The sequence below is a fragment of the Neovison vison genome, chromosome 6 (genome assembly GCF_020171115.1).
Source record: "Neovison vison isolate M4711 chromosome 6, ASM_NN_V1, whole genome shotgun sequence".
In the NCBI taxonomy this organism is placed as follows: Eukaryota; Metazoa; Chordata; class Mammalia; order Carnivora; family Mustelidae; genus Neogale; species Neogale vison.
Window position 1 is genome coordinate 208505123 of NC_058096.1, and position 229513 is coordinate 208734635.

At 49.9% G+C, this 229513-nt stretch overlaps 4 protein-coding genes and 1 non-coding gene across 8 annotated transcripts; 3 read left to right on the plus strand and 2 right to left on the minus strand.

The window, feature by feature from the left end:
- The first annotated feature begins 6928 nt into the window (after positions 1-6928).
- On the plus strand, positions 6929-20645 carry LZTFL1 (leucine zipper transcription factor like 1). Its single transcript, XM_044253734.1, is given in 10 exon segments — positions 6929-7077; positions 9357-9481; positions 11963-12157; positions 12523-12583; positions 13697-13768; positions 15377-15442; positions 15529-15606; positions 18062-18238; positions 18980-19083; positions 20185-20645. Coding segments are annotated over 10 exon segments (900 nt in total). The 5' UTR covers positions 6929-7074; the 3' UTR covers positions 20204-20645.
- A 21642-nt stretch (positions 20646-42287) lies between these two features.
- Positions 42288-72954, plus strand: SLC6A20 (solute carrier family 6 member 20). Of its 3 annotated transcripts, none has more exons than XM_044253736.1 (11): positions 42288-42481; positions 55850-55990; positions 57720-57811; positions 59154-59381; positions 61981-62091; positions 62841-63082; positions 63965-64127; positions 67012-67216; positions 68875-69034; positions 70599-70764; positions 72425-72954. In XM_044253736.1, exons 1-11 carry the CDS (start codon positions 42361-42363, stop codon positions 72572-72574), a joined length of 1779 nt encoding a protein of 592 aa, XP_044109671.1. In that variant the 5' UTR covers positions 42288-42360; the 3' UTR covers positions 72575-72954. The 3 variants fall into 3 exon arrangements, with proteins under 3 accessions (XP_044109671.1, XP_044109670.1, XP_044109672.1); XM_044253735.1 differs by lacking the exon at positions 42288-42481 and adding an exon at positions 47035-47397; XM_044253737.1 differs by lacking the exon at positions 42288-42481 and adding an exon at positions 51303-51542.
- Positions 72955-78874: 5920 nt separating this feature from the next.
- On the minus strand, positions 78875-139848 carry SACM1L (SAC1 like phosphatidylinositide phosphatase). Of its 2 annotated transcripts, XM_044253738.1 has the most exons (20): positions 139732-139848; positions 121219-121316; positions 117954-118028; positions 116575-116702; positions 114147-114296; positions 111679-111738; positions 110772-110805; positions 106145-106246; positions 103494-103579; positions 102599-102685; positions 102035-102103; positions 95262-95341; positions 91455-91553; positions 88926-89064; positions 86886-86955; positions 86692-86764; positions 85885-85978; positions 85679-85771; positions 84484-84541; positions 78875-80731 (listed from the first exon to the last, which is right to left on the minus strand). In XM_044253738.1, exons 1-20 carry the CDS (start codon positions 139761-139763, stop codon positions 80595-80597), a joined length of 1764 nt encoding a protein of 587 aa, XP_044109673.1. In that variant the 5' UTR covers positions 139764-139848; the 3' UTR covers positions 78875-80594. The 2 variants fall into 2 exon arrangements, with proteins under 2 accessions (XP_044109673.1, XP_044109675.1); XM_044253740.1 differs by lacking the exons at positions 116575-116702; positions 139732-139848 and having other exon boundaries at positions 121219-121293.
- Positions 139849-140173: 325 nt separating this feature from the next.
- Positions 140174-140246, plus strand: TRNAR-ACG. The gene has a single exon. It is a non-coding gene; the product is annotated as a tRNA-Arg (tRNA).
- A 6470-nt stretch (positions 140247-146716) lies between these two features.
- Positions 146717-211663, minus strand: LIMD1 (LIM domain containing 1). Its single transcript, XM_044253741.1, has 8 exons — positions 209643-211663; positions 182910-183011; positions 158913-158980; positions 157756-157818; positions 153129-153259; positions 152313-152364; positions 151699-151767; positions 146717-150224 (listed from the first exon to the last, which is right to left on the minus strand). Exons 1-8 carry the CDS (start codon positions 211033-211035, stop codon positions 150087-150089), a joined length of 2016 nt encoding a protein of 671 aa, XP_044109676.1. The 5' UTR covers positions 211036-211663; the 3' UTR covers positions 146717-150086.
- Positions 211664-229513: the final 17850 nt, after the last annotated feature.

Sequence of the window (229513 nt, forward strand, 5' to 3'; positions counted from 1 at the left end):
AGCGGGGGAGCGGGGGTGGGGTAAGGGGACAAGAGTTGATTAGGATAGCCAATGAGCACTTTAGGGACCCCGAAATGATTGAATGGGGATCAAGGGGTTTAGGAATCGGGGCATCAGAATTTAGATGGAAGGAAGGGACAGTCCACCCAGAGCTTCCAAGTGCAGGTGTCCTGGTTGCTCGCTCTGGCCCTGTTGCCCGGATGTGTGAAGTGAGACAGTTGAAACCGTCCATTCTGGAGGAGGGCTGGGGGCCCCTGCTCCTGGCCACACATTCATTCATCCATGTCCCAGCTCCTCCACCAACCAGCCCCACAACCTTGCAGAAGTTACCTACACTGCCTAAGCCTCTCTTTTGTCCCTTCAGGAATGAGAGTAATCATAGTATTTAACTCATGAGTCAATGAAATATTGCATTTTTTAAAAGATTTTATTTATTAATTTGACAGAGAGGTAGAAAGGCAGGCGGGGGTTCAGGGGAGGGAGAAGCAGGCTCCCTGCTGAGCAGAGAGCTCAATGCGGGGCTCGATCCCAGGACCCTGAGATCATGACCTGAGCCGAAGGCAGAGGCTTAACCCACTGAGCCACCCAGGCGCCCCCAAAATATTGCATTTTAAACAGGAAGCGTTTGTTACTGGCCCACAGCAAGTACGCAACAAATGACAGCTAAAATGACTCACAGTGTGGATGGCTTAAATGTATAGATCCATTTTAGAGAAGCAAATCATCACAATACTGTAAATGCTAAGTCTTTACAAAGCACATCGAGCATCTGGACAATCTCTCAATACAGAGACAGAACTTTCTTATGTGGATACAAGCAGAGATCCTAGTTTAAAAAAAAAAAAAAACCCTCCATGATTTTCATGGTTTCTCTCACGCAGAATCAAATACAGAAATCCATACTTTGAATTTCTTCAAATGCAAACTTGTTTCTGTCCTATACAGGGAGATACTGAAGTTGTTGTCGTGGTCGGGTTTAGGCTCACATCTCACTTTTTTTAAAAACAAGACCAGATTTTGTCAGATAAGAACAGTTGGGGACCTTTTATCTCCAATCTAATCATAAAGGTATCAAGCCTATGTGAGTCAGATGTTCAAAGTTACCCCTCACAGATTGGTTTGTGGATGATTTTATGAAGCTTCCCCTATGCCATATTTCTTCCCCACCTGTACTTGAAAAGGACAAATCCCATCTGGCTCACCATTCTCTTCCCCACACTGTGTTCCCCAGGTTTCCAGGGGAAATCGCCGGAGATGAGGCCTGAGCCCGTAGATCTAACACACACAGCTATGTTCGTGTAAGGGTGTGAAATGAGGATTCGGGCCACATCCTCATATTTACATACTTTTCATACTTCACAAGAAGGCATTGCCCGCCATCGGTTCCTAACGCTTTTAGACTTCCCTTTTTGATGGGTCAGGCGTTTTATTTCCTTTGGGGTGTTTGAATACATGGACATAATCACTGAAACAGATCTATCATTTGGGCTAAGAAGTTGCTGTCATCTACATAAGCTTAAAGGGAGTTGTAGTATTTTATGGTGAACCACCTCCTTGCCTGACCTCTTTCAATGCATATGATAGTGATTTCTCTGAGCGAATTCATCAGCACCCGCCAATACCCCGCCGGTCACTGGAGCATTCTGCAACCAAGCCACTGAGGCAGTAAATAACAGAAGAACCGGAAGTAATCTCTTGCCCACCAGAGACCCACTGAGCTGCCATAATTTATAGCTCCTATAAAGACCCTTCCAATCCTGGCTTCTTCCTTTCTTTAAAGTCTTGGCTACTTTCTCAGTTGTAACCGGGTAGGGCTGGGGAAATCAGAGGACTCTTGGGGTGTTACATGCCAGAGCCATACTCCAAAGACTCCAGAGAACCCCCCACAATGATTTTCCCCAAACCATTCCCTCACTGGCTCAGGGTTTCTCCAACATTCCCCTTCCCTACCATGCCTTCAAGATTTTTGCCTTTTCTTGGGGCACCTGGGTGGCTCGGTGGGTTAAAGCCTCTGCCTTCGGCTCAGGTCATGATCCCAGGGTCCTGGGATTGACCCCAGGGTCCTGGGATCAAGCCCCGTATCGGGCTCTCTACTCAGCGGGGAGCCTGCTTCCTCCTCTCTCTCTCTGCCTGCCTCTCTGCCTACTTGTGATCTCTGTCTGTCCAATAAATAAATAAAATCTTTAAAAAAAAAAACAAAAGATTTTTGCCTTTTCTATATACCACCTGTACCATGTTTTACCAAACCCTTCCTCCGTTATTTGGCAACAACCCCCACCCCATCCTGACCTTAACCAAAGCTCTGTAGCTCTGAATCCCCCGTATCTCTTGTCAGATTCTATCACAGCCACAAAAACTAGCGCACATGGCAGGGGTGGGGGTGGGCTCTGTAAATAGTGGCGGGCCAGCTAAATCTGTCAGCACTGCTAAAAGGGCACAATGACCTTCCCTTTCCTCCTTTTGCCCAGTGTGGATTGCAAAAGCCCTGGAGTTGGTGGTGCCCATGTTAGGACTAATAACCTATGAACCCACGAGTGTCTCCCTTCCTAAACATCTGAAGAGACAGAGTTGGTCTTTGATTTATTTATCTTCAGCTAGGCTAAAAAGTATATAATGGCCTCCTTTTCACGCCTCCTACCTACTCCTTCCAGATTTACACACACACACACACACACATACACACACACAGAATTTTTAAATGGTCACAGCAATTTTTTTTTAAGTGTGAGACTACGAAGCTTGCTATTAAGGTAGGGCAGAGATGTTCTCCCCTGCAGCTCGTACTGTTTGCCTTGCTAATCAAGCCAAGTTAGGAAATAGCTCAAAGCACAAGTTCAGCCTCTTCATGAGCCAAATTCATCAGCTGAAGGCCAAAAATCCGTGTTCATATTTGCTGACACTATTTAGACAGCTTATGTAACAACAATCAACCCAGCTGGGTAGATGGGCTTATCGTGATTATTATAACCCCCTTGGTTCAGAAAACTTTAGATTAAAAAGGAATTTTTAATTAAAACAACTACCCGATGCAGGTTTGCAGAGCAACTCGAAAAATCCCCAAGCCCCAAACATACCGATGAATGACATATTTGCATGATCTACCCACTCTTTTCGTCTCCCGGCATTAATAACACTTAGTAAGCACAGACAGGAGTTTGCCCGTGGGAAAATACACTTAAGTTTCCTTCGATACGCAAACTGATAACTTCACCTAAATGTCATAAGAGTGGTTATGAAACTTGTTCTTTATCTTGCATCCACCGTAGCCAGTAAAGTGACCTTCCCTCTTTGTGAACTCATGAATGTCCACTGTAGTAAGAAAGAGCCAGAGATTGTGAAGCTGAACTATTGCCCTGGGGTCTGGCTAGCCCATCATGGGCACTAAGCAATGGCGACCATTATCAAATTCAAAAAACACAACAGAAATGTGAGAGATGGTGTGATAAAGCAGACATTTAACTGAGTTTGGAGTGGGTCATGTTGCAGGTGGTAGGTATTGAGACCTTGATGTATGGACCTTGTAGGGAGACAAGAGCACTGCCAGGATGCCCCTGGGAGACAATGGTGAAGTGGGGTGGCCAACCCAATAACTCCAGAACATCCTTCCATGCCTGAGGGTGCCCCACGTTACACGCAGGGACACCGTGCCCTCTGTTCTTCTTGTCCCTCAGGCTCAAATTCCTTCCATGGGTAACTGCATGGATAGCAACCCTTAATCATTTAAGTGAAGGATTCCTGACTGTGCCCCAAGACTTTGCCAAGCCTCATGAAAATGGGAAATCTACACCTTTGTCCCCTGCTTTTCAACAGCCACGGGACACCCATAAGTTCCCTCAAACAGAAGTTAAGGTGCCCCACGTTCACAGGAGTGGAGCTAAAACTGAAAGAGAAAGCCAGGGCACCTATATTTGGGTAGGATTAAATGGTTGAGAAACTCTCACCAGTGATCATGAGATTTGGATTCTAGAACTGACTCCACTCTCACTCCTACTGGGCAAGACCCTTTACTTTTCTGAGCTGTCTTTCTGCGTCGGAAAATACTATTTCCTCCTAGCTCTTAGTTTGTCTGAGTTGAAACTTACCCATTTTGATTATTTCCATTGTACCATATTGGCCATTTAATTCAATAAACCTTGTTCATTGTCGCACCTCTTTTTCTAAAGATGTCATCCCTTCATACATTCCATAGGATATATCTGCTCCCACTTTGTTCTAGCAATGGAAGTTTCAAGTTTATTTTTTAAAGCACCGAACTTGCGTCTTGGGACAACTCCTAAGCCTGGTGCGTAAAGGAAGGTGGCAAGAAACGAAAAGAAAAATGAAATTCTCGAAACCAGAATATGATTTAATGTCCCCCATACCAGAAGACTTCACACCTACTTTCTGGTTTTTCTCCTGAAAACTTGGTTTCATCACACACTCCGACTTCAGATGCCTCTGCCTAGCCTCCAAGGACCTGGACACGTGGCCGTGGCTCTCAATCTCCCCATCCATTAATGAATCGGGCAGAACGGGGACTGTGACGTCCTTTCTAGACTTTTAGATCCCAGTTGTGACCCTCTTTAAGTAGCACTGTGTAGTGGCCAAAATCAACACAAAGCCAAAAGCATGATCTAAGTTGGCTTATCTATCCTTGAGTCGGGACTAACTCATGCCAGATAGCTTCTCCTGAGTTTTAAGTTTCCCAGATTCTCAGGAACTTCCCCACTCTGTGCTCCTTCCTATTTACTTCCCATTTATTTCCTATTTGCTCCTTTCTTTATTATTTCCTGTCATGCCAAGCTCACTTTTTAGCTTATTCATTCCCTCCTCAGTGTGTCTGGCTCATGCTTCTGAGTCTGCTGAAACACCCCCTCAGTGGCTTTCACCCACCCAGCCCCGAGCTCCTGGCACTTGCAATAATCTGTTTCACCCTGCACATTTGCCTCTTCTAGGACAATCTCCTTCCTTCCTCCCTCCCTTCTCTCCTGCTTTTCTTTTTATATAAAATTGACAAAGAAAATTCTAAGAAATACATTGTAAAAGGATTCCCCTCTTTGAGTTCATTAAGTTGGCCATTTCCTCATCACCTCACATATTTACTTTTTTTAAATTTATGAGAACAGTGCTCGCTTCGGCAGCACATATACTAAATTTATGAGAACACTTAAACTCTACTCCCAATGAATTTTAACTATCCAACACAGTGTTATCATCAACAATCACATTATGCATGAGATCCTCAGAACTTACTCATTTTATAAATGAAAGATTGTACCTTTTTGCCAGCATCTTATTTCCCCCACTCCAAGCCCCTGGCAATCGCCTTTCTATTCTGTTTCTATGAGTTAGAAATTTTTTTCCCTCTAATTCCACATATGAGTAATAACATGCAATATTTGTCTTTCTTTTGTGGCTTATTTCACTCAGCATACATAATACCCTCCAAGTCTATCCATGTTGTCCCAAGTAGCAAAATCTTATCATTTTTATGGATGCATAATATTCCACATTGTGTGTGTGTGTATACACATATTCTTTTTTTTTTTAAAGATTTTATTTGTTTATTTGACAGAGAGAAATCACAAGTAGGCACAGAGGCAGGCAGAGAGAGAGAGGAGGAGGAATCAGGCTCCCTGCCAATCAGAAAGCCCGATGCAGGGCTCGATCCCAGGACCCTGGGATCATGATCTGAGCCAAAGGCAGAAGCTTTAACCCACTGAGCCACCCAGGCACCCAGTACACATCTTCTTTATCCATTCATCTTTGGTGGACACTTGGGTTGCTTCTATATCTTGACTGTCGTACAATGCTACAATAAACATAGGAGTGCATGTGTCTTTCTCAGTGCTTTCGTTTTCTTTGGGTAAATACCCAGTAGTAGAATTACTGGCTCATATAGTTCTGTTTTCAACTTTTGAGTAACTTCCATACTGTTTCTTCCTGTGACTGTACAAATTTATGTTCTCACCCCGAGTGCACGAGGGTTCTCTTTCTTCACATCTTCCCCAACACTTACTTCTGAGTCTAGCCATTCTGACAGGTGTTAAGGTGTTATCTCATTGTGGTTCGATTTGCATTTCCCTGATGACTTAGGACAGTGTTTCTTAAAGAGTGCTCCCTATCCCTCCTGGTGTGTGATAAAAACTGCAGATTCCAAACACCCAAGCTAGACTTCCTGATTCAGAATTTCTGGAGGGGTGAGGCCCAGGAAGCATTTGTTCATCAAGCTTCCCTGATGATTCTGGGTATAATAATTTGACTGCTCTTTCACGAACTCACATTTTGTTTTTAATATTTATTTACCTATTTATTCGACAGACAGAGACACAGCGAGAGAGGGAACACAAGCAGGGGTAGTGGGACAGGGAGAAGCAGGCTTCCCGCTGAGCAGGGAGCCCGATTTGGGGCTGAGTCCTGGGATCATGACCTGAGCCAAAGGCAGATGCTTAATAACTGAGCCATCCAGGAACCCGTGGCGTTTAATTTTTAAGGATAAAGCAAGACTGTAAGGGGGCGGGGAGAGCGGGGCGGGCAGACAGCCATTCAAAAGTCTATCGTGGCACCAGGCAGAGCAGGAGCTGCCGGCCTTGGAGAGGAACCAGTCCGGCCACCCACGCCCAGGCCCCCTGAGACCACTAAGAAGTCGGCGAGTCAGCCCTTCAAGCCCCAACCGGCGTCGTCACCAAGCCCGGGAAGGGAGGGACAGCCCTTCCGGACAACCCAAACTCCGACGCGCCAGAGCGCCCCTGAACGTGAGGGTCCAGGCCGCCTCTCCTCTCCGGTTACCATCGGCTACGGGGCCGCGTCCCAAAGTCGGCGTGGCGCAGATAGGAGGGACTTCCTGCTCTGGAAACCAGTGCGCATGCGGCGGTGGGCCGGTTACACTGTACTTCCTGTCGCGTGATCGTGAGGGCCAATAAAAGTGCAGCACTGAGGGTCACGTGCCTCCGTTCCCATTAGCAACCGGAGGCTTCTAAACAAGTTGCCCTCCCTCCGCATCTTCTGCGGCCCAACCACCGGCGGCGACCCGGGGCTTGGCGGGGCTCCGCCTGGCCTCTCGGGCTCCTCTGGTCTGTGACTCTTGCCGCCGCCATGGTGAGTAGCCGGCCGGGAGCCACAGCGCGCGGAAGAGATGCGGAGCGGGGCCGAGGGAGGGCGTGGCTGCTTGAGCCCGCTCACGGGCCTCCCGGCTGGTCCCCAGAGTTCAGTTAACCTCGGCCGCAGCCCCTCCTGCAGACGAGCAGCCTCTCTCCGTCGCGTGGCGCCGCGTCCTTCCTCGCTCCCGCCTGGGACCAGTGGCCCAGGTCACACCTCGAGGGAGCTGGAGGGAAAGGTCTCCTGCAGATTCCAACACCCAAGAAGGCGCAGGGCAGGCTTCTCTGTTCCTAAAACTCCCCAAGTTTTTAAAGACACACGCAGGCACACCATTTGGCGGCATGAACAGTCATGTATGATAACGAGTTGAGGAGGGAGAACGTGGTGGAATCTGGCTTTCCGGTGTGAGAGCGTCATTAGAGAGTCCACACCGTCCACTTGACAGCCCAGTACACTTGAATGATTCTTCTTTTGTTTTGACCTGTTCAGAAGAGGCTAGTTGTTCCGTGTGCTAAAATATATACATTCATCCTTCCAGCGGTTATAGGATGTCAGCTTAAATAGCTGCCCTACTTAGAGCAGTGCCCAGTGTTCAGAAAAAGGGCTGAAACCAGAGTTGGGGCACCATTGAAATGGGTCACTGAAATACATCAGCAATGAAATGAATTTAACATTGTGGGTCAGCTGTACTCAAGTTAAAAAAATAAGTAAAAGCTCCCAGGTGCTCATAAAAATAAAACAAGTTGCTAGTGAGCTTTACAAAAGCAATTTGAGCAGCATATGGGTTTAAGGACTAGGGGATAGCATGGGGATAGCAACAGTAGAAAGGGTATGGAGAAATGCAAGGGTAGCTATAGGGATTCTCAGGTTTTAGGTTTTGAGGTTTTTTTTTAAGCATGAATAAAGTTTGTATATATAGTCTTCCCCATAGTCTGAAGGAAAAAGAAACCTGTAGAATGTTGAGAGGGGGGAAATAGTTGGTTAATCAAGTCCTCCAGGAGTCTGAAAGAGAACCAACTAAGGCCTGATGAAGAAGTGACCTTCAAAAGGAAGAACGCTTTTAAGTTCATCTGTTGGCACATATCTATTGCTTGGAGGCACTGTGCTTAGTACTGGGGACGGGGTTACCTCGGGGAACAGGGTGGGCAGGGTCCTGGCCTTTAGAGACATATGTCCTAAGGAAATCGAGTCTGCAGAGAGGAGGTGTGTGGCTGCAGAAGGGCCACCGTGAGCGACTTGGGAGTTGAAGGAGATCATGCCTGATTGTTAGCCTTGGTGTTGGAGGCATCCCTTCCCTGTGTGTCCACAGTGACAAGCCTGAAAAAGGCTTGGAAGTTAGATCTTAGTCTCCCGTAGGAAGGCTATGATAAATGATAGATCATTATTCCTAAAATAAAGATCATTGCTGACTCATTTAGTCCCTGCATTATATGTTCAATGGCATGATGTCCTTTTCAGCATAGCTATAAAATGAAAACTACATTGATCTCTAGCTCATAGTTGTCAGACTCTCTCTTGGTTTAAAATAAAGACCCAATTACTGTCTGTTTCGAAACCAAATACATTTTTTAAAGCTCTATTAGCTAGGGTAAGGTTAAGTTGGTGTAGTAAATATTTAAAAAAAAAACCACCAAAAACAAAAACAGTGGCTTAAAGAATGCAGAAGTGTATTCTGCTCACTTAACAGCCATCTCACTAGTTATCTGAGGTCTGTAGGTCAGTGCTCCTCCACAAAATCAGGAATGCCGGTCTCTTTCATCCTGCTATTTGCCTGACCCCTCCAGAGAAATATGTATGACAAAGACATGCCCACATCATAAGGCTCAGGCTTTGAAGATGGCCCATGTCTCTTCTGCTCACATCGGTTACTGAGCAGTAGTCACGTGGCCAGACCTGGCTGCGGGAAGAGCCGGGAAGCATCACCTAGTTGGGCGGCCATTTACCCAGGAAGAAGCAAAGAACAAAATTTGGTGGGAACCTGGGTGGCTCAGTGGGTTAAGCCGCTGCCTTCGGCTCAGGTCATGATCTCAGGGTCCTGGGATCAAGTCCCGCATCGGGCTCTCTGCTCAGCAGGGAGCCTGCTTCCCTCTCTCTCTATCTCTGCCTGCCTCTCCATCTACTTGTGATCTCTGTCTGTCAAATAAACAAATAAAATCTTTAAAAAGAAAAAAATTTGGTGGACATCTAGCAATCGCTACACCTGGATATCTTGTATATATGTTCATTGTTGGCTCCTTCGACACATCTTCAAGACTAACAATTACTTCTCTCTCTTTTAGGCAGAGTTGGGCCTAAACGAGCACCATCAAAATGAAGTTATCAATTACATGCGTTTTGCTCGTTCAAAAAGAGGCCTGAGACTCAAAACTGTAGATTCCTGCTTCCAAGACCTCAAGGAGAGCAGGTATCAGAGGACTTGAAGGAAACCCAGAGGGAAACAGGACCCTTTCTGGGTGCCGTAGTGGGGATGCTGTAGCAGAGACCATACAGACCGTGGCTGGGATGACTGTGATCAGTTACTCACTGAGAGTAGCTACACCACGCCTTGTGGATAAGTGAAATTCAAGAAAGCGGGTCGTGGTGGGAGGAATCTATTACTAGATATACACCCGTTATAATTACGAGATTGCAAAGTTTCAGAAGAGCCCTCAGGAAGTAGTGAAATGCATGTAGGTTAGTGATCGCCTTGCTGTATTAAAGATCCCAGAACTTGAATTACCGGAGTTATTAATGAAAGGATTAGAGTCGTAAGCCATGACAGTTAGCAAGAAAACCCCTACATAGTTCATACTGAAGAATTAGAAGGGGATAAAATAGCAGAAGACCCTGAAAAACCATTAACTAACAGAAATTATTAGTAGATGATAACTAGTTGGGTTGAACCCATCATGGAATATAATGAAGTCCGTAGAAAATGCATGTTTGATCTAGAGAAAAACAGGGGAATCAACGAAAGAAAAGGACTAAGTAATAAAGAGACATACGACTACTTGGGGGTCAGACTTTGGCACAGTTAAATGACTGATGAGGTGGAAATGCACAAGGCCTCCATGTGAGGCCTTCTCTGTTCCTAAAACTCCCCAAGTGTGAGTGCTGAGTGTCACAAAGCCGTGCTCCGCACTCCGTAATAGACAGTGTCAGCTCTAGGCCGTTACCGAATATAATATGGTCGGCTGGTTTCCTAACCCCCAGCTGATGAAAGCAGCAGGTTCACTGGCCCAGCTATGAGCCAGAAGAAGTACTTCAGTACTCACTTTATACATCGAGTACCTTAATTGTTCAAAGTCATGAACTTGGGTTGCAAAAAAAAGTTGAAGCAGATTTGGTATGTTCCATTAAAGAATATAGGAAGATCGTTAATATATTGAATAAAGACTTTCATCAAAAATAGTTAAAGTTTTGGGTTTTTTTAGACTGGTTAAAATCAGGCTAAATGAAACGCTCAAGAATGGTAAATCGAATACTGTTCACTTGGGTATAGTCTAACTCTGGTAAGACGTTGTGGCCCCTGTCTTCATTATGTCCTTCTGGAAGTGAGGAAGAAAAACTGGGGCTGGGGGCCTTGCTTCTTATTTCCTGAGCAGCTAGAAGTGGGTCAGAACTGGGGGCAGGGCAGGGTGGGGTGAGACTTGGTGGAGGTAGGCGGGGAGGGGAGAGGCCTTTTACTGCTGAACTTCCCTTGGAAGTAGGAGCCACGTGCAGTTGCTTTCTCAGGATTCAGCTGTCAGGCATGTTAACTGAGATTGCTGGAAATGATTGTGGGGCTGAGTCACCCCACTCCCCGCAGGACCAGCAGCATACCACCCCCGAGCCTGCGCTCCCGTCTGTAAAGTGAGGGGATTGAAGAACATGGCTCTGAACTTCCCTCCCAGGTTCCATAGTGTAATGGTTAGCACTCTGGACTCTGAACTTCCCTCCAAACCCAAACACTCTCTGTGCAAGAGTAGGTTTAATGCTACTGGTGATGTGATGGGTGGTCAGTGCTCAGAGGAGTTTGTTTGTTTTTTTTTAATTCAATTAATTAACATGTTGTACTATTAGTTCCAGAGGTAGAGGTCAGTGATTCATCAGTTGCACATAACCCCCAGTGGTCATTACATCATGAGCCCGCCTTAATCCCCATCACCCAACTACCCCCTCCCTCACCCCTCACCCCTCCAGCTACCTTCAGTTTGTTTCCTGTGATTAAGAGTCCATTATGGTTTGTCTCCCTCTTTGCCTCTCTGATTCCATCTTGTTTTATTTTTTCCTCTCTTCCACTGCGATCCTCTGTTTTGTTTCTTAAACTCCCCGTATGAGTGAAATCACATAGTAATTATCATTCTCAGAGGAGCTTTAACTAAGAGAAGTCGGTTTCTTTTTCATTGGGGCCTAGATGCTAAGAGAAGCAACATGTAATTGACCACTGATTTTCTTACACTCGTTTACTCTCATGTGGGTAGTTCATACAATTATTGAAATGCTAAACAAATAATAGAAAGAAAAGAGAAACAACATCTTCCAGATGACTTTTGAAACCACTAAATGGGCTAAGACTAATTTTAGCAGAGATTAAAGTAGAAAAAATTTTAAACTGAAAAACTAAAGAAAAACGTGAACGTTTGGGGGACTGTTTGCGACTATGGACCTCGTATTAGAGGATGTGCTCGTCCACTGCATGATCATTAAAGTAGACCTCAAAGATTACCCGAGCTTAGAAGAAAACTAACTGAGCTTGAATTATTTTTAGTGTGTCTTATTAAGAAAGAAGATCGTTCCCAGAGAGATTTCCACTATAACCCTTGAACCCTTCCGATGACGTGAATGTGGGTTTCTTAATTTTGTTGTATTTGGTAAACAGTCTGGGTTGTTTCTCCTGAAGCCTGGGACTGTGGCTGTTTTTCAGGCTGGTGGAGGAGACCTTCACCATAGACGAAGTCTCCGAGGTCCTGAGCGGGCTGCAGGCTGTGGTCTACAGCGAGGTGGAGTCTGAGCTCATCAACACAGCCCACACCAACGTCCTGCTCCTGCGGCAGCTCTTCTCTCAGGCTGAGAAGTGATACCTCAAGCTACAGACCGATATCTCTGAACTTGAAAACAGGTACCCACATCTGTACCTGCAGTTAGGGTAGGAGGGGCCCAGGCAGGATCTCAAAAGTTAGCGAACGCCTTTGCCGCTTCTTAAGACTGGCGTGTGAGAAAGTCTGCGGGGAGCAGCAGCGAAGCATCTGGTCACCGAGTGGTCTCTTAGGTGCAGCATGCTGGAATATTCCAGTTTGGTCCATGTGGTTTGGATTCCTGGCCATTAGTAACTGTTTTGGATATGGTAAAGTTTCCTTCATGGTGCTCTGTCCTTCTGCCCTGTTGTAGTAGATCGGGACCAGTGATTTTATTTTTCTGGGTGTGTGGTCCAGATCTAGTCTAAATGAACTTTTTTTTTTTTTCATATTTGTTTTTACCTTCAAGAGAATTATTGGAACAAGTTGCAGAATTTGAAAAAGCAGAATTTACATCTTCCAATAAAAAGGTAATTTTTGGTCATTCTGAGTTCATTTCTGAACAGCCGGTATTTCAAATCCTGAAGTTGCACAGAGCAGTCAGGGGTGAAAGTGAAAACCATCAAGGAAGAGCCTTCAGTTCCAAGAGCAAACCTCACAGGTTGCCTTGTATTTTCAGGCAAAAAAAAAAGGAACACTTTGGAAGGAACTCTGGAAACCTGCTTCAGTCTCCTCTTGCTCACTTGTGTGTGCTCTCTCTGTCACACACACACACACACACACACACACACAGAATCCCTACAGTCCATCTTACTCCCCGCCCTATAACCTCTTCACTGGGTTGACGCTCAGCACAGGCGTTGGTCCTGGCCCTGTCTCTCCCCCCAGGTGACCTTGAACAGGTTGCCTCCGTCACTGAGCCCTGTTTTCCCCATCTGTTAAGTGGACACAATCCTCGCCGTGACTCTTGACCTGCTTCTCTTTTTAAACATTGTCATTGTTTGCAGTGACCACCTCACACGGCGTCGGGCGGGCGCCCCGCAAACGCTCCCTGGTGTCCGAGTGAGGGAAACGGTACTGACATGAGCCCATGAACAGACACGTAAAACACAATTTTCCAGTGATTCACTTGGAACATAATTCTGGCTAAGAAATGTCTGGGGCGGAGGGTGTGGATTCACCTGTTTTTAATGCGTATCGTTGAACGGCCACAGTATTTGCGGCAAGTTACTCCTCACCCGTGGCGTAGCCACACGTGACCGTTTTCCCCGACGCGGGTTCAGGCAGAAGTCTCTTTCAAGCCCCACATGTTAAAACTCCTGTCCTTAGAGGCTGGCGTCTGTATCTGCTCTGGTTTCCAGCACCTTCCATCCTGCCTTTCTTCCCTCCTTTCCCTTCCATCTGAATTTATTTAAAAGGATTTGGGGAGGACAGGTTCCCTCACATCCCTAATCTGTTTGGGGCACTGCAGGGCAGGCACTGTCCTTGTCACTGGGGTGTAGCAGAGAACCAGACCTACAAAAACCCCTGCCCTGTGGAGTTGGCACCCCCATGGATATGTTTTTACAGTGTTTTTTGCTTAGAATGTGCAAGTGTTGAGTGATTACATGTGATTTTGGTTTGATTTCTGTATTTTGTGTCAGCGCATCGTAGAGACCATGAAGCCCAAACTCGCTCCACTTAATGAGGGCGGAAGCACGGAACTCCTGAACAAGGTAATGTCCTCGTGGCAAGAAAGCCAGACCCTCTCCCTCGGCCCTCTCACGGCCTGCACCTGGAGGGAGGAGGTGGCGGATTCGGGCCGCGGTCCACTGAGGGTCATCAGTCCACTGTAGTCGTTCTGCTTCGTGGTGCCATGGGCCAGAAGAGGGCACTCACATTCCAGAAAGTCTGAAGCAGCTCTTAATTTCATCATTTTGTGTGACACGAAGGGCATGGCATTTGGACAGCGTTTTATTAATGGACATTTGAAGTTTATGATCTACAATAGCAGGGATGGGGTTTTGAATTAGGAGGGTTATAAAAGTTAACTACCAGTGTACAAGTATTTGTCATGGCTCCTGTATTCTCAACATTGTGCCAGATGTTATTAGATAAAAAGCAGTATAATACGGAGTCTTTTGTCCTCAAAAACCTTATCGTTTCATTGAGCAGGGAGAATTAATTTCTGGAAGCGAGATTGCTACCCATGTGCCCAGGGTGGCTGAGAAGACACAGTTCACGTGGATGTGAGCAGCAGAGGACAGACTTCGGGGGGAGGTGGTCCCTGAGCTGGGCTGAAGGCTGAAGACGGATGAAATTGTCAGAGGGAAGAACGGGGGCATGGCAGGCAGGGCGGTGGCGTGGGCAGCTGGGAGAGGCAGAAAGAAGAGTGCTGTGACTTGGCACAGAGTCCGCGCTCTCTGACAGGGCCGAGGTGTGTGTTGGAGCTCAGGGAGGCAGGGGACTGGGCTCACAGCGGACTCTCGTGGTGGAGCTGCTTGAAGCAAAGGCCTGAGGCCTCAGGTCAGGCAGAGGCATCTAGGGTCTTGGGCAGAGCGTGGCACTGATAGAGACTGTGTTTTAGGATAAGTACCTGTGGCGGGCTGTGTCAGCTGGGAAAAGACGCAAGAGTGGCAGGATCAGCTGGTGAGAGGTGGGACGAGAGGGCTGAGGACAGAGGCCTGAAGGGAGCCTGAGAGACCGGGGAAGAGGCTTAGAGCCGCAGGTGACGCCCCGGTGGGGAGACCAGTGGGCTGGGTGGGACGAGAATCACGCCAGTGACCAGAACACGCAGGTGTTCGAGCTCTTCTAGAATTTCAACTTAATTTTGGGGGCTCCTGGGTGGCTCAGTCGGTTAAGTGGCCGCCTTCGGCTCAGGTCATGATCCCAGGGTCCTGGGATCGAGCCCCACATTGGGCTCTCTGCTCAATGGGGAGCCTGCTTCCCCCTCTGCCTCTGCCTCTGCCTGCCTCTCTGCTTACTTGTGATCTTTCTCTCTCTCTATCTGCCAAGCAAATAAATAAACAAACAAACTTAAAGTTTGCAATTCAATTTTGAGGTGAAACACTTTCAAGTATTAAAAATACCACAGTCAAAATAATAAACCTGAATTGGGGCTCCTGGGTGGCTCAGTGGGTTGAGCCTCTGCCTTCGGCTCAGGTCATGATCCCAGGGTCCTGGGGTCAAGCCCCGCATCAGGCTCTCTGCTCAGCAGGGAGCCTGCTTCCTCCTCTCTCTCTGTCTGCCTCTCTGCCTACTTGTGATCTCTGTCTGTCAAATAAATAAATAAAATCTTTTTTAAAAAATAAAAAATAATAATAAACCTGAATTTACCCACAAAGGAAATTTCCAGACTTCAAGAAGAGAACGAGAAATTGAAGTCAAGGCTGAAGACCATTGAAATGCAGGTAACTGAGAAGTACTTTGACAAAAATATTGGAAGCATTGCCTACAGGCTGAATATTGAATGTGTGTTGTTTAAATCTGATTATAGGCAACACATGCATTAGATGAGAAGTCAAGGCTAGAAAGAGCACTGCAGGATTTACAGCTCGATCAGGGAAATCAAAAGGTGAGAGAAGTTTTAAAGGTAGGCAGTAATACTGTAATAACTTTGTGACAGTGGATCACTGCACTGATCATGGGGGTCCCTGTGTTGGTCACCTGAAAATGATAGGGCATTGCGTATCAATTATACTTTAATTTTTTTAAAAAGGTGTAATAACTTTTAGCTTTCTTTTTCACATTTTTCAAGTAGAATAAAGTTACGAACTTAATATGAAGTGTTGAGGGGCGCCTGGGTGGCTCAGTTGGGCGTCCGACTCTTGATCTCGCTCAGGTCTTGATCTCAGGGTCATGAGTTCAAGCCTTGCCTTGGGCTGCACAGTGGGCTCCACAAGGGCATGGAGCTACTTAAAAAGAAGAAGTCTTAGTTACTGTTTGTTATGGCCCTTCCCTTCCACTCTCTGAGAAGGGTGCCACTGTTGTCCTGCCTCGGGACACCCCCGTCCAGGAAAGGCTGGGGTGAGGGGTGTCGCCAGGGCAGGGACACAGCTCACATGTTCCCCATGTCCCCAGAGCCCCCTAGCACACAGATATGCTGAAGTTGTTTTAAGTTCCTCCCCCTTTTACCTTGACATTGCACTTACAATGGGGGAAAAGGAGGGGAAGAAAGAAAGACTTTTTAGTTCATTGGATGTGTATTTGGTTTTGTTATACAGAACTCATTAGTAGTGAAGTCGGCCTTGGGTGAGTATGACAAAAGAGAATGAATTTACGGGGTCTGCATCTTCACATCCCCCATGTCTGGCGGGGCTCGTGTGATGCGCTGAAACACAGGGCTGGGTCTCCAGGCCTGTCTCGGGTGGGTCAGTGAGGCTCGCTCCCGCTGTGGGAAGTTCGCACAGACAAAGTTCTGTCTCCCATGGCCTTCCCATCGGCACCAGATGCTGGAACAGACTTCCTGTCCCCAGGCCATGTAAGTGGCTTTGCAGGGTGGCTCTGGCTTTTCCCGTGGTTGTACTATCCTTGCCAGTGTCTGCTAAACACTCCCCAGACTGACTTTGCTAGACTTCTATTGTTAACAGGTTTTTTTTTAATTTTTAAGATTTTATTTATTTGTCAGAGAGCCAGTGAGCTCAAATTGGGGGAGGAGCAGCAGGAGAGGGAGAAGCAGACTCCTCACTGAGCTGGGAGCCTGAGTGGGGCTTGATCCCAGGACCCTGAGATCATGACCTGAGCCGAAGGCAGACGCTTAACTGACGGAGCCAGCCAGGCATCCCTCTTGTTACACTTTTTTATGGAAAAATTCAAACATACAGAACAGTAGGGGGACCAGGACAAGACACGCCCTGTACTTGTCACTCGGCTTTACTGATCACCAGGGCTTGGCCAGTCTGGTTCCCCATTTACCTTCTCCCCTCCCACCATGTTTTTTTGAAGCAGATCTCAGACATGACATCATTTCGTCTGTAGAGATTTTAAAATAGGAATACTAAAAAAAATTAATAAAATAGGAAGATAATTCTTAGATGACTAAAAAAAAGGAAAATAAATATGGTTTTCAATGCTATTTAAAGGACCATAGATTTATAAAACACAGAGCTACATACTTCAGAATGGCTTTCTAATTTCTCAAAAGTAAAACTGTTACAAACATTTTTAGATAATGAATTTGTTTTTAAAGCCATTTTGGACTTTGTTCCAATTTTACTTTTCAGACTTTAGCAAAAGCAAAATGTGTACATGCTTTCACTAGCTGTGATGAAGTAAAATCTTTTTAAAAGACCAGATTTCAAAAATGAGTGAGGAATTTTGTTGGTAATACTGCTTCTCCTTCACGTTTAGCAATTAGAGACCATTTTCCTGTTTAGTAATGCAGCTTTTTTCTGTTACAAATTTATCTAGTCAAAGACAAGATCCAGCTGACAGAGTGTACAAACATGCCTGTCACATTAATACAAAAAAAAAAAAAAACCTTAAGATCTTATAAATTTAGCAAGTCATATAATCAGTAAGCATTGATTAGGCTCTCATATTTTAATGTAAATAGTGACTAAGACATAGATTAAATTTTTGATATAAACTCTGTAAGTTTATTATTTTTCCATCTGTATCATTCAAAATTCTTCACCAGGATTTTTTTTTTTAACCTGACTTTTCAAAAATGAAACGTGTTTGCCTTCCCTATCCGGGGACACACAACTTGTTAGACTTAGGATCGCACCTCTCTCCTGTTCCTCTTTGGAATTCCAGCCATTTGTAAATGATATTTTACATGTCTGGAGTTGAGTGACCACTGAGTGTCCGCCAGGTTCACGGGGGCCGAGGGTGAGCTGGGCCCACCGGCGACCCTCTAGGAGCAGGAGCTTACCCAGGCTGGTGGGGGGCCGGGGAATCTGGGGGCCAACACACACACACACACACACACACACAACATTCCTATCACAACACCAAATCACTGTTGTACAACAGTCACCAACTGAGATGTCAACATGAAATTATGTCAGTGTGTATATCTTTCATAGGATTTTATAAAAGCCCAAGACCTGAATGACTTGGAGAACACAGTAGCTGCTTTGAAGAGTGAGTTTCAGAAGACACTTAACGACAAGACAGAAAACCAGAAGTCCCTGGAGGAGAATCTGGCGACCGCCAAGCACGACCTACTCAGGGTTCAGGAGCAGCTGAGCATGGCTGAAAAGGTCAGGTTTGTCTGCGTGCGTCTACCTTGCTGAGGAACAGGGGTGTCACCGAGGGACCCACACTGGAGGCCAGCCATAGATTTTCCTTACCTTTTCTCAGGGTATTGGCCAATACATGTTCGAAAATGATCATTTCCGGGCATTGAGATCCTTCTGTGTTTGGCACTAAGATATCTATGATAATAGAAAATTGCCACTCCTTCCTTTGGAATGGTCAGAGACTCAGCCACGGATAGCTTATGTGAGCAGCGCGGCACCTCCGTGTTGCCCGGCCCCCTGCAGCCCAGCACAGAGATGGCTGACTTCTCTTGAAAGGATTCTACCCCTTGTTTTTAATTTCTATGAAATATGTAGAGAACCGTGTTCTTCAGTTTAGGGATGAGACTCTTAAGCATATGGGAGCTAAAATGTAACTGAACGAAAAATCCTCCTCCTAGAATACTGATACCATGTTGGGATTCTGGGGAAAGAGCATGCGTATTTCACCTGAGAATTAGTTTACCGTTTCAAACAGATTTCTCATTGTCCTTAGTTCCATGCTAACAATGTTGCGGTTTTCTTGGGAGGAATGTATTTTTAAAATTTGCAGCCTTAATTTTACGTAAGTATATTCTAAAAAGAAATTCGAAAATAATATAAAAGTATTGGTAGAATTAGAGCTAAAGCATACATGTTTATGAGATGTGTTATTTCTCTCCATCTCCGCTTCGTAGTAACAGACCGATGCTTTTCACTGTGCAGGAATTAGAGAAGAAATTCCAACAAACAGCAGCTTACCGAAACATGAAAGAGATGCTCACCAAGAAGAATGACCAAATCAAAGACCTGAGGCGAAGACTGGCCAAGTAAGCCTTGCAGATCCCGTGCGCCTCTTGGTTTTGTCTCACCGCCGGATCGCTGTGTGTTTGTCACTAAGTCTCAGTTTGTGTCCAGAGAGGCCAGGCCGGGGGTGCCTGGTGTCCCCTAGTCTAGAAGCCTGTATTTGAGGAACGCAGAGGAGGTCTGGCCAGGCCGTCCACACTGTCCTTGAGGGCTTCGGTGGAGGTTCTGAGGGACTTTAGACTCACATGCACATGCACACACATGGCTACACCGGGCTACCCTTGGCAATGCATTCCTTTAAGCAGGACAGCAGAAAGGAAACCCAGCAAGCTTCCAGGGTATCCTTGGGCATTTCTCCTCGGGAATGTCCTCAGGAGCCTAAGGCCTGGTCGTCCTGTGCCCGCCCTCAGCAACAGTTCAGGTGCTTGAGAATGCAGTCCCTGCAAGTGGGTGCCCTTGCCAGCCTGGCTTAGAGCCCCACGCGCCACGGAGCACCGGGTCCCTAACCATGCGCTGCCCTGGGACGGGGAGGGACGTGTGCCGTTACTGGAGCTCAGCTCCCAGAGCGGGGACCCTGCGGCCGCGCCCCCGCCACACAGTCACAGCTCAACCCCAGCCCTTTCGGCCCACGTGTGCTCCGCTCCTGGGGCTCGTGTCTGTCCTCTGCGGTTTGCTCCGGAAACTCCGCGGCCCTCTTACCTTAATCAGGGCTCCGGGGGGAACAGAGCGAGGAAGTAAATCGCAGATCCACTTCGTCTGTAGAGGAGGGGGGTCTGTTAACCTCGCCCTCGCGTCGCCCCATCAGCACTTTGTGACCGTCCGACGACTCAGATCATTACGGAGTCTCTGCTGTCCTCAGCTGTCCTGGGTCTAAATGCCAGCTCCAGAGACTCGGAGTCCGAAGGTGGCCTTGCACTTCTCTGGTCCTTCGTCCCCACTGGGGTGCCCCGCATGGTGCCGTGGCGGTCTCTGACTTCCCCCTGTAGTGATTCTAAGTGAAAAATGCACTGTGACTGGGGTGGTCGCTGGAGAGCTGGCGGGTCAACTCACGGGGGAGCAATGACAGCCACAAAGAGTATCATGTTATTATTTATGGTCTTAACGGAATTTTCATCTCTTTGCAGGTACGAACCTGAAGATTAAACCCCAAAGAAGATTTCTCCTGGAAGCCACCAGCACGTGGAAGCCCAAGCCAGTTCACCCCTCAGTCATGTATTTTGAAGCAGTTTGTTATATTCCCTCTCTTTATTTTTCTAATATATAGACTTGGCTTCTGATATTTAGAACGAGACTTCCTGTTCCAGTTCCCTAATTAGAAGAGGGGAACCTACTGACCGACTCTGGCCGGTCCTCCCAGAGCCCTCTGAGCGCTCCTGAGTCTTCGTTCCGATGCAGTGAGAATTCTTTATTAGTCAAGAAGAGATGGTTAGGGTAGGAAGAAGAGTCTTAGCTGTTTGCATTAGTATGAAAAGCACCCGTTTCAATAAATGTTAGAGCAGCGTTGTCTATTCTTGTACGTTCCCCAGAGCAAAAATACAGTTATTAAAGAGAGTAACTACAAATAAACCTGATTTTTCAAAATCAAGTTCATTTTCTCTATTTCATTTTAAAATATGAATGCACTGAAAATGTGTCTACTAACTTTTATAGGCAGCATTTTTATCAATTATAAGGAAAATTAATAGCAAACAGGATCTGATTAACTTCAGTCTAAATGCTGTAATTATCAGAGGACGTGCAGACATTTTTTTTTTAAGATTTTATTTATTTGACAGAGATCACAAGCAGGCGGAGAGGCAGGCAAAGAGAGAGGGGGAAGCAGGCTCTCTGTGCGGGGCTTGATCTCAGGACCCTGGGATCATGACCTGAGCTGAAGGCAGAGGCTTTCACTCACTGGGCCACCCAGGCGTCGCCCCACCCCCATGCAGACATTTTTTTCAACCCCACCTAGTCACGAATCTGGATCGCTGAAGTCAGGTGCATCCATACTTCTACAGTTGAGAAAGTCTCTAGACTTAGAATAAATATAATCTTTATACCTCAGTTGTCCAGAATATTCTCTTAAATTATGACTTACGTTCCAGTTAGCAGACCTAAGATTCAACTTCTGATTGTTGTTCGTTTATTTGTATGCATCTAGAGTAACTGCATTTTCAAGGGGTTCTGATTCTGTTTCCATTGGTTCTGCTTTTATTCTGGAGTGATTTGGGATAAATCATTAAAATCATTAAATCATTAAAAATGAGGCCTCAATCTCCGCAGCGATTTGCCATAAAGGTAAATAAAATAAGGTACACAAAGCAGTAATGCATCAGAAGGAAAGGACTGACTTCTGTCACGTTTAGAAAGTAACTGTTCGCATTTCCAGAAGCAGAGCGTCAGGCCTGGAGGGAGTGCTATCTGCTGAGAGGTCATCCCACTTGCACAAAGGAAGATTTTATTCACCAAGAAGGGTTCACCGATCAGACGATAAGGCTCATTATTTTTATTCAAGCTTGTAATACTAGCCTTGAATTTGCTGTTTTTCTTAGAGGCTTTGTGTTAAAACACCGAAGGAACAAATGATAAAGGGTAAGACCAACGACCTCCCCTGAAAAGGACACAGAAGGCAGTCTTAAAAAGATGAATGAATCAGAGAAGGGAGGGAAAAATCCAACAGGCCGGCATCTAGTGCATAATCACTCCCCACCTGCCTCTCACCGTTCAGGTCACTTGTGAATCTCTCTTCCTTCTAGAGCTTTTACCCGCCTACTTCTTTAGCCCCAAGTTGATACTCTCTCTGAAGATCTATCCCATTCCTTAAGGACCAGGATATTCTATATAATTCAGAAACAGAACATGCTAGAAGAGCCATCAGAGACCATTTGATCATTCCCTCCCTGCATCTTCTCAATGTGATGCCCACGGGGCCGGAAACCTATATTGCTAAGAAGAATTTTTGTTTTTTTGGTAGCAACTTTGAAATATTCTGTATGGTATGTTCCTGTTCAATCATAAATTCAAAAGTAATTCTGAAACCTTAAAACCTAACTGTGCCCCACAGGAAGCTATATAGGACATTCTTTAATATAAATCAACACGATGATTCTGTTGCATCTAAATACCTTGTGCTCAGCTTTTGCCCAGCATCGGGCTGGGTATTCTTTTGGAATGAAAAAATAAGTCTTTGTTTGCACAAAACGAAGTTTTAAATATTTATTTTTTGCACACTTACCTAGTTTTAAGATTTATCGCACTTGACTAAGCAAGCAAGCCTCTCCAGTCTATGTATTTTGGGCTTCTAAGAGCATTGGCTGAAGGAGTGATTAACCCTCCGGGGTGCTAAGCCGTCTAGACGGTACATTCCTGGTTGTCGTGATGCAACTTTGGTCGAACTTAAAAATTCAAGGCTCCTGCTATGCTCTGACTCAGACCTTTAGTCGACAAAAATAAGTATAAAGGGTTTTTGTTACTAATATTTTCTGTTCAACATCTAAGCATTCATTTTTTTCCCCGTTATGTGTTTCGTTCTGAGTCTCTGTTAACTGTCTCGTGATCACCCACTTGCGTCTTATAACACTGTTGGGGAAATATTGCTCTATATTGAATGGAATGTAATTTTGTTTCATAAAACATTTGCTCAGAACTTCCGTTCTGATGAATGGGACAGTCCGTGGAGATGAGTACACTTTGACATGCCAGGTGCTCTTGGATAGAGTGGATTGCACACATTGGGCGTGAACGATTTCCATGGCTTATGTGTAAATGCTTATTATATACTGAAGCTTTGCCATCAGAAGTTCAAGACCTGATTCCTCTCATGTAAGCAAGTCTTTTAAAAATAAAGACAGAAGGGGCACATGGGTGGCTCAGTGGGTTAAGCCTTTGCCTTTAGCTCAGGTCATGATCTCAGAGTCCTGGGATGAAGCCCCGCATCGGGCTCTCTGCTCAGCAGGGAGCCTGCTTTCCCCTCTCTCTCTGCCTGTCTCTCTGACTACTTGTGATCTCTGTCTGTCAAATAAATAAATAAAATCTTTTTAAAAAATAAATAAAGACAGAATAGTAGTATTTAGGCAATACTGTTTTTTAAAAGATTTTATTTATTTATTTGGGAGAAAGTGAGAGAGCACGAGTGGAGGGGGGAGGGTCAGAGGGCAAGGAAGAAGCAGACTCCCCGCTGAGCCAAGAGCCCCATGCAGGACTCGACCCTAGGACCACGAGATCATGACCTGAGCCAAAGGCAGCCACTTAACGGACTGAGCCACCCAGGTGCCCCTTGATAATACTATTTAAACAACAATTTTTAATACCACACAGAAAAAAAGTTGGAGTATTTTACAGATTTTTAAAAATGACACTGATATTAAATAAAGCAAAATTAGAATTTGAAAATGCCTCATAATATTTTCCAAATACCAAGAGGACGTGAGGTGGGTACGGTGTACCAACAACGAGGTGGCAGTCCCCTCACTGCCTTGCAGAGAACTGAGGAGGGCCACGTGCTGCCCACAGACTCTTGTTCTGGAATCCTGGCCGTCGGGAGAATCCGAAGTCCCAGGGAGCTCGGCGGCGGTGTAGCAGCACCCCTACTGTGTGCGGTGGCCCACAGAGGACAGCCCCCAGCAGCTCCCAGAGGGCTGCTCATTAGCAGTAGTGTGGCCTCCCTCCTTGATTCAGGGAGGGGACAGCTGGCTGCCGGTGGGCTGGCTCTCCTGCGGGGCACCCACCCCCAGGCCCTCCCTCCGAGCCTTCTAGCCCGGTCCTCGGTATGCCCTGGTCTCCAACCTCCTGGGAGGGGCATCGCAGCAGTGTGTTAGGACTGGCCTTGCGTGTCCTTGCCAAGGTGCCAAATCCCGGGTCACAGAGGAGAACCCACATATCCATAAACTGTCCTTAGCCGGCTTCTGTTCTGCCGCCCACGGGGCCAGCATCCTCCAGACCCCCTGCACCCACGCACACTCTTCCAGCTCCTGCCAGCCCATGTGAGCCCGGCTCTTCAGCCCTTTCCTTCTTGGAAAGGAAGCACATAATTCGCCTCCTTTCCAAGCAGGACAGTGTTTCTTCTTACACAGGCCATGCTGGTCCTCATCCCCGTTGTCCGATGTAGGAGGAAGGAGCACAAGTGGGGGCAGGTCTTGGGGAGGACAGAGGCACTCCCGCTAGTCTTCTCTGCCAAGAGAGACTAAATGTGATTTCCAGGCAGTGGGGGGGCGAGGGCGGAGCTGCTCTCTAGCACGGGCATGAGCCACCTGCTAGACCCAAGCATTCACGGGGGGGGGGCTGGGGTATGGAGGCCCTTGAGGGCATGTGCCCAGATGAGTCCCGCCCTTCCTAACCAGAGCCTGGCTTGAGCCACCGGCACTTGACAGGCCTGTGAACTTGGTCCACTTTGGGATCAGACCACTCGTGACCCCATCTTGGATTCTCCTCATAGAGGAGATGTATGTCTCTTCAGCGTGCCCTAGGGCATTCTGATTGTCGCAGCCTCTCCTGTGGCGACAGCTGGTTGACCAGAGCCTGCTGCTCTCTCCGTCACCGCAGTCATTCCCAGGCTGGAGTTCGGTCGCTGGCCCCAGCAGCCACCGGCGTCCGTCACCTCCGCACTCAGCGCCAGGAAGGGGATCCTCTTGTCCTCTGGTGGGCGTCCAAGTCCAGGCTCCCCTAAAAGCAGGCCCTGAGACAAGGGTTTTGGTTGATTAGTTTGCTTGGGAGGGGACCCCAGGAAGCACGGTGAGGGCAGGGGGGCAGAAGGCAGAAAAGGGAGGAAGCCAAGAAAGGGCGTGTTCACGTGCAGGCGACCGCTGTGGGCCACCAAGCTCCATCCCACTCAGGAGCGAAGAGGCCTGGGCACCCTCCACCAGCTCCTTTATCAGGTTGAGCGTTGCTCGCGGGGATGTGAACTCCCAGCCCTTCTCATGCCTGGGTCAAGCAAGCTCCAATGTTTGAGCAGAGACATGGAACCTTCCGCGGGTCACCTCCTGGCAAGGACAAGCAGGATGTGTGGGGCACTGCCAGCACTGGGTCCCACCATGAACTGGGAAGACAGGGGCTGCGCGTGGTGGACGGTCGTACATGCTGTCAGTCCTTCCCAAAGGCTGAACTCAGACGAGGGAATCACAACCCTGCTCAGCCTTTCAAGCCCAGCGTGTGCTCGCGTGGCCAGACCACAGCCCTCTCCCCATGGCCAGGGCTCTGAGGAAAAGCGTATCCCTGGACCCAGCGAGCCCTCAGCCCACAGCGCCCCTCGGTGACTCAAGTGTGAGGGCCCGTGACAGAAGCTCCGCGCCAGTGTCTGTGAAACCGTACCCCTGCGTCCTGCACAAGCGCTGCTTAAGCCATGAAAACCTTGGGTAGATTGTTCAAAATTAGATATTACCTCTAAATTAGTTTTCTGATAACGAAAATTTCCCCGTACTGATGACCAAAATTGTTTGAAAACCTGGACACTAGAAAAACTTTTCATACACAACATAATTCCCGTCTTTTTAAGTGGTGAGTCACAAATATAATTTTATCTTTTCCTGACAACCAGAAGTCAATGTCACAAGTGTCAATGACTGTCTAGCGACCGCGGGCTGCTGAGACATGGAGTGCTGTTTGCCCCAGTAGTAAGTGGTTTGCAAGCACTGTAGTTTGTTTGTTTTTTTTTTTAAATATTAGAGAGAGAGAAAGATAGTGTGCGAGCAGGGAGAGAGACAGAGGGAGAGAAATTTGAAGCTGACTCCCTGGCGAATGTGGAGCCCCATGCAGGGCTTGATCCCATGACATACAAGCTCACGACCTGAGCCAAAACAGAAAGCGGAACACTCCAGAAACTGAGCCACCCAGGGGGCCCAAGCACCATGTTTTTTGAACGACTGCATCTATTCTTAGGGTTCCCCACGTCCACGGGTGTCCTTTCATCAGGCTGGTAGCTCACACTGTGATTGTGACCCGTGCCTAGTCTCTGCTTCTAAGTGGTACAGGCTTGGAAAAGCTTACTAGAATTATTTCTATCCCCAGAGTGAGGGCTTAAGGGACTCCTCTTCTATGGGTGATGTGCATAGACTTGGCATCTTGGCAGCTCCAAGACCTTTTCAGGTGCTTTATAAGACCATGTTCACCGGCCAGGTTATCTGCGTTGTTACATAGTTGCAGTTTGCAGGTAAATAATTCTGGGTAAGTGGGATACTGTATCGTTTCTTTATTTCTCTTGCCTTATTGCACTGGCCAGGACCTCTAGTACAGTTTTAAATGGAAGGTGATAGAGGACAGCTTTGCCTCATTCCCAGTCTCTAGGGGAACCCTTTAAATACTTTACAAATAAGAATAATGTTTGCAAGGGGCACCTGATGGCTCAGTCAGTTACATGTCCACCTCTTGATTTCGGCTCAGGTCATGCTCTCAGTGTTGGGAGATTGAGCCCCACATCAGGCTCCGTGCTGGGCGTGGAGCCTGCCTAAGATTCTCTCCCTCTCCCTCTGCTCCTCTCCAACCAAAAAAAAAAAAAAAAAAGAAAGAAAGAAAGAATAATGTTTACAATATTCTGTATTAGATTAAGGATGTTTTTGTCTATTCCCAGTTAGCTGAGAGCATTTATAAAGGTTATAAATGGGTATTGAATTTTGCCAGATGTTGAGATGATACTCTTTTTCTCATCTTTTTCTGTTAGGGTTGCAAAGTGCAACACTTAATTTTCTGATATTCAACTATTCTCAGTCAGATGCCTATCCTTTGCTGACTGCCCAGCTAAAGAGAACCGCCTTGGCCAAGTTTACCTGCCCCTCCAGGTGACAGCCTCTGACAAGGGTCAATATAGAGGTATAAAGGTCAGGCCCTCTTGCCCCCTTCACAATGCCCCACAGGGTTCAGAGCCTTTCCATGGGGCCTGCCCAGCCCTGCTTTTCCCCTTCCCATGGACTCCCCCCAACCCCACCCATCTGGGGTCCTGCACACCAATCTCTATGTCATCTGCTTCCCAAGGGACCCACCTGCAGCAGTCATGATGCACTATCCTTTTATACCTTGCTGGTTCCTATTAGTTGACATACTCCTTGGGGGTCTTGCATCAATATTCACATCAGACTTTGCTCTGGAATTTCCTTTCCTTATAAAACAGCTGTTATTTGAAAGCCACCAACAGTACCTCTGAAATTGATCACTGGTTCACACTGAACTAGACCTTTGAATCCTTGAACCAGTGCCCGTCCCGCTTGGTAACTAACATCCATGATCTGTTGTCAGAGTCAAGCCCGCCTGAAAAAGATAGATAAGATAAGATAAATAGATAAGGAGAAGCCTGAGGGAGCCAGGTGGGGGTAACAGGCAACCCCCGGTGTCCCCCAGGACAGCTGCCCGATTAACGCAGTCAAGGCCTGGTGGAGGCTGCTGGTGCGTTCCAGAGGCGTGAGCGGCAGGTGTGAAGCTGGAGCATTGGGGTCGGAGACGGGGACTCTGCCGGCAGCGCCGTCTCTCAGGTGCGCGCCCTCTGTCAGGCTCCCGACAGTCAGCACTGTCTGTTCTCTGTCCCTTTGGTTTTACATTTTCTGCTTCCTTCTACATTCTTGCCACATAGAGTCTTGGACTCTAAAATCACATCTTCACACCTGCTTCAGGGTCCACAGTGGGGATTTGCTCTAGATAATTACGCCATTATTCTAGACAAACCACCTGATGATACCACCTTTTTTGAGATATAATTTACATACAGTTACCTGCACCCACATCAGGGGTCCGGTTTGATGAGTTGGGACAGACGCAATGCTTGAGTGTTCACTAAGAAATTGGGGCATTTTCACCACCCCCCCAAAAAAATAGCTCGTGTTCAGTGACCCTCCCGTGCCCTGGGCTCAGAGCCATGTTCATCTGCTTTCTCTTGGGAACGCTTAGTTCGTTTCACACAGCACGCTTTCTTTTTTTGTCTGGCTCCTTCCGCTCAGCAAAATGTACTTGACATTCATCCACATTGCCATGGGCAGCGTCCATTCCTGTTGGCCCCTCCAGGGCGCCACGTGTCAACCATTTGTTTAATCGGCTGAGTCTTAGAATACTTCAGTAGGGACTTAGCACACTAAAATCAATAAATCAGTTCCTTTTCAGGCTTGAGTGCATACTAGGTGCCCAGCCGTGGTGGTGGAAACACATCACGCACAAAATAGTCATTTGTGCCCTCAGGGAGCCAAGAGTGAGAGAACACAGAAAATAATAATAATAAATCCATGATATGGCATATACATGATTTTCCTAGAGTTGCTGGAGAAAATGACCTCAGCCTCGGTGGCTTAGAACAACAGAGATGAATTCTTGCCCACATCTGGAGGTCAGGCATCCAAACTGAAGGCATTGGTAGCCCTGGTTCCTTCTGGAAGCCCGGAGAGAAAATCCACTCCCTGTAGCTTCCGTTGCTTCCAATGGCAGCCAGCAGTCCTTGTTGGCAGATTCATCACCCCCCATCTGCATCCCCATCTTTGCAACCCCTGGGCCTCTGGGTGTCTTCTCCCCTTCTCTTCTCTTCTGTGGACACTTGCCATTGGAGTTTGTGCCCTCCCTAACCAGGATGCTCTCATCTCCAGACCTTTCATTATACCTGCAAAGTCCCTTTTCCAAATGAGGTCACACCCATAGGTTCTGGGCAGACATTTCTGGGGTCTACCCTTCAAACCACGCAGAGTTTTTTGGAGGAAGAAGTTGCTGGAGTAAAGTCACGAGAGTCGTATAGAATGAGGAGGAACAGGATGCCGGGGGTGCTGAGTGCAAGGTCAGTTGGCAGGTCAGAACAGTCCTCCTTGTTCCCAGGCTGAGGGAACAGCAGGCAAAGGCCTCTGCCGAGAGTGGCCAGGCATGTGGGAGGGCAGCAAGGAGCCCTTGCCGGCCATGAGGCTGACTGGGAAGAATGTAGATTCTACTGAGAAGGAGCCGTTGCAGAGGTGAGCCTCAGAGTGATAAAACCCAGCCACTTTCTGGCTGTGTTGAGCTCAGACCTCCTTGGACAACACTGGGAGCAGGGGCAGCTCAGGAGTCACCCAGTTGAGTCCCGGGCTTGGATCCAGGGAGGAGCCGTGCAGGTAGAGTCTGGGTGTTTTGAATCGAGGGAAAACTTAGCAGCAAAGCGCACAGATCCTAGGTGTACACGCACAGCACTCCCACACGGCAAGCACTCTGTGTAGCCCCCCGATGAAGACTCGCCCGCCCGCGATCTGCCCCTGGAGGCCTTCAGTGCTGCTCGGCGGCAGCCCCACCTCTGCCCAGGGGCAATCACTCCTCCGCCTTCCAGCCCCTGAGGCTCCTCGTGGCTGCTCTTGAACTTGACACGCATGGACTCACACCGCGTAGCCTGTGTGCGGCTTCCTTCCACACCGTGCATGCGATTCACGTCCAGCCGTAGTCTGTCCTCCTCGTCCTGCCTCCCATCGGCTCACCTGCGTCCTCCACGGTTTCCTGACGGTCTCACCGCTGCCGGACAGTCGCGGTTGTTCCGGGGCTGGGTTCCAACACGCTGCTGGGGGACTTCCGGTGGGAGACCGGTGCACGCGGGAGGGCCACTGCCAGATGGTGCCACGCACCAGTGTTTGGCGTGAGACGTTTCCACGTTGCTGGCTGCCACGCCTGCCTGACACTAGGAGAGTCTGACCCCGGATCTGTGTTGAGGATGAAACCAACAGGACATCGGGCGGACTGGAAGTAGGGCCCGAGAGATGGGAGTCCAGAATGACTCTAGAGGGTCAGCCTGAGCAACTAACTGCTCAGTGACACTTGGGTGAGCAGAGATGAGGAGCAGGTCGGGAAGTCTGTCTGTGCCTCGCAGACATCCCAGGGAGGACGCTCGAGAGACGGTAGACACCCCAGTCTAGACGTCTGGGCTGAAGAGATAGCAGTGTAGATGAGACGGCTGTAAACCATGAGAGAGGAAATCACACCAAAGAGGTGAGGATGGGTGGGAAGCAGGGGTGCTGTAATGTATAGTGAGAGCAGGGAGAAGAGGAAGACTCAGCAGAGGAGACAGGGAGGGGGCTGCAGAGAGCCAGAGCCCAGGCCAGAGGAAGAAGCAAACAGCAGAGGGGTGTGGAGGGGGGGTAGGTGAGGAAGGGACACTGAGGACTGACCTTCAAACTAAGCCATGTGGGGTCACTGGTGACCTTGACCAGACGGTTTCCTTAGACTGGGGGCTGAGTGCTAGGTCTAGTGCAGGTGACTGTAAGTAACAGGAGGAGAGACTTGGCGTATAGACGCCTCTTGATGAGTCTTGCTAGAAAAGAGCAAATACAAAACCAAAACCAAAAAGCAACAGGGCAGAAGCCTGAGTGGAAAGGGATATCAAGCGAAGGTCCGTTTCCCTTCAGGTAGGAGAAGCCCAGCACGTTCTGTCTTCCTCCCCACTAGAACATGCACAAGCCCGAGATGGTTTTATGGACTCCGAAGGCATTTTCGTGAAAGTAGGAAAGGCAGGAGAGAGAGTAGGCAGAAGTGGGCTGTTCCCCAGGAGCCCCGGGAAGGGCGGGAAAGGGAAGATGTGTGTTCAAGCCACACGGAGGGTCCTGCTGTTGCAGCCAGGTCTACGAACCCCGAACCCCGTGTGCCCTGCAGGCGTGAACAGGCCTACAAGCCCCGCAGGTGGGGCCGGATACAGCACGGGACTTGACTTGAGGAGGCCTGGGGAGGAGCACGCAGGAGTCTGCATTTCTCCCGGGCTCCCCGGCAGTGCCCACGCTCGGCCCCAGACCCCATTTCCAGGATCGACAGGGGAGAAAAAAATCCCAAACAATGTGACCTGGGGAGCTCTTGCAGAATGAAGCACGTGTGTTTCCTGGCAGAGCGAGGCTCACAGGGCTTCTCCCATTAGGCTGTGCGAGCACAAGCCCAGAACAGCGCCGCGGGGCACAGCGGGAGTCCTCAGGGGGTCCCCGATGGGGACAGCAAGGGCCCCATGGACACTCTGACCCTTGAAAATATTTTCACAGAGCCCCATCTGTTCTCCCTCAGTGGATCAGGCCTCCTGGCTGGTCCTGATTGTTTGTTCCCTGCACAAGTATGTGGGGCGCAGAAGCATACCGGGCCAACACCAACAGAAAGGACGGAGGGGTTCTCTGCGGCCCGCTGGGCCCGGTGTTTGCAGAGCACGCAGCTGCGGGTCCTCAAGGGGGATCAGCTGAGTGGCCCCGGGGGGCGGCCGCACTGTTTTCCCAATAAACCCATTGCTGCCATGTCTTTTCACTGGGGCCTGTGAAACGAAATGCCTGTTTGTTCCCCTCAGGCCTTTCTGAAGGATGCCCCCTCGGCAGTGGCCATGCCCACGAACCCAGCAGCATATGCGGCAACTTGCAGAAAATCATTTCAGGTGACTCGGCTGAAGGAGGTCGTCCTTGGGAAGGGGTCACGTGGACAGGAGGACCCCAACCCCCGATGTTGCCTTTGTGGTTTCCTCTTTTTTTTTTTTTTTTAGATTTTATTTATTCACTTGACAGAGAAAGAGAGAGACTATAAGAAGTAGGCAGAGAGGCAGGCAGAGAGAGAGGGGGAAGCAGGCTCCCCGCAGAGCAGGGAGCCCAATGTGGGGGGGACTCCATCCCAAGACCCTGAGATCATGACCTGAGCCGAAGGCAGAGGCCCAGCCCACTGAGCCATCCAGGCGCCCCTTTTGGAGGCCCCAGAGTTCGCGCCAGGACAGACTCTGTAATAGAGTCTACAAATTCAAACATTCGCTCTAGCGTTTCCCGGCGTCGTTTTCCACTTAGGCCTCCTGTGCGGGCAAGCCTTAGACTTCATTTTCTTTTCTCCTGTGTCCGTGACTTTGTCACGTCCCTCAGCGGCGGGAGCACCAGAAACAGTCGCAGCCTGCAGGCACCCGCTCCCCACCCTGCCTCGACCCGGCCCGCTCTGTGTGGCCGCCCCGCCCTGGGTCCCGGCTGGCCACTCTCCACCATCCCGGGGCTCGCCGCCGCCGCGCTGGGGTGGGCCGCATAGTCCGAAGGGCTCTGCAGGGTTCGGGGAGGAAGGCCAGCAGTCTCTCCCACACTGCAAACGTCAGATGCCGACTCAGAAAGCTTATATGCTCACTCTTCACCCCCAAAGCCCATCCATCAGGATATAGTCTAGTGTCTAAAGTGCATGTGCAGCGCTAATTGTCACAGGTGCCGTGGGAAGACCAAACTGACACATTTTCTGCAAGTTATGAAAAAAAAAAAAAAACAGTGTTCAATAAGCCCCGGTGAAACCATCTGACAAATCCGGAATGTAGGCCATTCTACAATGGCCTGCAATTCGCCCGGTCTCCCCAGAAAGTTCATGCCACAAAAATAAAAAGGTGGGAAAACCATCCGAAAAGCAGCTCTGGGGACACCTGCGTGGCTCAGTTGGTTAAGCATCTGCCTTTGGCTCACGTCATGATCTCAGGGTCCTGGGATCGAGTCCCACATCAGGCTCTCTGCTCAGCAGGGAGCCTGCTTCCCCCTCTGCTCCCCCTGCTTGTGCTCTCTCTCTCTCTCTTTGTCTAACAAACATATAAATAAAATCTTTAAAAATAAAAAAAATTAGTTAAAAAATAAAAACAGCTCCATTTGCAACAGCCAAATGCAAGGTACAAGTCCTGATTCGCTCCTGGATAGCCATAAAGGGCCCTGGGGACAACCCCCTGAAATGTTCACTTTGCATATTTTGATGAAACGGAGAAAGTTACGTCCTTAGAACATTTTAACTCCTATCAGGCTTCCAAGTTACATGCCTTATTTAAGTTCTACCTTTTAATTTTTTCAAAATTCCACGAAGTAAATGCTCCTCGGTGGTGAGATCTTGGTCACACATTATGGGTTCACCGTGACATTCTGGCACATCCTCTAATGTATCCTGATATCTGTTCTTTTTTTTTAAAGATTTTATTTATTTATTTGTCAGAGAGAGAGGGAGTGCGAGCGTGAGCACAAGCAGACAGAGAGGCAGGCAGAGTCAGAGGGAGAAGCAGGCTCCCTGCAGAGCAAGGAGTCGGATGTGGGACTCGATCCCAGGACGCCGGGATCATGACCTGAGCCGAAGGCAGCTGCTTAACCAATTGAGCCACCCAGGCGTCCCCTGATATCTGTTCTTTTTAAAAAAATCCTACCTGGGAGTCACTGGGCTGTGGGAACCTGTAGTGGGAAATGCTGAGCTCTTAGCACTTTATTGCTGTCTCCATTTTCCCCTCTTCTCCTTCTAGAATTCTAAAGAAACATAGGCCACTTTACTGCTCTACGTACCTTAATCTTTGTCTCTCTGTGCAGTGTTCCAGAAAATTCCTTCTGACAGATCCTTGAGTTCGATGACTTGTCTAATCCACTTTTTTTAAAGATTTTATTTATTTATTGGACAGACAGAGATCACAAGTAGGCAGATAGGCAGGCAGAGAGAGGCGAAAGCAGGATCCCTGCTGAGCAGAGAGCCGGACGCGGGACTCGATCCCAGAACCCTGGGATCATGACCTGAGCCAAAGGCAGAGGCTTCAACCCACTGAGCCACCACTTTTAAACCCATCCATTGAGTTTCTGATTTCCATTACTGCGTTTTTTCATTTCTAGAAATTCCACTCGGTTCTTATTATAATGTATCACTTATACATACACATACATATACATATAAAATGTATCATTTTCCAGTCTCGGCTCTTTGTGTTTCCTGCTCTGCCAGCCACAGACAGACAGGCACGTGGAAGTCTCTCTCGTGATGGCAGCCAGCTCTGGCTCTCCTAGCAGTCTTATCAATTTTTGCTTCCAGTTTCTTAAAGCTGTTTTATTCATTGTGTTCCACTTTGAAAACGTCCCATCTTTCTGGTGACAGACGTCCATTCTGTCACTAATAACACTTTTTGGGTTTCAAGTCTGTTCGTCTGAAGTAATACACCTCTCCGTGGCTTTCTTGGGGATACTATTTTCCTGGCGTTTCCTTTTCATCAATTCACCCTAAGTTTTTCTGTGAGCTTACATTTAGTATGTTTCTTCTAAATGAAATTTTTATCCCAGTCTTTGTCCTAGTCCATTTAAGTCATGTATATTTACCATAACTCCTGCCACACTGGGATGCATTTCCCATCTTACTTTTTGCTTCCTCTTTGTTCTGAATTCTTACTCATGCTTCCCCCTCCTTTGTTTGCTTTCATCAGACCGTGCAAGAATTTAAAGCCACTAGAACTGCAGGCTGGTGTAGAGTAGTGACACAATGACCCGGATACAACCACGGTTAGGGATCGTCTGCCAAAGCTGAAAATACGCACACAGGCATCCGCTTCAGCATACACGCCCATAGAAACGCGTGCGCACATGCGCCCGGACACACGCACCCGAAGGCCTGGCAGCTTTCTTCACGGCAGCCAAGCCCAAAGATGATCCAAATGTCCCCCGAGAGTAAAGTGGGTAACCGATCCGTGGTTAAAATCATAGAGAAAATACAACAGAGCATCAAAAAAAAAAAAAAAAAATCAACTACAGCTACACATACCAACTTGGAGGAAACTTAAAAAGCAATAATCAGGTGATATAAAAGAAACCAAACCCCGAAGGATAGTTGCTGTATTTTCCATACTATAGAGTTCAAACACAGATAAGATGAAAATGTAGTGATCAGGGATTCACGCCTTAGGAAGGAGGGGAGTAAAATCATCGGGAAAAGCAAGAAAGGCGCGGTCAGCAGAGGGTTCCCTCTGCACGGAGCGTGGGGGCTCTGACGCACAGGATGGCGGAAGGGGCCCCTCGGGGCTGGCAATCCCGTTCTGGATCTGGGCAAGATGATCATTTGTGGGCCGTAGATCTGATGTGCGTTTGTCTGCCTGGCTGTTCTATTTCACCATGAACAGGGAAAACAGGAATAGGGTCCGTAAGTATCTCTTTTTCTACTCATTACCATCTTTTGCCAAACTCTCACACTCCCTGACAAGGTCGATGTCTTTCCACCGAGATGTCTTGTCTTCGACGTCGCTATACACTCGGTGTCGGCCTGGGGATTCGAGGTCCTGGAATAAGGTCCAGCCTTATTCTACTTAGGTCACTCCCTGATCAGAGGTAAAGGAGGATGAGGGACAGAGAATGTGGGACACACACACACACACACAGACACACAGAGAGAAAAGCTATTTGCCATGTCAGGGAGAGGAGCAGAGCAGCCAGTGGGACAGACACCAGGAGGCAGTGGGAGCCCACGCTCAGGGAGGCAGGCCAGGAGGGAGAGGGGCAGGAAGGGTCCCGCGCTGGAGGGAGAGCCATCAGCCGGCCAAGGGCTGCTCAGGACCTGGGTTAAGTCATCAGTGGGTCGAGGGGGATGGAAAGAGAGGCTTGATAGGTGCCCAGAGAAGATCCAGGACCCCTGCCCAGGGCCATGAGACAGGACAGAGATCCTGGAGCAACAGCAGCATCAAGGCCCTGCTGCGGATTCACGGCCCGTGGCTGCTGCAGACCCAATCACAGCTCTGTGAGATGTTTCCAGAAGCCCTCACCAGCAGTCTGGTGAACCCCGAGAGGCTCGCGTCTGGGTGGCTCAAGGCTGAGAGACAGTAAAAGGACTGGGAGTTAGCAGGGCGATACGTGGAATTGGGTGCCCGTAAAGTCCAGGCCAGAGACCGTGGTCCCTGGAAACAGAAAGGCAGTGGGAAGGGTGGAGGTTGGGGTTTCCACTCTTGCAGATGGCGTGGCTTCAGGAGACAGAGCCACCGAGGGCACACCCAGCCTCCCAACAGGAAGATGAGGGGTCACATTCAGCAAAAGAAAGTCCCATCTTTTCTGGAGACAGGACAGCGTTCAGACATGGCTGCGTCCCACTTCCTTGCTCACACTCCGGGCCCGGCAGGCGGGAAGCTCTCTGTGGCAGCAATTAGCACAGAAACCCCCCTTCAGTCCCCCAGGTCCCCGTCAGGAGTGTCCAGCGGGGCTTCCTGCAGTGATGGGGACACTCCTTGTCCGGCTGCCCAGCACAGCAGCCCCCAGCCACACGCACTACCCGACTCTCGGATCATGCCTAGTATTTATTTCCCGTTAGCTCATTTAACGTTAAGTAGGGGACACCAGAGTGGCTCAGTCAGTTCAGCATCTGCCTTCCAGCTCAGGTCATGACCTGAGGGTCCTGGGATCGAGTCCTGCATCAGGCTCCTTGCTCGGCAGGGAGCCTGCTTCTCCCTCCCCCTGCCAGTGCGTTCTCCCTCTCTCTCTCTGACAAATAAATAAGATCTTTAAAAAATAAAATAATGGCAATGTGGCCAGTGGCTGCTCCATTGGACAGTCCAGCCTCCGCTCCCCTCCCTGAAAACAGAGGCCTGGGCTTGGCCGTGCGGCCCCAGTACATTTGGGGACCTTAATGCTTTTGTCCCAAGTTCTCCACGGAAACCCTGTATCTAGAAACGTGCTGGTGGGGCTGCTCCACTCAGGTCCACTACTCGGGCTCCCACTACTGCCTACCAAGCGCCAGGCACGCCGTGGAATTCTGGGGCTCCGTGGGCGCCGCCTGTGGGCAAGGGATGGGGTGACCTCACTGCACACGCAGCACCGGAGAGGATACAAGGTGGCTCACCGTGGACAGACATTCTGGAATCTTTACCAGCTTATCTTAAAAGGCATTAGACAAACAGTATCTATGCCAATATGGTAATGATCAGAAGCTTCCTTTGAAAATGCATTTACGGGGGTGCCTGGGTGGCTCAGTGAGTTAAAGCGTCTGCCTTCAGCTCAGGTCATGATCCCAGGGTCCTGGGATCGAGCCCTGCATTCCTCCCCTCTCTCTCTCTGCTTGCCTGTCTGCCTACTTGTGATTTCTCTCTCTCTGTGAAATAAATAAAATCTTAAAAAAAGAAAGAAAGAAAGAAAATGCATTTATGTGAAACTGAATTTCTTTTTTATTTTTTTTAATTGTTCTTTATCTATTTGACAGGCAGAGATCACAAGTAGGCGGAAAGGCAGGCAGAGAGAGAGAGGGAGGAGGAAGCAGGCTCCCTGCTGAGCAGAGAGCCCGACGCAGGGCTCGATCCCAGAACCCCGGGACCATGACCCGAGCCGAAGGCAGAGGCTTTAACCCACTGAGCCACCCAGGAAAACGATCCATAGAGAACAGTCTCCGTGGTTCACAAATGGGGCATAATATGGGCTCAAAACCCTGGCAGATGTGGCCACAGCGTGGGGAGCACTGAAGGGTCTGATCTGGAAGTCCGGGCATTTGGACCAGGGCCGGCGGCGTGCCCTGGCAGCTTGTCAGAAAAGCACCCTAGGAGGCCCCAACCATCCTGGACCTCCCGAAGCCGGATCTGCCTTTGAATGAGCCCCCAGGGCATCTGTGGGCCCAAGGATGCTTGAGGGCCATGCTCGAAGGGGCCGGTGACACTGAGAGTTGGGGGACGGGGGTGTGGGGGGCCGCCCAGGAGCTCCACTTGCAGCCAGAAGAGGCTCAGGTCTCCTGGGAGCTCCTGCCTGCTCAGCACACCACACACACACACACACACACACATGCACACTCATCCCTGATGTCGGGGCCCCCAGCCTGGCTCTCGGGAGGACCCTCCCCTTCATCCCCTGACAGCACCCCCCCCTTGCCCGCCGCCTGCCACCACCGCAGCAGCTCCTTGGGGCTTCTGCTCTCCCATCTGCCCTCCCGCAGAGAGAGCAAGCAGGTCCCTCGGGCAGCAGGGTCGGGGCGCTGTTCTGGGCCCCGGGGTGTGCCTCCAGTCCCCCAGCCAGGCAGCCTGCCGGCACGTGGTGGATAAGCCACAAAAACTCGAATGTCTGAAGAAAACGTCTGAAATGTGGACACCTCGGTTATCGATGCTAGAGAGCAATAATGATGAAATGGCCCCGAAGGGCTCATTTATCCTCCGGACTTTACGGACACTCAATGTCAGGAATAGGACTAGGGAGTAAACGATGAATTAAGACATGACACCGGGGCGCCTGGGTGGCTCCGTTGGTTGGTTAAGCGTCTGCCTTCAGCTCAGGTCATGATCCTGGGGTCCTGGGGTCGCGAATCCCCATTGGGCTCCTTGCTCAGCAGGGAGTCTGCTTCTCCCTCTCCCAGGGCCGCTCCCCCTGCTTATGTTCTCTCCTGCTTGTACTCTCTGTGAAATAAATAAATCTTTTTTAAAAAGACGTGACACTAGCCATGGAGCAGAGGGGACACATCTCCTGCTCTCTTCGTGACAAGACTGCACTGCCAGTGGATAGGACAGCGTCAGAAACCAGATCTGCAGCCCCAGGCTTGGGGCGGGGGGGGGGGGGCGGGGGGGGCGGGGGGGACGGGGGGGGCGGGGGGGGCAGGGGGGTGGGCAGGGAAGAGGGAACAATGCAGCCTGGCCAGAAGCAGGCGTGGTGCTGGGCTTCCAACAAAGGATAGTGTTTCATCTGGGTCCAGAAGAATGGAGAGGACTGACTCTCTCCCAGGTCAAGAAGGCAGAAGGTGTTCCTGGCTGAGGAACAGCCCCAGGAGTATAAAAATGCACAGCATTGTCGGGAAGGTGAAAAGTCTAGGTGAGCAAGGGTCAAATTCCTCCTGGCCCAATTAAAAAATAAATTCCTCCGGGCTGTCGGGACCAGGCTCCGGAGTTTGGACTTTATCTCATGGGGAGCTAGGGATTGATGCGGTGGGCGGGGGTGGGGGAGTGGGGGGTGGTGGAAGGGGGGGTGTTAAGTAACAGCATTATCGAGCAGGCGAGCCCATTAATTATTGACAGCTGCGTGGCTGGAGTTGGTGGGAAAGACCTGGAACCCCCGCACAGGGCCATGGCCACACCCATGCAGTTGAATCAGGACCGTCCCTCCTTCCCCAAATCAGATAACTGGGGCCGGCTGACCCTCTGACCTGATTGACAGGGGGCCTGATAAGACCAGAGAGGTGAGTGCGAGGGGAATGTTCTGTCCTGGCAGTGGGAGGCCCCAGGGAGCACTCAGGGTGAGGCCTCCCTTGGGCATCTGCCCTGCTGAGACCCGGCCCTGCTCCCCTGGCCCCCACCACACAGAAGTTGCTCCCCCAGCCCCGGGGCCCTGCGGAGTGCTGGCGCCTGCTCCCACAGGTTCGGGAGGGCCGCCTCTTCCAGAATCTTGCGAGCTGATTGTTAAAGGCAGCCACAAAGGGGCGCCTGGGTGGCTCAGTGAGTTAAAGCCTCTGCCTTCGGCTCAGGTCATGATCTCAGGGTCCTGGGATCCAGTCCCGCATAGGGCTCTCTGCTCAGCAGGGAGCCTGCTTCCCTCTCTCTCTCTGCCTGCCGCTCTATTTGTGATCCCTGTCTGTCAAATAAACAAATAAAACCTTAAAAAAAAAAAAGCAGCCACGATTAAAACTTCAGTTACATAAACTAACAGGGAAACGACATAAAACAGAGGTGACAAATGCCTTCAAACCCCACCACTTCCTAATGATTCACTAATTCGCTATTGATTCACTGCACCTCGGTCCTGCTCTCCAGGCTGTGTCTACTGCGTGTGTCTCATGGAGATCCAGACAGCGGTGGGCTCCTGCGCGTCTCTGCCCAACTCCACGTTTAGCGGCAACGTCTTGGAAACTTGGACTTGGCCACAGGGGGAGTATTTACACCAGTGAAATCGGCGAGTGCTACAACCCTGAGTTCTGTAGAGAGAGAGCTGGTCCCTTTAGCATTTGCCACTGCTCACCTCCACCCCATGCTTTGCTGGTTCCCCAGAGAAGCACAGCTGCCCCTCCCAGGCCTGTTCGCCCAGCTGCACTTCTGGTCTGGTCAGATGAGAGGGAGCTGTCGGTGGACATCAGAAGACACCCTCACCAGGAACCCTAAGCCAGCTGCCCCTGAGGATTTACTTCGTCCTACTATGGGGAGTCTCTGTGCGCTCCGCCCGGAACCCCCTCCCACCCTGATCAGGCTCCTGCGGGGTCTGGCAGTGTGACCCTTGGGACCCACAGGCCTGACCCCTGGAGCTGGGGAATGGAAGGAGGGGCCTTGCCTTTGTCACACCAACCCCCTGCGATCAGGTGGCCAGCAACCGTGCAGGACATCTGTCCAGAGTGCCCAGCTCCTGAATGCCACCGTGGGGCCGGCCGTCCTCTAGGGAAAACTCACCCTCGAGAGCTGTTTGTTAAGAGTTTGTTAAAATCAAGAACATCCGTTCATCCGAAGACACCACTGAGAGAATAAAAAGACAACTCACAGACAGAGGGAAGGCGTTTGTCCTACCTAAAACTGACACAGGGCTCAGATCCAGAAGGAGTAAGGAACGATCTAGGTCAGGAGGAAAAGACAAGTCAATTACGAGCTGGCAAAAGAACACACACTTCATGGCAGAGGATATCCAGACGACCCAGTTCACCTAGGGAAAGGTATGCGGCCTCCCTCGTGTGCGGGGAAATTGGAAATTTAAATAAGTCACAGCGAACCATCGCGACACACCCACCAAACCAGAAAGCGCTTTTAAAACAGAATGACAGATATTGCTGAGGATACAGAACAACCGAAACTCTAGTGGGAGTGCAAACTGGTCCTACCTCTCCGGGCAACAGTTTGGCAATATTTGCTCACGCTAAACCTCCAGTTACCGTCCAGCCCAGGAGTTCCCAGCAATGAGCGGACTCGTCTCCCAGTGGCACTAGGATGCCCATCACCGCCTTATTCACGATAGCCCCAAACTGGAGATGGTTCGTGGCGAACTACGCAGCAGGGAGAACAGCCTAGACAGGTGCTCCCTGAGCAGAACGACTTGTGCAAGGAAGCCGGGCATGAAAGCGCACATGCTGCCCAAGTTCATGTGCCTAGAGGTCCAAGCCGCGGATACTAACACATAGCCATAAACCCAGAATGGTCAGTCCCTCTGGGGAGAGAGCAAGTCATAGGAAGGATACTCACTAGAATCCCAACATTTAAAAAGCAGCAAGGGTCTTCCTTGCTGCATTGTAGACCTCCGCTGCTTTGGCTGTTGGAGGTCGAAAGTTCAAGGACAGGCTGCCCATCAGAGGAGCCTCCACCTTCCTTGGGAGCCACCGGCTGGCCAGGCAGGGACTCAGGGGGAAACCAGAGTAGTGATCTCATTTTGGCTTCAAGGAAGATTTCCACTAGCAATTCCACTTCTCATCTCTTTATATGTAGGTATCAAGCCTTTTCTTACCTGATACCCTACCAGGCACTGTTCAAAGTCTATCATTCTTATTAACTAATTTAGCATGCTACCTTTTCCATTTATCCAAACCTCTGGGGACGTCTACCAGTGCCCCATTTATCAAGCACTTACTATGTGGCAGATAGGAAGCTATCACTTAATTCTCACATGAGCCCTTGGGAGGTGGATATGTTGTTTCCATTACAGATTAGGCAACAGAGGCTCAGAGAGGTTCAGTGACTTGTCCAAGGTCACACAGCTCAGTGGTAGAGCTGAGCTCTCAAGCCAGCTCGAGCACTTCTCCAAGCACCAGGCTGAGACAGGTGTAGCGACCACTTTGAACCAAACAACCTTTCCAGACAGGTTTTTTAGGCTTCAACTCCGGCATAATGAATCAGAATCTGTAGCCCTTAGACCCACCTGAGCAGTGGAGTATCCCACAGAGGTTGTTCAAAACGAATCCTAACCCCCATCTGGCACTACAGAGCCAGACTCCATGCTCTGCACACAGTAGGCAGTAGGGCCCACCTGTAGATGGAAGGAAACCTGCCTGCCTGGCTTCCTCTTCCTCCAAGAAGTGTGTGTCTGCGCAGGAGTGGAGGCGCTACCGAGTCCCTCCCTTCCTTCCAGTCTCTGGACGAACAGCAGGTTTCCTCCTCTGGGAAGCCCTGGGGACCACCCCAGCCTACCCCCGCGGTACTGCTCACCCTTCTGCTTTGCCTTATTTGCCTTCCTCGTCTCTCAGTCTTTTATATGGACCAAAATCAACCATATGAAATTGTCTTCTCTGTAGGTCAACAGTAGTTGAAAATGGGACCTTTTATCCCGGCCAATTTAAGCATTTCCCTCCCCGGATGTCAATTCCCACAAGGGTTGGGATGTCTGCGTGTGGCTCACAGCCCGTCCCCAGATGAAGCCCCGCACCTAGGAGGCACCCAGGAAACGATGGGTAGATGTTTGGGAAAACCTGACGGCTCCGAACAGCCGCGCAGCAACACGCGGGCCCCGAGGTGGAGCCGGAGGGCCCCGGACACCACCCCTTGCCCCGCCGTCCCAGGCGCAATCCCGGGCGCCTTCCCGGCGGCGGCGGCGGCCCGGCGGGGCGGGGTGGGGCTCGCCGTCATCCATTTACCAGCCTCGCCCCTCCAGCGGGCGCACGTTAATGAGATTAGCAATTAAAAAGCGAGTGAGCTGCCGCGGCTGAGGCGCGCGGGGCCACCCCCAGGCCGAGCGGGCGGGTCGTCCGGGCTGCGGCGCTCCGAAGCAGCCCCGCGCGGCGCCCAGTTCGCGGCCATGGAGAAGTCGCGTCCGCTGTGGGCCAACCCGCTGCAGTTCGTCTTCGCCTGCATCTCGTACGCCGTGGGCCTGGGCAACGTGTGGCGCTTCCCCTACCTGTGCCAGATGTACGGCGGAGGTGAGTGCGGTCCGTGCGGGAGCCCCGACTCCAGGCCGGTAAACTGAGGCTCGCCGCGAGCGAGGGGCACAGGGGTGCAGAGCCGACCGTCCCGGACCCAGCACATCCCTATCCGCCGCCGAGCTGTTACCCAAAACCGCCCTCCCGCGGCCTCTGCAAGGCCCCAGCCCCAGCCCCAACCCAGCGGCCGCCGAGCCTCCTCCGCACCCGGGCTCAGTGGGCCTCAGGAGGCTCCGGACTGTTTTCTCCCCCGGGGCAAGAGGCTGACTTCTAGGGAGTAAAGCTGACATTTAAGTGTAAAAAGTGAGCAGGGAATTGTCTTCTTCAACAGAAACTCCTGCTACAGTTTTCAGATGCGAAACATATTCCCAGCAGTTTGGTTTGAAACCGGTTAAAAGGGTCTTGAGCAATTCTTTAAAATTTTTTTTTTTTATTATTATTAAAACACTGGTTTGGGTTTGGAGCCACAGATGGCAGGAAAGGCAAATCATTCTGTTTCTAATTTTTTCTTGTTTTGTTTTTTGGTTTTGTTTTCTTTTTTGTTATTGTTTTTGGTTTTTTGGTTTGGTTTTACAAATGTTTCCTCTTTTCCTCTGAAGCATCAGGGCACATTTACTAGATAGACCCACCCATGCCCATCATAGTCCCTTGACATTGTGGGGAGCTTGGGAATACCTTAGCGACAGGCTAGGGAGCCTCTCTGCAGGCCAGCCTATCGTTTTGTAAGGCAGTGTGGCAAGAGGACTTGGAAGTCTCAGCATTAAACAAGAGTTTTCTTCCTTGGTTCCATTTCTAGAATTCTACCGAAGAAATTATCAGAGGTCTGACCAAGGGTGGCGATGGAAGGACAGTCTCAGTCTTTTAATAAGAGTAAAATGTTAGAAACTTCCCAGCCCTCAAGGAAAGGGATTTAGTCCCATAAGTTATGGAACGTCAGTGTGCAGCTGCTGGGATGGAGTTTTCAGAAACTTTCATAGGCGTTTTCTCCTACCGTCTATTCAGTGGAGGGAGGGGAAGTTAGATTCAAAACTATACAGAAGGGGTGGTCTTAGCTATGTTTAGAATTAGGTCAGGAAAAGAGAATAAGAACAAAAAATACACCAAAATGTTAACAGTAGTTAGCTCAGGGTGGTTTTTCTTTGCCTTGGACTATGTGTGTGTGTGTGTGTGTATGTGTGTGCGTGATGATTTCTATAATCAGGAATGTGTTTTCACCATTAAGGACAATAAAAGATGTTAGACCAAAGTATTAACAAGATTTAACCCATTGAAGAAGGACCAAGACCTAAAGTACTGCTCCCCTTAGCCTCCCCTCACCTGTTCAAAAAAAAAGAAAAACTGGCAAAAGGTTAACTCTCTTGATTCCTTTTTTTATTCGAAGGACATAAACACATCATAATTATGGGAAGGGTATGCTTTGCTATGTGGTATAGTGGCTTCATAGCTGACTTTTCAAAGAATTGCTTGTTAGGATGAGATTTCTGGATCCTCCTGTGCTCGGCACACCTACTGCCCACGATACCTTTGTCCTGGCTGTGTGGTTTCCACCCCTCGGGCCAGGTGAGCCCCACTGTCATGTGACTGTTAATTCCTTGTTTCTAACACCACCCCCTGAATAGCCCGCAGGTGACGTGGGTTGGGTGGAGTAATTCTGAAATTGTATATATGTAGGGAGTTGCTAGGGGAACCACAGGACCTTCAGGACCCGGAAGAGAGAAGAAAAAATCCTGTATCTGGTATAGGGTATACTCGGGCTGGCTGGGCTGGGTGGGTGGAGAGAGATGAAGGATGGCCAATGGATGGGTAGACACCAAGGAGAGAGGCAGGATTGGTGGCTCGCTGGGTCCGGGATGGGCAGAAATAGGCTGGGCAGGTGGCACGTTCTCAAGGTGTAAGTATCTACCGAGTAAAGACCCAACGTCTTATCCCGGCCCAGTCAGGGCTTCATCACCTGACACCTGCTCCTCTTTCCACCCCATTTCTGCCTGCTCATCTGCCAGCCCCACCGAATGTTCTAGACTATTCTGGACAGTTCTATGTCAGCGAATGCCTACTCTCTGCCTGCACACTTGGCACGAACTGTTTCCTCTACCTGGGAAGCTTCTATAGCCTGGAGGCCTCCTTTCTCTGCCTCCCACCAACCCCCGTGGTGGGGTCAGAGGCGGCACCAAAAAGTATTGCTTGGACTGCGGAGCGGGATCTGTTAGAAACGCGTGGGGTACATGAGGTGGGGGTGCGGGTGGTTTTCCCTGAGCCTTTCCCTGTCCAGGGGTGTTGCCTATTAATAAGTGATTTATGTGGCCCAAAAGCCGGGCTGTTTGCAGACCCATTCTTCACCTAAAGCTAAAGGGTAAACCAACCACATCATGAAAGTCTCCGGAGGAGGGTTTTTCTCAACAGCACCATGACCCTCTGCCTACAGCCAACAAAGGGCTTATTTATAAACTACAGGGCCAAGTTGTGCCAAAATACTTCCCAGAATAAAGAGAATTAGGGATCCGTGCTCCTTTCCACGGGGCTGGCTCTGCGCGGAAAGTGGGGTGGGGTAGGGGCTGTGTCCCTCCTGCTGTCACAGGAATGTTAATTCCGAAGATTACGTTTCGGGTACCAGCCGCCTCTGTGCAGCATGCCGGCGCTAGAAGAAAAATAGCCCAGAACCTCTTCTGGAACGAGTCAGCAGCCCTCGGTGACCGTGTCAGCGTCCAAGGAGGCACTGTTGTTCTGGAAGAAATCTGGGATGCGAATGCATGGGTTCGCCCATGTAGAAAAGAAATGCACCAGCAACTGCTTTTTACACAAATGTGCTAGCGTCGTGGAAGAGATGCCGACGGATGGGGAACAGTTGTGTGGCCAGTGGCCACGTGGATGATTTTTCTCCTAAGTTTTCTCTCTGTTCTATGGGATCTGGGAAGAGGAGGAAGTCGGAGGACTCCTGCCTGCATGGGTTCGATGCCTCTCTGACTCTCAGACGGGCTGTCCCACTTCCCACTCAAAGCCCCCTTTGCTCCTCTCTGGTGCTTAGAGCATAGCCTTCCCATGATCCTGATAAATGACAGGTCTCTGGCCACTGCCCTCAGAGATTCTGACTCAGGCACCTGCCGTGAGGCGGGGGTGGGGGGGGCAGGATCTGCCCTTCTAGCAAGGTCCTAAGTGGTGCTGATGCTGCTGGTCCTTGGAGCACACCTTAGGGGTCAGGGGTGTTCTCATGCTGCCCCCAGGCCAGCAGCTGCTGGGAGAGAGGTAGCAGGGTGCTGGGAAAATGCGGAGCAGCCGGCTTTTGATGGGAGAAGTAAGACCTAACTTGGAGCATCTGATGATTACTACTGTGTAAATATTCCCACCATGGCTGACTTCACACACTCATGTCCTGGGACACGTCCCACCATGAGGTCCCGGGATGCAGGGCTGGCCGCAGTGTGCGCAGCAGCCGGCTCCCGTGAGCTGGTCTTAGCTGGCCCTGCATGCCCCTGCAGCCACAGCCCTCCCGGCCAGCGCCTGCCCTCCGGGCAGAGCCACAGCAGCTCAGCACGCAGATGGACAGGCGCACGGCACCTGCTGCGGCTCGCCATTCAGCGTGTGCGCGTGCGCATGCGATCGATGAACGCTCGTTCATGTTTCTGCAGTTCTCACTGGGATGGAAACCTGAGGTTCAGGGGTTGTAGTGCATCGAGCCCATAAAATTTCAAAGTCCACTCCAGATAGTAGGTGGGAGCATGTGTTTGTGCGTCCCTCGAGAAGCCCTGACTGCTGCTGCTGCTGCTGCTGCTACTGGGGCTTCTAGACAAGGTGCTGGGAACCGGCTGGTCTGGGATCTTGGCCGCAGGCCCTCAACGTCCTCCTCCCAGCACCCGTGCAGTCGCTCCTGTCTGCCCCACTCAGAGATGGGAGACAAGTCCAGGGAAGAAAAGGGGGCTTCTAGAGGTGGAGCTGGGGCTTAGGCCATTTCCCTCAGGAAACTGAACCCTCCCCAGACCCCCTGGGGTTGGGGTTTCCTGTTCTGATAAAGGCAAGACCGGAAGTGACTCCTGCAGAGGCCTGGGCCTCCCCCACCCCCACCCCATCTCCTGCCCCTCCCCAGGACAGGACTAACCCTGCCTGGCTCAGGGCCCTTCCCCACATGGCCTGTGACATTCAACCACAGCTTCCCCTGCACACCAGAGGGGGGCTGGCCAAGCACCTGCTGTCTGCTGTGTCCACCCAAGAAAAGCCCTTGACACTTGCAGGCCAGCCCTCTCTCTCCACTCCTGCCCTTCCCCCAAATGTCAGTGCCTCCCCCCTTCCCAGAGGGGATAGCCCCACTCCTCGCCTTTTCCAGGACACCCCCTACTCCTTAATTTAAAAGGGTCTGTAAAGCCGTGTCTTAGAATGCAGGGCACCGTGGACTCGGACATGGCTCACCCCGGTCCCCGCCCCACCCCAGTGGGGAAGAAAGGCCCCCAACCAGATCAGAGCATCCACCTGCCAGTGGGGAAGCCTCTAGCAGCCCCCCAAGAGCTGAACCACATGCTGATGTCTGGGTCCCACCCCCAAATCCTGAGTTGGTCTCACTCCTGTCCTTACCAGGAGGCATATTAAAGCTCCACAGGGGGTCCTGCTGTGCCATAGGGATGAGAACCACCATCTGAGATCCTTCCCCAAACAGACACGATCCTAGAACATTTAACAGTCAACAAGGCAAACCTCCTAGGAGTTTAATTTCAGTTCTTCAACAAGCATGGATTGAGAATCTACTGCTGCCGGGGACAAAGATGGTCATCACCCTGGAGGACACGACAGCATGGGAAGGTCTCTTCCACAGGGAGGGGCGTCCAGAGGGCTCTTCAGGAGACTTGACCAAGTGCCTCAGCAGGAAGGACTAACCGCCCAGGAGAAGCCAGGAGGACTTCCGGCTGGACAGATGAGTCTGAGCTCATCAGGTAGATTTAGGGACAGGATCATTCCGGGCAGAAGAAACCATGTGTGAAAATGACACAGAAGGGTGTACATCGGAGGGGAACGGCTGGAAACTCCAGGTGGCCGGGATGTCTGGGGTGGGGGATGGGCAGGTTGGCAAGATGGAACCCGCATAGCAAAGCCAGGGTTCCAGGCGGGGAAGGGGCACCTTCAGACCTTACAGAGCCTACGGACGAACGGACTGATGGATGCCAGGACCGCGTTCACCAGGGAGGCCGGTGCAGGGATACTGCTGGCGGAGGGGCTGGGCAGGGGGTCAGACGGGCAACCGCAAGTTCTAGAGCAAGGTGGGAGGCAGGGTAAGTGGGACTTCTGTTTTTCTTACTTGTGTTTCTGTTCTGTGTTCCCAAAAGTTGATTGGAGTCAACTCTACGTAGACTCTTCTGGGAAAGCCGAGATGGGAGGGGGTGACTGAGGAGGAGGCAGGCCATGCATGGGGTTGGGTGTGCAGAGAACAGGACCGCGCTCCTCAGAGGGTGGTCCCTGGACAGCAGCTTCTGCATCACCTAGGAAATGGGTTTCTGTACTCCTTAAACACATACGGGCACGTGCACACACACACACGCACCCCCAAAAGAAAAAGATCAGGGTAAAAAGTCCCTGTGTGGTTTTGGAGAAACAAAGGCATGGAAGTGGAAAGATGGCATGAGTTTGAAACCCTGAGCGAACTTTCCCCTGAAAGTGGCTGCCTCTGGCTGTTGGCGTCTTTGTGGGTCTCAAAGGACAGAGCCGAGATTTGTGGAGATAAATGTCATACAGAGAGGAGTTTCTCGGGTGTAGCAAACAGATACGGTACTGGCTGTGATCATTAGAAAAATAAGTAGCGGGGTACCTGGGTGCCTCTGCCTTCAGCTCAGGTCATGATCTCAGGGTCCTGGGATTGAGCCCCGCATCGCCCCCCCACCGTCTGCCTCTCTGCCTACTCGTGATCTCTATCAAATAAATAAATAAAACCTTAAAAAAAGAAAAAGAAAAAGAAGTAGCAACATGTTCTAGAAGACGTATTCGTGTGTGTGTGTGTGTGCGCACACACATTGGGTCATAAATGTAAGAATACATGTCCATGGTAGAAAATTTGGAAAATAGAGAAATATATAAAGAAATGAAATACAAAATCACCCCAATTCCAGTAGCCAAAAAGTCATGACTGTTCGATTTGGAGGCATATGTTATATGTAATTCCATGTCTTAATGATTTTACTTTCCCTGCGACAATCAGTGATTGTTTCCAAAATCATTTAATATTCATTGAAAAAAAATATTCATTGAAGCTGTGAACTTACACGGCCCTTTACAGACGTAGCACTAACTAATTTGCTCATTCTCCAGGGTGGTATGGGACTTGATCTCACAAACCTTGCAGACTAGATGTCTGGGTAGTAAGTATATTCTCAAGAGTTTTGCCTCAGATTAGTAGGGCTCCCGGCATGGAGGGTGGAGACCCAGCCCCGCGTCCCCCGCTGATGACTAATGTCTCCGGCCAGCTGTTGACCCTCCGGAGGGGGCACCCAGAGCTCCTTCTGGGAAGTCAGTCCTTTTTGCATACATGAGCCCACTTACCCTTGTGAATGGGCTGCTGGGGCTGCCTGATGGGCTGGCTGAGAAGGTGAAACCCTTGGGGGTGGGCTTCCCGGGTGAGAGGGTCCCGGCTTTCCCCTGCTGTCAAAGGCTGCTGTGTCCCTGGGTCCTCTCCTCCCCGCCTTTCTCATGAGCTGGCAGTCAGTCAGGTCCGGGCTGGTCACCTGCAGACGGGGCTGAACGACCCGAGTGTTCTGCGGGGCGAATCCTGCAGGCGGGGGCACTCTGAGCTGCACGGTTCCCAGGAGCCCAGCACTGAGGCTCTCTGCTCCGTGGGACCTGGTAACTCACAAAACTTTTTCTTTGCTTACAAAAGTTTTTTTTTAATGTTTACTGGGAACTAGGGAGCCCTTTTTGTGACACAGCTAGGGAAACATCTGGTGGAATTTGTTGTTGCAGCTGCTCTGTCCACAGCCTTCTCTCCTGCTTGGTTCTTTCTAGAGACCCAGGAGATGCGCTTGCCGTCCCTGCCTTACCCTCTGTCGTTTCCGCTGTATCCTCTTCCCCGGGCTATGGGGTCATTTTTCACTTATTACTTACAACCTGCATTGGCTTTAAATTCATTTGCCCTATTTGTTTCCATCTTCATAAAATCTTTTTTTCTCCTTAAATTGTCCTTTCTTGTCGTGGCCTGACGCTCTTCCTTAAGTGCTGTCTTCTTTTGGCTCTTAGAGACTGGCTTCTAGAAGCTGGCTACAGATTTCTTCTGTGCGTCCTGGCAAATCGCTTTCGGAGGAAAGCATTTATTTGCTTGAGAAACCTTGAAAGGAGCCCTTGTGTCCTGATCGGTGGTGTATTATCCGGGGGTCAACCGCTGCCTTGGAACGCTCACCCTTCCTGAGGGAGGGGAAGGCCAGTGTAGACTTGCCCCAGGTCCAGATGCCCTAATTGCAGCCACAAAATAAAGCTGGAGTTCAAAGGAACCTTCTGTGAAATTTTACGGTTTTAACAACGTGATGGTTTTAGCAACCATGACGAACTTTCCCAGACCTCTCCTGTCGTCTCTCTCTGCTAAGAGCTTCACAAATGGCTCACCCACGTTGAACCACCCACGAAACCACTTACCATCCAGCGGCCGTTCCGCAAACGCTCACTGAACGTGCATTTACTCTATATCGGGCCCCATGGTGGGAACTGGAGGTTCCACGGTGGGCCAGGCAGACCCCGTCTCCGCACTTGAGAGCTGTTTTGGGAACTGGGGGTGAGTAGAGCAGTCACTGTGAGCGGGGGCACCCCCACTTAGCTTTGGGTGATGTGGAGAGGCTCCTGGAGGAAGCTATGTGCGTAGAAGGTCCAGAGCGAGCCGGAGGGACTCTGTCCTGCATCCACCAGATACCCACTGTGCGGGGCTCTCTGCTCTGTTCCGAGCAGACCGGCGAGCGAGGGCATCCCTGCTGTGGGGAGCTAGGTAGCAGGCAGACGCTGGAATTACAGCATCATGTCACAGGAGTTACTGCTCAGAAGGTCCAGCGGGGTGAGAAGTTGGAGGGTCTGTCTGGTGCGGGGGCCATGGTCACTCAGGCAGACTGGGAAGGCCTCTCTGAGTGGGGGCAGGTTGGGCAGAGAAATGAGAGAAGGGAGAAGAAAGCATTCCAGGCAGAGGGAACAGCGAGGGCAATTGTGTAGAGGCTGGACCAGTGGGAAGGGCCACGGGGCTGCGGGGGCACGAGGGAGGCCTCCAGCCTGGAGAGGAGAGCGGAGCCCTGGGTCTCCGAGCCTCAGAGGCCGTGGGAAGGAGTGTGGGTGTTATTCTAGGTGTGAGGAGAAGCCAAGCAGGCTTTGACCAGGTATGTGTGGGAAGGGCAGAGAGGGGACGATTGACAGTTGGACGATCAGCTGTCAGGAGGGAACTGTGGAGTGGACGGACACCAGGAAGACCAGCCCCGGGACACAAGGATGCTCGCTGGGGAGGTGGCCGTAAGAGCTCGCCAGGCTCGGAGCTGTCTTTAGATCTCAGGGTAGCATCGTCCTCTGTGACGAACCATTCCCCACGCCCAGGGTCGTGCAGACGCACCCAGGCCCGTGCCACCTGACCTATCTCGGCACCCCAGAGCCCTCTGAAGCTTAAGGACGTAGAAGGAATGATGGAATTCGAGGGTCGCCCGTCGGCAGCCGGCACGACGATGGTGTCTCCCGCAAGAATCCTTAGGGGCTGCTCAGTCTGGCGGGCAGGGGTCTGATGGGAAGCAGGAGGGCGACCTCAGCTCAAAATACTTCCCAGCAAATTCACATCATCATTTCCAAGGGGGCAAACCTGTCACTTTCCGCAGAGAAACCTGGCAGAGCCTACCTTGACCAAGTGAGCCAAGTGAACCCACTCGAGAGAGGGGCAAGGCGGCGTCATGTGCCCCTGGACAAAGACCCAGGTGGCTTCGGTGTTCCTGCCAAAACCCAAAGCAAGGGACATTCCACAGAAGAACTGGTTAGGATTCTCTGGCAGGTCAAGGTCGTGAAAAACCAGGAGAGTTCCAGAGGCTGTCCCAGTGTGAAGCTGAGTGAGGGGATCCAGCCCGAGACACCACGCGTGATGGTGAGACCGGGGGAAGGACGGGGGTGGGGGAGTTGGTCAAATCGCAGGAAGGTCTGCGGGTTAATATTTTGTTTGTTTGTTTGTTTGATACAGAGAGATCACAAGCAGGCAGAGAGGCAGGCAGAAAGAGGGGGGGAAGCAGGCTCCCCACCAAGCAGAGAGTCCGATGCGGGGCTCGATCCCAGGACCCCGAGACCATAACCCGAGCCATGAAGGCAGAGGCTCAACCCACTGAACCACCCAGGTGACCCAGGTCTGTGGGTTAAATCCTTATGCTGCTGCCGTGTCACTCTCTGGTTCTCCTTGCCCTGCGATTATGCAAGAGAATGTCCTCCCTTTTAGGAGCTGTGTGATGAAGTAGTGAGAGATAAAAGGGGGGGCGGGAACAAAAAACGAAGTAGGACGTAGAGCAGTGAACTCTTTTCCCGCAGCTCTGTGGGTACCTGGGGATTTCTCCAGGCTGCATCGGGCCTGGCTGTTGTGGGGCTGTCCGCCTGCAAGTCCTCCCACGTGGGCACTCAGCATGGAGTTCCATGGGTCATCGGTTCTTCTCCTGTGGCTTCTCTTCCTGGGGTCGTGGGAGCAAAGGATTTTCATCCGGCTCTCCCTGACGATGGGGTCTGCTCATACTAAGGCAGGATCAGAGGACAGAAGTCCGTGGAAGAGGGTTGGTCAATGGACTCATTTTCAAACTGATCACAAAACTAATTTTTCTTTTCTTGAGATAGCAGGAAAGTACACTTTTTTTTTTTTTTTTGGTGTCTGTTCTCAGAATTTTGATAAACATTTGGTTGCATTACCACCCCCGCGGTAATGCCCCTTAGAGTCAGCCCTTCCCTTCCTGACCCCCAGCAACCACAGATCTGTTTTCTGTCCCTATGGGGTTGCTGTTTTCCAGAATGTCCTATAAGGAGAATCATACAGTGCGGAGCCTTGCAATCTGGCATCTTTTAACTTAGCATAACACTTCTGAGAGTCTGTGGTGCTCTAGCGTGGATTAGTAGTTTGTTCCTTTTTGCTGGCTGAGTAGTAGTTCATCGTATGGATGTACCACAACTTACTTGTCCACTCACCCAGTGGAGAACCACTAAGTTGTTTCTAGTTTCTGAGGACTCTGAACGGAGCTGCTATAAACATTCATGCAGAGGTTTTGATGCGAATGTTGTCGCTTCTCTAGAGGAAACACATAGGGGTATGATGGCTGGGGCACACAGGAAGAATGTGCTTAACTTTATGAGAAACTGGCAAACCCCTTTCCAGAGGGGCTGCACCACCTTCCAGGCCAGCAGCAGTGCCCGGGAGTGCCCCCAGGTCCTCGCCAGCACTCAATACTGTCAGCCTGGTTTATTTGAGCCATCCTGATCGGGGTACTGTGGCATCTCACCGTGATCCGTATGCTTATTTTCACAACGAACACCGACATGGAGCATCTTTTCATGAGCTCATTTGCCATTCGTATATTTTCTTTGCTGAAACGTCTGTTCAGATCTTTCGTACTTTTTTGGAATGGGTACTTCGTTTGCTCATTGTTCGGTTGGGAGAGTCCTTTAAAATTCTAGATGCTGTCTTTGTCAGGTTTGTGTTTTGCACCTGTTTCTCCCAGTCTTTAGCTTGCCTTTTTCATTTTCCTACCTGTGTTTGTCACAGCACAATTTGAAAATGAAATCTGACTTATCATTGCCGTCCTTCATAGATAGTGCTCTTGATGCGGTAGGTGAGAAATCTTTGCCTAGCCTGCAGTCAGAAAGTTTTTCTCCTGGGCTATCTTCTAGAAGTTTTATAGTTTTGAGTTGTGCATACGGGTCTGTGATCCATTTTGAGGTATTGGGGGGGTGGTTCTAAAATGTGAGATACGGGTTGAGATTTCATCTTTTTCTCCACCGGTGTTCAGTTCTAACACCGCTTTTTTTAAAGATTTTATTTATTTATTTGATGGGGGTGGGCACAACCTGGGGGGTGGCGGCAGATGGGGAGAGGAAGACCTGGACTCCCTGCCAAGCAGGGAGCCCAATGCGGGTCTCGATCCCAGCACCCTGGGATCATGACCTGAGCTGAAGGCAGAGGCTTTAACCCACTGAGCCACCCAGGCATCCCTCTAAAAACCATTTGTTGAGAAAATGGTTGCAGAGTGAACCATCACGGGGATCATGTGTTTGGATAGTTGGAGGATAGGAGGAGAGATAGAAATGTCTGATGGGCAGACCCCGAGTGCCCCCTGTGACCCCACCTGGGCACCAGGTCTTGGATTTCCAGCCTCCCCGTGGGCCGTGGGCCATCAGGCAGGCCCTGTCGAAGAGAAAATCTGCCATGGACCTTGCCAAGCCTCGTGTGGTTACTGTTTAACACCTTGGGTGCAAATGAGCTTTTCTTATGACAACGGAGGGTTTGAATGCTGTTCCAAGCAGGTGATGTCCATGCAACCTTTGTTGTTAGGTTTGTGGTGGGTGGAGGACCCCCCCCCCAACAACCTCCGCCTCTTGAACTCCCTGCTCCAAGAAGAACCTGGGGAGATGCCAAAACATGTTGCTACAGGGCAGGATGGGAGCAGGGCCTGGCAGAGTCGTCAGCGCAGAGTCCAGAAGTGAGAGGGGAGCACGTGTCGTGGGCCCCGATGTAAGTGGGGAGGACGGAGCTGGGAAGGCGAGGCTGGTGGTGGGGGCATAGTCGGTGCCTTTCTCTCTGTGGTGGGAGATGGCCCTGCTGGCTCTCTGCTTGGTCTTGGTGCCAGCGATCCTCTTTCTGGGATTTCTGCCCCAAGGAAGGAACCGAACACGTGGGTCAAGCTTTGTCCCACTGCTCTGTTTAGGATGACAGAGGATGAAATGAGTCTGGGCCACATTTTCCTAGTGGAACGTCAGGCAGCTACCAGGGGGGTGATGCACATGGACATGTTGCGGTCAGGAGAGGGATCGTGAGATCCCGCCGGGGGAGAAGAGGGAGCTAGGGGGCTCTGTACATACAGTGAAGGCATTGTGGCAAACATGAGATGTTCCTGTAAGCATCTATATTTCATTCTTTGACCTGAACACTTCTGCAGCTGGTTCCTTCTGTAAGCAGCCCTTAATCCCCACAGCTGTAGTGTCAGGGTTTTATTTTAATCAGGAGTCCTGCCCTCTTCTCCTCCTGGACCTTTTGTCAGGTCCACTGCCAAGGAGCTGGGTGCCCAGGGGGAAGAGATGAGCAGGGCTTCAGAGAAGGAGGGAAGGAGGGGTAGGGCTCCCGGGAGAAGCAGCAGGGCAGGGCCCTGCACACAGGGGTGGAGGGAGCCCCCAGCAGGTGTCAGCAGTGGGCAGGGCTTCCAGAGCTCCGGCCACACCCCTGGCTCCCCGCTGTCATCACAGGCGCTGACGGCTGCTCAGGGGGCCGTGGGTTTTAAATTTGTGTTGGTGATAGTACTCTTCATTAAAATAAAATTTTAGACCGAGGGCCCCCGCATAAAACAGATACACATACAATAGAGGTACTCTGTCAAAGAAGATGGTGGCCTAGGCTCGCTCTGTTGGGGACCCCTTGTCTCCCCACACATACACACCAGGGCCCCTGCCTACGTCCTTGGTTGGTACAGCAGAAGATGGACTAGGGTTTCTGGCAGAGGAGCTGGGGCAACTGAGGCATTGAGAAAGGCACTCCAGGGGCTTGGGACAGGGGCAGTGTTACTACCTGGGATGGAAGTATTTCGGCGTTTTAACTAACAAGTCCGCATGTCATCCATGGACACAGGGTTGGAACAGATGGCTGGATAAGTAGAAAGATGGAAAGTGGGAAGGATGGATGGACGGATGGATGATGGATGGTTGGATGGGTGAAGTGGACGGTGTGAGTGGTTGTTGAGTGGTTGGATGGGTGGGTGGATTGATGGATGAATGGAAGAGAATGACAGATGGGGGCGAGGAATGAAAGAACAGCGTGTTGGGGCGCCTGGGTGGCTCAGTGGGTTAAAGCCTCTGCCTTCAGCTCAGGTCATGATCTCAGGGTCCTGGGATCGAGCCCCGCATCGGGCTCTCTGCTCAGCGGGGAGCCTGGTTCCCTCTCTCTCTCTCTGCCTGCCTATCTGCCTACTTGGGATCTCTGCCAAGTAAATAAATTTTTAAAATCTTAAAAAAAGGGGGGGGGTTGTGGAACAAGGTGGAAGAGAGGGAAGGCAGAGAGTTGGAGGATGGATGGAAAGGAGGAAGGATGAATGCATATGTGGAAAGACCGAAGGAAGGAAGGGAGGGCGGCTGGAGGGACATGGGAATGGAGGCCCTGTGGGCTCCAGAGTGAAACCCGTCAGTGATGGCCTGGTCTTGGCCCCTGGACGCCCGCAGGCAGCTTCCTGGTGCCCTACCTCGTCATGCTCATTGTGGAGGGCATGCCTCTGCTGTACCTGGAACTGGCCGTGGGGCAGCGCATGCGACAGGGAAGCATCGGCGCCTGGAAGACCATCAGCCCCTACCTTGGTGGTGTCGGTAAGTGGGTCCTCTCCCATCTGGGGCCCCCTGGAGACCCCCTGCTGTATCCCGGACACCGGGGGGTGGGGGTGGGAGCCCACGGGCAGAGCAGCTGGAGCAAGGAGCCCGCACAGGTTCTAAGAGCAAGCCCTTGAGCATGGACACACAGCCCGGGTTGGGGGGCTGTAGAATGCCAGTAGAGAGGGCAGGATTTCTTACTCGTGTGCCACTGAGAAAGGAGGGGATGCATACCCACTGGGGGGCGGATGCCACATTGCTTCTCTTCTGCGGGCCTCCGTTTGCTCTCCTGGAAAAGGAAGCTAGCTGCCCCATCAAGGAGCTGTAACACAGGGTCCAGCCAGCTCCCATTCTAGGAACTCACCTAGGTACCTGGGCCTGCACATACCTGGCACAGAACAATGTCTCCCACTCCGTGAGCACTGGCTCCATACCGGGTACCTTCCGGTACCATAGATGCTCACGGGCCCACATGCTCTGGGTCACAGCACTGAGAGCCTCCGGGATGCGTTGGTCCCTCCATGCACGGAGGCAGAGCCTGCATGCCCACCTCCCCTGAGCGACTGCCAGCGGGCGTCCGGGAACCTGCCCTGTGCAAACCCTCACGTTTCAGGGATGCCTGGGCGCCGCGGGAGGGACTTTGGCCCACATGGGCCATGGGTGTCTTGGGCTCCACCCTCCCGCCCCCAGGCAGGAAGGCAGGCAGGGGCACAGGGTGGTGTTTTGGGAGCAACAGGGACATACATGGGCCTGGGATGTAGCCTTTGTGCAACAGTGATGCGCCCGTGCCCTCCCAGACCATCTCCAAACCCCAGCAGCCGCCTCATCCTGAAGAGCTGTTAATTTTTAACAAGGAGGTGTGTGGTTTTACAATCGGCCCCTGTCATCAATTGCAGAGGGCTCTCCAAGGTGGCATGTGCTGCCTCAGAGGAAAGCTACCAGATGCTTGTGCCAAGCCCAGGTGCCGGTGAATGTTTAACCACTGGCCCTCGAGGAGAGGCGGGGGTAGGGAAGATCTGGCTGTAGCGTTCGCCAGTACCCCTGGTGTAAATATTTGCACTGGTGGGGCAGGGGGCGGCAGACCTTTCACGCAGTGTTCCACAGGGCAGGGGTGCCTCTCGGGGGCTGGTGTGGGTGGGTGTCGTGCACCCCTGCCCCGGGCCCTACAGGCTGTCCAGCTCAGTGTCCATCTGTCCCCTCCCCTCCTCACACCCTGTCCCACACACCTCCTCCCTGCTGCCATGAAGCCGGGCTGGGCACAAGGGACCCCACTTAAGGGGAGCCCCAGGGGACATCTGTGCTCCAGCATCGAGGTGGCACTGGGCAGGGTGAGCAGTCCACGCACACTCCGTGCTGAGCCCACGCCTACCACATCACAGCTGAGCGCTCTTGGGCCATCTCCCTGCCTCATTTTCTCCTCTGGGAAGTGTGGGTAATAATGCCCGCCCCCCCCAACATTGTTGCCAAGACCTAAAGCCCAGCAGGTGCTTGACGTCGCACCTGGCACTGAAGTGTGGCAGACGGGCATTGGACTCAACGTCCTCAAGGCAAGGGGAATGAGGTGGTGGGGACGGACTGGCTCTTAGAGAGGGGCCCGTGGGCACCCAGCCACAGCTGGCCCTCCTGCAAAGCGGCCGGAGGAGGCTTTGCTGTCCTGGTGCAGTCACTGGGACGCGTCCCGGGTTGGCGGACACGGGCCAGGCCTCAGCACCCCTCTGCCTCCTCCCAGGCCTGGCCAGCGTGGTGGTGTCCTTCTTCCTGTCCATGTACTACAACATCATCAACGCCTGGGCCTTTTGGTACCTCTTCCACTCCTTCCAGGTGAGTCAACCCAGGTGGGAGCAGGAGCCACCCCCAGGGGGCAGCCTCCGGGGCTGGGGTCGGGGGCAGGCCGAGCACCCCATGCCAAGCGGCGGGCTCCTGCCGTGGTGTGCACGGGCGCGTGTGTGGCTCCACGTTCCCTCTGAAAGATAGGACCCCTCCACCCTCCACAAAATACTGAGCAGCGCCCCTGGAAATCTATGGAGAGAGCCCCTGGGGAGGGATTCGGCCAACCCAGCAAGACAGGAGGGGAGCCCTTCCTCGGCCTCCAGCTCATCACCCACCCCCCCTGCTCCGGTCACTCATCCTTCCAGCTTTCCGACTCCAGACCGAGCCCCCACTTTTCCCTGCAGACCCGAGTTCTTGTAGAAGGACCATTGGCCCCCCGGTAACACAGTAGGGACTGCTCCCAAAGATAAACATTTTAAACCCATACTTCTGAAGATAGCCGCAGTGGGCGCTCATGGTAGTGAGTGGGAGGGGGCTGAAAATCACAGAGAAGAGAGAACCCCGATTCCTCGCGAGGTGCTCCTTGTGTCCAAGCCAAGAGGGGTCTTTGCTTCTGCTGTCTGTGCTCCGTGCCTTTCGTCAGTGCCTGCCCGTCACTCTTGGGGAACCCCCCTACCAGCCTCTGTCCCCTCTTGCCCTCCAGCAGCCACCTTCGGTCTCTGACAGAAGGTCACTGGGCAGATGCCACACCCTTTGCCCCTGACCCAGGCCTGCATAGGACAGACACTGTCCCCAAGTTTCAAAAGCAAGGCAGGGCTGGCCATGCACTGTGGACTAACCCCAGCTTGTGGGGCCGCTCTCTGGAGCACAGGGGCACAGCCTTGAATCTTCGGAACCCCCAGTAATGCTTGGGTGAATGACCTCAATGAGCAGGACTTGGCATCTACACTCAGAAGATAGTACGTCCACACCCCACTCTGGCCTTCCTGGTCACCCTGCTGGAAAATTCCCTGTGTACATCCTTGACACGAAGGACTCCCTGCTCTGAGCTTAGTTAATAGCCACTCATCTCCCTGACTCCACAGCCCTGCCTGTCCTCCACCTTCTGGGTAGAAACAGCAGCTCCTTGTACTCTCCCCACGGGTGACAGTTCTGCTCCTCTGTGCAGACCTGTCATGTGTAGTTGAGCAGGTTGCGCACTGAACAAGAGCCCTCCAGCTAGAGTTGCTGTATACATTGTTGGTGTTGCAGATCTGTATTGAGCTTGCGATGCCTGTCTGTGCCCCTGACCGGCCTTCCCATTCCCTGCCCAGAATGGCTGCCACCAGGGCCATTCCCATCCTTCCCACTCAGCCCTCACCTGTATGTATAAATGCTTCTTTTGATCCCAAAGGATCCCCTGCCGTGGTCTGTGTGCCCGCTGAACGACAACCACACGGGCTACGACGAGGAGTGCGAGAAGGCGTCCTCCACGCAGTACTTCTGGTACAGGAAAACTCTCAACATCTCCCCGTCCATCCAGGACAGCGGGCGCGTACAGTGGGAGCCGGCGCTCTGCCTCGTCCTGGCCTGGCTGGTGGTGTACCTGTGCGTCCTGAGGGGCACCCAGTCCACTGGCAAGGTGGGGACGGCAGAGCCCCTGCCTGGGGCTGGGCACTGCCAACGGCTGCCTTCCGCCCTCCGGGGGTGGGGGGGTGGGGGTGCGGGGGACACTGGGGTGGGGGGACACTGGGCCAGCGGGGAGGGCACGGACACAAATCTCCTACCAGACCACCAGGCACATGGCCAGTGATGCTCTGAGTTGCCATCTCGAAAGGAGGACTTTTCCACTGCCTAAAAAGATGAGCGTTCTATGCCAGCCAGCCCCACGTCCCTACCACCCAAAGGGCGCCAAGGTTCGTGTCACCCGGAGCCCTTGTAGAGCTCTGATGTCCCACTCCTCCCTGCGCCCCCCACCCGGAAGTCCTGGAGTCATCTGTGTGGAGAGGAACCTGAGCATGGGTTGATGAAAGCTCCCCCAGGTGATTCTGATGTGCAGCTGAGTCTCAGAACCTTTGCTCTAAGCTGCTGTCAGTGACCTTGCAGAGCTGTCCCGCCGGATGGATGAACGTTCCCCTCGTTGGTGCCTCCCCAGGTTTATTCTCCTGCACGGGCTCGGATGCTCTTTGATCTGCCTCATGGAGAAAGTGTTCCTACAGTCTCTCCAGCACCTGGCATCTTTCTGGAGCTGCAGCAGATACCCTACCCTCCCCCTCCTGGGGCGTGCCCCGTCCTCATACTCGGGCACTCGTCCTACCTGATCCCTTGTGGGTTGGACCTTGTCTCCATCTTGGGGAGCCCTTCATAGTAGGGTTCATCATCCCACTCACGTGAGGTATTGAGGGGCAGAGGGACCTGCCCAAGGGCACCAACCGGTAAGGGCGGAGCCTGGGCGGAGCCTGGGCAGACCCAGCTTTGCCCCTGAAACTCTCCAACCTCTTGGTTTGGTGAACTACCTTCTGTTTGTTCTTCCTGGCCTTTCATGACATAATTCACCCCAGTTTTCCCTTCAGAAGGTCCTAAGAGGCCACCAGTCCTCATCCTCTTGACCACCTGGGTCGCCTCCTAAAGCCCCCACCATGGTTCTCTCGAGGGCCGCAAGACCAGAAATACTCGTGATACTTTAGGTCCCTGTGATGACCCCAGGGTCATGCCCATCCCACGGCCAGTCTGAGGGACTAATGAGTCCTCTCTGGAAGAATTTGGAGCCTGCAGCTACTCATGTACTCAAGCTGTCCCATCTTGAAGCTTGGCTTATAGTTGATGCTCATAAAAAAAATGTTCTTTGCAATTTGTCTTTGCCAGATCATCATGCACGTGACAAAGATCTGAGGGCAGCATCTGTAAACTTGGGAGATTTAATGAGGCCATCTCTTCTCGAGATCATTTATAAATGTGTGAAATGAGGTCATGTCCTGCCATGAACTTCTACTATTTCCTCTGCTCAAGCCACGCCCCCTCTCGGCGCAAAAGTACCCCCGCGGCTTTATTTATGGGGGAGTAATACGGTTAAAAACTCTGTACTATTTCCTGGCCTCTTCTCTTGGAATCTCCTCCCCCCCACAAACCCCCAACTTCAAGAGTTGTCGTGGATGGGTCAGAAATGGTCTCTTCCCATGGTGGAGGCTGGGTCACCTGTCCAGCTTCCCTGATAGGGGAGAAGTGAGCCCAGAGTGCTTCTGGGAAACTTACTGACCTGAGGGGAAAGGGGGAAGTTCCAAGGGCCTGCCCTCAGTATCCAGTAAGTGTCCACCAGTTACGGACATTGGTTACCCCTCTCCAGTTGTCCTCAGTGGTCTTCAGCTCACTGGCCCCCTGTCCTTGACCACATCTGTCTCCATCTTGCTCCTGGATTATTTTCCTATCAAGTCAGTTGGCTTGATGGCTCTTCCAAATTACAACGGCCTCCGAGAGGAAGGGGGGGTGGGGAGCGGGTGCGAAACGCTCTTCTGGTGGCCTCAGAAGATTCTGGGCAAGATGGTGCCACACCTCAGCAGGAAATGGGGGCTGAGGGCGAGCCCATTTGGACATGGGCCTCCAACCAGATGAATCCAACCTTCAAGCAAACTGCTTTTGCCGAAAGAATTTTGCAAAACACCTTTGTGCTTTCCTAAAGAGACTATGGTGCCTGTATGGGTTGATTCAGAGAAAAAGTGCCGGGTCTGGATGGACAGGCGTGCACCTGCAGGTCCTGTTTTGAAGGTCAGCAGGCTGGGGGTATGACACTGCTGCCGGAACCACCATGGAAACCAAGAATAAAATATCACTGAGCTCGCGATGCCTCTCAGCAGGGAAGGATTTAGTTGAAGAAAAATGCCACTCACGTGCAGAGACAAAGTCAGATGATTGAATTTCTGTCATCTTTCTGATAGGGACCCTAACCCCAACATCATCACGTTTCCACGAGCCCTCATGGCCAAGTTTTTCTTGGGTCTCAGTTCTGCAGAGAGATGCCATGGCTGCAAGCCCCTGAGGGTTTTGTTGTTTTGTTGTTTTTCCCCAGCCCAAACTCAGAACCATTCCAGTTGTCCATAGCCTGAACGCCCGAGACAGAGTGGCATGCTCTATGGGGACCACGCAGGGGTCTGTCCCAGGGACAAAGGGGCCTGGTGATGGGTGATCAGTGATGGCTGGTCCCAGGGAGACTGACACTGCCCTCTGCCGCCCTCTGGTGCCCGCAGGTGGTATACTTCACCGCGTTGCTGCCTTACTGCGTGCTCATCATCTACCTGGTTCGGGGCCTCACGCTCCACGGAGCCACTAACGGCCTAGCCTACATGTTCACGCCCAAGGTATGGGCTGGAGGGAGGGGTACCCCTGGTAACCCCCCGTTCTGCAGGGTGGGTGGAAAGGGGGGGGGAGACCCAGGGAGGTGGGAGCAGTGTGGGTTACCTATGAGCGCTGGGTCCCCTTCTCAGCCAGGCGGGGGGCCTGTTCATGCTGGGGGCACTGAGTCCACCCATCCCCCTCATCCCCCCTGCACCCCAACCGACTACGGCCCTGGCCTTATGTCTGGCCTCGTACCCGTCCTCTTGGCAGCCTATGGACCGTATAATGTGTCGTCCAACGGTCTCTCTGCCGCACCCCTTTCCCTGGGTGAATCCACTGCAGGGTATTCTGTGATCCCTCCCCAGCCCACCCGCTCCCCTGCGCCCCGCAGCCAACCCTCCTCTGAGGCAGGGTGTGGGGAGATGGGGGGTCCTGTTTCCTTTGGGACAAAACAAGTTTTTCATTTAGCAAACCTGGCCCCTGGAAACAAAAGGATTGGCAGCGCCCCCACCCCAAAATGCCCCCCCATTCCAGTTGGCTCCCAATGTCTTAAGTTAACCTCACGCTGGACTTTTCAATTGCGCACGTCCACTGGGAAGGGCGCCCCGGGGGACTGGACGGGAGCGATATGTGCGTGTCAGCCGCTGGAGTGTTGATGGGCTCCGGCCCGGGGGGCACAGGTGCAGTGGGTCCCCTGCTGCCGGGCCCTCCGGCCCCTACCGGCAGGTCAACAGGAGTGGTTCAGTGGCCCCCTCCCCTGCCGGCTTTGCAGCTGGAGCAGCTGGCCAACCCCAAGGCCTGGATCAATGCGGCCACCCAGATCTTCTTCTCCCTGGGCCTGGGCTTCGGCAGCCTGATCGCCTTCGCCAGCTACAACGAGCCGTCCAACAACTGCCAGAAGCACGCCATCATCGTGTCCCTCATCAACAGCTCCACTTCCATCTTTGCCAGCATCGTGACCTTCTCCATCTACGGCTTCAAGGCCACCTTCAACTACGAGAGCTGCTTGAACAAGTAAGCCCACCCCGGGCCGCGTCGGGGGGCGGGGGGCGCGTTCCCCCAAGCTCCCAGCGCCGCTGGGAGGACGTGGGTGCCAGGAAGGCAAGGGGTGAGGGGCAGAGGGCACCGGCTTTGCAGCCCTCCCTCCAGGCCCCAGCCCGGGCACCCCTGCCTGAGGGGCTGAGGGCAATTCAACAGAGAAGCCTGCTTTTCTTCTCCCTCATCTCCCCGCCCTTGGAAAGTAGTCTCTTTGGGTGAGCCCTGAAGAGGACAGAGTCTGCTCTCTGTCGCCCCCTACCCAAAACACGACCACCCTCATCCAGATCCCATGGGGGAGTCACCGGCCACAGCTGGCTACTTAGAGATTTAAATGGGGATGGAGTTATATAATTAACTCAATTTTTAATTAAATTAATTCGTTGATTAAATGTTAATTAATCAAAGCAGTTGTGATTTTAAGTTCCATTGTCAGTTAAAATTCTGTTTAAATTGATTTCCACTTACATGTAAATGAATTCAGGTCCGTTTCTCTGTTACACTCGCCACATCCAAGGGCTCAGCTGCCACCGCCCCCACCCCCACCCCGTGGTTAGTGGGGGCCCCAGAATATTCCCGTCATTCCAAACATTCTGGAGGACCATGCTGGCCCAGAGGTGAAGGTGGCTTAGCTGGGCCATCTCTGGTCCTACTTGAGGCTCCTTCAAAGCCATTCAAAATCACACACCCTGCTCCTCCACCCCTGCTAAACTTTAAAAAGCCACAGATCTACAGATTCCCTTTGTTGGAGAGACCCTGCCCCATCAGAGGGGAAGGACCCCCAGCAGCCCAGCTTCAAGAGGGTTCCGTGACCATGGCCTTTCTAATCAGCCAAGGTCCGTGTGGTCCTCTGCTCTGCAGGGTGATTCTACTGCTGACCAATTCCTTTGACCTGGAGGACGGCTTTCTGACCGCTAGCAACCTGGAGCAGGTGAAGGGCTACCTGGCGTCCACCTTCCCTGGCAAATACAGCGAGGTGCTCCCGCAGATGAGAAACTGCAGCCTGCAGGCAGAGCTGGCCACGGTAAGGCGCGGGCAAGGTCTTGGCCAACTTCTCTCCCCCAAGAGCTGCCCGCAGGGACAAGTGCGAGCTGGGGGCTGGGGGGAGAGAGGGTTCTGTAGTCAGCCACAGGGTTGGGCCTGTGCATCATTTGCCAGATGGAGTGACCCCCTCTTTGCAAATGCCTATGAGTTGGGGGGGGACCTGCCAGTTCATACCCAGCAGGAGGCATTTGACATTAACTTTAGTTCTCCTGAATCTCTCCCACGGATGCTGCACTGGAGGAGCCTGGGGCCTGGAGCTGTTTCCGTCACCATCATGCTGGGATCACGGGCCTTCTGGTCTAAGCCGTGGTTAGAGATGTCTGGCTTCTTGGCCAGCCATAGCTAAACAGCTTAAGGCACCTGGGGTATTACCCACCCGCCCCTGCCAGACCCATTCTCCTGTGGCTCAGGAGCTGGCTCACCACCAGGTGGGCTCACCACCCCCTGGAGTCTGGCACCCTGTCAACGTGGGCCACCTTCCCGGGGAATGTGGCTCTGGCTCGGGCAGTCGGCTGGCATCGCTGTTATTGATCGGCTCATTTCACGCACGAGGCAACACTGTCCTTCCTGGCTCTCTGCTCACCCCGGCCTGTGGCCTGACACCCCCTTCCCGGCCCCCACCCCCCCAGCCTTTGAGGCCTTGATCCGTTCCCTTTTGGCCTCAGCTCCTGTTCCATGTTCTCACTTCAAAGTTCCTTTTTGTTTGGGGGCCCCTGGCAGCTTTCCTCCCTGACTTCTGGGCTTGGCTCAGTGTCCCAAGAATGAGGGGGTGACAGATGGATTCAGACTGTCTTTTCCTATTGCGTTCGTTGCTGGGTTTTCCCTCCCCCGCGCTGCCTTATTCTCTGCTGTTTGGAACTGATGTAGCAATTTCTCCTCTCGAATTTGTCCTCTGCCTTTTTAACTCAACCAGGTCTGAAATTCAACAGGGTCTTGACTTCCCGACCACCCAGAACAGGGACTGTAGTTTTAAATACCTCCTGTGTCTGCCTCTGTTCTTCCTCAGCCCCTGTGTTGGAGGCTGTGTGCTGTTTTACACGACAGTGTGTGTCTCTCCTCACCTTTGTGCCTGTTCACCGTTTCCTCTGGCACCCCAGACATCTTCCGGGATCATTTTGTCCCTTAAAACGCATTCCTTTAGAGCAGCTTGCTTTTTTTCCCTCTTTAGTTTTAATTCCTGAATCATTCCCGAGCTGAAATTCATTTCCGGTGTATAGCACCTGCTTCTTGGTAAATTTCCTCGGATGTCGTCTGTATGCTAATGCTGATATTCAGTCCCCTCTTTTTAAGGACTGTCTCCCCTGTGTAGAAGGTCCCAGGTTTATAGTTATTTTCTCTGGACACTTTGGAGCGGTTTGCCATGTGATTTCGGTTGCCTTGAAATTTCCTGCTCTCCTTCGAAGCTCTCAGCTGCCCCATGCGTTCGCTCTGATTTCTCTGGTCCATCCCTTGGACTCTGGCCTCGGTAACCGAAGCATGGATGTATTTTTTATTCATCTGACGTGGGTTGGATGAACACACCAGGATGCCCCCAGCCCCAGGATGGGTTGGGTGAGGTTGGGGCTTCCTGGATCCACAGATCCACATGTCTTTACCAGTTCTGGAGAATTCACACCCCTTACCTCTTCATCATTGTCTGTACTTTTCTCTTTCTGCTTTGGAATTCCTTCCGGACCTCCACATCACACCACTGCATGTCCACTTGCTTCTCTTTTATGTTTTCCCAGCTTCTTATCTTTTTTTTTTTTTTTTTTTTTTTGTGGATCCATTCCTGGAGTATGCCTCCCTGTTCCCTAATTTTCTCTTCAGCTACAAGTGGTTTTAGCTGTTGATAGAGCTTGTCAGTTCAGTGATTTGTTAAACATGATTTTTTTTTTTTCTCAAATTTGCTCCCCACGCTGAGTTTCCTGTGATACGCTTATTTTTGGCAGTTCTATCTTCTGCTTCTTTGAAAAGGTCCTACATAGCTGTTCCAGGGGCGGCCTTGGGCAGGAGAGTGAGGGCAGTCGGTTTCCGGACTGACACCATGGAGAATTTGTTGACTCGTGATAATGATAAAAAGCAAGCCAACTTTAGCAGGTTTTGTTACCGTTTGTAAATTCTCTACAAGGGACCACCCCCTGTTGTCTGCATGCAGAACTGGTGAATCCCACTATACTTATTGGTATGCCAAGAGTCTGCCAAGCCAACCAGTGTCGACCATTCTGGGGGAATTATTCCTAACTCTTTCCTCCATGGCTTGTCGTATTTGGGTTTAATACGTCTGTTTGCAAGCTCGCTGCTTGATCCTCTCTGGTGGTCCTGCAGGTCTAGATTGCAGGAGCTTTCCCCCAGAATGGGTCTGCTTCTGCTGCTGGTACCCAGGGGGCACCCTCCCCCACACCCCCAACCCCAAGACCTCTTCCAGACCTCTTGGAGGGCTCATCTATAAGCGGGAGCTCCAGGCTCTGGTTCCACAGGTCACCATCCCTGCAGGGCTCCGGCTACAGAGCAACCCTGCCCTCCCAGGCCCCGTGGCTTCACCCGCCCACCTTGCCTCCCAGCCACTGGGGCCTCAGAACGCCTCAGTGGCCATCCTGTTGGAAGCACAAATTATCCGAACCTTGTCTGATTGTATTTCCTCCCAAATGGACGTGAGTTGGGGTGGGAGATGGGAGCTCAGTGTTCCGAAGTGACGAAAGGGGCTCCTGATGGCTCACGTGTCTACCCAGCCCCGCTCAGCCCGAGGGGCCAGTGTGCACCTGGCAGACCCCAGCTTGGCCCGTGGCTTCTCCTGGCCACCTGGGAGGTTGCTTCACGTCGGGTGCGCTTAAGGAGTCCCAAGCCCCTTGGGTGGGTAACTGCTGCCTTCTTGCCATGGGCAGGCGGTCCAGGGCACCGGCTTGTCTTTCATCGTCTACACCGAGGCCATTAAGAACATGGAGGTGTCCCAGCTGTGGTCAGTGCTCTATTTCTTCATGCTGCTGATGCTGGGCATTGGGAGCATGCTGGGGAACACGGCGGCCATCCTCACGCCTCTGACCGACAGCAAGGTCGTCTCCAGCCACCTGCCCAAGGAGGCCATCTCCGGTGAGCGGGCCCGTCCGTGGGGGATGTGGGGCTCAGGGAGGGCCAGGCGGGGGGCACAAGCAGATGGACGAGCCTTGTGGTCTCTCGTCCTCGGGGCCGTGTGGGATTCGGAGTGCGTGACTCGCCTGTGCCTCTGGTTCTCCATCACGGGGAAGGGCGGTGGCCGGGAAGGCCAGACTTAACCAGTGTCGTGCTCCAAACTCTTCAGGCCAGGAGACAATCTGCTCTGGTCTTTGTTTCAATCGAAGCATAACGCTAAGAGCATGTACATTTCCTAAACACAATCTCAGTGATTTTTACATGTAACCACCACCTGAGTCAAGATACAGAGTGTTTCCAGCACCCCCGAGAGCCCCTCCTCACCCCTTCCCAGTCCGTACGCTCCCAGCCCCAGAAGCCACCTCTTTGTGACTGCTACCGCTTCGGGACCGTTTTTCCCGCTCTTGAACTTCATATACGTGGAATCACGCAGTCTGTGCTGTATGTCTCTTGTCTTCACCAAGCTCGGTGCGGTTCTCCCCCTTGTTGCAAAGGACCATTCTTGGTAAATTTCTGTCCCTTTCCTGCCTGCGTGATGATCGCCTAGACTCCCATCACCCATCTGCTCCACCATCATACCTGGTGATGTCTGGGGAACCCAGTGGCCCCCACTCCTGCCCACGAGGACACCATCCCACCACATCTAGGACGTCCCTTCTCCCAGCCTCATCGCACCGAGCTCACATGACATCCCCTTAAAGTCCAGGCCAGCCAGATGCAGAACCTTGTCAGAACCTTCTAGCACTGAGCATCACTCTTCCCACGTGGTCTCTGTGGCCGCATGCTATGTGCCGTTAGCTCCCGGCCAGCACATAGCTCCTTCCTCGAGGTGTGTCCCCTCAAGATGGCATGGGGGCTAGGTGACGGGTGGGACATGGTGTGGCAGTGAGAAGGGCAGGTGGGAGCTTGAGGGTCAAATACTTCATGGGGTCCCTGGGGGAGTCCGCCCGTGGAGGCTGGTTCAAGAACCTGGGTTCTGGAAGCAGAAGGGCCTCTGTCTGAATCCTGACTTCCCCTCTTAGATGCTATGGGATGTTGGGAAAGTACTCCTTATCTTTGAGCCTTGGTTTCCCCAGCTGTGAAAGGGAGCTCCCCAGGATATTGGATCCAGTGCACGAGACGTGCCAGGGGCACGCATAGTGGGAGCTGGGGAGACATTCCTGTCGTCTTCTCCCTTCCCTCCTCCCTCTACTGGCCAGACATGAATCCTCTCTAGGAGGTTCTGAGAGGGGTGCCCTGATTGACATCCGTGACCTCAGAAGCTGAGTTGTAGGGGTAAATGGCATCACCAGACCCACAGACTGGGTGGGACCCACCCCCACCCCCACCCCCACCCCCACCGCATGGGGAGACAGCAGCGCCCACAACTTTCTCTTTTCCCTTTTCCGCTGAGCTTGATGCCCCCTGCAGGACAGCTGCCTGAATTAACATTAGTGACTTGTGCAGACACACACTCCTTGGGACACCTTTGTTGTCCCCTGAACACACACATCTGTGGCATACAGAGGTGGAGAGGCCAGTCCATGGCTAAGTCCCCCTGGGGTCCATGGCTCCACACAGGAAACTGGATGAATGTGTAGGCATCTCAGGCAAGTGAGCGTGTGGTCTTGTGGCCCCAGGTCTGGTGTGCCTCGTCAACTGCGTCATCGGCCTGGTGTTCACCATGGAGTCTGGCAACTACTGGTTCGACATATTCAATGACTACGCGGCCACGCTGTCCTTGCTGCTCATCGTGCTGGTGGAGACCATTGCTGTGTGTTACGTGTATGGGCTGAGGAGGTAAGGAGGCCCCACCCCTGATACCTGCTGGGGGAAGGGCCCATGAAGGCCACGCCCCCACGAAGGCCTTGCCCCACAAGGAAAGCAAGCCCCTTTTCCACAGTAAGTCCCTTACTTTTCTCCTGCAACTTGGCACTGTTTTTCCCTTGGCCCAGCTAATTCTCTGCCTCACTCCCACCTTCAACCAGTATCTCGTCTTTCTGCTTTCTGTATTGCAATGGGAGAAGGGAGGACCAGCCATGACCCTAGAAACCAGACCCGTTGAGCCATGTTTCCCTCTGTGTCCCTGGAAGCTCTGGGGTCCCCTGTCAACACCAAGGGACTTACATGATCAAGTAATTTCGGGACGTCACAAACAAGAGAGAGTCAACATTTCTTTCTTACAGGACTACTTGGAGCCTCAGAGACCAGTGTGAGTCTCAAAGTGGGTATAATGTGTAGCATGTCCAAAACGTTTTTGGTCAAGAAAGACTGTTGAGGACATTCGGGTTAGAGTGACTCACTCTCCTTGTTTTCCCAGGACCAAGGGGTTTCCTGGGACATTCAGTGTGAACACTGGGGACATCCTGGGTCAAGTGGAACAAGTGGGTCGCCTAGATGTAGTAGTCTAGAGGGAGAAACAGATTGGTCCCCTGAGAGGGTAGGTGTTTCCCAGGAAGAGAGAAGGTTGCGGAAAGAGGACCAAAAGGCAGGGCCCAGGGGAGATGCTTGAGAAGGGACACAAGTCCATGCAAAGGGGTGGTACTGAGTGGTCAGGGTCGGAGGGAGGGAGAAACCAAAGGTGCCCCGCAGAGCAGAGTTTGTAAGCAGCAGGTCCCAGGAATGGCCGGGAGACGGGAGTCCCTCTGTTCGCCCAGGGGACAGCGCCATCTAGCGACCACTGAGCCACAGTGCCCCGTCACCCTTAGCTCTACAGCCAGCTAGCTCTTCCCACATCTCTCTATCCATAGGCAAGTTGGGGGTGGGGGGGGGCGATGAGCAGGGGATGTGAAGGGACAAAAGAGCGTGTCATCTTGAAAAATCTCAGGCATTCACGTTCACATTCACACGAAGCACAGGAGCCTTTGTGGCCTGAAAGCCAGGGTCCAGCCAGGTCAGCAGCAGCATGGGAACAGGTGGCTGTCTGCAGGCTTCTGTGGGAACTCAGCACAAGCCACAGGCCCAAGCATGGCAGGTGGCTGTGGCTACCGCCGGTGACAGTCCAGCCTCACCCCACCCCACCCCACCCCCGGCCCTCTCCATGCCTGCTTCTCCCGCCATGGGGAGTAGCAGCCCTTAGGGTCTACACCAGCAGCCTTCATCCAAAGGTGGCACCAGGAAGGTATCTTCTGATGTCCCCATAACCATGAGGCGGTTGCTTTGTTGCCCTGCTCTGTGGCGGCCTCAGCCCTTCTCCCCTCCCCACCCCGCACACCCTCTCCCCAGGTGTCAGAGAGGGACCCCAAAGAGGTCATCATCGGTGGTGCTCAGAACGGAATCTTTCTAAGCAAACGAATATGAAAGCTGGAGCCCTCTTGCCCCTACAGCACGGATAATCCTGACTTTCTCCGCATTTTCCAAACAGATTTGAAAGTGACCTTGAGGCCATGACTGGTCGTGGCCTGAACTGGTACTGGAAGGCCATGTGGGCCGGCGTGAGCCCCCTGCTCATCGTCAGCCTCTTTGTCTTCTACCTGAGTGACTACATCCTCACGGGGACCCTGCAGTACCAAGCATGGGACGCCTTCCAGGTACCCTCCGGCTCCGGCCCCCTGGGCTCCCTCCCTAGCACCGGCTTATGTTCGCTGAAACCGACCCATTTCCCTGGGCTGGGCAGGTCAGTTGCAATGACACAGAAACACCACCCAGGTAATGAAAAACAGCTCAGGACAGCAGAAGTGGGCTTTGCTTTTTCGCTGTGTACTCCAGTAAAGAGAGTAGGATTCCCTCCCAGGACTTCCCAGGGGGGCCTCTGGAGGCCGGTAGAAGGTCTGCCAGGTGCTGGTTCCCACCCCTGACCTTTGTCCACTGAGGTCTCCTCGGGGAAGGCAGAGCGAGCAAGCCTGGAGGGCCCGGCCCCGACCCCTGGAAAGCATGGCCCCTAGAAGGGACATTGCAGGAGCCCGAGGGGACCTGATGGATCCTGGCAGGGTCTGGGTCTGGGTGGGGCTGGGACAGACAGGACAGGCTTGCTTGGGGCTCCACGCAGCTGCTGTGCCCCAACCAGAAGGACAGCGTGTCAGCATCTGAACAGCCAGGGGCTGTATGGGGAGCCTCGGCCTCGAGGCCAGGCCGGCTGTCCCGATACAGATGCGCTTTCATAGAGAACGTGACCGATGGTGGCCAAAGGCGCCCCCAGCCCTGGTTCCACGGCTGCGCTTCTCCAGCCGTGGCTGGGGTATGGGGGTATGTCTTCCCCAATCCACAGCAGCCTGATACGTCTGTAAAATGCAAGGACAGTGAAGCACTTGAAAAGTGACATGAGGAGAATATCTGTAGAGTACAAGCTCCCATCACTTCTGATACCCAACGGACAGAAGATGAAGCGGTCCCATTGCTACACCAGTTTCTCAATGTCCCCCCCACCCCCGCCCCGCCCCAGTTTCTGCATGGGTCAGGATGGAACAAAAAAAGGGAATAGACAAGCAACAGAAAGTTCGCGGGCTGGTTTCCCACACCACACCCTAAGCAGCATTTGGGGTCACAAACCACGCTTGGGCGACAGCAAACACCTGCTTTCCCTGGTCATAGCTGTTTCGTGGCTCCCGCGTGGAAAGGCAGCCTTTACAGGCTTTTTGGCCTCATTTCTCATCAGCTTTAATTCATGTGCATTCAGGGAAGCGTCCAGCAACTGAATCCAGAGGTCCCTCAAGGTTTCTCCTGACCAAGGCTGTGCCATTCAAGGTGGCAACCAATAGCCACATGGGGCTATGCCCATCTGAGTTCACCGCAGCTGCATACAATTTAAAAATTCAGTTCTTCACTCTGACCGGCCACATTTCCAGGGCTCAGTAGCCCCTTGTGTCTGGTGGCTGCCATGTTGCACAACCCTGATAAGGAAGACGTGTGTCATCACAGAAGGTTCCGTTGGGCAGCACCGGGCTCAGGTTAGCCCCCTGCACGTAGGTGCCCCTGTCGGTGCCCCGAAGGGAAGGTCCTTAATTATTCCTATCAGTGATCCTTCAGAGGCAGGGCCAGAATAGTGGCTTTATGCACACTAGCTGAAGTTCACGGAAGAGAGAGAAGGCAAGGGGGACGGCAAGGGGGGTAGGTCTATCCAGCATACTTGCTGGTGAGCTGCAGAGCCAAGTGGCCCGGGACACACCGCCCCCCCAACCAGCACACGGCCTCTCGCCAGGCCAACCTCTGCCTGCAGTGGTTTCCTCCTGCTGACCCTGTTTCCCCTTGCAGGGTCAGCTCGTGACCAAGGACTACCCCCCATACGCCTTGGCCGTCATCGGGCTGCTGGTGGCCTCTTCCATCATGTGCATCCCCCTGGTGGCCCTGGGGACTTTCATCACACGCTGTCTCAAGAGGGGAGACACGCCCCCCGCGGCCTGAGGACTGGGCTTCCCAGAGACCATGCTCAGCTGCCCTGTCCGGCAGCTACAACTTATAGACGGAATCTCCTTGGCTGCTGGGACAATATTTGCTCCAGAAACACTCAGCCTGTCGTCTTCCTGAGTTCGTCAAGAAGGACCGTGGAGGAAGAAGGTTCCCTTGGGAGGACCCACACCCCACCAGCAGAGCAGCCCCTGCTCCTCTCTGCGCCCCAACTTGTGACCAGAGACGCAGGCTTTTCAAGGCCAGTCTGCAAGACAACTGTTTTCTTGACTCTAGGCAAGCCTAGAATTAGGCCACACTGTGAGCTGAAATTTGACTCTAATTTTCATGGAATAAAATTTAAGCGACTTTTTATTTCTTCTGAAGAAATCCAAAAATGGGAGAGCGCAGTTGTTTTTTAGATCAGCTGGAAGAGAGGTTTTCTCCAAGTGCCTGAGATGACAGCCGAATGTCACTGGTACAAAACCAGGTCTCTCTTTTTGAGTCCCCGTGAATATGTAACTGCTGGGTCCTTCACTAACATGACTGACTGGCCAGGTGGAAGAAGGCTTTTGCTGGGGTCCAAAAGGGGCTCACTTCTGTGCAGATCTGAGGTCTCTCATGGTGGGTCCAGGCCTGGTCCTCCCAATTACAGTGCATAACCCCAAACCACCCGAGAGGTCCATGCGGGTGGCCCCTACCACTGGGTGTTGGAAAAGGTGCCAGAACCACTTGTGGGTGAGGGTACAGCCAACTTGGTGTTCTATTTGGACATGGCGGCCAACTCATTAGAGCAAAGACCATGAACATCGCTTATAGTCCATCTTAAATTATTTGTGCATAGGTTTTCTAGAGTGTATAAAACAGAGCCTCTTGGAACTGAAGACACCATATTTATGATACAGCATCAGTCCACAGTGCCAATGTCCCCTGTCTTTGGCCGCAGTAAGTAGGTCAAGGTTATCCCTAAGCGGAGAGGGCCACTTCCTGCCCTAACAGTCTGTGCTTCCCCAACATACAAGATTCAGGGAAGTTTCTTTGGGTAGATTTGTACAAACATCTTCGCGGACACTTAATTGGGGCATTAGTTGGAGGGTTTTTGTTGGTGGATTTTTGTTTTGTTTTTTAACTTCATTTTCATGGCTCTAAGTGTCCTATATAACAAAAATAGGCATTAGGAAGGTCTTTTGCCTTCTTTTATAGCCATCCTATCAATATTTCACAACTTCTTCTCATTATTAAAAAAAAAAGTCACTTGCCTCTAGAATGCACCAGCATTTCCTAACCACAAATACTCAGTCCTCTGATTTTTTTCATCAGAGGGTTTAGGGCCAACAAACCTTACCTACTAGGTAGGGCTTGAAGAGTGGGTACGCTCCATGTCAAATACACAGCACAGTCTGTTCTGAATCCCTACAGAGAGGAACCCCCCCGCCCAAGCTCACAGGCACAGTCATGGTCTTGGAACATGGGCCACCCAGGCATCAGTGGGGTGTGTCAGCCCTAAATGCCAAGTAGCCTCAGGACCATGGGGGACGCCGTCCTCATCACCGTATTGAGTTACTAGTATGTCCCTGCTGCCACCCATCCCAACCACCTGGGAGCGAGGCTTGCTGTCTCCCCATGCGTACCCAAGCCCCGCCCAGAGCCAGCCCAGCCCAAGGACCAGGGCCCCACAATGGGTCGTGCATTTAGGAATACTTACATCAAAAAGAACCTTCAGACATTTAAAAGCATTTTTGAGTCCTTTGATTGTCATGGAAAAGCCACTTCTTCAGAATAATTTTTGCACCCCAAGCTGGACAGATGAAATTCTGCTGTTCTAGAATAATGTGCTCGAGCTAAAGGCCTCAGGTTTTGGTTCAGTTTTATTCTGGTTCCTGTAAACTTCATGAAGGATTGAACAGTTCTCAAGCATCCTCTTGAAGTCGTAGTTAAGTCCTGTCTCGAAAAAATCCTTGGTTGACCATTTTCAGGGTATTGCATGGAAGTGGTCATCTGGCGTTCATCCACCTGCCTCCCAGAGAGCTAGAGGGGAAAAGCGATGTTCCGTCCCTATCCACATGATCGTCACCTAGATGCCATGGCCAGATCGCGGGCTCCAGGGAGCTTTCTATTAATGCTAGAGACATAATGGCCCTTGGCTTAGCTCTAAGAAATCAGGGACGGAACTATCTGGTTTTTTTTTTTTTTTAAAGATTTTATTTATTTGACAGACAGAGATTACAGGTAGGCAGAGAGGCAGGCAGAGAGAGGAGAAAGCCGGCTCGCTGCTGAGCAGAGAGCCCGATGTGGGGCTCGATCCCAGGACCCTGGGATCATGACCTGAGCCGAAGACAGAGGCTTTAATCCACTGAGCCACCCAGGCGCCCCGGAACTATCTGGTTTTTAGCCATTGTCCCCATAAATAAAACCCTAGACAAGTGTATCTGTAAGGTTTTGGTTATGTACTGGCTGCAGTTTTAAGAGCTCTCCACACAAGATTTTCGGGCATTATGTAAAGAGACAAGTTGATTTGGGAAACATGACAAATAAAGGAGAATCCAGCCAGCGTCTTGTTTCTGTCACCTTCTCCGTGTTTCCTCCACATGGCCAGGGAAGCCATACTGCTGCGGTGTACAAAGACCCTAATGGGGCGTCAGATTCCCTAAGAAAAGCCAGAAAAATGTCTAATTTGCTCATGTAAAACAGGTGTGACCTCAGAATCTTTTCAACCCTTCTGACGGGCATCCTGGGCAGCCTGTGTGTCTCAGGGTCTGGCTGAGACCATAAGAAACCACGGTAGGCATGAGTGTGCCCTTAACAACTGTGCTGGGGGTGCGTATGCAAACTGCTGTGTTCGACTTTTGTCTGCGTTACATAAAAGATTAATCTGTGGCTGTTCCACTTGATTGACAGAAAAGCTGGGACAGAGAATTAACTCCCTGATCAGTTTTTACTTGACATTAGTCTGGGGAAGAAAAATAAGTTAACAGATTCAAACATCCCCTTGTAAGGCTAAAACATCATTGACAAACAGGAAATTCTCAGCCTGAATGCCTTGACCAGTCCCTGACATGGGAACCACTTCTCTTCCTGACTGTGGCTCACCTGCACAGGATCCCTGTTTTATAAAGAGCACCAACTGGTAGGTCACACACCAGTCCCGGGCGTAGGTGCTGGGGACGGTGCTGAACACAACAGACATCGTCCCTGGCCTTCTTGGCACTTATGTTCTGGGAGGGAACAGAGACAGTCATGGGCAACAAATGAGTACAGACTGTGATCGTTTCCAAGAAGGCAAGATAGGGGTCAAGTGATGGTATGAGAGGGAAAGTACTTCAATCAGGTGGTTGAGGAAGAGCTTTTGAGGATGGAATGTCTGTCTAGACAGAGTCAACGGCATGTGCAAAGGCCCGGAGGTGAGAAAGAGCAGAAAGGAGGCCAATGGTTGGAATCGGGAGAGTGCTCGGAGGTGGGCTTGGAGGAGTAGGCAGGGTCGAGTCAGTCAGGCCTTGTGGGCCAGGCATGGGGCTTAAGATTTTTCTTCAAAGAGCAACAGAACCCCACTGAGGATTTAACGTGGGCACCTTGCCCTGTGTGATCTGTGGGAGAAGATTTATATGGCACCAACAAACAACTCTAGAATATAAAGAAGTTCACAACAAATCAAGAAGGACAATCTAACAGAAACTGGCAAAAGACGTCAACAAGGCACAAAACAGGAACACCAATGACCAAAGAATGACGAAAAGATGCTCAGTCATCAGTGATTGGAGAAGTGCCAGCATGAGATCGGTATCTCATCTGTACCTGCTAGATGAAAAAAAATCAGGACGTCTGGCATACAGAGCACTGATAAGTCACATGGAACCACGCGGCACAGAAATGGCACAAGCCCATTTAGAAAATGGTTTCTTGTTATTCTTGTGTTTCTGGCTCCTCGTTCTCCTACTGGGGAGACAGCAGGGAGAGACACACTCCCACGGGAGCCAGGAGGCGTGGAGAAGGTGCACAGCCGGACTGAGTGCAAGAGTTACCAACCAGAAACCACCAAAATGTCCATCAGCATCAGACCGGACCGGATAAAAAGGAACATGGGATCTATTAAATCCAAATGGACACAGAGACTGTCATAAATTCATTCACTATAAACAAGCTGGCAGGAGGGGACGACAGCTGGGACCACCGAGCGGAGGCGTCCTAGAAACATCACGCTGAGTGCGCACACAATGATAGTAAGGACATAAAGATGGACTCGACTAGTAAAGCGAGGAAATGCAGCAAGAGCGAGCAAGGCCAGTGGAAAGCTCTCTGGGAGGACACCGGGGTGGCCCTAGGAAGGACATAGGCCTCCCCAGGTCAAGGGGACCCTGCCCCCATTCTGTTACGGGCCCCAACAGCACAGGAGGGAAGACGTGAAACTTTAGACTGAACGGAGGTACTGGACTTGTCCAGCGAGACGCCTTCTTCCCCAGCGCTCCTCCCACAAAGGGAAGGGAGCCCAGAGCTATAGGTAGCGCTGGGGAGGTCCTTGCACACCGCAGTGTCTGTCTCCTCTTGCTCCTCCCTCCCCTTCTCTCCCCTTCTCTCCTGCCCCCGGCCCCCTCCCAGGTGAACGCAAGCTGCTGGTGACGGAGGGCCCCAGGCTCGGAGCCACACAGCCCATGCCCAGTGCAGCAGAGACGAGCGATGCCTGCCAGGCCCAGCCCAGACTGCAGGGTTTGGGGAGCAAAACAAATGGTATCGCTGTTCTGTTCCGCTCTGGGGGCTAATGTGCCACGCAGCGTCTGGTTACCAGAACTCGTCAGTCCTGGTCTAAGCTGCACCACCTGACGGGAGGCCACCGAACTCTCTGGGGCACCAGCCCAGCGCCTCGCTCCTCCCTGGCGGCAGGGGCAGGCCTCCGAACACGGCCCCAGGGACGCCCACCTCGTAGCACTGGTGCCCCAACCCTCCAGGGACTGGTTTCGAACCCACGGAGAACAGCAGACGTGACGGGACGACATTTCTGAGATTCGGTCACGAGAAAGACTGGCACTTAGGTCTTGCTGGCTTCTATAAGCCAAGCGGCTGTGCTGGGGAGCCCAAGGGCAATGGACAGGGCATTCCAAAAGCTTATCGTAACACGTCCCTATTGGGCTACTTTCTTCTGACATCGGGACTCTTGGACGATAAAACCCCAAGACCTTGGTTTAAGCTGCTTCCCCCCATGCCACCCCCCCGCGCACCTCCAATTCCAGTCGAACTGACCCCACAAGTACAGCCCAGACCGTTAAAACCAAGGAATCTGGGTCCTCGTCCCAGAATCCTCAACAGGACAAAACTAGTCCTTCTGGAGCGGCGAGTAAGAACGCAGGCACCGCGGGTCGCACACGGCCTCACGTCTCCCTTGTACTGGATGTAACCAGGCGATGAGAGCATCGCTGACCTTTCTCTTCGCCCCAGGAAGCAAGGAGCTAGAGATGAGCCGGCACAGACACCAATCAGTGTACCGGAGGAAGGACAGACGGTCACAGGGGTGGGTGCGTGGGAGAGAATTCCCGAAAAACCCTCCGCAGGAAGCCGCTGGGGCGGTTCACCTTCAGCAGCCTGGGCAGGAGAGGCAGCCGACGCCGGGGACGGGCACGATACAGCCATAGGTGGCTCGCCTGGGCTCACGGCGGGGACGGAGGACCCCACAGCCCATCTCCAAGGCTTTTCGTCTCACTCCCCACGTGGGCAGGGGGCCTCCAAGGTGCATTCCCACCTGTCGCGGACACATTCCCGTCGCCTGAGAGATCAGTTTCTAATAGGCAAGACTGTCGCTCTGCACTGGTGAGATCTGTTATCATTTTGAGAAACAAATTAACTTGGTTGGGGGGGAGGTTCAGGGGATATCTTTTTATGGAAAAATACTTTACTAAATAATTTGCTGGTTTTATCTTTAACTAAAAATTAATTATACACACAGACATGACTTCTCAAGTGATAATTGGAAAGCAGGTTTGAGAAGGTATGAATTTTCTTGCTTCCTTACACTGTCTACTTTTCTAAAAAGCCCCTGCATGCACCGCTTTCTGTGAGTTCTAAAATTCTAAAATACAGGGGCACCTGGGCGGTTCAGTCTGTTAAGCATCTGCCTTGGGTTCAGGTCATGATCTCAGGGTCCTGGGATCGAGCCCCGCATCAGGCTCCCTGCTCAGCGGGGAGCCTGCTTCTCCCTCTCCCTCTGCTGCTGCCCCTGCATGTGTTCTCGCTCTCTCTTCTCTCTCAAATAAAATCTTTTTTAAAAAGTTGTAAAATAAAAAAAAAGAACCTCCCTTTTAAGACAAAGTATAGGAGTGATACCAACAGTGGTTAGAAAAGAGTATGACATTTATTTTCACTTAAGGATGTACAGTACATGAATTGAGAAATAAAATCACAGCAGGGCTCTGGATACGGACACTTTTAGGCGCTGACACACCGGTCTGGTCCCCCTGCTGCGGGGCAGCCACACGAGCCACACGAGCAGGGCGGCTCTCAGTGGGTCTTTGCTGTGGTTGTGGAAGTCAGTTCTTCATGGGAGATGCCCAGGGGCCCCTGACTTACTATATTACAGGAGACATGAACCGAGTTTCAAACATTTCATCTTTGGAACAAATTATGCTTATTTACATGTTAAGAATAGGTAGCTCTGATCACTTACCCTCCTGGGAGTCTTCATGAATGATTTTAAGCTACAGAGGGCTTCCAGCTATTACCTCCTTTAGAGTTTCTAGAAGCAACGACTCTTATTAATGTGTATAAAAGATAATGTTGGGAAATAAAAAGTCATGTTGGAATAAAGGCGCTTTGAGAGATACTGAAGGACCACAGAAGGTCTTACTTACTATTGAAAAAAAAATGCACATATTTTCAAGCACAACACAAATATCGTAGCAGGATTTAATCGAACGATTTTAAAACAGTGGCAAGAATACTACCCTACACACTTTTCTAATATTTAAACCTCATAATTACAGTTTGAATATACAGTCCAACTTATAATCAGAACTACGCGCAGCTTCTAAAGCGTATTTTTCAGGCTTGTTTTGCACATAAATTAACATTGAAGTTGGTCCTTGATTCGGAGAACGCCAACTATGTGGAAGCACGAAATTTCAGACACACTTATTGACACCAACCTTTCCAGAGTGAGAAGGGCTGATGGTGCCAAGCGTGGAAAGCGGCTGCTGCCTCCAAGTGCAACGCCACGTCCCGCCAAGAGTCTCCCCAAGGCTCACCCGGCTTGATGAACGGGCCCGAGGGGAGCAACACAGCCGGGAAGGAGGAGCTGGCCCGCCCAGGGGCTTCTCCACATTGGGGTAAATCCTTAAAACAGAGGTGGCTTTGGACCTTTAGCATAAGACACAGACTTTACATTCTTTGATTTCATTTACACCTTTTAAAAAAGATAAAGTCTATCGGAACTTCCTCTTCTTTACACTCAAGTTCAAGCTGGACTCAGAGCGGCCCAACCGAAACTCCACTGGAACGCCAGGCCCGGCTCCCCTCCGCCCGACTGGGAGGTCACGGGCTTCCCTGGCTAACTACCTGACGTCTGCAAGAGACTCATGCTGTGTGAACAGAGGTGCGTTAGCTCATTATTCACCTTTTAAGTTCAAAGATGTGTGGGGAAGTCTGCTTGCGATCAGGAACTGCCTTTACAGTGACAATAAGGAAACTGAGCTAGAAAAATAATTTTACCATTTTAAATACGGAAAGAAGCTAGATCTCTTAAATGTATTACTTATTCTGCAAGAGTTGATTAAATCGACAAGGAACAGATTCCTTCCGCTCCAGGAGCTGGGTTCAGGTTACCCTTTTAATTACAGAAGAGCTTCCAATTATAACTAGAGCCGTCCCAGTAGTGAAGAGATGGTCAAGGCAGGAACTTTGGGCCGATTGTAGGTCCTCCCTTCAAACGGAGCACAGGCCAGGCTTCTGGAGAAAAGCTTTCGAAAGACCTTGGGCCCATGTGGAAAGCGGGTCAGTAAAGACTCCAGTTCTGCATAATGGAATCTTCCAAGCCAAGCCGCTTTCCACAGACACAAATTCAGTCCATCTTTTCTTTCTGGACCAATTTGGGAGCATCGACAAAATCCTTGCCGTTATAAAGAATAATGAAAAATGTTCCAATGCTTGCAACTCCCCAGAAGAGCACATAGGCCAGTGTTTCTGTCCAAGTGTCACCTGTTGATATAAAAAAACAAAGAAATGGGGCACCTGGGTGACTCAGTCAGTTGAGTGTCTGCCTTTAGCTTAGGCCATGATCCCAGGGTCCTGGGATCGAGGCCCCCTTTAGGCTCCCTGCTCGGTGGGGAGCCTGATTGTCCCTCTCCTACTCCCCCGGCCTGTGTATTCTCTAACACTCCCTCTCTCTCAAATAAATAAATAATCTTTTAAAATAAAAAATAGGAAAAAAATTGTTAAAAAACAAAGAGTTGGTAAATAAAAAATCATTTTATTGAGGGGCATCCAGGTGGCTCAAATGGCCGAGCATCTGCCTTTGGCTGAGGTCGTGATCTCGGGCTCCCCGTTCAGCGGGGAGTCTGCTTCTCCCTCTCCCTCTGCCCCTCCCCCGATTCGAGTGTGCCGGCATGCACGCGCTTTCTCTGTCTCTAACGAATAAATGGGATCCCAGATCCAGCTTTCAGCTGCTTAGCAACATTAAAGTCTAGTGTTTAATTATTACAATTTAAAGTGTAATCTTGACAACATCAAAGTTGATCAGCACATCTACAGGAAAAATACAACCACCTCTCAATTAAGGTTTGAACAACTGGATCTTGAACTCTGGCCGGCATCAGAATCCTTTCCAGAGCTCGGTAAGACATCAGCTGCTGGGCAAGCCCAGAGATTCTGACTTGGCAGGCTGGGGACCGGGGGGCCCAAGAATCTGAATTTCTAATAAGTTCTCAGATCATGTCAAGGCCATGGCCCAGACACCACAGCATGAGAGCCACCTGACTAAACTGTGTGGTATCACACAAAAGATCGTTTACTTTAAGATCATAAGAAGCCATCAGTAATACATTCACCACAATCAAAATGCCTACACAAAAACTAACTTCACAAAACACACGCTTCAGAAAAACTCTGTATGAAAGCGTATAAAATAAAATTCAGTAACAGATTTTAATGACCTATTGCACACAACACTCCTGATAGGCATTTTTGCAACATCTAGAGTTCAGGAAGGTCAGCAGCCGCGGGAAAAGATCTACTTTGCCCTACTCCTTGCCGAGTCGAACCGAGTGCTGCTTTTCTCCTGCAACAGGATCAGCTGGGGCCACAGCTGGGGAGCCCCACGGAGCAGGAGATGGTAGGGGTGCGAGCCAGGGAAGAACAGGCTCCAGGCTCCTTCCTCATCAGCTGTCAGAGTTCACGCTACCCTCATCCCCCACTTTCTAAAAAGCCGAAGTACAGACTACTCAGACACTATCCTATCTGAACATCACAGGGCTCATCATTTCATGGCAATGAACTGACACAAGATGTTGCATCAATCTCTTTGTACTTAAAAACACATACGGGGCGCCTGGGTGGCTCAGTTGGTTGAGTGACTGACTTCAGCTCAGGTCATGATCCCGGAGTCCCAGGATCGAGTCCCTCATCGGGCTCCCTGCTTAGTGGGGAGTCTGCTTCTCCCTCTGACCCTCTCCCTCCTCAAGCTCACTCTCACTCTCTCTCTCCTCAAATAAATAAATAAAATCTTTAAAAAAAAATACAAATTTATGTGAGCACTAATGTTCACACCATTGAGTTTTAAAATTCTTCTCGGACAAAAAAGAAAGGCAGTTCCTCACAAGCCCAACCGGGGACCATCCCCGCAGAAACTATCCCCCTCTGTTCAGGCTGAGCTCTCTGTCTTTTGACTTGCCTGCCTCTCCAGACGCTCCAAAGGGAAGTCAAGAAAATACAGAACAGATCGAAGTAACGAAACGAATTCAACAGGACACAGGCTCTCAGAACACGGCATCCGCTAGGCAGTGTTTTAAAGAAGTCAGGGAGCCGAGGGAGCGATGAGCGTGGGCGTCAGCGGAATCGTGGCGGCAGGTGCTGGCTGGCCCTGTCCTCTTCCTTCCCGCCCCGGAACTGGACGCAGGACCCGAGTTAGGCCACGCAGCACGCAGCTCTGCCTGTGCTCTAGGACCCCTCAGTCCATTTTGTTCTCAGAGCTAAGAATAGTTTTTACATTTTTAAAGAGTTGTAAAAACAAACAATGGCAACAGAGATGAAACGCAGTTTGGGAAATCTAGACTAGTTACAATTATCTCGCCCTTTACAGAAAACGTTTGCCAGCTGCTGCCCTAGAGTAACAACAGGATGGCTCCCTCCCCATGCGGTGACCTTCTACACTGCTGAATTCCCCAGGAAGCCGCTGAGCCTCCCCTCCAGAATGCACATGGGGGGGTAGGGTTAAGGGTCCCTAGCTCAGCAAACTTGTGCCGAGGGCTTACTATATCCTGGACACTGGAGATAAAATAATGAGAAAGACACGGTGTCTGCCCTCAAAGAGTTGCTCATCCAGTGGGAAAGACGAACGAGTATGCAAATCATGACACACCAGGAGAAGTACACACGGAGGGTGCTAGGGACACCGGAGAGGGACACCACCTCCGAAGAAGAGATCCCAGGTGCTTATGCGGTCAGAGGACAAAGTGCTGTAAGAAAGGGACTCGATGCTATGGAGATGAAAAGGGGGTAAGGTCCATGTGGGAGAAAAAAGGGCCATGGTGAGAGGGGCGCATGGGAATGGGGCCCTGCCAATGAGTGGGGCTCAGACAAGACAGCCCCTAGTGCACAATACAGCCAGCTCAGACTCCTAGCCCACAGCACTGGGAAGTACTTAACGCAGACACATTTATCCTAAATGCTTATTAGCTTAGTAACAAAGGAAAATCCTGAGAGAAAAACAGAGAAACAGTGAAGACCTTGTTAACACAAGTTCTTATCAATCTACTAAAAAAAAAAAAAAACAATTTTTTTTTTTTTTTTTTGAGATGGGGAGAGACAGAATCTTAACCAGGTTCTGTGCTCAGCATGGAGCCAGGTGTGGGGCTCGATCTCAAGACCCTGAGATCATGAGCTGAGCTGAAATCAAGAGTCAGACGCTTAACTGACTGTACCACCCAGGTGCCCCTCAACCTACTAAAATTTGATGGTAAGTAGTGTGTTCCTCTACTAACAGCATTTATTTGTCCAATAACAGGTGGCTGGTTAAATAAACTATATATCCATAAATGGATTTTAATGCAGCCATTACAAGTAAAGAACATGGGGAAATGCTTTTATTGCTCAGTGAAAACATTACAAAAAATGTGTATCTCACTTGTGAAAAAAAAATCACACACACTTACAAAGATTAAAACGTCAAAATGTTAAGAGCAGTTAGCTTATCTCTAGAAGTCAGGATAATGAATAATATTTTCTTCTGTCTTGCCTAGCTGTATTTTCTATAATTCTTACGTATCACTTGAGAGGTAAGAAATGAAAAGTTTAAATGTTAGGTATAAAAACAAAAAACAACTGAGGGTTGCCAGGGAGAGGGAGGGAGGGAGAGGGCGGCAGGGTTATGGACACTGGGGAAAGTATGTGCTCTAGTGAGTGCTGTGAAGTGTGTAAACCTGGCGATTCACAGACCTGTACCCCTGGGGCTAATAATATATTGTATGTTTATAAAAAAATTTAAAAATTATTTTTAAGAAAGAGTATTAAAAAAACAAACAAAAACAAGAAACAAAACAACGATTATCAGTATTTGTGAGCCTATATTCTTCTTCCTGTCACATCTAAGGACTAATCACATCTGCTCGCTTTGCTCACGAAATTTAACAGAGAACCAGCAAGTGCCAAGTGAACTCGGCATCTCAAGACACCATACAAGGAAGTGCCACATTCTCCAAACTCAGCGTGAGGCTGTGAAGGAAGAGCAGACTTACCGGCCATCAGCAAACAGATAATGCACATGGAGAAGGCAACAACCATGATAATAGGCAACTGAAAAGAAAAGTGAAGAGACACGCCGTCACTTAAGAACGCTGCTCGAAGGCTGTGAAGTCAGCTGCGCTTGAGAGAGAATAAAACCCTTCTGCAACCCGATACACACAATATCTTTTCCCAACAAATCATCGTTATTTGGGGGGGTTCAATCACAGCTGCCTGAGTCTTCAGACTGATTAGGACACATCTGAAGAAGCCTGGCTCTGGTCCAAACCCGGGAGGGCTATGTGAGCGGGGCTGCCCACATGAGAGGCTGGGACACCAGCCAGCTCCATTCGGGGACACTCTGTCCGCTGGATGGGACCTCGGAGGGGCTCCTGCAAAGTCTGGTGAGCAGAGGAGTCAAAAAGGAGAGAAGTGTCAAAAACACACTCTTGCCTTCCGTGTTACTGGGCCCCAGCAACCCCTGATTGTGACGGGGAGTGGGGTCTTCTGGAAACGAGAAACCTTCCATGCTCCCCAGGCTCCCTTTTGCTCACGTGCTCTCGCATAGCAAGACAATGAAGTGTAGCGGAAAACAAACGTCCCACAGTTGCTTCACTCTTTTCCCTCATCTTCTCCTCAGGGAAATGAAGTTTTTACAGTCCATTTAGAACAATTATAAAAAGTTTTTCAATCAAGGGGAGTCGGCACCATCTACACCTTCAGACATAATGCCTTTAAAAACTTGAAAAATGGGGCACCTGGGTGGCTCAGTGGGTTGGGCCACTGCCTTCGGATCAGGTCATGATCTCAGGGTCCTGGGATCGAGTCCCGCATCAGGCTCTCTGCTCAGCGGGGAGCCTGATTCCTCCTCTCTCTCTCTCTGCCTGCCTCTGTGCCTACTTGTAATCTCTCTCTGTCAAATAAATAAATAAAATCTTAAAAAAAAAAAAACAAAAAAACTTGAAAAACGGTGGCATCTACTTGGCGCAGTCGGTTAAGCATCTGACTCTTGATTTCAGCTCAGGTCATTTTCTCAGGTCGTGGGATCGAGCCCCGAGTCAGGCTCCATGATCAGCGGGGGGTCTGTTTGAGATTCTCTCTCGCTCTCCCTCTGCCCCTCCCCACAGCTGCTTGCACACACTCTCTCTCAAATCAATCAATCAATCTTAAAAACAACAAAAACAAAAAAACTTGAAAAAGGTTTCTTACAGCCAGGAATTTCAAATCCCGTGGAACACTTAAAGGACTATGAGATTCTAATTCATCCACTGAGTAGTTCCCAAGAAATAAGTCTATGGAATCCTAGAACAGAGGAAGAAAATCAGTAACTTCCAGTGTGATGTAATTCCATTAGTCAAGAAAAATACAAAGATAGGACCACTCGAGGCACAAACATGAGCACTAAACACACCCACCTGCCTAAAGCCATCCGAGAAGTTGTTCTTGTAATACCGTATCAGGGAGTTCCAGCCGTCCATCAGAAGTCCCAGCTGCGTTCTCTTCCCAGTTCTGGTTAAAAGACGTGAATTCTGAGTTACAGATCTATAGATTAAATTCTCCCACGGTTTTGTGGCCAGTAAGTATGGGGTATGGAGATCAGTGAGTTACAAAGATTTTAAAAATCAGCTCTGAAAGTATAAAGGAGACACCTCACAAAGGAAACCTCTAGCGGGTCCAAGAAATACACATTCTTCTTCTAAAATGCACAATGAGAGAAACACTCGGGGGCCAGCCAGAAAGGTAAGAAATGTGAAGAGAAACACCCAGCCCAGGTTAGGTGGTCAGAACACAGCAGAGACTAGGAATCCTAGTTTGCTCCCAGGGAATCCCTATGGCAAAGACCCACACCTGTAACAAATCCCCAGTGCCTTGCCCTCTCTCTGACCAGTCCAGTCCTGGGAAGCCGCAGGCGCATCACCTAGCTGCTTCGCCGAGGTTCTGAGCCTCAGGCCCACCCAGCCCGTGGGTGCCCACAGTGACCGGGTGCACCGCGAGCTCTGGGAAGAGTTGCGGGGCCTTGGGTGCCTCCCACATGGCATAACCACCCACGGAGGCTTAGAACCCTCCAGCACCTGGGCCTCCCCTCCCAGCAAGCCTGACTTGACCGCTGTGACCCACGGCCCCAGGGACTGGGGCTCTGCGGCAGTCCAAAGGCTGCCGGGGTGTCCTGATGGGACTCGAGGCCTGTGGACCTGCAGCGCTACTAGAAAAGCACGGCTTGCCTGGTGAAGTCCGTCTTCAAGGCACCGGTGCCCGCGTACTGCTTGGCACAAGCATTTGCGTTGTCAGCCCAGGCTGTGAAAACACAGAAAAGTCAACGGGCAGTGATTTACGTGACAACCGGTGTTCCTAAATCCAAACTATTAATTTAATTCACCATTTGAGCAACTTTGCCTCTATCAAGGAAATTACCTACCATTTTTGTAAATCTTCTCAAATTCATTTTGTTCCTCAAGCTTCTGTCCCACATGCAGAACTCCTAGTCTCTGGAATAAGAAGCACACCATACGCAAGTGTGACCGATTGCAGCACACGTGATTCAGGACCGGAGCAGACAGTCCCACACGGTACCACATGGTACCACATGGTCCCTGGCTGCAGGCGGGAGACGCAGTCCTTGCCTATGACGCAGTGGGGGGCTGGGGGAGCAGCAGCTCACCACGGCCTCCCCTCTGAGGACTCCTCCCCCTGCGCCCCCCTTGTGCCCCAGCCCCGCAGGAACAGAGGGGCCAAAGGGAGAGCGGCAATAGGACCCCAGCTGTCACCTCCTCCTTCCCGGCCGCCCCCTAACCTCTCACTGCCTGCACCTTCTAGCGTCCCTACCACTCCTGGCCCCAGGCTTCCCTCAGCCCCAGCCCCACTCCTCCTGGGGCCTCATGTCACATGCCCACACCCATCTCCCCACAAACTGCACATACACAGCACCCCTTGCACATGACCTCAGAGGACCCCTGACATGCTGAATCCCCCTGCGGATTCCCCGAAGGGCACAGATTAGGAGCCCCAGGCTGGGTCCTCGTCTCAGATCTCAACCACCTCAGAGTCCCCATCGTCCCTCTGAACCTCAGCTGACAGCTCACTATCTCTACCTCAGAGCCGCGCTCCCACCCCAGACAGCGCAGGAACCCCCATGGTGACTCTCAGCTGGCAGGGGGAGGGCATGGCTGGAGGCCCCCACCAGCTGGCACCTCGCCCCAAGACTCTCAGAAGGTTGCTCAGGTTTTACAGCACCACATTCAGCCCGTGGAAGAGTTAAGGTATAGATTACAGAACCTGGTTCAACAGGTTTTTGTTTATTGGGCTTGGAAACCGTTCTGGGTGTTTTTGCTACTATCATTTCTATTAAAAAATATACGCTGAGGTCAGTCCCACAGCACGAGGAGGACGGGTACGACACGAACCAGAGCGTGCTCAAGCAGGGAAGCGCACGTTTGGCCCGCGTTGCTTAGGATTCAAGGGCACTTCATTTTAAAGGAGGTGTTCTACCTCCATAATGCCTTCCCGGTGTCACAAAATTATCCTAAACAAAGTTGAACTGTCATAAACAAAGGTTACCGTTCAGGCAAGAAACCACCTGGCGTGCATTTTGTGTGCCCCTCGTAAGAAAGGCCAATGTGACCTGGAAATCCGGGCTTTATGTTTTTCATTCCAAGGATAAACACAAGAAAATATTTATAGCTCCTCTTCTCAACAGCCCAGTCTTCGTGGTAAAGCAAAATTGTGCTGGAAACTTCTTACCTGAAGGTCAGTACTGCTAGCCAGTGATAAAACAGATGCACACGAAAACCACCCTGAGGAGCTACTCTGTGCTAACAGGAAAGAAAGTTTTAAATAAAAACAGCTCAGAGGGCCCGAGTTCAATGAAACAGACTCACTTATCGTGCTCGCTGGTGTCAGGGGAACGGCTACGACCCTCTTGGAAAGCGTATTCTCTTTAACGCAGTAAATTCCACTTCTAGCCATTAACCCAAAGGGAAGAATTCACATTAATACTAACATGTGCAGATTTGGTCTCTACAGTACAATTTACAAGCCAAAAACGTAGCAACTTAGTAAGTGCAACTCTTAAAACAACTATGGCTCCTCAAAATCCTGCAGGAAAAGGCAGAATTAACAACTCTGGAAATGGGCGTCTGGCTAACTCGGTCGGTGGAGCATGCAGCTCTTGATCTCAGGGTCGTGAGTTCAAGCCCCTTGGCGGGTGGAGAGATTACTTAAACATAAAATCTTGGGGGGGGGGAAGCCCCCCAACTGCGTACACATACGCTGACCACAGGTATGGAGATGTGCACACCTACGGACGGGAAGACAAAAACACAAAAGCTGGGTCAGCGCGGGCAGCACTGTGAATGTTTTTTGTCCTTTGCTTCGGTAATGGTTCTTGTTAAGGTTGTTAAGGACGCAGCTTCTTCCATCTGGGGCTCTGCTACGGACTGAGAAGAGACAGCGCGCGCACCTGGAGCTGGGCGTGCAGCGAGCGGCGCGCCAGAAGGCTCTGGATCACATTGGTTCTGTCCAGACAGTCCATGCAGTTGCTGCGGAACACGCCCTCCTGGCTCGTCACCACCATGCCGGCCGCGTCCACTAGAAAATAACTACAACATATTTGTATAAACACCCTCATACCACAGTCAGTCTGACACACTGACGACCACCTCTCGCGTCACGGCTCCCGTCGGAACAGCAGGGAAACCGGCGCATTCAAGGGTTGGACGGGAAGCGCGTGGCCCAGGGGTGAGGGATGACAGGAGAGCCAAAAAGAAGCTGGAAGAGCTGAGGCCAGAAGCAAGACCCCCTCTGCCACAGCTGTTCATCACGGCCTTGTATATCAAGATTTCTCGAAACATGACCCTACCCAGTCCGTATCAGAATTCCCTGACCTGTTTGCCAGAAATAAACACACTTGGCCTTGAGATAAATTCAAGTCAGAGTCTCCAAAGCAAGGAAGGGCTGGAAACTGTCATTAAGAACACTTTTAAAATCTTTCTAAAAATGGGTAATATATGCAAATTCTACGAAATTGAAAAGATTCAACGGGGTATTTGAAAAATCAGGTTTCCTTTCTCCCCCCTTCACCACCCAGGTGTCCGCACTGGAGCCAACCATGGTCACCGATTCCTGTGTTTTGTTAATTTTTAACTTTTCCCCAGATAATTCTATGAACTAAAAAACTGGACAAAGCGCCCTCTGGCGGGGAAGAGCCGAGCCCCCGAGCCTTAGCTCCTCAGGCAACTTAGCAGCTGGGTAACTTCAAATCATCACCCTCATCTCTCCGAACGGAAACCCGAGGCGGCGCTGCCCCAAAGTCGGAATAAGGTCACGCACCGTGCGCAAGTGCTCAGCAGAGTGCACGGGACAGAGCACGCCATGAACACCAGGTAACAGTAGTTTTACTGCAATTACCCCCCAAAATCAGAATGGGCAGGGAAACACAAGAGATTTACCAGGGGCCAAATAAAAATCATAAATCATAAAAATCATAAAAATCCAAAGTAAGGGCCCCCAAGAAAATGCCAAGGCTAAAAATCTAGATGAGGGTCACGCAGAGTTGGTGAGGTTTGTCTGGAGCTGGTGTGTGTAGTACGTTTGTGGCCATGAGTGCAGGGGGGCGCCGGCACGCCATGAGGACCTCAAAAATACATACTACGTATTTTACAAATATTACTTCTTCAACTGTACAGTGAGCCTATAAGGTAGTAATATTATCTCCACTTTACAAATGGAGAAACCAAGGTTTGAAGGTAACTAACTCGCCCCTGGGTCACACAGCTAATAAGAAGCACATAGATTTTGCGGGTTCATGGGTGGCTCAGTCAGTTAAACATCTGACCGTTGATCTGGGCTCAGGTTGTGATCTCAGGGTCATGAGACAGAGCCCCAAGTCAGACTCCATGCTCAGGGGGAGTCTGCTTGTCCCTCTCCCTCTGTTCCCGCTCACGTGTGCTAATACATATAAATCTTTTTTTTTTTTAAAGCAGCAAATTTCAAAATGAGATGTGTAAAACCCCGAAGCCCAGATTCTTTCCACTTCCCCAAAAACCCCTGGGAAAAATGTCCAGAGAGGTCATGTGCAGGTCATTGGTAAAGCTCCACTGTCCCCACGGAACACAGTGGTTGGGGAGGGAGAGAGATCCTGGGGTCAATCCTCCTTCTCACACTCTTGCACGGCAGCAATTAAGGAGCAAACCAAAGGAGCCCCCTCCTCTGACAGTGTCCCAAGTCCAGCTGGTGTCACTCTAGCCCAGTAACAAAGTATGTCAGTCCCCCTTCACTAGCTGCTCCGGATAAAACCTCGTAGGAAAAGAGAGCAGATTTAACTAACTGCAGTCTACTACTTAATATATACAAAATATTATTTCTAAAAACAGAAATGCCGAGGGAAAAAGCTCTACCATGTCACTGTGCAACTAACATGAACAAGTGCCCGTGGGTTGCCAGGGATAGAACTATACACAGGCAGAACAACATGATTTTTTCTGGCTTTAGAGTAAGTGAAGACATGTGCTGAGGCGACCACAAACCCGGGAGCCAATGTGGTAAATAACACGGTAAACATGCATGGAAAGGACCATTAAGTTATTCAGACCCTTTGAACCATTAATCCTACTCTCAAGAATCTATTTTAGGAAATAATTTTCACAGAAGAATATGTATGCCCAGAGTGATTTACTGCGGCTCAATCTTTTGTGGTAGGAAGAGGAAAGAAAACAAGCCAGATGCTTAGTATGAAAAAGAACACTTAACTGAACCTGTATTATGAAACAGAAAAGCCATTAAACACCATCCTTAAAGAGACAAAATCAGAGATCTGCGACAGAGTGCTCAGTGAAAACAGCTGAATATAAAAATACTAGTACATGAACTTCAATTATGTAAAGCTTTGTAAGTAGGTGGCAGCTGATTCGAAAAACGTGAAAATACCTGGCTTTGGGTTGCTTTTAAGAATTAAAAAAAAAATCCTCCACGGAGGAATGATATAGCTTACCTTAGTTCATCTTGAATTTCTGCTACCTGATCCACGAGAATACTTAGTCGATCCCATCTCATATTTTTACATTCTTTATGGAAGTCAAAGGCAACATATCTACCAAAAGAAAAATATGCAGAAACTGACCAAAGATTAGTCACTTTCCTTCTACTATTACGTTCATAAGCTGATTTGCCTCCGTTTGAGCATACTGATTTTCTTCTTCACTGTGTGTGGGGTTTACACACACACACACACACACACACACACACACACACTCTCTTCTATCTTCACGTGTTCTTCTACATGCCCTGGGACAGGAGTAGAGAAGCAGCCCAGCACAAAGCAAAGTGAACTCCGGTACAGCAATCGGGTATATAATATAAAGGAGCTGTAGCCAAATGAATAACCAGGGTATATTCCCTACCCTCAGGGACCCCAAGGTCCCTTTTTATTATTTTTCAAATCCGTTAAAATGTTCAAAAGGGTCAAACTCCAATCAGTGCGAGGAGGACTCGACAAGTGTCGGATCTGTACTGGGGTTTGTCGGAAGCGCCAAGGAAGCACGGCCCCCACTCTGGTCACCTACTGTCCATCACCTTCTTTAACAAATCAAAACATCCGCCGTCTTTAGCACTATGTGTACATCTCACATAGATGCGGCAGAGGGACTCTTCCTGCCCATCGGCAATGGGTTAGCTAATTGCTTTTAGTTATCTGGTATTTAACACGCCCAATTCTGAAGGTCAGAACACATCTGACAGTGAAGGTGTCCTACTGTGAGCTGGAAAATGTTGCTAACTGAGAGCGAGGGGAAAAGAAAATCATGAACCCATTCCTGAAAGTCAAGGGAGTCAGGAACCAGGGCAGGTCATAACTAGGAGGACTGGAAGGACAGCGAGCTCTGGCCTACACAGTGAAAGTCAGAGCAGGCATCTGCCCTCCCGTCACTCCCCACATCACTCCCTCTGCTCCAACAGACTGAAGGAGCAGCAGGAGAATGTGGGCTTCTAAGCAGGTCTAGTAGCTCCTGCCACCTTAATGGTTATCTCACTGATGAGGTGAGAACGGTCTCCTTAAAAATCAGTAAAAAAGCAGAGGTTAGCAAGCCCCGAGGCTACACCTGGTGAAGCCGGAGTGGGGCAAGTTCTTCCAGAAGCTGCTCCCACAAGAGTAACAGAGGGACAGTCACTTCAGGGTACTCCCACAGAAGCGACAGCCCTAGACTGGCTTGAAGGACATAAGCAGCTAGCTAGCACCTAAATGCATTGGGATTCTTAGCGTACATCCTTCTAAAATCACACTGGTATCTCCTAAGAATGAACTGTAGAATTACAATTTGGCAACGCAGGACTATAAATGTATTATTTTGCATCTGACCCCAACAGTCAAGCAGTTCTGCTTCTTTCCAAGTTCTAGGAAGAAATGCTCAGAGACACGTCAGCTTACACAGCTCATTTTCTCATTCAGTTCCCAAAAGGAAAACTTCCCATTGCTAACGAGGCTCACCATTCCTCAGAAACGCAACCACATGACCCTTCTCCTTCTGGTCATTCACTTCATTTACTCAAAGCAACAACCACTGAACCACTAAAAAGTGAATCAATCCAACAGACCGATATCTGAAACATGACAGTAAGTGTACCATTTAATTTCCCGTTAACCAACAGACTGATCTTTCCCCCTGCCTTCTAGAATACGGACTTACTAAATTTAAAACAATTTACTAAAATAAAAAATATACTTCTTTAATATGCTCCTCTGTCGAGTGGTCTTTCGAGCTCACAGAAGGAAAATGACAACAGCTCTGGGTCTTCACTCTCTAGGTGAGGGCTGTGTGTGGCCTCCAAGCTCCTGGAAACACCAAGGGCATTAACCCTAGACCCTGACTGACACTGCACGTTCTCGAAGTCAGCAGCTGCTACAAACCCAAGACGACTCTGAGACAAGAGTCTCGGGAAGCCTCTGGGGCAGACAGAGGACCTTCACCGAAAAGGGGGTACACAGCAGCCAGCAGACAAACTGCTTTCAAAGTATGCACGCTGGACCCCGGAGATTCTCATTTTTCAGGTCTAAGGTATATTCTGAGTTCCTCTAAGTCCTCCAGAGAGTGATTAAGAAAGTCCCGCTGTGAGAAAGCAGAAGTATGCCTGGCGTGGGGATCTGACGAATTTGCTAGAGCTTTTGAGTTGGAGGAAAGACACTTAAATTCTTCCCCAAAGGTTCATTATATCATTCTATTTTTGTGGATGCTTAAAATTTCTCATAGGTTAAACAAATTTCTCCCTAAATAACCCCAAACTATTTCTTTGGAAAGTTTCCCCCCAGTGCCTGTGACCACTTCCTACCACAGCACCTCACCTCCTGCCCAGTTTCCTGCTGCAGCAAACTCCAAACGGGCTGACTCATGACCCCGCACCTTTCCACAGGGCAGCTGTGGCATGTTCTAGAATTCCCCTCTTTTGACAAGGCCACGCAGAGTCTGCGAGTGCAGCCTGGTGACGTACAGAGGCAAATCTGCCGCTCCCGACAAGGTCTCCATGCCAGGGTAAACTTCTCCAGCTCATGTGGGGGTCAGGACCACAGAGATCGCACCAAATGATCATGAGGAACCCAAATTCATGACCCAGTGGCCATGCGACACAGAGCCTCACAGAGGGGATTTTGATCAGGGACCAAACTTTCACAAAATTCAAAATTAAAATCTGACCCTTAAGAAGTTATTGGGCAATATAACTGTGTCAGAGAAAAACTTCAAGCCAACAGAATCAAGCTTTGATCTAGTATTGCTGGAGGCGGGGGGCGGCGGGGGGGGGGTAGCTGAACTATAACTCAGGACTCCACTCTACCCAAAGGTGGAGTGTTCCAACGGACCTAAAGTAACATAAACAAAGAGTGCCCCCTGCTGTCCAAATGTCTGCCTCATGCCACAGGCCACTCTGCTCTTACAAAGACCTCCCCCTCCATCAGCTTGATAATGACCTTCTCAAAAAAGTGAAAATCAGGGGCACCTGGGTGGCTCAGTGGATTAAGCTTCTGCTTTTGGCTTGGGTCATGATCTCAGGGTCCTGGGATCGAGCCCCACATCAGGCTACCTGCTCAGTGGGGAGTCTGCTTCCCCCCCTCTCTCTGCCTACTTGTGATCTCTCTCTCTGTGTCAATAAATAAATAAAATCTTAAAAAAAAAAAAGTGAAAAATTGTCTTTGGCTTTCTTTAGGTTAGCGACAACAGGAGGCAACGTGGGTCTTTTGTAAAAGCAAAGCAGTGTGACACAGACTTCTGGAAAGTGGGGGACACCGAATGTCTAGTGAGATCTATGTACAGTAGTTTCCCCTTATCCACAGTTTCACCTCCCACAGCGTTAGCTCCCAGTCAACTATGGTCTGAAAGCAGTCGGTCTCCCGACATGCGGTCAGGCTGCCAGTGGCCTGATGCTCCATCACAGTGCCCACATCACTGGGCTTTCTTCATCACACGGGCACTGAGCCCCTTACATCATCACAACACTTACAACTATAGTACGGCAAGGTAATTTGAGAGAGACCACATTCACACAGCTCTTCCTACAATATATTGTTTTAATTGTTCTACTATTATTGTTATTATTCTATTATTCGTTTATCTGCTACTGGGCTGACATTATGTATTAAGCTTTATCATAGGTATGTGTGTCTAAGGAAAATCCTGGTAAACGTAGGCTTCAAGACCATGTGTGGTTTCCGGCATCCGCTGGGGGTGTGGGAACGGATGCCCATGGGTGAGGAGGGAACCCGGATATGTAAGTGCACATCTAATCCGAAAAGACCTAATTTGTAGGGAGGTACCTGATCATTCCACTGCCCAAGGAAGACACCATTGTTGCAAACGCCTGTTCAAGTGGTTTTTCTGAGCCCTTCTGATTCACCTGTAAAAAATGAAAAACACCACAGCTTTAAGTTCCTTTAAAAGGAGATAAGCGACATCAGCAAAATGGTGGACCAGGAAGCTCCAAGCTCTTGTTTTCACACAGAAACACTGAAAACAACAGAAGCTATCTGAGCCGCCTTTGTAGAAGCTCTGGAAAACAATCAAAGGTTTAAAGCAGTGAAGCAAATGCCCGACAAAAAAAAAAAAAAAAAAAGCTATTTTCAAAACTGTAGGACAGTTCTGTGACATTTTTACTTGCCTTTACCCCACCCAGTCCCTGGGGCAGTAACAGTCTCAGTCCTAAGCCACAACCAAGTTCTCAGTTCACCTCCTCAAACTGGAGAGAGGGCCCCAGACCTTATCTGCAAGTTACCGCCTATGTTTTGTTCTGACCTGAAGGATGGGTTTGCCTGTCTTCTGCCTCGCACAACTCTGAACATGAGCAGGGCACAACGTGGACATGGCTCATACACGCCACAAGAGAACTACAAACCAACAGCCACCGAGAGCAAGGGATCTCGGGAAACACAGAACAAACCGTCTACAGGCTACAGAAGCCAGGGTGATACTCTGCGAAATGAGGACATTCAGAAGCAGCCACGTATAAGGAGGATTCTAGAATGCCACATGTACACCCAGGCAAGAGGCACGTCTGGCAGTTCCTGAGAAGACCTGGAGCCCTCCCCTCAGGCTGAGTGGTATGACTGGGCTAGCCTATCCATCCAGAGAAGAACCGCTCCAGCACAGAACCATCTGCAGAGGCTCAAAGATGGGGCTGTTCTCTCTTTTTTGGTTTTTGCCTTTGTTGGTTTTGGTTCCTGGCATTCAAAGAAATCTCTGTCAAAACATTAGCTGAACATGAGCTCAAAGAACAGAGGCTTCAGTGAGCATAAACAAGGGAGCCTTTACAAAACTGGTTGGGAAACATCTGAAAACAAATGGATTACTACAGCCTTCAACAATCGAAACAAAAACACCACAAAATCCAGGGAAAGGAGAATGTGACTTCCAGAGTTACCGTATCATAACCACCCAGTGCCTGATTTTCAACAACAAAAATACCAAGGCATAACAAAAGACAGGAAAACAAGGCTTATTCAGTTGAGAAGCATGAAATGACAGAAACCATCCCTGCAGAAAACTTATCAGAAAAAGGGTTTTAAAAAAACGAGTGTCTTAAATATGCTCAGAGCTAAAGGAAAACACAGAGTCCAAAATGAAACCAGGAAAACGGTAAATGAACAAAATGGGATTACCAGCAAACAAACAAAAATCACTCAAAGGAACTAAAAAGTAAGTCTGGAGCTGAAAAGTACCAACAGAAATTAAACATTCGCTAGCAGAGTTTTAGGAGCACATTTGTGCAGGAAGAAAATCAAATCAGCCCACTTCTAGATGAGAGAAGAAGTCTGAGGAACAGAAAGAAAAATGCATAAGGAAAAGTGAGCAGAGCCCTGGAGATTTCTGGGATAATACCAGGGTATAAACACCCATTCTGGGAGTCCCAGAAGGCAAAGAGAGAGAGAAAAGCCTAGAGGTCTTTTTTTAAAGGGGAAAAAAAAAAAAAATGCCCCCAAACTTCCTGAATTTGATGAAAGACATAAATCTTCAAATCCAATAAGCTCACCCAGTTCCAAGTATGATAAAAGAAACCCATACCAAACACATTCTATTCAAATTACTGAAAGACAGAGAGGATTTTAAAAGCAACAAGAAGGAAAAAACACATTATATACAAAGTATTCTCAATAGGACTACAGGCCCATTTCTCTTCAGAAAACTTGGGAGGCTAGAAGGCAGTGGACTGATCTACTTAAAGCACTGAAAGAAAAGAACCCTAAACCAAAAATTCTGTATCTGGCAAAACTGTCCTTTAAAAATGAGAAAGAATGGCGTCCCTGGGTGGCTCAGTCAGTTCAGCGTCCGCCTTTGATCCCAGGGTCCTGGGATCGAGCACCACATCAGGCTCCCTGTTTGGCGGGAAGCCTGCTTCTCCCTCTTCCACTCCCCCTGCTTGTGTTCCCTCTCTCGCCGTGACTCTCTCTGTCAAATAAATAAATAAAATCTTTAAAATAAATAAATAAGTAAAATAAAATAATGAGAGAAATTAAGACGTTCTTAAGCTGAGAGAGCTCATTATCACTGGGCCCAGGCTACAAGGAAAGCTAACAGGGATCCTTCAGGTTGGAATGAAAGAATATAAACAGGCTGAAGCCATGTGAAAGTATTCAGATTTCCTGTGAAGGTAATAAAAAAGGCAGCATTACTATAATCTTGATCCATACCTCCATTTTTTTATATTCTATAGGACTCAGAAGTCAAATGCATTTAAGAAATTATAAATCTACATTACTGGGAACAAAATGTATAAAGATGTAATTTGTGACATTAATAACATAAAGAGGGACAAAGCTTTACAGGAATCAAGTTTTTGTATGCAAACTGAAGTTGATTAATACCAATTCAAATTAAATATTACAACTTTATTTATTTTTTTATTAAGATTTTATGTATTTATTTGACAGAGAGGAACATAGCAATAGAGGGAAAACAAGCAGGGAGAGTGGGAGAGGGAGAAGCAGGCTCCCCACCTGCTGAGCAGGAAGCCCAATGCAGGGCTTGATCCTAGGACCCTGGGATCATGACCTGAGCCGAAGGCAGTCGTTTAGCAACTGAGCCACCCAGGCGCCCCAAATATTACAACTTTAATTAAAACATTATATGTAACCTTCATGGTAACCAAAAAGAAAATATCCACAGAATACAAACAAAAGAAAATGAGAAGGTCATCAAAATATATAACTACAAAAAAATTCAATACAAGACAGTAATAGAGGAAGACAAGGGGAAAAAAAAACTATAAAACATATAGAAAACAAAGAACAAAATGGCAGAACTAAATCTCTACAAAGAAGTAATTACTTCAAGTATAAATGGATTAACTCTCTATAATCAATAGGCACAAACTGACAGAATGAATTAAAAAACATGATCCAAACATATGCTGTATAAAACAATCACTTTAGATCTAAAAACACAAGTAGAGGCGCCTGGGTGGTTCAGTGGATTAAAGCCTCTGCCTTCAGCTCAGGTCATGATCTCAAGGTCCTGGGATCAAGCCCCACTTTGGGCTCTCTGCTCAGCGCAGAGCCTGCTTCCCCTCTCTCTTCGCCTGCATCTGCCTACTTGTGAACTCTCTGTCAAATAAATAAAATCTTAAATAAATAAAAATAAAGGGGCACCTGGGTGGCTCAGGGGGTTAAGCTTCTGCCTTCAGATAGGGTCATGATGTCAGGGTCCTGGGATCGAGCCCCAGGTCGGGCTCTCTGCTCAGCAGGGAGCCTGCTCCCCACCCCCCGCCTGCCTCTCTGCCTACTTGTGATCTCTGTCTCTCTGTCAAATAAATAAATAAAATATTTAAAAAATAATAATAATAAATAAATAAATAAAAATAAAAATAAAAACATAAGTAATCTGGAAGTAAAAGGATGGAAAAATATTGCACGCAAATAATTAGTAATCAAAACAGGGCAGGGGCAGCTCTAGCAACATGAGACAAAACAGACTTCAAGTCAAAAACTGTTGTAAGGACAAAGAATAACATTATATAGTGATAGAAGAGTCCACTCACCACAAAGGTAAAACAATGAAGATACACACGCACCAAACATCAGAGCCCAAGAATAAAGGAAGCAACACTGAAAGAACTGAAGGGGGAGAGAAACATTCTACAATAGCTGGAGATGTCAACAGCTCCCTTTCAGTAATGGACAGCACCGCCAGACAGATCAGTAGGCAAACACAACCTAAATACTACGAACAAATCAGATCCGAGAGACATAAACAAAACACTCCACCCAATAACAGCAGAATACACATTTTTCTCAAGTGTGCGTGGAACAGTATCCGAGACAGAGTAGCTGTTAGGCCACAAGACCAGTCCTCATAATATTCCATATTCAAATTCAGTAACTGTCATACAAAGTATCTCTTCTACTCACAGTGGAATGAAGCTAACCCTCCATAACAAGGAAAAACCAGAGATTTCATAAATATGAGGAAATTAAACAGCACATTCTTTTTTTCCTGAAGATTTTATTTATTTATTTGAGAGAGTGTCCCAGCGTACAAGTGGGGGTGGGAGGGGCCAAGGGAGAGGCAGAAGCAGACTCCCCGCTGAGCAGGGAGCCTGACATGGGGCTCCACCCTAGGACCCTGGGATCATGACCTGAGTGGAAGGCAGACACTTAACTGACTGAGCCACCCAGGCGTCCCTAAACAGCACACTCTTAAACAATCATTGTGTTAAGGAAGAAATCACAAGAGAAATTAGAAAATAAACAGAGACAAATGAAAACAAAATACAATATACCAAAACGTATGAAATAAAGCAAAAGCAGCAATAAGGGAAATTTGAAGCTATAAACACATACATTCAAAAATAATGCTCAGTCAGCTGATGGCCAACTAGTGATTCTGGCTTAGGTCATGATCTCACGGGTTGTAAAACAGGAGGCCCACCTCGGGCTCTGTACTCACAGCAGAGTCTGCTTGGGATTCTCTCTCCCGCCTCTCCCTCTGCCCCCCGCCTGCTTGCACACGTTCACATTCTCTCTCTCCCCCCGTCTCAAATAAATAAATAAATAAAATGTTTTTTTAAAAAAGACCTTAAATCAAGGATCTCATTTTACACTTTAAGGAATGAAAAAGAACAGCAAATGAAACTCCAAGCTAGCAAAGGGAAGGAAATAAAAGATCAGAGATAAACAAAGGATAGTAAAATAGAGAAAAAAATTAATGAAAACAAAACCTGGTTCTTTGAAAGATCAAAACTGACAAACTATTTGCTATAATGACCAAGAAAAAAGAGAAGACTCAATTTACTAAAATCAGGAATGACAGGGGCACCTGGGTGGCTTAGTGGGTTAAGCCTCTGCCTTCAGCTCAGGTCATGATCCCCGAGTCCTGGGATCAAGCCCTGAATAGGGCTCTCTGCTCAGCAGGGAGCCTGCTTCCCCCTCTCTCTCTGCCTGCCTCTCTGTCTACTTGTGATCTCTGTCTGTCAAGTAAATAAATCTTTTTTTTTTTAAAGATTTTATTTATTTATTTGACAGAGAGAAATCACAAGTAGATGGAGAGGCAGGCAGAGAGAGAGAGAGGGAAGCAGGCTCCCTGCTGAGCAGAGAGCCCAATGCGGGACTCGATCCCAGGACCCTGAGATCATGACCTGAGCCGAAGGCAGCGGCTTAACCCACTGAGCCACCCAGGCGCCCAAGTAAATAAATCTTAAAAAAAAATCAGGAATGACAGATGGGATATTACTACTGATTTTGAAGAAATAATAAGGATTGTACAGGGCACCTGGGTGGCTCAGTGGGTTAAGCCGCTGCCTTCGGCTCAGGTCATGATCTCAGGGTCCTGGGATCGAGTCCCGCATTGGGCTCTCTGCTCAGCAGGGAGCCTGCTTCCCTCTCTCTCTCTCTGCCTGCCTCTCAGTCTACTTGTGATTTCTCTCTGTCAAATAAATAAATAAAAATCTTAAAAAAAAAAAATAAGGATTGTAACAGAATTCAATGAACATTTGTAGGTCAATGAACCAGGCCAGCTAGATGAAATGGACACATTTCTAGAAACAATCTACCAAAATATTAATCACAAAAACACAGAAAATCTGAATAAACCTATAACTAGCAGTTATCAAAAAAACACAAAAAAATGGGAGAAAACATTTGCAAAGCACATCTAATAAGGGATTAGTTGCAGAATATATAAAGAACTACCATAACTCAACAAAAACAACCACCCCTGATTTAAAATGAGCAAAATACTTGAGTAGACCTATCTCCAAAGAAGACATACAGCTATCCAATATACACATGAAAAGAAGCTCAACATCACTAGTCATGCAAATCAAAACCGCAATGACACACCACTCCAGGACCATAAAGACAGCTATAATCAAAAAACGAAAAAAACAGACCCTGAAAATAACAAGTTTTGGCAAGGATGTGGAGAAAGCGGAACCCTGGCACACTGCGGTGGGATCGTACAAAGAAGCCACCATGAAGAATAGCGGTGGTTCCTTAAAAAGTTAAACCTAGAATCACCATATGATCCAGCAATCAACTTCTAGGTATAGCCCTACAAGAAATGAAAGCAGGGACTCAAATGGATACCTGCACACTGATGTTCAGAGCGGCACTATTCACAGCAACTACAATGTAGAAACAACCCCATGTCTGTCGACAGATTAATGGATAAACCAAGTATGGAACATACAAAGGAATGTTATCCGGTCCTCAGAAGGAATGAAATTTTGATACATGCTGTACCGTGGACAGACCTTAAGAACATTAAGCTTGATGAAATAAGGAAGACCCAAAGGAATCAGTCTTCTATGATCCTCTCACAGAGGGAACTTAGAATAGGAAAATTTATACAGGTAGAAAGTAGATGGTTACCAGAGGCTGAGGGCAGAAGGAGAACAGGAAGTTATTGTTTAGCGGACACTGGGTTTCTGTTTGGTGGGATGCAAAGTCCTGGAAATGGTCAACGGTGTGAGGAGCACAACACTTTCGAGCACATTAATGCCACTGAACCGCACACTTCACAACAGTTAAAATGGTACATGTTGTATTTTTTCAAATGTGAAGTTTTTTTTGTTCCCCCAAGAAACAAGTAAGAAACCTACCAGATTGATTATTACTTGTTTTCCATAAATAATTACTTGTGAATCAAAATGCCTTTGGAAACCATCCATCTAGAAAGAGAAAAAAGAATTACATGCTTCACCAAATGACACTATATTTATAAAACTTTTTAAAGTATCTCCTTCAACGTCCTGTTTGTATATTCGAGAGAATGACACTAGGATTGGGACCAGGTCTTCAAGGCGTTCTAAATAGCATGTCGTACGCAGCCATTATAAGCCGCTAGATTCTGAGCGAAAATACCATATTTTAATTCCGAGCATGGCCTCAAACAGAACACACCGAGGACTACAGAATGCCATGAAGCTGCAATCTTACAGGACCTCTAAAGTCTGAATCCACCATGCCGTCCCATCATCCACGAGTTTTCCGAGTTTTCCACATTCCCAATGTGCCATCTCTGCAGCCTCTGGGCCAGAGGTTCAGCAGGTGCCGGAACCAAAGAGAATGGCTGCAGAGATGCTGGGTTCTGACTCGTGAGGATTCGGATTCATGACACGAAACTCCTATTTTTAGCCAAGGAGAAAAGCACAGAAGATACTCACGTGATTTGCTACTTTGTTGATTAGCGGCCGTGGTTTGTACTTGAGGTTTGGTCTTTGAGACCAGAAAACGGGTATTGATCCACGAGTCTAAAAGAAAAGAGAGAAATATGAAAAGAAACATACACACAAACTTGTATTTCTCAGCTTATCTCCTGTCTGGGGTGTGTGTGCATCACTGACCGCAAAGGGAAAAGCATGACTACAACCTACCAACTATGAGAGCAGTCTGGGGGTACCCACTCCTACAGCTCCTCTTCCGTGGGAATACAGTCAGAAAGGACTTTTCCTCCTGGCTTTATATACACGTTGACTACCTGGGGAGTGCATAGTTCTGTGCTTCCCCTAAGCTCCAAAATAAATGAATTTATCTACAAGCAATTATTAAGTTGTACCTGTCGTGAATTCAGACATGATGGTAAAACTAGAAAATGCTTTATTGGTCCTCGGATGAGAATGTTCATGAACTTACAAATACGCTGAGCCACTACTGTTCTAGAGAACAAACGACCCACAGCACCGTAAGGCGGCAACAGGGGACAGACTGTCCCCCAAAGATGTGGGGTGCGTAACGCCCTCGCCAGCTACCTTCTGTCCCGTCATCACTGCCTTGAAGAAGTGGAGAGGGTGAAGTGGGGAAGTAGCTCCACCTCCATTACCCTTGGACCTCCTTTCCTCCCCTCTCTGTAGGGATTTAATTAATTCAAGGGCAGGAAATGTGGGCAGGTGAGTGCCAGGTGATGGGAGTAGCTTTGTTCTGAGGGGACGTTTCCCACATCTCAGACAACAGTATTACTTTAAGAAGCAGGGGAGCAGAGGGAAATTTCAACACCAGGGAAGAAAGTCCGATGGAAGCAAAGGAGGGCTGGCGGGCCGCCTCACGGCCACGGCCACTTGCCTGTACAAATGAGGCCCTGCTCCCATTGTAGTGCACGATTTGTTCTGTTTCTACAAAGTTAGCGGCGTGGCCTTCAGAATCAATTCCTAAATTGAAAAAAAAGTCAAAGTTAACTAGATTTCTTATATAAGAAACCCATCAGAAACTCAGCAAATCCATTTAAACTTGGAAAGAATTAAGTCAGTTCATATTAGGGGGAAAATACTTGTAAAAATCAATTTCAGACAAATGCATGGTACACCATCCGAAAGCTACCAGAAGCTCACTCATTGCAACAGGCTTAAGGCAGTGTATTAAGGACCTATTAATAAATAGATGAAGTTGGTTGCTGTTTGATATATCAATTGTTTAGACATATAAAATTCCTCTGAAACAGTGTTTCTCAAACTTGAAAAATATTTTCAAGAAAAGTCAAATTCTCAAGGAGCCCTGACAGGATGCCCACAGATCCCAGTTTGAAAAACACTAGCTTGAAAGTTCAAACCGTTAAACACAATATTAAATGCAAATACGGGTCACTATGTTAACAGTATTTTGTTGTAATAAGGCAAAGGGTCCAGCAGATGCTTATAATGATTTGAATTATCAAAATAAAAGCACAAAAATTCTATGACCCTAGAATTCTTGTACCTCCATGAACATACGCACAAAGCCTCATTTGAAAAGCAATGCTCTCAAGTGTTTAGTCTTAACGTCGGTTAGTCCTTTCAGTCACGGGAAGCAGTCCTCTTCAGTCTGTTCACATAATCCACGTGCACACGAGACACTTGTAGAGGCAACTCTCAAGCTGGTCCCTGACTCAAATTACCAAGTTATCGTAAAGAAATCAACAGATTTTTTTTAACCAACTCAAATATTTCTTACTACCCTTTTCTATCTCGTTCTCAAATATAACATTTTAAGGTGAGGGAGATGGTTTTGTTAATAGTGACGGGGACAAAATTACTGAGTCAAATCGGAAATGAAAAGCTTCCTCAAAACCTTCTAAGAGCCCGGGTGGCTCAGTGGATTAAGCCGCTGCCTTCGGCTCAGGTCGTGATCCCAGGGTCTTGGGATCGAGCCCCACGTCGGGCTCTCTGCTCAGCGGGGAGCCTGCTTCCCCCTCTGTCTCTGCCTGCCTCTCTGCCTACTTGTGATCTCTCTCTCTCTGTCAAATAAAATAAATAAAATCTTAAAAAAAAAAAATTTTTAAACCTTCTAAGATTACTTGTCAGAAGCATCTTCTACTTGGGTTCTTTCCAGAATTCTCACTAAGGAGTATTTTCAGAAATCAGAGTGAGACTGGTGTGGGGGGTCGGGGCGCAAGAAGGGAAGGAGGGAAGGACAGAAGCGGGGACAGGGGCCAGGTGGGGTGGGAGACCTTTATGAACTAATTTCCAAGATACATGAAATTTAAAAAAAAAAACAAAAAACAGAAAAAACCAAGGTGCAAGAAAATGTGCTCAGTATAGAACCAATGTCTACAAAAGGGGGAGGAGAACACACAACTGTAACAGAATAAAATAATGATCTGGGGGCGCCTGGGTGGCACAGTGGGTTAAGCCTCTGCCTTCTGCTCAGGTCTTGATCTCAGAGTCCTGGGATTGAGCCCCGCATTGGATTCTTTGCTCAGCGGGGAGCCTGCTTTCCACAACCCCCCTCCGCCCTGCCCCAAGCCTGCCTCTCTGCCTACTTGTGATCTGTCAAATAAATAAAATCTTAAAAAAAAATAATAATGATCTGAAAGGATAAATAAGAAGCTAACAACTGAGTAAGATGCAGCAGATGGCCTCAAAGCCAAGAAGTATTTTTATTGCATATCTGTTTACATTTCTTGAAACCTGAACTACATGAATGCATTACCTATTCAAAAATTTAACGAAGACTGTATCTTCAACCAAGAAAATCTAGTTATGAAGGAGTCGCTAATTCCAATTCTGGTTCTGCAATTTTGGGCCAAGTCACTTACTAAATGCCTTTCTTCTGCTTTATTACCTATAATAAGGGAATAACCTTTAAAACTTCGTGGCCCAAAATGTCTACCACTGATCTAATGGCCCACAGGATTTTATTCTGATACACCCTGGCTTACAAAAAAAGAAAAACAAAAGACAGAAAGAAAAGAAAATAGGACGAGTTAGGAAAAACTTCTTTTCATAAAGTCAGTAATTTTTAATGCAGATTTTAAAATGCCTGGTTTAAGTCAATTAGCATGCTGTTAGTACAAATCCTGGGGAAAAATGCTCGAAACGTCAATCTTTACAGTTGAAGGCATAAAGTCAAATGTCTAGCTTTATGCACGCAAATAAACCAAGAGTAATAAAAGAAAATACTTTCTGGTGTGAGTTTAGGCTGCTGAAACTACACTGAGTTCAACTAGCTTTCAGACATCCAGCAAACAACATGAATAATTCCTCTTAAAGCAATAAGAAGCAACCTATGGGTCTCATTAACATTTGCCATACTAACTACAGTAGTTGAAGTAAAGCACAGAAAACCTGTGCTTTACTTCATTATTATAATGAAGCAGGAGATAATACTTAGTGAGGCTATCAAATGATAACGGGAACAAATGAAATACAAAAGGTTACAGTCATGTCACCGTATGACAAAACATTAATTAGTGACAGATAAAACCCAGTACTGAATCACGCTCACAATATCAATCTCACCTCTTACGTAATAGCGCACACCGGCTCTGAAACAACTCCTCCTCGAGATGAGAATCCAGTCAAAGTATTTTCCATTAATAGAACACGAGTGCATAGTAATAACTTAGCTAGGTTAAGAAAAATATTAACATTTATAGAAATCATAGGTATTGTTTCCAGAGAACATCTGAACCTATTTACCCTAGCAAGAATGACATTGTCTTTAAGAGAAAAATGAACCAAGAATGTACTATCTTTTTGGGTTCTTCAGGAATGTTCACAAGCCTTTAGTACTGTAATATTCGACTGTGAAGTCTAGTCAAGTCAGTAGTCCTATAATGATATACAGACAGTATATTCGAGGGGTTGATTATATTGTTTGTATTTTTAAAATATGATTTCGGGGTACCTGGGTGGCTCAGTGGGTTAAAGCCTCTGCCTTGAGCTCAGGTCACGATCTCAGGGTCCTAGGATCAAGCCCCACATCGGGCTCTCTGCTCAGCAGGGAGCCTGCTTCCTCCTCTCTCTCTGCCTGCCTCTCTGCCTACTTGTGATCTCTGTCTGTCAAATACATAAATAAAATCTTTTTAAAAAATAAAATAAAAATAAAAAAAATAAAAATACGATTTCGTTTCCCTGCTATCCTCAACCACTTTCTGAAAGTAAATTATCTACATCACCAAAAGACCCTGCTTAGAATGAAAAACATAAAGTAGCTCTGCCTTCAAATAAGAAATGGAAAAGGGCAGGGTGCTAGGCTACTGCAATTCAAGAAACCACAGAAATATATGTATAATTACAAATACAAATCAGTGGTAACAGTTGATATGCATATGAAGATTTACAGATCAAACTGTGATTTAAGGATTACCCAGAAACAAATTCTGACTCTACTTTTTCCTTGAAACAGGAAAAGCGAAACCGATAAGAAAAAAACAGTATCTCCCCCCAAAGCTTTTCTTAATCTAAAACGACCTCCCTAACAACTGGTAAAGGGTACCCGCTGTCCACCTGCTCGCTCCTACTCAGCAACGCACAAGGCGATCCCTCAGGGCCCTGCCTCTCTACCTCCCTGCCAGAATGAAGGGCTGCAGAAAGCCTCTGGAGGTGGCAGGTCTCTTAAAACAATGTTATTAGGAAGTATAACAAATAGAAAAGAATACACAGTGTATCTAAGTATTTGCAAAAAGAGCCATGTCTGGGGAACTACTGCTTCCCACTGGGGAGAGAGAGATGGCTTGACATTAGGAAGGCAATGCCGCTTACTAAACTACATACTCAGAATTGGTTAAAATGACGTGTTTCCATTAAATATTGTCTGATCGTAACAAACATCACTGAACCCGCTCAGGCATCCACCCCACACACCCCCGGCAGCTCTGAAGCACCGAGCGTGGGCACCCCTCCGTGTCCAGTCCACGGGCAGACCGCCAGCCACTCGGTTCACCACTCCCTCGTTGGTCTTTCTAGTTCTCCCACTGAGCAATCTGCTGGCTAGACTGGACAGTTTACTTTTTTATCTAAAAGGGATCATACTGCGTATGTCTTTGGCTTGCCCTTGCTCAGCAACACATGCCTAGGGCTCCCTTGCTGCTGAGGCTGGATTCTATTCCACCGGGTGAAGAAGGGCTACGCTAGTCTGTCCAGCCGACTGTCCAGGTTGTCTCCAGTTTCTGCTAGCAGAAAAGTGCTGCAAACAAACATTCTGGGGAAGGGGCTCTAAGGAGCTAGGACTCTAGGTCACGGAGCAGATTCATCATCTGATTTTATTAGGAAATGCCAAACTCTTCTAAGAATTACTCTGACTTTTCATGTTTACCACTTGATAGTGTAAGGGAAAGACAGACACGTTTCTTTCACGGTCTCAAAGGCCTTATCTTTCCTGCTTTCTCCTTTGTTTGGGTTTGCCCTCATCTTATATTTTACATGTAATACTTTTTCTTAACACAACTGGAATCATCCATTATAGAGCATAACAGCACAGTAAATTAAGTATCTATGACCCATCCCCTCCAACTTATGAATAGTACCAAAACACTGATCTATCTGTTAACCTCTCCATCCCGTCCAAGTGCCTTCTTGCCCAGAAGCAGCAACTATTCTCAAGAGACCATACTCCTGCCTTTTTAATTTCACCACAGGCAACCACGACTTAAAAACACGTGGCTTGCTTAGGCTTGAGTTTATAAAAACAGCACCATGTTCCTGACCAACTTCAGCCCTTGTCTATTTCCACCAGTAAGTTCCTAAGATTCGTGCTTGGCGAGCACGAGCCAGGTCACTCCTCCCCGGAGCCGTGGGCCATGTGCAAGCATCACACCACGAGAGCCCTGACTCTCCTCGGAGGGAACTCGTGGTGCTGGTTCCATCCAACGGTGGTGCTGTGAACACTCTTGCAAACACCCACCGTATGGACATATTGGTTATGCAAGGGGAAGTTCTGGTAAATTCACGAGAGAATGCCAAATCGTTCTTCAAAGTGATGGTCCTGACGGACACCAGCAATGTGAATTTCCAATGAGTCACCCTTCTCCTGGACCTGGGACCATCAGACTTAATGATGACTCATCCTGAACTCCCAATTCACTTTTCTTTAAAACCCACAGCACTAGAGAAGAATCTAAGGCTATATTTATTCATTCATTTACCCACTACCTATTTTGGGTCAGGGCACAAAGATGAGTAAGGTATGAGCCTGCCCTTAGAGAACTAAGGACAGCACAGAAGGTGAGTGACTGCTTTATGAATCATTTCCTTAGATTACAAGAGAAATACATACACACTTTAAAGAATCCAGAAAGCATGGAAGGAACAAGAAGAAAATAAAAACCACAGAGCAGGCCAGCAGCATGACAGAACAGATAGACCTCCGGTCTGGATCAGTGAGCTCCGCCCAGGGCCACACGCTCCCACTCGGATGCCCCTGCCATACCTTCTCAGCCTCCAACACTCCTCCCTCCTCCCACTCACCCAACTGACACAGCTTCCTGGTCCTCTGCGGAAATAAAAGCCATCCCCCTGTTCTCCCGCCACAGCTCTCTACCAACGGGCGTCCACATCCACCTGTGCGCTTCCCTTCCCGGAGCTGGAGGACCTGTGCACCTGTCACACGCCACGAGGACGTCACTCCAGCACGTGACTGTGCTCTCCCCTTCTGCGAAACCTTCTCATCTGTCATATCCGCCATTTGGGGAGGCGAGTCAGGGGAGCACACACATAATCTCCCTCTCGAATGTTCACACTGAACCAACCAGCACCCGATCAGCTGATTATCCTGACCCTGCAGTCTTTCCATTTGCTTGGGGGACACCACGCTCACCTGGGTGGCTCCCCTCTTCCTCGCTGCCCTTCGCTGGGTCACCCTCATTTCTCCTGTCCTTCGAGCTCACTCGCGCCAGCACTCCCCACCCCCACCCCCTGTCCTCACTGAGCCCTGCAGTGTGTGGCTTCAGCAATTCTTCACCGTCCAGAACTCCCTCAGGCCATCTTCTTTCTCCAGGCCTTTGCTTTTCTCTAGATGCTTTCCTTCCTCTGATGAACTCATCAGCCTCACGGCTTTAACACCATCTGTGCCCAGACGACTCTCAAATTTATGTCTGCACCATGACCTTCCCTCGTAAACTCCCGCCCCATTACTCCACCTTCTTCTGTGACATCTCGACTTGGAAGCTAGAGCAATCGCAAGGTCATCGTGTCCCGATGGAACTCTGGGTACTCTGGCCTCACCCCCACCTCCAGACGCTTCCACACATCGATGGCTGGCTGGCTGGCTTCCTTACACTTACTCTGGCCAGAAACCTTAGATTTGTACTAAACCCTCCTCTTTCATAGCCCATGTACAATTTTTCAGAAAATTCTGTAAGCTCTACCTTCAAGACAGATCTAGAGCCTGACCATTTCCACCACCATCCCTGCTACCATCCCGGCCCCAGGCCTGAACTACGGCAACTGCCTCTAGCTAGCCTGGTACCCTCCCACGCTCGCCTCTGGCCCGCTCTCCACACCGCTGTCACAGTGAGCCTGTCCTATCATGCCGATGTCCACTCGGATCACCGTTACAGCTCACACAGAGCCTGCAGGGCCCTGGATGCCCCAGACCTGGCTCCTTCCCTGAGCTGGATCCCTCCTGTCCATCCACAGTCATCGCCTAGGTATGGCCCTGCCTCGAGGTTGCTGTTCCTGCCCAGCTGTCTGTATGTACTTCAAACACTGAAACTGTGTGACCCAGAAACTTATTAAAGCATTAGATTAAAAGTAAATGAAGGGGCACCTGAGGGGCTCAGTGGGTTAAGCCTCTGTGTTCGGCTCGGGTCATGGGACCTTCGGCTGGGATCGAGCTCCGCATCAGGCTTTCTGCTCAGCAGGGAGCCTGCTTCTCCCCCTCTCTCTCTGCTTACCTCTCTGCCTAGTTGTGATCTCTCTCTGTCAAATAAATAACATCTTGAAAAAAAAAAGTTCATTTAAAAGATGGAAGGGGGTATCATTTATAACCAGTATTCTAAAATTTTATGGTAATGGGTTTGATTTTGTTATCAAGAGCAATTTCTGTTCATTCTAAAACACTCTCCTCATCCGACTCGGATTGTTCCTAAATTGGCCTCATACTAATACGGAACTGAGGACACAGGCAGACAACTGGAGAGGATACAGCCGTGCAACACTGGAAGCGCGAACCGATGGACCTGAAATGAAGAGAGATAGGACGCTGAGGAAAACACATGCTCTTCGAATGAAAAGAATCACTGCATGAAACATACTTACACTAGTAACAATATTCGGGTGTTATGGAGATAGTATACAAATAAGGTATGAAACTTATGGGTAACTTCTTTAAAAACGTCTCTCACATACTCTTGTCTTTCCAATTAAAACACGATTTGAGCACGTGATACAATCATTTGGGCTGAAGTGTGCAGGTTCCGGAACACTAATCAAACTGCACGAAGCTGCCAGACATCTACCTCCCTTCCTGTCAGCCTTTGCCTATAGCACCTTCTCTGCTCTGGGGAAAAGAGATACCCGTGCTAAAGTTTGCAGCTCAAACTACTTTTCCAAAAGAAGCAAAACGAAAGAAAGAAAGACACTAGGCAAATCTATGAACCTAGGTGTGGTGTGTTACACTTCTTGGCTGGGCCTCCCTGCTCCCCCTCATCTGTACCAACGAAGGACAGAGGAAGATGGCATCTGTGCGTGTCTCTCTCGGGCGACTGAAGACAAATGCAGAGTTCCACATTTGCCCGGGGACCTCGTGGGGCCCCTCATTTCTCCACTACTGACCCACCAGGACCCCTTCTCCCTTACTCACAGAAAGCAATGTTCTTTTATGTAAGAATTTCTTCTTTTTAAGGCTTCTATGGGAGATCAGCTTAAAATCATTGGGCTTCTTCAAACCAGAACAATGCGAGGAGGCAGACCTATCAAAGCTCCTAAGTTATAAACTGAGTTAAATGAGACGTATTTACCAAAATCCCTGGTGATTAGGCAGCCATTTTACATGTGTAGCCAATTAGAACTTGGACTGAAACAGATAAGCAGGTTTTATTAGGGTCCATTACCTCTGGCTGGGCAGAAAGTTCTCTTAGAAGATGACCATTCCATACAAACCGCTGATCTGCCTGAGAAGGAAGATATAAAATTAATCAACCTGAGTTCCTACAAAACAAAAACTCTCCACAATCAGAGTCTCCACCTGGCGGCTACAGGCAGGTCTTCCCCTCAAACCCACCCCTCCTTGGGGTGTCCTGTCCCACTGGCTCAGGCAGAAACCTAGGAGTCCTCTGGGGTCGGTCTTTCTCTTATCTGGAGTCAACTGCCAAGTCCTACATCTCCTTCCAAATCCGCCCCCTCTCCTACATCCCTGCTCCCACAGGCCTGGCTAGCACTTGAACTGCCCTAACTACTGTGGGCAGCTGCCCCCCTCCCCCACTCCTGTCTCCGCCTCGCCCCTCCCACCCACCCCTCCACATGCTGCCCGCAGAAGCTCTCCAACGAGACTGTCTCCTGTCTGCTGGGGAGTCTTCACCGGCTCGCTGTCACCTACAGAACAACCCTCTACAGGGCCTAAGGCTCACTGGCGTCTGGCAGCGCCTCCAGGAACCGCCTGCCGGCATCCCTGGCCGCTCTTTCACGCTATAAATACAGAAGTTCTCTCAACAACACGGGAGGCTGACCAACTCTCTGTTCTCTTTACAAAACACACCTATAGACCGCCACTCTGCCACCCCCCCCAAGTCCCGGGAGAGGCCACAGCCAGGCTCGAGGCCCACTGCGCCGCTCGGGTATGCGCTCGCCATCGCAGGCCGCAGGCTGCACCTGGTAGCTCACGACATAACCAAGCTCAGGGGCGTACACATCAGTGAGACAGGACTTAAAAACAAACAACTTTTTTTTTTGGAGAGCTGAACGATAACAGAACTTAAAGCAATTAAAGGCAAGCTGCTGAACCAATACAGCTGTTGGAGCTGCAGGAGGAGGGGCAGCTCTGGAAGGTCTGAGAAACGGTCAGAATCTACAGGATTCTGCCAACAGACCGCTCTGTGGGTGTCCAAACCTCTACCGGCCTCAAACGGGAAAAGTGAAAGGGATGTACTTTCCACAGGGATCAAGGAAGCCAAAACAAAGAAAAGCTTACAGTTAGTCCTTAACCAAAAAATCAACCAGTCGGTGTCGAATTTTATGTTTTTAGTCCGACAAAATGTCTAAGATATGTATGGTTCATCTGTCACCTTCTCGATTTCCTACATTAACTCTGACTCTTGAGAAGCTGACAAATTCCCTTCCCAGCGTGCAGGACGCCTGTCTCAGTTTTGCATCACACTGCCACTGCCTCTCCCTGAAACCCTCCCTCTCCCACTGCCCTCTAACCATGATGGCCCATTCAGAACAGCCTTCGGTTTCCATTCACAAGCACCCTCCTTTGTAAAGTCATCCCCAGCTCCCCCCAGACCGAGTGAGACCCAAGTTTCCCTTGGGATCCCACTCCATTTTGGTACAGGCCTCAATGCAGCAATGGTCCCTTATTCTGTGACTGCCCAGACTTCTGCTTCCCCAGGAGGCCGCAGGCTCCCACAAGGGACCACCCTTTCTGTTCCGTGTCCCCGCGGGCTAGTGTAGCGACTGGTACACAGCAGGCATCTGAGAGACGTTTCGTAAACAAATGGAGAACACAGCATAGCAACTGCTTTTAAAAGCAACCGTCTCTGCAGTTAAAAGACAAATTGCTTGATTGCTTAGCTTACATCTAAATTTACGTCCAAGCCTACATATAATTTTCCTAGATTAGAGTACAAAATCTTAAAAGAGCCAGTCAACAAAAATATTGATTTGGGGTGGACCATATGAAATTATCATTTTTACTGGTCAAAAATGGTCAGTGACTGGCAATTTCATAGGGGCCAGCCTAACAAGTAACAGACAGCAACCTTTACAATTTGGTCTGACCCCTAAACACATCTAAAGTCTGTTACTAAAATATCCAGGCAGCAATCATCCAGGTTCCTGAACAGCAGGAATTTTAGGATGATGCCATTTGAGGACCTAGTTTTAAAGATACGCTCATATTTAAAAAGAAGGGGGGCAGGGCAAAATAATAGCCAAAGAACCCACCTTAAATCACTATTTTTCAAGTTCTTATATTAGTAAATTCTTACTGTTCTAGTTATAAAAACCACTGCAGAAAGAATATCACCTATAGGCATGTTAATTTTATAAGGACAATTACGTCGTTAACACTAGTAACTCAGAAAACTACCGGCATGTCTGTTGAGCCTCTACTTCTCAATTCTTGTACCACTGGTTCTCAGTCCTGTCTGGGCCACACAGACCGATTCTGGGATCATGAATTTGCCATTGTGATGGGTACTGAGAACACAGTGTGTTTTCAACCCCACACGTGAGTCTGACATAGCCAGGATTGCAAAAAAGCGGTAAATATTTTTATGGATGACATAGAGCTATATCCCTTTAAAAAAAAAAAAAAGAAAGAAAGAAAAGCAAAATAAGGAAAAATAAAGATGAAGCTTACCCTTTCCAAAAGACTCATTTCTTGAAATTCCGGACTAGTGTTAGACAGCCGCTGCAAAGTATGGGTCAAATCATACGTCGTTGAGAAGTAAAACCCATCCACATTCAGGACGTGGTTTATCATCGCTAGGAAAGTTTTATTATCTTGTAACTGTTAACAAAGGGGAGGAAAACATCAGTGTGTCTCAGACTTGAAACAGAACCTGTCCTCATCTGTGAGCCCACCGGCCCTGTTAAATGCCACTGGCGCAGGTGAAGACAGGAGAACGCTCACCATTTCCCCAGAACCTAGGCCAGCTCCTGCCCACCGAGGAGGTTCAGTGAATAGCATGGGGGTATTACTATATTAACTGATGGGCTGCATCTCCTGCCCTTTAGGAGCAAAACTTAACTTTAACTTCTAATGGGCAGAAGTTACTTTAACAGAACATCACCGCCTTAGGTGATGACCTCCCACATGCCTGACCCTTTAGAGACTCTCTTTCATCCTCACAACAAACCCTGCAGTTTAGTGTAATTACTCTCATCTGACAAGTGAAAAATATAAAGTCATGAGAGGCCCAATAACACAGGGAGTAAATAACAAGGGAGTAATATTATCCTCATTCCTAAGAAATTTTACTGGGCTGGATGGGAATTAAATTCTTTTTTTTTTAAATGCAAAGATTAGGGGCGCCTGGGTGGCTCAGTCATTAAGCTACTGCCTTTGGCTCAGGTCATGATCTCAGGATCCTGGGATCAAGCCCCCCATCAGGCTCCCTGCTCAGCGGGAAGCCTGCTTCTCCCTCTCCCACTCCCCCTGCTTGTGTTCCCTCTCGCTGTCCAATAAATAAATAAAATGAAATAAAATGCAAAGATTAAAGAGAAAAGTCCAGTAAAATAATACTTAGTTTTATTTTCTGATAATCACTTTAGCTGAATACTGGGACATTTATTTTTATCCTTACTTTAAGAAATAATTAAAAATGTCTGGTAATGTTTAATGATTATCAAATGATTAACATGTTAATTTACCTGTTACAATCTATAAATACAAAATTTTTAATTCGGGCTCAGATAATATATAATGTCTGATATATATACATATATTTTTTTAGAATATATATATATATATATATATATATATATTTTTTTTTTTTTAAAGAACAAAAGGTACCAGCAAAGCACATGCAGTGGGCAATGTTAAAATAAGTTGCACGGCTGACAAGCAAGTACAGCAATCAAGAAAAAACGGTTCAGGTAAATATTACTGAGCTATTAAATAAATACAACCATTTTTATTGCCTTAAACACCATGTCTTATAGGGGTGAACATATTGATCTGTGGAGTATCTTTTCTATACCCTGTCATACACCTTTCTTTTCTTTTTTCTTTTAAAGATGTACTTATTTATTTAAGAGAGAAAGAGAGAGAAGAAGAGAGAGAGAAAGAAAGAGGGCTCTCTGCTGAGCACAGAGCCCAGTGCCGGGCCCAATCCCAGGACCCTGAGATCATAACCTGAGCCAAAACCAAGAGATCGGCTGCTCAAACCGAGCTACCCAGGTGCCCCTAATTGTCTTCTCTTACCCTGACACCTTATCCTTGGCACTCTCCAGGTCATGGAATACCCCAAAGAGTCCCCTTCCTGGGGAGTCTATCGCAGGCATCACTTCCTCTGGGACATCTTCAACTTTCTCATCACAACCACTTCATTACGAATGTCGAGAAGTTCACCTTCACTATGACCCCGGGCTGCAGACCGAGAGCCTCATGAAGGGCAAGCACAGGCATTCCCAGGGTCAGCCACCTCCCAGGTTCAACCCCAACTTTCCTCCTAGAGCTGCTGCTTTTTTGGTCCTTTGCATTTCCAGCTTGCTGCGCCAGTGCTTGATTTCACATACCATGGTAACTGAAATTTAAACCGCTTTATTAGGGGACTGCATTCCCTAACACCTGAAGTAGGGTAACTAACTGAAAGACGCACGTACACAATTTGTGCTAAAGGGGTGCCACTGGGACATCCACACACACGCTGCTGTCCCCATGCAGCAAACGCAAAGAAAATTCTTTCTCCGGGCAAGGTGGGAATGAAATCAGGTCAGCAGAACTTCAAAGGCATCTCACATTTTACTTCTTTGCAAAAAGGATATGAAGTTAATTCTGGTTGTTGGCTATAGGGGCTTTTTCTGTTTGTCCTTTTCTCTACAAATGAAAAAAAATTTCTAAACTCAAGAATGTGAGTCAGTTTTTAAAAACAAACAAACCAACAACAGTAAGATACAGAAAGGACTTTTAGAAAGCATGTGTGTAGAAGAACCCTGCTTGCTGGACTGCTGAAATCCTTAGGCTTAAAAGAAATCCATCCGGTGTTCCTTGTCCCACTGCCCCCAGCATCTCCCGGACGGGACGACGTCAGCTTTTGCAACGAGCAAGTGATTTCGGTTCTTACCTGAATATCAGTTAAGTGCAACATCGTCTTCTTATAAGAAAGGATGTCAAAATCTGTTGCTTTCCAGATGACGTGATTGAAAAATTCCCCTATTTTTGTCTTTTTGGTAATAACGATTAGATAGTTACCTGCAAAAAACACACACAACATGACTAGAAAGGAGGAAACTCGAAGGCCAAGAGTGGCTCTCTACACAGGTAAGCCCCGCAGGCCAGCAGTCAGACCGCACAGGGCCGCACAGATGAAAGGCCTATGACTTTTTTTTTTTTTTTAAAGGAAATCTTAGGATTTGTGAATAGAAAGAACAAGGCATTATTTAGAAGAGATCCTACTGAAAACTCAAACCTTTTCTCAAAAAAATAAAAGTAAAAGCAGTGATCTTACCAGATGGGAGAGTAAAGCCAGAAAACGCTTCTTTCCCTCTCTGGCATATAGGCCTCTGCTAATGCGTTTCCTAGCGTGTAGCTTAAAGCATCATGTGTCATGAGATCTGACCACTCCCGGAGAGGGGTTAATGTCCTGTCTACACCACCCCTATGGCCTCTGTGTCATATAAATGGCAGAGATATGTGCTCGGGCGATATGACTATCTGGTCCTTGCAGGATCACAAAGATGAACAGTCCAGAATTAAGAAGGCATCACAGCACCAGGAATAATACCCTAACCATGATCCTATCCTGGCCACTGCTTCCTCCCATAAATAAAACAGGGTAAGCCTTTACCACTAACTTAATTCTTAAGCTCCATTCAAGGCTCTTCGCACAAGTGTCCTTCCAGGAAGTTTTCCTGTGAACACCTCTCTCCTGGAACTTGTCACATCGTACTACAATGATATACTACCTAAAAGCATCTCTCACTAGACTGTAAACTTCAGGGGAAAAAAAAAAGGGCCTGGCATCTTCCATAACTTAGCATCTAGCACACTGCTTGGTAATACAGGAATTTTTTTTAAGTTCAATGAAATGAAATTTAGGTAAACAAAATCTCCTTCTTAATAACTCAGAACCAGGTAGCATTCTCCAGCCCACACTAGGTCATACCCAACCTCCATATGGGGCTGATGGTAGAGGATACTCTGGTTCATCAGTGCATTAAAATGTTTACTTACTTAAATACTCTTAGAATTTATGAAAAATGTCTAGTTGACTAGGGATTTCAGCTCCAGTTGAAATAAAACCAAAAACGAAACTTTTTTCAACAGAACCTTCTGGCTGATCGATTTTACCACTTGTCATCTGGAGTATGTCACTTTTAGAAATTAATGACAAATATCTAACCTACAGATTTACTGCCTCGAGCACGATAGGAAGTATGCCTTCATCTTATACTGTGTCAATTTAATTAACTTCTTTGCCCATCTTGGCTTATTTTTTCTTACCTGCCACCAGACGGATCGTACCCAGTATACCGAATATTGGTCTTGTAACAGCTGAAGGAGGAACATCTTTCTTGACTTTAAATGAGAAAAAAAAAAAGGAAAAGAAAAAAATCACATAGAAGCAGCTCACCGATACAAAAAGAGATGTAGTTTGACTTCTGTAGTTACTTGAAAATTAGTATGCATGATTTATTCTAAGAAAGCAATAGTCCTTCATGAGTCATAGACCTCCATTTTGGCAAAATATAAAATAAAGATGTCCATGTGATGTATAAAAGCCACTGCCTATCTAGAATAAGGTGTCCAAAGTCACATGCTTCTGAATCCTCATCAAGTAAATCATGAGGTATTTCTATGGTCATTTTTTTAAAAAAGATTTTATTTATTTATTTGACAGACAAAGATCGCAAGTAGGCAGAGAGGCAGGCAGAGAGAGGGAGGGGGAAGGAGGCTCCCCGCTGAGCAGAGAGCCGGATGCAGGGCTCGATCCCAGGACCCTGGGATCATGGCCTGAGCCAAAGGCAGAGGGTTTAACCCATTGAGCCACCCAGGTGCCCCTCTATGGTCATTTTTTAACCAAATTTATTCAACCTCTTGCCAGAAACTAAGTCCCTGTTCATTTAAGGGAACTAGAAAGTTAACGGGGAAGAAGGCATGAATTTAACACCAACATGCAACTAATGGAACGCAAACAGAGACTTGCCCATCCACCTCTACAAATACGGGAAACGGAAGCAAGACCAAAGGGACAGAGGAGGAAGGAAACGCAGGTGTGCAGGGAGCCACCACCATTAACCGTGACTTTACCAATAATGCCCTTCATAATAAAAAAGTATCTTTGATTATACAGTTCATTTCATAATCCCTTAAACTTTAAGTCAACGTGTTTCACAAAACACATCTATAGAACTCTAGGGAATAGTGTCCCTGAGGGGGGAAGGTAAGGGTCCCCATCAAATGCGCTGATTTTGCTGTAGACACGCACGTCACCTCTCTTCCCTCTCTCAGTGTCATATGAGGCCTGGGTCTCTGAGGAGGCCTAAAGGGGAACAAAGATGCTCCCTGGTTTCATTCACGGTTCCCAGACTCATGTGGCTACACAATTTTTCTTTCACAGTTTCATTACTATCCCTGAACTCATTCCACAGTTTCATTACTATTCTAGAACTCATTCTGAAACACTGCTGTCAATCCAAGTCCTATTTCTTAAAGGCAGTCCTGTTACTCAGCATAAAGTAATTCCAAATAAGGTCTGAAGTTCACTTCTGTTCCTCTCGGTGATTCAATTTACTTAGCAACGCTACGCTACAATTAACGAACATGACGAATGCAGGAATGCCAGTGCAGTGAAAAGCTTAGAGAAAATCCTGAATATACCGAGATCATCTGATAAACCTGAATGTACTATTTATGGATGGAGTTCTAAGTTACATTAACTGGAGTATAATAACAATAAAACTGATAATTCCTAAGAATACATGTTAGTTCATAGAAGGGGAAAAAAAAAGAATCCCTCTTTCCGGGGCAATGGTCTGCATGCCCAACGGCTAAAAAAAGAAAAAGTTGCAGAGCAACTTGAGTACTGGGCGTGAGCCAGCCCCTCATCACCACTGGCTTTGGGTCAAAGTATTTCTTCAAGTGTTTACTGATGACTACTTGGTGTCCTTTTTACATCCAAACTATCGGTGACCTTTAGCACTGTCCCTTCTAATGGATCTGCAATTTCTACCTACAAATAAATGTCACTGAAAGGTCAAAAATAATTGAAAGCACATCCGTGCTAAAGCTTTTATAGGATACCAGGTTGTAGCAACACGGTCTAAAGAAGTAGTGTTACTACACTTTAGAAGGGCCCTAACATTGGTAAAAACCAATCAGCTCTCTTGAGAAAGCAGCCACCAACCAACAGACATAGGAAATGCCAAATTATCAAACTAAACCAGACCACTAATTCCATCTGGTCAAAGGAAAACTATATATAGTACTTACCAGAATTACCAGATAAGAAAATAGAAATTTAGAGCCATCCCCTTCTTATACATTACTATCCTATTCAAAGTATTTTCATATTTTACTTTATCTATTCAAAGGATAGATACTCAAAAACTGTACTTAAAAAACTGTACTTAAAAAAAAGACGGAGGGGGGCGCCTGGGTGGCTCAGTGGGTTAAGCCTCTGCCTTCAGCTCAGGTCATGAGCTCAGGTCATGATCCCAGGGTCCTGGGATCGAGCCCCACATCGGGGGTCTCTGCTCAGCAGGGAGCCTGCTTCCTCCTCTCTCTCTGCCTGCCTCTCTGCCTGCTTGTGATCGCTGTCTGTCAAATAAATTAAAAAAAAAAAAAAAAAAAAAAAAAGACGGAGGGGCGCCTGGGTGGCTCAGTCGGTTAAGTGTCTGTCTTAGGTTCAGGTCATGATCCTGGGGTCCTGGGATCGAGCCCCACATTGGGCTCCCTGCTTGGTGAAGAGCCTGCTTCTTCCTCTCCCTCTGCTGCTTCCCCGCTTGTGGTTGCTCTCTCTCTCTCTCTGTCAAATGAATACATAAAATCTTTAAAAAAAGAAAAAACTCTTTCTAGAGGTGAATATTTAAACACATGAAATAAGAAATTCTAAATGTTGTATCACGTGGTACACTAATTTATCACCAAAACTGTTTCACTTTTAATCAGTATATCGTTTATTTGGGAGGAAAAATTGCTTTTCACACACTAGAGAAGCAAAACCGAAATATAACTGGAAAGACAGACAAGATATAGACAGATAAAGCTTAGGAACATTACTTGCCTACAATACAAGTTTTAGTCAATGATACATATATATACATATTTTTTTCATTTATTAAATTATACTCAGTCATGAATATTTTCAAAACCTAAAGCAGCTGTTAAAATTCCGCACACTTAATGTTCAAACAACTTTCTTACCCTCCAATACCTTAAGTCTCACAGCTAGAAAGGAACTGACCTCAACAAAACCGATCCTGTTAAAGTACAGATAAGGGAAGAAAAAAAGAAATAATTGTGTTTTTAAATCCTTACGGACAGTAAAACTTTCAAGATCATTCCTCCTTTTTAGAATAAAGGAGGAAGCATAAAACAAAAGGCATAAAAATCAAATGAGGCAGCAGGAATTCAAATTTATAAGACTAGGCTCAGAGCCACACACGGAGACTCCCCCGATCCGTTTACTTGAATTACTGCAGCCGCGGTACAGAGACTCTCTGGGCTGCTCCTGCCCCCACCCCATGCCCCCACTGCTGAGAACTACCTGACAGGGTAACTTCCGTGGACACACGGTCAATGACAAGTACGTCATCTGCTCCATCATCACAGGCTTCCACATAAAATTTTTCAGGTGTGACGTGCCTAAGAAGAAATTAAAAACCATAAATAACCACAGCAGATGAAATTCAGGCTTCTTTAAAAAACAAAACAAATAAACAAAAACCCTAATTATCGTAACAGTTTCCACATTGCTTAAATCTGACATCAAATTGATTTCCCAGCTACTGAATAAATGTTTTTGCTGTCCTGACGCATTCCCAGCAACTGTTTTCACTGGTGCACTAAGCTCACAAGGTTTGCTGTAAAACCAGTTTGACTTACACAAGAAAATCATATGAAATTCTAACTTCCTACATTCAACACAGTGCAGAAGGTAGCACAGTAGTCAGGAACCCAGTCTGTAGAACTAGGCTACCTGTGCTGTGCGAACTCAGGCAAGTTACTCATCCTCTCTGTTCTTCAGTTCCCTTATTCATAAAACAGGGATATTATCAGATAATCGAACAACATGGTCGTGAGCATGAAATGAGCTCAGAACAACATCTGACACATAGTAAGGAAGATGTATTAGCTAAAAATACTAAGAAATACAAATAAAATATTTCCAGGAAATTGTTTAAAGTAAACTATTTTAAAGGTGCCTAGGGGCACCTGGGTGGTTCAGTGGGTTAAAGCCTCTGCCTTCAGCTCAGGTCATGATCCCACGGTCCTGGAATGGAGCCTAGCATCAGGCTCTCTGCTCAGCAGGGGTCCTCTCTCTCTGCCTGACTCTCTGCCTGCCTGCCTCTCTGCCTACTTGTGATCGCTGTCTGTCAAATAAATAAATAAATAAAATCTTAAAATAAATAAATAAATAAAGGTGCCTGGGTGGCTCAGTGGGTTAAGCCTCTGCGCTCGGCTCAGGTCACAATCCCAGGGTCCTGGGATGGAGTCCAGTATCAGGCTCTCTACTCTGCGGGGAGCCTACCTCTACCTCTCTCTCTGCCGGCCACTCCCTCTACTTGTTGTTCTATCAAATAAATAAATAAAATCATTAAAATTTTTAAAATAAACTACTTTAACATTTGGGCATTTTGTTTTTGTTGTTAGAATGCCATAAAAAAAAATGAAGGCAGAAGAAAACTCATTCTGCAAAATAAGAAATAAAGGGGGTAAAAATCAGGATTGGGACAGACTATTTGGAGCGGATGCAACTCTGTAACCAGAGTCCAACAAAAACCACACTTTTTGGTTCCTTGGAGAACACATGGATAACTCGAGGCAGCAGGGAGCTCAAGGTCCAGGGTCCAGGGCTGCTTGCGGCAACAGTGACCCCCTGCACAAACAGGACAGTGAAAACAGTGCAGCCCAGCTGGGGCTCTTGCGACCCTCCAGGAGCTGACCAGGTCTGAGGAAGGAAGTAGTTTTCTTTCTGTGGGGTCTTCTGTTTTGTTTTGTTTGTATTTTCCAGGAACTAATAGTTACTGTCTTAAGCCTCCTTTGAAAGAATTTCTGTCCGTGCAGCAACCAATCTGAGGGCTTTTTCCTTTCCTTTTAAATTCTACTTCCTCTATCTATTCCACTGGCCCTGCCTGTGAAAAATCTTACAGAGATCCCCACAACCATCACCGACATCGTTTCTGACACACAGATGGCATTTCCGCCACCTGGGATTACAGGAACAAGTCCCACAGCGGAACAGACGGTACTGAACATTTCGGACGACAAGCTCTCAACTCTTAAGGATCCAAATGCAACTTACATCCTCTTATAGTTAATCTATAACTAACTCTTTAATATGGGGCTAGTTTCCTCAAGGGGCTGGGGGGTGGGTTGCTAAGAGAATGAAAATCCATCCGTTTTAATACAAGTCAAGCAAAATACAACAAAGACAAATCTACTTTAAATATGGGAGTCTTGGAGTACCTGGGTGGCTCAGTGCATAAAGCCTCGGCCTTCAGCTCAGGTCATGATCTCAGGGTCCTGGGATCAAGCCCCACATCAGGCTCTCTGCTCAGTGGGGAGCCTGCTCTCACCTCTCTCTCTGCCTGCCTCTCTGCCTACTTGTGATCTCTGTCTGTCAAATAAATAAAATCTTAAAAAAAAAAAAATACGGGAGTCTTCAACTCAAACCAAATACAAGAGTTCATTCCTTTCTATAACACCCAATAGTATTCCGGCGGATCTGTTTATCCATTCACTTGCTGCTGGACATTTGAGCTGCTTCTGGTTTGGGGTATTATGAATGAAGGTTCTGCAAACATTCCCGTACGGGTCTGAGGCAGACGTACCCCTTCATTTCTCCTAGGTGACTCCATGGATATGGAAAGGCTGGATCTCACGGGAGTTATGGGTTTACCTTCCACAGAGGAGAAAAGGGCGGGGCTGCTGAAACTTTCCAGGGTGACAGAGGTGTTCACCATCTTGGTACTGGTGATGGTTTTGTGGGTGTAAAAATACGTCAACATGTGTAATACTTCTGTACACTTGAAATATGTGGAGTTTACTGTCTGCCCAAATATACTTCCAATAGTTTTGTTTTGTTTTTTTTTTGAGAGGTCCTGAAACCAATGAAAACGAATAAAGCAAACTTCCAGACAATCAGCTCATAAGGTAGTTATCTCTAGTCTTCAATCATGAAAACCAAACCAAACCAAACCAATATGCCAGTCCTTGTCTGCAGATGTCATGTACCAGCGTGAATCGCTCGCTAAGAGTGAGTCAATAAATGTGCTGAAAGCTAACCATGTGTGAAGCATTACACAAGCATTAGGGGCTGGGAGGCAAGGGAGAGAGAAAAAATTACAAACAGGAAAAAAATTTCAATAAAAAAAGAGACCTCAAAACCAAGACTTCTTTATAATCTATAAAAGCTTTCAAAGAAAGTGCTGTCTCCCAAGCAGGAGCCATTGTGACGAGCCCCCTGCTGAGGGCCACCCCTATCTTAGAGAGGCAGGCAGCACAGACGCCTGATGGCATTCTTTGAGGCTGAAACAGGCTTAGGACCTGAAAGAGTGCCCGTGGCTGGAGCTACATGGGAACATCCTGTCCCACCTCTGATGTCTGAAGAAACTCCAGGAGATCTTTTCACAAGATTCAAATGAATAACAAAGAATCTATCCTCTGTTCTCTTACTTCTAAAATAATGATTACAGCATTGCTCAAGAGCAGTCCATTACTAATGCTGCTTCAGTGTTAACTGGACCCCCAAAGACGTGTTCTAGGCCCAGCAGTGAGCGTCAAAGCAACCACCCATGATCATGGTCAGTCAACAAACACATGGCGGCCTTGTTTAGAAGGGAAATCGAAAATGATGGTTAGGGTTTCAAGCCGAAGGCCCAGAAAGAATTTTTGAGATGTCTTTGGTGCAAAAAGGTGGTTTTATTAAGGCATGGGGACAGGACCCGTGGGCAGAAAGAGCTGCACTGGGGTCAAGAGGAGGGGGGAGGGGGTTAGGGATAGTGAGACTTACAGATCTCTCTAAAGAATTCTGGAAGCATGGTTTCCAGGATCCTGAGGGGGCTAGCTCTTGTTGGGAAAGGTTGTCTATTACTGTTTAGTAAACCCTCAGCCATGAGACCCTTCAGATGTATATTGGTGGGTCATATGATTGGAGGATGTATCTTGGGGGGGGTGGAGTAAGAGATAAAGGGCCACATTTTAGCAAGAGGCTTGGAACCTGACCAAGGCAAAGGGCTTACAGTGACCATCAAGCCGAATGCAAAGACGCAATGCAAATAGGTTTATGAAACGACCCAGTCCAAAATAGCCATAGGGCCTTACTAACCACTGAGTTACTCACAACCAGGCACAGTGATATCCCCATACTCCCTCACTCCGTCCTCACCCCTGCCTTGCGGCAAAAAGCCTCTCCTCTACTGCCCTGTCCGCCACTTCCCTGTGGTGTACTGGATAAACTTCTCCCTCTTTAGTTCTGTCTTGGGTGAATTCTTTCACTGCCCCCCACTGCCAGGCCCCACCTGATGTGGACACCCCACAGTCGCAGCCCTTCATTAAGCCCGGGGACGAGACTGCTCATCCTAACTGCCTCACAGACAGCGGGAACTAAATGAGCACGTATGAAGCGCTTTTGCAAAGAATAAAAGGTCTGCCTCATAGGTGTAATAACTCTATCATTAACAAAAACATCCTTTAACAGAGAAGAAGGGAGAAAAGTTGCAAATTTTCATGACAGGACCAGAAAAGTTATTTACTTCACACTTCAAAGAAATAATACTGTTGAAGGTTCTGATATCTTTGCTACATGGGCCACCTCTGAACAATCTGGTTTTGAAAGGAAGATACTGGAATCATACTTTATCTTCTAAATATACATCCCTAAAGTTCAAGACCATATGAAACAGAGCTCTGATTTATCAAAAAACAAATATTCCAGAATAATAACGTGAACAAAAATTATGAATGAATGTCTTTCTTGATTTATTTGTAAATATGACTCTATAACAAGAAAAAAGCTTTTAGTATAAAAGACAATGTTAGCTCAAAGAAGCCAGCATGAAATGCTGGTTATCCCTAGCTACTTCTTCCAGTAATCATTTTTACTTTGCATAGTTAAGAGTTTAAGCAATTAGGGGCACGTGCGTGGTTCAGTCCGTTAAGGGTCTTCATGATCCCAGGGTTCTGGGATCGAGCCCCTCAGCAGGGAGTCTGCTTCTCCCTCTCTCTCTCTGCGTCTCTCAAATAAATATTTTTTAAATACTGAGTTTGAACAATTAAACCGGATACAGAATGTGCTGGAATTTAAACTGTATCATAGAAGTGTCTGTGGTAGACGGCGTCCTAAAGATGTCCCCCGCCAAGATTCCCATCTCCTGATTACTCATTCACTCTAGGTACTGCCCTGCGGATGGAATAAGGTTACTAATCAACTGGCCTTAAAACAGGTTTATCTTGGGTAGTCAGGGCCCAGTGGAATCACAGGCACCACAGGAGCCCATAAAAGCAGAAGAGGAAAGAAGAGCCAGTCAGAGAGGTGCAGCAGAAGGGGAACAAGAAAGTTCGGGCAGGAGACAGATTTGATCAATTGTTGACGGCTGCAGCCACATACAAGGACTGCAGAGAAGCTTCTAGAAACTGAGTGGTCCCATGCCGACAGCCAGCAAGGAAACAGGGACCTCAGTCCCACAGCAGTCCCTGAGTGTTACTTTAACTATGCTCTGCATCCTGCTTAGGGGCCTACGCTCCTCTCCGTTCACAGCTGTGTTTGGGGACACAGGGTTGGCACGATTCTTCCCGTGAAGGGTGTGTCACTTCTTGAATAACCAATGTTCCTTTTCGTACAAAAAGATGACTAATGGACATACAATCTCAGAAATCAGATTTCTCCACGTTTTAATACAATGCACGAAACACGGAGCTTGCAGCTCAATAGCCAACAGAAAAAGGCACTGTGTAGGGGCGCCTGGGTGGCTCAGTGGGTTAAACCTCTGCCTTCGGCTCAGGTCATGATCCCAGGGTCCTGGGACCGAGCCCCACATCGGGCTCTCTGCAGGGAGCCTGCTTCCCCCTCTCTCTTTGCCTGCTTCTCTGCCTACTTGTGATCTCTGTCAAATAAATAAATAAAATCTTTAAAAGAAGAAAAAGGCATACTGTTTTCCCTCAGTGGCTCACCCTCTTATACTCTGACTACCTTTAGAGCTCTCTCTCTCTCTTTTTTTTTGAAGATTTTATTTATGTATTTGAGAGAGAACACATAAGCAGGGAGAGGGGCAGAGGCAGAGGGGGAAGCAAACTCCCCACTGAGCAGGGAGCCCCACACAGGGCTTGATCCCAGGACCCTGGGACCTGAAACGAAAGCAGATGCCCAACCAAGTGAGCCACCCAGGTGCCCCTGACTACCTTTATCTACATAAATGCATTTAAGCTCCTCACCTACAAAACTTCTATAATGAAAATAAATTATTTGAATGAAATCAACTTAAAAGTCACACCTGTTTCCATATACAAGTTGTGGTGTTAACCTAACAGATAATCTTTCAGTTACTGATAAAGTATACACTGTAAAATTCAGTGTTTACAGGAGCAGAAGAGTCTATTAAAATTTATGTATGTATGTATATATACAAAGTTATATAAAATGTGCATGTACCTATCTTTTGAAAATATATATGTAAAGGAATGCCTGGCTGGCTCAGTTGTAGATCATGCAACTCTTGATCAGGGTCATGGGTGTGAGCCCCATACTGGGTATAGAAATTACTTTAAAAAAAAAAAAAAGTTTAGGGGCACTTGGGTGCCTCAAGTCATTTAAGCTTCTCACTCTTGATTTCAGCTCAGGTCATTATCTCAAGGTCATGAGATACAGCCCCACATCAGGCTAGGCACTGGGCATGGAGCCTGCTTAAGATTCTCCCTCCCTCCCTCTCTCTCTCCCACTGCCCCTATTCGCCTCTCTGCCCCACCTACTCTCTCTCTTTCTCTCTAAAAATAAAATAAAATAATAAACAAAAGTTTTAAATTATATATGAAATTAAAAGTATCTCTATTATAAGCAATTCAAGTTTTTCCCCACTTGGTATTTAAAACTGACGTGAAAAGTTCTGGGAACACTGATTAAATACACACATCTTGGATTAAGACTTTCAAGCATATACAAAAAAAGTAGAGAGCTGTTACACTAAGCCTTTACTAACTGTCACATTCCTGATAATCACAAAGTTAGTGACTTCACTATGTCCTTAGAGTCCCAAAAATTATAAAGTTAGAAACTGAAATTTCTTTTAGAAGCAGATGACACTGCTGTAACACTTCTAGTCTGGACAGACACATTTGAAAGGACAGATCAACTAATTAAAATTTTAACTGAAGTAGAAAGAAATGCATTTCCAAGAGTAAATTCCATCCATTAAAAAAAGCTCTGATATCCTTTCAGAACATGGAATCTGGGGGGTACCAACAGGAAGGTGCAGCACATGGGGCAGACACTAGTCATTCAAATGCAGGTCTGGAAGAGGGAAAGTGCTTGGAAACAGGCTAACTCACTAAGTCACCACAAAGACTCACTGCCTGTGGGGTGAGAGCCAACAAAGCAAGCCAATTCCCGCAACAGAATGCTGAAAAGCCTCAAGGACTGGAAGGAAAAGGTAATAAGGACTGGGGTAGATAGGGACGAGGTGGCTCGCAGTCTGTGTAAGTCACTCAGATCCCTTACCCAAACCTACAGCAGCACCTGCTCACACACCCCCCGCCCCACCCCGACCCTGGGATTTAATGCTTAGAACAGTTTAACAGAAGATGCTCTAAGGCCTCCAGACATGAGGCACAGCTGAGGGCCAAGGAAAGAGCCAAGTCAAGTCAAGAGACAAAGAAGGTCTACTTAGAGACTGGAAAACTCATCCAACCCTCTTTCTCTGCTAGATTCCCAGAATGCTGGCAGCCCGGCTCACACCATCCCTCTGCCGGAGCCCTCACAGAAGCTCTGAATACCATCTCTGAACAAACTCGTTGTCCTGAAAGCAAAGACCAGCAACTGCTGACCTTGAGCTGTACCCTCTTTCACTCTAAGAAAGAGCTGAGTTCCTGTGCGATCACTCTAAAGCAAAGGCCACCGGTTTGTTAAGTCCTGACCCACAAGCAGACCCTCCGATCAATTTTTAGTGCCTCCTTCTTCAACAAGAAATGACAACCAAGGATCACCAGATATTAGGAAAGCTTCCATCACGTAAGAGTCTAAAACAAACAATAATAATTCTGGATTAAAAAAAAACTATGCCGAGAACAGACTACAACCCTAAAACACATTTATAATTGATGTGGCCTCAGACAGAAGACCTTGCATTCATGAAATAAGAACAAGAAAAGCACATTCAGAAAGCAAGAACGTATTCTTGGACTGAGAGCAGACGTAATAATTTGACTACTGGACAGAAAGACTGGAAGATAAAACTGAAGAACTCTCCTTGAGAACAGAATAAAAAGATAAAAGCTGTAAAACAGGAAAGCACTGGAAGAAAGGGGAGAAGGAACAGGGCAAGGGGGAAAGGAGGGAGTGAAGGAGCGGGAAAGAGAGAGGAGCCTGATCCAGGATATTCAACATCAATTCAGCAGCAATTCCAAAAGAGCACATGAGGAAAAAAGGAAAGAAAATATTTCAAAGAAACAGAGAAAACAAAAACAAAAATAGTGAAACACACACACACGCACATTAAGCATTAAAATTCAAAACACCACACAAAGACAATCCTAACGTTTCCAGAAAAAGAAAAATAAAGAAGAAAGGAAGAAGCATTGAAATATTCAACAGTCACAGTACTGGATTATTCAGCAGCGACACACACTGCACGATTCATCAGCAGGTCTTCAAAATTCTACAGGATAATAATTTCTAACTGAGAATTCTATTAACCGCATTATCCAAGTGTGAGGATAGAATGAAAACACTTTCAGATGTACAACATCTCAAGTACCTTTCTTAGAAAGAAGGAAAAGTTTGTTTCACTAAAATGGAATGAATGAAGAGGTAGACTGAGAATCCGAAACAGGACAGAAGTGAAAAAAATTCTCCTGACGAAGGGATTGTCCGGGACCACAGCTATGCAATGAGCCTAAAGAAAAGCCAGTACAGACTAAAGCAGGGCGTACAGGGCTCCCAGAAGTAAATCTCAGAGAAGAAAATGAACTCATAGTTACCTAACATGTTTCAGAGGAATTTTACTGCTGTCCCAGAGACTGAAGATTCATTAGCAACAGGTACATTTTCTTTAAAAAGTCATGCAAAGGAGAGCCTGGATGGCTCAGTGGATTAAGCATCTGCCTTTGGCTCAGGTCATGATCTCAGGGTCCTGGGGTCGGCCCCACATCGGGCTCCCTGCTTGGTGGGGAATCTGCTTCCCCTCTCTCTCTGCCTGCCTCTCTGCCTACTTGTGATCTCTCTCTGCCTGTGTCAAATAAATAAATAAAACCTTTTAAAATAAATAAATAAATAAAAAGTCATGCAAAGAAAAAGGAAAAAGGCACTTTTCAATTCCCGGAAAAGCAAACATTTTTACTGACTTCATTTGAACCCTATCTACATGAGCATAGCAAGATACACTAAGTATCTTACTATAAATATACTGAGAAGAGAAGGGAAGAAAAGAGGGAGAGGTATAAAAGCTGAAATCTCATTCTCAGAAGTAGGAAGTCATCAGATAACTAAAACTGAAACAACTCAGGAAGCAGCAGTACAAGCACACTGTTCAGAAACGTGGAGTAGAGGGGCATCTGGCTGTCTCCGTCACCCGACCATATGACTCTTGATCTAGGGTTAAAGTTCAAGTCCCATGCTGGGTACAGAGATCACTTAAAAAAATATCATCTCTAAAACAATAGGAAGGAAGGAAGGAAGGAGGGAAGGAAGGAAGGAAGGAAAAATACTAGAAGAGGGGTGCCTGGGTGGCTCAGTGGGTTAAGCCTCTGCCTTCGGCTCAGGCCATGATCCCAGGGTCCTGGGATGGAGCCCCTCATCGAGCTCCGTATGGGGCTCTCTGCTTAGCAGGGAGCCTGCCTCATCTCTCTCTCTCTCTCTCTCTCTCTCTCTCTGCCTGCCTCTCTGCCTACTTGTGATCTCTCTCTGTCATAAATATATAAAATATTTTTAAAAAATAAAATAAAATACTAGAAGGAACTGCTTAAAATGCTAAAAGTCAACGTCCGTGGGACGGTGGGAATTAGGAGTGCAGAACAGTGTTCTCTTCTATTATAAGCTCTGTATACTGATGACTTTTAAAACACCCACAGGTATTATATTAAAATAAAAAAGAAGTTTAAAAAATATGTTAAGGGGTGCCTGGATGCTTTAGTCGGTTAAGCATCTGCCTTCGGCTCAGGTCATGATCCTGGGGTCCTGGGATAGGCCTGGTGCCCCTCCCACTCGGTGGGGAGTCTGCTTCTCCCTCTCCCTTCCCCCCACCCCCCTGCTCTCTCACCAGCTCTAATAAATAAAATCTTTTATAAGTACCTAAATAATGTGTTAAAATAACAGAAACAAAAATAAGAGCAACTGTGGATCAAGATAGAGAGATCGGGCCCAACAAAGGCTCTAGGATGGTTGTTGGATCCTGCCGCTCAGAGAGAAGCTGCTGGAATCCTGGTTGCTGGTGCTCTACCAGCCTGTTCTGCTAATGCTGTTGAAAACAGCTCAAGAACTGGAGCAGTGAAGATAGAACAGTGACCGCCACCTAATCAACATCTCGGAGCGGTCATGGTGAGTGATGACTCGGACTCCCACCAAAGACCGCAGCAGGTGTCCTCCCAACTCCGAGTCGGCTACACATCCTTTCGCTGTCCTCTTCTTCCCACCACTCTTTAACGGCCCTTACTACTGACCTCAAGTATATGCACTTCACCCAGTAAATTGTATTCTGTAAGTTTTATGCTCCCCAGGTTTCACTTCAAAAGCTGGTGAAATCAGAGGAGCTTGGGTGGCTCAGTCGGTTTTGGTCTGCCTTCCGCTCAGGTCATGATCCCAGAGACCTGGGATCAAGCCCCGCATCCGTCTCCTTGCTCAGTGGGGAGTCTGCTTTTCCCTCTCCCTCCGCCTGCTTGTGTTCCCTCTCTCACTGTCTTTCTCTCTGTCAAATAAATAAAATCTTTAAAAAAAAAAAAAAAAACAAGCTAGAGAAATTAGCTTCAGCTCTCTAGCACTTACCATCAGAAACACTGGAGTAAGCCATCCAGTGGTGTAGCTTTTGCTGGTGCACATGGTCGTATTGTTATTTTTGTTTGGGGAGCCTCACCAAATAGGCTACCATGTAGACAAGGACTCTGCTTATCCATTCTCCTTGGTGTTTCTCACCCAAGAAGATAGCAGAAGTTCAAGTACTATTCTTAGAGAATACTACATAATCAGTCAGCAAATATCTACCTTAAGTTGGGTTTTTTTCCTACAGACCTTAACTAATGTTTTCTTTGGCTCAGTGACAAAGGATAAAGGATTTAAAAGCTGTTTTCCTTCCTCCTAGCTAAGGAAAGATCCCCGCCAGTCACATGTTAACTGGATTGGAGGGTATGGTATACCTAAGGAGAGGGCAAAGAGGCAAAGCAGTGCTTCTCTGATTAGAAAGCCTACAAAGTGTCACTGGTGCCAATTTCTGCCTGGAGCTTTTCAAAATTAACCTGTCAACAGGCTATACGGAATTCTCAACATAGTAAATACATGGAAACCAAGATAGAAGCCTCCATGATAACCAAGAATCTGGGAGGAAATCCGTCCTCTACAGCCAAAAGAATGGCCCTCAATTGCTGTCAAGTCTCTGATTTTATTAAACCTGCTCACATTACTTTTTTTATAAAATAGATTTTAGAAGCTAAGACACAGAGGGTCCATCCAAGATTATTTGGTCATTAACTATGCTGCTGATATCAAGCTTGGAAGTTGAGAGAAATACCGTCCAGTAAAAAGAGCTCTAGTCCTATATAAACCAGCGAGGCTGTCCGAATCCAACAGGCGGGAAACCATGAACCCTATCCGAACAAGACTACAGCCTCATTTCTCTCCAACCTGCGTTCTGCTCTCTGTTCAGAGGACACATATTCTGGAAGATACACTGAACCAGCAGAATAGTTAAATAACAACTATTTCCTACTCTGACTGCGTTCATCTGGTTGACTATTTCGCTTTTAGAGATTGCTGATCAAGTAGGAGATAAAAAAGAAAATTCCAGGACTAGGAGTTTAACTCAACGCAGGTTAATTCCATTATCCTTAACAGAAATGCATTTAATGTTACAGCTACCTGGGATTCACTAGCTCCTAAGAGTGCCTTTCAAAAATTACCCTTGTCAAATTTTAAGAAAAGCAACGTATTTAATTATAATCACATTATAAACACAAAATATATTTTTTCAGACTTGGCAGTATGATTTTCTAGTGGCTGAAAACATCCCTTTCTCCCCCGTGTAACATTTACATCTCTAGGCAACAAAACTCACCTCTTCAAAAATCCCGTCCCATCCTGGGAGCAAAGTTAACCTACTTCAAAAATATTACTATTTGCTGACCTCACACCCATCACAAGGGCTGTTATGAAAAACAAACAGAGAATAACGAGTGTTGCTGAGGATGTAGAGAAACTGGAAAACGGGGCGCTGTTGGCGGGAATATAAACTGTAGTGAAGCGTAGCACTGCAAGAAAACAGAATGGGGGGTCCTCAATGACTAAAAATAGGATTAGCTCATGATCCAGCAATTCCACCCCTGGGTATATGGTCAAGAGAACTGAAAGCGAGGTCTCAAAGAGGTGTTTACGCACCCGTGCTCACAGTGGTTTCATTCACGACAGCCAGAAAGATGGAAGCAACCTAAGCGCCCATCACCAGATGAACGCGGAAGACAAAATGCAGTACATACATAAAATGAAAATTCATACAAAAACATACAAAAAAGAAAATTCGGACCCCTACTATTACATGGATGAACTGAGTACATTATGCCAAGTGGAAATAAGCCAGTCACAAAGGAACATAGAAGTGATTCCACTTCTATGAGGTACTTAGAGGAGTCCAATTCACAGAGACAGAAAGTACAATGGTGGCTGCCGGGGCCTAGGGGGAGGAGGACTGGAGTTTTTGCTAGAGCCACAAAACTCTGGCAAAAACACGTATCCTCGGAAAATCTTACGTAAGAATTAAATCAAAGTCTTAATAATCAAACCTATTCTATTTCTGGTTCAAACCCTACAGGAATAACATTTTACTAGCCCTGACTAGCAAAAAGTAAAAACTCAGACAGTAAAGAAGGGTCCTGTGAGCCCACTACACCTCCACCCAGAAGGCGCTCCCACGACCCCTCATCCATCCACCCCCCCCAGGTTCCTGGGGTTCCAGCCTTGCGGAGCCAATGCTAAGGAACCTTTGGTATAGCCCAGGTTCATCCCAGACAACCCAGGAGCGCAACCCAATCTCAAACAGCTGCTATTTCCAGGAAGCTAATGCACTTTAAGATTTTATTTATTTATTTATTTATTTGACAGAGAGAGAGATCACAAGTAGGCAGAGAGAGAGGGGAGGAAGCAGGCTCCCCGCCAAGCAGAGAGCCCCATGCGGGACTCGATTCCAGGACCCTGAGATCTCAGGGTCAACCCGAGCCGAAGGCAGAGGCTCAACCCACTGAGCCACCCAGCTGCCCAAGCTAATGCACTTTAATTCCATCTTCTTCCTCAAAACCCTGAGGTCCCACCTACTTCCTATTCTCTGCACCTCCTAAAACCCATTATATCCAAAACCTAGACTCTTCCAGAATAGTTCCAAGTCTAAGGACCACCTAATCCGAAACTCTAATCCACAGCAAAATCCTCCAGGGCCCCCAAGCCTTCCAGAGAACGCTCTTCTACTCTTCTGCCCCAGTATGCTTTGGTTCTCACTTGGCTCTAGAGTGTGTAAGAACCACTGGGACAGCTCAAGTTAAACACGAAGATTCCCAGCCGCCCCCTTCCCCAAGAGATTTTTCACTCACTAGGCCTCTGAGGCTCTGGGAGACTCACAAGCACCGCTAGTAATCTGACGCAGCCCAGCACGAAACCAGGCTCCAGCCCCAGCCCCCAAGCCAACGAGTACCTTGGACATCGACTGTGCGTTATCTATGCCCATATTTATAACCTTCCCTTCCCTCCATCCTTCCTTGCAAAGAGATGAGTGAATATGCTTTCTGTTGCTTGTACTGGACTGTGTGACTCAGTTTCCATCTGGTCAGGGATGCATCATGGCCGTCCCGCTGACCTCACAGCTCTGGCCATCTCTTAAAAGAAAGGTGACTTCCTAACAGGGAACAATGCTTCAGAGGCAAGCTGCAGCCTAATTCACTTTCTAAAGGACTTCCTGTCTTAACACCTATTTCAGCTGACTTTTTAAAGGCAAGGGTCCTTTAAATGTTTCCAGTAATGGATTTCTGGTGTAACTGTGTCTAATTTCAAATTTATCACTGTCTGACATTCTCTATGCTTTATCCAAGTAACCTAAAAAGAAAAAAAGAGTCAGAAAATAGATTATTTAGAACTGTCTGGATTTTTTTTTTAAGATTTTATTTATTTACTTGACTGAGAGAGATCACAAGTAGGCAGAGAGGTAGGCAGAAAGAGGGGGAAGCAGGCTCCCCGCCGAGCAGAGAGCCCGATGTGGGGCTCAATCACAGGACCCTGAGATCATGACCTGAGTAGAAGGTAGAGGCTTAACCCACTGAGCCACCCAGGCACTCCAAACTGCCTTGATGTTTCAGAAGAATTTTAAATTCTGAGCATATCAATATTCTGTTTTCTGTATTAAAAATCCATATGGACATGTTGACTATTTTCAAATATAAGTGACCCGCTTCTATACCAGGCACATCCAAAGACCCAGGTGAAAGCAATCTGATAAGAAAAAAAGCAGTCTGAATAACGCAGTGTAATGGAAAGATCTCCGGACTCTGGCCCTGCTGTGTTCCAAGGCCAGTTCCGCCATGGCTGGGCTGTGTGACCTGCCTGTGGGGCCAAGGGCAATTATTTCTGTCTTCAACAATGATGGAGGATATACGTCAACGCATGACTTCACAGAGGCACTGGAAGACAATCACCTACACAGAACAACTTAAGCAGCTGCTACTTCAAAAGAATACATTCCAAAGTACCCCAGAGTGTGCCATTTTGAGATGCTGGTGGTATCTCTACACTGGAAAGTGCTTTTACTTAGGTGATTCACCGAGGATCTCTCTGCACAAGGCCTTATGCGAGGTACTGAGGAGCAGAGAAGAAATCAATGCTGGGATGGTTGGAATATGTTCTACACACGTGCGCAACCTCGTGGGAGAAACAAAGCATAAGCACTACACTGTAACGATTTTTCATCATTTCTCGGGGGCAAAGTGAGTAGTTTAAAGAGCTATGGAGGAGCGCCTGGGTGACTCAGTCGGTTGAGCGTCCAACTCTCGATCTCAGCTCAGGTCTTGATCTCAAAGTAGTGAGTTCAAGTGCTACATGGGGCTCCACACGGAACCCACTTAAAAAGGGGGGTCCCCAGGTGGTGAAGTCAAGGAAGTGTCTGACTTCTGGTTTCGGCTCAGGGTCAGGAGGCTGATCTCAGGGTCGGGAGGCTGAGCCCCACATCGGGCCCCACACTCAGCACAGACTCTGCTAGTTTCTCTTTCCCTCTGTTCTCTGCTCCTCCTCCCTCCCCTGCAAGCCCATGCATGGACGTGCACTCTCTTTCTCTCTGGTTCGCAAGTTAATTAACAAACTAATGAATGTTTTTTAAAAAGGCAAACAGTGCTATGAATTGATCATTCTACTTCCAGACTTCTACACTGCACATCAATCCTAAGAGACAGAAATATGCAAGCCAGATGGACGTGTGGTGTCCAGTCCCTGTGACGGTAAACTCTTCTGGGAGCTCGGTGAAGGGAGAGATGTGGGGAAAAGCCTTCTCAGAGAAAGTGAGTCTCTGTCAATTACACTGCGTATCTCCTCCACACTCTCCTTCAATCGTCGTAATAATCCTGTGAAGTAGGACTGTTCTCATTTCACAGATGAAAAACAGATTCAGAGATAAGTAACATGGCTGTGGCACAAAGCAAATAACAAAGTCAGGATCTGAATCAAAGTCTCCTCGGACCAAAAATGCCTGCATCTCTCAGCTCTACCATGGGTCCACGATGGTGATTAGCATGTATAGTCAGGAGAGAAGGCGGCATTTTGGCAGAAGGATAAAAATAAGCGCAAGCTTAAGGCTAAAAGAGCGTGGCCAAGTCGGTGGAAAGGGGAAAGAATGCACTGAGCAGTTAGAGGAAATATGGTTAAGGGTTAGCTTAGGAAGAGGTTGGAATCCAGATGACAAAGAAATGTGGGCTCAATCCTATTGGCAAGATGGAACTGGAGACTGTAAGCAGGAGAGCAGCTGATTACATCAGGGCCGTAATGAGCAAGGTGAACTGCACAGCGGGGCAGAGATGGACTGCAAATGGGGACATAACGCAGAACAAATTATCATTTAACATCCCGGGCATTTCAATATTGTGACACACTCAGTAGCAGCAGCAGTTTTGTAATAAATGGTCAAACTGCCTCTTAGATGGATGGCTCTCTCTTAAAACATCTCTAGGCATGTTTTTAAAAATGACTATTACTGGGGCGCCTGGTGGCTCAGTCCATAGGCATCTGTGTTCGGCTCAGGTCATGAGTCCAGGGTGCTGGGATCAAGCCCCATGTGGGGCTCCCTGCTCAGTGGGAGGCCTGCTTCTCCCTCTTCCTACTCCCCATGCTTGTGCTCCCTCTCTTGCTGCCTCCCTCTGTAAAATAAATAAATACAATCTTTTTAAAATAAATGGCTATTATTAGGGCGCCTGGGTGGCTCAGTCAGTTAAATGTCTGCCTTCAGCTCAGGTCATGATCCCAGGGTCCTGGAATCGGGCAGCCTCAGCGGGGAGCCTGCTTATCCCTAACCCTCTGCCTACTTGTATGTGCTCTATCTCTGTCAAATAAATTAAAACCATTAAAAATAAATAAATAAATAAATAAAAATGGTTATTATGTCCTACTAATTTTAACATGGGTCAGAAACTACTGCCATGTCCAAATGCATCTAAAAAATAAAGAACACCTCTTAGGTCAGAAGCCACATATAAGAACCTTGGACAGCATGCCTCAGAGCAGTAAGGCCTAAAAAGAGATTCCAACTCACAAACTTCTTGGTAAGAAAAACAAAATTACAGAAAAGCCGGCTCTTCACATATAGACTGGCATGCAAAACTTCTCCCAGGGGAATAAAGTTAAGGACTGACAAACTGGAGACCGGCCTTCACATAACCCCAGATTTACTTTCTCAACTCAGATTCACAGTCTCCACTTCTACAAAATTCAATACAAAAGCATCAACCGCCCCACTTAAGGGCCCTTCTCTTTTGTGGATATAGAACTTTTTTTTTTTAAGGTTTAGACTGATGAATTTAGTAACTCCCTAGCAGTGTATAAGCAATCATGAGAATTCTCAAGTTCTCCACCTTTGCCACATTCAAGGAAAATTCAACTACATTTCATAACCCAATACGGACCAGCACAGAGCCAAGGCTCCATACTGCTTAAATTGAGACTCGGTGTAGGATCGCACCAAGCCCTTCAGTGACTATCAGATAGTCAACGATAACCTAATTAGGCAGCAGAGCACACGTGACACCAGCCCAGCCAGTACCCTACTCAAAGGCATTTTGCTGGATCCATTCAACACCAAGGTGATCACCTTGCAGAGGGAAACTGGGAGAGAAGGAAACCGGGAAAAGGAAAATGTGAACGGAAGTGTGCAACTGGGGCTTTAAAAGAGAATTACAGTACACAAAAGAGGCAAAGGAGGGGGCTGAAAAAAAATAATGTTTTCTGCAAAACATCGCATGTCAAGTAGATGACCTCACTCCCCATTTTGCACCCAAACTTTAAATTGAACCTTCCAGAAAGTTAAGTGAGTTTGAGGTTCCAGAGAGCACAGGAAGTGCCCAAACCACATTTTGATGTCCTCATATCCCTACAAAGGAAATACGATCCCTCTGCCTAAGTCCCAAGGTATTTTAGCTCACTTAGGGATAGGTAAGCTTCCCCAAAACTACATTTGCTTCTGAGGCCAAGTACATTCTCTGACCAGGGCAACTGGCTTTTCAGTCTAGAGGTAACGTATTAAACCCAAAGTAGTACAAAGTTATTCAGAGGCAAGAAAACCAAGGGGCTGATAGTAATGCTCAAATGAATGCATGTTTTTATTCAGGACAAATGGAAAGAACCTACAATTACTCAATTTCCAACTCTAACAACCAGAGCCTATTTCTCAAAGTCTCAAGAACTTAGCTTTACCGGGAAGTCCATCTGCAGTGCCAAAATTCTCGAGAATGGCCTCTGGCCATCAACAGGAACTTAAGCCGCTTTGTGCTTAAGTTGTATAATATTTAAAACCAAGCAAATCCTTCAGGAGCTCAAGAGTATTGACGCTTCTTTTTATCTGCACCTTCAAAGCTGGTCAGACAGGCTTTGGTGCCCAGATAAGGTACGTCGATTTGTGTGTGGACTCTAACGTGCTGTCATGGGTCCATTACACAAGAGGGCGGGGAGGGGGGGGACCCACAATAACAAACTTCTCTTTCCTCTGCTAAGCAATAAAGATAAATTCAGTCGCCACCTTTCTAACAAACAAAGTGGGTGGGGAGGAACGCGCCCCGGAGCTTGCCGCATCGCAACGCCGACCCCGGCTCGCTGGAGGCGGGTCTGCAGCTTCGCTCTCCCACCGTGGGCGCTGAGGCCACGCAGGGCGAAGAAAGGCCAGCGACGCTGTCATTCCAGAGCTCCACGGCCTGTGGCGACTCCAGCCGGCCCTTCGGGCGGCCGCGACCTACAAGCTCCCGGACGGGCCGCGCCGGGAGAGGAGGGCGGGGACCGCCAGGGGCTCCCACACCCGGCCCGCAGCCCCGGGACTCGGGAGCCCTGCCGGAGGCCGGGGTCCCGCACCTGCCGCCCCGCCCCGCCGCCCCGCAGGCCCCCTTCGCTCATCGGACTCCGGCTCGCGGGACTCACAGCTTCAGCCGCTCGTAGGCCGTCGCCGCCATCGTGCACCACTAGCTCCTTCTTCCTCTTTCCTCCCGCCCCGCCCCGCGCCGCCACCTCCGCCACCACGGTACGGTTCGCCCAGCTCCGCGGCCGCAGCGCCCGGGTCGCCCCACCCCTCTCCCCGCCCCGCCCGGCCCCCAGCGGACGGGAGGCGACCGTGGACAAACTTAGTAGGCGCGCTAGAGAGCGCTGAAGCAGCTGTCCAGAGAGCGAATTGGAGCGCGCCGAAAAGCGCCGTGACGTACACGCTGCGGATTGGCGGAGAGCGTTTGCTTGAGATAGGCGGAGCCGTGGGAGCTGTGGGCGGGAGCGGCGGTGCCGGGCGTGCGGAAAGGCGGCGCTGCTGTGGGAAACCTGCCGAAGCTGCGTCAGGGCTGATCTACATCACTGCGAGGGGCGTCTTAGCACAGGGCCAGTGGCGCAATGGATAACGCGTCTGACTACGGATCAGAAGATTCTAGGTTCGACTCCTGGCTGGCTCGGGTTGTGCTTTTTTTTCCCCCCCTCTGGCTTAACGGTACAGGGTTCCCGTGGAAGGGGCTCCAGCTAGAGTGTGAGGGTTAGATAGCTGAGTTTAACCGCCACTTTCCCCGAAATGTCATCTTTTCGGTTGCGTCTGGCACCGGGAGTTGTGTGAGGTGGTTTGTAAATGATGATGAGCTCCCTCTTGATGATGCAGGAATCCCTGTAAATGGGGTACATATAGGAAGACAAGCCCGAAAAGGCGGCCGTTTGGAGTCGGGGGCGCGCTGTAGCCGGAGGCTGGCCTCCCGGGGACACCGAAGCGCTCTGCGGGCCGCGGTGCTGGCTTTCTTCCCTGGGGCAGAGAGCCCCGTAGTGACGGGAAAAGCGGCGCAGCCCGTTTCCCCGGACGGCGTGCGCTCCCCCGCTGCGGAGACCAGGCGCCGCACTGCGTGCAGGCCCCGCCACCCTGGCCTCGGAGGGCTCCGCGTGCAAAGGCCACCTGACCCCCAGATTTCCCCGGATGCCTTCAAACACGCGTGTTTTTTTACGGTGAGATCACCCCTAGGTTATCTGGCGTATTAGATTACGACCTCGAAGGCAGGAAACCTCTGCGGAGGAAAGCGGACTCGAACCCGCGGACTGGCCGAGACATCTTTCCAATATGACATTCTTTTTCCTCCTTTTCATGGAAAATTTGTGAAATACAGAAAACTATTTGGAATAAAAATAATGTGAGTTCCCATCCCGAAATCACAGCTATGAATTTTTTTTTTTTTTTCCGGGCCGCCTGGGTAGCTCAGTTGGTTGAGCAACTGCCTCAGGCTGGGGTCATGATCCCAGAATTCTTGGATGGAAACTTACATCCAACCGGGCTCCCTGCTCAGCGGGGAGTCTGCTTCTCCTGCTTCTCCTTCTTGCCTGCTTGTGCCCTCTCCCTGTAAAATAAATACTTATTAAAAATAAATATTTTTTTTCCTTTTAGATATTTTTGCTTCCAGGCTTTTAAATATGGCTATACCTGCCCACGTGTTTTTCCAGATTTGGGATTGTATTAGAAATGCCTTTGTGGTCCCATTTTGTCCCCTTTGATTTCTGTCTGAGATTTCAGGTCATTAAATAGACTTTGAAGCTACCCCATCCAAGAACTAGATGATTTTAAGCATTATCCTCTTGTTGGGAATTTGGGGTGTTGTCAGCTTAACACTTTTTAAAGATAATGCTGTGTTGGATTATTTCTGATGTGGCTTATAAATTTCTAGATCTGGAAGGATCAGGTGGACATTTCTGAGACTTGGAACATATTTTCAAATTGCCCTCCAAAAAAATAAAACGGACACATTTCCATTAACAGCATCTGTTTTCTTGCTTGCTAACCAAAACTGAGTGTTATAGATTGCATTATGATTTCTTTGCCATTTTCGTAATAGGAAATGGAACTTCTTTTTACATACATTACTTAACGTATCTATTCTCTTAATGTATGTGTATTATTGTTGTTCTTAGATCTGTTAGGTTTTGTTTTTTGTTGTTTGTTGTTTTTTTTGTTTTTTGTTTTTTGTGTTTTTTTGACAGAGAGAGAGATCACAAGTAGATAGAGAGGCAGGCAGAGAGAGAGGGAGAAGCAGGCTCCCCGCTGAGCAGAGAGGCCAATGCAGCGCTGGATCCTAGGACCCCAAGACCATGACTGGAGCCAAAGGCAGAAGCTTAACCCACTGAACCACCCAGGCGCCCCTGTTAAGTTTTTTAATATATAAAGGACACTAATTCTTTGGCTATCAAAACACAATGCAGTCTTCCAGTTTATCATTTACCTTTTCTTATAATATTTTTGAACCTAACAATTTTCACTACTGTATATTCCAATTTACCAGTATTTCACTTTATGGTATCTTCTATGGCATAGATGGTCTTTTTTAAACAAAATTTATGTGTTTGTATTGTTTTTCCCATTTAATCCATTTGTAATTATTTTTTGTCCTCCCAATAGAAAGATGAATTAAGTCTTAAAGCCTATCACTCTCATTGAGCAATTAATTACGAGCTCTAAACGCTTTGCTTGGACTAATTCAATCAATCCTACAACAATCCTATTAAGCAAGTTCAGTTATCCCCATTTTCACATGTGCCAGAGCTAAATTTGCTTAAGGTTATTGAGCAATTAGGTGGTGGAACCTGAGTTAGAACTTGAGTCTGGGCTCTTGATCACAAAGCTATCCTGGCCTTGAGCTTACTGTGCACCAGTGAGTGACCAAAGTGAGTGGACTCAGGGTCATTTCATATCTGGGCGTGAATGACAATCACGTACGTGCCTCAGCTTTCAATCAGATCTCGTCTCTCTAAGTCCTGAGGATGCTTCAGCTCACCAGCTGTGGGCTCTTGGACATTTCCTCTTCTTTAATAAGATGGGCATATAAATTGCAGCCTATCTCTTAAGGCTTTAAGACTGCTTTCAGCTGAACAGCCACCACCCTGCAGAGAGCGCCTGACAGACTCTAATCATGTCACCATATAGAAGTTCTATTCACCGCAGAACAAAGAGACACAAAGGTTGAACTTTCTTTGCCAGTTGTGTAATACAAGCCAAGGCCTTCAGGAGCTCTCAGTGAGAATGGAAAATGGAAACTAATCCAGGCAGAAACAGACATTCTTCCGGGGCTTTTCAGTGCCTAGCAAGCCCAAATCCGATCTAAGGAGAACAATGTTCAGGATAAGAAATCAGGCAAGGGTAACTAATATGAGTGGACACCTTTAGCCAAGTTTTTCCTATCATGAAATTATGTTACCTGTGTAAATACAAATATAATTTTTTATAAAATCTGCCAAGGGGATTCCCACAGAAGCAATCCTAGCTGCGGATGAGGTTTTTGGCACCATATAAATGATCTCTGTTACCCGATTTTATGTCCATGCTTCTATAGGGGAGTGTGGCTCCCAAATGTAGCTCTTACATACTTTTTTTTTAGATTTTATTTATTTATTTGGCAAAGAGAGAGACATCACAAGCAGGGGAAGCAGCAGGCAGAGAAAGAGAGGGAAGCAGGCTCCCCGCGGAGCAGAGAGTCTGACGCGGGTCTTGATCCCAGAATCCTAAGATCATGACCTGAGCCGAAGGCAGAGGCTTAACCCACTGAGTCACCCTCTTGCATACTTTTGATCTGTTATGTCTGTTGGGGGGCTCCGCCTTACTGCCAAGTCTCCAAATTGGGTGACTTAGAGTGAGGGCACTCCAAGTGAGGGCAAATTCCTCACTTGCCCTCTATCGCCTGCTGTGGGCCAGGTTCCCATGGGCAACTCAGGGCCCACAGCCACCTGCCCTTGTGGGCTTGGGTCAGTTGGGGGGACGTGTGTATAACCCAAGTGATGGGAGTGCCTTAGGTAACCAGGGCTTCTCCTAAAAGTGTTAACATCTGCCGCTGTCACATACCTGGAACCTTCTCCTGGACTAGAGCGCTGGCTTATTTCCCTCCTCTCCCCTTCCCCGACACCCCACTGCAGAGTATGGCCTATTATGATTTGTTTTTACACCCAGAAATCAAGGTTCAAATCACTTTTATATATGAAGCATTTCTGTTATCAATCCAGGGAAAATGTGAACCCCACTTCTAGCAATGCTTGAAGAAAATGCACTTAATAATCCCAGGACATTCTTTCATTCCACCTTAAAAGTTTGTTGGACTCTGTAGAAAGCCTGAGTAGTACTCCCCCACCAAGAAGTCTACAGCCTAATCCCCAGAACCCATTTGTAGCTTATCCCACAAAGTAAAAGAGATTTCGCAGATGTGATTAGTTAAGGGGCCCTGAGATGAGCCAGAGATTATCCTAGATCACATGGGCGTGCCCAGTGCCATCACATGGGTCCTCACTAGAAAGAAGCAGGACGGGGAGAGAGAGAGAAGATGTGACAACAGACTTCAGTGACAAAGCCGTGAGCCAAGGAGTGTAGGTGGCCTCTAGAAGCTGAAAAATGGCAAGGGACAGATTCGCCCCTAGAGCCTGCAGAAAGAACTTTGGTTCTACTGACACCTTGATTCAAGCTTGAGAAAACCCATTTCTCCAGAATCATAGGACATGTGCGATTTTAAGCCACTAAATTTGGTTATTTGTCCCAAAAGCAATGAGAAACCAAGGGGTGCCTGGGTGGCTCGGTTAAGCATCTGCCTTCGGCTCAGGTCATGATCCCAGGGTCCTGGGATCGAGCCCTGCATCAGGCTCTCTGCTCCGTGGGGAGTCTGCTTCTCCCTTTCCCTGCCCCCGGCTTGTGTTCTCTCTCTTGCATAAATAAAATAAAATAAAAAGAAACCAAAACAGACACCAGCAGAGAACAGCAACAGGCGACAGGCTCCTCCCCACCAACCCGCCCATGAGTGTTTCAGGCTAAATGACTCTAACAAGACAGCCTGGGATAGGATCTCGGCTTGGTTTACTGGGTCCTTGATGCTCAGAGAGTAACTTTATCCTTCTGTGACTCAGTTGCCTTGTCCATAAGCTAAAGGATTATAAAGAATATGGTCCTTAGAATAGCACCTAAGTACATGCTGACCCCACAATGAATGTCAGCTACACCTGTTGTTACTGCTTTAATCACAGAACTTAAGACCAAATCAGATTTCCTCACTGTTTCAGACCCAAATGGCCCAAAGGCCTGAGCTGGCTGGTTGGTGGTTGTTCCTGACTGTGCCATCTCGACCCAGGACCAGGTTCAGGGATGACATGTGGATCGCCTGAAATTGGCCATGAGGGGAATATTTACATTACAGAAACCAGCAAGCACCACAAATCAGAGCCTCGTCCCCACTGCCCACCCCAAAACCGGGCCACCAGCACACCTTGTCCCAGGCCACCTTTCTCCAGGACTATGTAGTTTCATCCCTTACGGAATCAGGGTCACAGGAAAACTGATTTATGAAATCAGTACATGTGCTCTTTTACCATATAAAGAGGTTTTATTTTCCAGTAAGACACCCACCTCCACCCTGTTAGTATCCTTGTGCTCAACTTTCCTGCATCCCTGGCAGCCACGAGAACTAACCTGAAGCCCGAAGCAGCCCATGGACTGAGCGATGGAAGGTGAGGGAGTCTCTGGACCCCTCTGCCACCCAGGGACCCCAAGCACACGCTCAGCCCCCTCCCTCTGCAAGCCTTCATCTCTGGGACTCTGATCAGAAACTCATTAGAAAAAAACTACATACACGAAAGGAGAAATAACGACTACCCCTGCCGTACAATCTCCTGTCTCAGTGTTAAGAACCCAGGGGCAGGAACTGCCGATTCTTGGAAGATGATTCTCCAAGGGTCGCTCATGCTCCTGCACATCCCATGAGCTAGACTGCCTTACTTCCAGACGGTCTAGTATGCTGGCGTGGTGAACGGTCTCGGGCTGCAGACAAAGAGCCTCTCTCTGGAGCAACACTCAGGCAGGCTTACCCGTCATTGTAAGACAGAGGTTCCCGGGTACCTGGGTGGCTCCGTTGGTTAAGCCACTGCCTCTGGCTCAGGTCGTGATCCTGGACTCCCGGGATGTAGTCTGGCACCAGGCTCCCAGCTCTGCGGGGAGTCTGCTTCTCCCTCTGACCTTCTTCCCTCTCATCTCTCTTTCACTATTTCTCTCTCAAATAAATAAAATCTTAAAAAAAAAAAAAAAAGAAAAAAAAAAGATGGAGGTTCCCTAAGTTGGGGTGACCTCTTGTGGCTGCATTGGCAGGTACCACCTGGCCCTCTTTCTGGAGCCTTGGACGGAAGACAGGTCAGGGAGTCAGTGTAAATGCTGATTAAAACCACAAATGCTATAAAATCTTAAAAAAAAAAAGGGAGGGGGGCGCCTATGTGGCTCAGTTGGTTAAGGGACTGCCTTCGGCTCAGGTCATGATCCTGGAGTCCCGGGATTGAGTCCCATATCAGGCTCCCTGCTGAGCAGGGAGCCTGCTTCTCCTGCTGACCTCTCTCCTCATGCTCTCTCTCATCAATAAATAAAATCTTTTTAAAAAGCCAAAAACCCACAAATGCTGATAAAATGCTGATGAAATGCTCCTGCTGGTGCTGCATTCACCTGTCCTTTGTCTCTGACCTAGGAGTCCACCATCCACAAAAACACGGCATGCTAACTTATTAGCTGGCAGGGAGGGTAAAATCTGGGACCTTTCATAGTTTTGACACCCACGTGTTCCCTTAAGAATCCAGAGCTCTAGGGGCGCCTGGGTGGCTCAGTGGGCTAAAGCCTCTGCCTTCGGCTCAGGTCATGATTCCAGGGTCCTGGGATGGAGCCCCGCATTGGGCTCTCTGCTCAGCAGGGAGCCTGCTCTCTCTGCCTGCTTCTCTGCCTACTTGTGATCTCTGTCAAATAAATAAATAAAATCTTTAAAAAAAAAAAAAAAAAAAGAATCCAGAGCTCTAAAAGAAGACCAAATCCAGTTAGCAAAAAAATGCTGTCTGCTTACTTAAACACACACACACACACACACACACACGCAAGAAAACCCAATAAGCATCATCGTGTTGGAAAGCACTTTAATCGTCTACAAATTGATGCAGTTTATTGGCATGATATTTTGAATAATTTTATAGTAACAGTACAATTCTGAGTAATTTTGTAGTAACAATATTTGGAAGAATTTTACAGGAACAGTATGATTTTGAATAATTTGTATAGGAAAAGAGATACAGAGGAAAACAAATTTCCCTGCATGGTGAACTTTTCACACACTATACGGAAATTTCCCACATCTATCCAGTTCCGACTCAGAACGATAGCTAATATATTTTACTTATTGTATTCTATTCCTTTTAAGACTGACTTCAAATAACCGGAAACGAGAACTGACTCCTGGCATGTAGGAGACTGCAAAGAACTCGGGTTTCCTGGCAGACAGAGTTGGAACAAGAGCATCCCGCAACAAGGCTGGTGTGGGGTCAAGTCCTGCACACGTGGTTGGTGGTCTCACCCTTGGACTTGGCCGAAAGAGGCTCTCCCTTGAGCACCGATCACGGAGAAGTGGGAAGTCCTGTTGCCGTGTCTGGGCAATGACCCAGACAGGATGTAATGCCCTTCCACGGTGGGAGGTGAAACGTGTCACTCTTCCCCCAGCGGCAGTGGGGAGAACATCAGAGAGAGAGAAGGGCAGGCCAAACGGGGGGGTGGGGAGGGTGGGGAACTGTGGGCCAATTGAGATGGGAAGAGAAGGCTGGAGGCTGGCCTTGGGGTCTGCCATCAGACCTTAATTCTCCTTGTTTATCTAAAGTCCAAGAGCTATCTAGGGAACTCAGGAAGGGCTATCCGCTTTACCTTTTAAAATAAACAAATTCATCCTGTTCTACGGGGTTCTTGTGTATCCTTCCTAGGAGCCTATAAATACAATCCCATTACAATTCTGTTAGGCTAACAGCTTCCAGAATGTCTAAGATACCACGCAGGTGAACTTCTCCTCGTGGCTTTAGCCCCACAGCCCGAGAAACAGAACAGGCATGAGATTACTATAGCTCACCACTCTAATTTCTCGGGCTTCTGGAAATTCTCTTATTGTTTTTTCCTCAAACAGTAAAAAACACCATGTGTGCTGATCTCTGAATCCCTTCCACCAAGGCCACTTAAAAGGTATCATTTAAAAAATTAATCACAGATATTTTTAAAAACTATTTAGTTACCCAATTTGCAAACAAATCGCTGCTTCTGACAGCTGCTCTCAGGCAATTTTATGCACTTTTGCTGGATTTGCACGTGAAGCCAAGGTGTGACAGCAAGGCCAGAAATGTTCCTAGGTTGGCAGAGCCAAGTGATGACGGCCCCCCAGCCTGGCCAGAGCCGAGCTGGCAACTCTGGGAAGAGAGGGGTTCAGCCCCAGGGTTCATTCCCCCAGGCCCATGCATCCATGGGCTTCTGGAGGCTTGGCCTGTGCCACGGAATCGATGAAAGCCCACAGCCTGGGCTGAAGTGACACCGGGCCATCTAATGGACTCAATTTACGAATAGCAGGACACAACGCATGGGGCCTGTTCTGTGCGTCTTAGAGCAGCTGCTACCAAACGAACGAAAATGCAGCCTCAAGCTGGGATCCCGGCGCGCTGACAAGCCTGCGAGTCCCCCGTGCCTTGGGCTCCACCGCCCGCCCTCCGCGGCCCCCGCTGCCCTGGGGTGAGGTGAGGTGGCGAAGGGCAGACGCCGGCGGGTGGTCCCAGGCCACCGCCGCAGCGCTGAGTCAGCCCCTGCGCTCCAGCAGACCCTCCCCAAGGGCTGAGAGGGCAAATGCCAGCCAGCCTTTTTCATTTTTTTACACCACCTTTTCACTGAAATACTGGGGATGGGGACGTCTGGGCTCGGGAGTGTGTGACACGCAGGGCCAACTGTGCTTCCTGAGTGCACAGGTGGCCTGGAACTCTTGCGTGGCCCTCCCACTCCCCAGGGCACCAGCCCGATGAACCGCATCCGGGCAGTCACCCCCCCAGTCGAGCTGACCCACTGCCAGCCAACCTTTAGTTGAGATGCCCGTGCCCTAAAGCGGCCGGCGTCTGGCCCACGAGGACGCAGAGACTCGGCAAGCCCCCGCGGAGGCCTGTGAGGTCAGTGCCACGGCCCAGTGCCTCCTTAGCTGCGGTTTGGTGAAGCTCTTATCTGTGAGGTATTTTGTGTGTGTGGAGGACTGAGAGTGGGGTGGGGCGGAGAGACGATTACAAACAAGGAGAAACACCAGGCAAGAGCAGGGTACCTTATATGGGTCTCGTCCCACGTCACGCCTGTGCCAAGAACTGGGTGAGGGAGAGATGAGCGAGGTGAACACACTCATCTATCCTGAGGCACCCCCTTCCCGGGCTGCTCAGAGAGCTCACCCACACACTAACTCTCCCCGTGGGGAAGTGGGGGGGGGCTAGGCTAGCTCTCAGCGCGGGGGAGGGGGCAGGATGGCCCAAACCCCATGTCCCCACGTTGGGGGGATCCTGAGACCTGCCTTTGTGGAAGCAACTCCGGAGTCACGGACTCTCAGGAGCTCCAGAAAGAAACAGGGCCAGCAGCAGGGCAAAGGAGGCCTGGCGCCCGCACCAAGTCCTTGTCCCAAAGCACACTTGGCTAGAACAGGGCAAATCTCCATCCGGCTCCCAGCTGCCTTTAAGGGACCGAAGATCTGCAGGGCTGCACCAAACGCGGTCAGTGTACCAGGAGGAAACCCTGCCTGGCTCGTTCATTTCAAACCTCGGCTCTGGTTTAGCCACCAAATCCTCCCCAAGACACAGGGCATGCGCGGGAGCTTCCCTCTTGCCATAACGCAATGAAGCGTGCAGCCAGCCGACAGGAGAACTGAGTCTCTGGGGTGGAAGGAAGTCTTAAATAATGCGCTCTGTGTGTGTGTGTGTGTGTGTGTGTGTGCACGCGCGCGCGCACGTGCGCACATGTGTCTGGGCACAGCCTTAAATCACGTTGTGTACGTGTCCGTGGTGGGGTAGTGTCCGGGTGTGGGTGTTTTCCCTACGGATAGGAAAAGGCTGAACGTATTGGCCACTGAGGTCTCTCTTCAGAGGATATTGTGAAACACGCTCAGGGCGACCCTTTCCTTCCGAGAGGGGCTGGAGGGTGGGTGTCTCTGTGGCACGGATGCGATCCTGTCCCACGCCACACGCGGCTGGAGTGTCTTCCTGAGTAATGTGACGAGGGCGGGGCGGTGGCGAAAGGCACTTAGAAAACACACACGCTGGACAGGCAGGGCTCCGCTCAGGTTCGAGGAAAGGCACCGGCGGCAGCATCTATGCAGAAACTTACTTGCCTAAGCCCTCTACCCCCCACCGCACCCCTGGGGAGCCGCTGGAAGTCACAGGCAGATGTCGTGCTCTGCTGCGCTTCTCCTCTCCCACGGCAGGTCCGCGAGAGGCTCCAGCTAGAAGCGCGGCTGGTGAAGAGCCGCAGACGCGGGGCTCTGCTCCAGCCTCTTGACGTGGCAGGAGTGACAGAACAGGTGGTCCTCCAGCGGGTAGCAGCGGTGACCGTCTTCGTCATTGAGCTCCAGACCGCAGTCCTGGGGGGAGGCAAAAAGGTCCAGCGGTGGCAGAATAGCACAGAAGGGTGGCAAGGCTGACCCGAAGGCCGATGTCCCCTGGACCAGCAGAGCGGGCTGTGTGGGCAGCGCAGGCCGCACGGAACCCCACAGTCGGCTGAGTGAAAGCGTGACACGCCCTCAACGTGCACTTGAACTGGGGCTGGTTGGAACGGAAGTGGGATGTCGGTGGATACATACTCTGTCCTTCCGAGACTTACGGCAAAAGAATGAATGTAAGACCGCTCGTGGGAAGTCCCTCATACTGGTTACGTATTGAAATAACACTGGAGGGGCGCCTGGGTGGCTCAGTCGGTTAAGTGGCTGCCTCCGGCTCAGGACATGATCTCAGGGTCCTGGGATGGAGCCCCACGTCGGGCTCCCTGCTCAACGGAGAGACTGCTTCTCCCTCTCCCTCTCCCTCTGCCCCTCTCCCCTGCTCACACTCTGTCTCTCTCTCAAATAAGTAAAATGAGATAAAAATCTTAAAAGAGAGAGAAAGAAAGAAAGGAAGGAAGGAAGGAAGAAAGAAAGAAAGAAAAAAAAAAAAGAAAGGGAAAGAACACTGGATATATGGGTTGGATAAAATACTGTAAGAATGAATCCTATTTCTTTTTACTTTTTTATTAATGTGACTAGTAGAAAACAAAAGGACACCTGTGACTTGAACCCATGGCTCTTAGGTTTCTACGGAACAGCGCTGCCCCAAATGTAGAGAAAGAGCTGTTGTGGGCAAATGGCCCCATCCCCTTTCTCTCCGGAGCCTAGGGCACCCCCTAACTCTTCACAGCTGGCAGTGAGCTCAAGCCTCCACCCTCGCCCCAACTCCTCTCCCATTCACCCCACCCACAGCGTCACAAAATAAATCTACTCTCCTTCCGTGGGAGAATCCACTTAATTCTGGCTGAAACCCCACGGGCACTTAAAGTGTGTGCACCCTTCACAAGGGCTGGGGAGGGGTGACCCCAGGCCTGCCTGACAGCCAACGGGGCACCCAGGACTCCTTCAGCCTGGGCATGACACCAGGTAAAGAGGGGGCACATGGGCCCCCTCCACCTTCAACCCCCCCATGCCAGTTTCCAAGGAGGAATGGATTTTTTCATGATTTCCGGCCTCAAAAGAGGGCTCTTGGCAGATAGAACAGCCTACAGGCTGGAGGGGAGGGATTTGTTCCCCAGATCACACAGCTGCCTGACAACGTGGCATGGGAAACCCAAGCTCCCCATGAGCCTCCCACCCCCCAGCCTCAGGGAGGCAGCTAACCAGTGTGGAGGAAACAGTGACCACCTTTATGCCCCAGACATCTGCATGTCCTCCAACCTCCCCTACAAGGCAGGCTTCACCCCTTGACCTAGAGGGCAGCCCTTGACCACGCCTTGCTGACCATCTCAGGCCCCAGTTACCCAGGCATGCGATCTCTCGTACTTTTGGGTGTCTGGGCAAGGGAGGGGCCTACCTCGCAGTGGTAGCACTCCACATGGTAGTCTCTGTCCATGGACACGACGCGGATGGTCTCATCTGAGCCCTGGACGGAATGAAAGGAAGAACAAGAGGCCAGTTAGGGGACCCATTGGGCTCCTCATGCCACGGATGCAGGGGGTTTCTGAGGTAGCAAGTGGTTGACCTCAGAAAAGCTTAAATCTACCGTGAAGTCCCACAGCGGTTGGAAGGAAGACACCTTTAACTGATGAGAAGGAGTAAGATGGACAGCAGTCCTACCTTCTAGAATGTCAGAGTCAACACTGAAAAAAACCTCTTCCGTGGAGAGTGATTTTTTAAAAAAAATGAATGAAAGGCACACTTTCTGCTCATCTTCTCATCTGGAAGTCAATATCAAGTCAGGGAGTATGACCCGATTATAGGGCTGAATAGGGCACATGAAGGGCTCTGGGCTGGGAAAGCCATCCAAGAAGAGACGGGCTTCTTGGTGAGGACACTATTAACGTCAGAGGTAAGATTTTAGAATGATTTTTTCAAAGGCACAAGGACAGGACACAGATCTTGTAGAAGACCCGGGGAGATATTCATGCCATGTAAGACGCCAAGAACAGGTCTGAAAAAGCATCTTACCTCCGGTGGAAGGATGGGAAGCCCGCACGCTGCACACTTGGGGGCCAGCACTCTGCCGGGAGAAGCGAAGAGGCAGTAAAAGGAGTATGGTGCTATTCCTGGGAGGCAAGCCCTGGAGCCCACACTGAGCCTTCCTCACAGCTGGCCTGCCTGTCCCCGGGGCACCGGCGTGGCTTAGTCGGCGAACATCTGCCTGAGGCTCAGGTCATGATCCTGGGGTCCTGGGTTCAAGTCCTGCATCCGGCTCTCTGCTCAGCTGGGAGTCGGAGTCTCCCTCTGCCCCTCCCCCTGCTTATGCACATGTTCTCTCTCTCTCTTTCTCTCTCTCAAATAAATAAAATCTTTATTTTAAAAAGACCAGTCTGGCTCATTCTCTGGTGTTTCAATAGCACTTTGAGATTATGGCCCAGCGGTAACAAGCCTGTCTGGACCCTCTCACTCTACTGGGGATGGATACTAACCTGTTCGCTCCCCTCGTTCACCCAGTACAGGCCCAGGCAGACCGAGGGTCACGGCCGCCAGCCCTGTCTCTGCCTTAGGAACTTAGGTCAAGCCAGAGCCACCAGGCTTGGCAGAGGCCTCCTGAGGCCTAGCCGGGAATCTGATGCTAAGGATCCAGAGTCTGATTTTTCAGGAAACATGATTCTGTTACCAGTTCCTGCCTGCAGGGGCGTCCCCTGACCTCCCGAGGGCCCCGCTACACCCTTTGCCGGACTGTGGACTCAGGGTTCAAGCAGAGCCTGCGGGTGAACCCCAGCGGGTGTCCCCCCTTCACTCAGCGAGATCAACGCCGCCCGCGCCCCGCCCCCTCCTTACTTGTGGTAATCTCGGACACAGTAGATCTTGTTCTCAGAGTCCACGGTGAAGGGCACCCCGTCCAAACACTCGTTACAGATGACGCAGCGGAAGCAGCCGGGGTGGTAGGACTTCCCGAGGGCCTGCAGGATCTGGGGGCAGAAAGGAAGAGGCCGGGGCTCAGGGGCGGTTACGGGGACGGGTTGGACGGCGTAAAGGAGGGGAACACGCCAGGCCGAGGGACCCCCTGCGTGGTCACACCGCGTGGCACACGCTCATCCCCGTTTCACTTGGACCGAGGTCAAGAGAGGACGCGGTGGGAACGGCAAATCTAGGTAAATGTGTCAACAGGAGGGAGCCAAACGGGATCCTTCCCCTGGACATCAGCCTCCCGCAGAGAATCGGGAAGGCTCTCTGGCAGATCCTTGCAGGAAAATGGTGTGAAGCAGGCAGGGCGGCGCCAGGCTCCGTCCCAGCCTTAGGAAGCGTCTGGTCCATGGTCCACGGAAGGATTAAAGTTAATTCCACATGGAAATGGCAGAGCTCAGAAAACCTCTTAAGTTCTGCCTCCCAGGTGCCTCCTCCTAAGCAGCTTTCTCTCCGCAGCAGCTCAGCTTGATAATCCAGACACTGTGATTCAAACGCTGATTATTTCAAATCCAAGCATTAGCAAAGCTTCTTTGTTACTGTTATCGTTTTGTTTTTTTTTTAAGATTTATTTATTTGAGAGAAAGCGACCCCACGCACACGCACAGTGGGAGGGGCAGAGCGAGAACATCCCCAGGCGGACTCCCTGCCAAGCGCTGAACCGATGTGGGGCTCGATCCCAGGACCTCAAGATCACAACCTGAGCAGAAATCAGGGGTCAGACACTTGACCAGCTGAGTTACCCAGGCACCCTGTTGCTGTTGTTTTTACACACAAAGTGGAGAAGTCCCACAAACCTTCTTCCTCTTAGTGTCCGGTTGTGATGCCTGGAGAGGTAAGAAGCTGTCCTGGAACCAGGACAGAACCCAAGACATGCAGGGTAGGGGACAGAAGATACTCGAGAAACATCTTTGGTGACATCAGCGAGTGACCAACTACCTCCCTGCAGAACGGAACTGCCTACCTCCAACCTGCTTGCTAGGTGACGTCACACTGGTTTCCTATTAAATCAGTGCCTCTCAAAGTGTGGTCCCCAGACCTGCAGGATCAGCATCACCTGGGAGCTTGTTTAAAAATGTGCATTCTCAGGCCCCATCCCGGATCTCCAGAATCGGAAGCGCTAGGGTCAAGGCCAGTGGTTGGGTGTCTTCAAAAAATGATTCCAGGGCATGCTAAAATTGCAGAACCACCGGTCTGAGTTTGTGCCAGTGCATGGGACCTGCAGGAAAGGTGTGGGCCTGCCAGCGCCCGAGGCCTGCTTCCCCTCCAGGCCTGCTCCAGGCCCCCAAGGCCAATGCCACACGTCACACGAGGCAGCCACAGAGGCAAGCTGGCGGCTTTATGTGCTCTCCCAGCTTCCTCTGAGGACTCAGCTCTCCAGCTTCCTCGCTCCCTCGGCTGCGTCACTAACCTGTGAGGCCCCTCTCACTCTGCAGTCAGCTGCCAAAATGGGGCAAACGACCTGCTGGGCTTCCAAAGTCCACGTGGCAATGTGGACCTCGGAACGCATTTTTGCTCCCCAGCAAACACCATGTTGGCAGAAGAGACCCTGAAATGAACTTCATCCACGGTGTGCCTACGGCATGGCAGGACACCGAGGCCATTTTGCCACACGCTGACTCGCTGTGATTAATTCTTTTTCATGTGGGGAAAATGCCCAGTTTCAACCGGCACGCTCAGAACATTCTCCTGTACTAACCGGGGAGGTGTGGGGGACACAGCTAATTTGTATGAAGAACTGGACAACTGCCGGCTTTTCTTGGAGAACCAAGAATGGTGCCTGCGGGAAATCTTTTCCTGCAGTATAAAAAATTCTTGGCAGCAGTTAAGGGTTCTTAAGGGTGTCACTACCAGACAGACGTTTGCTCAAAGTTTTCCAGTCCTAAAGGAGACCCGCAAGGACCCAGTTTCAACTCGGCATTATCCTCGTGGGCTAGAGATGGTCTCCAAAGCTTCATTCCTTCCCTTTCTGCCATGAGAGGCTGGTCCTCACTTCAAGAAGTGGAGGACAGTCAGTCACCCCCTCACCGCCCTGCTGGGTACTGTGAGCGGCCTTGTGATCCTCTGTGATGGGCAGAGTGGGGATGAAATGATGTGGGGAGAGTCTCGAGTCAAGGACTTAAGGAGTCTGGCAGCCTCCCTCCCTCTTTTGCTGTAGGAAGTTCAAGGTAGACGACTGAATGGGATCCCTGGTCACAGGGAGAAAGGCCTGGGAGGGAGAGGCCATTGTGGACACTCAACTGGGACACCAGCCGAAAACCGCTGCATAGGAGACCCCAGACAATGTCACGCGGAACAGAAGAATCATCCCACTGACTCGTGACCGACAGAGTTCCACGAATCACCATAAAGAAGTCACAGCTGTTTTAAACCACTATGTCTTGGGCGGTGATGTACCATGAAGCAGGAGGTAACGGAACTACCATGAGGCCCCAAGTAGGCTTAGGATACCTGGAAATAAAAATAGCGTATAATCGTGTTTGGACATTTGGACACTGTGGACTTGTATGCAGTGGGTTTGTCAGAAGGACTCTTAAATTGAGGACCAGTTCCGCCAAAGAATCGGATGCCTGTGGAGTCTGCCTGGACTCCACAGGCATCCGATTCTTGTGGAGTCTGCGGAAGGTAGGGGTGAGGGGGTGTGGCTCCTGCCTGCCTTGCCTGGGGGGGGTGTGGGGAGGCCTTGGTTGCCAGTGAGGACTCTGCCCTCCCGGGGCTAAGCTCTACCAGAGTGTATCCGGGAGTGGACAACAGCGGGTTCTCCTCATGAACAGGGCAGGCTCCAATTCGCTGCTGTTTCACACACGTTAGCAAGAAACCAGCGGAAATGAGTGTTGATGTCCAGCAACGATACTCAGAGAAGCTTTATTCCTAGATAGCCTCAAACTGGCAACCGCCCAAATCCCCAGCAGCAGAACAGCAGATACAGAAACTGCTCTCGCTGTCCAGCAGAAGTCTACCCAGCAATGAAAATAAACCAACTACGGACACAAGCCACAACATGGATGAACTTCAAGAATGCTTGCTAGGGGCGCCTGGGTGGCTCAGTTGGTTAAGCATCTGACTCTCAACTTTGGCTCAAGTCATGATCTCAGGGTCGTGAGTTTGAGCCCCACACGGGGTTCCACACTGGGCACGGAGCCTGCTTAAGATTCTCTCTCCCTCTCCGGCTGGCCCTGCCCGCTCCCCCCCAAAAAACTACAAAGGGGCGCCTGGGTGGCTCAGTCAGTTAAGCGTCTGCCTGCGGCTCAGTTCATGATCTCAGGGTCCTCGGATCGAGCCCCACGTTAGGCTCCCTGCTTCTCCCTCTCCCTCTGCCGCTCCCCCTGCTTGTTTGCTCTCTCTCTTTCTCTGCCAAATAAATACACAAAATATTTAAACAACAACAACAACATTTTCTAAGTGAGAAAAGACAGACTCAAAGGACTCTATGCTATATCATTTCATTTATATGCAGTTCCAGGACCAGCAAAACCAACAGGGGCAATAGAGCTCAGAATAGAGTACCTTTGGAGGAGGGGTTCCGGACGGGGAGGAAGACAAAAAGGAAGTTTCTGGGGTGTGGCATATGGGAAATATCCACACTTTGACCTGGGTGGGGTCACATATGTGCATATGCAAAACTTCATTCACTTGTACACTTAAGATGTGCATCCTTTACTCTAGGAGTTTTTTCTCAGTAAAAAAGGTAAAAGAAAAAAAATAGCAATGATTAACAATTCCTTTCTTCAGAATGGAATTAATGGGTCAGCTTAGAGGGGGATTTTACCTCTTTCCAACTAAAAGAATATTATATAATAATTTTTCTTGACCAGTTTATTGAACAAACTCTTGAGGCCTGATCTCCAATGGTGAACAGTTTGATCCTGAGACAGACCAAGTATTCAGCATTTGTTAACCTCACAACCTTACCCTATAAGGAGGCCAGGAAAGAAACACTGTTCCCACTGAAGAGATAAAGATACTGACGCCCAAGATAAGCTCAGAGGGCCAGTGGCGGAGTGAGAAACAGGATGTATAAAACTTGCTCCTTGTTCTGGTGTCTCAGAACTAACAACAGGCCCGCGTCTTAGGAACGGATCATCTTAGAAACGGATGGAGTCAGGCAGAACACGGGGCACTGACAACTCTGTTTATCTGACTTTTTGTGCTGAACTCCAAGGGCAATGAAGTTTGGGATTTGGCATCTCACCTGGGACACCACGGGAATCACAGAAAATCAGAGGGAGGCCAGTATGAACCCAAACCCCTCAGAGAAACGAGCATCATCAGAAACACAACACTGTGTGAACTACATGATTAAGGATGCTAACGCCAGTAAAAGTCAACAATATGGCTTCTCATAGAGCAAACACCAGCGTTATGCAGGTCTTCTCTTAATAAAACCAGACGCAACCACAAATCAAGTTAGGAAACACAGTTTTCCACAGTTAGTTTCTATTTCTGTGACTGCCTCCCCCCTCCCGCCATGCCGTCATCTCGTTCCGATGACCCTACTCACCATGTCCATGATGAGATGCCCACAAAGAAAACACCTGTCAGCAGACTGCTGGAACCCAGAGTACTACAGAGGAAAAAGAAAAGAAAGTTGAAGCCAGGCAGGACAGATGATCCAGCCACGTGCCCACCAGTCACAAGGATGACAAGGAACTTATCAGAAAGAAGTGTCACTCTATACAGGAATCTGTTGTTTCCTGGAGGACAACACAGTTGTGTGATGAATCATGGAACAGCTTCTGCCACGAAGCCATTACACATACCAATACCACTCACCTGAACAAGAGCCACATCTGGGCACCCACAACATGCCGGGCTCTGTGTAAGAGGCTGTGCATAGAGAGGCTTTAGCCTCTAAGCCAGTGGTTCTCAAAGAGGAGTTCCCTGACATGACCTGGGAACTTGTAGGAAATGCAAATTCTTGGGGCGCCTGGGTGGCTCAGTGGGTTAAGACTCTGCCTTAGGCTCAGGTCATGATCACAGGGTCCTGGGATCGAGCCCCACATCTGGCTCTCAGCTCGGTGGGGAGACTGCTTCCCCCTCTCTCTCTTTGCCTGCCTCTCTGCCTACTTGTGATCTCTGTCTGCCAAATAAACAAATAAATACAATCTTTAAAAAAAAAAGGGGGGGGGCGCCTGGGTGGCTCAGTGGGTTAAGCTTCTGCCTTCGGCTCAGGTCATGATCCCAGGGTCCTGGGATCGAGCCCCGCATCGGGCTCTCTGCTCTGCAGGGAGCCTGCTTCCTCCTCTCTCTCTGCCTGCCTCTCTGCCTACTTGTGATCTCTGTCAGATAAATAAAGAAAAAAATCTAAAAAAAAAAAAAAGAAAAGAAATGCAAATTCTTGGGCTCCACCCAAAACTGAACCCCAGTCCGGAGGTTTAAGAGAGCGGTGGGGGTAGGCAAATGAGCAGAACACAAGAGGATAGGCCAAGTGACCCTCAAGCCCCTTCCAAGCACATAGTTCTGCGGCTTGTCATTTGCTTCGGGAACAAGGGTCACCCGGGGCATCTACAGAGGGAAAGTCAGGAACCCCTTCTCTGGCTGCGCTCAGCTCCCTGCCGGCACCGGGGATCACAGAGAGAAACCACCCTCTTCTGCTTGGCCCCTGCCCCTGATTCTGCTCAGGACTTCGAGTAGGGGAGGTTAGGGTAACAAACTCACCAGGAAGTCTTCCTCACAAAACACCTTGCCGTTGACAAAATAAAAGGCTTTTCCTCTCAGCTTCCGGCCTAAGGAAAAAACACAAAGGCAGAATGAAAAGAAGATGATGTGTGCGGTTTGAAAAAAGGAGAAAAGAAAGGCAAAGTGTGTTTAAACAGAAACAAACATGCACAAGATGCCAGGTGTCCCTAGGGGTGTGTGTGGTTACAGAAAGCTTCTGGCCAGGCCCCTGGCGGGTGGGTGTGGCCGGGGACACCAGCGCTGCCTTGGGAATCATCCTACGCCCCCTTCTCCCACTTCCTCTCCACTGAGAAACAGCCCACTGAGACATCTGGTGAGGGGCTGGCAGAGGCACACTCGGGGGCAGGGGTGGGGTGGGGTGGGGTACAGGGCAACAGTTTGGTGTGAGCTGTTTCCCACAGGTGTTTGGGATATTACCGTTGACATGTGCTGCTCCAGGGGACACTGGTGACAGCCTATCAGGAAAGTCCTAGAAATTGGTCAACTTTATTTCCTTTATTTTCATGTCTCTTTCCATCTCAACTATACAGAAAATACGTATTGTTGGACAGATAATGATTTTTCTTGTTTTCCCCTGATCTAAATGGGGTGAGGAAGGGTGGAAAAAATTCAAAGCACCCCCTGCTGCTTAGGTGTAACTTTAGTTTCCATAAAGCCAGGACACTGGCAAGACTAGCACAGTTTACCAATGCCCTTGATCCCTAATGAAAAAATACAGAAGGTCACATGTTCAAGGAGCATCTTTGTAGGAGACCCTGGGCCCATAACTCCGAGGCGTTCCCAGATCTAAGAACACTTCCAGCACCAGGCACACCACGCGTGCAACAGACCGTGCAAGTTTCCAAAACTGAACGCATTCTAAACTCTAGCGGAATCACACCCCTTGGAGCCAGGATCCGCAGCATGAAACCAAGCTCACCAAATGTTGTGCAAACGCTAATGGGGCTCCAGGCAGAGAAACCACCTTGATTAAAGCACCAAGCATCCTCACCTGGGACCCCCCAGAACAGGCCAAGAGCACAAGGCGACACAGAAAAATTGGTGACACAGACCTGCTGGGGCTTAGAGAGGGCCTGGAAAGGCTCAGTCAGTGCAGAGGAAAAGCCACAAAAAAAGAAGTGTAACTACAAAAGCAAAAAGCTCCAGAGAGATTAAAGACCTTGAGTGTGAAAAACAAAAGTTATCATAAGAAAATGTGAGCAACGGTCTTGGACTGGGGCGTGGCACAGGATTTCTCCGGTAAGATACAAAAGGCACACCTTATGAAGGTAAAGGTTGATCCACAGGACATCAAAAATTCAAACTCTGTTCAACATAAAACAACATATACAAAGTTCAAAAAATAAAACTGTTGAAAAGCCAAACAGTTCTGAGCGGGGAGGGAGAAGGAGTGGGTCAGAGGATGGCAAGTGGAGGTCGTGTAGAGAGAACAAGGAGAAAGGGAAGACAGAAAGAAGCCTGGAAGGACGAAGATTCTGGGGCTGACCCTCCACGCTCCTGCCCCTGCAGCCCCCTCCCCAGGAAGGCCCTGCCCTTCTCGGTGTCCTGCTTGTTGCTGGGAGACCCACTGCTATCTTGGTGTCTCCCCATCCCTCTGATCGGTTCCTATAGAACTTTCTAATATTCTGAATATACGCTGCACTCCTTGAGGACAGAACGTTAACTTCAACTTGGCCTCATAGGAGGACGGCTTGCCTGTGGTCTGACTGCAGGCAATAAAGGGCAAGTTGGAGAAATAAAAAGGCAGGCAGGCCGGGGGCCAGAAGATGCTGCAATGCATGTACCAAGGCAGTAGTCATCGAAAACGTAAAGAACACCAAGCGCCTATCTGACCAAGATAACCCGACGGAAAAACCGAGCGAAGGATAAGAAGTGAAAATGCAAAGAGAGAATCTGTTAAACTCTAGGCAGTAACCGTTTTACAAGATGTTCAATCCTACCAGCAATCAGGATATGCAAATTAAAACCACAAGGAGATGCGGTCGCGGTGCCGGATGGACTAAAATCACTAAGCCTGGCAGTACCATGTCATGGTGAAGGTGTGGGACAAGAGGAAACCTTTCCCGATCAGCACGATGGGAGTGGGAGTGTCGATCAGCCATGAGTACCCTGGGAAGAATTCGGCAAGGGCCCAGAAAGCGGAAAACCCACATGCCCAGCACATACCCCTAGGGGTTCCCTGTGAGAAGATCTCCCAATGTGCAGAAGGAGAAGCACATAGGGCTTCACTGCAGCATTGCAAAAATAACCTAGATACCCAGAAGCATCTTCAATGTTCATTCAAGTAGAAAAATTGAGAAATACATTGAGGGAGAATTTGGAGTTATAGTCAATGGATGCGATACCACACAGCAGTCAAAATGCATGAACTAGATTTGTATATATCGTTAGGAACTGAACTGAACCCACTGCTGTGCAAATAAGGAAAATTGCTCAATGATATATATGCTATAGGATAGTGTGTGTGTGTATATATATACACACACATTAAAAAAATATATATACACACACACAAAATCATGAACAAACACATATGCACACACAAACTAGTGCTGTATATTTTTTATGATACTTGTCTATGCGATAACAGAAGAAAAACTGGGACTGGAAAGATCCATACACTGAATTCATGACAGTTCCTGTCCTGGGGAAGGGGGAATTGGCATGTGGGAAGGGGAACCAGGACAATTCCAATTTATCTGTAATATTCTACTTCCTTTATCAGAAATAAGTCCAAAGGAGAACATATAAATGTCCGTGCATTCTGGGTGGCAGGTAAACAAAGGTTATTTCCTACTGTGCTTTCCTGTAGTTTTGAAACTATATACAAACACACACACACACCCACACCTTCTTTAGGTGAAATACTATAAGCCAAAGGCAAATGACAAACCAGAGAAAACATCACACTGTAGGACAAAAACAACTTCATTTGTCCTCATACGCGAGTAATTCAATTAACAGTCCATATAGAAAAATAAGCAAAGAGGGGCACCTGGGTGACTCTGTCAGTTAAGTGTCTGCCTTTGGCTCAGGTCATGATCCCTAGGGTCCTGGGATTGAGCCCCCCCCATCGAGCCCCAGGTCCTGCTCCCTGCTCAGTGGGGAATCTGTTCCTCTCCCTCGGCCCCTCCCTCCCCCTGTTCATATTAGTAATCACACTGAAGACACTCCTCAGTCTGTGAGGGAGAGCAGAAACTGGATAAGCTTATGAGAGAGAATTTGGTATCAAATATCAATAGGATTTAGAAAGTTCGGATTATTTTGACTGAAAAATTCCACTGCAGGAATTTATCCTAAGGAAACAATCAGAGTTGGATTGTGTAAAGGATCTTCACCTCAACATTATTTAAAACAGCTGAGGGATGCCTGGATGGCTCAATTGGTGAAGCATCAGACTCTTGAATTTGGCTCATGAACTCAGATCATGATCTCAGGGTCTTGAGATCGAGCCCCACGTGGAACTCCACACTCAATGGGGAGTCTGCTTGAGATTCTCCCTCTCCCTCTCCCTCTGTCCCTCCCTCTGCTTGTGCGCTCACACTCTCTCCCTAAATAAAACCTTCAAAAAACATTTAAAACATTAAAAAATAAAATAACTTTAAAAATGAGCATTGAGCAAATATATAATTCCTATTAAACAAATAATAGCATTTATACTATTATTTATAGCCATAAAAAAAGAGGTTTTCAAAAAAAAGACTTGAAGACACAGAGAGATATTTAAAATACTTCAGAAGGTGGTATAAAAGCATATTTGTGTATGAGTACAGATATGGAAACGTGTTCACACACCTGTATGTTCACAAAATTATGTGTAGGTTCATACACAGCAAATGCATACAAAATGTTAATAGTCATTATCTCTGAGTATAGAAAATGGGTGGTTTTTATTTTTTCCTGCAATGACTATATATTATTTTCATAACCTGAAACAAATTAAAATAGGATGAGGGAGTGTGGAAAGAACAATGGGGCATATGTTAGAAGCCTACAATGCAAGCCTGTAGCTCTCCAAACCTTCTTTCCTGTCCTTCCTCAAAGTTAGTTACATTCACTTCTGGAAGGTTCTAGAACCTTCACAAGCATTTCCTGACTCTGAAAGTAGGGTGACAAGAAGGGGCACTTATAACTAAATGATTTCAAGTTTCATTGACAGAACCCCCCTTTACAGCCATAGGAAGTTCATTTATAAAGATCTCACTTTCCCCTCTATTAAAAAAAATTCCAGCAAACTTAAAGTTGTACACAGGAAAATGAGAACTAACTAGAGTAGTCTCTCCCATATTTTTGTTCCAATCAGGCACCTGGGTGAGAGCCTCCGGTCCTTCCCCAGGCAACCACGGCGACAGGAAGGACGCAAATAGTCCACCACGAGGGAAAACAATGCCCAACACTGTCTGACCACAAGGAAAACCAAAGTCCAGCCTGGGAGTGGGGCTGGCTTGTTTTGCTGCCCCCGGGTTCCGAGAGGAAAGGAGGCGAGGCTGCAGATCCCAGAGTGGCCACTGGAGAGAGCGAGGGGGCCGTCTGGAAACAGCACAGGTCTTCCTAGACAGAGATGCGGCTTCTGATCCAATGCAGAGAACACGGGGCTCTGGTTCCAGGAACGGAGTCCAGGAAGTTCCAAGGAATCTGAGCTGGGAATTAACTTTCTGTTTTAATAAAGGGCATGTCACCTCTGTTTCAGAAATTATAGAGAAGGGTTATTAAACCCGTCAAGGGCCAAGCGCTCTAGCGCCCTAAGAAAGACAAACAAGAGCTTTTTCATTTATAACATCAACAAACATTTCTTAAATGATCACAGCCATTTATGACGGTCCTCCTGGCATATTTCTGTAAGCTACTGATGAGAGTGTAAAATGATAAACTCTCCCTGGAGAGAAACTTTAAAAAGTGACTCGGTGCGGCTCTCCGGGACTTCACTTAAGGAAAGACTCAGAAATGTGAATAGATATTTACTTAGGTCCACACCAGACCTTAGGAGAAACGATTATGTAAAACAGAGTACATCAAAATGATAAGATATTATGCGGCCGCTTCAAGTACGGTTCAAGTACGTGTTTCAGTGAGACTGGCGAATGCTTATCCTATAGAAGGTTACGGTTACTCAAAACACATTAATAAATGAAAAATGCAAGCTGGGCAGCTGTACAATTCGATTTCAGGAACTTACGCACATACGCACACATGCTGATATGCCAAGGAGAGAAAACTCTAGAATGCCGTATTCTGAAACTGACAGGGCTTGGCACTGGTAAGATGGTATTTTACCAGGAAACTGCACTGTCAATAGTGCTGTTTAAACTTATCTAGTATCACGCAGCTCTGGTAGGTTGTATTACAGGGAACTCCTCTTACTACTTTATATGTTTCGATATTTGACATTTTTTTTCTACTATTAGGGACACCTGTAGATGGTATCAGAATTTCACTTTTTGCTTTCATACACTTACATTAACATTCTTCTAGAATTATGTATTTAGTAATTTGAAAAGCGATGCTTTTGTTTTTTAAAGATTTTTATTCGTTTATTTATTTTGAGAGAGGGGGTGCGCATGAGGGCGGGGAGGAGCAGAGGGTAAGAGAGAGGGCGGAGGGGGAAGAATCTCGAGAAGACTCTGCCCGGAGCACAGAGCCCCAAACAGGGCTCTGCCCAGGGCTTCGTCCCAGGACCCTGGAGACCAAGGTCCGAATGGAAACCAAGAGTCAGAGGCTCAACTGACTGAGCCACCTAGGTGCCCTCGGGGTTTTGTTGTTGTTGTTGTTGTTGTTTAAAGTAGGATTCCCGCCCAACACCAGGCTTGAACTCACCCACCCTGAGATTAAGAGTCACATGCTCTACCAACTGAGCCAGGCAAGTGCCCCCAATACTTTAATTTTTTTTAAAAGAAAACCCTTATGGGGTGCCTGGGTGGCTCAGTGGGTTAAAGCCTCTGCCTTCGGCTCAGGCCAAGATCGCAGGGTCCTAGGATCGAGCCCTGCATCGGGCTCTCGGCTCAGCAGGCAGCCTGCTTCCCCCACTCTCTGTGCCTACTTGTGATCTCTGTCTGTCAAATTAAAAAAAATCTTTTAAAAAAAGAAAGAAAACCCTTATGTAACAGTACAAAAATTAATAAAGCTAGATCTAAAAATTGTGTATTTCAACTGCGTAAAGAAGAAATTCAAAGGAAAAAAAAAAAATCTGCCCAAGAGTGACAGTGCCTCTGGTGGACATACATGGTATCTGCATGCTTCGGGAGCAGGGGTGGGGAGGAGCCTCGTTTGCTGATTGTGTGCTTCTTGATACTTTCCTGCACTTCCCCAAACTTCTACCAAGGAGCAGGCAGGACTTTAATTGTCCTCTGAAAAACTGCCCAGCTGGCTAGTCAAATCCTGTCGCTGCTGATCCCCAGAGCTGAGAAGTCCCCTGTCCAGACCCTGGTGGCCAAGGGAATGGCTTCAAGGCTGCATCTGTTCTTTCTTTATTCTAAAATAATAATAATAACTATTGTTATATATAATAATAATTGTATATCATATTGATATATAATGTGTCATATTAATATTATAAACATAAGTATTATATATTAATATATTATTATCTATTATATATAAATAAATAATATAGAATATAGAATATATATAATATAGATTATTAATATAATATATACTATGCAGATCAATAATTATTGTTGTATATTATATTTTATATGACATTAATATATTCATATAGAATATGATAATTATATGTTCATGTTATATATTAACATGTAATATATCAATATATTTATAGAATATAAATATCCCATATTATTATAATACTTGTTATATAGATTAATAATTATGGATAATAAATATTATTCTTACTACTATTGAGGACTCCCCCATAGAGAAAGGGTGGGGCCTTAAGTATGCTCTGAAGCACTCAAACTCCACTTTTGACCTCAGTTCTAAAAGACTATCTAAAAAAAAAAATTAAAAAAAAAAAGACTAAGTTGAGAAACTAGATCCCACAACCAATTTGTTTATATTTTATAAGTAGGAGAAAAAAATAAAACCCTAACATCCGTTGATTGCCTTGTAGGTTTCAAGTACCATGTTTACAACTTTCATATATTAACAAGTCTAAAAACATGTAATGTTATCACATGTTACTGCACCATCAGCCCTCCTTCCTGGCTTTGCCCCAGCCCACGCCTTTCACAGGCAAGTCCATGCATCATTCCCTGTCACTGCTGTAGGTTTTTGGTTCCAGTAAGTGGGGAAACAGCTCACCAAAGAATGAGGCAGAAATAAAACCCATCACATGACAATATCACAAAGCAGTGCCCAGATGCGGGAATTAATTATCCCTGGAAATCACTAGAAAGGACACCCCGGAAATGCTCCCACTTTCTGGGTTTCCCTTTCTCTTCCTAAAAACAGGACATTGATGGGAGGAACGTCACCTCCAGTTCGTACATTCTGAGGCTCAGAGTAGTAAGTGGGCAGGAGGGGAACCCGGTTAGTCGGCCCCTGAAGCCCACACCTGTCCTGCTGTGCCACGAGACCACCCACACAATTTAATGCCTGAGAGTACACACCTACACATGGAATCCACTTTTTCTCTTCCTACCAAGGAATCGAGAAAGGAATTTTCATTTTTTAACGTTTATTTATTTAAGCAATCTCTACACCCGATGTGAGACTCCAACTCACAACCCTGAGAGATCAAGAGCCGCATGTTTCTACTGACTGAATGAGCCAGGCACCCAGAGGTTTCTGGTCTTTAAAAGCAGGAAATCAGGGGGCAAGTATTCTTCTGACTGAATCATTCCAGGTCTGGCCAATGACGCAGATGCTAACCTGGCAATTCCTGGAATCACTGAAACCATCCTGAAAGTTCCATGCCACTGCTCCATCCAGAACCCCAAAAGGTCTTCACTGACACACACACAAGTAGCCAACCACCACTAGGTGGCACCAAACCACAGCCCAAACCCACAGAGAACGCCAGGAGTGGAGGCGGCTGGCTTAGGTTATGTCACTCATTAACCCTCCAACAATGCCACCTTGCAGGGGAGGCACTTTAAGGACCACCCACCGCATTATGCAATGGCTAAATCCCTCAAGCACACTTGCCCACCGTGGCTATGAATTGGGATTTGAACCCAGCTCTCTGGCAAGAAGTCAGCACTCTTCCCATCACGTGATACCCTCTTTGTCCCCCAAGGACTCTCAGACTCAGGGTAGGGGGAGAAGGGGGATTTCCTGACCTTCCCCATCAAACCTCTTCCTCCCTCTTCAGAAGCACCTGCTGGGTTTGTTAAAACACAGACTGCTGAGCCCCATCCTCGGGGACCCTTATAGGTCGGGAAGGGCCTGAGACCCTGTCCCTCCCACATGATGCTCAAGGGTCTGGTCCAGGGACCACACTAAGATAGACAATGCCTCAGGCCAGTCTCTGAACCAGCATTTCCACTTGCCAAGATTTGTCTTGGTCAAACAGAAGTGTGAAGATCTGGATCATCCCTGAACAACAAGCAACCAACAGAACGGGGAGGGGGACGGCAGGTCGGTGCCCCGTCTTCATAATTCAGCCTCAGAATCATCCCACTTCTGGCAGGGGAATTCCTCACACCAGGAAACACGTAGTGATGTGCACCCCAAAAATATACCAAAGAAACCGTTTTCCCAGAGCTTTAGAGCAGTCAAAGGTGCTCTTTATTTTCCAATCACAACAAGTTTAGGAAATACTGACTAATAAATATACAGGCTTGTCAAAAGGCCACTTCCTATTGATGGTGGATATTTTATATTTGCCTTTGGGGACCCCTTCAGTTGAAAAGAAAACTCTGGATGAAGCCAGTCTACCCCCATGAAGGAAAGGGTGACCACAGTCACAGATGTCACCAAGAGAAGTTGGCCACGTAACCTGACAAATAAAACTAAATGTGCCATTCTCGCCGTTCTCCCCTCCCTCCAGAAATAGGAACGACTTGTCCCTTCTGGAAAAGTAATCGACCCTGAGCTGTAAGACTTCATCACAAATTTCAGTGTCTAAAATGCCTCCCCGGAAAGTAAAAAGGGAAGGTTTTCCTGGCCACCAGAGGCGTTCCTGAAAAAAGGAAGTAAAAATGAGCAACTGTTTAGATTTTGTTGTTACTGTACTGTCCCAAGAGGGTAACTTCTACCAGCATTGTCCACTGCTTACCAATCATACGTGGCTATTCGTATGTAAATCCAAGTTAATAAAAATCTTTAAAATGTGGGGTACCTACGGACTCAGTTGGTTAAGCCTCTGCCTTCGGCTCAAGTCATGATCCCAGGGTCCTGGGACCAAGCCCCTGGGATCAAGCATGGGGTTCCCTGCTCAGTGGAGAGCCTGCTGCTCCCTCTTCCTGTGCCGCACCCCTCCTTGTGCTCTCTCTTGGTCTGTCAAATAAATAAATAAAATCTTAAAAAAAAAATTAAAAAATGGTTAGAATTCAGTTCAAGTACTTGAACAAGAACATTTCAAAGTATCCCGCGGCCACTTGTGATAGAGAGCAGCCAGGCACCGTTTGCTTTATCGCACAGAATTCTACCTGATCTACCTCTTCAGCTTCCTCCAGAAGAAGTTAACTCTTAAAATGAACTAATACAAACCGACAGGAAAACCAACCAAATTGGCTCCGTGCGAATGAAACAATGCACCTGGATTTCCCCAGGCTGGGGCAGCCTCAGCGGACTGAGGAACAAGGTGGAAGGTAGAAAGTAGAAAAGCAACGAGGGCTGCATCCTGGGCTTTGCCACTTCACAGAAACGAGAGGTTGGCCAGTCACCTGACCCTGTGGGTTCCTTGGTAGAGGATGTCGTGGAGAAGACAAAACTGGGGGGTTTCAGTGGGGAGCCCAACGTGGTGTTGGCTCTTTTTTTTTTTTTTTTTTTTAAAGATTTTATTTATTTATTTGACAGAGCGAGATCACAAGCAGGCAGAGAGGCAGGCAGAGAGAGAGGAGGAAGCAGGCTCCCTGCTGAGCAGAGAGCCCGATGTGGGCCTCAATCCTAGGACCCTGAGATCATGACCTGAGCCGAAGGCAGCGGCTTAACACACTGAGCCACCCAGGCGCCCCGTGGTGTTGGCTCTTATTAAGTGTTAGCCTAAGTCACGGTTGCCAGGATCCTGTCAATGACCTTTGTGTCCTACCTGAGCTAAAACTCTCATCCGCTCCCACCTCCTTCTCCCCAAACCCTCCAGGTCACTCCTTCCCTCTCAGTTTATCTGTGGTAAAGGGCTGGGTTTTTGTTTTCTTTTTCAGCTCCATCAGCCAGACTTATTTTCTTGCAAAATACAGTATTTTGAAAAACAAAACATAAAATCCAAGCAGCAGTCTACTCTCTCAAACTGTGAACATTGCTCAATGGTCTCAGTTTCTGGGCTTCTCTCCTTACTGGCCAGCACCGTCGGGGACCACACCACGGGAAGCCCCACTGTACACTCCACTCCTCTTCTCACTGGCTGCCCCCAGGTCTGTGTCCGTACTTTCAGTTTCACAAACCCACTCTCTTCTGGTTTTCCATTCCTACTACTCCAGGCCATTATCACCTGGATCCAAGAAAAGAACGCTGAACAGGGATAAAATCCTGGAGACCTGCCCAGAGTCTCCTTGCGTGTCCTGCAGGGCTCGGATCAGCTCGTGCCTGTGAAGAGACTAATGAAGCCCAGGGCGGAAAGTCATCCACAAGGGCTGAAAATAGTGCCTATTCCCACCAGTCAGAGCGGGAAAACTCATAATCCACAGGGTTCCACTCAAGAAGGTTCTACCCTGGGGTGCCTGGGTGGCTCAGTGGGTTAAGCCGCTGCCTTCGGCTCAGGTCATGATCTCAGGGTCCTGGGATCGAGTCCCGCATCGGGCTCTCTGCTCGGCAGGGAGCCTGCTTCCCCTCTCTCTCTGCCTGCCTCTCTGCCTACTTGTGATTTCTCTCTGTCAAATAAATACATAAAATCTTAAAAAAAAAAAAAAAAAAAAAAAAAAAGAAGGTTCTACCTTGGAGTGAAGGATAATTAGTCTGGGATGGAGCTCACCATCTCCAAATAACTTACCTGCCTCCTGGGACAAAGCTCAAGAAGATTTAAAGGAATACAAAGATATCCAGGACTCAACAAAATGAAATCACAATGCCTGGCATCTAATCGAAGATTACCAGGCATGCAAAAAGGCGGGAAGAGAGGACCCATAATGAAGAAAATAGTCAACCTACGGAAATCAAGCCAGATATGACACAAAGCTTAGAATCAGTAGGAAAAGAGATCCAAGTTATTGCTACTGTATGCCATATGTCTAAGACGCTAGAGGACAATCTTTACAAATGCCCAAGGGGCTGGAGACAACGACTAGAGTATCAGAAAAGAAGAATACGCTGGACGGGTTGGGAGACTGCACACTGCAGGAGAAAAGGTTAATAGATTTAAAGGCATCATAATAAAAACTGGCCACACCATGGCCAAAATGAAACAGAGAGGAAAAGAGTTTTAAGCATAAAGAGAACATAAGGTAGTTGTGAGGCAACTTCAGTTAGCTAAGATTTAATTTAAGGGGTGATTTGTTAAATGTAACAAAGAAGCAACAAAAGGGGTAACAAAGCCCCTGGGTGGTGGAGGGATGGGGGGGAGGAAGGGTGTAGCAAAAAAAAAAAAAGTGAAGAAATAGTGGCCAGAAATGTTTCAGATTTGACAAAGGTTATAAACTCACACATCCAGAAATCTCCACACACCCTCATCACAGGAAACATAAAAAGGGCCCCAAGCAATATCATAATCAAATTTCTCAAAATCAATGATAGAAAACTTAAAAGCAGCCCGAGGAAAAGGACATGTTACCTACAGAGAAACAGAGATAAAGAGGACATCAGATTTCTGATGGAAAACAATGGAACTACACCTTTAAAGAAGTGAAAGAAAAAACTGAAAAAACTATCTGTCTAGAATTCTCTAGCTCCACAAAAATATCCTTTATTCTTTTTAAAAAAGATTTATTTAGGGACACGTGGGTGGCTCAGTCGGTTAAGCATCTGCCTTTGGCTCAGGTCATGATCCCTGGGGTCCTGGGACTGAGTCCCGAATCTGGCTCCTTGCTCAGCAGGGAACCTGCTTCTCCCTCTGCCTGCCGCTCCCCGTGCTGTATGCTCCCTCGCACGCACGTGCTCTATGATAAATAAAAATATTTTTGGAAAAAGAAAAATCTTTAAAATAAATAAATAAATAAAAATTAAAAAGACTTATTTATTTATTTGAGAGAGAGAGCATACAGGGGAGGCGGAAGGGTCGAGGGAGGGAAGGGAGAGAAATCTCAAGCAGATTCTGCACTGAGCATGGAGCCCAATGTGGGGCTCAACCCCATGACTCACGGGATCATGACCTGAGCTGAAACCAAGGGCAAGATGAATTCAGACGTATAAAAGCCGAAAGGATTCATCACCAGCAGATCTGCACTATAAAAAAAGGTTGAGGAAGGCCTTTAAGCAGAAGGAAAATGGTACCAGATGAAAATCTGGATCTAAACCAAGAAATGAAGACAACAGAAATAGCAACTGCCTGGGTAAATGAGATTTTTTGTCTTATTAGTTAAATCTCTTTAAAAGATAATTGACTAGAGGGCGCCTGGGAGGCTCAGTGGGTTAAGCCTCTGCCTTTGGCTCAAGTCATGATCCCAGGGTCCTGGGATCGAGTCCTACATCAGGCTCTCTGCTCAGCAGGGAGCCTGCTTCCCCCTCTCTCTCTCTCTCTCTCTGCCTGCCTCTCTGTCTACTTGTGATCTCTCTCTCTCTGTCAAATAAATAAATACAATCTTAAAAAAAAAAAGATAATTAACTAGAGCGATAGAAACAAACTGAGAGACCAGAAACAAACCCTAACATTTAGAGTTAATTAATTTTCAACACATTTGCCCAGACAGTCCAATGGAGAAAGACTAGTCTTTTCAACAAATGCTACTGGGAAAACTTCAAATCCATGTGTGAAAGAAAGAAGTTGGACCTCTATGCCAAACTGTATAAAAACCCACTTGGGGCGCCTGGGAGGCTCAGTGGGTTAAAGCTTCTGCCTTCGGCTCAGGTCATGATCTCAGGGTCCTGGGATCGAGTCCCACATCGGGCTCTCTGCTCAGCAGGGAACCTGCTTCCTCCTCTCTCTCTGCCTGCCTCTCTGCCTACTTGTGATCTCTGTCTGTCAAATAAATAAATAAAATCTTTTTAAAAAATCCACTCAAAATGGATCAAAGACCTCAACTTAAGAGCTAAGACTGTAACATTCAGAAGAAAATACAGGCGTGAGACTTTGTGACCTTGGGTTGGCAATGTTTTCTTTTCTCTCTCTCTTCTTTTTTAAGATTTTGTTTATTTATTTGATGGAGCGAGAGAGCACAGCAGGGGAAGCACAGGCAGAGGCAGAGGAAGAAGTAGGCTCCCCGCTGAGCAGGGAGCCTGATGTGATTCGGGGCTCAATCCCAGGACCCTGGCGTCATGACCCGAGTCAAAAGCAGTCGCTTAATCAACTGAGCCACCCAGGTGCTCCTGGCAATGTTTTCTTATACAAAGTACCCAAAACACAAGAAATAAAAGAAAAAAAATAGATAAATCAAACTGCATCAAAATTTAATAATAGTAACATCAGGAAAGTGAAATGAGAGAACATATTTGCAAATCATATACTGGAGACTCATATGTAAAATATATAAAAAATGTATTAAAACTCAATAATAAGAAGAGTTCAAAAACCCAATAAAAAATGGGCAAAGGAACTGAATACACATTTCTCCAAACAAGACGTGCAAAGAAGCCCACGAAAGGAGGGTCAACATCATTAGTCATCAGGAAAATGCAAACCAAAACCACATTGAGATTCAACTTCACACCCACTAGGATGGTCAGAATCAAAAGGTCAGATAACACGAGTGTTGGCAAGGATGTGGGATCCTGACAGCCTCACACACAGCTGGTAGGAATGTAAAATGCTGTGGCCACTTTGCAAAACAGTTTCTCAAAAACTCAAACACAGAGCTACCGTGTGGCCCAGCCATTCTACTCAGATACATACACAGAGAGATGAAAACGTGTGTCCACACAGGTGACCCCTGAATGACATGGGGGTTAGGGGCGCTGACCACCCCCCCATGCAGTTGGAAATCCACATATAACTTTGGACTCCCCCCAAAATTAACTACTGACAACCTACTGTTGACCTTCTGAAAGCCTTACCAACAACTAAACAGTCGATGAACAAGTATTTTGTATTTTATATGTGTTATTTACTGTATTCAAACAACAAAGGAAGCGACAGAAAAGAATGTTAAGAAAATCCTAAGAAAGAAGCGCCTGGGTGGCTCAGTGGGCTAAAGCCTCTGCCTTCCGCTCAGGTCATGATCCCAGGGTCCTGGGATGGAGCCCCGCATCAGGCTCTCTGCTCAACAGGAAGCCTACTTCCCCCTCTCTCTCTACCTGTCTCTCTGTCTACTTGTGATCTCTATCTGATAAATAAATAAAATCTTTAAAAATAAAAAAATTAAAAAAAAAAAGAAAATCCTCAGGAAGACCCGTTTCCACTATGGTACTGTCAAAAATCCACATAAAAGTAGACCTTGTAGTTCAAACCTGCATTGCTCAAGGAGTGAATGTACAATGTTCGCAGCAGCATTATTTGTAACAGCCAGAAAGTTAGAAAAAAGTGCCTATCAACTGACAGATGGATAGATGATATGTGGTCTATCCAGACAATGGAATATTATTCAGCCATAAAAAGACCCACGTTCTCATATGTGCTCCAACGGGGGCGAACCAGGGGCGCCTTACACTAACTGAAAGGACCCAGTTAGCACAGACCACACAGTACTGGGTCCATCTCTACAAAACCTCCAGAATAGCAAATCTATGGGAGTAGAAAGCAGATCCGCGGTTGCTTAGGGCTGGGAGAAGAGGGGCAGAATGGGGGGTGAGGGCTAAAGGGTACATATGGGGAATGCCCAGCAGTACCCACAAAGTATGAAGGGCAGCAGGGGGTAAGTCAAGATCAATGCAACACTGGCCATGTAGGGGCAGACACAGACCTCTGCAACCGGCTTCAATTTAACCATAGCTTCGGACACCTCAAGGTGGGTGAGCGATCAAGGTGTATATGAGACCAGAGATCAGAGGAGCCCCAAGAGAGACCTCGAGGGAGGACAGCACCTCGGAAGGTGGTATGCGCCTCGGTGGAGATGAAGGGTGAGGGGGACAGGCACGGGTAGGGGCGGGGGGTGTCCTGGAAGGCCGGGGGACTCTGCAGGAGGGCAGGTGGAAGAGAGAGGGGCGGGACAGGAGATAGACAAGGAGCTGGAACTGGTTTAAGGACTGGGACCAGAGAGCCGGGGTGCGGGCCCCCCAAAGGTGATCCTTGAAAACCCGGCCTCTGTGCGTTCTCAGAGCGGAGTGTGGGAGCCCATGTGGTATGGATTCTCTTCCCCCTTTTAACAACGGGCAGGAAAGTTGTGCTGGCACTCAGTCTCCAAGTCAACAGGATCTTGGGCAGCGTCTGGTTTTGAAGACGGTGGAGGCGCGAAGAAGAAAGCGTAGGATCTGCTTCTCAACGGAACGGGCGGGGAAGCCGAGTGAGCACGCGACAGGGACGTCCCAGGCATCGCGTACAGGCACGGCACACGCTCTTTGGTCTTGTTTCAGTACTGGGTTACGGGGAAGCTTCTCCCGTGTGTTATTTTTTTTTTTTTTTTTACAGCGTGACTCTATTGCCTTTGTGATGTCTAAAGCATGAAAATAGTAAATGTCACTGAGCATTCCTTCATCATAAGTGAACTTTGGTTTAGGAACTAGATGCCTTCCCTGCACGGTGCAACATTCTGGCCTCTAGCCACGTGTGGTTATTTACATTTAAAGTTCTTTTTTTTTTTTTTTTTTTTTAAAGATTGCATTTGTTTGAGAGAGAGAGTGAGTGTGGGTGGGGGGGAGAGAGCAGACACCCTATTGAGCAGGGAGTCCAATGTCATGCTCGATCCCATGATCCTGAGGTCATGCCCCGAGACGAAGGCAGATGCTTCACTGACAGAGCCACCCAGGGGCCCCCACATTTAAGCTTTAATTAAAATGAAATACGATGTTCAATTCCTCGATCTCACTAGCCACGTTTCAAGTGCTCAAAAGCCACATGTGGCCACAGACTGCTTCGAGTCTGGAGTTCGGGAAGCGGGGAGCTGGAGGCCAAGGGAAGGCTGGGGCGGGGGGCGCTGCGGGGAGACAGATCCCTGGGGGCGCTCATCACGCACGTGCATGCATGCCTCTGCTCCACAGATTTCAGGAATCGGGGTCTGTGCACCTGCAGCCTGGGGGTCTGGGTGGTTGGGGGCTCCTTGTGACTGGGACCGATCTCCAGCAAAGGGTGAGAACCACCAGTGTGAGCGAAAACACACACGGTGGGGCCACCTGGACCCCAGTCCCCCACGCACCAGTCATCAACGGCTCTGAAACGCCACTTCCTCTTGTGTAAACAAGCGTGGTCGGTTAAGGCAAATGAGGGGCCTCGAGAAGAGAGAGCAAATACTCTACCAGCAGTGGCTCGGATTCCAGCCCATGTCAGGGGCATAGAAACCCCATGGGATCCGGGATGGAAACTGTGGGCGCAAAAGAAATCGTCAGTGAGAGGACCTGAGGGAGAGAGGAAGTAGGGAGGGAAGGGAAAGTAGTGCAGAAGGAAGAGGAAAGGGCCTGTGTGAGTCAGGGGTCTGTAGGGGACCAGAACGGGGAGGGTGTGTGTGTGCCTGTGTACACACATGCGTGTATGTGTGTGTGTGTGCATGTGCAAGTGTGTGTGCACGTGTGCATGAATGTGCGTGTGCGTGGTGGGAGGGTCAGCTTTTTGGTTTTATTTGGGCCTTTGACTGATTGGGCAAGGATCACCCACATTAGGGAGAAAAACCTGCTTTACTCAGTCTACCCGTCGTTACTCTCGTCTGGAAACTTCCTGCCAGACACATTCAGAACAATGTGTGACCTAAAGCACGGGCACGTCTGGCCCAGTCAAGCCAACACACTAAATCCACCAACCACCCCAGGACCAGAGGTGAGGACAGAAATTGAAGAGAATGTTTGAGAGACAGAACACTTAAGAGAGAAACGAAGTGATACTCTTAGCAAGAGAGCCAGAGAGGCCCAAGGAGCATCAGTGATTCCGGAATGTTCAGAACTTACTCCCTAAACCCAGGATTCCAGCGTGGAGTACCTGGCACCTGGTATGGTGTCTCCATGCTGATGACAGTGTAGTGACCCCCGCATCCCAGAGTGCCCTCCGTCCTCATGAGTTGAGGAGACAGGGGGCGCACTGGGTACCACCAGGTCTGGGAGTCCCAAAGGAAGACAATGCAGATTTCTACCCCAAACCACGCATGTGCGCTATCGGGCACCTAAAATGTTAGGGTAATTCACCCTGGAGTCTCCTTCGACCGTACAGTGCTCCAATATCCCAGACCTCGCCATTGTCAAAGGCACTAAGGATCTGATGCCTTCCATGGTCCCCCGACGGTCACAGCCTCTGACTGCACCAACACCCTGAGCTGGGAAACCCGCTTGGGCCCCAGTACAGGTGTCCCCAGCAGAACCGGGTTCACTAGCGATAAACGCAATAGACCCTCTGACCCCACGCCGAGTCAAGGTCGCCCCTCTGCCCTCTCCTGACCCCCACGGCCCTTTGTCCTGGCTCGTCTCTTTCTGTTGCTTCCTGATTTCTTCCCCGCCCACGGGCTTCCTTTAGGACGTGCCCACTCTTCCTTTCTCACATTCTTGATCCCTGGCTTTTCCCTTAGATCCAGCTGACTCACTAGGCTTACCCATAACTGCTGAATGTGACAAGAAACATGGGCATGACTCAATGGCTCAGAAATGCAGGCATCGGAGCCTTTAATCCCCATCTGTGCTGTGGGTTCACCCGGCTGCGGACGGGGTCCCCTCTCCCGTAACCCAAACCCCCGGCATCTCTCCTGCACTCGCAACCAGAAAGTCTGGGAAACCCAGCCTTGGCCGTCACACAGCCCCGGGACTAGATGCCGGGGGAAAGAGCCAGCTTGCTTCCTCTGGCACACGTTCCCTCCAAGTGGAGATCATCTAACACAGGGGCAGGAGCAAAATACACTCCCAGGCCTCTGTGTGCAACTCAGCAAACGGAGGCTGCTAAGAATGCTTGAGTCCCTGGACGTCCCAAGACCGGTTCGCCAGCGCCGGTGGGTGCAGGGCTCAGCGTGGGGTCCGCCGACAGGAAGCTAGGAAGCACATCTATGAATCACTGATAAATGTTGTGATGACTGGTTTAAGGAAGCAGGAGGGCCAAGAGCTAAAGGAAGACCTCCCTAGCTCCAGAGCCACTATTTCAGACTCTGTGAGTATTTTCAAATGCTGGCAGACAAAGTAATATACAAAGTCCCCCCCTCCAAAAAAAAAAAAAAAAGGTAAACATGATCTCGGGGGCAGTATTTAGACTTTGTAAGGAAAACAAAACAGAAAGGCGCCTGGGTGGCTCAGTCGGTGAAGCGTCTGCCTTCGGCTCAGGTCATGATCTCAGGGTCCTGGGATCGAGTCCCGCATTGGGCTCTCTGCTCATTGGGGAGCCTGCTTCTCCCTCTCCCTCTGCTGCTCCCCTCCACTCATGCTATTTGTCACTCTCCTTCTCACATGAATAAATAAGACCTTAAAAATCAAACCCGTTGACAAGAATCCCCCGACTCCAGAACCTGCTGGATGATGGGGTGTCAGTCACCACCCACTGACTTACTCAAGAACCTCTCTTCCACAAAGTTGGGCTTAATTCTCATTGTTTCCTTTCCTTGAAGTAATGAAATGGTACTTTTTTAGAGCTCTAGATGCAGGCTTTTCGGGAACTTAGACAGACTTTGGCCTGACTGGGTCTAAAGGGGTGAGATTTCACGACGAGATCCATTCATGATCGTAACGGCGCAGTGTGTGGTTTTGGGGAGGTGGGATGGGCAACGGCGTACGCTCCTCATCTCACGGTGTGTCTTCCCGGAGGCTCAGCTGGCACAGCACAGCACACCTCCCACCCGGGAGTCGAAGCACCGGCGACACTGAAAACCACCCATTCTGGCCGTGACTCGTACATCCCAGCACCGTCCCGAGTGGAACCCTCTGGCCATCTGTGGCCTCTCCCTGAGCTCAGACCTGTATTGGCACAATTTCCATCAGCTCCGACCTGCCTGTCCCCCATCCCACGCCCAGGCCCCAATTCTTGTGCTCCGTGGGCTTCAGGGCAGGAGGGCACAAGGAGTCTCCTATCTGCTCCATCATTTCCAGCTCACAGAGACAAAAAAAATCACAGCAACCATGAACGTGGACAGGGCAAACAGGTTTCACCTGGACTTCAGGATGGAAGTTATTCGGTCTTCACAAAATGAACAAAATCTGACATTTTGGACCCAAAACTGCTGAAAGCAAGGACACGGAGCCTTGCCTTCCCTCCCCCTCACAGTCTGTTCTAGAAGGTGCTGAGGTGGGCCCCCCTTGACCCACACCTTCTTCCTCCTCACTACCCCTCTCTCAGCCACAACTAGGTGCCAGCATCTCCTCAGGCCAGTGGACACGCGGCGTCTGCCACGGAGCATGGCCACGGCCAAGGTCGAGCCTGCTCTCTGTGCTGACCCTCCTTCTGCTCCACACTGTGCCAACGGCTTCCCGAGGGCCCCAGTTGACGGCACTGCCACTTGGGGTGGGCAGGAGCAGTGGGGGTCAGGGGAGATAAGGGAGACATACCCCCACACACACATCCCCATGGCAACCACACACACTGGCCGTCCGCAGAACCGTGGAGAAAGGCAGGACTTTAACAAACCACACGAATACCCCCCACGCCGCGCCCCATGTTCCTCCCGGGAAGAACACCACAGAGACAATTCAGCAGAGGGAAGAGAGGGTCCAGAGGCACGAAGACGTCCGGGCCGGGAAGCGGGCTGCATGTAACCACTGGAAACCCCACGTGAGCCACGTGCCCCAAACCCGTGGCACGAGGCCGCTGATTCCTCTGTAACGGCTCCGATCGTCCTTCTGGAGGCCGCAGAGGTGTGGGTGAGTTCACGGCAGGTTTACGTGAGAAAAGACGGAACAGCATTGTGATCCCAGATTGGAGAACTGCATATCCGCTGGCACAAAACCTGGCAGGGAAAACGTCCAGGTAAAAACGCCTGTGCCAGGCCGCCTGGGTGACTCGGTTGGTTAAGAAATGGCCTTTGGCTCCGGTCATGATCCCGGAGTACCAGGATCGAATCCTGCATCGGGCTCCCTGCTCGACCTTCTGCTCTCTCACGCTCTCTCTCAAATAAATAAATAAAATCTTAAAACACACCTGTGCTGGGTCTCTCCCCCTACTCTTCTCCCTGTGCTCTGTCCTGTGGCTTCTTGTCGGGGGGTGGGGGGCCGGGAAACGCAGGTGTCTGTGTTGGGGAGCCCTCCGCAGTGCCCCGGAGAACTCGCACCATCCACTGAGGCGTGGGTTTGTCTGAGGAGTGGAACCCCTCGCCGTCCTCCCGGGACACAGCGAGTGGGAGGCTGCAGGCAGGCTCCGGGTCAGCATCGTCCATGGGCGCCCGCGGCTCCCCGAGAGCTGTCCCAGGCCAGACAGTCTCTCATCAGCCTCCCCCCAGCACAGCCCTGCACCTCGCAGCGCTGGCGGCTGGCATCCCGTGACTCCCACCCCCGCCGGAGTCTTCTGGACCCTTTTGTTTCAGTGTCCTCCTCCTCAATGTGTGGGGCAAGGACCCAGGGGAGCTGGGTGCCCCTCTGGGGTATCCTCAGCAGGACCCCGACACTCTGTTTTCATAAAGCATCAGTAACAGCCGGGAGTGGGTACATACGTACAGAATTCTATTTCCATGGCGGGCAGCGGGGTAAGCTAGATCATTTTCCTAACGAAACAGGAAAGGAGAAAACACACACACACTCACGGACCAGAAAAACGGGGCTGTGCGAAGCTAATTAGATGCAGGAGCCTTGGATTCTGATGCCAGCGCCATCATGAGGTCTTCGATCTTAAGAAATTCTCTTCTCCTCTCTGGGCCCCCACTTTTTTTTTTCCTTCTGCCAACAAAGGAGGGAACAGGCCCAGCCCCAGCCATGCCGTCTGCATGGCGCCAGTGTTCACAGAGACACACTTGAGGACCTGCCGGGCCAGGAGGTGGAGGGCCCAGGGGCGTCCTTCTGCTGAAGGGAGTTACAGGGCAGCAAGAAGCAATGGAACAAAAGTAAATTACTTCTAGCGCCCAACAGAAGCTGCTCAGACACCTGCTGGCGTCACCAAGTGCTCCCCACAAGTGCGGAGGAATGTATGTGCTTACCTACCACAGGAGTGGTGCAGGCCCCTTGGGGAACAGGAGTGTGCAGCATTGCCCATGGGATGGAATCTCTGTCCTTATTCCTACAGCAGCTCTGTTCTAGGGCCCAGCCTGCTGGCACGAAGTTCCAGAGAGTGTGGTTCACACTACGTGATAGCACTGGGGCATGCCGAGCTCAAGACAAAGCCATTTCTTCCACTAGGAGAACAGGGAAGGCTTCTTGGAAGAGGCAGCCTTTGAGCTGGGCCCTAATGGCTGGACAGAACTTAAACGTATGAAGCGAGTGGGGAGAGCAGATACTGTGGGACAGTGTGATCGGAGATACAGAGGCAGAAGAGAGAGTTCAGTTTGTGACAAATTATAGGAAGCATTATGACAGAAACCAGAACACGAGGGCCTGAGAGGCTAGACCCAGAAAAATCCCAACCAGCTGTGTTTTCCTTAAGTGTCTGTGTTGGTCATCATTGAAGAAAAATTCAACCCATTATGGAAATGCATGTTAGTCCTGTCCGGGCAGACTCAACAGTGCCCACCCCCCACCAGCCCCGAAACACTTTCTTAGTTCAACTGGCAATTGTTTCAGATGAAAACCAGCTTCTACTTAATATTTTCTTTTCCCCTGGAAAACAGCAAATATTGAGAAACAGTTACAGGAGCCAAAACGGAAAGATCATTTTCTAGGAAGAGGAAGGATCGCGACTCTTGTACAGTTAAGACTCAGACAACACGGTCAAAGATTTAATGTCACTTATCATTTAACGTCACCCTATACGACGGGAAGCAGTTAAGACGTTACAACTGGGACAGTGCCAAGAACCGCAGCTCTACGGCCGTCGGAAGCAGGCTCCCCAGGGCCACGGTCAGGGGCCTCTCCAGCAGGCACGGTGTGTGCCGTTAGGGACAAGCACCGTGTGTGCGCTACCATCAGGATGCCGTAACCTACACAGACAGCGTGGTTCCAAGACAAGGCAAGAAACCCGGGACCTGGAGAAACCGACCCTCAGGGAACCCCAACATATCCACTGAGGACACCAACCTGCCTTGACCTATTTCAAAGGCTTTCACAGCTTTCCCCACAGAGGTGAATACTAATCGGTAGGCAAACCATCAACTCTCAGGCACGAGTTTTATGGGCAGTTGCAGTGAGGACTGGAGGAGGTTCCGAACCCAGGCAAAGGCCTAACCAGCACTGCTGGGCAGGACAGGAGGCAGCTCCGTGCCCACCTCGTTACCTTTGCCCTCGGAATCAGGAGGCTCCCGGCTGTGGCCCAAAACAGCTAAGAGCAGATTTCTCCCCGTCTCCTTTCTCCAGAGGCGTCTACACTGAAGAGCCTGGCACTGATCTGGGTGCTTGGGCCCTGGCCTAGAAATTCCACCCCTAGAGCTTCTGGTTCTGCTGGTCGGGGTGGGACTGGGGCATCATTGGCTGTTACAATGTCCAGGGGGATTCTAATGAACAGCCAGGATCAAGAACCATTTCCTTTGAATAGATAGCCATGAGCCTCCCTCTAGAACTGGAGAAATCAACAGGACATTCTTTAAAAAAAAAAAAAAAAAGCTCCTCAAAATTAATCTTTGCTAGAGACCCTAAGACAGGCTCAACTCCTGACTCGGTCAGAATCTTCCGGGGGCTGCCGTCAACTCAACGAGCAGTTTGCAGGGCTGGGCACAGGCCCGGTCTCGTAACTGTCTGCTTTAGTCACTGTGGGTATGCGGGGTAGAGATGCCCACAGGTGTGTGTGTTCACAGGCCCGGACACCCCTGCAGTGGACACACACAGGCATTCACACACACACACTCGTACCTCACACGCACGGAGCGGCCTCTAGATCAGAGCAGGGTCACAGAGTGATAACAGGACCCGTCTCCCATGGGGGGGATTGGCTGGTCCCACGGTGGGGGAAGTAACTGACAACAGGGCAGACGGTGGGGAATCCCAACACTTCCCCCACTTGAGACCTCTGATAATCATTCCAAACCTGACGTTCTTTTTCTTTTTTTTTTTTAAGTTTTTTTTTTTTTTAAATAAACATATAATGTATTATTAGCCCCAGGGTACAGGTCTGTGAATCACCAGGTTTACACACTTCACAGCACTCACCATAGCACATACCTTCCCCAATGTCCATAACCCCACTACCCTCTCCCAACCCCTCGACCCCCAGCAAACCTCAGTTAGTTTTGTGAGTTTAAGAGTCTCTTATGGTTTGTCTCCCTCCCAATCCCATCTTGTTTCATTTATTCTTTTCCTACCTTCCAAACCCCGCAGGTTGCATCTCCACTTCCTCATATCAGGGAGATCATATGATAGTTGTCTTTTTCCGATTGACTTATTTCACTAAGCATGATACCCTCTAGTTCCATCCACGTTGTCGCAAATGGCAAGATTTCATTTCAAACCTGATGTTCTTACAGCTTGCTTTGAACCCACTCAACTCATCACCAAGGTCAGCCCTTAGGGCCATTACCACAGCTGGTACTCGGGGCCTGTCCCCTTCCTTGAATGGGCCCTGGTCTGGGGCTGTAAATGACACCAGCCTGCCCGGCGTGGGACTGTGGAAGGCCCGGGTCAAGAGTCTCCAGGAAGGATGCTCGTCCCCGTCCTCCCTTTCCCGGGCCCCATGCTCCCTGTGCCCCCACCAGCCCCCCCCCACACACTTACTGCAGGCTGCGCAGGTGAAACACGCGTCGTGGTAGAGGTTCCCCATGGCCTGGCAGGCCTGGCCGGCTCCGAACACACCTTTGCTGCACTTCACGCAGGCTCCTGAAAGGCAAGACCATGCCGGTAAGTCGGGGTTGCGGGGGGAATGGTGTAAACCAAGTCATTAAAAAAGCCAATGAACAAAGTGAGATGCCTCCCCCACCCCATAACCAGCCTATTACCGAACCCCGTGGATTACTCCTTTGAGATCGATCTCTCTCTCTCCATCAGCTTTTCAACTGCAGGAAAGAGCTTCAGGCCCCGGCCCCACTCCCTCACCCCCCTGCTGTCCTCTATGCCAGCGTAATAGTCAGAAAGTCTCTGCCCTGTCACCCTACTTCCCAGCCCAAAGCCTTTCAAAGACTCCCACGGTCCATCAGATGATGTCCAACCCACCACACCACGATCCTAATAGCCAAGCACGCAGGTCAGGTGATTTCAACAACATTGTTTCCTTCAGTTCTCCTTGGGAACCAATGATGGTGACTATCCTGATACAAAAGTATCAGGCCCCCAGCCCCAGGTCTGTCAGAACGCAAAGCCAATGCTCTTCCCTGCCCCTCACCTCCAAACAAGCCCCCCCTGGCCCTTGAGCTTAGCCTTTGTTCACAGCCTCCCTGGCCAGGTACCCTACACCCTCCTGTTGTCCCTTCAAGACCCCAGGCCCCCCTACTGCGCTGCCCTCCAGCTCTGAAGATAACATGAGGAGACAGGCGCTAACCTTCAGCTTCCCACCCAACTCCCTTCCCACGTGGCAGGAGTTAGCCTGGTACCTTCTCTGCGCATCAGCTCTCAATTCGGAAAAAGAGGTTCATTTCACTGCCCTGCATGTTCCCAGGAGCGGCCATCAAGGGCGCTCTGCAAACTACCAGCTTCCAGAACGGGTCGCCTCCGCCCCAAACGGCAAAGCGGAGGTCCAGCTCTTGGACTCGAACGCTACAGTCCGCTGGCTACGTGACTGGGACAGAGGGAGAAACATCACCGTGACAGAAACAGTGCGTGAGATAAAAAACAAAAACAAAAACAAAAACAAACTCGGGGAATAAATATATCAAAATATAAAGAATGGTTTCTTGAGGTTCTAAGATTAGGGTTGGTTTTACTTCTTTGCATGTTCTCTATTAAAAAAAAAGTTCTTGGGGCGCCTGGGTGGCTCAGTGGGTTAAGCCGCTGCCTTCAGCTCGGGTCATGATCTCAGGGTCCTGGGATCGAGTCCCGCATCGGGCTCTCTGCTCAGCAGGGAGCCTGCTTCCTCCTCTCTCTCTCTCTGCCTGCCTCTCTGCCTACTTGTGATCTCTCTCTGTCAAATAAATAAATAAAATCTTTAAAAATAAATAAATAAATAATTAATTATTAAAAAAAAAAGTTCTTGAGAAGAGTAGGCATGACTTTATAGCTAACAAAAGTCTAGTGTCAAAAAAGCATCTGAATGTGTTTCAATGTATTGTCTAACATTAAGATGTTTTTTTAAAAGATTTTATTTATTTATTTGACAGACAGCGATCACAAGCAGGCAGAGAGGCAGGCAGAGAGCGAGAGGAGGAAGCAGGCTCCCTGCTGAGCAGAGAGCCTGATGCGGGGCTCGATCCCAGGACCCTGAGATCATGACCTGAGCCGAAGGCAGAGGCCTTAACCCACTGAGGCACCCAGGAACCCCTAACATTAAGATTTTTGAACACACACACACATATGCACACACCCAGGGTCCAGCGGCCAACCAGCTTGAGTTCTTGGTCAGCGGGAGCTGGGGCACCCTCTTTGAAATCTGGGTCAGGCTGGTCTCGGGCTGCAAATCCCCAGGCTTCTGCCTACAGGGTAGGAAGCCCCACGTTTCAGAGTTCTATCAATTCAAGGTCACGGACTGCGTCTCCCTCAAGGAGGTCCAAGCTAACACCCGTTTTGTGCAATGCACCCACAGCGACCACACCAGCCTCGCAGAGGGCACACCAAGCCACGAACCCTCCGTTCACTTCATCAGTGCTCCCAGGAGAAGCCAGTGAGGGTGCCTGCAGGAGGAATGGGATGTTAGCCTGGAAACCTAGCTGTCTCAGGAAATCGTTTATGGAAAGCTCTAGAGGGCACAAGCAGTAGTTCCTGTCAGTTCTTTTGTTCTGGCATTTTATTATGAGATGTTCCAACAAGCAGAGAGGTTGGAAGAAAAAACAGCTATACGCATTCTCCCCCCCACACCCATTCTAAAATCGTGAACAATCCACTATCAATCAATCCAACAACCCCTCTTAGTTTCGATGCATTTTTTAAAAAAGATTTTATTTATTTATCAGAGAGAGAGAGAGCGTGCACACAAGCGGGCAGAGTGGTAGGCAGAGGCGGGGAGAGAAGCAGGCTCCCTGCTGAGCAAGGAGCCAGATGCAGGACTTGATCCCAGGACCCTGAGATCAAGACCTGAGCCAAAGGCAGTGGCTTAACCGACTGAGCCACCCAGGTGCCTCAGTTTTGATGCATTTTTTAAAAGCAAGGTGAAGGCAGCAGTCCACCTCATCCCTAAGCACGTCAGCCTGTAAATCATTAAGAGTTTATTATTCACTTACAATTATTTTTTTATTTTTTGAAGATTTTATTTATTTGAGAGGGACAGAGATAATGAGACAGAGCATGAGTGGGGAGGAGGGGGAGAAGCAGGCTTCCCTCTGAGCAAGGAGCCTGACACGGGGCTCGATCCCAGGACCCTGAGATCATGACCTGAGCCAGAGGCAGACGCTTAACTGACTGAGCCATCCAGGCTCCTCTACTATTATTTTTTCAGGGTAAAATCCATGAACAGTGAAATGCACAAATGATGTCTACCATCCGATGGGTTTGGACAGACGACCTAGGTAATGCAAAGACAGAGCAAGAAAGAATATTTCCAGCACCCTAGCCAATTCCCCAGTGCCCTCGCCTTCCGTTTTCAACACATGTGATAATGAAGGAAAACACTGTCTCCAAAAACATCCACTCTCAGGCACTGGCAAGGTACTCACTAGACCATCCTGAGACCCACGTCCAAAAACACCCATCCCAAGCCCCCTGACTGGCCTGACTCCAGATCCCCACAACAGCCAACAAAGCTTTCTTTGGGCAGTAACCGAAGTACAAAGGAGACCATCCCCAGACTGGAGAGGATGTCCAAGAAAGAGAATTCTAACTCTGCCTGGGAACAGGAAACAAAACCACCCCCGAGGCAATTATCACCTCTTCCCTGTCCATCACCATGGCCTCTTGGCTTAACCCACTGTAACGATGTGAGATGTGAGCAGCAGAGACCAGAGGGGCCGGAGACCCCGCGGGGTGGGCAGCCCTTCCACCTGTCCACGGGGCGGGTGTGGGAAGAGGGCCAGCCTTCCGGTCGGGGCTCCAAAGAGGAAAGGTCCGATGCATCTCGGAGTCCATGGGATGCTGCCAACTCACCATGAGGACGTGGACTCCTGTTGGTTGGGTCTGGGGAGTAAAGTCAGACCCCTCTCCCATTCCCACTCGGAAAGCAAGTGGCAGGATGACAGCATCAGCAAGGGGACAAGGACAAGTGCACGGGCCTCTCGGGGTTTCCCGTGTCTTTATCGCCGTTCCACAGGCCTTCCTCCCCACCCCCCCACCCCTGAGGCTTCTCCTCTGGTTTCCTCTCCACCTGAGGGGCTCTGACCTACTGACTTCTGCCTCCCCCTGCCCCGACTCTGACTCCTGCAGCCCACGTCCTCCAGGCTGCTGACCCCCTTTCCCGCCTCTCCGACCATCCAGCACAGGCACAAAGCGAGGAAGGAAGCCGCTGGTGCTCTCAGCCGTCGGTCACGCAGCGAGGAAGAGCCTGTGAGAAGCCAAGTAGGTGGGAAGGTATTCCATCCCTGAGCCTTGTGGTACATGCACAGGAAGGTACTAAACAGGCAGGAAATAGGTCTAGTCTTCCTTTGGTCGGAAAAAAATGAAAAAAAAAAAAAAAAGAAAAGGAAATGTCATATTCTAGGGAATAACGTACCTACCCAACCTCATGATGGGAGTTTCCATCCAGTGAAGGACTTGTTGGATAAACGCATTTTATTCACAATCTAGAAAGGTCCTGTAACCGATGGGCACCAGCCAGTAGGTCTGGGAGACGGAATCCGAGCCCAGGTTCCAACGTAAAGGTCCTGTTCTTCCTATTGGGTTGGCAGCTGTGGTGATTCCCACCACACTCTGGGGGTGTCCTTCCTCACATTCAATACACCCCCTGCTTGGGGATTTGAACCTAAGCCCAGCCCTGCCTCAGAGCGCCCACCGACCACCCCGGCCCACCTCCCCTTCTGCCCTGTCCCCGGCACACAGGCTGTCTTCCCACCTGGGACCCCAACCACGGGGCTTTCCCCCACACAGACCCTCACTCGGCCCCTCCTGCCCTCCCACCCCACAAAGGCTTTTCTGTCACTCGCTTGAAACCAGGCTCCCTCTAGATTGCCGGGGACGGTAAGCGATGTGACTGCCCTCGGGGAACGGTCACCCAAGGATGCGGGAAACTAGAATCTGCCCCCTGTGATAGGAGCGCTGACCAGTGTCACGGGCAGACCTGCCCTGGGAGTTCACTAAATGCCCAGGGCTCGTGACCTAAGAAATATATCCACTGGTCTAGTCTTCCTTCTAGTCCCCAGTTCCTTCTGTCCCCAGTTCCTTCTAGTACTTGGTCTTTGACCCCAGTTCCTGACACAGAGCTCCTAAATCCCTTGGAATTTCCTGGGGATGGAAGCGTCCTGGATGGGGGCTGGTTGCTGAGAAGACCAAGCCATGATTCGAAGCTTAGAACTTTCTCCCCCACCCCCATCCTTCCCAGAGGGGAGAACGGCTGGAAAGCAAGTTAATGATCCATCATGTCTACAGGAAGCTGCCAGAAAAATCCCCAAAGCATGGGGTTTGGACAGCTTCTGGGATGGCCCATGTGCCGGGAGAGTGCCCATCTCCCTACTCCACGGGGCAGAAGCTCCCACGCTTGGGACCCTCCCAGACCTCACCCCATGCACCCCTGCTTCCTGCTGGTTCTTCTGTATCCTTTAGCACACGCCTTATTATAAAATAATGATTTTATATTTCTCTGTTTCCCTGAGTTCCATGAGCTGTTCTAGTGATGGTCGAGCTCGAGGAGGAAACCATGGAGACTTGTGATGGCAGCTGCCATGACGGCAGTTTTGTGGGACTGAGCCCTGGTCTGCGAGGGCTGTGCCACCCACAGGTCAAGAGTGTCAGAACTGAATGGGGTCTTGGGACAGCCCACTGGTGGCGGTAGGAAAGCCTGCACATCTGGTGTCGGGGCACCACGAGTGTGAGTAGTAGCAGGTCCGGGAAAGAGTAGACGGAGTCCTTGCAAGGCAGGGCTCAGCAAGAAGGCTACTCAACCCCTTCGCTTTCATGTGGCCCCTTAGCTGTAGGATTTTAGAGAAATGCCCAACAGCGGAAAAGAAGAAAAATGTCATCCATGTTTCTCTTATCATCTGAGCTCACAAACCAGGAAGAAAGTAAGGGGAAGAAGGAATTACATGTTTAGAAGAGAGGGACATGCATTTCTCTCCCCTGCAGTTAGACCCACTACCTGAAATCTGTTCTCCAAACCATAGCCAGCACGACCTCTTGGAAAACAGCTTTAAGGAGATATAAGTCACATAGGGTAAACATCACACATTTAAAGTGTACAGTTTGGGGATGCCTGGGTGGCTCAATCTGTTGAGCATCTGCCTTCGGCTCAGGTCATCCTGGGATCGAAGTCCCTGCATCAGGCTCCCTGCTCGATGAGAAGTCTGCTTCTCCCTCTCCCACTGCCCCTCCCCCTGCCTGTGCCCATTCGCTCTCCGACAAATAAATAAAATCTAATTAAAAAGTTTAAAAGAATAAAGTGTACAATTTGATAACTTTGACAGCTCTAGAAACCTATGAAATCACTGCCACACTCAGGACAGTGAACACACCCACCATCCCCCAAGATTTTCCCCCACTTTGTGCCTTTTGCCTCCATTCCCCAGGCAACCACTGATCTGCTTTCTGGGATCACAGATGAGTCTGTGTTTTCTAGAGGTTATATAAATATGTACTCTCTTTGGTCCAGCTTCTTGCTGCACATAGGAAGTGTTCCTTCCTTTCCATGGCTGCGCAGTGTCCCATGTCTGTCCAAACACATCACAACGCGTTTTTCTGCTGCCCTGTGGATGGACGTCTGAGATGTTTCCAGGGTGGGACCGTGACAAGTAAATGCAGCTACTCACGCACAAAGGTGTGTATAGAAATGTGTTTCCTTTCTTCTCGGTGCAAGACCTAGGGGCTGAACGGCTGGGTCTTACAGTAAGTATACGTTTAACTTTCTAAGAAGATGCCCAACTGATTCCCGGAGAAATTCAACATCGTACAGCACTATCGGCAGTTTACCAGACTTCTAATTTCTCCGCATCCTTCCCAGTGCTTGGAATGACAGTCTGTTTAATTTTCTCCATTCTACGAGGGCCACAGTGACATCTCCTTGGGATTTTCATTTTCTTTTTCCAGTGACGAACGATGTTATTGCCTGAGCAACTTCTCCTGTGTTGATTTACTGTCTCTATCGTCTCTAGGGAAGGGAAGGGGCTGTTCAGATCTTTTGCCCGTTTTTTTTTTTTTCCTTTTGGTTAAGCTATGTGAATTACTTTTATTCTTTTAAAAGATGTATTTATTTTAAAGGGGGGAGGGACAGAGGGAGAGGAAGAGAGAGAATCTCGAGCAGACTCCATGTTGAGCACAGAGACAGACGCGGGGCTCGATCCCATGACCCTGAGATCACAACCTGAGCTGAAATCAGGAGTCAGACACCCAGCTGATGGAGCCACCCAGGCACCCTGAGGATTACTTTTGTAACAGAGATACAAGTGCTTTCTCAGAGGCATGCTTTGTAAAGATTTTGCTAGAGTCCTACTCACTCCAGCTGCTTTATCTCCTCGGACAGTCCAGTGGGAGTCCAGCGGGCTCTGCCTCAACTTCCCTGTGTCACAGCCTGGACTCTGTCTCAAGGCAGCACATTGCAGCCAACCACGGGGCCTGCCTCACTTGCTTCCTGTCTCTCAAAAATCACCATTCTGTGTTGACTGATGTCCAGTGTCCTGAGAACCTTTGGTCTACACACTTGGTCTGGTTTTGGTTTGTTGGTGGTTTTGTTTTGTTTTTTTTTTTTTTTTTTGGGTCGTCTCAGGAAGGAGGTTATCCAGCCATGTGACTCTATCTTTAGAACGGTGGGGCACAATTTAGACGTGTTTCTTAATAACAGACCCACAGAACATCATTATCATCACTTTACAGGCAAAGAAACAGGTGTTCAATGATTTTTTTAAAATGCCCAAAGTCGGGATAAGTAGACACTGGGTCCTCTCTAGTCCACACACTGCATTTATTTATTTTTTCAAAAGATTTTATTTATTTATTAGACAGAACAAGAGAGCACAAGTAGGAGGAGCAGTAGCAGGAGAGGGAGAAGCAGGCAGGCTCCCCGCTGAGCAGGGAGCCTGATGCGGGGCTTGATCCCAGGACCCTGGGATCATGACCTGAGCCGAAGGCAGACGCTTAACCCACTGGACGTCCCCCCAGACTGCAATTATAAGAGGGATTAAGAGAGTAAAGAGGCAGAAAAGGTCCAAGGGCTCAAAGTTTCATGTTTTCACATGTTGGGGCACCAGCAAATCCACAAATAAAGCTCGCTGGGTGGTGGGGAACGGGGACAAGCACAGTCATTTCTTGGCTGAAACTCTGAGGCAGAGGCCAAACCCACCCCTCCCGACCAGAGACGTGGCCTGGGGTCCTGGGCACGATGAGACCTCAGCAGAAAATGTACCTGTGCCTGGGGCCTCTGCTTCCCAGGATGACTGCAGGAGCTTGGGGAACTTGGGGGGGGGGTGTGGGGGAGGTAGGGGCCGGTGGGGGCGGGTGTTTGAAAGATCTTTGGACTTGGTGGGGACTTCTTTCTACCATGACATTTATCATTTTGGTTGGCTTCCTTCTGGCACTTCCATTAACAGAAATGATTTGTCAGAACCGTTTGAAGATCACATTAAAACTGAGCAGAAGGGGGGGGCGCATGGGTGGCTCAGTGGGTTAAAGCCTCTGCCTTCGGCTCAGGTCATGATCTCAGGGCCCTGGGATGGAGCCCCGCATCAGGCTCTCTGCTCAGCGGCAAGCCTGCTTCCCCTTCTCTCTCTGCCTGTCTCTCTGCCTACTTATGATCTCTCTCTCTGTCAAATAAAAAAAACAAAACTGAGCAGAAAGGAGAGATTTCCTGTATATTCCTGCCCCCTCCATGTGCACTGCCTCCCCCCGCTATCAGCATCCCCCACCAGAGGGCTACATGTGTTCCAAATGATGAACCCACATTCACACACCATCACCCAGAGTCCGTAACTTACATGAGCTGCTGAACACCCAGTGGGTTTGCACAAATGTGTATGACCCATCTCCATCATCACAACAGCACACGGGAAGTTTCACTGCCCTCAAAATCCCTGTGCTCCCCCCGCTCATCCCTCCCTCCCTCCCCCAACCCCTGGCAACTGCTGATCTTCTTAGTGTCTCCATCGTTTTGCCTTTTCCAGAACGTCATGGAAGTGGTATCGTACTGTACGTGGCCTTTTCGGATTGACATGCCTTGCTCGGTAATATGCATTTAAGGTTCCCCCACGTCTTGTCACAGCTGGCTCATTCCTCTTTAGCGGCGCTGGGTAAGATGCCACTGTCTGGACAGATCACGGTTTATGTATCCGTTCCCCTCCTGAAGGACATCTGGCTTGCTCCAAGCTTGGGCAATTGCGAAGAAAGCTGCTATAAATACATCGGTGTAGACGTGTTTTCAGTTCATCTGGATAAACACCACAGCCCGACATTGCTGGGATGTATGGGAAGAGTACGTTGCATTTTGAAAAGAAAAAAAAAAAAAAACTGTCCAAATGCCTTCCAAAGTGGCCATCTGGGATTCTTTTAAAAATCATAATATTCCCACAGGAAAGGGCAAGGACTAGGGACACTTTCCTGTTTTAAATGATGTACGGTGGGACGCCGAGAGCCACCAAGGACTGTTTGAGTGCCTCGTCCACCTGTCTTTCGTGGCTTGTGGCCCAGGTGGGGCTCGGGGTTCACGTCTCCTCTTATCTAACAGAACGAGGAGCTCGGGGAGGGCGGAGACCCGGTAGCTTCTGGCTCCGGCAGCCCCACAGACCGAAGGAACACAGGGGAGGTCCCGGACAAGGACTGGATGCATCCGAAAGGCAGAGTCCAGGGAGGGGAGGGTGGTGCAGGTTGGGGAAAAGGTGAGAAAGCCAGAGGCGGGTGCACAGCTAGGATGATCAATGTGGCTGCAAGGAGCCAGCTGGGCTGGACACAAGGAAACTCCCGACGGGGCCCCTGGGACATGGGAGGCGACAGGAAGTACAGTCCTGAACGAGGAGGTGTGTGTGGCGCTGGAGAGGAAGGACAGGGAAAGACAGACACACGTCCCGTCATGCACCGCAGGCAGCAGGCCAGACTCATGGGGGGACACTCCCCAGGGTTTGCAGGAGGGGCCAGGTTTCCTGCTGGGAGAGCCTCCGGGAGACCGTGGAGGACCCCTGTGGCTCACGCCTCCTGGGGCCGCTTCCAGGCAGAACCTCCTGGAAGACAGAGCCCCTACCTTAACCCTTGACGGGCTCCTTCAAGGTTGCTCCCTGTCATCCAGGAGGCTGGGGGAAGAGGGAGGGGCACGGCCTCTGGCACTGGTCCAGAGCTTTCTATGGTCTTCTAGGTGCTAAGAAGAAAGACTGGGTACCGGGCGGAACACAACTAACACGGATGGTCATGTCCTGAAGAAGCCAGAGCAGGGAGAACGGGCCTTAATAAAGGAGCTTTTCAATTCACCGGAAGCGGACAAAAAGCCAGGAACTGGACATTTGACGATTACTGTTCTCACCACAGCTTGCTAAGGGCCCTGAGACGGACAGCTCAGGTCACCTCTCTGTGCACAGCTGTGGTTCGCAAAGTGCTTTAGAGAGAAAGAAACTTTTCTCAAATCAATCAATCAATCAATCAGTGAAACCTCAATCCATAGAACAGAGGAAAGGTAAAGCTCTCTGGCCTCAGTGGGACTGAACTGGCTGTCACTGTGGCCCCTGGCACTCCCCACCCCCGCACCCTCCCAAGCTCCAGGAAAACTATTGGAGAACCAGTAACACAGTATTACTGATCAAATGCAGACACACCTCGCCGGGGCCATGTTCCACGTGAAATCAGTTATCCCAAATTGGGATTAAACGATCTCCCAGGCACCCAGAGCCAAAAAGCAACTTTGGGTTAAGGCCACAGCCCCTTCCCCACTCCCTTGCAAAGGCTGGATTGACGAACAGGGAGGCCAGAAAGCAGCCTCAGTGTGAAGCTTGGAGACGACAGGACTCCTGCCTCCTTCCCGCGGATGACTGGGCAGCCAACCCTGCAGCCCTCCTTTGGCCAAACACACAGCCAACCTGGGTGACGACCCAGGGGGTACCTCTGATAAGGTCTGAAATAAGAAGGCTCCATCAGACTAGCCCACGGGGCCCTGCAACCTTCCCCGGCCTCCAACCCCCTAACCCCAGCTCTGGTCTGGGCCTTGCCCCATCCCGGTGCCTGCTCTTCTCTCCATGAGGAGGGTGGCCGCCCCACCCCACAGTGGCCACCCCAGGGCATCCTCTCTACTCTACTCCGCCCCGACGCCACACACCACATGGGATCGCACACCCAGGACCCTCCTACTGTGCCGCAAAGGGATCAAGGCAGGGGTCAGAGCAGGCAGTCAAGCTTGGGAGTTGGCTGGGAGGGGGCAGTCTCCGTGGGGCACAGGTGAACGAGTTATTCTGGCCACAGGATGAAGAAGGCTTTTCCTTGGCCGAAGGTTGCAGCCTGTGGACCCGGGTGGCTCTGGGAGTCAACAGGTTCTGCAAAAGGGGCCAAGCGTTCGGGGCAGAGCTGGACCAATGACCCCAGCAAGAGTCTTCCTTCTGGCTCCACGGAAGTTCACAACCCCCACCCCCGGAGGCTGTGGGTGCTGGGCCCCCTGACCCCCCACCATGCCGATGGCCATTCTCCACCACCACCTCCAGAGACTCTGGTTCCAGTCTGGGGACGCGGCCAGTGCATCTCAGATGGAACTAAGGGGCAGCCAAGGTCAAGAGCCGTGGGTGTAGATAACACAACCAGCATCCTCCTACCTGGCACCCAGGGCCTTCCCAGCCTCTGCCCTCTCTCCCATGCACCTGAAGCTCCAGTGTCAAGGGGAGAACCTCTCCCCAAGCCACAAAGGAAGTATTTAAGGCCATTCTGGGCTACGGGGTCATTACGCCAGCCTGCTTTCTTCACTCTGAAAGCTGCTCGAAACCAATGATGGCTTCACTTCATCGCGGTGGGGAAAGAAGTTTCCGCCTCAATTTCCTAATCCCTGCAGGCTAGAGCTTGCCTTGCCAGGCTGCCCATGGGTTCCAGGCGGCCCCAAGGCACTCCCGTTCTTGGGCCTCAATCCTTCCCTACCCTCCACTCCCCACAGGAACACAGAGTTCAAGGGGCCCCTGAGCAGGTCCTGCACCCCCGCCCGGCTCGGCAGCACCCCGCCCTGCGCCTCTAGGCTCCCCCTCCTCCGTCCTTCCCCCACTGCCCATCTCCACCCCCCACCACTGGCACCCTTCCCAGATCTGATCAGCCCAGGAAACAGTCTTTCCCCTTGCCAGGAGCCACGTGCAACATGGGATACCACACGTCACTGGCCCTCGGGCAAAGACGAGGAACAATGACAGTGTCACGGAGGTGCAGCTCGTGGAGCTGGTGCAAACCTAAATGTGGACAAGGCTTCGGGACAGTGGTGTGGCACCACGTGGCAAAAGCCCTAAAAAACTTTCACAGCATCTAACCCAGTAATTTTTTTTTTAAGAATTTATTTATTTATTTGATAGACAAAGATCACAAGTAAGCAGAGAGGCAGGCAGAGAGAGAGAGAGAGGAGGAAGCAGGCTCCCTGCTGAGCAGAGAGCCTGATTCGGGGCTTGATCCCAGGACCCTGAGATCATAACCTGAGCTGAAGGCTGAGGCTTAACCCACTGAGCCACCCAGGCACCCCATGACCCAGTAATTTAATAGGATTTTTTCTAAGCAAAAAAATCAAAGATGCGGCCCCAAATGGGTGCGCACAGAGGCGGTGAGTAGATTGCCGCCTGCCTAGGATTGGGGGAGAAGAAGCAGGGAGCGTCTGCCAATGGGGGAGGTCTCGCTTTTGGAGGGTGAGAAAGATATTCTAAAATCACATACTGGGCCGGGGGGCACCTGGGTGACTCAGCCTGATAAGTGTCTGCCTTCAGCTCAAGTCACGATCTCAGTGTTCTAAGGTCGAGCCCTACAATAGTCTCTCTGCTCTGCAAGGAGTCAGCTTCCCCCCTGCCTCTGATCTTTCTTGCTCGCTCTCTCTCAAAGTAAATAAATAAAATCTTTACAAATAAAAAATAAACATTTTTATACACATATACAGGATAAACATATATACATGTACAGTATACATTTGGCGGCTACACCACCAAATTGTATACTTTCAAAGGATGGGCTATGGTGTGTGAATTACCTCTCAACAGAGCTGGCACAAAAAACAAAAATGTTCACACAAATATTATTAGAACACTAAAGTATGCAAAACAGAAAACAAGGTAGACACCCACATGCAGAGGCAAAGCTAAACAGGGACAGGTCCTGGTTTTGTTTCCATGGGACTGGTCCGGCGACCGACTGGGTCCTAAGGAAGCCTGCTTGCTGGCTGGACAGACGGAAGACCGGCTCACCACCAGAGGCGACCTACACTCTGGCCGCCCCTGGGCAGGGAGCTCCCTCCTGCGGCGGGCTCCCCGGAGGAATCAAGAGGGCTTTGTCCGGAGGGTCCGGAGAAGAGCTTCCTGTGGCCCCCAGCTCTCCACACCGATTCTCTAAGGACTACATAAAATTAAACTCTGGCTGGCCTTCAAAAAAAATCACGCCGGTGGGGTGACATAAAGCCTCCCAGTGGGTACCAGAAACTGAACAGAAGTAGCATTTCCAACAAGCAGCTGAAGGAAAAAAAGTTTCACTGGCTGGCTTCTGAGCGTGGTGTTCGGGCATCCCAAGGGGCCCTCCACCAGGACAACTCCCGCCAAAGACTCGATTCTCCAACAAAGTTCATACTCGTTCACTCAGATGCTTAAAAATAAACTATCTGGGGCGCCTGGGTATCTCAGTCGGTAAAGTGTCTGCCTTCGATCAATGATCGATGATGCCGGGGTCCCAGGATTGAGCCCCTCATTGGGCTCCCTGTTCAGTGGGAAGCCTGCTTCTCCCTCTCCCTCTGCCCCTCTCCCAGGCTGTTCTCTCTCCTACACATAAATAAGTAAATAAAAATCTTTTAAAAAATGAAGTATCTGTGTGTGCAAGAACGAAAGCCTATCTTAACAGTGACCACTCCTAGTCAGAATGACGGGCCCCTTCTATCATTATTTCTGTTTGTTCAGAGTTTCTGACTTTCCCACAGTTAGTTGTGCTTAAGTTTTTAGAAATGGCAATAACCACAGAAGTGTTCTGTGTTCGTGAAAACGGGGGGTGGGGGATCAAAGCCTTGTGAGCATTAAAGAAAAGGGATGAGGGGCGCCGGGGTGGCTCAGTGGGTTGAGTCTCTGCCTTCGGCTCGGGTCATGATCTCAGGGTCCTGGGATCGAGCCCCGCATTGGGCTCTCTGCTCGGCAGGGAGCCTGCTTCCTCCCCCTTCTTTCCCTCTGCCTGCTTCTCTGCCTACTTGTGATCTCTGTGTGTCAAATAAATAATTTTTTTTAAAAAAAAGTTTATTAGCCATTGCTTTAGAAAAAAAAGGGGGGGGATGAAAATCACAAAAAAAGGGATGAAAATCACTGTATTTCAACAGAATAAGCTGGTAGGGTGTCAGTCAAGTGATGCCAGGTCAGAAGGTCAGAGAGGAGCTGGTTTAGAAAGTCACCCATGGGGCAGAGCTCAAAAGAAACCTGTGACACAGCCAGTCAAGAACCACAGAGGGCTCTCACACACAGCTTGCGGCAGAGGGAGGGGGTTGTTACAGGGCAGGGCGCCTCTGGAAAGCTTGTTGGCAGCTGCTGAAATGCTAAATATCCTCCTGTTGTACGGCCAGCAATTCCACTCCTGGGCATCTACCCGGGAGAAGTGGGTAGAGCAGATCTCCACACAAACGATCCCAGCAGACTTATTATTCAGCCCCCGAGCCAAAGAACCCAAACATTCCTCCGCAGGGAAATGGAAAAACCAACTGCGCACTTGCAGAATGGAATACTCCTTCGCAGTACAAAAAGGACAGACATGGAACACACACAACAAGAGAGATGAACGTCACAATCTCTGAGTGAACTATTCCAGACAAAAGAGATCTACAGTCAAGTCTCGATATTCACTATGTACAAAGCTCCACAAAGTCACTGCAAATACCGGATTAGCGAATAGTGAACCTTGCTCCCAGAGGAAATATAGGGTTAGGTTCCTGCCAGCCTCTGGGCACAACCTTTTCATCAACTGATCAGTACATAACCTTGTTTTATCTGTGCTTCTGCTGAAAGACACCCAATGTAATATGCATTGTTGATTTCATTAAGGTTGAACTCAGGGCCCACAACACCAGGACTCGCGCCTGAAGGAAGCTTATCTAGCACAGGTTAGATAAGCATGTCCCCATGAGGCACATCACAGCCTCCTTGAACTTGGGAATATCGGGCAGCACTGCACTCGGGAAACATTCCGAACATAAAATTCACCGACAAAGAGCCCAAGAATGCAAAAAACACGGCACTAAAGAGATGGCAAGGAAGACGCATGTTTACAGGATGAGGGCCAAACCAGGCAGGCAGAGCATGGCCCCGCTCACCCTCAGCTGGGATTGTGTGTGGGGCCACACTTCTGCGCGAGTCCTCAGATAATCGCCAGAGCGCCACGAGTGAATTTCGGGGTTCCAAATAAATTTTAGCAAACAGGCAAATTCGCAAACGCGGAATCCGTGAATAATGAGGATCGGCTATATGTGAATATCGTATAAATACACACATATTGTGTTTTAGGACAGGTAAAACTAATAAATGATGAAAACATCAGAATAGTGGTGGGGAGGGGTGGACACGAGGGAGCTTCCGAGGGTTGGAACTCTTCTAGATCTAGACAGGAGCACCCGTGACATGGGTGCGAGCCCTTTTGTAAACCCCGTCCCACAGCACATTTCAGGGAATGTAAGTGCAATTTTTTAAAAACACAGCTGCAAATTCCTTGACACACCTTCCAACCAGAGGTGGGGGGAATGCGCGTGAATAGGGGAGGGCTTGGCCAAGGGAGAACAGTAGAAGTGACACCCAGCCACTTCTACGGCGGGGTCAGAAAAGGCCATGCAGCAGAAGAGCCCTAGGCCCGCCCCTGAGTAGCCAGTGCAGAGGTGGAAACCCCACAGAGTGCACAGCTGGGCTGAGGCCCTGCTGGTTTACTCTGCATCGGTTCCTTTCTTCCTGCTGCCCCCCCCACCCCCCGCTTCCTTTGCTCTCTGGCTGTAAACTCGGGCAGGGCTGCTGCTCCCCACACCCACACCTCAGGCATGGGTGACTCTGCGGGGTGGTGGCCAGGGGCCACGGGCAGAGGAGGGACGATTGGCTCTGAAAATGGCCTGACCTCCGAGGCCAGCCACCAAAGGGCCTCTGTCTCAGCCCCACCACCAGAGAGGAAGGCGTCAGCCATGCTAGAAGAGGCCGCAGACAATCAGCCCTTTGGAGGCTGCCTGGAAGGCCACCCGACTTGGCCACTCTCCCCAGGCCAAGGCAAGGCCTCCAGAGCCCTGCCAGAGGGGCAGGGTGTGGGCCCATGCTGGCCGGGGCCCAGCAGAGCCCAATCCCAGAGGGCCTCTCCCACCTCTCTTGCCAGAAACACTGTCTTTCCCTTCTATAAAGATGGCAAGGGGACGAGCGGTCCCCGCTTGTCCTCGCTAGACTCAGAGGTCTTGGAAAACTGGCTCAGCTACCAGCACCACCAGCTCAGACCCCAAAGTACCATCTTCTTCCATCAGAAAAGACCCACTTCAGGGGCTGTGAGAGCCGTCTTGGCCCCTCCTGCAATGGGCGTATGGCCTCAGTGGGCTCGTTTCAGGGGCTGGCAACGGAGCATATTACAATCTTCTTGTTTAAGCATTTGTGGATCAGAACAGCCCCACTGGGCGTGGCCTTCAGATGGGACAACGCAAAGATGCTTTCATATTTGGAGGCAAACAATGATATTAAGTGCCTGCCCAGCCAGCAGTCCGCACAGGCCATACTCCAAATGCTTTAGGAAGCACAGCGGGGATGGACAGAAGAAGTGCAGGCTGCCTGCAAGTTTCTGTTTTCAAGTAGCCACACTTAAAGAGCAAAAATGGGTGAAAGTGGGGTGCCCGGGTAGCTCAGTCAGTTAAGCGTCTGCCTTCAGCTCAGGTCATGATGCCAGGGTTCTGGGATCGAGTCCTGCCTCGAGCCCTCCGCTCAGCGCGGAGTCTGTTCCTCCCTCTGCCTGCCTCTCTCCCTCCTTGTGTGCTCGCTCTCTGTCAAATAGATAAATAAAATCCTTCTTTAAAAATGGGTGAAACTGATTTTAAAGATACAATTTACTTAGCCCAGCACGTCCCAAGTATTCTTGTTTAAACACAGAATCGACATAAAAATATTAACGAGCTATTTTACATTTCTTTCCCCACACCACATCTTCAGATACCCAGACCGTATCTCACACTTGGAGCACATCTCATTCGGACCAGCCACGAGTCCAAGTGCTTGGCTAATGCCTGCGGCTAGCGGCTCCCCAACTCACGGGCACAGATCTCTGCTAACTAATTTAGTCTTCACAATGGCCATGTCCACATTTTCCTGATGGGGAAACTGAGGCACGAGACTGTCGAGGCGTCTGCCCAGGGCAGATCCAAAGCCTACACGCAGTTCCTCAAATTCTACTTTAGTATAATATGAACATCTTCTCAGCTAGGAACACGTCTGCCAGCAGGCCTCCCTGCTTCAGTCCCAACTTCCCCAGGACTTTGGTCCCTGGAGCTCTGCAAAGCTTCTGCCCAGACAAACCCCAGCATCCAACCTCTTCCAGCCCCTCCAGCCCCCGGAAGGCTACCCGAAGCAACTTCCAGCCCGGTGGGAGAATTCATCGGAGTCCCTCCTGGCCAGGGTGAGGTTATGAGGTTACCCTGGTGCTCCTGCCGGCCTAGAACACTCCAGCACCTGCGTGGGAGGTGTGGACCGGCACTGGAGTGCGTGCCCACCCCAGTGGTAACCTCCACAAGCAAAGCCCCAGCCCTTGGGAGGGACTTGGGGACTGTCACCATCCTTCTGTTGGCCACAGGGTTCACTCGCTCATTCGACGAGCACTGTGGGCCGGGCACTGCCTGGGGCCTTGGGACACAGTGGTGAACAGAACAGACACCCCACTCTGAGGGAGCCCACATCCCAGCAGAGGAAGGAAGCTCCGCCGATCCTAATCCTGTCTCCTGTGTACAGTAGCTGTTCCATAATGACTGCAACCGAAGGAGTATGTTCTCTGTGCTTGGAACTGGATGTGGTGATGGACAGAGGTGAGTGAAGGGTCTGGGGTAGAGCTGGGGTGAGGGGCAGGTGACCCCTTGAGGGGTCACACCCACAACCCCCACTTCAGGACTCCAGAGCTCCGTGTATCTAAGCAAGCCAGAAACCACCCAGGTTTTATTTCTTCATTTTCCTTATTTAAGTGGGTCTTTTTATATAGCTCAAGGGGTTTTCCCTCCCCAAAATGTCATTTTGGCTTCGTGATTGAGACGGAGGACGACAAGCATTATTAGGCGCAGGGAGGTATTTCAGAGTCACCCCAGCTGCGAACAGTGCTCTCAGAGGTTCCTCCGGAGGCTCGCAGCCCAGGGAAGAGAAGAGAATTATATGGAGCTCAGGACGTCCAGTGTCCACGAGGTGAGGAATCCAAGGGCAAAAGAACCAAAGCAGGATGCCCAAGCTGGCACAGGCAGGCCGGCCTCCCTCTGTCCTGTCCCCAGCATGTTAACAGTGAAGGGACTTCTGTCGGTAAACGCCCCAGGGGTGCAGCACGGCCAGCCATCAGCTAGGCTGCCCCCTAGTCCATCTTCCTAAATTCAGTACCTCCCTGCCTCATCGGGAAGCAAGGCAAGTCACTGTAGTACGGGCGAGAGGAACAGGACAGGTGACATTTCAGCCATGCAAAAGCTCCACCCCTAAGCCCCGGGGCGAGCTGGGGCCATCCCGTTGGCAGATGGGCCACAGCTGGGCTCCACCCTGCTGGGAGGGAGGCTGAGGCTTGGAACAAAAGCCAAGCTGCTACTACTACCAGAGGGCCTCCGGTCAGCAAGAGGCAAGCGCGCGACTCTCTCCGCACGCCAGAATGACCACCGCGTGCTGTCGCGCCCAGAGCCTGCTGTGACGCGTGCTCACCCCAGACTCAGGGCCCGCATTGTAAGAGGACTGCCCTGTCCACTCGTCCTCAAATTACCAGGGTCAGCCGAAGGGCAGGTACACACTGAACTCAAGGCCCCTCCTCTCCAGCGACAGACGGCCTCGGAGCAGGCTTCCAGAACTTTCTATAGACCGCAAATGCATGTGTGGGGGAGAGAGGACCGAGGTCCCTGACAGGCTCCCAACAGACTTCCAGTAACCGGGAGTAACCAGTCCTCGCTCTCCTGGGACACGCAGAGTTGAGTCACAGACCGAGAAAGAGGAGGAAGGAACTTGGCCAAGTCTCAACTCGTGGCTCTCAAAGCTTAAAAATAGCCTGGCCGCCGACCCCGAAGTATTCCCTTTGAGACACTCCAGCAGAAAGTCTCCAGCCTTCCAACGTGACCCTGATGTTCCGTGTCCAGCTGGTTTCCCTGGGAGGGGACAAATGAAAAACAAAACCTGGAGCCGATATAAATATTTGCTGGCAAGTACTATCCTGCCGTTGACGCGCCCTGGGAATTCTGGAGGCCTGTTTTGTTGTCGGGTAAGGTTTCTGTTCGCTTTGCCGGATGGACTCTAAGTGTCGTTTCGTCCCATGTTTGGTGCCAAGCATCCCTGCCCCGTCCCAGGGTTGACACTGATCCTCAGACCGAGGCATCCGGGCACACCCCTACCCTTGCCCACAATACTCGGGGGTGTCATAAGCTCCCTGAAAGCAAGACCAGCTGGTCCTAACCGACACCTCACAGAGAAACACAAGTCAGCGGGTCCCAGGGATCGTGGGCAGTCAAGGTCACTGCATGGCCTCGGTGTCCTTCTGAGCCTCGTGGTTCCATCTCCGGCCGGCAGGGAGGGGCTGGTGCGGGCACAGCTCCTCCAGCCAGCCCAGGTGCCCCTCCGTGCCCTGCCTCCCTCCACTACAGAAGGGGAAGACCTCAGCCCTGATCGACTCAGGGCTGCATTTCCCCCCGAAAGTTCTCTTATCGGAAAGCCACTGCGTTCCCAGGAGCGGACAGGCAGCGCCACGGTGTTGTCAAGACCTCAGACTCAGCCAGGCTCCTTGATTAATGTGTCCAGCAGGTTACTTAACTTCTGTGTACCTCAGCTGGCCCGCCTACGAAATGGGCCTAGCATAATGGGCTTATCGGAAGGACTGAATAAGCCAATGGCGTGCGATGATTAGAAAAGTGGCCAGTGCGCAGCGACACACTTTAGCACAACTGTTTCAGAGCCATAACCACAGCTACAAATCCCGTCCCCGTCTCCCTTCACGTCCCAACAGAAGCCCCTCCATTCCTCCAACAGACATCCTCCGAGCACCTGCTGTGTGGGCCCCTAATGGGGCCAGGCCCTGAGGTCACTGTCCAGCATCCACAGACCCAGCACCACCAAGGCCATCACGGGAGTCCACGGAGGAAGCCTGGGGGCGCACCAGGGAAAACAAGGCCAGCAAGCCCCGCGGCCAGTGCTACCCGCTGTCCCCCCAACTTGACCCCACGTTTCATTAGAACGAGAGCCTCCAAAAGGCCTCCAGGGTGGGTGACAGACGTAACACCCTGCGTGTGATGCTTTCCTAGAGATCTCTCCTTTCCTCATCCTGCTTTCCTTAGACACACTCTGCAGAGCCCCGTGGGTGACCTCCAGCTGAGTCGATGCTTCTACGTCTGGCCAGAGAGCCAGGAACACGCATATGACGCATCCTGATTCACGGCGGGCTCTGGCTCTGCTCTGGAAACTTCCTGCAGAAAACCACCACACTGATTGTCCTCAGGATGGTAGCACGTCAGTGATTCATGGGTCTTGGTTTAACGGTATGTATTTTCCAGATACCTAAAGTCAAATGATGACCGTTTGCAACAGACAACATAAGTGTAACTAAAATACAAACTTGGGCTTCGCCTCCGTAGACGTCCGGGAGAGGGAGGGAAGGCCAGGCTGTCCAGCCCCCGCCGCCTTTCCGGGCTCTCACCGCTACTGACATGGATGCTCCCCCATCCCTGGATTACTCAATCAGCTAACAGCCAGGCCTCCGATGGGACCCAGAGCCCCAGACACAGCGCTTAGGGCCAGGATAAGCCCTCAGAGGAAGAACAGCTTGCCCACCGCCATGCCTGGGCCTCCTGGTGGGATCAGGCCCAGAACACCTGGTTTCCTCGTGTCCCAGGTGGCAGTCATAAGTCAAAAGACATAAAGAAGGGGCACTGGGGCGGCTCAGTCAGTTAAGCATCCAGCTCTTGGTTTCGGCTCAGGTCATGAGCTCAGGGTCGTGGGATCGAGCTCCGTGCTCTGCTTGGGATTCTCTCTCCCTCTCCCTCTGTTCCTCCCACTCATGTTCCCATTCTTGCTCTCTTGTTCTCTCTCTCTCTAAAATACAGATAAATACATCTTAAAAAAAAAAAAGATATAAAGAAATATGTTCGTTTTTAACCCTCTGGCAAGAAACTGTCCTGTCAGAAGATCAGCTTCATGGCGTGGATTATTAATAGAAAAAACAAGGCATTCTTTCCTGGTCACAGAGGAATAGAGCAGAAACATACTGTCCCGAGGAGGCAGGACGGCAGAGAGACAGCGTGATGGGACCTGGCCGATGCCGTGGGAACCTGACGTCGGGTTCCAGCTGGAGAACCCCCTTTTCCGGGTGTGGGGTCGCAGGGGCAGGCACATTCTAGGTGGGCCAGAAGGACGCTGGCTGGGGAAGGGCAAAGACAAGGAGCCTGGGGAGGTGGGTGGGGGGGTGGGGGAGGAGTTCCAGGAGCTGGGGGCCCAGCAGGGAGGATGGTGTGATGGAGGGCCGTGAGCTCAGCGTGGCTCCCTGGCCACAGCGAGGGAAGCGCGGGGTCACCGCCAGCCACGTTCTGTGCCTCCATCTGGTGACACGGGCACGTTCACGTTGCGGGCACCTACGGTAGGCATATCCTGTACCTCCCTAGAAAAGTAAACACGATATGCCTTCCTGATTTTGAGAAGGAGGTTTCTAAAGGACCGGGGGTGTCTCTCTGTCCCAGGACTGAGGGGCTGGATAGGCAGAACCAGGGTCTTGGGTGGCATTTACGAGAGTTACCAGAGGCTCAGAAATTCACTTCAACATCAATGAAAGCCAGGCTTCAGGTAGGTCCACCCTGTGGCCCGGAGTCTTTGGAAGGAATCTAAGGGCCCAGGGGAACCACGCTTGGTCCTGAACCAGATGTTTCTTGTACCTTCTCTTCTACTTCAGCCCCTGGTTTGGCTTTACTGAAATGCCTGATATTTAGCGGGGGTGGGGGGGGGTGTCACAGGGACCTCTAGGGTACATGCAGGCCTCTTGTCCTAGAATTCTGGGGAGGAGGGCTACCCTATTACAGGATTGCCAGAAGAGCGCTCTGGAATCACCCCCAATGTTTCATCCGGGGCTAGAGGTAAGCCCCACATTTCAAGCATCTGCTGCTCATGAAGTCAGACAGGGCGTGCTTCAAAGGGCATTAGGACCATCCGCGTGCCGCCCGAGGTCTGCGAGACTGTCTGCTGGAAAGGAGCCGCTAGGACAGTTACACAGTCCTGGTCTGGAAGGCGGTGAACGAACCTCGTGGCTTCTAGTCATAAGACATCAAGTGTGACGGGCTCCTTGGCCCCCGGCAGGGGCGGGGACATTCCCGGGCGGAGTCACACCTGTTTACTGGCTCCCAAGCACCAGGCGGGTCTGCGGCTGCAACCGGAAGGCCCACCGGAAAGAGGAAAACTTTGGACAGAGGCAGCCTCTTCTCTCTGTGCAGGGTGGGGAGGAGCCTGCCCACCCACTCGCAGGGTGAGGGAGACCCCCCCAGCCAACCTCTTCTGGCCTCTCCACCCCTGATGCCCGACCACGTCTGGCAGAGCTGCCTCCACTTGACCTGGTGCCCTCCCGGGGGGGCGTTAGCAGTGACGATCCCCAGGCCCACAGGCCAGAGGGAAGGCACAGGTCCTCCAGGCTCAAAGCCCACGACGCCCCCATGGCAGCTGTGTGCAGAGTGAAACCGGCGGGACAAACAGAGCAACAGACCAGCGGGTCCCCTATGGGAGGCGTCAGAGCCCTCTTGGTGCGATACACCACTACTCATGTAGACCCGTGTGGTCTTGAGCAAGTCATGGGCCTCAGTTTCTCCACCGGGAACAGAGTACTGGCATCTAACTGTGAAGGGTAACGCAGGCCACATCCCCAAAGCCTAGTGTGCCACGGGCCCTAGACAGACGGTGGCCAGGATCGGTCACGGAGCCCAAAGGTCACTCCTAAAGGGGTCTTATCTGCCTGAGGACAGGAGGGGGACAGGGGGCTGTGGCGGTCACTTTGAGGTGGGGGACCTCGCCCGTCCTTCCCTTGGGCTCTGCCCCAGCTGCACGGGGCTACCTCAGCCAAGGTCGAGGCCAGGGCGGCCGACACTTAATGACCAACCAGGGGGGGGGAGCGTGAAGGCCTGGATAGCTCCCCCGAACTCAGGACGCTTCTGAAGGGCTTCTGCAGCTCTGTGCTCCCTGTGGGGCGGGCCCAGGCCCATGAGGCCTGCACTGCGGCTGGAGCCCTCCTCTGCCCGTGTCCTTCCCCTCCTCCCCAGGGCTCCCCCTTGGGAGCCCCCTACACGCTCCAATGTCTGAATCTGCTTCCCGGGAAACCCAGGCCATCACAGGTGGCTTCTTTGTATCCTTTTTCCTTCGGAAAGGAGGCGGGAACCCCTGTGAGAAAGACAGTGGATGGAGGAAAAGGCCAAGAAAGAGTCAACAAAAGCACGGCGACCTCTTCCCTTCCTCTGCAGTGTAAACAGTGGTGTTAAAGCCGCAGCTGCACAGGGCACTGGGCAAAGCAGCAACCCTCACCAAGCAGCATCAAGAATCTGTCCTGGTCTCTTTCCTCACGGGCACAAAGACACAAAGAGGCCACAGAGGAGGAACAGCGAAGAAAAGGGAGGCAGGGGGAGAAGGAGCCCCTGGGACCACAAGGTACCAACCCCACAAAGACGGCCAAGGAAAGTGCCAGAAGCATCCTTGGAGACAAGCAAGTCAGTTACCGGAAACTGAGGTGTCTTCAGACCTAAGGGTCCTCAAAGGCAAGAGCAGGGATCCAGGAGCTCTTCCCACAGTGGAAACACCGACAGGGACACCTCCGTTCGCCCCAGGAAGGGGCCCACGTAACCAGCCCAAACATCGCCTTTGCTTGGCTCCCGGCTGGACCTGTATCAGCCCTGATGGTCATGGTCACCTCACCCCGCCTCTCGCAGGCAAGAGCCCTGTAGCCATAGATACTCTTCTATTTGGAAGTAAAATCTCCTCCTAATTCAAGAAACGCAGGGTGTTGGGCAGACACGTTCTCTCAAAGAACACTGGATCATCGGAAGGGAAGACCTCCGTGTGCGGAGCCCCTCAGCAGGGCCGGACGCTTCGCACCACAGATGGGTAGGAAGGTGACCTAGAAACAGGAGGTCCCCCAGCAGGGTGAGGCCAAGAATTGACCACCAGAGGCTCCGATGAGAGACTTCCTCCTTGGCCACACAGCCGGCCACGGAAGTGCCAATAGAGACTCGGCCACCAAAGCAGGTGCGAGGCAGGTGCTCTCCTGTGTGCGGGGCAGCGCGGGCCCCGGACCAACTCTGCAGACAGCAACTAGAAAGGGCACCCCGTTTCATGGCAGAGGCAAAGAGCAGGCAGGTGGATGGCATGGAGTGTGGAGACTCACACGCACACACATACACACACACACGTACGTATATTCATCACACCTGGGGCACTGGACTAGGAGCCCAGGCTTCGGGAAGGACACTCACTGTTCACTGCTCAGGTTTTGTGAGAGTGTGTGTGTGTGTGTGTGTGTGTGGTCTTTGGAGTTTTCTATACATGAAGGTCATGCGTAGGCAAAAATTAAATATGACTCCATTTACATGATCTACCCAGAATGGGTAAATCCACAGAGACAGAGCACATATGGTGGCTTCCAGAGGCTTCCAGAAGGAGGAAGAATGGGGAGCGACTGCTTTTTATGGGTATGGGGTTTCCTTTCGGGGTGACAAAAATGTTTTGAGACTATTAGAGTTGGTGTTTGTAAAACACTGAATGTACTAAATGCTACTGAACTGTTTACTTTAAAATGGCTAATTGCGTGGTGTGGGATGTTCATCTCAATTAAAAATAAAAACCAAATCCACAAAAAAATAAATAAATACAGACACGAAACAGCTTTCTGCATCTGTGCATGGGAGGCAGCATGGCGATGCTGGTTAAGAGCATGGGTACAGTGTCTGAACTGGGGGATTCCAATCCACATCTATGCCCAGCACCCCACCTGGGAGGCCTCGGTTGAGTGATCTGACTTCCCCAGGCTTTATCGTCCTAGTTGATGAAACAGGTCGAATGACAGAACCTGCTTCCCAGGGTCGCTGCAACTAGTAAATTAAATGGTAGAAGGTAATTGCCCAGCGTGGGACCAGGTGCAGACCGGCCCCAGGGCCTTTGCCCCTACTGTCTGCCCACCCAGAACGCCTTCCCCCAGGGCAGATGCTGCCTCCCCCAGGCTTTTCCTCCAATGCCACCTTCCTGATGGGGCGATCCCTGACCTCCTGCCTTAAAACCCGAAACATCTCTGCCAACACCAGCCCGGAGGCTCCACCCCCTCCTCCACCTGTATCTCTCCCCAGGATTTGATTATTTATCTGGTCCACCTGCCGTCTCCTTCCACTGCCCTGTCTGTCCTGTTCTCTGTGTGTGCCAAGGCCTTGAACAGGGCACAGAGCCCAAGGCAGGTGCTCAATAAACACATGTTGAATGACTGGTGTTAGCAAACACCTCCGCCCCGATCCCCTGTGTGAGCCTGCCTCCCGGACAGAGGAAAACGGCTGTTTTGTTGTTTAATCAGCCCAGAATTAAAAATTAAGTACCAGTTTGCAGTTAAAAGTCACAATATTTCCAGTAAGCATTATTTGCCAAGGGGGGACATCTGCAAAGGGAAAGAGACAGACAGCAGCCAGACGGTGCCGTATGCTCAGAAACACAAGCCAACGAAGTCACCCCAACCTCCGAGCGCCCTTTGTGCCATGAGAGCTGGTCCCATGAGTCTTCGGGAGGATACGGACCGCCGTGTGGCCATGCTCGCCCAGGACCCCGTCCCTCCTAGCCCCTCAGGCCATAGCCATTTGCAGAGAACTGACAGCCGTTAAGGGGTTCCCCAGCCCTGCCCTCCTCCAGGGGGGGCCTAGCGGGCACCCTCCTGGGACTCAGCTTCCCAAGGGCCTCAGGCCTCAGAGTGGGGAGATCGTGTCCCCAATTCTCCAGAGTTCAAAAATGGGGGGGGGGGAGACAAAGACCCTCAGACTCTGCTAAAAATAGGCTTTCTAGTTCGTTCTCCTATGAGACCACGACATCGTGACTCCACAGAACAAGAGAGCCGCTTTCTCACGGCTTCCAAACCGGGGCAGGGCAAAAGAAAAAGCTGAAGCTAGCAGTTGCCAACAGTTCGAGGTTCGAACAAGACTAAAACAAGCCCCCGAAACTGTGAGTAAAACCAGCAAGGAAGCCCCTCCCAACCCATCAGGTGCCGGGGCTGTGTGTGTCCCCTGGCTGTGGGCTGGAACCCAGGCTGGGGGCTGAGTTCTTTGGAGACACCTGGTCCACAGGTCTCAAATTTCCTGGAGAGTCAACACATCATTCGCTTTCTAACCAGTTCCTGGGTGAAAGGATGCTGCTGGTCTCAAGACTACACTTTGAGAACCACTATTGCTCGAGAGCAAAGCCTTCCACGTTAATCTTGCAATGGCACACAGGACCTACACACAGGACACACACACACACACACACACACTCCTGCCCAAACACGGGTCCTCAAACAGCCAGACCCACCAGTGGATGGAACCCAGCGGGGTGCCTGGACCCCAGAAGCTGCTCGCATTCAATTTCCTGCACAAGCCCGTCCCTGCGAGAGGTTCTGGGGCACACCCGAAACCCCTGAAACCTGAAGGCACAGCATTTCCCTTTTTGGAGAGCCATCACGAGCCATCCTGCCCCGCGCCCCCCCCCCCCGCACGTGGGTAACTCCCAGCTGCAAGATCCGCTTTCAACTCAAGGATACTTTCAAGTTTCTGAATCTGAAGCAGCAGCCAAAAGAGGAAACCGCACATTAAAAAAAAAAAAAAAGGCGTGGCACTGATGGGCAGCTGCAGCATCCCTGATGGGCAGGGAGCACCTTCCTAAACACAGGGACCTCGTCACCCATGGTGGGCAACGCCACACATCTCTCACTCACCAAAGTAATCGGCCTTCGGGTGTGCGTCCATTTCTCGCTCCAGACGTTGGGTTAGGGCTTCTAATTTCAACTCGGCAGCGGAGGGCCCGAGCTCGGGGCCTGGGACGAGGGTCTGGCAGGGCAGCCTCACCCTGGGGGGGCTGGGGCTCTCCGGGAGCGCAGGCCCCAGGCTGCCATCTGACGACCAGCCAGGGGGACCTTCTTTACAAGATGACTCGGGCGGGGTGGACATCGCTGGGTGGACAAGGCTGGTGGGGCTGAGCTTGGGACCAACGCCAGGGTCTGTGCAGATTGGCTTGGGACCCAGCCCAGGGGCCGCACCCGACGGCATACTGTCCACGCTGGCTGGTGAGGATGATGAGGCCGAACTAGAAAGGTAAGATTTGGGTCCGTCTTGGAACCAGACTTGAGGGTCCACCGTGGCTTTGGGCAGCGGGCCTGAAACCTCACTGCCCACCCCCGAGTTTGTTCTTGGAAGAGCTCCTTGGCTGGGGCAGCTCTGGGCCAAGGGGGCTAAGAAAGAGGAGGTCCTGGGCGGAGGGGGCCCTACCATGGCCCCATTCTCTGGGCCTGGGGAAGAAAGGCCAGGGCTCACCCGCGAGGAGGAGGAGGTAGTCCAAAGCCCAGCCGGCTTCTCGTCACCGCGGCCACCAGCGCCATCCTGGCTGCTCTCAAATGACCTGCTGGAGCTCAGGGACAGCTGAGGCTGGTACAGGGGATGGTCCCTGGAGGGTTTGGGCAGTGGTGCATCCGTCCCTGGGGAGCCAGGCCACCCACTCCCTGCGCCCGGCCTAATGCCGGGGGACACTTGGGGTTCATCAGCCCACTTTGGGCTTGCCAAGGAGAGGTTGTCATAATAGTCTCCGTGGGTGAGGCAGGAAGGGTCCTCACAGGAGCCCAGTGGGCGGAAGCCAGACATCTCCCAGCCTGCCAGGCTCTCCTTGGAGCCATAGTCCTGGCTGCCGTGACTTGCGCTGCGGGCATATGTCCTGGCCCTCTGCTCCTGGGGTGGGTATGAGGGCTGCCCGGGGGCGACAGAGGGGGCTGTCCCAGGACCCACCGTGGAGGCAGCGAGAGGGGGCTTGGCAGCACCATCCACGGTCAGCTTGCTGCTCACACCAGCGTCCCGGCGGGCCTGTGGGCCCGTGGGGGCCCCACCATTGACTGGGCCCCTGCTCCCCCTGGGCAGGGTCTCCTCCTGCAAGAGCTGTTGCTGCTGCTGGAGGTGGATCTTGGCCATTTTGGTGGCAAACACCCGGCGCGTTTCCTCAAACTCAGGGTTGTTGCCTGCCCCCTTGTCCACTCGGAAGAGTCCATCCTTGGAGGCCTCGTACATATTCAGGTCCTCGATGAATTTACTGGCCTCCAGGCCCAGGTCCCCATACTTATCCATGTCGCAGACGGGTATCAAAGCCCAGCGCAGGTGTCCGGTGTGTGTGGTGGAGGGGGTGGGGGGTTGGTTGCTAAAGACCGGCAGGGGCTCAAGTCCAGCCCAGGACAGGTAAAGCCTTCCACGTGCCCGGCGTGAGAGTCATGACCCCAGGCCTCAGAGTCCGGCAGAAGTTGAAGCCTCAAGGCCAGATGGACTGAGTTTGCTTCCAACTCCCTTTCCCCTCATTGGTGTCCACGTGGGGGCAGCCGGTGGCACTTCCCCGTCCCAGCCTGCTGTGCGTTCTCTTCTCTTTTTCCAAATCGTAAAAGGAAAAATAGGGGAAAAAAAAAATCTGCTCCGTAAGCAATGAAACTTGGAAACCGACGACTCGAGCAGCCGCTGGACGGGGCCGGGGTGCCGTCCGCGGGGCGGAGAAGGAGGAGGCCGCGGCACTCGCCGCAGCAGACGCGCGGGCGGCGGGACGCGCGGGCTCGTCCCGGGCGCTGGGTGCTCGCGGCTCCGGGCCGGGCGCGGAGAGGGACGCGGAGAGCTGCGCACGGGCCGGCCCGGGCCGGGCAGGAAGTCCGCTGCAGGCGCGAAGGGCGGCCTATTGTCCGATGGCGGAGGCGGCGGCCCGGCGCGCGCGGGCCGGAGGACGGCGGGACGCGGAAGTGAGCGCGCCGGACGCAGTCCCCGCGGCTCGGTGGCCGGCCGGGCACGTCCCGGGCCTCGAGGAGGCGGAGGCGGGGGAGTCGGCCGAGGGGCGGGGTCGGCGGCGGCGGCGGCGGCGGCGGGCGGGCGCCCCGGGGCGGGCCTGCGCCTGGCCGCGTGGCCCCAGCCCGCACCCCGGCCGGGCTGGGGGACTCGGGGCCGGCGTTAGCGCCGGCCAGCAGGCATCGCGCGGGGGCTTCCCCTGTCACCGCGGCCCCCGGCGACCCGGGCCCCGCTCCAGTGCTTGGGCCGGGCCCCGCCTCTGGCGGCGCTGGGCGGGGTGGGGGGTGGGGTGGGGAGGTGGCCTCCGCGCGGAGACCGCTGGCAGGCGGCCGGGGCAGCCTGCGGGGTACGCGACGTGCCACTCGGAGTTTGCGGGAGTCTCGTGGGCCCGTGCTCCTCGCCCCACCGTGCCTCAGTTTCCCAGCGTGGGGCAGTCAAACCCGTGTGCCGCCCGGGGCCGCCTCAGCCCGGACCGAGCCATCCTCTCGGCTTGCCGGAGGTGCGCGATCGGAGGCCCGGGACGTCACCCGGGGCTGGCCCGAAGTTCTAACAGGTGGGCAGATTAAGGCACAGACTAAGTAGCGTCCGAGATGCCATCGTGGGAGCCCAGGTCCTCTGAAAGGGGGAAAAGAAAAAAGTCACATTATTCCCCGGAGTGCGGGCGTTTAAGGCTCTCAGTGAAGCAATAAAAACAATAAAAAATACAATAAAATAAAAACAAGCGCCTCCTTATTCATATGGGGATTCCTGACCCGCCTCCCCAGGTTCGCGCGACCGGGGGATGCGGGGCGCGGCGCGGCGTGGGGTAGGGGGTAGGGGGGGCCGCTGGGCCTGACTCCAGGGCGCCCCCTCATGGTCCCGCACTCCCTGTACCAACTCAGAGGTGACTCTGGAGAGGTGCCCTTTCGCACAGGGCAGCCAGAGTGATCCTAAGGCAAATACCAGACCAGTCAGTTCCCTGCTTAAACCCTCAATGCTTTCCTGGGCTTAGACTGAAATCAGTTCTCTACCAGGGCCTTCCCCAACCTAATTTGGGAGCTTTTTGTTCCACACACCGTCCTCCTCCCCCGTGCTGCAGCTGCAAGAGCTTCCTAGTGCCTGCCCAGAGTCTGACCTTGAACTTCCCTAGTTCATCATTCCCATGTCTGCTGAAATCATCTCCTCCTAGAGGCCTTTTTAGGCACCTTCTTTATTTTCTGATCAGTCCTGATCACTATTTATAATTCTTTTTCTGCTTACATGCCATGTGTTTGGTGGGCAGGTGGTTTTCCACCTCCTTAGATGGGATCTGTATGCCCAGTGCCTAGTACATAGTAGTACCTGATGGTACTGAGGCAAGGAGCCCGATGCAGGACTCGATCCCAGGACCCTGGGATCATGACCTGAGCCAAAGGCAGACACTTAACCGACTGAGCCACCCAGATGTCCCAATACATAAACTTTTTAAAAAGTTGCCCACAATCCCCCTGTTCAGAGATGATGATGATGATGATGAATTCAGTAATATATAATATTCAATAATCCTTACCATTAATAACTGGGCGTTCTCACAAGGTGAGTGACAGGCATCTGAACTTTCTGGAACAGTGGTTCTCAGAGTATGGTCCCGGAGCCAGCAGCATCAGCATCCCCTGGAACTGGTCTAAACCTGTGGTTCCCAAACTTGAACGTGCATCAGAATTCCTTAGGGAGCTTATTAAACACCGGTTGCTGGGACCTACCACCAGTTTCTGATTCAGTGGTTCTAGGGTGAGGTCTAAGAATTTGCATCTCTACCTAGTTCCCAGGTGATATCGATGAAGGTTCAGGTACCACCCTTGAGAACCACTGGTCCAGAGTCCCCATTTCCATGCTTCCTCTCGGTGCACAGAACGGTGAGGGTGTCTATCAGAGTAGAAAGCTATGACCCGCATTCCCTGACCCTGCGAGTACTGGGGTGTAGCTGACAAAGTCCTAGGAGCACATGCCCATTCCTGTGCGAAGACCAACAAGCTCAGAGCCAGGTTCCTGGGTGTTTGGTTCTAACAGCTGGATACCCGGTATTAGAGCCACAGACACCTGCCAGGGCCTCTTGTAAACCAGTTTTCTCATTTGATGCTAACTTGGCGGCAGCACCTGGGCCCCTCAGCCTTGGTCCCAACCCTCATTTTGCCTTGCCTGGAGGGCTCAGAAGCCATGAGTTTTACTCCCATCCCCACTGCAGTTCTAGAAGCTACTGCACTCTTTCCACCCAATAATACAGACACCTGAACCCGCCTTCTTCATATTTCCCCACCAGACTGGCTTGTCCCCTCTCGGTCCATGGAATACCTTACACCTTTACAAAGCAGCTTGGAAAAACGGCACCCCATGCGCCTCAAGCCACGTAATATACTATACTATTGGGGAGAGGTACTCAGACCTGGCCAGCAGCCCACTGGATATTTTACCACTGCTGTTTAATATTTAAAAGACAGACGTGTTTTCCCTTTCTGTGCCCAACATTTAGAATCCCACCCACGATTATTTCCTACAGGCCAATTTTGTCTGTTCTGTGTGTTTGGAAACATCTGTTGATTCGAATCTCAAAATATGGGTTAATGCCTTGCGCATCAGTTGTTTAAAAAGCAAAAGTACCGAAGAGCTCGGTATTTGCATCGATCCGTAGGCAGAGCATGGATGATTTTGTTTTCGCGTTTACAGATAATGTTTTGTTTTGTTGGCTGAGAAATGTTCCATATTCTGTTTTACCAGGACAGCCATTCCAAGGCAGTAATCATTCCCCATGGTCCTGCCTGGAGATCCAAGGGCATGACCAACACGCAGTTTTCCTTTGGTCTTGAAACTTATTTTCATGAGCACATGGATGTAAAAATGACACGCCCTCAGGGTGCCTGGGTGGCTGAGTCAGTGAGGCGTCCTGCTCTGGATTTCTGCTCAGGTCATGATCGCAGGGTCAGGAGGTGGAGCCCGGCATCGGGCTCCGTGCTGGACAAGGAACCTACTTGAGGTTCTCTCTCCTTCTGCTCCCTCCTCCCCAAAAAAGTGCCCGCGCATGCACATACTTGTGAAATGTGGAATTTTCAACTTGACCTGCCCAGAATCTCAGTAACATCCATCATTTCCTGTACCTCCCCAGCTTCAAACCCTCCAGCAGCATGCCGAGTCACCCTGAGAACAAGACCCCCACCTTGACCCCATGTGATGGGGCCTCTTGCCACCTGTGCCTACCTCCTAATCCCCCTCTAACCCCACTTCTTCCTCCACTCCAGCCCCACTGGCTTCCTCACCGTCCTCCACCCATGCCCTCACCTGGCTTTCATTCACTCATTGAACAATATTACTGAGCGCCTAGGATACCCCAGACCCTTTTCCAGGTGCTAAGGATACAGCTGTGAAAAGAATAGCCAGATGTGCCTGTCCTGTCTGGACTTAACATCCCAGTGGGATGGGCTGGACAATAAACAAAGCAGATACATGCCTGGTGGGGGACCTGAGCAAGTGAGGAGAGAGGCGGCCAAAGATGAAACCAGGAAGAGCATGGGAAGGAGACGCCATCTTGAATACACAGTCAGGGACGGTCTCCCTGGGCACAGACTTGAAGAAGAGCAAACTGTAGAAGCCTCAGGAGTTTTGTTGGGTAACGTGGAATAGGGGGGAATGCCCTCAAGAGAGGCTGCTTTAGAGGTGTTTTTGTTTTTGTTTTTCCAGTATGGGAAATGGTACATGTTTCTCTGCTGATGGGAATTGCCCACTGAGGTAAATGGGAGTTGGGGGAGGAGAGTTGCTCTTGGAGGAGAGAGAGGGGGGAATGTTGGGAGGGACTTGCCCGCACACCAGAGGGGGCTGGGCTCCATTGCATATTTTGTCCATGGTAACAGAGAGGATGGGGGCAAGGATCAGGTAGGTAGGTACCTAAGATGTTGGAATCTTGGACCGGTATGTGGCTCTTCTGATTACTCTTAGTTTTCTCAGTGAAAGAGGAAGTAAGGAGAGTTAGCTGAGAGGGGAGGCCAGGGGAGCTGCCGCTGGGAACCGGCCATCTAGAGGAGTAGGAGAGTGAATGGCCTGGAGAAGCATGGAAGCTTCCCTCTCATTCCCAACCCCCACCCTGAGATCTGGGGCATGGATTCCAATGAGGCCAGCCAGCACGGTGGCGTGGTTTTCCCTAGCCCAGGTTCAGTTGCCCAGACGTGGGCATGAGGTAGGTGAAGAGCTGGGTCCAACCAGGGCGGGCTTCTGCCAAGTGAGTGCAAAATAAGCAGCGCGGGCAAGACCGTTGCCCCTTCTCCCGCCTCCACCCCCCACCCCCCGCCCATGTCCCACATCCCTGTGATTCCCTGGCTTACAACCCTCACACCTGCCCTCAGGGGTCCCTTCTCCCAAGTCCTTCTCCACTCCCCTTCTCCAGCCCCATCCGCACCTGACACAGCCGTGAACGCCTGTCTATTCACTAGGGTGCAAACGTCACCGGGCTATGGGCTATTGGTCGTTCTGCTCATTGCTACATCCCAGGAACCTGGAATGATGCTGGGCACATGGGAGCCCCCCCCCCCCAGAATGCTTGGTAAATACATCAGAAAAGGGGCTACAGGCATCATCGTCAATAGGCGGACAAAATTCGTTGGACTTAACCGTGACCCAGATTTGGAGAGACAAAGAGGAGGCCGTAATATTGCCCTGGTGACTTTGTGGGTCCCTGCAAACCTTCTATAGAGCTTGTCAATTACCTGGTACCAAGTGTATGATCTGCGTCATAGATTCCCTATCTCGCTAGTCAAGAGTATGACTGTTCGTAAATGTGTGTGTATTTGAATGCATAAAGGATATTGGACGGAAGATTATCTGTTTGCAAGCATGCATGTTTATTTATTATATAGGTGAATTGTGGGATAAAGGGCATTCGCAAACCCCTAATCCAAGAGACTGCGAACAGTCAGCGGTGCCCGGCCAGCCTGCGAATTACCAAGGGGCCTGTGAGGCAAAGGGCCCCCGTCTTTAGACAGAGCCCTGCTTATTTTGCAGTTAACTGAAAGGGCCTTTCTGTCGCTTTTGCTTGGCTGTGGGGAATGTCCCTGCACACAAAGCTGTGTGTGTCCCAAAGCTGGAGGGCCACTTCAGGGAGAGCTCTGAAAAGAATCTTTATATGTCGTTTGAACAGATGGATGAAGAATTAAGAACCCAGGTTTCTCGGAGCCCTTTCCATTCCCCTGATGCCCTGAGCCGGCCAGGAGACCTTGGCGGCCCCCCCCAACCCCCACCAAATCTGTTTCCCAGAACTCGGGCTGCTCTGGCCTCGGGTTTCACTGTGGAATTAACCTGCGGATGGAGAGAAATAGACATGATGAAGGCCTTTTTCTGGTGCTTTCAGTCGTGATCATCTGCCCTGGAATGCTGCCCAGGCCAGACCCAGATATTCGGACCATGACCTTGCCCTGTGTGGCGGCTGGAGCTCACCCTCCGCTGGTCTCAGGCCTGTACCCCGGACCTTGCACCACACCGGAAGGCCCAGCTGCAGGCATGTGCCTGGCCCCAGGGCCCCACATGGCTCCCACATACCCCCAGGGGAGAGGGGCCCCCACCCCTGGCCGTGGTCCAACCCCACCCAGGGCCATCTGCTCTGGGCGCCGCCAAAGACGGTTCACAGGACACAGTGAACTGGAGTGCTCCTTTAGAATCAGCTCCAACGTCTGCTTCCTCTTTGTGACTTTTTTTTTTTTTAAGATTTTATTTATTAATTTGACAGAGAGAGAGAGAGAGAGAGATCACAAGTAGGCAGATCACAAACGGGGGGGGGGGAAGCAGGCTCCCCGCTGAGCAGAGCCCGATGTGGGGCTCGATCCCAGGACCCTGAGACCATGACCTGAGCCAAAGGCAGAGGCCTCAACCCACTGAGCCACCCAGGCGCCCCTCTCTGTGACTTTTTAACAAGTAATACATGCCTACAGCTTCAAATGCAAAAGGTGTCAATGAGCACTGAATGAAAAGGCAGTGTCCTCCCTCCCGTGGAGCCCAGCCCAGCGGTGGCCCCTCCAGAGACAGCCACCTTATGACCAAAATACACTGGCACGATGTTCACATCTTCTTGTCTTTCTTTTCTGTGACACAGAAAGTTCCACGCCCTGCCTCTTGCCTTGTGCCCCCGACAGGGCCCTTGAAAACCTTTTCACATCACTTTGCACACAGCTAGCTGCTTCGTTCTCTCAGAAGCCTGATGCTTCGCTCTCTGGCTGAGTCATGGACTTTTTATTTATTTATTTAAGATTTTATTTTTTTATTTATTTGACAGAGAGAGATTACAAGTAGGCAGAGAGGCAGGCAGAGAAAGAGAGGAGGAAGCAGGCTCCCTGCTGAGCAGAGAGCCCGATGCGGGTCTCGATCCCAGGACCCTGAGATCATGACCTGAGCCGAAGGCAGCGGCTTAACCCACTGAGCCACCCAGGCGCCCCTGAGTCATGGACTTTTTAAATCCGAATCTGTGACTCGGGTCGTTCTGTCCACGCTCCTGCCAGTCCACACACGGCAGCAACGGCTCCCTCGCACGCCACATCACGCCTGCGCTGGCATGTCTGTGAGAAACTCAGGAGGCAGGCGTGTTCCCGAAAACTCCACCGTGCTGCGGAAATGACTGGTCGCCTGGATCTCTTCACTGACCCCAAGGAAGTCTGCACCTGCCTGGCACCACTCTCGACTCCAGAGATTTGACGGTGTTGAATCCCCTTAAAAGCTAATCAGAGACGTCCTTTGTATTGAAGAGGGAACTGAGGCACAGAGGAGCTAAGTTCTGCCACCGGGAGGCAGTGGATCAGGGAGGGATACCAGGCAGCCCGGTCTTGTGCCAGACCACCTGTCACGACATGATCACCTGAGTGTTTGCTCGGCTACCAAAGCCCCTGCAGCTGCCTCCAGCGTGTGTGTATCAGCGGATGTCTGCCTCCCCAGTCAGCAGGGGAACCACGTCTTCTGTTCCCAGCACCACTGTGTACTCAGGGGAGGCTGGGCTGCAAGCTCCCTGAGGGCCGGGACCAGGTCTGCCTGTTCTAGGGATCTCACACACTGTTCAATGAATTATTACTGAATGAATGGGGATCGTCCTGGGTAACTAGGATGCCAATCAGAGCTGGCCGTCCTGCGGTGCTAAGAGCTCGCATAAATTTCCTCCTTGAATTTTCACAACAGCTCAGAGGGTAATCCTCTTACGATGTCTACTTTACAGATGGAGAAACAGAGGCTCACGGGGCACGCACCATTCCGAGAGAGGAAAGAGCCAGAAAATGAGGTTGAGGTGAGCGGCCGGGGAGGCAGGAAGAGAAGAGAAGAAAGAGCATCTGGGAAATTGAGAGAGGAAGGTGGAAACATGTCCACGCGCCGTGCCACGGGAGGTCACTGGCGAGGCCAGCTTCCGTGGCGAGCGGCACGACGTCCCCCGGGGCTCGTGGTCTGGGCCTGCATCTGTTTTATGTGGGGAATAAGAAGTGGGTAACTCCAGAAGGGCAGAGGACGTGGGGAGGTTCGTTCCCTTTGTAAAGCAACACCAAGAAGGAAGACGTGCCCGTGACATTTTCATTCATCGGCGTGGTCAGCGTGGTTGGGTGTGAGCTCAGAAGAGGCACCTCTCCACTGGAGGGGCAGCCCGGGGAGGAGCCTAGAAGCTTCCGAGGAGTCAGACTGAGGGTCTGGGTGCAAAGCAATGCCCCCATCTGTGATCTGGGAGTGGTGAGCCCTGGAGACAGGAGGGAAGAATGCCCTGTTTATTTTCACCTGCCTCCTTTCACGCCGGCTGACGTCTTCATGCCACTCTGTCCCCTCCTTTCGGCCTCCGCCAAACGTGCAGCCCTAAGGCCACAGCTCTGCGTCATGCTCAGTCTGTGGAGACCATCAATGGGTCCCCATCTATGGCGACCTCAAAAGGGGAAATACTGGGAAGCAGAAAATGCTCACAATTGTCAAAGTCTGTTTAAAAAAAAAAAAAAAACCAAAACCCAAACATGAAAAAGATTTGCTCCATGGCCTCTGAGGGCTGTGGATGGACCATAAGGCATAGCGGGCGTCCACAGAGCACTCGCCACATCTGAGGGCTGGTCAGAGTCACTATTTTTTTTTCTTGTCACAATAAATGAGCCTTTTGTGTTCAAAAGGATTTCATGGCTTGAGTTCCTCTAAGGACAGCCAAGCCTCATTGACGTGAAGGCACCGTGGGCCGGCAGGCCTGGGGGACCTTCACCCCGGCAGTCTGGTGGGGCCTGGGTAGGGACGGCTGTCTCCCTCCCTCTCCCTCCTGGTTTAGGTGGGAACCTGGGTCCTCCCCGCAGGCCCCAGGATAGAGGCTAAGCTGACGGCAGGGCTGGGAGAGAACCAGGCCCCTTGGGCCTCTGGCAGGCCCTACTCCTACCATAGGGGGCACGATTGCCTGATACCCCAGAGACCACCCCTCCCCCAGACTGCCCCAGACTGTTAGCTTCCCCCTAACCCCACCCCACAGGTGTCTTTGACCTTCGAGCAGCCGTCTCAAGCCTCCTTTCCTTTTCTCCCTCATACGGGTCACTGTGGGGGTTCTCGCCCCCTCCTCCATCTCCCTCCCCGTTCTCTCACACAGATGTCTTTCCCTCCGTAAATCTCACACGTCCCATCTTGGTATTGGCTCCTGCGAGGATCCAAACGGACACACCCGGAGTTTCTAGAAACTGTTGGGAGTGCAGCCCATGGTGCCGGCCGTCGCTATCTGGAGGGCAAGATCTGTCTTCAACAGTCCTAAGCTAATGCCCGGCTGTAATTGGGGTCATTGCTCTGTCCCCTTCTAGAAGAGACACAGACTCCCTCATGGGAGGCACACACTGCACCCCAGGCCTTCTTGATGCCTGCTGCAGAGGGAGCCTCAGCCTGTATCGGTTCCACCCACTTGAGCAACTTTGCTGCTCTGCCCCAGGCCCTTTGGCGGCTGGCGATCCTCAATGCAAGGGTGAGGGACGTGCTATGTTGCGTTCATAAGCAGAGGGCACTGGGGCAACTCCTCATCTCCTTCGTCGGGGATGTGACACTGCTGACCCTACCCAGTGAGTCTGGGTGCTATTGAGTTCAGAGGGCAGGGAAGGGGAGAGGAAGGAGAGTGCAGGGGTGGGTTGGGGAGGCAGTAGGGTCATTTTACCACTTACCCTGAAACCGGTGTTGCCTTTATCTACTAAATGGGTCGTAAAGTCCCGTTGCCACTGCCCTCTCAGGAAGGCTGGCCCACCAGATCCCTCCTCAAGGAGAGGTGTGGGCCCCGGAGAAGGGGCACGCGGGCCGGATGTTAGAGAAAGCAGCTGGGAGAGAAGAGCAGGAGGCCCGTGCTGGGTTGAACAGTGTTCCCCCCAAAGTCATGCTCTTCCTGGAGCCTCACAAGGGGATCGTGTTTGCAACCAGAGGTGTTTGCAGACGAAATGAGTTAAGGAGGTCTCGTGGGATGAGGGCAAGTCCTAGGGCCAGTATGCCCTGTGTCTTGATACCAAGAGACACAGAGACTCAGAGTCACAGGAGAATGCCCGGTGACCATGGGCCCAGCTTTGTGCAATGCAGCTGCAAAGCCAAGCGTAGCAAAGGACACTGGGGCCCCCAGAAGCTGGAAGAGGCAAGGAAGGACTCCCCGCTAGAGCCCTGGGTGCAGGGGGGCGGGGCCCTGCCCACATCCTTGCTTATGGACTTCCGGTCTCCAGACTGATGGGAGGAGATCTCCGTTGTTTAAACCATGCAGGGCGTGGCACGTGGCTGTGGGGCTTTCCCAGCCTCAGAGTGGCTCCCCTTCAACCAGCCCCCTCGTGAATATTCACAGACACCCTACCCCTCCACCCCATTCCCAGCCCCCGGCTGAGACAGATCTGCAGGATAGCCTGTCCTTCATTCATTCAACAAACAGTAATTGAGTACCTACTCAGTGCCAGGCTCTGTGCTCTGGGATCTGGGCTGGGGATGCCTTGGGAAGTAAAGGACATGGGCCGGCTGTCCCCTTGTGCCGAGTCTCGGCTAACGGGAAACAGGTGCACACGGAACAATCCCACGCGCGAATGGGGAATTGCCAGTGGCAGAAAGTACTGGGAAAGAGAACACGTTCCTAGATGCTCAGGAGGGCAGGAGAGACAAGGCTCGGCTGAGGAGTGGGGTAGTCGGAGAACAATTCTGTGAGGATTGTGCTGTGAGGGCAGGGAGGGGCTCCCCGGGGCCAGGAACTGAAGAGAGGGTGTGGCCACTCAGGGCGGAAAGAAAGAGAGCTGGGAGCAGGAGGCAGGGCCCCCCAGGGCTGGTCAGGGGGTCTGGATTTACTCTAAATTCAGTGAGAAACACTCCCAGTTAAACCTTCATCCCAGTTATTCTCACAAATGGATTTTTAAAAAATTTTATTTTAAAGTAATTTCTACCCCCAATGTGGGCCTCGAACTTACAACCCTGAGATCAAGAATCACACGCTACGGCGCCCTGGTGGCTCAGTCTGTTAAGCGTCTGCCTTTGGCTCAGGTCATGATCCCGAGGTCCTGGGGGATCCCCTGGACCTGGATCCCCTGATCCCCTGCTCAGCGGGGAGTCTGCTTCTCCCTCTCCTTCCCACTCTAGCTCTCTGTCAATATCTCTCTCTCTCAAATAAAAATAAAAATTAATTAATTAATTTAAAAAAGAAGAGTCACATACGCCACTGACTGAGCCAGCCAGGTGCACCTCCCACAAATGGATTTTAAAATGGGGAGGCGTGGATGAGGCCACGGTGAGATGCTGTCATCTCCTGGGGAACAGAGGGTCACTGGCTGGGAATGTGCCCTCTCACCCCCCCCCCTTCAAACATGTACATACAGACCTCACACTAAGCCTACATTGAAAAACAGGCTCACATCTGGTTTCCAAATTGAGAGGAAAATGAAGGGAAGCAGAGGTGGGGGGTAACCCTTTTGCCTTTTGCAGTCATCCCAACCCAAGAAGCCAGCCCTCTGGCGGGGCATGGCAGCTCCGTATTTGTGGATGCCCACACACCCTGAATGGCTTTACGTGGGCAGTTTTTAGAAAAAAAAAACATTCTGTGGGTCTTGTCTCTCTCTCTCTCAGGGCTGTTCTGGATCCTGGAGGCCCTGCTGCTCTTGTGTCTGTGGGTGGCTCTTCTCGGTCCAGACAGTGGAAATCTAGGAGGAAGTCTGGAGAGTAGGGGGTGGGCAAGAAGGTGGCGTGTGGCGAGGGGAGGGAAGGGGCAGGAAGAGTCAAAGCCCGGGTCATCCCAGCACAGACCCATGAGTCTCATGAACCCCAAGCAGGGCATATACAAAGAAAACTGTACAGAGGCACGTTCAACTCAAACGGCTGAAATAGAGTTAAAGAGACAATCTTAAAAGTAGACAAAGGAACAAGGGCATCTTCCACAAAACAACAAGAGCATTTTCATCAGAAACAGCCAGCCAGAGGCCCATGGAATGGGATCTAAAATGTTGAAAGAAACACATGCCAACCAAGAAATCTCTAGTGAAAGTACAAAGAGAACCAGTGGGGGGTGGGGCAGAGGAAGACGCAGACTCCCTACAGAGCAGGGAGCCCAAGAAGGGACTCGATCCCCAGAACCTGGGGATCATGGCCTGTGCTGAAGGCAGACGCTTAACTGACTGAGTCACCCAGGCACCCTTAAAAATTTCTTTAAAGACTGTTGGCTATTTAGGGGTGCCTAAAGAGAACTTCGGCTCAGGTCATGATCTCAGGCTCCTGGGATCAAGCCCTGCATTGGGTTCTCTGTTCAGTGGGGAGCCTGCTTCCCCTCTCTCTCTGCCTGCCTCTCTGCCTACTTGTGATCTCTCTCTCTCTCTCTGTGTCAAATAAATAAATAAAATATTTTTAAAATAAATAAATAAATAAATAAAGACCGTTGGCTGTTTAAAACAAAAATAATAAGCAATTTACATGGGATTTATTGCATATACAGAAAAAGTATTTAGTAGCAGCTCAAAGGACAGGAAGAGCAGTTCAATTTGCACTCTGTGAAGCATTTCAATTTGCACGCCGTGAAGCGGTACAATATAAACTGAAGGAAGACTATTACCAGCTATATTTGCATGCTGAAATGTCTAAAATAACCATTAAAATAATACAAAGAAATATAATATCTATTTGATACTCATGACAACTGGTTAGACTATTGTGGGCAGACAATTACTATCCAATTTAAGAAAGAAAAAGAAACTCAGGCTTGGAGAGCCTAAAGCTTTGCCCAAGGTGGCCGGATAGGAAATATGTACCCCAGAACTCAACCCAAGTTTTTGGACCCTCCAAGCCTCTCCCATCATTCCAAGAGTCAAGAAACTTTCTCCATACAGAGCCAGATGATAAATTATTTTAGGCTCTGTGAGCCATAGGATTTCTGTCACAGCTTCTCGACTCTTTGCAAAAGCAGCCACAGACCAATATATACACAATTCAGCGTGGCGAGTGTTCCAATAAAACTTTATTTATAAAAATAGGCAATGGGCCATATTTGGCCAATGGGCTGCAGTTGGCCAATCTCTGCATGAGTTCACCATCCGGTTTCTTTTTAGTTGTGGCCCACAAAGAGGGTCCAGAATAACAGACATAGTCAACTGGCTGTTGACCCCACCCCTCTCCCCTTCCTGGCTCCCTTGGGCTCTGGCTCCAACTTTATGGTAAAGAGAGCACTTAGCTCCTTTTCATTTCTGCCCCAGGGGAAATAACCAAGTAAAGGCCAGTGACTTCTGGGCCCCGATTGCGGCATCACATTGTGCTCCCTCAACTTTCCTTCTTTCTAGGCTTAAAATAAACGATGGGGCCTCCTCCAGCAGCCCCTCATTCCCTTCTCACAGATGTCTCCACATGGCATTTTGCTCTGAAGCTCCCTCCCCGGCAGGCTTCCCGCCCTTGGGCTAAGCTCCTCTCTTGACAACGGAGACTAGGTTTGCAACAGACTGTGGGCTCCAGGAGTGCCCCATGATGAACCCTTTACCCCAAGCTTGTGGCAGCCCAGGCCAGAGGGGCCAGAACTGAAGCCTTAGCCTTAGCCCTCACCGAGAGGCTGCAAGAAATCATCCAAATGTTATGCTTTTGTTCCCTGCCAAGAAATCCACAGACTGTCATTTTGGGCTATGCAGGAGTTTTCAATTTACAAAATATCCCCAGACTATTTTCAGCAGTCTTCCCGCCCAGGACACCCATCTCATCTACCAGCTGGCATCGCTGGGTCAATTTTGTAATTAAGGAAATCAAAGTCTTGGATGTCCTTAACAGTTTGCTCAAGGTCATGGAGCCTGCTTGGAGCCAGAATCAGAATTCAAAGTTGTCCTGTGCCACCAAGTTTCACCCAAAAGTCTGTGACCACTTCTTGACCCTTGAAATCACATTAAGACTTTGGACCAATGTTGAAGGTCAGTCTTTTAGCTCTTCTGACCTGTTGCTTAGGACTTTCTAAGCTGAGAGGCACTGTAGGAAAGATTTCACTTAGGGGCTGAGGGGCAAAGCCACTGATCACCTCTATAACATATTTATATGAATAAGAAAAATAAGAATGCCTGCTCTGGGCATTCATAGTCCTATGGGTACATGGCTTGGCCACCTGGCCCCTGACTAGATACCTTTGTGCAGTCTACAACCTATATAACCATACCTGTAACCTTACAGAAGAGGCAGCCTAGGCATTTTAAACTTGTTCTACTCTCCCAGGGCGGGGAAAAATAGGTGGGCACCTTTGTGGCTGGTCTCCAGGAGCCATGCCACCACCCAAATGCTGGATTGTTAGGCCATTCCCAGATTGCCCCATAGAAGCCTCTCCATGGGCCATGCAGGGTGAGATGCTCTCTTGCAACCCACTTCAGCGATCATACCCCAGTGGAATGGACCTGTTGCCAGGGGCATGGGGAGGGACAAAAGGGTAGGGAGCTAGTGTTTGCTAAGCACTTGCTATGTACCAGAGCCCACTCCTCACCACCCCCAGCCTGGTGGTCGCCCTGTGGATGGGGCGTGCTGGGGGTGTGGAATCGTGAGGAAGTAGATGGAGCCCAGGGCCAGGCTGGGTGGGTCATGATTGGCTTTTTTTTTTTAGTATTTGGCGTTATACACTTTCTAAAATGTAAGCATTTGCAGAAACATTCAGAAAAGGCACACGTCCCGAGGGTACAACACCATTAATTCCCATAAACTCTGCAATCAACCCCCAGATCGTGAGACAGAACTCAAGAGCACTCACCTCCGGACACTGACGGGTGGGTAAACCTCCAAGCCTCAGTTTGTTCATCTGTAAAGTGGGGTCCTGCTTGTTGAGACCTCCACAGGGTGAGGATTAAATGGGATAAAGCATGTAATCGTGAGAGTACTGGCTAATTCGAAGCTGTTTCACGTACCTTAGACTCCTCAGGACGACATCAAGGCTGGAACTGTTACCCTGTCCCTTAGGGGAGGACACGAGCCTCAGGAAGGGTAAGTCACCTGCCAAGCTCTCAGGGTCAGGAAACCATGGAGCGGGCCTCCAGCCGAGCCGAGTTCCAGAGTCTTCTGTCTCACCTGCTGGGGCCAGCTGTCTGGTTGTGTCTGGCACAAAATCAGTGATGGATACACATTGGCCACTCTGAGTGTGTCTTGATTATTATACTTGCTTTTATGAATAATACGGAGGAAGGCAGCCCGCACAATTTGATGGCCCTGGGGATGGTGGCCCACGCAAGACCTGGGGAGGATGGGGGGGCACTTTGTGTGTCATGGTCCACCGTGGCCCCTACCTCGGCCACTTCCTTGACTGACAGCTGTGACCTGGACCCCTTCTCATGACTAAACAGCCTTCCCCGCAGCCCCCTAGTCACATGGCTGCGAGGCTAGTCCTCTATCAGGCAAAAATAAATGTCCGGGACGCCCTCCCCCAGAGCAGGGCCCTTGGCTTTGTGGTGAATGTATGTGTTGTGTGTTTTGTGTGTGTGATGTGTGTATGTGTGTGTGGTATATGCACTGTGTGTGCGCGGTATGGGTGTGTATGTATGTGTGTATGTAGTGTGTGTGTGGTGTGGTATGTGGTGTATGTGTGTGCGTGTGGTATGTGGTGTGTGTGTATGTATGTGTGTGTGTGGGTGTGGTATGTGGTGTGTGTATGTGTGTACATGTGATATGTAGTATGTGTATGTGTGTGTGTGCTATATGGTGTGTGTGTGTGTGTGGTGTGGTATTTGGTCTGTGTGTATGTGGTGTGTGTGTGTGGTGTGGTATGAGTGTGTGTGTGTGTGTATGTGGTGCGTGGGGGGTATGTGGTGTGGTGTGTGGGGTGTGGTGTGGTGTGTGTGGGGGGTGTGGTACGTGGTGTGTGGGGGGGGTGCTGTGGTGTGAGAGTGTGTGTATGTGTGTGGAGGTGGAGGCAGGGCGTGGGCCGAGACGTCTGGCTCCAGAAGCAGACACAGTCACACACTCAGGGATGTGCCGCATTTCCACACCGAATGAACAACCGTGACCCTTCTGAAGCAGGAATCTAAAGAATTTCCCAGGTTCCCCGCAGGGCATCTGAGAAGCCTGCCTTTCTCTACCTCTCAAAATGTCCCACATCCTCCAAACCAACAAAACATTCCAAACAGCCTCCACGAACGAACGTGTGAGTCCCCCAGAGGGACTTGGGGACCAACCTTTGCAGTAAAAATCGGCCACACACAGGATGGCACGTGGCAGGTCTGCGATTTCACGCACTTCTGTGGAGCGAGGCCCCGGGCAGGGGGCAGAGCGGGCCTTGGCAGGGCAGGGGAGGGACGGGTCTGTGACGGCAAGCACACGGCTGGCAGCTCTCCCCAGCTGAGAGGACAAAGAGAGTTGTCCCCCAGGAGAGGTCTGGAAGCTTCAAGGACACGGAAGATCAGGAAGAAGCGCACTGACAAGTAAGAGTTTGGGGGTGAAGAGTGCTGGGGGCGGGCAGGAGGCAGCTAGCTGCCCACCACACTCTTGGGTGTCCCCCTCCCACCGAGCAGGGTGGCAGCCAGGAAGTGGCGGCAGCCGGGACCACACTTCCCAGCTCCCGGAGGCCAGGAGAGGGTGGACGGAAGAGATCCATGCCCCTTCCAGACCTGGCACGTAAACACCTCCCTGGGAAACGCCATCCCTCTCTCTCCTCTTCCCTGCAGGCCGAATGTCAATGTCCTGGGCGACCTTGAGAGCCAGGGCTTGAACCTGATGGAGCCTGCCTCCCCCTGGGTCCCTCCGTGAAGTTCCATCCGGTGGAACAGAGCTCGTACCCTGTTCCTTCTCCAGAGGATTAGATTTCTGGGAATGAGAAAGAAGGTTTGCTGGGAGACCGTGGAGGTTTAGGGCTTTCGATGTTATACTTAGATTATCAGTTAGATGATACCGAAAATTTGTTATCGCTGAAGATGAAAAGCAGACAAGCAAGATAACCAGCAGGCAGGCCAGGTATTGGTGCTCAGGGAGGGTGGGGCAGGCGGTAATGAGGTAAACAGGTAGCTTAGAGGTCTGGTACACTCTCCGAGGGGCACCTAGGAGGTCTATTGTGTTCACGGAGATGTCTGCTCATCACTTAGCTTGTTTGCCCAGGACGGAGATGGTAATCACCATGTCCAAGTCCCACAGGCCAGGGGGTTTACAAACAACAGAAATGTACTCCTCTCGGTTCTGGAAACAGAAGCCTGAGACCGGGGTGCCACCACGGCTGAGGTCCGGTGAGAGCACCCTTTCTGGGTTGCAGATTCCTGACCTCTCCTTGTCCCCCACCATGAACCCCTCCACCTCCCCCACCAGAAAGCAGGGACGGGAGCCTAGTGGCTAGCTCTTTGAGACTCCTCCGAGGGCAGGGCTGCCACTTACGGGGGCCCCACCCTCGTGACCCCATCAGACCCCATCACTTCCCAGAGGCCTACATCCTAGCCCCATTACTTGGCGAGGGGTGGGCTTTCAACATACACATTTGTGGGGGACATAAAGATTCGGTTCATAATAGAAGACGTGGGGATGTCTGGGTGGCTCAGTTAAGCATCTGCCTTCGGCTCAGGTTAAGATCTCAGGGTCCTGGGATCTAGCCCTGCATCAGGCACCCTGCCCAGCGGGGAGCCTGCTTCTCCCTCTCCCTCTGCCACTCCCTCCTCCCGTCATGCTCGCTCGCTCTGTCTCAGGTTCCCTCTCTCTCTCTCTCTCTCTCCAATAAATAAAATCTTAAAAAAAAAAAAAAACAACCAACAAAACTAAGATGTTAACTGACAACTAAGGGGTTAATCGGTAGGGAATACTGGAAATATGTGGTGACACTTGGCTCAGGCCCTGCTTCTCAGCTGCTTCTCCCAGCCTGTTTCTGCACAGCAGCCCCCCCACTGACAGCGAGCCCCCTCGGGCCCACCCTGGCTCTGCTTCTAGGGGGCGCCTGCCTTTTCCTGATGAGTGACACGCCAGATGCAGCCAATGACATCACTCTTTGGGTCGTCCTGCCTCGCCGATTAACCCCACGGTGTTCAGTACCCCCCGCGCCCTCATGCTCCCCGCCACCTCCCCATCTGAGGAAGCAGAATCCCTCCCCAGGACATGGTTCTCTCCCTATCCCGTGTGTAGCCCATGGGGTGTGGTGGTGGGGGTTCTCTGGAAGGAGCCAGGGCCAGCCAAGGTCAGTGATCCCTTCTGCTGTGCGTGGAAACAAGCTGGGGAAAGTGGTGCCCTCGGCCACCATGAGGCCTGCCCAGGCCAGGTCTTCCCCACTACCTTCCTTGGGATTTTCCTAGCAGTGTGTGGGGTTGAGCAAAGTTGACTCCCTGACTTCTAGGTCCCAGTGATGGGGCCCAAAGGCAGCTCCCTCTGTCTGCCAGAGGTGATGGTCCCTTGGAGTGGTCAG

What these genes read in the sequence shown, in the direction of transcription:
- SLC6A20 (XM_044253735.1), top strand. Translation starts at nt 47,259, where the DNA reads ATGGGAAGGTCTCTTCCACAGGGAGGGGCGTCCAGAGGGCTCTTCAGG. An exon ending in ACCTCTTCCACTCCTTCCAG is followed by an intron (nt 57,812 to 59,153) that starts GTGAGTCAACCC and finishes TTGATCCCAAAG; the next exon opens with GATCCCCTGCCGTGGTCTGT. An exon ending in AAGCATGGGACGCCTTCCAG is followed by an intron (nt 70,765 to 72,424) that starts GTACCCTCCGGC and finishes TTCCCCTTGCAG; the next exon opens with GGTCAGCTCGTGACCAAGGA.
- SACM1L (XM_044253738.1), bottom strand. Translation starts at nt 139,763, where the DNA reads ATGGCGGCGACGGCCTACGAGCGGCTGAAGCT. An exon ending in TGCACTTAACTGATATTCAG is followed by an intron (nt 114,297 to 116,574) that starts GTAAGAACCGAA and finishes CTTTGTTAACAG; the next exon opens with TTACAAGATAATAAAACTTT. An exon ending in TCAACAAAGTAGCAAATCAC is followed by an intron (nt 102,104 to 102,598) that starts GTGAGTATCTTC and finishes TTCTCTTTCTAG; the next exon opens with ATGGATGGTTTCCAAAGGCA.
- LIMD1 (XM_044253741.1), bottom strand. Translation starts at nt 211,035, where the DNA reads ATGGATAAGTATGGGGACCTGGGCCTGGAGGCCAGTAAATTCATCGAG. An exon ending in CCCGAAGGCCGATTACTTTG is followed by an intron (nt 183,012 to 209,642) that starts GTGAGTGAGAGA and finishes CTTGCCTTTCAG; the next exon opens with GAGCCTGCGTGAAGTGCAGC. An exon ending in TTCCCATCCTTCCACCGGAG is followed by an intron (nt 151,768 to 152,312) that starts GTAAGATGCTTT and finishes CATTCCGTCCAG; the next exon opens with GGCTCAGATGAGACCATCCG.